Below are 245,126 nucleotides of genomic sequence, written 5' to 3'. Positions count from 1 at the left end.
AACCTTAACCCTAATCCTAGCCCAACCTATAACCCAAATGGAAAAAAATGCATTTTTTATTTTATTATTTTTACCTAACTAAGGGGGTGATAAATTATTTGCGATTTTTTATTTTGATCACTGTGATGGGGTATATCACAGTGATCAAAATTAACCAATAGAGAAAATCTCCTATTGTTTCCGAGTGCCGGCTGTCAGATCTCGCGGCCACACTGAGCATGCGCACGTCATTTTCTTCCCACAGATGAAGCTGAGGGCCGGGGACAGAGCCGGAGGGACCGGGGGACACCGGAGGTACCGGGAGGGCTCGGGTGACCCCATTTCTCTCCCCTCTGGTATGCTAGATCATATCAGGGGAGAGTGAGAAAAATGGAAAATCAAATTTTTCTTTTGTTGCGGTCGCCATTATTCGGTGAATAACGGAGATCGCAACACTGGGGACAGTAAAAACTGACCCAAATCATATTCTCCGGAGTCTCAGCTACCCTCGGTAGCCGAGACCCTGGACATTTTCTGACAGTTGGGGGCGCTATACATTTAGGGTATGTGCCCACGCTGCGGATTACTCTGCAGATTTTTCTGGACTGATTTTGGTAAATACGCAGGTAATCCGCACTGCGGATTTCCTGCGGAATTACCTCGGATTTACAACGTTCTTTTCTGTTTTTTGTGCGGATTTCACCTGCGGTTTTACACCTGCGGATTCCTATTATGGAGCAGGTGTAAACCGCTGCGGAATCCGCACAAAGAATTGACATGCTGCGGAATAAACAATGCTACTTTTCAGCGCGGTATTTTCCGCAGCATGTGCACTGCAGATTTTGTTTTCCATAGGTTTACATGGTACTGTAAACGCATGGAAAACTGCTGCGAATCCGCAGCAGCCAATCTGCCTCGGATCCGCAGCGCGTGCACATACCCTTATTTCTCAGCACAGTATATGGTGTAATCCATTATCTAAGGGCTCAGATTTGTCTCATTTATACCCTTTTAAAAGGGGTCCCCTAACATCTTCTTTCATTGTTTCACATTCTCCATGCAATGAGGCCGTCCCCTCATGCATCTGAAAGCATTCAGATGTTTGATTCTCTATTACTTCCCCACTATCAATCAATTGTAACCAAAAAAGATTCAGTTTCCAAGGTTTACGTAACATAACCCTTACATCTGGGAAACTTGGGAACATGATGAGAAGAGTGGTCGGTCTGACAATATTCGAGAAAGAAAGCCAATAAAATGTATGGATATGAAAATTTGTAAACATCCAGTATTCTTGTAAGTTATTATTTTATATCGCTTATCAGGACATTAATCTATAGTTCCACGATTACTTTAGTATTTGATGTTAGAACATAACTCAAAGGCAAAATTACCCGCATGTAATAAATCATTATATACCACACTGACGGTGTGAAAACTTTGCTCGTCGGGGGCGGGGTGGGACACTGCACCTCCTCTTGGCCGCACCATCTGGCAGTAACTGCACACCCTCAGCAGGTAACATTTTTATACCTTAGCATCCTAACAGTGATTGAAGGTTTTGTGTGTTTGTTTGCTGCAGGTAGACTTTGTATAAGAGAATATTAATTAGGCTATATATGGCTATTGGATCCTTACTAGTCCTCACACCCCCTTGGTTGTTAGTATAACTTGATCCCATACATTTCACTAGCAGGGAGGTTTTATTTTGGACGCATAAGGTTTCTTGGTTCCATAGCTATTTACCCTTTATATTCTTGGGATATTTATTACCCCTCTCCTAACCTTTTCTGTTTTGGTGGAGGCCTTGTTTTTCTCTGCTGTCTCCTCCTTCGTTTTTTCTTGGAGGCAATCCCTTCATTCCCCTGCCTTTTTATATATATATGTTTTCTTGTTTTCATATTTGTAATAAATAAAGATACAATTTTATCTACTTTCCTTCATTTTTGGTCACTTCCTGCTGCTATGGTGTAATACATATCAGTGTGGTTTATAATTAGTGTATTGAAGTGCTTTTTGGCCTACTTCATTTAGGACTATGAGAATAATATAATAAATCATGTAATTTTAATCTAGAGTCTAGGACCTAGTAACAATTCTACTAAAAAAGATTCAGTACACAGAAAATCAAACATTTCAACATAAAGCCGTGGCCGAAAGTGTTGTCACGCTTGAAATTGTTCCAGAAAATGAAGTGATGCTCCCAGAAAATTATTGCAAGTACATGTTTTATTATACTCGTGTTTATTTCCTTTTGTGTTTTGGAACAGCAACAAAAAAAAAATTAGAGCAAGAAAAGGCAAATTGGACATAACCCCAAAAATCGGCTGGATAAAATTGTTGGCACCCTCAACGTAATATTTTGTTGCTTACCCTTTGGTATAAGTAACTGTAATTAATTGCTTCCTATACCTATCAACAAGCTTCTTTCACTTTACACATGGTGCAAGGTTGTAGATATTGGCGGGTTACCAGTCTCTTGTGCCCTGGCACATTACAGGAAGGTGGGGGTCCTGGCTCGGTGAGTGGACTTGTGTTGTGAGGGTACTAGGCCCGCGCAGGCCACCTGTAACCAATGATGATGATTTGCCAGGACTAGATGTTTAACAGTTCAGTGAAGGAGACCATAGTTCAAAAATAAACATTTTACTGAACAGGAACTTAGTAGGCAATATATATCGTAGACAGAGGGACACAACTTGTTTAACGTTTTCTTCACAATGCAGAGCATTTTCCACACAGTTTCAATTCCTTCATCTTTTTATTTTCTATTTTTACCATTCCCCTTCACTTCACCACAACCCAGCTCAGTATGGTTCCACATGCTTTTCCCCTTAGGAAAGCTACTTTGACACTCTACAACTCCCACCCAGGGTACTCTCCTTATCTTACATAGTGTGTCCTGTTTAGGACATTATCTCTCTGAGTGATAAACCCTAGACCACACTAGGTGTCCTGACCCAGGACCCATGTCCGATTGATCACTCTGTTCTGCTTCACTGCTGAGGATCTTCCTATCCCATGTCTGCTCTCTCATTAGGAGAGATCTAATGTTAGCACTGCTCACATTAGACCTTAGATCTTTCAGCCTTCCTGACAGGAACTGTCTTTTCCCTTTAGCTTAGCACCCCCACTGTTGGATAATACCAATCATTAACTCTTGCTGTCTCTACAGTCAAACAAAACACATTATCAGATTTAGCAAATGAGGCCCGCTAATACTAGATAGCAGAAAATAGGAAGGAAACTGTGCGGCCAATAAAAAACCCTATTCAAAATATCCACGCAGAGATTGCTCGAGCCCCCCGCACCAACTAACGGTGCGGGGGAAGCAACTCCGTACCCCAGAGCTTACCAGCAAAAAGAAATCACATGTTAGCAAGCTGGACTAGACTCATCATACACAGAAATCATATTGCAGGCAGATGAGCAAAAAATATTCAAACAGAACTTAGCTTATCCTGAAGAGGCAGAAAACGAGATAATCAGGAGTAATCAGAATAGCACTGAATACATTGACAGCCGGCAACAAGTGGAAGTGAAGCAGAGCTAAATAGGAGCCTCCCTGGTGAATAACGAGGCAGCTGATCCAGCAGACCCGCAGGATAATAAACCAAACCACCAGGGGGAGCCAAAAAAACCAAAGTCACACAATACCATCTGTGACCACAAGAGGGAGCCTGAAAACGGAGTTCACAACAGTACCCCCCCCTTGAGGAGGGGTCACCGAACCCTCATCAAAACCCCCAGGGCGATCAGGGTGAGCCACATGGAAGGCACGAACCAAATCGGCCGCATGAACATCAGAGGCGACAACCCAGGAATTATCCTCCTGACCATAGCCTTTCCACTTAACCAAATACTGAAGCCTCCGTCTAGAAATACGAGAATCCAAGATCTTCTCCACCACGTATTCCAATTCTCCCTCAACCAGCACAGGGGCAGGAGGCTCAACCAAAGGAACCACAGGCACCACATACCTCCGCAACAACGACCGATGGAACACATTATGAATAGCAAACGATGCCGGGAGGTCCAAACGAAATGACACAGGGTTAAGGACTTCCAAAATCTTATAAGGACCGATAAACAGAGGCTTAAACTTAGGAGAGGAGACCTTCATAGGAACAAAGCGAGAAGACAACCACACCAAATCCCCAACGCGAAGTCGGGGACCCATGCAGCGACGGCGGTTGGCAAAGCGCTGAGCCTTCTCTTGTGACAGCTTCAAATTGTCCACCACATGATTCCAAATCTGATGCAACCTATCCACCACAACATCCACTCCAGGACAGTCAGAAGACTCCACCTGACCCGAGGAAAAACGAGGATGAAACCCTGAATTACAAAAAAAAGGCGAAACCAAAGTAGCAGAACTAGCCCGATTATTAAGGGCAAACTCGGCCAATGGCAAAAAAGTCACCCAGTCGTCCTGATCAGCAGAAACAAAACATCTTAAATAGGTTTCCAAAGTCTGATTAGTGCGCTCGGTTTGGCCATTCGTCTGAGGATGGAAGGCCGACGAAAAAGACAAATTAATGCACATCTTAGCACAAAAGGTCCGCCAAAATCTAGACACAAACTGGGATCCTCTGTCGGAAACAATATTTTCAGGGATCCCGTGCAAACGAACCACATTTTGAAAAAACAGAGGAACCAACTTGGAGGAGGAAGGCAACTTAGGCAAGGGCACCAAATGGACCATTTTAGAAAAACGATCACACACCACCCAAATGACCAACATTCTCTGAGAGACAGGGAGATCTGAAATAAAATCCATGGAAATGTGCGTCCAAGGCCTCTTCGGGACAGGCAAAGGCAACAACAAGCCACTGGCACGAGAACAGCAAGGCTTAGCCCGAGCACATATTCCACAAGACTGCACAAAGGAACGCACATCCCGCGACAAGGAAGGCCACCAGAAGGACATAGCCACCAAATCTCTGGTACCAAAAATCCCAGGATGGCCTGCCAACACCGAAGAATGAACCTCGGAAATAACTCTGCTGGTCCATCTATCCGGGACAAACAGTCTCTCCGGTGGACAACGGTCAGGTCTATCTGCCTGAAACTCCTGCAGCACTCGTCGCAAATCTGGGGAGATGGCAGACAAAATCACCCCTTCTCTGAGGATACCAGCTGGCTCTGAATCACCAGGAGAGTCAGGCACAAAACTCCTAGAAAGAGCATCAGCCTTCACATTCTTCGAACCAGGCAGGTATGAGACCACGAAATCAAAACGAGAGAAAAACAACGACCAACGAGCCTGTCTAGGATTCAGCCGCTTGGCCGACTCGAGATAAATCAAATTCTTGTGATCAGTCAAGACTACCACACGATGCTTAGCTCCCTCGAGCCAATGTCGCCACTCCTCAAATGCCCACTTCATAGCCAACAACTCCCGATTACCAACATCATAATTCCGCTCGGCAGGCGAAAACTTTCTTGAAAAGAAAGCACATGGCTTCATCACAGAGCCATCAGAGCTTCTCTGCGACAAAACAGCCCCCGCTCCAATCTCAGAAGCATCAACCTCGACCTGGAAAGGAAGGGAGACGTCTGGCTGACATAAGACCGGAGCCGAAGAAAACCGGCGCTTCAGCTCCCGAAAGGCCTCCACAGCCGCAGGAGACCAATTAGTAACATCAGAACCCTTCTTGGTCAAATCCGTCAATGGCTTAACAACACCAGAAAAATTAGCGATGAAGCGACGGTAAAAATTAGCAAAACCCAAGAACTTCTAAAGACTCTTAACAGATGTAGGCTGAGTCCAGTCATGAATAGCCTGAACCTTGACTGGGTCCTTCTCAATAGCAGAAGGAGAAAAAATGAAACCCAAAAAAGAGACCTTCTGGACTCCAAAAAGACATTTTGAGCCCTTCACAAATAAAGCATTGGCACGCAGGACCTGAAACACCATCCTGACCTGCTTAACATGGGACTCCCAATCATCCGAAAAAACCAGAATATCATCCAGATACACAATCGTAAATTTATCCAGATATTCGCGGAAGATGTCGTGCATAAAGGACTGAAAGACAGAAGGAGCGTTAGAAAGTCCAAAAGGCATCACCAAGTACTCAAAATGGCCTTCGGGCGTATTAAATGCAGTTTTCCATTCATCACCCTGCTTAATACGCACAAGGTTATACGCACCACGAAGATCTATCTTGGTGAACCAACTAGACCCCTTAATGCGAGCAAACAGATCAGATAACAATGGCAAAGGATACTGAAATTTGACCGTGATTTTGTTTAGAAGGCGATAATCAATACAAGGTCTCAAGGAACCATCCTTCTTAGCCACAAAAAAGAACCCCGCACCAAGAGGGGAGGAGGAGGGGCGAATAAGTCCTTTCTCCAAAGACTCCTTTATATAACTCCGCATAGCAGCATGCTCCGGCACTGACAAATTGAAAAGTCGTCCCTTAGGAAACTTACTACCAGGAATCAAATTTATAGCACAATCACAATCCCTATGAGGAGGTAGAGAACTGAGTTTGGGCTCATCAAATACATCCTGGTAATCTGACAAAAACGCAGGGACCTTAGAAGGAGTGGATGAAGCAATTGACACCACAGGAGCGTCGCCATGAATTCCCTGACAACCCCAACTTGACACAGACATTGCTTTCCAATCCAGGACTGGATTATGAGTCTGCAACCATGGCAGGCCCAACACGACAACATCATGCAAATTATGCAATACAAGAAAGCGAATCACCTCCTGATGAACAGGAGTCATGCACATGGTCACTTGTGTCCAGTACTGAGGTTTATTCGTAGCCAATGGTGTAGCATCAATTCCCCTTAGTGGAATAGGGAATTTTAAAGGCTCCAAAACAAAACCACAGCGCCTGGCAAATGACAAATTCATCAGACTCAGGGCAGCACCTGAATCCACAAAAGCCATAACCGGGTAAGATGACAGGGAACAAATCAGGGTAACAGACAAAATGAACTTAGGCTGTAAAGTACCGATGGTGACAGATTTATCAATCTTTTTTGTGCGCTTAGAGCATGCTGAGATAACATGAGCTGAGTCACCACAGTAAAAGCACAACCCATTTTGCCGTTCACTTCTGGTCAGAATTCTATCACATTGCATAGACTCAGGTGTCTGTTCAGAAGACACCACCAAATGGTGCGCAGGTTTGCGCTCCCGCAAACGCCAATCAATCTGAATGGCCAGAGTCATTGACTCATTCAGACCTGCAGGCGTAGGGAACCCCACCATGACATTCTTAATGGCTTCAGAAAGACCTTTTCTGAAATTTGCAGCCAGGGCACACTCATTCCATTGAGTAAGCACCGACCATTTCCGAAATTTCTGGCAGTACACCTCTGCATCATCTTGCCCCTGAGAGAGGGCCAACAACGCTTTTTCAGCCTGGTTCTCAAGATTAGGTTCCTCATAGAGCAATCCAAGGGCCAGAAAAAACGCATCCACACTGAGCAATGCAGGATCCCCTGGAGCCAATGCGAAAGCCCAATCTTGAGGATCGCCACGCAAGAAAGAAATAATAATCTTAACTTGCTGAACAGAATCCCCAGAGGAACGAGGTTTCAAAGAAAGAAACAACTTGCAATTGTTCTTAAAATTCAGGAACCTAGATCTATCTCCAGAAAACAACTCCGGAATAGGTATTCTAGGCTCTGACATAGGACTGTGCACAACAAAATCCTGAATACTTTGTACCCTTGCAGCAAGATGATCTACACTGGAGGCTAAACTCTGGATATCCATATCAGCAGCTGAACTCAGAGCCACACCAAGATTAAGAGGAGGAGAGAAGCCAGACACACAGCAGCTAGACACACGGCAGCAAAAAAAAAAAAAAATCTCCAAGCTTCTTTTCTCCTGCTTCTGCCATGCAATTAACACTTTATAGTCCGGCTGTACTGTTATGATCCTAGTGGCAAGGATCGCAGGTCGGACTAGCTAAGTAACTGAACAGACTACTAGCTCTGGGGAAGTGGTAACTAGATTGACCGCAACCTCATCCTATCCGCAAACAACTATAGGCAGCCGTGGAACGTTACCTAAAAAATCCTAGACGTCTCGTCACGGCCTGAGAAACTGACTATTCCTGGAGGGAAAGTAAGTCCTCACTTGCCTCAGTGGAAGACCCCAAAGATATAGAATAGCCCCCCACAAATATTAACGGTGAGTTAAGGGGAAAGCACAAACGCAGAGATGAAATCAGATTTAGCAAATGAGGCCCGCTAATACTAGATAGCAGAAAATAGGAAGGAAACTGTGCGGTCAATAAAAAACCCTATTCAAAATATCCATGCAGAGATTGCTCGAGCCCCCCGCACCAACTAACGGTGCGGGGGAAGCAACTCCGTACCCCAGAGCTTACCAGCAAAAAGAAATCACATGTTAGCAAGCTGGACTAGACTCATCATACACAGAAATCATATTGCAGGCAGATGAGCAAAAAATATTCAAACAGAACTTAGCTTATCCTGAAGAGGCAGAAAACGAGACAGCCGGCAACAAGTGGAAGTGAAGCAGAGCTAAATAGGAGCCTCCCTGGTGAATAACGAGGCAGCTGATCCAGCAGACCCGCAGGATAATAAACCAAACCACCAGGGGGAGCCAAAAAACCAAAGTCACACAATACCATCTGTGACCACAAGAGGGAGCCTGAAAACGGAGTTCACAACAGTCCACCATCACCACCTACACATCTGGGAAGCCCTGGGGACATACTTCACCTGTGGGAAGGTACACCATCTAGCTGCCATTCCATCACCCCAGCGGACCCCTAGCAGCGTCGGTCACCCTGACCAAATACCACAGTTGGCGTCACGAACACTGTACAAACAACTACACCTTTAATTGCGCGCCCCTCAGAAGGGCCACGGACCGGGTCGGGCCACCGTGACATTCCCAGAACTGAGAGAGATAGACCCGGTACCGAGTACCCCATTGCCCTACGCGTGGGGGCGCTCCATGTAGTTCTTACATTAAGCCCTGCCCACTGCGGCACCTCTTCCATTCAGCTCCGCCTACATCGCAATGCGTCCTGCTTTCCTTATCTTTATCATTGGGTATGCAGGCCATGCTAATGTTTGAGATTGCCTCCTCATGCGTCATTTTTGCGTTGCGCTAACCGCAACAAAATGCAACATGTTGCATTCGGAGCAGCATCACATGGTCTGCATACCCAATGATAAAGATAGGAACGCAGGACACATGTTGACATAGGCAGAGCTGAATGGAAGAGGTGTGGCCGTGGGCAGGGCTTAAAGGAGGAACTACGCAGCCCTCCGCAGCTCTGCCCTATGCAAGTGTGAGGAACTCTGACAGTGATGGCTGGGAGGTTTACATATATATTCCCAGCCTGGACCAGTGATATACTGTATATCCCCCCTCACTGGGAGCTCCTCAATAACTCGTACCTATAAGTGAAGACTCTCCGGCGACTGTTTGCCCTCCGTGCAGTTCCCTAACTGACCTGGGGTAAGTGGTAGTGCTAGAGAACCGATCCTTGATGGGTCTTTCTCTCCCTACCCAGATTTGAGTGACGTCGACACACCTCTTCCCCTTTATGATCTGTCACAGTAGTAATCCAGAGAGGTGCTTCTGGTGTTTGAGGACTCCAGATAAAAGGAATAGCGACCTATCATCAAGGAATCATATACCTCAACGTGGGCCATGTAAAAGTATTTTATTTAAAAGTGAAATAGTTACATTCAAGATTAAACTACGCAATTTGGCTAGATAAGCCTTCATCAAGTGTCTACAAAATAATGCTCCGTATAACTTACCTATACCTGTCTCTGCTCCAATTTCACATACGGGGAGTTTCCCAACATGAGGATTTGATCATTTTTATCTGTGGCAACCCAGGAGTCCGGGTACCGCAGTGGTGCTGCCTTCCTCTCAGGGAGGGTAATGCCAGGCAGGAGAGATCCCTTTGGCAGGTATGGCCTCTTTCACACTTCCGTCTTTCTTTTTCCTTCACAATGCGTCATTTTGTGAAAAAAAACTATGAAGCAATTGGTGCTGCTGAATCCGTATTTTTCTCATAGACTTGTATTAGCGACGGATTGTGATGGATGGCCATCCGTTTCATCCGTCGTGTGCTGGATCCGTCATAAAATTGCTGTCCGTCGGGTGGAGACAACACATAGAAACTTTTTTGTGTATGTCGGAAAATCGCTCAGCGACGGATCCTGTGCTGTCCGTCGTTGGCTATAATGGAAGCCTACGGACGCAGGATCCGGCGCTGACCGTCAAAAGCAGGAATCCAGCGACGGATGCCGTCTTTTCAAACTGAGCATGCGCGGAAGAATTTCCAGTCAGGGAAATTCTCTCTAGCTCTCTCTCTCTCTCTTTACTATGATTAGTAAACTTATAGAGAGGGCACTCAAAATAAATGCTCCGCCATCAAAATATATAATAAACCAAAAGAAGAATGGACACCAAAGCTAAAGGTAACAATTTAACAATTTATTGAGAACCATAAAACAGTACAAGACTACACAAATGAGGTATATGATATCGGGCGCCCCCCGAGGAAGCAATATTTGCGAAACGTGCGTCGGGGCTCCTCTTTTCCGCGTACGGCCACAGGGTGGGACTTTGCGTGTGCATACATTTTCTCTACTCTTGTAAGTATAACATGGCTCTATATTTTTTATATTTTTTTATGTTTATGGGATTTTCCCTGGTATATTTGCACATATGTGCTGAGATTAATATTTATACATAGGGCTCTCTCGCCACATTATATTTTGCATGAGGCACTTTATTTACCTTTTTGACTTACATGCACACCCACTGTTTCCCTATACCTGCTCTTTACTTATGAGCAATTACTTTATTGCTGTCAGATATTCCATTGGCTGTGTGTTACCATTAAATATTTTATAGTATTACTATATACTTATTGCATATCTTGTTGTGGTACACCTCCCCCTCTTTTTACTCTGTCTCTTAGCAGGTTATATACGTATGCGGCACTAGTGTTGCCTTTCTTCTAAATAATTTTTCTTTCTTATCATATACCTCATTTGTGTAGTCTTGTACTGTTTTATGGTTCTCAATAAATTGTTAAATTGTTACCTTTAGCTTTGGTGTCCATTCTTCTTTTGGTTTATTACTCTTTACTATGATGCTGCCTATGCAGCATCAATAGTAAAAAAGATATATTGTTAAAAAATAATTAAAAAAAAAAAAAATCGTGATATTTTTACCTTCCGGGTTACCCTGCAGCCTTCCCGATAGCTCCGCCCCATCCACATCACATTAACAATGCTCCACCCTGTCCACACATAGCTCCACCCCATGCACATCACACTAACAATGCTCCACTCTGTCCACACATCGCTCCGCCCCATCCACATCACACTAACAATACTCCACCTTCTCCACATATGGCTATGCCCCATCCACATCACACTAACAATGCTCGACCCTCTCTACATATGGCTATGCCCCATCCACATCACACTAACAATGCTCCACCCTCTCCACATATGGCTATGCCCCATCCACATCACACTAACAATGCTCCACCCTCTCCACATATGGCTATGCCCCATCCACATCACACTAACAATGCTCGACCCTCTCCACATATGGCTATGCCCCATCCACATCACACTAACAATGCTCCACCCTCTCCACAAATGGCTCTGCCCTATCTATCTTGTACACATACAGCTCCACTCCTATCAATCTTGTACACTCACAGCTCCTCCCAGGTCATGAATGGCTCCTCCATGTCCTCCTTGCACACACACGGTTCTGCCACTTCACAAACAAATTGCTCCTTTCCTTCCACCTCACACACAACTTTTTTTTTTTTTAGTGTTCTTCTGTGTTTTTATTTGCTAATGAGCACAGTGTGTATGCGCACCTACATATTACTTTACCACTAGAGGTTTGCGGGTCCTTGTTTGGATCTCTTGTATTAATACACAGCGGGTGTGGCCCCCCGGGCTGTGCACCTTTATCCATCAAGCTTACCCCAGACTGGTGTTAATCCCAGTCAGACATGGCTCCTATCTCTTCTCTTGCCAATATGAGGCCTTAGTAAGCACAGAGAGGTGAGTCACTGAGGTCTGGGACCTTCCTTATTGGGCACAGCTTGTGGTGGTCGGGCGGCTTTATCTCCCCCAAAAATGTTACCCAAGTTCCTCATGTGTTATACATGTATAGTAATAGTGGCAGTCATGTATTCATTGTTTGCAGTGTGCGGACGGACCGTGTATATATTTCTGTATATTGCCCGCAGCGTATTTGTACCTGTACAGTTAAGGCCACACGCACACAATGAGTATTTGAGTTTTTTCTACCTCAGTATGTGTAAGCCAAAACCAGGAGTGGAACAGTCAGAGGATAAGTATAATAGAAACACATCTCCACTTCTGCATTTATCACCCACTCCTGGTTGTGGCTTACAAATACTGAGGTAAAAAACTTGCCAAATACTCAACGTGTGAATAAGGCCTCGTAGTATGGGGTGCGGGCTCTGAATGTTCTTGTATTAATCACATGACACAATCACAGGTCCTGTGCGCACAGAACAGCCACATATGTGGTGTGCGGCTCTGCAGGTGGAGGTAGGTGCTGGAGATTCCCCATTACTGGACATGGGGGACATCAACACCTTCTGTACTTTGACAGTTGAGGGTTTTTTTTGTGTTGCCATCATCTAAGAATCATATCGTTTTGTTCCTATTCTATTGATAGATACATATGAGACAAATATGAAAGACAGGAAAAAAGGAAATTACTCACATAGTACAGTGCCACTTTCATGGCCACCACACACAGTATACTGTTCCCACAGTACCGCCATCCCCCCCCACACAGTATAATGTTGCCACAGTACTGCCATCCCCCCAAAGTATTATGTTCCCCACAGTACCGCCATCCCCCCCCACAGTATTATGTTCCTACAGAACCGCCATCCCCCCACAGTATTATGTTCCTACAGTGCCGCCATCCCCATACATACAGTATAAATCAGCTGTCGTGCAGGGAAAGATGTCAGCTCACCACTGGAGCCCGCATCAAAGTCGGGGAAGCGGCCTATGACGTAAAGATACGTCATGACGTAAAGCTACGTCATGTCGTGAAGGGTTAAAATTGCACACAAAAAAGGCTTGTATAGGGCACTGGTCACACATAGGTAGCGCAGTCACCCATATTAGTGACACCCACACTATTAGATTAGGTGAGTGACTGCCCAGTATTATATAAGTGCACCCTATGAGGACTCCCTAGTTTACAAGGCCAACATTGATGGGCTCGGCTTCACCCTGAATAAAATTATTGTGCAAAAAAACTAAATATAATATATGAGGTATTGGTTGATTGGTAAGTTGTTATTGGTTGTCTCCTCAGTATTTTGCTCCTGTGTTGCCGCCATCTTTATTATATGGCTTTGCTGCATCCTGTGCATTAGTTCTGAGATCTCGGCAGGTAAATACCGTTTTCCTTTTTTTGCTGTGTTAATTCTTGAATTTTCGGGGGATGTTAATTTCTCTTTTTGTGGCTTTTGCTCTAATGTTGGTGCAGATGTGTAGCAGCGGATTTAATAGCACAGAACAGCTCTGTTTCTGCACTAACAATACAACGGTGGTTTTTATTTTTCAGTCTTCACATAGAAATCTATAGAGAAAATGCCCCAGAACTGCACAGGTCAGCAGCGTCTCTAGACAAAGTGTTGCAGGAATTTTCATGGAATCACATCCACGTTGCTTAGACATTTAGGCCGTGTTCACATGTAGCGTAAATGCTGCTTTTTATCTGCTGCCTTTTTGTACATTTACCTACATTTGTCTGTCCAAACTAAGTGAATGTGATTCCATGAAGGCTTCTCTCACTGCGCAGTTTTTGGTGTTTCTTTCTCTGTAGAGCAGATCTGGGCAAAGTGCGGCCCACGGACCGAGACAGCCGAAGGGCTGACAACATGTGGGTCTCCCTGTGCCCTCGCCCCCCGCAGCCCGTTTCCCAATATCACTGATATCCACATCCTCAGTATGTGGATAGAAGTGGATCCATTGGTGGAGGATGGAGCCGCCGGTTCCTTCCTCCACCAATCGGCGTGTGCGACTGAGACAGGTGACGTCATGATGTCACTACATCACATCTGCTATGCGGAGACTCAGAGCACCAGAGACGGGAGCAGAGAGTCGGGGGAACGGGAGAAAGGTGAGTATGTCTGCCTGTATATAGAGATGCTATATGGGGTCATGTACTGTATATAGAGATGCTATATGGGGTCATGTACTGTAAATAGAGATGCTATATGGGGTCCTGTTATGTATATAGAGATGCTATATGGGGTCATGTACTGTATATAGAGATGCTATAGGAGCTCATGTACTGTATATAGAGATGCTATATGGGGTCATGTACTGTATAAAGAGATGCTATATGGGGTCATGTTTATAGAGATGCTATATGAGGTCATGTACTGTATATAGAGATGCTATATGGGGTCATGTACTGTATATAGAGATGCTATATGGGGTCATATACTGTATATAGAGATGCTATATGGGGTCATGTACTGTATATAGAGATGCTGTAGGAGCTCATGTACTGTATATAGAGATGCTATATGGGATCATGTACTGTATATAGAGATGCTATATGGGGTCATGTTTATAGAGATGCTATATGAGGTCATGTACTGTATATAGAGATGCTATATGAGGTCATGTACTGTATATAGAGATGGTATATGAGGTCATGTACTGTATATAGAGATGGTATAGGAGGTCATGTACTGTATATAGAGATGGTATAGGAGCTCATGTACTGTATATAGAGATGCTATATGGGGTCATGTACTGTATATAGAGATGCTTTAGGAGGTCGTGTACTGTATATAGAGATACTATAGGAGGTCATGTAGTGTATATAGCAGACCTGGGCAAGATGTGGCCCGCGGGCCGCATCCGGCCCGCCTGATGGTTTTAAACGGCCCGCCAGCTAGCTGTCACTTCTGACAGCCGCCCCCGGCACCGCTCGGCCAGCCTTCAGAGGAGCACCGCTGGCGGCTGGAGTGAAGGCCCTGAGCTGATAGGCATCGGCCCTGTACAATGTGTGCAGCAGAGCCAGGTTGAATATCGGTGGCGGCGGCCATCTTCCCGAGGCCGCGCGTGCGCAGATGGAGTGCTCTGCTTCAGGGGGCTTCAGGAAAATGGCCACGGGAGGCCGCACGTGCGCAGATGGAGATCGCGGTGGCCATTTTCCTGAAGCCGAGTTTGCAGATTTAGATCTCGGCTTCAGGATAATGGCCGCCGCGATCTCCATCTGCACACGCGCGGCCTCCCGTGGCCATTTTCCTGAAGCTCCGTGAAGCAGAGCACTCCGTCTGCGCACGCGCAGCCTCGGGAAGATGGCCGCCGCCACCGATATTCAATCTGGCTCTGCTGCTCACATTGCATTCTGGGCCGCTGCGTCAACTCACCGGTGGAAGGGACCCTGCGCACGCCATGCCGCACCTCTGCCGTCGCCACACCACTGCTGCAACCCCCCCCATGGACACCAGGCCGTGGCGTCGCCCACCTAAGCAGGAAGGGACCCTGCTCAGGTGCACGCCACACCGCATCGCCCCACCTCTGCCGACACCATGCCTCCTGTGACCCTGTTCTGCCACCGCCAGCCTTCAGGTAAGGCTACTTTCACACTAGCGTCGTGCACTGCACGTCGCTATGCTTCGTTTTGTAGAAAAAACGCATCCTGCAAAAGTGCTAGCAAGATGCGTTTTTTCTCCATTGACTTGCATTAGCGATGCAGTGCGACGCATTGCCACATGTCGCAACTGTCGTACGACGGTTGCTTCGGACCGTCTCCACCAAAAAATGTTGCATGTAATGTTTTTTGGTGCGTCGTGTCCAGCATTTCTGACCGCGCATGCGCGGCCGGAACTCCGCCCCCCATTGTGCAGCGCTTCCACAGTATGCGTCGGTGCGCCGCAACATCGCATTGCGACGTGCAGTGCACGACGCTAATGTGAAAGTAGCCTAACATACTGTAAATTCGGACAATAAGACGGACCCCCATCTTATAAAAAATCTTTTTTTCTGAAATCTTCACCCCAAATTTGGGGTGCGCCTTATGGTCCGGTGCGTCTTATAGTCCGAAAAATACAGTAATTATATTAGTCCGGCCCTCTAAATCCATCCCAATTTCTCATGCGGCCCCATGGCAAAATTAATTGCCCACCCCTGGTATATAAAGATGATATATGGGGTCGTGTACTGTATGTAGAGATGCTATAGGAGGTTGTATACTGTATAAAGAGATGCTATATGGGGTCATGTACTGTACATAGAGATTCAATGCAAGGGCTCACACTGTATATAAGAACCTACATGGAGGCTCATACTGTACATAGGGGGTTGTTTGGGGCTCATACTGTGTATAGGTGGGCTGTGGCTTTGTGTGGGCTCATACTATGTATAGGAGGGGCTGTAAATGTGTGGGGGCTCATAATGAGCTGTGTGTGGGTTTATACTGTATATAGGGGGATGTGAATTCTGCTAATTATTAAGTGATACAATATATTAATATACTATAATGTTAATATTTCTAAAGAAAACAATTAATTTCCGCCTATTATGTAGACCTCTACAACAATCACGGTGTCTCATGTGGCCCCTTGGGAAAACTAATTGCCCTCCCCTGCTCTATAGACTTCTATGTGGAGTCTAAGAAAACACATGTAAGAAACTGCAGAACTAAAGCTTTTCTGTTCTCTAAAAATCACATTTACTGTAAGTTCACACAGGGCATTTTTGCAGCATTTTTTTGCTGCTTTTTTATGCTAATTTTCAGCTGCTTTTTACAGTATCAGCAAAGCCTATGAGATTTCAGAAATCTCATGCACATGTAAGAGGGTGGTGCTGTTATGGACAGTAACACGCTGCCACTTTAAGAGACAGCACCCCCTTGTCTGGTGTGATGGAATGTCCTGCTTTCCCCCTGCTATGGGCTGTGAAGATGAACTGCCCGAGAATGAGGGGAGGAGTTGAGCCTGAACTGTGTGTGTGAGCTGAAGCTGCTAGAGAAAACGGTGTGCTGTTTGCTACAAGAAAGGTCCCAGGCTGGGACAGAGTGTACTTGTGAAATTTGCAAGACTTGTCCGGGTACAGCAAAGGTGGCTGTTCTGTGATAGTTTGTGAAGCCACAAAGATACTGAGAAAGGGACTTACAGTTTCCAGGAGTATCCCTAGGATCCAGAAGGAAGGAGAAGACCACGTTTCACAGAGCTGACAGAAAGCCGTGCGCACCACCGTATAGACTGCTGGGGCCCCCCCTGGGACTGGACCTGAGTCCCCAACATCACCGTGAATCTGTTACTGTTTGGTGCACCAGTTAGGGCCTAGTGTAGGCTTCAATAGTCAGTACACAGGAGCCGTGTGGCCTGCTTAGTAAGGGCCAGGGAGGTTATACGTAGAGTAGCATCGTTATTTGTGTATTGTTTAAAGTTGCTTGTGAGACATTTTCTGAGTCTGTAATAGTTGGCGCACCATGCTATTTTACGGACAAGATAACGTTCATAACTCTTGTAAATTGTCTGTTGCCATTGTATACCCCTGTTTGCATCTTCCTCATTCCCTTCATTCCTTGCCTCCCAATAAATCTGCCCTTTGTTGTTTGCACCTCATCTCGTGTACAGTAGTCTTCCTGCACCGTGGTGGTCCCCCGGCCATCGCTTCAAGTGGCGCTGCGAGCAGGGTACTGTCACCAAGATGGAGGCAGCAGACAGCAATGGCGGGAATGCTAATGTTAATGGAGATGCCGTGGGCATTGGTGGAACCCCTGCAAGGACACTCCCTATGGGGACCATATTTAGTGTGCTACCAAAGTTTGACGGCAAGAATATGCCACTGTCCGACTGGGTGTCCCGGCTGCAAAGCACCCTGAGGATTTATAACATCAGCCCAGACCTTGAAGTGGACATTGCGTTAACTAACCTAGAGGGGGAAGCCCGTAGAAACATTTGCCTACAACCAGAACTCACCCGCAGTACCCTGAAGGAGCTAGTGAAGTTCCTGGAAGAGATCTACGGTGAGACTGCTAGCGCCGGACACCTTTGCGCCAAATTTTTCTCCAGGCTGCAGTGGGAAGAAGAAGGAATTTCTCAGTATGCAACAGCACTGCAAGAAGTGTTAGCAGAGATGCAAAGAAAGGAGGAGGATGGATTTGGCGGCATGGGCTCTAAAGACCGGATACTCCGGGAGCAATTCATTCTGGGACTGCACAGCACATCCTTGAGGCGAGCACTGTCAGAACGGGTCCGGGCAGATCCGGCTCTTACGTTTCGTCAAATCCTGGCGGAAACAGTGGCCCGAAGTAAAGAAGAGAGCTATGCGTCTGGGGTGATGCGTGTCCAGGGCGCCAATACCAGAGGGGACCCAAACTATCAGGAGGTGCTGGTCCAGGTGGTGCAAGACTTGCAGCGGTCCCTTGTCAACGTGCAAGAGAAACTGACCCAGGTGGAGCAAAGAGTGGGGGAACTACAACAGTCTGACCCACCATGCTCATGCAACCATTTTTCAGCCCGACCAATAAGGGATCAGTGGGAGCAAGCCCCCTCCCATCAGGCATCGGAGGCACGAGGATAGGCTCGAAGTACCCCCCCCCGGCGAGGAGGAGGAATCCAATGCTGGGAATGTGGAGGATGGGGGCACCTTGCCAAAGACTGTTGGAACTATACTCAAGGCCAGCAGAAGCTGCCGTTAAACTACCAACCCCCGCAGTAGTGCGGCACTCTGCGGGGGAGGTGAGAAGAAAGTCCGCTCCATATCATAACAAACACTTGATTGCTGGGAACCCACATCCTACGTCCTGAATTCGAAGGAGTTCTAGTGGATTGCCTGATAGATACCGGGTCACAAGTGACAACGATGCCAGAAGCGTACTTCAAGCAGCATTTCCAGGAGTTGGGAGAAAAGGGATCCTGCTAGTCCCTGAGCCTATCAAGGAAGATGTGCCTGTAGTACTGGGAATGAATATCCTACGTGAACTCGATCAGATTATGTTTACCAAACGGGGACCTGGATATTGGAAGAAGGCTACTCCACATAAGCCTACTCAAGAAGCCCTTCAACGACTGATCCGCGTCTGTGGGACGCAGAAGAGTGTGCCATCTTATCAGACGGTAGGGGTCATCAGGGCTCCTGGTAAGGAACCTGTAATCCTACCTCCCGAGCGAGAAACTATAGTATACCTTCCAGTGGGGACTCACCGCAACCTTGATGGGTTGGAAGTGGTTGTTCAGCCTGTGGTAGGCGGAGGAGTGGACCAAGAAGTCATGATAGCTCATACGATAGCTGTGGTCCAGCGAGGACATGTCCCCATAAGAGCTTTGAATGTGGGGGCCCAGGGAGGTCACCTTGCCACGAGGGACAGATCTGGCCCTGGTGTACCTACATAAGCCTACATAAGGGTGAAGTGGTGAGTCAGAAGGAGATGTCTTTATCACTGAAAGAAGGCGTGGGGTGGACCCTAGCAGTTGCTGTGGGGGATGAAGAGACACCATCCCCGGAGTGGAGTGGACGGGTCATCCTTGATCAAATGGAAGTGGATGTGAAGGCTATGGGCCCTGAGCGTGTGCATGCAATAGAAACTATGCTGTGGGAAAATCAGGCCGCATTCGCCCGTCACGCCGAAGATTTCGGCTGTACTGAAGCCATCACGCATGAGATACTGACTGGGGAAGCTCGTCCAATTCGAGAACGATACCGGCAGATCCCGCCCAAGATGTATCAAGAGGTGAAAACATTACTGAGGCAGATGCTGGATTCAGGAGTGGTGCAGAGTAGTCAGAGCCCTTGGGCAGCCCCGGTGGTGCTCGTCAAGAAAAAGGATGGGACCATCCGGTTCTGTGTAGATTACAGGAAACTCAATGCCTGCACTGTTCGAGACTCGTATCCGTTGCCCCGCATTGAGGAATCCTTGACAGCATTGGGGAAAGCCAAGTACTTCTCCACCCTGGACCTAGCAAGTGGATACTGGCAAGTAGCCGAGGCAGAGAAAGACAGAGAGAAAACCACCTTCATCCTCCCTATGGGGCTGTTCGAGTTTAACCGGATGCCCTTCGGGCTCTCCAATGCTCCAGGCATGTTTCAACGGCTGATGGAAAAGTGTTTGGGAGACTTAAATTTTGAGGCTACCCTGATCTATCTGGATGACATCATTGTGTTTTCAGCCTCATTCGAAGAACACCTTGCCCGGCTTGGACAGGTACTCGGAAGACTGCGGGCCCATAACCTGAAAGTGAAGCCAAAAAAATGCCACCTCTTCAAGAGAGAGATCGAGTACCTAGGCCACATAGTGTCACAAGATGGAGTTCTACCCTCGCCAGAAAAAGTGGCTGCTATCCAGAAGTGGCCAGTCCCTCGAACAGTGAGAGAACTCCAGGCCTTCCTGGGACTCGCTGGGTACTACCGCCGGTTTGTTAAAGACTTCGCAAAGGTGGCAGGTCGTCTTAATGATTTGCTGAGGGGGACCGCTGGAGTGCCGAAGACCCAGCGCATCCCCTGGGCACAGGGACAAGACGAGGCCTTCCAGGCTATAAAGAATGCCCTTACTTCGGCCCCGATTTTGGCCTACGCAGACTTCGATCAACCGTTCCTATTGTACACAGATGGTAGCCTTCATGGACTCGGTGCAGTACTTTCTCAGATACAGGATGGACATGAGAGTCATCGGGCATGCTAGCAGGTCCCTAAGAGACAGCGAAAGAAACCCTCACAATTACAGCTCCTTCCGGTTAGAGCTCCTGGCCCTGGTGTGGGCCATGACAGAAAAGTTTGCAGGCTTCCTGACAGGTACCAAGATTCAAGTTCGAACAGACAATAATCCCCTGGCCCACCTTGAGAATGCTAAATTGGGGGCCTTAGAACAACGGTGGATGGCTCGCCTAGCCAAGTTCGACTTTACCATCCGTTATCGCTCTGCTACCGAAAACGCAAATGCTGATGGGCTGTCAAGAGTGCCTGTGGAGACTCCAGTGGGGGATCTTGATGAGCAACTTGAAGAGGAGGAAACCCCAGACTTTAATAAGTTTAAGCCCCCAAAGGTTGCGGCCTAGTCAAGAAGGGAGGCCTGCGCATTACCCCGGTCCCTGGGGAGAACCAATGAGGAATGGGGACACGTTCAGGATGAAGACAAAGGGCTGAGACAGATGAAATGGTGGGTAACGCAAAAGCGGAAGCCTGGCAAACCAGAGAGAGATGATCTGGACTCTGAAATGAGTGTGTTGCACCAGTGGGATAGACTGGAAGTGCGAGAGTCAGTGCTATATCGAAAGAGGCAACAGCGATAAGATATGGAAGTAAGGTGGCAAGTGGTCATCCCAGGAAGAATGGCTCAAGAGTAGCTAAAGAAGCCCACGAATTCGGAGCTCACTTCGGCCCCACAAAGACCTATGGTTACAGAGGTATGTGCATTGCCCCCGGTTGGAGCTTGTGGTGGAAGACGCTTGCCGGCAATGTCAAGTATGTGACCTCATTAAGAGTACCGAACAGAGGGCACCCATCCAGACCATACAAACTAAGGAACCGCTAGAAGTCTTGATGATCGACTATCTCCTCGTGGGACACTCGGCCCAGGGGCTGCAATACTGTTTGGTGATGACCAATCATTTCTCTAAGTTCGCAGTAGTCACTCCGACTAGAGATCAGACTGCGGAATCGGCGGCGCGAGCCATCTGTCAAGACTTCATCTGGGTGTATGGGTGCCCAAAGCGCATCCACTCCGACCAAGGCACGTGTTTCCAAGGCAAGGTGATGGAAGAATTGTATCGCATGTATGGTATCGAGCGGTCCCGGACCACCCCTTACCACCCTCAAGGCAACGGAGCTTGTGAACACTTCAACAGAACCTTACTTCAAATGCTGAGAACGTTGGAGAAGGATAAGAAGGCGTGTTGGCCAGACTATCTGCCAGAATTGGTCTGGACCTACAACAATCGGGTCCACTCCACCACGGGTTATACCCCTTATCTACTGTTGTTTGGAAGAGCTGGACGAGAGATCATTGAGCTGAATTTGGAACAGCCAGAGGAGCTGATGGAGCAAACTGTCACCTCATGGATGAAAGAGCATCGGCAACGATTACAAACAATACGACGGTTGGCGGGTCAGCAACTGCAAGAAAAAGAACATATGGGCCGCAAACCGACTCAAGAGTTACAACTCCAACTTGGAGACCGAGTATTAGTCAGAGAGAAATGCCCTAAGGGAAAATTAAGTGAGAGATGGGAAGTACAGCCGTACAAGGTTATCGAGCGAGTGTATGCTAACGGCCCTGTCTACAATATACAGATTGAGAATGGGGCATCCGCCGATAGAGTACTTCACAGAAATATGCTGCGGCCTTGCCGGTCTGAGGTCTGTTCTACGCCATTGTCGCCTGAAGGTGCCACTCCACTTCCTGAATCTGTCATGCCTGATGGTGAAATCGATGATGAGTGGTGGACCGTCCCTGACACAGTAGGTGGTCCTCAGCCACACAGAGACGGTAATCCCATGGATGTACCAGTACCGCAATGCGAGGACGAGACCAGACAAGAGCTCACAATGTCTCCTGCAACAAGTGTTCCTCTGGAAGATAGTCAAACCTTGCCTGACAGCCAAGAGCTTCGGAGATCCCTAATGCAATGTCTAATGCAGGGGTTCCACCAGTCCGATATGTAAAACAGTGTGCTCTGTCTGTTGTTAGACCTTTGTTGCCTCCTCTATAGGTGCTGTTCCGCATTGCACGTTCCTTCATTACGCTTCAACCTTGATTCTGTGATGGTCGAGGACAACCATCATTAAGAAGGGAGGCATGTAAGAGGGTGGTGCTGTTATGGACAGTAACACGCTGCCACTTTAAGAGACAGCACCCCCTTGTCTGGTGTGATGGAATGTCCTGCTTTCCCCCCTGCTATGGGCTGTGAAGATGAACTGCCTGAGAATGAGGGGAGGAGTTGAGCCTGAACTGTGTGTGTGAGCTGAAGCTGCTAGAGAAAACTGTGTGCTGTTTGCTACAAGAAAGGTCCCAGGCTGGGACAGAGTGTACTTGTGAAATTTGCAAGACTTGTCCGGGTACAGCAAAGGTGGCTGTTCTGTGCTAGTTTGTGAAGCCACGAAGATACTGAGAAAGGGACTTACAGTTTCCAGGAGTATCCCTAGGATCCAGAAGGAAGGAGAAGACCACGTTTCACAGAGCTGACAGAAAGCCGTGCGCACCACCATATAGACTGCTGGGGGCCCCCCTGGGACTGGACCGGAGTCCCCAACATCACCGTAAGTCTGTTCCTGTTTGGTGCACCAGTTAGGGCCTACTGTAGGCTTCAATAGTCAGTACACGGGAGCCGTGTGGCCTGCTTAGTAAGGGCCAGGGAGGTTATACGTAGAGTAGCATCGTTATTTGTGTATTGTTTAAAGTTGCTTGTGAGACATTTTCTGAGTCTGTAATAGTTGGAGCACCATGCTATTTTACAGACAAGATAAAGTTCATAACTCTTGTAAATTGTCTGTTGCCATTGTATACCCCTGTTTGCATCTTCCTCATTCCCTTCATTCCTTGCCTCCCAATAAATCTACCCTTTGTTGTTTGCACCTCATCTTGTGTATAGTAGTCTTCCTGCACCGTGGTGATCCCCCGGCCATCGCTTCACACACACATTGGTTTTTGTGTCATCAGTATTTTGTGCTTTGGTGCGTTTTTTTTTTTACATAGAGCATATCACTTCTTTAAGTGTTTTTCCAGCGTTTTCCACCCATTGACTTGAATGGATGGTGAAAAAACCCTTCAAAAATGCAGGTTGACTTTTCTTGCAGTGTATTTGCTGCAGAAAAGTCAAGGACAGCCGGATGTGACATCACACTCAGCTCTACTACCTCTAGATGGCAGGCTGCATGTGTCATCAGGCAGAGCGGAGCCAAACCCCATTCTCTTGAATGGGGGCCTGACAATCCAGTGTTTAACATGCTGTTATATGCATGACAGCGCGGCAAACACCGCTTCTGATCGGCGGGGAAATCATCCCTGCCGGTCAGAGAGCTGGTGAGTATTCAGGCAAATAGCTTCTACGTATAATTAAGAGTGGGCAAAGCCAGTGTAGGTCTTTCCAGCGGCAGACACCACGTTAGACACGCAGCATCACGGACACGTAGGTGCATTCAATTCTACTAAGTACCCCCTTCTTGTTCTAAGGGACGCATCTTGCAATACTCCATTAACTGGCTCTGGGCCTTGATGCCATACTATTCGTATAGCTACACCGGTTCTGCCCACGCTGAATTATACGTAGAAGCTATTTGCCTGAATACTAATTTCAAGCCACATTCCTTGATGTCACATTAGACGTATATCTACACCTACTCCATCCAAGCTGAGCGATTCATATTAGTCATTTTCTCATTACAAAACTGAAGCCTTAGGCCCGGATGACACATTAGACGCATAGCTACACCTGGGAGTTTACTCTCCCGATAGGTCACTTAGGGCTAGACCCCACACATATGGATCCTACTGATGTACAGGGATACCTGCTATACTCACCATAAGAGCAGTTGGTTTACTGAAGAAGGTCTCGTTTTGACCGAAACGTTTATTTTGGACTGCAATAAAAATACTCTTTTCAAAGCTACAACCATAAATAAGTTGAGTGCCAAATTATTTACTATATATCTACTGGTTTGGGGAACCTATTTTGTGCACCAACACAGCTGTGCCACAATATATTTCACTATTCCCCGCTGTTAGGCTACATTCACATTTGCGGTCAGCGCCGCAGTGTCGGGCGCCGCAGCGGCGCCGCATGCGTCATGCGCCCCTATATTTAACATGGGGGCGCATGGACATGCGTTGTGCTGCGTTTTGCGCCGCATGGCCGCAAGCGTTGGACGCAAGAAACGCATCAAGTTGCATTTTTTTTGCGTCCAACTTTCGGCCAAAAACGACGCATGCGGCGCAAAACGCAGCGTTTTAGCGTGCGTTTTGCCGCGTTTTTGTTTGCGTTGTGCGCTGAGGCGCCGACGCTGCGGCGCACAACACAAATGTGAACGTAGCCTTAGAAGACTGCGGGAGGGCTCAGCTGTGATCGGAGGTATAAATTTCACCTCCGGTCACTGGTGTCTCCTGATGGGACTACTGATCCCATCATCTGACACCTACAGCCGCTAATTACAGTGAGAGCAGGAGCGGCGGATGGGAGTTTTCATCTGCCGCTCCTGTGCTATAAATAAGTAATTTAAAAAAAACGGCGTGGGTTCCCCTCTATTTTTGATAACCAGACAAAACTGACAGCTAGGGTCTGCAACCCTCAGCTGTCAGCTTCAGCAAGGCTAGTTATCAAGAATAAAGGGGTCCTCATGCTTTTTTTTTTTTAAATTATTTAAATAAATATTTAAAAAAAAAAAAAAAAAAATTTGCACACTAGTGGGATCAACCAACCATAATAATTTTATTTTAAATAACACTAAAAAGAGGCAAAGAACAGTACATACAGTTAAATACATTTAAAAAGCCAAATGGCTAAATGGACCAACTTGGATCCCCCAGGAGGAACACACAGATGGCAACTAATAGACTGATATGGCAATACATGAGACAATGTATAGGAGCACACAAGAATGTGCAATTGAATGTGAGGCAAATTAACACACACAAAAATAAGTCATAAACACAACTGATACAGATACATGCCATAAGCTCATGTGTGTGTTGATAACCCATAATATACATGCAAAAATGAGTGTCACAATAGGTACCACTTGATTGAATCCCACGTAATACACCTAGATCCTGCCAAAGTCTAATACCACTATGATGTAAAATAAGTGACCAGATAATTAGCCTAACCCACACTGCTGTGGAGAGTTAGCCAGGTAGAGGGAAGAATATAACAGCTGAAAGATGTTGGCTCAGTGCTGGAGCCCACATCAAAGTCGGGGATGCAGCTGCATATGATGTATAGATGGGTCATGTCATGAAGGGGTTAAAATTGCACACAAAATAGGCTTGTATAGGGCCCTGGTCACACATAGGTATCGCAGTGTTTGGCTTACAGCCTATTAGTGACGCCCATACTATTAGATTAGGTGCCTGCCCAGTATTATATAAGTGCACCCCTGGAGGACAGACACCCTAGATTACAAGGCCAACACTGATGGGCTCGGCGATACTCTGAATAAAATTATCGTGCAAAACATACAGTATATATTTATAATTTTAAAAGCAAAGCCACAAAAAGAGGAATACAATTTTAATCGCAGGCAATCCCCCTCCTTGAATCGGCAGGCTGTGAGTGGTTGTCTCCTCAGTATTTTGCTCCTGTGTTGCCGCCATCTTTATTATATGGCTTTGCTGCATCCTGTGCATTAGTTCTGAGATCTCGGCAGGTAAATACTGTTTCCCTTTTTTGCTGTGTTAATTCTTGAGTTTTGGAGGGGATGTTTATTCCTCTTTTTGTGTCTTTGCCTCTAATGTTGGTGCAGATGTGAAGCAGCGAATTTAATAGCACAGAACAGCTCTGTTTCTGCACGAACAATACAACGGTGGTTTTTATTTTTCAGGCTTCACATAGAAATCTATAGAGAAAATCCCCCAGAACTGCACAGGTCAGCAGCTTCTCTAGACGAAGTATTGCAGGAATTTTCATGGAATCACATGCACTTTGCTTAGACATTTAGGCCATGTTCACATGTAGCGTCATTTTTTTTTTTCTGCTGCTCTTTTGTATAAACATTCTAATGCATTTAACTGTCCAAGGAAAGTGGACGCTGTATAGAAGGGGTTGTTTGGGGCTCATACTGTGTATAGGTGGGCCGTGGCTTTGTGGGCGCTCGTGCTGTATATACAGGTGCATCTCACAAAATTAGAATCTCATCAAAAAGTTAATTTATTTCAGTTCTTTCAATAAAAAAAAGTGAAACTCCTATATTAGATAGTCATTACAAATAGAGTGATCTATTTCAAGCGTTTATTTCTGTTAATGTTGATGATTATGGCTTACGGCCAATGAAAACCCAAACGCCAGGTTGAAAAATGAATTTCAAATCCAAAATGTTGGCCTACTGAAATGTATGTTCAGTAAATGCACTTATAAGGGGGGCGACCAGACGGCCTGCGTTCCGGGTCCAGAACTGAAGAAGCTGCATCCCCTGTTCCCGGGGGAAGCTTTTTAGTGAGGTGGACCTTCCTCTGTTGCCTGGGAGAAGCTGCAGTGAGGCAGAACTTCCTCCTGACCGAGGGGGGCAGGGATATAAAAGGAAAAGCACGCGCAGCAGAGTAGTTTGGCGCCAACCTAGGACAGCGTGCACAGAGGTGAGCGACGTGCTCCGTGTCTCCTCCCCACTACAGAGTACCGGCACTGCAGCAGGGCCCCACCATCTGAAGAGGACCACCGCGCTGAGGGGAGCAGTGTGCCCAGCAGCAATCCAGAGAGAGGGACCGCTGCAGAGAATGGAGAGCCAGGTATGCGCAGCAGCAGCCAGGGAGAGAAGTGCTCCAACCTGGGAGCAGTGTTGTGATTTTGCTTTTTGCTCCCTCTAGTGGTCATTAGTGATTTCACTCTGGAGCGTCTGTCTTTTCCTATATCCTCACCTGGGCCGTTAGTTCAGGGGCGTTGCTATATAAGCTCCCTGGACCTTCAGTTCAATGCCTGGCATCGTTGATATCAGAGCTAATCTGTTGTGCTCTTGTCCTCTGATCCTGGTTCCTGTTTTTCAAGCTAAGTCTGCTTCTTTGCTTTTTGCTTTTGTTTTGTTTGGTATTTTTGTCCAGCTTGTTCCTATCTGTATCCTGACCTTTGCTGGAAGCTCTAGGGGGCTGGTGTTCTCCCCCCGGACCGTTAGACGGTTCGGGGGTTCTTGAATCTCCAGCGTGGATTTTTATAGGGTTTTTGTTGACCAGATAAGTTATCTTGCTATATTCTGCTATTAGTAAGCTGGCCTCTCTTTGCTGAACCTGGTTCATTTCTGTATTTGTCATTTCCTCTTACCTCACCGTTATTATTTGTGGGGGGCTTGTATCTTGCTTTGGGGTCCCTTTCTCTGGAGGCAAGAGAGGTCTTTGTTTTCTTCTCCTAGGGGTAGTTAGATTCTCCGGCTGGCGCGAGTCATCTAGCGATCACCGTAGGCATGATCCCCGGCTACTTCTAGTGTTGGCGTTAGGAGTAGCTATTTGGTCAACCCAGTTACCACAGCCCTATGAGCTGGATTTTTGTATCTTGCAGACTTACACGTTCCTCTGAGACCCTGTCCACTGGGGTCATAACAGTATGCCAGGCCAGTATTAAATATTTAATGCATTGCAGAAGTGGGATTATAAGAAAGAAAATTTTGAGTTTTTTTTTTCCCTCTCTCATTTTATTTTTTCTTTTCCCCTTTACCTCAGAGTGGCTTAAGCTTGCTGCAGACATGAATGTCCAGACCTTGATTACAAGTGTGGACCAGCTTGCCGCTCGTGTGCAGGGTATACAAGATTGTTACCAGAAATCCTAGGTCTGAACCCAAGATTCCGATTCCTGAACTGTTTTCAGGAGACCGATTTAAGTTTAGGAATTTCAGGAATAATTGTAAATTATTTTTGTCCCTGAAACCTTGTTCGTCTGGAGACTCTGCTCAACAAGTAAAAATTGTTATTTCATTCTTACGGGGTGACCCTCAGGATTGGGCTTTTTCGTTGGCGCCAGGAGATCCGGCATTGGCTGATATTGATGCGTTTTTTCTGGCGCTCGGTTTACTTTATGAGGAACCCAATCTTGAGATTCAGGCAGAGAAAGCCTTGCTGGCTATGTCTCAGGGCCAGGACGAGGCTGAGGTGTATTGCCAAAAATTTCGGAAATGGTCCGTGCTGACACATTGGAACGAGTGTGCACTGGCCGCTAATTTTAGAAATGGCCTTTCTGAGGCCATTAAGAATGTTATGGTGGGTTTTCCCATTCCCACAGGTCTGAATGATACCATGTCCCTGGCTATTCAAATTGACCGGCGGTTGCGGGAGCGCAAAACCGCAAATTCCCTCATGTTGTTGTCTGAACAGACACCTGATGTGATGCAATGTGATAGAAAAACCGCAAATTCCCTCATGGTGTTGTCTGAACGGACACCTGATTTGATGCAATGTGATAGAATCCTGACTAGAAATGAGAGGAAAATTCATAGACGCCGGAATGGCTTGTGCTCCTACTGTGGTGATTCTACACATGTTATCTCAGCATGCTCTAAACGTATATCTAAGGTTGTTAGTCCTGTCACCGTTGGTAATTTGCATCCTAAGTTTATTCTGTCTGTAACTTTGATTTGCTCACTGTCATCTTATCCTGTCATGGCGTTTGTAGATTCAGGTGCTGCCCTGAGTCTTATGGATCTCTCATTTGCTAAGCGCTGTGGTTTTATTCTTGAACCATTAGAAAATCCTATCCCTCTTAGGGGTATTGATGCTACGCCATTGGCAGAAAATAAGCCGCAGTATTGGACACAGGTTACCATGTGCATGACTCCTGAACACCGCGAGGTGATACGTTTTCTCGTTCTACATAAAATGCATGATTTGGTTGTTTTGGGGCTGCCATGGTTACAGACCCATAATCCAGTCCTTGACTGGAAGGCTATGTCAGTGTCTAGTTGGGGCTGTCATGGTATTCATGAGGATTCCCTGCCTGTGTCTATTGCTTCTTCTACGCCTTTGGAAGTTCCGGAGTACTTGTCTGATTATCAGGATGTCTTTAGCGAGTCCAGGTCCAGTGCATTGCCTCCTCATAGGGAATGTGACTGTGCAATAGATTTGATTCCAGGCAGTAAATTTCCTAAGGTTAGACTGTTTAATCTGTCGATACCTGAACATACCGCTATGCGTTCATATATCAAGGAGTCTCTGGAGAAAGGACACATCCGTCCGTCTTCTTCCCCTCTTGGTGCGGGATTCTTTTTTGTGGCTAAAAAGGACGGATCTTTGAGGCCTTGTATTGACTATCGGCTTTTAAATAAGATCACTGTCAAATTTCAGTATCCTTTGCCGCTGTTGTCTGACTTGTTTGCCCGGATTAAAGGTGCCAAGTGGTTTACCAAGATAGACCTTCGTGGTGCGTACAACCTTGTGCGCATTAAGCAAGGGGATGAATGGAAAACCGCATTCAATACGCCCGAAGGTCATTTTGAGTACTTGGTGATGCCTTTTGGGCTCTCTAATGCCCCTTCAGTTTTTCAGTCCTTTATGCATGACATTTTCCGGAACTATCTGGATAAATTTCTGATCGTTTATCTGGATGATATTCTGTTTTTTTCTGATAATTGGGACTCGCATGTGGAGCAGGTCAGGATGGTCTTTAAAATTTTGCGTGAAAATTCTTTGTTTGTCAAGGGCTCAAAGTGTCTTTTTGGTGTACAGAAGGTTCCCTTTTTGGGGTTCATTTTTTCCCCTTCTGCTGTGGAGATGGACCCAGTCAAGGTCCGAGCTATTCTTGATTGGACTCAGCCCTCGTCAGTTAAGAGTCTTCAGAAGTTCTTGGGTTTCGCTAACTTCTACCGTCGTTTTATCGCTAACTTTTCTAGCATTGTGAAACCTTTGACGGATATGACCAAGAAGGGCTCCGATGTGGTTAATTGGGCTCCTGCTGCCGTGGAGGCTTTCCAGGAGTTGAAACGTCGGTTTACTTCGGCGCCTGTTTTGTGCCAGCCTGATGTCTCGCTTCCCTTTCAAGTTGAGGTGGATGCTTCAGAGATTGGAGCAGGGGCCGTTTTGTCGCAGAGAGGCCCTGGTTGCTCTGTTATGAGACCTTGCGCCTTTTTCTCTAGGAAGTTTTCGCCTGCGGAGCGAAATTATGATGTGGGCAATCGGGAGTTGTTGGCCATGAAATGGGCATTTGAGGAGTGGCGTCATTGGCTCGAGGGTGCTAAGCATCGTGTGGTGGTCTTGACTGATCACAAAAATCTGATGTATCTCGAGTCTGCTAAACGCCTGAATCCTAGACAGGCCCGCTGGTCATTGTTTTTCTCCCGATTTGACTTTGTTGTCTCGTATTTACCAGGTTCAAAGAATGTGAAGGCCGATGCTCTTTCCAGGAGCTTTGTGCCTGATGCTCCTGGAGTCGCTGAACCTGTTGGTATTCTTAAGGATGGTATTATCTTGTCAGCTATTTCTCCTGATCTGCGACGTGTGTTGCAGAGATTTCAGGCTGATAGGCCTGATTCTTGTCCACCTGACAGACTGTTTGTGCCTGATAAGTGGACCAGCAGAGTCATTTCCGAGGTTCATTCCTCGGTGTTGGCAGGTCACCCAGGAATTTTTGGCACCAGAGATCTGGTGGCCAGATCCTTTTGGTGGCCTTCCTTGTCTAGGGATGTGCGGTCATTTGTACAGTCCTGTGGGACTTGTGCTCGAGCTAAGCCTTGCTGTTCTCGTGCCAGCGGGTTGCTCTTGCCCTTGCCTGTCCCTAAGAGACCTTGGACACATATCTCCATGGATTTTATTTCTGATCTTCCAGTGTCTCAGGGCATGTCTGTTATCTGGGTGATATGTGATCGCTTCTCCAAGATGGTCCATTTGGTTCCTTTGCCTAAACTGCCTTCCTCTTCCGATCTGGTTCCTGTGTTTTTCCAGAACGTGGTTCGTTTGCACGGCATCCCTGAGAATATTGTGTCAGACAGAGGATCCCAGTTCGTTTCCAGATTCTGGCGATCCTTTTGTAGTAGGATGGGCATTGACTTGTCGTTTTCGTCTGCTTTCCATCCTCAGACTAATGGACAGACGGAGCGAACTAATCAGACTTTGGAGGCTTATTTGAGGTGTTTTGTCTCTGCTGATCAGGACGATTGGGTGACCTTCTTGCCGTTAGCTGAGTTTGCCCTTAATAATCGGGCTAGTTCCGCCACCTTGGTTTCGCCGTTTTTCTGCAACTCTGGTTTCCACCCTCGTTTTTCTTCGGGTCATGTGGAACCTTCTGACTGCCCTGCGGTGGATTCTGTGGTGGATAGGTTGCAGCGGATCTGGAATCTTGTGGTGGACAACTTGAAGTTGTCACAGGAGAGGGCTCAGCGCTTTGCCAACCGCCGCCGCGGTGTGGGTCCCCGACTACGTGTTGGGGATTTGGTGTGGCTTTCTTCCCGCTTTGTTCCTATGAAGGTTTCCTCTCCCAAATTTAAACCTCGTTTTATTGGTCCTTACAAGATATTGGAAATTCTTAATCCTGTATCCTTTCGCCTGGATCTACCTGTGTCGTTTGCTATCCACAACGTGTTTCATATGTCCTTGTTGCGGCGGTACGTTGTGCCTGTGGTTCCTTCTGCTGAGCCTCCTGCTCCGGTGTTGGTTGAGGGCGAGTTGGAGTACGTGGTGGAGAAGATCTTGGATTCTCGTCTCTCCAGGCGGAGGCTTCAGTACCTGGTCAAGTGGAAGGGCTATGGTCAGGAAGATAATTCCTGGGTGGTCGCCTCTGATGTTCATGCGGCCGATTTAGTTCGTGCCTTTCACGCCGCTCATCCTGATCGCCCTGGTGGTCGTGGTGAGGGTTCGGTGACTCCTCACTAAGGGGGGGTACTGTTGTGATTTTGCTTTTTTCTCCCTCTAGTGGTCATTAGTGATTTCACTCTGGAGCGTCTGTCTTTTCCTATATCCTCACCTGGGCCGTTAGTTCAGGGGCGTTGCTATATAAGCTCCCTGGACCTTCAGTTCAATGCCTGGCATCGTTGATATCAGAGCTAATCTGTTGTGCTCTTGTCCTCTGATCCTGGTTCCTGTTTTTCAAGCTAAGTCTGCTTCTTTGCTTTTTGCTTTTGTTTTGTTTGGTATTTTTGTCCAGCTTGTTCCTATCTGTATCCTGACCTTTGCTGGAAGCTCTAGGGGGCTGGTGTTCTCCCCCCGGACCGTTAGACGGTTCGGGGGTTCTTGAATCTCCAGCGTGGATTTTTATAGGGTTTTTGTTGACCAGATAAGTTATCTTGCTATATTCTGCTATTAGTAAGCTGGCCTCTCTTTGCTGAACCTGGTTCATTTCTGTGTTTGTCATTTCCTCTTACCTCACCGTTATTATTTGTGGGGGGCTTGTATCTTGCTTTGGGGTCCCTTTCTCTGGAGGCAAGAGAGGTCTTTGTTTTCTTCTCCTAGGGGTAGTTAGATTCTCCGGCTGGCGCGAGTCATCTAGCGATCACAGTAGGCATGATCCCCGGCTACTTCTAGTGTTGGCGTTAGGAGTAGCTATTTGGTCAACCCAGTTACCACAGCCCTATGAGCTGGATTTTTGTATCTTGCAGACTTACACGTTCCTCTGAGACCCTGTCCACTGGGGTCATAACAGAGCAGCAGCCATCCGTCCACCATCTCACGCCGCCAACAGCAGGCACCAGTGAGTACTGCGGCCCTGGAGCATCCAGCCTGCGCCCAGGCACAGCCACCGCTGACAGAGACTGTGAGGAGAGACGTGCAGAGTGCCCGTTGGTCACTATGGAGCAAGGTGTGGAACGTTCCCGGGCTAGTCAGTACTGTGTGAGTGCTGCCAGAGATCGGGTGCAGCACCCTACCGGAGAAGCAGCGCGCCAGTGGCTGTCGGCACTGCAGTCTTGGTGGGAGCAGGCAGCACGCTGCATAAAGAGGAGAGTGCAGTGCGCCTAATAGCTTACAGAGATCAAGGTGCCGTGTGCTTCATGACCGTGAGTACAGCGCACGTGCCACAGAGAGGACCAAGTACTGGATAGACTTAATGTAATCCAATCTTACCAGTACATACTTTCCCGCTCATGGGAGACCCTGACTTTGCCAGTGTATATTTGCAGAGACTGTGGCCCGTACCCTTTTCAGCCACTGTAGTGTATGGACTAGTCTCAGCGGAAGGTTCTGGAGACCGACCGCTGCTGCCAGAATACGGGGGGGGGGGGGGATTGATGCTAACAGGACCTTCCTGGGAAAGACAATGCACCAGCCGTTGCCGGGGCTATTGAGTTCCCAGCAGGAGTTATAGTTTGAGGAACTTCTGGCACAAGTGCTTCACAGGAACTGACATTACTAGAACCGTTATTATTTACCTCCCAATATCCTTTGCCATCTATACTGTTTAATTCATTGTTTAGCCCTTTACCTGTTATGATCCGGTGACCTTGGAGCCGCATGAGACTTTCTCTGGAGTAAGTGGAACCTGTACTGACCGCAAACCCTAAACTGACACCGCAACTAGAAGTAGCCATGGGGTGTGCCTAACATATCCTAGACGCCTCGACACAGCCGGAGGACTAAATACCCCTATAGATGGAAATGGGAATACTATCTTGCCTCAGAGCAGAACCCCAAAGGATAGGCAGCCCCCCACGAATATTGACTGTGAGTATTAGAGGAAAGACACATGCAGGCAGGAAACAGGATTTAGCAAAAGAGGCCACTCTAGCTAAATAGGAAAGGATAGGACAGAATACTAAGCGGTCAGTATTAAAACCCTAAAAATATCCACAGCAGATAATACAAAAAATTCCACCATCTAACTAAAGACATGGAATGTATATCTGCATCTCCTGAGAATCCAACTTGACTGAAAAAATCCTGACACAGTCTAAGCTGGACAAGAAAAAACAAATGAATAGCACTGAATTGTAAAGCACACAGCATGTGTGCTGCAGAAACAAAAACCAGACACTTATCTTTGCTGAATTGGCAGCAGGGCAGGAGGAACCAGACAGAGATCCAAAACCTCCCAGAACCATGGACAACTGGCAAGGACTAATGAATCCTGCACACCTAAATACCCCAGTCAGAACTGCAATCAGCAGGGACACCTGACCAGGAATGCAGCCCAGGGACAACTGCATTACCACCAACAACCACCGGAGGGAACCCAAGAGCAGAATTCACAACAGTACCCCCCCCTTGAGGAGGGGTCACCGAACCCTCACCAGAGCCCCCAGGCCGATCAGGACGAGCCAAATGAAAGGCACGGACCAAATCAGCAGCATGGACATCAGAGGCAAAAACCCAAGAATTATCCTCCTGGCCATAACCCTTCCATTTGACAAGGTACTGAAGCCTCCGCCTCGAATAGCGAGAATCCAAAATCTTCTCAACCACATACTCCAACTCCCCATCAACCAACACAGGGGCCGGAGGATCAACAGAGGGAACAACGGGCACTACATATTTCCGCAATAAGATCTATGGAAGACATTATGGATAGCAAAAGAGGCCGGGAGGGCCAAACGAAAAGACACCAGATTGATAATCCCAGAAATCCTATAAGGACCAATAAACCGAGACTTAAACTTAGGGGAAGAAACCTTCATAGGAACATGACGGGAAGACAACCAGACCAGATCCCCAACCCGAAGCCGGGAACCAACACACCGACGACGGTTAGCCAAACGTTGAGCCTCCTCCTGAGACAACACCAAATTGTCCACCACTGAGCCCAAATCTGCTGCAACCTGTCAACCACAGAATCCACACCAGGACAGTCAGAAGGCTCAACCTGCCCCGAAGAAAAACGAGGATGAAAACCAAAATTACAAAAGAAAGGCGAAACCAAAGTAGCCGAACTAGCCCGATTATTAAGGGCAAACTCGGCCACTGGCAAGAAAGCCACCCAATCATCTTGATCAGCAGACACAAAGCATCTCAAATAAGTTTCCAAAGTCTGATTAGTTTGCTCGGTCTGGCCATTTGTCTGAGGATGAAATGCGGAAGAAAAAGACAAATCAATGCCCAGCCTAGCACAAAAGGCCCGCCAAAACCTAGAAACAAACTGGGAACCTCTGTCAGACACAATATTCTCCGGAATACCATGCAAACGAACCACATGCTGAAAAAACAACTGAACCAAATCTGAAGAGGAAGGGAATTTAGGCAAAGGCACCAAATGAACCATCTTAGAGAACCGGTCACAAACAACCCAGATAACCAACATCCTCTGGGAAACCGGATGATCAGAAATAAAATCCATAGAAATATGCGTCCAGGGCCTCTCAGGGACCGGCAATGGCAAAAGCAACCCACTAGCACGGGAACAACAAGGCTTGGCCCGCGCACAAGTCCCACAGGACTGCACAAAAGAATGCACATCACGTGACAAAGAAGGCCACCTAAAGGACCTACCAACCAAATCTCTGGTACCAAAAATACCAGGATGGCCAGCCAACACAGAACAATGAACCTCAGAAATCACTCTACTAGTCCATCTGTCAGGAACAAACAGTTTCCCCACTGGACAGCAGTCAGGTTTGTCAGCCTGAAATTCCTGAAGAACCCGTCATAAATCAGGGGAAATGGCAGAAAGGACCACCCCTTCTTTCAGAATGCCGACCGGTTCAAGGACCTCAGGAGAATCCGGCAAAAAACTCCTAGAGAGGGCATCAGCCTTAATATTCTTAGAACCCGGAAGATACAAGACCACGAAATCAAAACGTGAAAAAAACAAGGACCATCGAGCCCGTCTAGGATCCAGCCGTCTGGCAGACTCGAGGTAAATCAGATTCTTATGATCGGTCAAGACCACAATACGGTGCTTAGCTCCCTCAAGCCAATGTCGCCACTCCTCAAACGCCCACTTCATAGCCAACAACTCCCGATTGCCGACATCATAATTGCGTTCAGCAGGCGAAAACTTACGGGAAAAGAAGGCACACGATTTCATCAAGGAACCAACAGAATCCCTCTGAGACAAAACGGCCCCTGCCCCAATCTCAGAAGTGTCAACCTCAACCTGAAACGGAAGAGAAACATCCGGTTGACGCAACACTGGGGCAGAAGTAAATCGGCGTTTAAGCTCCTGAAAGGCAGAGACAGCCGCAGAGGACCAATTCGCCACATTAGCGCCTTTCTTCGTCATATCGGTCAAGGGTTTAACCTCGCTGGAGAAGTTAGCAATGAAACGGCGATAAAAATTAGCAAAGCCCAAACATTTCTGAAGGTTCTTCACGGATGTGGGTTGAATCCAATCATGAATGGCCTGAACCTTAACCGGATCCATCTCTATAGATGAGGGAGAAAAAATGAAGCCCATGAAAAAAACCTTCTGCACTCCAAAGAGACACTTAGACCCCTTCACAAACAAAGCATTATCACGAAGGATCTGAAATACCATCCTGACCTGTTCCACATGAGACTCCCAATCATCGGAAAAAATTTAAATGTCGTCCAAATATACAATCAAGAATTTATCAAGATAAGTCCGGAAGATATCATGCATGAAGGACTGAAAAACAGATGGAGCATTAGAGAGCCTGAATGGCATCACAAGGTATTCAAAATGGCATTCGGGCGTATTAAACGCAGTTTTCCATTCATCACCCTGCTTAATACGAACAAGATTATTTGCCCCCCCGAAGGTCAATCTTCGTAAACCAACTAGCCCCCTTAATCCTAGCAAACAAATCGGAAAGCAGAGGTAAAGGGTATTGAAACTTGACCGTGATCTTATTCAAGAGGCGATAATCAATACAGGGTCTCAAGGAGCCATCCTTCTTAGCAACAAAAAAAAATCCCACTCCCAACGGTGAAGAAGATTGCCGAATATGCCCTTTCTCCAAAGACTCCTTAACATAACTCCGCATGGCGGTATGTTCAGGCACAGACAGGTTGAAAAGTTGGCCCTTAGGAAACTTACAGCCTGGAATCAAGTCAATGGCACAATCACAGTCCCTGTGCGGTGGAAGGGAACTGGACTTGGGCTCATCGAATACATCCTGAAAATCAGATAAAAACTCTGGAATTTCAGAAGAGGAAGAAGAGGAGATTGACATCAAAGGAACGTCATTATGAACCCCCTGACAACCCCAACTAGTCACAGACATAGACTTCCAATCCAACACAGGATTATGTACCTGCAACCACGGAAAACCCAGCACGATAGCATCATGCAAATTATGCAACACCAGAAATCGACAATCTTCCTGATGGGCTGGCGCCATGCGCATGGTCACCTGTGTCCAAAACTGGGGCTTATTTTTAGCCAAAGGTGTAGCATCAATGCCCCTTTGTTATGATCCGGTGGCCTTGGAGCCGCATGAGACTTTCTCTGGAGAAGGTGGAACCTGTACTGACCGCAACCCTAAACTGACACCGCAACTAGAAGTAGCCGTGGGGTGTACCTAACACATCCTAGACACCTCGACACAGCCGGAGGACTAAATAACCCTATAGATGGAAATGGGAATTCTATCTTGCCTCAGAGCAGAAACCCCAAAGGATAGGCAGCCCCCCACAAATATTGACTGTGAATATCAGAGTAAAGACACACACACAGGCAGAAAACAGGATTTAGCAAAAGAGGCACTTCTAGCTAAATAGTAAAGGATAGGACAGAGTACTAAGCGGTCAGTATTAAAACCCTAGAAATATCCACAGCAGAAAATACAAAAATTCCACATCTAACTAAAGACTTAGAATGTATATCTGCCTCTCCAGAGAATCCAGCATGACTGAAAAAATCCAAACAAGTCTAAGCTGGACAAGAAAAAACAATGAATTGTTCTGAATTGTAAAGCACACTGTATGTGTGCGGCAGAAAAATAAACCAGACACTTATCTTGGCTGAATTGGCAGCAGGGCAAGAGGAACCAGACAGAGATGTAAACCCTCCAAGAACAATGGACAACTGGCAAGGGCTAATGGATCCTGCAGACCTAAATACCCCAGCAAAGCTGAAATCAGCAGGAACACCTGCCCAGGATTTACAACCCAGAGACAACTGCATTACCACCAACAACCACCGGAGGGAACCCAAGAGCAGAATTCACAACACCCTTAAAGGAATAGGGTTCTGCAAAGACTGCAAGGGAAAACCACAACGCCTGGCAAACTCAAAGTCCATTAAGTTCAAGGCGGCGCCTGAATCCACAAATGCCATGACAGAAAATGATGACAATGAGCAGATCAAGGACACAGATAACAGAAATTTAGGTTGTACAGTACTGATGGTAAATGAACTAGCGATCCTCTTTGTACGCTTAGGGCAGACTGAAATGACATGAGAAGCATCGCCACAATAAAAACACCTATTCTGACGTCTGAATCCTTGTTGTTCCGTTCTAGACAGAATCCTATCACACTGCATTGGCTCAGGCATCTGCTCTGAGGACAACGCCACAGCGCGCACAGTTCTGCGCTCCCGCAAGTGCCGATCAATCTGAATGGCCAGAGACATAGAATCACTCAGACCGAAAGGCGTGGGAAACCCCACCATAACATCTTTAACGGATTCAGAAAGACCCTTTCTGAAAATTGCCGCCAAAGCATCATCATTCCATTTAGTCAACACAGACTATTTTCTAAATTTCTGACAATACAATTCTGCCGCTTCTTGACCCTGAGACAGGGCCAACAAGGTTTTCTCCACTTGATCCACAGAATTTGGTTCATCATATAATAATCCTAAAGCCTGAAAAAAGGCGTCTACATTAAGCAAGGCCGGATTCCCAGATTCCAGGGAAAATGCCCAATCCTGAGGATCGCCACGCAGCAGAGAGATCACAATTTTAACCTGCTGAATGGAATCACCAGAGGATCGAGGTCTCAGAGCAAAAAACAGTTTACAGTTGTTTTTAAAACTCAAAAATTTGGACCTGTCGCCAAAAAACAAATCGGGAGTAGGAATCTTAGGCTCTAAAACCGGAGTCTGAACAATATAATCAGAAATACCCTGTACCCTAGCAGCAAGCTGGTCTACACGAGAAGCTAATCCCTGAACATCCATGCTAGCACAAGACTCCTCAGCCACCCAGAGAAAAAGAGGGAAGAAAAGACAAAGCAGGCTACAGAAAAAAAATGGCTCAACACCTTTCTTCCCTTCTTCTGAGATGCATTTAACTCATTGTTGGCCAGTTGTACTGTTTATGATCCGGTAACCTTGGAGCCGCATGAGACTTTCTCTGGAGTAAGTGGAACCTGTACTGACCGCAAACCCTAAACTGACACCGGAACTAGAAGTAGCCGTGGGGTGTGCCTAACATATCCTAGACACCTCGACACAGCCGGAGGACTAAATACCCCTATAGATGGAAATGGGAATACTATCTTGCCTCAGAGCAGAACCCCAAAGGATAGGCAGCCCCCCACGAATATTGACTGTGAGTATTAGAGGAAAGACACACGCAGGCAGGAAACAGGATTTAGCAAAAGAGGCCACTCTAAAAATATCCACAGCAGATAATACAAAAAATTCCACCATCTAACTAAAGACATGGAACGTATATCTGCATCTCCTGAGAATCCAACTTGACTGAAAAAATCCTGACACAGTCTAAGCTGGACAAGAAAAAACAAATGAATAGCACTGAATTGTAAAGCACACAGCATGTGTGCTGCAGAAACAAAAACCAGACACTTATCTTAGCTGAATTGGCAGCAGGGCAGGAGGAACCAGACAGAGATCCAAAACCTCCAAGAACCATGGACAACTGGCAAAGACTAATGAATCCTGCACACCTAAATACCCCAGTCAGAACTGCAATCAGCAGGGACACCTGACCAGGATTGCAGCCCAGGGACAACTGCATTACTACCAACAACCACCGGAGGGAACCCAAGAGCAGAATTCACAACATTTACCTCCCTGTGTGGAGTATTCCTCTGTTATTAAACCTGTTAACCCTTGCTCTGCCTCCTGTCTGTCACTGCATCCCGCAACCTGCTTACACACTCAGTACTTGGTCTGGGCTCCTTTTTCATCAAGTATTTCATCAATGTGGGGTGGCATGGAGGCGATCAGCCTGTGGCACTGCTGAGGTGTTATGGAAGCCCAGGTTGCTTTGATAGCAGCCTTCAGCTCACCTGCTTTGTTGGGTCTGGTGTCTCTCATCTTCCTCTTGACAATGTTCTATAGATTCTCTATGGGGTTAAGGTCAGGCGAGTTTGCTGGCCAATCAAGCACTGTGATACTGTTGTTTTTAAACCAGGTATTGGTATTTTTGGCAGTGTGGAAAGGTGCCAAGTCCTGCTGGAGAATGACATCTCCATCTCCAAAAGCTTGTCGGCAGAGGGAAGCATGAAGTGCTCTAAAGTTTCCTGGTAGATGTCTACGCTGACTTTGGTCTTGATAAAACATAGTGGACCTACACCAGCAGATGACATGGCTCCCCAAACCATCACTGATTGTGGAAACTTCACACTAGACTTCCAGCAGCTTGCATTGTGTGCCTTTCTACTCTTCCTTCAGACTCTGAGACCTTAATTTCCAAAGGAGCCCCGACCAAGTATTGAGTGCATTTACTGAATACACATTTCTGTAGGCCAACATTTCGGATTTTAAAATCATTTTTTCAAGCTGGTGTTATAAAGTATTCTAATTTACTGAGATAATTACCTTTGGGTTTTCATTGACTGTTAGCCATAATCATCAACATTAACAGAAATAAATATAAAAATTGAAATAGATCACTCTGTAATGACTCTATATAATATGAGTTTCACTTTTTGTATTGAAGAACTGAAATAAATTAACTGTTTGATATCCTAATTTTGTGAGAAGCACTTGTAGTAGGGGCTGTGGATGTGCGAGGGCTCATACTGAACATGGCGAGCTGTATGTGGGTTTATACTGTATATAGGGAGATGTAAATTCTGCTCAATAATAAGTGATACAATTTAATATTAATATACTATAATGTTACTATTACTAAAAAACAGAATTAATTTCCGCCTATTGGTTTGGCCTGCACAACAATCACGGTCTCTCATATGGCCCCTTGGGGAAGCTAATTGCCCTCCCCTGCTCTAGAGAAATGTAAGATACTGCAGAATCAAAGCTTTTCTGTACTATAAAAACTACATTAAACCACTGCTTTAAATCTGCACCAAAAAGCCTCAAATAGGGGGAAAGATCTAAAAAATATTAATAATCAGAGAAGATTGCTATTGTGTAGTTTAGTGCGGATCCTGCAGGGAACAAATAACACAGCATTTTGCAGTGTGTGAACACGGCCTTTCAGACACGAAAAAGCCAGATGTCCTATAGTGTCGCTCCATAAAGATGAGAAAGTTCTGACTGCTGTGCTTTGCCATCTGTATATATGTTAATGGTAGAATATATAATGAAATATATAAACATATGCGGCGCCCCAGGGTCCTGGTCATCGCAGTAGTATTGCTTTCCTCTCGGGCAGAGTGATGCTACGTTTGGAGGCAAAGAAGGATAACTGCATCCAGGACCACAAACATGCAACATGTTCACACTCCAGACCAGAAGGGGGAGCTCTAAGCCTGTTTAAGGTGAACTCCCCTATAAGAACATCCTGATCTGGAGGGAAAGGGTTCAGTTCCTGTCAGGGAGACAGAAGGAAAGGAAGCAGAGGAGCCGTGTAGCCTGAAGTGCTGCAGCTCCTGGGAAGAGACATTCAGAAGGCAGAACTGTATTGCAGAGAGTGTGCAAGGAAAGCAAAGGAGAGGATACCAGAAGGGGACCAGCCCTGCACAGGCTGCCTCCTTCTGAGGCGCAGAATCCCGGTAGCCGGAACACCGAGAGAGTAAGGACCTTTATGCTTTACTTCAGAGACCGGCAGGACAGCTAATTGCAGGTTACCTGTCCGAACCTACACCCAGGAAGCACGGTGGCACCCTTCAGAGGCCCGGGGCATGCTAGAGTCCCTATAAACAGCCTCAAGCCACCAGTCATACGGGTTTTGTCCTATCCGACTACGGGGGACAGAGAGACACTACATCTGTGAGACCCTTATGTGAAGCCATAGGCAGTAAGGGACTACACCACTACAGCGCAAAGGAAGGCTATTGATTTCCACCTGGACAAGGGGACTCTGGACTTGCCTCCAAACCGTCCGGACTCTGCCTGCCCTGTGATCTGGTGTCCTGGACTGTGAATGCTGAAGTCTTCAGTAAAGGTAAAGAGACTGCAACCTTGTGTCCTCGTTCTTCTCTGCGCCTCTCACCATCCATCATCTACACACTGGGAAGCCCTGGGGACATACTTCACCTGTGGGAAGGTATACCATCTAGCTGCCATAACATCACCCCAGCGGACCCCTTAAAGCAGCGTTGGTCACGCTGACCGAATACCACAGGTGGCGTCATGAACACAAACTCTATCCCTTTAAAGACGTCTTCCTTTTTACACGGACGTCCAGGGCCACGGACCGGGTCAGCCACCGTGCCATTCCCCTGTGAACCGCAGGACCCGGTACCGAGGGCCCCATGGGGCGATCCACATACACACTTCTACCTAGCACACACTTACAAAATATAATAAACATACACACATGCTGCACGACAAATTCTCATTAGATACACATTACATACAGCACATGCATGCAAGACAAAAAGCGTTCATATAAACACATACACATCTCACAGACTGCATGCACGTCCTATGCATGCGCTGTGCACACCTCTGATGCACACACTGCTTTATGTTGGAGGGAGTGAAGATGATCTACACTCTGAACTGCAGCTTCTACTGCTCACAGCAGCACTTTCCTAGCAGACTCCTCCCTGATTGTTCCTCTGCTGGGACTGCTGACAAGAGCATGAGGAGGCTGAACAGGGCAGGAGCCGCTTCTACCATGCCCAGGAGTACCACACACACAGGTGGACACAGGAGAACTTATGTGGCTACTCAGCTTGGCAGGAGCAGGGTCTCTGGCTCTCCCTTCCCCTCACAGGTACCAGAGGACAATAACACTGGCCGATGAGCGCTTCTATCACACTGATGGGGAAGATTCAGTGACCAGTGTTCTCAGCCTTCTCTGAACTCCCCTTTTTCAATGCCAGGCCATCATCAAAGGTCCTGAAGTTCCCCAGAGTACAAGGCCTGTGGTCACATCATGATCACATGACAGGTCACACGACACCATCATGTGACTCCTGGAATAAGTCTCAAAAATCAACGTAAACAGTTTGTCCTTGGCCGGAATAGAAAATTCTAAGAAAAAGAACTTTGTGCAGCCAAAGACTCTCATCTGGGCAAAGTCAGCCATTGCTCATTCTTAGTATACAAAAGAAGAAACACACTGGCGCTCCTAAGATAAACAAGATGGAAAGCTGCTGGTGCCTAGACAGCCACTGTGCTAAATCTGTCGCGTATTGTGGAGGATTGAAAAATAGATAAGGACACCGCGCTAACCAGCTGGAAACGTACAATAGGATCAAAGTGCCTAAAGAATGAGAAACCTGAGAATGGATACACAGGAGCTGCTAATAGGCAGCTAACAACAATGAGGAAGCGGCTCCGTCCCTACAATAACACTGCTAGTCACAGCTCCACAAATGAAGATAAGCAAATGCCAGACCGCCGTGGCCAGCAATCACCGACCGCCCAATGACTAATTGCCTATGGTAGGTGCAATCTGTATGTGAGTGTATAACAGATGAATTAAAGTTAATACACTTACTGTTAAGTAGCAGGTGCTAGCGTAGTGCTGGTGTGGATAGGAGCAGGGGCAGCTGCCAGCTGTGTGTCCGGAGCAGGAAGGTCCAGACGGTGATGACGGACGGCAGAAGCACTCACTGGTTCGGGAGCGTCCTCCCTAGCTAGTGCTCTGCTTACACACGCCTGGAACGCTGTTAGACCGGCACACGTGGGCTGCGAGAATACCGCTAGGCAGAGCGGTGGAGTAGGGGGGCGTGTAGTAAGGGTGACGTCACCAGGATGGAAAAGGGGGAAAGAGCAGAGGACGGGTGCCGATAGGGATCACAGTGCCTACGCGTTTCGAAGGTCTCCGGACCTTCTTCGTCAGGGCCCTGACGAAGAAGGTCCGGAGACCTTCGAAACGCGTAGGCACTGTGATCCCTATCGGCACCTGTCCTCTGCTCTTTCCCCCTTTTCCATCCTGGTGACGTCACCCTTACTACACGCCCCCCTACTCCACCGCTCTGCCTAGCGGTATTCTCGCAGCCCACGTGTGCCGGTCTAACAGCGTTCCAGGCGTGTGTAAGCAGAGCACTAGCTAGGGAGGACGCTCCCGAACCAGTGAGTGCTTCTGCCGTCCGTCATCACCGTCTGGACCTTCCTGCTCCGGACACACAGCTGGCAGCTGCCCCTGCTCCTATCCACACCAGCACTACGCTAGCACCTGCTACTTAACAGTAAGTGTATTAACTTTAATTCATCTGTTATACACTCACATACAGATTGCACCTACCATAGGCAATTAGTCATTGGGCGGTCGGTGATTGCTGGCCACGGCGGTCTGGCATTTGCTTATCTTCATTCTTAGTATGCCTAAATTGCAGTTATCATACACATGTTTGGCATTACTGTAGTGACAAAAACCCACTTAAAGGAAACCTTAAAGCTGATGTATGCTGCCTGATCTACGGGTAGCATACATCAGACACTGGATGTATGGTATCAGCCTTATATATTTAAGTATGAAACACTGCTTCCACCTCAAGTGCTAGTTCTCTACCTGTACAGGCACGCAGAAAGGGACTTGTCACTCCAGGGCAATGATAAGTCACCAGGGATCGTCTGTCTAGTTGGTCTCCAGCGCAGATCAGTGCCAGGTGGAATGAAAATGATTTTAACCAAAATGATCTCTTTATTACATAACTAAGTTTCTTCACTGCCTAAAGTCTGTGGTCAGTGTCTGCAACACAAAACGGAGAAGACTTTATCTCTCTGTAGGCCTCAAAGAAAATGGAGGAGGCTCTACCTTTCTCTGTGTAAATCTGTGTATCGAGGAGAGCAGCGTGAGGGAACTGTAATGTGGAACATAGTGTGTGGGGATAGTATGAGGGGATAATGTGACGAGGAAGGTCCAATATGGTAAGGAAAGAACAGTGTGTTGGTGCAGCGCCCCAGAGTCCTGGTCGTTGCAGTACTGTGGCTCCGCCACTAAGGGGAGCTATGGTACGTCTGATGGCACTGAAGGAGTTCATCTGACCAGGTATCACAGACACCAATACATTTCACCGCCGGGCCTCCAGGGGGAGCTAAGGGTTCTATTTACTGGGCCACTCTCCACAACACTGGTAAAACTGGGGGTCAGGCAGGAAGTTAGACAGAAAGCTGACTGGGTTGGAGCCAGGCAACACCTTGTGGCAGAGGGTGTTGCAGGAGAAGATTCGGTAGGGTCTCTGTCAGGGGTGGGATCCTGACAGAGGCTTGGCAAACTGAGAGAACGTAACGGGACCGTGCCTGCTCAGTATAGCGGCGGTGCCCAAGGAAGGACTAGAAGCGAGATAGATTGTGCTGAGTGAGAAACGAGATCAAAGCAACAAGGAGAATACCAGTAGGGGTCGTGCTGTAAGACCGAGGCAACATCCTACTGAGGCGCAAACAACCGGTGGCCGCAACGCCGAAGGAAGTATTTCTATATACAGCTTCAGGCAATACTTCGAACCTACGGCAGGACAGTCAGTCTCAGGCGGGCTGTCTCACCTAAATCACCTATGCAGTCTTGGGGGGCAACTTGTGGAGAGGGGCGACTCTAGGGTCCCGGAAGAGCTCCGAGCCTACCCGTCAAACGGGTGCCGTCCTAACCGTAACAACAGGGAGGGACGGAGGATTAGCAGAACATCATCTAATCGAGTTGTGAGGGAACTTAAGAAACAGACACAACAGTTGTGGGGACTTTCCGTAAGCACAGCAGGGAAGGACCGCAACACATAGCGCTAGAAGGAAGGCACAGATTTCCACCTGTAAAGAGAACTCTGGAGGTGCCATTGGACCGGCCGGGCTTGCGCAGCCTGGTTATCCGGATTCTGGACTGAGGATTCTTAAACCTTCAGTAAAGAGGTAAAGAGACTGCAACCTGGTGTCCTCGTTATTTTACCGCGTCCGGCACTAGACCGCATCACCATCCTTATCTATCATTCACTGTACGTCGCCTCCCCACCAGCAGGGTTACGGACCGGGCCTAGCCACCGTGACAACCCCAGAGCAGAGACTCAGAGGCCCGGTACCGGGTACCCCTCGGCCCTGCGGCGGTGGGGGCGCTGCATTGGCATTATGCCATAAGAGGGACAATGTGGGGGTTATATTTTGTGCGAGCCCAGTGAGGGGCAATTATTCATGGGCGCATAATGGGAAAATATTTTTGATTAAGGAGCGCTATAATAACACTGTTAAAAAGGCAAACCAGGACAATTTAGTGGGTATGGCTTCGTGCCATACACTTGTGTTGAGAGGCTGTGCACACTAGACGGGTTCAGCCCAGGACTATGCACGTCGCATACTTGACCGCCATTTCTGGGATAGACGTCAAGTCCTCGTAGAGCATCATGCGTGTGCTGGGAAGATTCACAAGTCTGCAATCACCCAGAGTGAATGACTTTTTAGTTTAAACCAGATAACCCCTTTAAACTGGGTATAGGAAGGGATTTCAATCTGAATTTTTGCCCCAAGTGCAGGAAAATGTAGATTCACCTCTAGTTTTTCCACATGCAGGTTTATTTAAGCCTATAATTGGCCAATTTTTCATTTTTGGGTTATCATTTTTTCCCTCAACCTTGTTCAAAGAACCATAATGTTTTTGTAGTAGTTCTGAATGTAGTATTTGTTTAATATAAAAAGCTTTTCCAGCACCTCAATATGTAAAATTGGTCCTTTGTATAAAATGTTGCACTTGTGCCAGTGTATATTCTGTCAAAAATCTGAAGAACCTAAATATTTGAATAAAAACTTCTGACTAGCAACTTTTTTGCATTTTTTCATCTAGGGCATTGGGTGAGGGCTTTGATGTTTTAATACCATTTTATTTCAGTTTTTGAACTAGTGCAGTGATCGAAAATGGCAATTCTTGCATTCCAATTTTTTTACTCATTCTGGTCTTTAACACATGGGTTAAATGTTGTATTTTAATAAATCATACTTTTTTTTATACCAAATACATTTATATCTGTTGATTTTCATTTTCGAAGGGAAGTAAGAGGAGAGATTTTTTTTTTTTATGAACATTTATGTTTGTTCTTTTCCTCAACCTTTGCTTTATTCTTGAGCCACCCTAAGGGATTAGATCCTGTGATCATATACTCTTTTATACTACACTGCTCAAAAAAATAAATGGAATACTAAAATACCACATCCTAGATATCACCAAACTAAATATTCCAGTTGCATATCTTTATTCATTACATAGTGGAATGCGTTGATAACAATAAAACATAAAATAATCAATGTAAATAAAAATTAGTATCCTACGAAGGTCTGGATTTGGAATGAAACTTCAGTGGAAATGTCTCAAGACAAGGAAATTATGCTCTAGTAGTGTGTGTGTGTGTCCTACATGTGCCTGTATGGCGTCCCTACACGACACATAGGAATGCTTCTGATGAGTCTGCGAATGTTCTCCTGAGGGATCTCTGTTGTGAACTCTATTTTTAGGCTCCCTCTAGTGGTCACAAGCGGTAGTGTTGTCTTTCTGCAGGTTGGCTGCATCAGCTGGTTCGTTATCCTTGGTTGGCTTCCTATTTAGCTCACCTGGATACTCAGTTCCTTGCCTGCTATCAATGTATTCAGTGCTCTTCAGATTCCTTGTGATTACCTTGCTCCCAGCCTCTCCAAGACAAGCTAAGTTTTTGTCCGTTCATTTTTTGATTATCAGCATTCATCATGTTTCTTGTCCAGCTTACTAAGATGTGATCTCCTCGCTTGCTGGTTGCTCTAGGGGACTGAGTTTCTCCCCCCACACCGTTAGTTGGTGCGGGGGTTCTTGAAATCTCAGTGTGGATATTTTGTAAGGGTTTTTACTGACCGCACAGACCCCTTTACTATTTTCTGCTATCTAGTATTAGTGGGCCTCATTTGCTGAATCTGTTTTCACCCCTGTGTATGTGCCTTCCTCTTACCTCACCGTTATTATTTGTTGGGGGCTTCTATATCTTTGGGGATTATTTCTCTGGAGGCAAGAGAGGTCTTTCTTTCTCTCTAGGGGTAGTTAGTTCCTCAGGCTGGCTCGAGACGTCTAGGATTTTTAGGCTCGTTCACCGGCTACTTCTAGTGTGTTTGGATAGGTTCAGATTTGCGGTCAGTCCAGTTTGCCACCTCCCTAGAGCTTGTCCTATGTTTGTTACTTAGCTGGAGTAATTCGTGATCCTCAACCACTAAGGATCATAACAGATCTCCTCCCAGACCTGGATTAAAGCATCAGTCAACTCCTGGACAGTCTGTGGTGCAACGTGGCGTTGGTGGATGGAACGAGACATGATGTCCTAGATGTGCTCGATTGGCTTCATGTCTGGGGAACAGGCAGGCCAGTCCATAGCATGAATGCCTTTATCATGCAGGAACTTCTGAACCACTCCAGCCACATGAGGCCTAGCATTGTCATGCATCAGAAGGAACTCGGGGCCCACTGCACCTGCATATGGTCTCACACTGGGTCTGAGGATCTCACCCCTGTACAAAATGGCAGTCAGGATACCTCTGGTTAGCACATGGAGTGCTGTGCGGCCCTCCAAAGAAATGCCTCCCCACACAATTACTGACCCAATGCTAAACCTGTCATACTGGAGGATGTTTCAGGCAGCACAATGTTCTCCACAGCGTCTCCTGACTCTGTAACATCTATCACATGTGCTCAGTGTAAACCTCTCATCCGTGAAGAGCACAGGTAACCAATGCCAAATCTGACAATCTAAGTGTTCTCTGGCAAATGCCAATCGCTCTGCATGGTGTTGGGCTCTAAGCACAACACGCACTTGTGAACGTTGGGCCCTCAAACCACCCTCATGGACTTGGTTTCTGACCGTTTGAGCAGACACATGGATGTTCGTGGCCTGCTGGTGGTCATATTGCATTGCACTGGCACTGCTCCTCCTGCTCCTCCCTGCACAAAGGAGGAGGTAGCGGTCATGTTGTTGGTTCTTGCAGTCCTACTGCCCCGTCCACATCTCCAGGTGTACTGGCCTGTCTCCTAATCTACCCCATGCTCTGGACTCTGTGCTGACAGACACAGTTACCCTTCTCGCCACAGCTTGCATTGATATGCCATCCTGGATGAGCTGCACTAACTGAGCAACGTCTGTTTGATGTACAGTAGACACTGCCTTATGCTACTGTACTTCTAGGGATAAAAGCATTGACAAAATGCAAAAGTAACCAAACAACAGGAAAAAGATGATGAGAACAGAGAAATGGTCTGTGGTCACACCCTGCAGAACCACTCCTTTATAGGGGTTGCCTTGCTAATTTCCTATCATTTCTACCTGTTGTCAGTCCCATTTGCACAACAGCAAGATAAATTGAATCATAATCTATGTTGCTTCATAACTGGACAGGTTGATTTCACAGAAGTGTGATTGACTTGGAGTTACATTGTTGTTTAAGTGTTGTTTTATTTTTTTGAGCAGTGTATATACTGCATTACTATGGTATTGCAGAATACATTTAAAGCAAAATCTTGCTTCTCCAATGAAGCTAAGCCTGTAACTGAGCTTCACAGGAGGATTAACATGTCAGTTAGAGGATATTTAGCAGCACACAGTCACTGGCACAATTTAAATAAATAAACTACAGTGATTGGAGCTAGCTCCAGTTTTAGACAGATATTTCATATGTAATACAGACAGCATCTGCCTGACCTGACACAATAAAAGATTATACCCCACGGAACACTGCAACATTTATTTAAGCGGCTATTGGTGATGTAGTCAGTGACGTCTCTGGCCAAATATGTTTATAAGACCATAGTAGAAAATTAAGATATCGTCCTCATTCCACGTGGAGTGAATTTCTCCTGCAGTATTGCTAATGCCGATTCCAGTGTCGGTAAATGAGATGAGAATTAGCGTTATGGAAGATGAGTCTGTGAGAAACTAATTCAGGTAGAGACTCCGAGTAAGAAACTGCTTGTTGTGTGTATGTGACTTAAAATATATAGGTTTTATTTAGTTATTTACCCTGCCAGTCTCTGTATTTCCTGGTGAGTTTCGACAAACCTGTAACCTTTTCTTCTAATCAGATGCTTTATGAAGGGATCAGAGTGATGACGGTGTCATTGCATGTGTCAAGTTCCTTTAAGGTGTCAGGATTTCACTATCTGTGTCTCCATGGAGGAGTTGGAGTATTTAGAAGGACACACAGATCTGTATGACGTCGTGATGAAGGTTCCCCAGCCCCTCACATCACCAGGTAATAAACAGAGTTAAATTCACATGGCCTATAATTATCTGTAAGTAAAGAATGAATTCAGTCCCTGTATGTGTTTCCTCCAGTTTTATCCAGTAGGAGGACAACACCAGAGAGATGTCCCCGTCCTCTTCTTCCACAGGACTTTACAGAACAAAATCCCAATGTTCCTCAGGATCATCAGGTAGATGGAGAGAAGATGTCATGAGATCTCCCCTATGATGTGTAGATGGCTGTGACGGTCTTGTGCTCAGTCTTGTTATCCACCAGTATTATATGTTTTATACTTGTGTGATGAGAGCGGTGGAGATGGTAGGATTAGAGCTGATCATAGATGTGACTTCTCCATCTGTCTGTGACTCTTACAATATTTGTTTCAGGGTAAAGATCTGACCCATAATAATACTACTGAGCCATATATGAGTGGTGCCGAGTGGTTTAATGAATGGTTGAATGAGGTGATTCCTGCAGATAAAAGCCCAGGTGAGTAGGAACCTCTAAATCCAGAGAAGTCACAAGTTATTCTCAGTCACTGGCTGTGGCTGCTTTATTGGTGGTGTAGTCTGGCCATATCATGATCAACTAGTCACCTTACTGCCACAAAACCACTACATGCTTTCCCACCCTAAACTGTCCCCATTGCTTTAGGCATGGATAGACCTTTTTTTCAGAGTGAAATTCATTTTATAGGCAGGAGAATCCACCCTAACGTTCAGAATTAGACAATGTAGTCCCTTAGCTGCTCAGATCACTAAACTACAAAGCCAAATGACAGTGTAAGTAGAATGTGCTTGCTATTTATAAAATCTTAAGAAAAGTATAATCCACATGGTGAATTTCTAAGAGAAAGCAGAGGGTATTGACACTGTTGCATTCCTAGAATCCTAGCATCTTAGTGAATAAATCTACCTTCTCTACCTTCTGTGCTTCTGAATCTGCTCATAGGGTCCCTACAAGACCAAGTCCAGTCTTTCTGGCCAAACTTCGCTTTGTTTCTTTTAATTGTTGTTAATTAATTGTTGGGTAAAATGAATGTTGTCATCCAAAACTAAATTAATCCCACAAAAAAACAAGCCCTTAAATGTCTAAGTTGAAGGACACGAAAAAAAAATAATGGACCCTGGAAGAAGGGAAGGGGAAAAAGTGCAAAAGTGAAAAATTGCCATTGTCACGAAGGGGAAAGATAGAATGAATTACCAAAAGCTGTCCAGAGATTTAACCATTAGTTGCTAATTCATTACTGAAGAAGACTGTCGGGACTGAGTGAGAGTATTTTAGTAGATATTGTCTATCGTCACCATATGTTGTCTACAGAAGTTAGCACCCCAGATTCCTCTGATTTAATCTCTTCCCGCAGCCAGTTCTGTTGTTCTTAACCAGGCCCCATTTTTCATATCAGACATGTCCCTTTATGCGGTAATAACTTTGGATGTTTCTTCTGATCCCAGTGATTCGAAGCTTACTTGTTTCCATAACATATTGTACTTTTAGTCGTAGATCTAGCTATAAATGTTTCGGATGAAAATAAGCGAAAATTTTCAACACCTCAATTTGTATTACCTAAAAACAGATCTCACAGCAAATAATTAAGAAATAAAATTTCTCCTATTTCTACTTTATATAAGCATCAGTTTTCATACTTACTTTCATCATTTTTAGTAAGCTGCAATAGATAAATTGTTTAGCAGCAAGGTTTCATATGTTGAGAGAGATTTAAAGAAATGTAAAGTCACTTTTGAGATTGCTTTGAGAGGCCTATATTTTATAAAACTATACTCTTCATACTATCCTTAACCACATTCAGGAAGTTAGGTGCTTCACAGGAACTGAAACCAGGTGAAATGCAAAAATGAAAAATCCCTTTTTTTCATTAAAATGTTGATTTATTTTTTTTTACATTTTTTTTTTTTTTTTAAAGAAAAGGTAAAATGAGAAAATAGACTGAACATATTATTCTGGATGCTCTCCTGAATCCAACAATACCCTAACTATGGTTGTACACTAGTATTTGGGCACACGGCATGGCTCAGAAGAGGACATTTGGGTATTAGAATACAGAATTGATGGAATAGTTCACAGACTGCTTAACATTAGTGATGAGCGAGTATACTCGTTGCTCTGGTGATCTCCGAGTATTTGTTAGTGCTCGGAGATTTAGTTTTCGTTGCCTCAGCTGCATGATTTATGGCTGCTAGACAGGCTGAATATATGTGAGGAATGCCTGTTTGTTAAATACCCACATATATTCAGGCTGTCCAGCAGCCGTAAATCATGCAGCTGAGGCAAGGAAAACTAAATCTCCGAGCACTAACAAATACTCGGAGACCCCCTAGGGTTCCTGAGTATACTCGCTCATCACTACTTAAAGGGGTTGTCCACTACTTTCAATTAACCCCCCAATGTATCCCCCTGGGGCCCCTGATGAATTGTGTAAATACCTTCTGTTGCCGTTTTCACCTGTGAGCGGCGCTATGCTGAGTCCGGGTCACGTGACCCCCAGGCTGCAGCCGCAGCTTATTTCCGCTGATGTCGCGTCAATTTCCAGGTGAGGGGGGGTCATTGATGTGTGTGTCTCTGTGTGCAGGCATCGTCCGATGGGACCACAAGTCCCATCGGGCTCTGCCTGCTACAGTGACAGTGAGTGACACATTAGCCAGTGATAGGACAGTATTAGTCCCATCATCCAGCTAATGTGTTGAATGTAAAAAAGAAAAAAAACACATACACACATACAACATGCGACATGTGACATGCACCATGCCACATGTGACAACATGCAGCATGCGACATGCGATGACCTGCAACATGCGACGTCATGCAACATGTGATGTCATGCGACATGCAGCATGCAACATGTGACAACATGCGACAACATGCAACATGCGACGACATGCGACAACATGCGATGACCTGCAACATGCACCATGCGACATGCAACATGTGATGACATGCACCATGCCATATGCAACATACGGCATGCGATGACATACAGCATGCGACATGCAACATGCGACGTCATGCGACATGCAACATGTGACGACATGCAACATACGACATGCGATGACATGTGACATGCAACATGTGACATGCAGCGATATGCAACATGCGATGACATGCGACTTGCGGCATGTGACATGCGATGACATGCACCATGCAACGACATGCGACATATAACATGCCACATACAGTACATACATACAGTGCATACATGCAACATACATATACACATACAGTACATATAACATAGAGTACTCACCATCACTTGTCACTTTGTTCCCCGAAGCCAGTGTCACCTGTAAAAAATATTAAAATAATAAACAAACACTATACTCCCTGATCCGCAGTAATCCAATTAAAACAAGTGTCACACCACGATCTTCCATGGAGAGCAGGAGCATCAGCTGATGCGACCGCTCTCCAGGGGCTCTAGGAATACAATGATGGAAGGTATCCTTCCACAATGTATTCCTCACAATGTATTCCTACGCCCCTGTGAGAAAATAGTCCCTAGTCTCACTTTTAGCATTGCTGTGTGTGAGATTTTCCCACACAGCAATTGCCATAAAGTGAGACTTTGAACTCTAGTAACCTCTCAGTGATGCACTGCAGGAGCCATTGTCTCCTGTCAGTGTGTCACTGAAGGTCCTATAGAGCAGTGACATGACCCAATGTCACTGTTCTATAGGGAAGATCATCGTGGGACACTCGTTATTAATTGGACTACGGCGGAAAGTGAGTATACGGTTTATTATTTTACGTATTTTTGCAGGCGCTGAAGTATGGTAAGTATGGTTAAATGAAGAATATTAAAATACTTTTTTCTGGCTGTGTCTTTTTTTTTTTTTTTTTAACTCTTTAACTACTATAGGATTAATAATGGATAGGTGTCTTATTGACGCCTTACCATTATTAACCCGGCTTAATGTCACCTTACAATAGCATGGTGACATTAACTCCTTATTACCCCATATCCCACCACTACAGGGGAGTGGGAAGAGAGGGGCTAAGTGCCGGAATTGCCGCATCTTAGAGATGCGCCATTGCTGGGGTGGCTGCGGACTGGTATTTGTAGCCAGGGGGGCCAATATCCATGGCCCCTCTCTAGGCTATGAATATCAGCCCACAGCTGTCTGCGTAGCCTTTCTGACTATAAAATATAGGGGGACCCCACGTCATTTTTTGGGGGGGTCCCCCTAGTTTAATAGCCAGTAAAGGCTACGCAGACAGCTGCGGGCTGATATTCATAGCCTAGAGAGGGGCCATGGGTATTACACCCTTCCCAGGCTACAAATATTGGCCCCCGGCCATCGGCTTTCCCCCTGTGGCGCAGAAAATTGTGCGGGAGCCCACGCCATTTTTTTTTCGATTTTTTTTTAAACTGAAACATATTGTTCATTAACCCCTTTCTGCCAGCTGACGGAATAGTGCGTCAGCTGGCAGTATCCCCCGCTTTGAGGTGGGCTTTGGCGGTGAGCCCACTTCAAAGCCGCAACATGTTAGCTGTTTTCAATACAACAAAAAAATGTACATGATCGCTAAACGGTGTAGCGAGAAAAAAAAATCAAAAGCCAAAATTATGTTTTTTTGGTAGCTGCGACATTGCATTAAAATACAATAACGGGCGATCAAAAGAACGTATCTGCACAAAAGTGGTATCATTAAAAACGTCAGCTCGGCGCGCAAAAAATTAGCCCTCACCCAACCCAATATCTCAGAAAATATAGACGCTACGGGTATCGGAATATGGCTCAATTATTTTATTTCTTTTTAGCAAAGTTTGGTATTTTTTTTCACCACTTAGATAAAAAATAACCTAGACATGTTTGGTGTCTATGAACTCGTAATGACCTGGAGAATCATAATGGCAGGTCAGTTTTATTCTGTGTGCACACGTTTCAGATTTGGGTGCAGAATTTTCTGCACAAAATCTGCATCTCCTTGCAGAAAACTCAGCTGCGTTTTTGATGCATTTTTTTCACGTTTTTTGCGCGGTTTTGATGCCTTTTTTTGTGCGGTTTTGAATCAAGTTTTTTATGCTTTTTTATGCAGTTTTTGGTGAAGTTTTTATGCAGTTTTTGGTGCACTTTTGGTGCAGTTTTTGGTGCGGTTTTGATGCAGTTTTTGATGCAGTTCCTGGTACGGTTTTGATGCGGTTTTCATGCGTTTTTGATGCAGTTTTTCTGCGGTTTTGATGCAGTTTTTGGTGCAGTTTTGATGCAGTTTTTAGTGCATTTTTTGCACTGTTTAAATGCATTTTTAATTTTTTTTGCGCGGTTTTTGAAAGCTAAATAAAGATATATTATTGAACAAAAAAAAAAAATTGTGATGTCATTATTATCCAACCTCCTTTTACATTTGTCCAACCCACACTCAATTACACACAGACAGATAGATGATAGATGAAATGGATAGACAGATCTACATATAGATAGATCTATAGATGCATACATCTATCTATTCATATATCTATCTATTGATAGATGTATGGATAGTGTAGGGTGCGTGTCCACTGTCCGGATTAGGCTACTTTCACACTTCCGTCTTCTGGGCTCCGTCACAATCCGTCGTTATGGGCAAAAAAAGGATCCTGCAAATGTGCTTGCAGGGTGCTTTTTGGCCCATAGACTTGTATTAGCGACGGATGGGCACACGTCGCATTGTTTTGGCGGACACGACGCACAAAAAAGTTCAATGTAACTTTTTTGTGCGACGTGTCCGCCATTTCCAACCGCGCATGCGCGTACGGAACTCCGCCCCCTCCTCCCCGCTCATCACAATGGGCAGCGGATGCGTTGTAAAACAGCATCCGCTGCCCACGTTGTGCTAAATTTAGCACAACGTCCGTCGGTACGTCGAGCCGACGGTTTGCGACGGCCCCGTACCAACGGAAGTGTGAAAGTAGGCTTACATCCGAATTAGCTGCAGATTGGATGCTGCATATTTGTAGTCCCATCGGATGATGCCTGCACACACACCCCAAAAGACCCCCCGCACACACGCGAACAGCCCGCACACACATACACGCACACACTTCCCTCCTCCCGATCTGCAGTGTTTCTCGGACCCACATCCGCAGCAAAACTGCGGATCTTTTTTACATCTGCGGTTTTGCTGCGGATGTGCCCTACTCAATGAAAGTCTATTGCCGGAGTCACACTACAGCGAGATACGGCCGAGTCTCGCAGGTTAAAACCAAGCTCTGGCACCAGCACTGCGGAGCGGAGCGTGCAGCTCCTTGTATTGCTATGCGGCTGCACGCTCCGCTCTGGAGTGCCGGTGCCAGAGCTTGGTTTTAACCTGGGAGACTCGGCCGTATCTTGCTGTGTGTGATGCTGGCCTAAGGGTGCAGAAACGCTGCAGTTCGGCACAAAAGTGACATGCTGCGGAAAAAAAAAGCTGCGTTTCGGTGCGGCTTTTTCCGCAGCATGTGCACAAGTCTGCGGCTCCCATAGACTTACATTGGTTGTGCACTACAATGCGGATTTCATGCAATTCTGTGCAGCAAAAAACCCTGCGGATCTGCAATCAAATCCGCAACGTGTGCACACAGCCTTAGCATTTAGGGAACCTAGCAAACAAGCCAAGCAAAAAACAAGTCTGGGATTGCACTTTTTTTGCAATTTCATCGCACAGAAAATGTGAAAAAAATTCAGTTGCACGACATGGTAAAACCAATGGTGTCGTTCAAAAGTAGAACTTGTCCCGAAAAAAAAAAGAAGCCCTCACATGGCCATATTGATGGAAAAATTATGGCTCTGGAAAGAAGGGGAGCGATAAACGAAAAAAGCTCCAGGGGTGAAGGGGTTTAGAAACATGGATATGAACATATCTATGGAAATAGATATAGATATATAGATATATCTGTATGTATCTATCTATCGATCTATCTATCTATCTATCTATCTATCTGTGTGTAATGGAGTGTGGGTTGGTCAAATGTAAAAGAGGAGGTTGGACAGAAATGGCATCACAAATCTTTTTGAAGCTAGAGGAGGGAGAGGAGGGAGGGGTTTGGGTGTGTTTTGGAGTGGGTGTGGTAGGTTCGGGCTTACTGGTCAGTGCAAAGCATCATGGAACTTGTAGTATTAGAGCACAATAACTCAGGAGAAAGGAAGTTGTCGATTAACTCCATGAGAGCTGGATCCAGCACTGAAGATGTGCTGCTACAGCATGATAAAAGGTAATATTGCTAAAATAAACACAGTGGATGTTTTCAGTGGCACATAATAGCAAGATTTATGGAAAAAAAAATTATTGTAGTGGACAACTTCTTTAACCCCTTACTGACCTCGGACGTACTATACCGTCCGAGGTCAGCTCCCCTGCTTTGATGCAGGGCTCCGCGGTGAGCCCGCATCAAAGCCGGGACATGTCAGCTGTTTTGAACAGCTGACATGTGCCCGCAATAGGCGCGGGCAGAATCGCGATCTGCCCGCGCCTATTAACTAGTTAAATGCCGCTGTCAAACGCAGACAGCGGCATTTAACTACCGCATCCGGCCGGGCGGCCGGATATGACGTCATCGCCGATCCCCGTCACATGATCGGGGGTCGGCGATGCTTCTGAATGGTAACCATAGAGGTCCTTGAGACCTCTATGGTTACTGATCGCCGGTGGCTGTGAGCGCCACCCTGTGGTCGGCGCTCACAGCACACCTGCAATTCTCCTACATAACAGCGATCTGATGATCGCTGTTATGTAGCAGAGCCGATCGGGCTGTGCCTGCTTCTAGCCTCCCATGGAGGCTATAGAAGCATGGCAAAAGTGAAAAAAAAAAGTTTTTAAAAATGTGAAAAAAAACAAAAAAAAAACAAAACATAAAAGTTTAAATCACCCCCCTTTCGCCCCAATCAAAATAAATCAATAAAAAAAAATCAAACCTACACATATTTGGTATCGCCGCGTTCAGAATCGCCCGATCTATCAATAAAAAAAAGCATTAACCTGATCGCTAAATGGCGTAATGAGAAAAAATATCGAAACGCCAGAAATACGTTTTTTTGGTCGCCGTGACATTGCATTAAAATGCAATAACGGGCGATCAAAAGAACGTATCTGCACCAAAATGCTATAATTAAAAACGCTAGCTTGGCACGCAAAAAATAAGCCCTCACCTGACCCCAGATCACGAAAAATGGAGACGCTACGAGTATCGGAAAATGGCGCAATTTTTTTTTTTTTGCAAAGTTTGGAATTTTTTTTCACCACTTAGGTAAAACATAACCTAGACATGTGAGGTGTCTATGAACTCGTACTGACCTGTAGAATCATAATGGCAGGTCAGTTTTAGCATTTAGTGAACCTAGCAAAATAGGCAAGCAAAAAACAAGTGTGGGATTGCACTTTTTTTGCAATTTCACTGCACTTGGAATTTTTTTCCCGTTTTCTAGTACACGACATGGTAAAACCAATGATGTCGTTCAAAAGTACAACTCGTCCCGCAAAAAATAAGCCCTCACATGGCCAAATTGACGGAAAAATAAAAAAGTTATGGCTCTGTGAAGGAGGGGAGCGAAAAACGAAAACGGAAAAACGAAAAATCCCAAGGTCATGAAGGGGTTAACATGCTAGAATGACAAATCTATAGGTGTAGTGACTGTTTTGACCCCATAGGCACTTTTTGTAAATTAATACACTGTAAATGTTGCATAGTGAAAATTGCAACACATAGTGCCTAGCTTGTGCTTCTGGAGACACACCATAAATTAAAAGGATTCCTCCTGCTACAGCAATGCTAAACATGTGGATGCTAAGTATGGTATGAACACACTGCAAGAATCAGAAATGGGGATTGCTGTTTTCATTTATGGAAGACCTGTTGGTTTTCAAGAGTCATTGAGCTACTAGTAATGTGGAAACCTATTTTTCCATAATGTACCTAAGTGGTAGGCTTACTTTTTGCTGGATGAGTAGAAGTTTTAATTTGTATAATTTTTGGCTACTTAATGGTTTTTTTTATGGCTTTTTAATCCAATATTTGGGAGGCAGAATGAACAAAGACAGCTGAACTTCATGATCTATTGGCACATGGTTTCAGGTGTATTGTTTGATTGTTAACTGTTTACTGTCAATAGTTTTTGTACAAATGTTGTAAAATTATAACTAAGGATATTTTATTCAAAAATAGTTTGGCTTCATTCTTGGCAGATGACTGTACCTGGAGATCAGAAGAAGACCTGACATCATCATTTTTTAAAATGGATGACCTTAATAACACACAAGATACAATCGAAGTGAAAGCTATTTTTCCAGATATTCCATCATCCTTTTACAGTGAAGATTTATCATCTGATCAGGTCCTATCTTCTGATTCATCACAAACTTGGAAAAGTCAAAATCACAGTGCTCTTACAGCAAAGAAGCCATTTTCAAGTACAGAATATGGAAACAGTTTTTCCCTTATAGAGTCTCAAAAAAATCTCAAAAATAAGGAAATATTTTCTTGTTCAGAATGTGGGAAATATTTTAAAGACAAAACAAATTCTATTAAACAGAACATAATTCACACACTGAAAAAGCCATATTCATGTCCAGAATGTGAGGAATATTTTGCAAATCAATCTAATCCTGTTTCACACCAGGTAATTTGTACAGATAATAAGCCATATTCATGTTCAGAATGTGGGAAAACATTTATAATGAAATCAACTCTTGATATACACCAGAAAATTCATACAGGGCAGAAGCCATATTCATGTTCAGATTGTGGGAAAAAATATATCCAGAAATCAAATCTTCTTATACACCAAAGAATTCACACAGGGGAGAAGCCATATTCATGTTCAGAATGTGGGAAATATTTTAACCAGAAATCAAATCTTATTTTACACCAGAGAATTCACACAGGGGAGAAACCATATTCATGTTTAGAATGTGGGACTTATTTTAAAGATAAATCAAATCTTGTTGTACATCAGAGAATTCACACAGGGGAGAAGCCATATTCATGTACAGAATGTGGGAATTATTTTACGCACAAATCAAGTCTTACAAGGCATCAGAGAAGCCATGCCAGGGAGAATATGGGAGAAAAATTACACCATTTTAGACATGACAGAAGAAACACAGGGAAAAAACTGTAATCTCTATATCTGGACAAACTTGTTTTATTTTGTCAATATTAGAATAAGAAACATCTTCATATGGTGGTGTGATCCAAATTTTGTTTAAATTACTTTGTATGTTGAGTATACCTCAATGCAGCATAATCAAAACTACATATGACTGGTGATGCTAACTTAATCCTAAACTTCTGACAGTGCTTCCTTTTTTCTTATATTAAAAATTATCTCTAGTGTCAAATGATTTCTATGTATGATGAGTAGTTACACTTGAATAGAGTATAGAATTTTGCAAAGTATATTACTCAATTGTGATTAATTTATTGGTCCTCCTACATTCTCCCATTTAGATTTTGCTGGACCAGAGGTCGGCCCATCCTGTTCCCTCACCATGGCACTAGATGGCCAGGATACCATTATCATACTACTGCAATATCTCACTAACAAAGCCATAGCTTTTTAAAAAATATATATATCCTTTTTTCCTTTAAATGAGTTGTATCACGAGCAAAGTACATTTTCATCAATAGATCTTGAAATACAAATAAGCTTCATAATCAGATGTATTAAAAAAATGTTCCTGTGCTGAGATAATCTTATATGTGCCTGTTCTATATACTGTGTAATGGCTGTGTCTGATGGACCGTGGTCTGATCATACCACATCTCCTGGGCAGGGGAAGAAGCAAAATAGAGTATACAGATAGGACACTGTGAGATCACAGCTGCTGCTTTGTTTGAGCTAAAAATTGCTCAAAAACAGACAGGAAAATGTTTTAACTCGCAAAAGGAACCACCGTGATCCCATGCTGTCCTTCTTGTATACTAGGAGGAAGCAGATAATCTCAACACAGGAACATTTGTTTTTTATACCAAAATTGTTTTTTTATTAAAGGCACATGAATAATGGTGTGAAGATTTTTTTTTTTTTTTTTTAAATCCTATATTTTAATTACGTATTTTAAAGGGAAATGACAATAAAATGCCACCATATCTTTCAGTTCCTGGAAGGCTGAGGAAATATTATCTATACAGAGACCCTATGTACAGAAATATTAGGGCTACAGCAACATCACGTATTACCGTATATACAGAGGTATAGCGCTATGTCCATAGTTCTTTATTAGTGATGAGCGAATATACTCGTTTCTCGAGCATGCTCGGGGGTCCTCCGAGTATTTTTTTAGTGCTTGGAGATTTAGTTTTTCTTGCCGCAGCTGAATGATTTACATCTGTTAGCCAGCATAAGTACATGTGGGGATTCCCTAGCAACCAGGCAACCCCCACATGTACTTATGATGGCTAACAGATGTAAATCATTCAGCTGCGGCAAGAAAAACTAAATCTCCGAGCACTAAAAAATGCTTGAGAAATCTCAAGTAACGAGTATATTCGCTCATCCCTATTCTTTATACAAGGACATATAGATCAGACAAGGTCCTCATATTTAGGCACTTTTTATTTTCCACAAACGCTCTTTATATGAACAAGATCAGTGAGTCTCATTATACCGAAGTAGAGAAGCTCCAGGGACAAAGGCCCCGTCTCGTACTAACGTGCTGGAGGCCAGGCCTGGACTATCCAGCCACGGGGCCCAGATTCTCTCATTTTCGACTATGGTGTTTTCTTTAGAATAAATCCCTTTCTCATACAGTCCTGTAGTAATGACTTTGTTAATCATGTTTTGTAGGAGGGTTCGTCTGAATCCATCTAAATGTTATCAATTTATGTGCAAGAAACAATAAATGTCCTACCACAGTTTTACCATGTGTGTCGTCCAGTGTCATTTCTTTTACATACCCTAATAAACAAACATTGAGGTCTCCAACCAAACCTGTTGATTATGGTCTATTTAAAATTATAACACCACACTGTCAGCTGTTTGTGCTGCATCCAATGAGAATATGGTCCCTCCTTTGTAATTATCTGATGGGATATGAAGTCTTTAAAGATGCCAAATATTTGTAGAGATAGCTTTTTTTATTTTTCAGGCATAAATATGGTTTTATACTGATGTATGATAGTGAATAATACTATATTTATTCTATTGACCAGTACTTTTCCCATTATCTGGATATCAGCTGTCAAAAGATGGACAGGCCATTATGAACCTGGTAAGAAGGCATCTTTACAAGCCTTTGGCAAGACCACAACTATGGCGTCCTGAATTGAGAATGGCAAAGATCCCTTAACTAGAGATTTATTACATAAGTCAGCTAGCTTGGGTGACAAAATTATCTTTATCTTTTAGATAATTTCCTTGGAAAGCCATCCACCCTATCATTTTTTTTCAGTGGTCATAGACCCGAAAGCAACCTCAAATTCTTCCAGGCTTAGAGGTGCATTAGAAAAGTCTCTTGATTCTGTAGTTTGCATTGCCAGATTGGCCTGATGGAGAAATAATGATGATTTCCCTGCTTGCGATACTTTTAGAATTATAAAATGTTTTAAGTATTTTCAGTATGGAACGTGAATCATGTATTAATTGACCATTGTGGAATTTCAGAAGCTAATGAGTGCCACTCCTTGTTGAGGATTAGTTATATTTTTCTTTTCTTCAAACTATTATTTAAATAAGAATTACTTCCTATCAGCCATGACCATCCAGTGTTTGTTTAGTTTGTGCTCTGTGTAAACTGTCCTAGGTTCTCTCTAAAGGGTTTTGTACAAATCTGTCTAAAGCCTCCCTCTGGTGTAATCCATTCTGGAAAGGCTCAGAATTTGTATGCATTTATATCCTTAAAAGGGCTCCCGTAAAATCTTCTTCACATTCTCCATGTGTTGAGGCCATTCTATCGTTCATTCGAAAGTATTAAGAAAGTTTGTTCTCTATTGATCCCGCACTATCAATCAATGGTAACCAAAAAAGGTTCAGATTCCAAAGTTTAAGTTCCAGAACCATCTGGGAAACATAGGGCTACGATGACAAGAGAGTGGTTTGACAATATTTTAGAAAAATAGACAATACAACATATGGCTATAGAAATTTGCAAAAATCCAGTGTTCTTGTAAGTTATTATTTTGCAACACATATGAGGACATTAATCTATAGTTCCACAACTACATAACTCATCGCTACATCAATTACATCATTGTCCTCTGGTTATTGGATAAATCAAAGACTTGATTAAAAACACACTGGGACTCAGACTTACATACTACCTAATCAGGTATACCAATCAAAACGAAATTGTTGTGCCTAATCTATTTTCTAGGTCATCTAGGTAATTAGTTTTAGATAAATTGTTTTGTTAGATACAGCTGACCCAACACGTCTCAATCTGTAAGTGATTAGTGCCCGTGCTTGGACAAGGATAGTGAGATTCCAAGCGTACTTGATAAAGTCCAAATGATAGTGGAAAATCCAAACACGAGATCTTTAAAAAGCAACAATATTTACTGTAAATTCATTAATAATAGAGACGGTACGTAGAAATTCTCTGATGCCTATGAAGTTGATTCAACAGTTAGATTCGGGACAGCTGTATTGATCTGTTCAACAAATGAGTTAAGAGAAATGGCATCGTCTGTCCTCTCAAATTTGAGGCTGACTACATCTAAACCAACCCCTTCTTTCGCCAATATGCTATGACTTGGTTAAGGTACATTGACGACGTGTTCTGTATTTGGCCAGGCGATGCCATTTCTCTTAACTTGTTTGTTGAACAGATCAATACAGCTGTCCTGAATCTGACGTTCACACTACACTATGACAATAGAAAGATAAACTTCCTCGACACTAATGTCATAGTGGACAGTGAAGGCAATATATCAACTGATTTCTTTATTAAACCCACTGATTGCAACAGCCTCCTTCACTGTACCAGCAGTCATCCAAGACATATGAAAGAAGCTCTGCCCCTCTCTCAACACCTGCAGATTGAACGCATCGTGTCCAACCTTGATACACATATTTCTAGACAAAAAGAGATGTCCAAAAAATTCATCACTCGGGGATATCCTGTGTCCATAAGTAGACAACAATCCAGGACCACTGATAAATCAACAACACTGACCTTTGATAAAATCAATCACCCGTTCTCCTACCTGATAAGAAAAGCGGTCCTTGAACGCTGGCCTCTGCTTGAAAAGGCATACCCCAATATTAACGAATTTAAGGTACCACCTATGATTTGCCACAAACGTGCTCACAGCCTCCGTGACCACTTAGTCAGAGCTGACATTGGGTCTAGTAAAATCACTATTAAACAGACTAAAGTCAGCACGGCACGCAAGGGGACCTACCCCTGCCTTAATTGCGCTCAGTGTGCTAACATCAGCAAAGGGGATTCTTTCACACACCCCAGAACCGGCAAGCGTTTTCAGATAAATTACTTTTACACCTGCGACTCCACTTATGTCGTCTACCTAATTAAATGCCTGTGCAGTCTCCAGTATGTTGGTGAAACCATCCAGCATATCCGAGACCGCAAACATAAACATAAATCAACCATACGGTGTAAGAATACTTTGTTGCCCATTCTGGCCCATTTTATTGAAAAAAAATTCCATTAGCCAGCTCAAGTTCCAGATAATTGAACAGGTCCCCCTGCCCAGGAGAGGTGGTAAAAGCAACAAGTTCTCTCATTTTTTTTGAGTGTGACTGGGTTTGATCTTTTGTATTGTCTTATTGTGTTTACCCCTGAGCACTTAACAGTGGTTGAGCTTAATCCTACCCGCTTGTTCCATCTTCTCCATTGACTCAGTGCATGGAAATCGGACGGCACTCAGATGTCATGAGAGAATGAATTTTCCAGCTCAAAAGTTTGGGTCCCCATTGTTTTCAAAGAGGTTCCGGTTATGCTTCAAGTTCAGGTACAGTTCTGGTACTTTGGAATAAAGTTTGGGTCGATATCAGAACCCGAACTTCCACAGATCCACTCATCCCTACCTATAACTTATTAGGGTGCAGTATATATTGGAATTACTGTAAACCCAGTAGGGTACAATATAAATTAAAGGGGAATCTGTCTTGTGAAAAACGCTATTGACTTGCAGGTATGAGGTTAATCTGCAGGTTAATAGTGTTCTGAAACTGTCCAGCGTTGGAAATTAGACCACTGTTAGGCTGCGTGTCCACGTTCAGGATGGCCGGCGGTATCGCCGGAGCGGCGAAGCCCCGCCCCCTTCTGGGATGCGATGATGCCGGATGTGTTAACTGTACACATCCGGGATCATCGCACCCCTCCCATAGGGCCCTATGTTATGCCTTGCGGGGACGCTGCGTCCCCGCAAGGTGAACGGACATGCTGCGATCTGAAAAGACGCGCAGCATGTCCGGAGTCGCAGGCCCGCCGCATGCGGGTTTCCACGCATAGTGGACACAGGATTTCAAAAAATCCCCTCCACTATGCTGGAACATCTGGACGCTGCGTGTTTGATGCTGCAGCTCTGCGCAGCGTCAAACAAGCAGCGTTTACTGACCGTGGACACATACCCTTACTGGGAGGAATTGAACTTGATTTCTCCCGGTAGCATTTTGGTTTCAGTCATAGGGGTAGTGCTGTCATAGTGTCAGTCACCGCTCTGTGTACATAGAATGGTGGCTGTAACTGTGCCCCTGGCACTGACTGGCAGCCGACTCTAATGCTGAGCTGCAGTCAGTCAGTGCAGGGGACGTGGTTACAAGAAAAGATCCATTTTGGAAATTTGCTGCTAAACTTATAAATCTTCTCACATCCTAAAACAATATCCAGATATTTAAAAATCTACTGCCACCATATAGTAGACGTCCGGTGACTGGTGATAATCCCCTCATGTGTGTGGTATTTGTCTCCAAGAAGAGAAATCCCACATTATATTCCACACATCACAGTGTAAAGAAAAGAGGCGCGGGGGAATTGTGCTCATAGTGAGGGACAAATAATGCTGGAAATGGGACCGAGAGTCCGTGTAAGTAAGAGACCCCGAGAGACTTCTACCAAGATGCCCCAAATCTGTAAGGGAGAGAGCGCCGGACCCCCGGGACTGAGCTCAGGGCAGAGAAATGGGGGTGTAAGGCTGGGGTCACACGTCCGATGATTCTCTCATGTGAGAGAATCAGATCGATTATGCAAACACTCAGTACAAACTCTGATCAGAGGGTCAGTTTACTGTGATCCGATTCTATCATGAGAATCGACTCCGCTCCGTACACCTCGTACACACACGGTTCCGCTCCGTACATTTTGTACACACACGGCTCCACTCCGTACACCTCGTACTCCTGCAACTCCACTCCGTGCTCCTCATACACACATGGCTCCACTCCATACACCTTGTACACACACGGCTCTGCTCCGTACACCTCGTACACACGGCTCCACTCCGTACACCTCGTACTCATGCAAGTCCACTCCGTACTCCTCACACACACATGGCTCCGCTCCATACACCTTGTACACACACGGCTCTGCTCCGTACACCTCGTACACACATGGCTCCGCTCTGTACACCTCGTACACACACGGCTCCGCTCCGTACACCCACACACACATGGCTCCGCTCCGTACACCCACACACACATGGCTCCGCTCCGCACACCTCGTACTCATGCAACTCCACTCCTTACACCTCGTACACACGCTTCTCCGCTCCGTACACCTCGTACACACACATGGCTCTGCTCCGTACACCTCGTACACACGGCTCCGCTCCGTACACCTCGTACTCATGCAAGTCCACTCTGTACACCTTGTACACACGCGGCTCTGCTCTATACACCTCGTACACACGTAGCTCTGCTCCGCACACCTCGTACACACGGCTCCGCTCTATACACCTCATACACATGTGGCTTCGCTTCGTACACCTCGTACACACACGGCTCCGCTCCGTACACCTCGTACACACGTGGCTTCGCTCCGTACACCTCGCACACACGTGGCTCAGCTCTGTACACCCCGTACACACACGGCTCCGCTATGTACACCTCGTACACACACGGCTCCGCACCGTACACCTCATACACACGTGGCTCCACTCCGTACAACTCGTACTCATGCAACTCCACTCTGTACTCATACACACATGGCTCCGCTCCATACACCTTGTACACACTTGGCTCCGCTCCGTACACCTAGTACACACATGGCTCCGCTCTGTACACCTCGTACTCATGCAACTCCACTCCTTACACCTCGTACACACGCTGCTCCGCTCCGTACACCTCGTACACACACGGCTCTGCTCCGTACACCTCATACTCATGCAATTCCACTCCATACACCTTGTACACATGCAGCTCTGCTCCATACACCTCGTACACACGGCTCCGCTCCGTACACACACTCCCATTCCGTACACCTCATACACACGTGGCTCCGCTCCACACACTTCGTACACACACGGCTCCAATCCGTACACCTTGTACACACACTCCTCCGTTCCGTACACCTCGTATACACGTGGCTCCGCTCCGTACACCTCGTACACATACGGCTCTGCTCCGTACACCTCATACACACGTGGCTCCGCTCCGTACACCTCGTACACACACGGCTCCGCTCCGTACACCTCGTACACACACGGCTCCGCTCCATACACCTCGTACACACGTGGCTCCGCTCCGTACACCTCGTACACACACGGCTCCGCTCCGTACACCTCGTACACACGGCTCTGCTCCGTACACCTCGTACACACACGGCTCCGCTCCGTACACCTCGTACACACACGGCTCCGCTCCGTACACCGGCTCGTACACACACGGCTCTGCTCCGTACACCTCGTACACACACGGCTCCGCTCCGTACACCTCGTACACACACGGCACTACTACATCCACACTGTAAACCCCTCCTGACCCAACACATAAACTTCCCCTCATCCAGCACCATGACAACCAGCACAGCACAGTCCTGCATACACTGAGGCCCCTGATCATGTGACCCCTGACTCCTCCCCTCCTGTGACCTCATCACAGGTCCTGTGCGCACAGAACAGCCATATATGTGGTGTGCGGCTCTGCAGGTGGAGGTAGGTGCTGGAGATTCCCCAATACTGGGCGGGGCAGTAACCCCTTCAGTGCTGAGACTATTTCGGTGCTTTTTTTGTTGCCACTGTCTAGGAATCATACATATTTTTTAGTTATTTTTCCTCCGAGTGATAGAAGCTGCATTAACGCCTCAACAAGTGTGAATGATGCCTGAAAATTATTGTTATAGCACCATTTATTCCATGGCGCTTTCCATGTGAGGAGGGGTATACATAATAACAAGTACAATAATCTTAAACAATACAAGTCATAACTGGTACAGTAGGAGAGAGGACCCTGCCCGCGAGGGCTCACAATCTACAAGGGATGGGTGAGGATACAGTAGGTGAGGATAGAGCTGGTCATGCAGCGGTTTGGTCGATCAGTGGTTACTGCAGGTTGTAGGCTTGCCGGAAGAGGTGGGTCTTCAGGTTCTTTTTGAAGGTTTCCACGGTAGAAGAGTCTGAGAGTCTGATGTGTTGTTGTAGAGAGTTCCAGAGTACGGGTGATGCGTGAGAGAAATCTTGGATGCGATTGTGGGAAGAGGAGATAAGAGGGGAGTAGAGAAGGAGATCTTGTGAGGATCAGAGGTTGCGTGCAGGAAAGTACCGGGAGACGAGGTCACAGATGTATGGAGGAGACAGGTTGTGGATGGCCTTGTATGTCATGGTTAGGGTTTTGAACTAGAGTCTTTTGGTAATGGGGAGCCAGAGAAGGGACTGACAGAGGGGAGAGGCCGGGGAATAGTGAGTAAATTAGTCGGGCCACAGTGTTTAGAATAGATTGGAGCGGTTCTAGAGGGGAGGCCACAGAGCAGGAGGTTGCAGTAGTCAAGGCAGGAGATGATGAGGGCATGGACTACAGTTTTTGCAGATTCTAGGTTAAGGAATGTACAGATCCGTGAAATATTTTTGAGTTGAAGGCGGCAAGAAGTGGAAAGGGCCAGGATATGTGGTTTGAAGGAGAGATCAGTGTCAAGGATTACCCCGAGGCAGCGAGCTTGTGAGACTGGGGAGAGTGGGCAGCCATTTACTTTAATGGATAGGTCCGTTGCGGGGGTCGAGTGAGATGAGGGAAAGATGATGAATTCTGTTTTGTTCTGTTTAGAAATCTAGTGGAGAAGAATGATGAAATACATTGTGGGATTCTGGTTAGTAGGGAGGTGATATCTGGTCCAGAGAGGTAGATCTGTGTGTCATCAGCATAGAAGTGATACTGAAAGCCGTGAGATTCTATGAGCTGTCCGAGACCGAAGGTGTAAATGGAGAAGAGCAGGGGCCCTAGGACTGAACCTTGTGGGACTCCGACAGATAGGGGGGAGGTGAGGAGGTGGAGTGTGAGTGGGAGACGCTGAATGTCCGGTCTGTTAGGTATGGCGAGATCCAAGATAGGGCCAAGTCCGTGATACCAAGGGATGAGAGGGTCTGTAGTAATAGGGAATGGTCCACTGTCGACTTTGCACTTTTACGCTTTAAAATTAGTCTCGTGTGTGTATATATACAAATGAGACTGACACCTGAGGGAAAGATCACAGTCGTGGAGGTGTATGAGCATTTTGCACTCTGTGAGCCGCTGTCCCGGCAGCAGAGAGTGAGATTTGCTACTGAAGAGCAGTCGCCGCTCAGCTCTGCTGAATGCTGGACGTCCTGTGACCTAGTAGATTTACTAGCAGGAAAGTGAAGTCCGGCTCTTTTGGTGATCTGGCTCTGGTTGCCAAAAAAGCTGGATCCTAAATGGATCCTTATTAAGTATGTGTTCACAACAGCTGATGACGTTGCCCTGCCCACCCATGGCCAAAACTCCACCCACACATGACCAAAATTCCACCCACCTGTGGCAGAAACTCCACCTACTTGCAGTTAGCCAATTACTTTGATGATTGGGCAGAGTTTGGTTTGGGTGGGCCAGTACCCCTAATTTTTACACCCAGTGAGAGCCATTCAGAGAATTTTGCGGCTCACTGGGGTGCTGGCTCCCATCGATCACACCAGGGTTCCGCCTCTTTGTCTCGGTTACTTTGCGAACAACCCATCACTATAGCAGGAGTATTACAGAGAGCCAGTGACTGCGAGGGATGTGCTGACCGAAACGGTGGGGGCCGCTTGTATGGAAGCACCTAGAGCAGTGTTTCTCAACTCTACTCCTCAATACCTACCACAACAGGTCATGTTTTCTGGATATGGATATGTTAGTATTGCATAGGTAATGGAATTAATGTTTGAGAAGGTGATAAAATTATCACCTGTGAAATACTAAGGATATTGTGAAAACTTGACCTGTTGATGAGTCTTCAGGATCCGGAGTAACATTGATCTAGTGTTTGGCAAATCTGGTCCTTACACTGAGTGACTCACTCATTGTGATCATTGCATTACAGCTTCGTGTTGCTTTGTTGTCCACACATAAAAAAAATTGTTGGCACCTTTCCAAAATTGAGGGTAAACAACTTTGTTTCAAGCATGTGATGCTCGTTCATACTCACCTGTGGCAAGTAACAGGTGTGGGCAATATAAAAATTACACCTGGAACCAAACGGAAAGGAGAGAAGTTGACTCAATGTTTGCATTCTGTGTCTAGGTGTGCCACACTAAGCATGGATCCCTAAATCCCATTGAACACCTGTGGAGAGACCTTAAAATTGCTGTTGGGAGAAGACACCCTTCAAATAAGAGAAACTTGGAGCAGTTTTCAAAAGAAGAGTGGTCCAAAATTCCAGTTGAGAAGTGTAAGAAGCATGCTGATGGTTATAGAAAGCGATTGATTGCAGTCGTTTATTCCAAAGGGTGTGCAACCAAATATTAAAGGGAATCTGTCTCCTCATTTTTCACATATAAGCTGCGGCCATTTAGTGTACCTCAGATAAAATGGAGGCGGCTCTCTCTTTTAGTGTACCTCATTATTTTAATGTGAAAATATATGAGGGGACAGTACAAAGACCTTTCTGATGATCTTTTTAATCATAGACGGGTGACAGGGACAAGGGAGCATCCTCTACGTCTGGAGGAAAGAAGGCTTAAGCATAATAACAGACGCGGATTCTTTACTGTAAGAGCAGTGAGACTATGGAACTCTCTCCCGTATGATGTTGTAATGAGTGATTCGTTACTTAAATTTAAGAGGGGACTGGATGCCTCTCTTGAAAAGTATAATGTTACAGGGTATATACACTAGATTCCTTGATAAGGGTGTTGATCCAGGGAACTAGTCTGATTGCCGTATGTGGAGTCGGGAAGGAATTTTTTTCCCCAATGTGGAGCTTACTCTTTGCCACATGGTTTTTTTTTGCCTTCCTCTCGATCAACATGTTAGGGCATGTTAGGTTAGGCTATGGGTTGAACTAGATGGACTTAAAGTCTTCCTTCAACCTTAATAACTATGTTACTATGTATTTTATCTGAGGTACTCAAAAAGAAAGAGCCTCCACCATTTTATCTGAGGTAAACTAAAAGAGAGAGCCTCCTCCATTTTATCTGAGGTATGCTAAATGAGAGCGCCCTCAGTTATATCTAAGGTACACAGAGAGATAGAGAGAGCCTTCTCCATTTTACCTGAGGTACACTAAATGAGAGATCCTGCTCCATTTTATCTGAGGTAAACTAAAAGAGAAAGCCTCCTCCATTTTATCTGAGGTACGCTAAATGAGAGCCTCTTCCATTTTATCTGAGGTACACTAAAAGAGAGAGCCTCCTCCATTTTATCTGAGGTATGCTATATGAGAGCGTCCTCAGTTATATCTGAGGTACACAGAGAGAGAGCCTTCTCCATTTTATCTAACATACAATAAATGAGAGAGCCTCCTCCATTTTATCTGAGGTACACTAAAGACTTCGTTTTTCCAAACTAAATAGCCCCAAGTGTAATAACCTATCTTGGTACTGCAGACCCCCCCAGTCCTCTAATAACCTTGGTCGCTCTTCTCTGCACCCGCTCTAGTTCAGCTATGTCTTTCTTATACACCGGAGACCAGAACTGTGCACAGTATTCTAAGTGTGGTCGAACTAGTGACTTGTATAGAGGTAAAATTATGTTCTCCTCATGAGCATCTATGCCTCTTTTACTGCATCCCATTATTTTATTTGCCTTTGTAGCAGCTGCCTGACACTGGCCACTAAATGTGAGTTTGTCATCCACCCATACTCCCAGGTCTTTTTCATTGACGGTTTTGCCCAGAGTTTTAGAATTAAGCACATAGTTATACATCTTATTACTTCTACCCAAGTGCATGACCTTACATTTATCCCCATTAAAACTCATTTGCCATTTATCAGCCCAAGCTTCTAGTTTACATAAATCATCCTGTAATATAAAATTGTCCTCCTCTGTATTGATTACCCTGCAGAGTTTAGTGTCGTCTGCAAATATTGAAATTCTACTCTGTATGCCCCCTACAAGGTCATTAATAAATATGTTAAAAACAAAAGGGCCCAATACTGACCCCTGTGGTACCCCACTGCTAACCGCGACCCAGTCCGAGTGTGCTCCATTAATAACCACCCTTTGTTTCCTATCCCTGAGCCAGCTCTCAATCCACTTACACATATTTTCCCCTATCCCCATTATTCTCATTTTATGTATCAACCTTTTGTGTGGCACCATATCAAAAGCTTTTGAAAAGTCCATATACACTACATCCACTGGGTTCCCTTGGTCCAGTCCGGAACTTACCTCTTCATAGAAATTGATCAGCTTAGTCTGACAGGAACGGTCCCTAATAATAATATAATAATAATAATTTGTATTTATATGGCGCCAACATATTCCGCAGCCCTTTACAAATTATAGAGGGGACTTGTACAGACAATAGACATTACAGCATAACAGAAATCACAGTTCAAAATAGATACCAGGAGGAATGAGGGCCCTGCTCGCAAGCTTACAAACTATGAGGAAAAGGGGAGACACGAGAGGTGGATGGTAACAATTGCTTTCGTTATTTGGACGAGCCATAGTGTAAGGCTCGGGTGTTCATGTAAAGCTGCATGAACCAGTTAGGCTACGTTCACATTTGCGTTGCGTCGGGCGCAGGTTCGGCGGCGCATGCGTCATGCGCCCCTATATTTAACATGGGGGCGCATGGATATGCGTTGTCTTGCGTTTTGTGACGCATGCGTCATTTTTGGCGCAAGCGTCAGGGCGCACAGGACGCTGCATGATGCATTTTTTTTGCGCCGAAAATCATGCCAAAATTGGACGCATGCGTCACAAAAAGCTGCGTTTTGCATGCGTTGTGCGTTGCGTCGCCGACGCTGCGCCGCACAACACAAATGTGAACGTAGCCTTAACTGTCCCTAGTAAACCCGTGCTGATATTGGGTGATGAGGTTATTCCTCTTCAGATACTCCAGTATAGCATCCCTTAGAATGCCCTCCAGGATTTTACCCACAGTAGAGGTTAAGCTTACTGGCCTATAATTACCGAGTTCAGTTTTTGTCCCCTTTTTGAATATTGGCACCACATTTTCTATACACCAATCCTGTGGTACAGACCCTGTTATTATGGAGTCTTTAAAGATTAAAACTAATGGTCTATCAATGACTGTACTTAATTCCTGCAGTACTCGGGGGTGTATCCCATCCGGGCCCAAAAAATCGAGGAGGCTCTCTCTTTTAGTGTACCTCAAAATGGAAGATCTCTCATTTAGTGTGCTTCAGATAAAATGGAGGAGGCTCTCTCTTTTAGTGTACCTCAGATAAAATGGACTACGTTCTCTCTTTGGCCGGAGTTACACTTAACATATGAAAAATTAGTCCGATTTTCTCGGCCGAGAGATGCACAAATGTTCTCCATATGGTCATCCGTGTATACTGCATTTGCAATGTGATGATGCGATTTCCTTGTATCTATGTATCCGTATGACATCCGTATGGAATCTGTATGACATGCGTATGGCTTTACATTTCACACTGCTTTTCTCCAATGAATTTAATGGCTCAATGAGCTGAACTGAGGAAAATGTGTGCTTATTTGTTGCAAGTCACAGTGATGGTCCGTGTGGTGTCCGATTTTTTTCTCGCATCCATAGACTTGCATTGGCGAGACTCGGGTGATATACGCATACAATTGCAGATGCTGTGATTTCATTCGCACTTCGAATACGCCCGAGAAAAAAACGGTGATGTGAGCTGCCCCATAGATTAACAGTGGTCCGAGTGCTATGCAATGTTTTCTCGCATATTATTATTATTATTATTATTATTATTTATATAGCACCAATTATTCCATGGTGCTGTACATGAGAAAATGGGTTACGTACAGGGTTATAGATATCGTTTACAGTAAGCCAAATTACAATGACAGACCGGTACAGAGGGGAGAGGACCCTGTCCTTGCGGACTTACATTCTACGGGATAGCACTCGTCCGTATTCTACGCTAGTGTGGCTCCGGCATTTTAGTGTACCTCAGAGAAAATGGAGGAGTATCTCTCTTTCAGTGTACCTCAGAGAAAATGGAGGAGGCTCTCTCTCTTTATAACATGTCTTCTCCTCTATCATCTCCCTGACAGAACTGACTGGCATGCTGCTTTTCTCTGGCTCCTTGTGGTTAATGGGTACTTAGTTTTCTCCGTGCAGAATAATTTAACCTCTTAAGGATCTAGATTTTTTTTTTTATTTTGCACTTTTGTTTTTTGCTTTCTTTGTTCCAAGAGCCACAACTTTTGTATTTTTTTATCTCCATTTGAAGTCATATTTTTCTGGGACAAGTTGTTATTTGAACATACCTCCCAACTTTTGAATAAGGCAAAGAGGGAAAAAGGTAGTGGCGTGCGCAGCGCATCGTGGCAAATTTTTGGCCACGCCCTGACGACACCCATTTCGCAACTAGTCACACCCATTTCACAACTAGTCACACACATATCCACGCCCCAACCACACACATTTAGCACTGCTGATCACACTGTTTCATAAACAATAATTATAAACAGAGAAAAATATGGCCACACAGTGATCCATACTGTATAATGGCCATACATGATGCTCAATACTGTATAATGGCATCACAGTGCTCCATACTGTATAATGACCACACATAATGCTCAATACTGTATAATGGCCACACAGTGCTCCATAATGTATAATGGCCCCACATGATGCTGCGTAGAGTATAATGGCAACACATGATGCTCCATACTGTATAATGGCAACACATGATGCTCAATTCTGTATAATAACCACACAGTGCTCCATAGTGTATAATGGCCCCACATGATGCTCCATATAATATAATATTCCCCAGTTGGGACTTCCGGCCGCTGTCCCCGAATCCCATAAGGCACCACGGCAGTGTCACTTGCGCAGTTCGAGGCCGCAAGGCCTCGAACTGTGCCTGCTCAAGTGATATTCACGTCACTGCTATTCTTGCGCATGCGCAGTAACTGCCACAACTGCGCGCTTTACCCGATCTACCCGCACATGCATGGTAACAACATGGCTGTTACTGCACCTGCGTGGGAAATAGCGGTGACGTCTATTTTTTCACTGCACTCCCGATGCAATAGCATCGGGCCTATTTCTAGTACTGTATAATGGCCACACATGATGCTCCATACTGTATAATGGCCACACAGTGCTCCATACTGTATAATGGCACCATATGATGCTCAATACTGTATAATGGCCACACAGTGCTCCATACTGTATAATGGCCACACAGTGCTGCATACTGTATAATGGCCACACATTGCTCCATACTGTATAATGGCCACACATGATGCTGCGTACTGTATAATGGCCCAACATGATGCTGCGTACAATATAATGGCCCCACATGACGATGCCAGTGTACAGTCGGGGCTGTAGATGTGTCCCAGCAGCTCTGCTTACAATGCAGGCAAAGATTTCACCACCCGTCGCTGTCCACACTGCTGCCTCACAGATCCTGCACATTGCAATGTAGCCCAGCTCTGCGAACTCTGCATGCGGTCAGACAACACCACTATCTACTGGCTCCACTCCATAACTGCTGTAGTATATAAAGGATACATACAGTATATATACATATATATATATATATATATATATATATATATATATATATATATATATATACTAGATGGTGGCCCGATCGGGTATTCTAGTATATGTATGTCCACGTAGTATATTGCCCAGCCACGTAGTATATTGCCCAGTGACGTAGTATATTGCCCAGCCACGTAGTATATTGCCCAGCCACGTAGTATATTGCCCAGCCACGTAGTATATTGCCCAGCCACGTAGTATATTGCCCAGCCACGTAGTATATTGCACAGCGACATAGTATATTGCCCAGCGACGTAGTATATTGCCCAGCGACGTAGTATATTGCCCAGTGACGTAGTATACAGCATAGAGCCACGCAGTATATTGCCCAATGACGTAGTATATTGCCCAGTGACGTAGTATATTGCCAAGTGACGTAGTATACAGCACAGAGCCACGTAGTATATTGCACAGCGACGTAGTATACAGCACAGAGCCACGTAGTATATTGCCCAGCTACGTAGTATATTGCCCAGCCACGTATGTCACAGGTTAAAAAAATAAAAAATAAACATATACTCACCTTCCGCAGGCGCGCTGTAGTTCTATCGCCTGTGTGGGGTGCAGGCGGCAGCTTCCGGTCCCAGGGTGTGATGACGTCGCGGTCACGTGACCGTGATGTCATGGCAGGTCCTTTTCGCGGAAGTGCGCAGGACCTGTGATGATGTCGCTGTCACATGACCGTCTCGCGGTCACATGACCGTGATGTCACGGCAGGTCCTTCTCGCGCAGGACTTGTGATGACGTCGCGGTCACATGACCGTGACGTCACGGCAGGTCCTTCTCCCAGACCATCCTTGCCATCGGAACGTGCCGCTTGCATGGACCGGCAAGAGCATCGCGAGGAGCGGGAAAGGCGGCGGAAGGTGAGTATCTAATGATTTTTAATTTTTTTTATTATTTTTAACAGATGTTTTTACTATTGACGCTGCATAGGCTGCGTCAATAGTAAAAACTTGGTCACACAGGGTTGATAGCGGCGGTAACGGAGTGCGTTACCCGCGGCATAACGAGGTCCGTTACCGCCGGCATTAACCCTGTGTGAGCGGTGACCGGAGGGGTGTATGCGGGCGCCGGGCACTGAGTGCGGGGAGTAAGGAGCAGCCATTTTCTTCCAGATTGTACGCGTCGCTGATTGGTCGTGGCAATGGTCGTGGGTGTTTTTCCACGACCAATCAGCGACTTGGATTCCATGACAGACAGAGGCCGCGACCAATGAATATCCGTGACAGACAGAAGGACAGACAGACAGAAAGACGGAAGTGACCCTTAGACAAGTATATAGTAGATATATATATATATATATATATATATATATATATATATACATACTAGATGGTGGCCTGATTCTAACGCATTGCGTATTCTAGAATATGTATGTAGTTTATTTATGAAGTTCTCAGAATAATGCAATTTATGCAAAGGATTCGGCCGGCCGGGTGCGACCATATAGCGAAGCGTGGTTCAAATTCCGCGCCAATTCGTGGGTGGACTGCGACTGTCGATGATTGTTCGCGGCCGGGCGTGACCAATCAGTGAAGCCAGGGCCGGCTCCAGGTTTTTGAGGGCCCCAGGCGAAAGAGTCTCAGTGGGCCCACGTAGTATATAACACAGCCACGTAGTATATAGCACAGCCACGTAGTATATTGCCCAGCCACATAGTATATAGCACAGCCCATGTAGTAAATAGCACAGACACATATTATATTGCCCAGCCACGTAGTATATTGCCCAGCCACGTAGTATATTGCCCAGCCACGTAGTATATAGCACAGACACGTAGTATATTGCCAAGCCACGTAATATATAGCACAGCCATGTAGTATATTGCACAGCCACGTAATATATTGCACAGCCACGTAGTATATAGCACAGCCACATAATATATAGCACAGAGACGTAGTATATAACACTGCCCATGCAGTATATAACGCAGGCCACGTAGTATAGCGCACAGCAATGTAGTATATTGCCCAGCCACGTAATATATACCGCAGCCACGTAGTATATAGCACAGTCCACATAGTATATAGCACAGAGATGTAGTATATAACACAGTGCATGCAGTATCTAACAGCCCACGTAATATATAGCAATATGAGCACCATATCCCTGTTAAAAAAATAATTAAAATCTACTATATAATTGTCTAAGGGTCACTTCCGTCTGTCTGTCTGTCCTTCTGTCTGTCACGGATATTCATTGGTCATGGAATCCAAGTCGCTGATTAGTCGTGGCAAAACGCCCACGACCATTGCCACGACCAATCAGCGACGCGTACAATCTGGAAGAAAATGGCTGCTCCTTACTCCCCGCACTCAGTGCCCGGCGCCCGCATACACCCCTCCGGTCAAGGCTCACACAGGGTTAATGCCGGCGGTAACGGACCGCGTTATGCCGCGGGTATCGCACTCCGTTACCGCCGCTATTAACCCTGTGTGACCAAGTTTTTACTATTGACGCAGCCTATGCAGCGTCAATAGTAAAAACATCTAATGTTAAAAATAATAAAAGAAAAAAAAAAATCATTAGATACTCACGTTCCGCCGCCTTTCCTGCTCCTCGCGATGCTCCGGCCGGTCCATGCAAGCGGCACGTTCCAGTGGCAAGGATGGTCTGGGAGAAGGACCTGCCATGATGTCACGGTCATGTGACCGCGGCGTCATCACAAGTCCTGTGCGAGAAGGACCTGCCGTGACGTCACGGTCATGTGACCGCGACACGGTCATGTGACCGCGACACGGTCATGTGACCGCGACGTCATCACAGGTCCTGCGCGCTTGCGCGAAAAGGACCTGCCATGACGTCACGGTCACGTGACCGTGACGTCATCACACCCTGGGACCGGAAGCTGCCGCCTGCACCCCACACAGGCGACAGAACTACAACGCGCCTGCGGAAGGTGAGTATATGTTTATTTTTTATTTTTTTAACCTGTGACATACGTGGCTGGGCAATATACTACGTAGCTGGGCAATATACTACGTGACTGCCCAATATACTACATGGCTGGGCAATATACTACGTGGCTCTGTGCTGTATCCTACATCGCTGTGCAGTATACTACGTGGCTCTGTGCTGTATACTATGTCACTTGGCAATATACTACGTCACTGGGCAATATACTACGTCATTGGGCAATATACTACGTGGCTCTGTGCTGTATACTACGTCACTGGGCAATACACTACGTGGCTCTGTGCTGTATACTACGTCACTGGGCAATATACTACGTCGCTGGGCAATATACTACGTCGCTGGGCAATATACTACGTGGCTGTGCAATATACTACGTCTCTGGGCAATATACTACGTGGCTGGGCAATATACTACGTGGCTGGGCAATATACTACGTGGCTGTGCAATATACTACGTCTCTGGGCAATATACTACGTGGCTGGGCAATATACTACGTGGCTGGGCAATATACTACGTCACTGGGCAATATACTAGTGCCTGGGCAATGTACTACGTGGACATACATATTCTAGAATACCCGATGCATTAGAATCGGGCCACCATCTAGTAAAAAATAATTATATACTCACCCTCCGTCGCCCCCTGGATCCAGCCCAGGTGTTTACCAATGCTCCTCGCGATGCTCCGGTCCCAAGAGTGCATTGCGGTCTCGCGAGATGATGACGTACCGGTCTCGCGAGACTACTACGTCATCATCTCGCGAGACCGCAATGCATGGACCGGACCGTCGTGAGGAGCGGGAAAGGCCTGGGCTGGATCCGGGGGCTGACAGAAGGTGAGTATATAATGATTTTTTTATTTTTGTTATTATTTTTAACATGAGATCTTTTTACTATTGATGCTGCATAGGCAAGGTAAGCTACCATAAAAGCAGACTATAATACTCACTACCGTTTTATTTAAAAAAAAAATCCTATTTTCCTGCCCAAAATTTGGTGTTTGTCTCATAATCCGCAAAATACAGTATAGATATTTTTATTTTATTATTTAGTTCTAGGGGATTTAAACCTGCAATCTTTTTATGGCTTATACTATGTTCAACAAAATCATTATAGCTGCAAGTACTATAATTGAGGTTCTCCTTTGCAGCTCAATCTGTGGCTGTCATTCATAGGAGGACCTTCACTTTGTGCTAACAAACTCCCTTTAATTTCTGGAGTTGAAGAGTAAATACCGTATGTAAAGGGGTTGTCGCATTACCAAAATTTGTGAAAGCGCACTTTTCAATTGGTTTACATGCTTAATTATTGTAATTGGAAGAGAGGATTCGCCATTTTCCTTTTTTGCCCAGGGCACCAAAATATCTTGCTTTGACCATGACAGATTGAGTTGTATTTTGTTACCAGTTTGAGTGCAATCTTTCTGAGCATCAGTTTACATCAGCTCATTTTCTTCCCATTCAGGTCCCCACAATATCGGATCCACTCAGAAAATGTTCCTGATTGACCCGTCAAGGATGGATAGGGACAGAAGCAATATGGAAGAGAGGATATTATACCTCACCCTAGAGATCCTCTTCCGGCTTACTGGAGAGGTGAGAGATTCTGATGACGTCACATTACATCATTCTTATCTATGGGAATAACAGATGGACAGAACTGGAGAGGTGAGGACTCTGGAAATGTCTGTAGTGAGATTTATTAATGTGTCTCTCCATAACCAGGATTACACAGTAGTGAAGAAGACCTCTAGTGAGCGCTGTCAGACCCCTGTGTCTGAGGGATGGGGAAGACCCATGAGCCCGATCACAGGACCTCCACCTCATCCCCTGATACATGAGGACATCAATGACCAGAAGATCCTAGAACTTGCCTACAAGATGATTGAGCTGCTGACTGGAGAGGTGACACTGCTGGGAATGCTGGGGCATTGTACTGTCTGTAACACTATGAAGGGATCGGGGAGATGACAGTATCATTGTATGTGTCAGGTTCCAATAAGGTGTCAGGATGTCTCCATCTATTTCTCCATGGAGGAGTGGGAGTATTTAGAAGGACACAAAGATCTGTACGAGGACGTCATGATGGAGGTTCCCCAGCTCCTCACATCACCAGGTAATAACAGGACTAAATACACACGGCCTATAATTATCTGTATGTAAAAAATGAATTCAGTCCTTGTATGTGTTTCTTCCAGTTCTATCCAGTAAGAGGACAACACCAGAGAGCTGTCCCCGTCCTCTTCTTCCACAGGACTGTAAACAAGAAAATACCAATGTTCCTCAGGATCATCAGGTAGATGGAGAGAAGGTGTCATGAGATCTCTCCTATGATGTGTAGACAGCTGTGAAGATCTTGTGCTCAGTCTTGTTTTATCCACCAGTATTATATGTTTTATACTTGATAATAATGAGAACGGAGGAGATGGCAGGATTAGAGCTGATCATAGATGGGACTTCTCCATCTTGTCTGTGACTTTTACATTATTTGTTTCAGAGTAAAGATCTGAGCCATATTAATACTACGGAGACATATGTGAGGGGTGATGAGCGGTGTGAAGAGGAGATTCCTGCAGATAACCGCCCAGGTGAGTACTAACCACTAAATGCAGAGAAGGCACATATTCTTCTATGTCACTAGCTGCTACTATTTTATTTAGATTTTTTTTTTTTTTTCCATTTCACCTACTTCAACAAAAATTCTACTTAAATATGGATTCAATTATACTATTATAGTGATAACACAATTTGTGCATTTACAATATGGACACTGCAGCATTTACAATATGGACGTCACTTCCCCAGCATCTGACCCGTCTGTGAAACGAAGAGTCATCAGTGACCTTAAAGGGAACCTGTCACCTGAATTTGGCGGGACCAGTTTTGGGTCATATGGGCGGGGTTTTCGGGTGTTTGATTCACCCTTTCCTTGCATGCTGGCCGCAATATTGGATTGAAGTTCATTCTCTGTCCTCCATAGTAGACGCCTGCGTAAGGCAATATTGCCTTGCGCAGGCGTGTACTCCGGAGGACAGAGAATGAACTTCAATCCAATATTGCGGCCAGCATGCAGCCAGCGGGTAAGGAAAGGGTGAATCAAACACCCGAAAACCCCACCCATATGACCCAAAACTGGTCCCGCCAAATTCAGGTGACAGGTTCCCTTTAATTTCAGGTTCTGGGCTAGACCCTGCGTCGGTTGTCCATTTTAACTGATGCTAAGTAAATTCACTGTGCAATTTGCACATGGCCAATGCGCTCTCTTGCCAGCAACAGAGCGCACTGTCTGTACAAGTTGTAAGAATACTCAGTGTACAGAGACCAGCATAGCCTCACACCCCCTCTCATGTGATGCCACTTGCGAAGGGGCTGCTGATCTTTGCATTCTAAGTAATCCTTTTACAAAGCACACTAACAGTGCGCTCTTCTGCCGGCTCTTTAATTCTGATCAGAGTCGGCAAAAGAGCGCATTGTCATTGTGCACATCACACAGTGACAAGAATCTATTGAGGATTCATTGGAATTGACAACTGGCGCATTCTGACAATGGACGCATGCTTAGTAATGCAACGAGTAGCCCAGCCCCTGAAATGATGGACAGTGACGACACTTAGTTCCTGGGAGGGGACAGAAGCTGCACCAGTGACTGTAGCCTCTGCCCTCTAATGACCCTTGTTTGAAAATCCCAGCATGCACAGGGATTCTCAAACAATGCATCATCAAAAAGGAAGTAGTTAAAAAACAATTAAACAATTGGTCTAGTTAGGAAGGATAGGGACTTTTTAATTACATTATATTAGAAAATTGATCAGACGACTATGACGTTAAATAGTTAGACCTGTAGAATGAAAATGAATTTATGTTTCAGACCACCCCTTTAAGGATTGCAACAATTCATAATGATTTCCACTAGGTGTTGAGATAATTCTGTAAAACTATTGTCCTATGCAGAAGCAGGATCATTAAATACTTTCTTAGTAGTAAGGTTAAAACTTTATCAGTTTCAACCTATAGCCTAACATGTTGATCCAGGGGAAGACAAAAACCGCATGACCAGACGCTAACTTGTTGTGGCAGTTAGTCTCACTGTTCTCAACTTAAAGAATCTGTCTGTAGTGATGATTGAACCTTCTTTCCTCTAGATCTCCGTATGGCCTCTTTCCCGGTGGTGTACCATCTTTTTAGGATACATAAAAGCATGATTGATTATCCTTTTGTGCACTTCTAAAAAAAATGGGCATTGGTCAGAACAGAGGCCTTTCAGTGTCTAAAGAGACTCCATTTGCCTCATTACATTGAATGGTTCTTTCGGAAGTTTGGCCTGAATAGTGTATTTCTCAGATTTAGACAGAAGCCTTCACATAACTGCAAAAAATGTGACTCTAGCGTTAAAAGTGATCTAAACGTTATGCACCCCACAATGGTACCAATAAAAGCATCACATCAACACACACAAAAAAAAGCCCCACTCCGGTGCGTCATCTGTCATATGAAATATAGGAGCATTTCCACTTTACTGGTGTTATGCTGTAAGAATCAGGCTGCACTCAGACGTCACCCGAGTGCAGTCCTATTTGAGTGTGACAATTCAAAGAGGGAAAACGGAGAGTGGACCCTCTAGACCGCGACGACGAACCCCTCACGGACGAGCTGACCAGATAGACCGCCCCCTATACAGGGAGAGTTATTGGCAGGCCCGTGAGGGACTATCGCCACGGAAGCTGGAGGACCAGGACGGGAGAAGACCAAGAAGAGGCGGAGATAGTAGGAACACAGGATAGGTGAGTACTGCAGAGAAACAGGACTGATGGGTAAACTGCAGCAGTGCAGGGACTGGCGGAGGAACTGAGGAAACGCAGAGGCTAGCAGGATAAACCCAAAGTCAGAGGGAAAACGAACTTCACAGAGACTAAGAGCGGCCAGGAACCCCTGAAGGAACAAATGATAACAAGGCACAGAGGGATGGCAGGAAGCAGTTTAATTACCTAAAGGCAGGGTAGCACTTCCAGGTAACAGACCTCCAGAACCATAGAGAGGACAATAAGGAGGACCGACTTCCGGGTACTAGTCCTCCAGGACCATAGAGGAGACGAAGAGGAGGACCGACAGAAGATCAGAAGTGCACACGCGCAGCACTGAACCTGGTATGCACGCGCGCACGAGAAGCAGAGGCCGGGAGCGAGCGCGGAGGAAGAGACGCTGACTGGGGAGGCGGCAGCAGCGGTATGATAGTACCCCCGTCTTTACATACCTCCTTCCTCTTTAGGCCAGAAAGAAACTTAGCTAAAATTCGAGGAGCCTGAATATTCTCCCGAGGCTCCCAGGATCTCTCCTCAGGACTGAAACCCTTCCAGTCGACCAAAAACAAAGTTCTACCTCTAATTTTTTTCATGGCCAAAATGTCCTTAACCTCAAAAACATTGTCTGCGGAAACAGGCGAAGGTGAAGAAAGAGTCGAGGTGTGAAACTGATTAAAAACTACAGGCTTAAGGTGAGATACATGAAAGGAATTAGGGATACGAAGAGAGTTTGGTAACTTAAGTTTGTAAGAAACGTTGTTAATACGTGCCAAAACCTCGAAAGGACCAATATAACGGGGACCCAGTTTATGTGAAGGGATTTTAAGGCGAATAAATCTAGAAGAAAGCCAGACCTTATCCCCAGGATGGAACACAGGAGAATCGAGACACCTTTTATCTGCATGCCTCTTCATCCTATGCTGAGCTAGTTCGAGAGCAGACTTGGTCTCCTGCCAAACCCTGGAGAATTCTCTAGACAGAAGATCTGCCGCCGGCACAGTAGAGACAGGAGTAACTGGTAGAGGAAGACCAGGGTGTTGTCCGTAGACGACAAAAAATGGAGATTTGGTAGAAGCTTCGCTGGTGTGGTTATTATAAGAAAACTCGGCCCATGGTAGTAAGTCTGACCAATCATTTTGATGAGCGTTGGAGAAATGCCGGAGATAAGTAACCAGGATCTGATTGGTACACTCCACTTGGCAGTTGGACTGTGGATGATAGGCCGAAGAAAAATCAAGCGAAATGTTCAGTGACTTACAGAGAGATCTCCAGAAACGAGCGGTAAACTGAACTCCCCGGTCAGAAACAATGTGCTGTGGAAGACCATGAATGCGAAAAATATGTTGAACAAAAATCTTCGCCAGTTCAGGAGCAGAAGGCAGACCAGGATGAGCAATGAAATGTGCCATTTTAGAAAAACGGTCCACAACCACGAGGATGACGGTACAACCACAGGAACGAGGCAGATCAGTTAAGAAATCCATTGCAATATGTTGCCACGGAGCAGAAGGCACTGGAAGAGGAAGAAGAAGCCCGGAAGGAAGCCGCCTGTGTACTTTGTTCTTGGCACAGGAAGGACAAGAGACCACAAAAGCTTGGACATCCTTCAAAAGAGTCGGCCACCAGTAGTAATGAGATATTAGATCAAGGGTTTTCTTGAAACCGACATGTCCCGCTAGCTTGGAAGCATGTCCCCAGAGTAACACACGTCTCCTGTTCCTCTCAGAAACGAAAGTCTTACCCGGAGGTAAAGAGGTCATAGATACTGTAGCAAGTGTGATGATTCTAGCGGGGTCAATGATGTGCGAGGATTCCTCCTCAGTGTCCACCGACAAGAAGGACCTGGATAGAGCGTCAGCTTTGAAGTTCCTTTCTCCAGGCAGGAAGCGAATTTCAAAGTCAAATCGGGCAAAGAACAAGGCCCACCTGGCCTGTCGTGGATTCAGTCGGTGCGCTGAACGGATGTATGCCAAATTCTTATGATCTGTAAAGATGACAAAGGGATGTAAGGCTCCTTCCAACAGATATCTCCACTCCTCTAAGGCCAATTTAATGGGCAAAAGTTCTCTGTCACCAATGGAATAATTTCTTTCAGAAGAAGAGAAACTCTTGGAGACCACAGGGCACAAGATGACCAGTAGAAGACTTCTGAGAAAGCACAGCTCCGGCACCGACAGCAGAGGCGTCAACCTCTAGGAAGAAGGGTTTATTAGCTTCAGGGCGATGGAGTAAAGGAGCGGAGGCGAATGCTTCTTTGAGAGAGTGGAAAGCTTTTTCAGCCTCTGCTGGCCAAAGACGAGGATTGGCACCCTTTTTTATCAAAGAGGAGATGGAAGCCGACAAGGAGGAGAAATGAGGAATAAATTGCCGATAGTAATTCGCGAATCCTAGAAAGCGCTGAATCGCCTTAACCCCAAGCGGACGTGGCCAGTTGATTACGGCAGAAACTTTAGCCGGGCCCATACACAGACCAGAATCAGAGATGATGAAGCCCAGGAACGGCAGGGACGACTGTTCGAAGGCACACTTCTCAAGTTTAGCATACAGACAATTCTCCCTCAGACGGAGAAGAACTTGCCGCACATGTCTCCTATGAGAAAGCAGATCCGGTGAAAACACAAGGATGTCGTCCAAGTACACCACTACACAGGTGTAAAGTAGGTCCCGAAAATCATTCACCAACTCTTGAAAAACTGCAGGAGCATTACACAAGCCGAAAGGCATCACCAAATACTCATAATGAGCGTCTCTGGTGTTAAACGCAGTCTTCCATTCGTCTCCCGAACGAATTCGGATCAAGTTGTAAGCTCCTCTGAGATCCAGTTTTAGTGAAGATTCGTGCTCCACGCAGACGATCAAAAAGTTCTGGGATGAGAGGAAGTGGATACTTGTTTTTAATGGTGATGTCATTGAGGCCACGGTAATCAATGCAGGGACGAAGGGAACCGTCCTTCTTCTTGACGAAGAAAAAACCAGCGCCTGCAGGTGAGGAGGATTTCCGTATAAAGCCTCTGGCCAGATTCTCTTGAATGTATTCAGACATGGCTAGAGTCTCGGAGGGTGACAGAGGATAAATACGACCTCTAGGAGGAGTAGAGCGGGATACAAGATCTATCAGACAGTCGTAAGGGCGATGCGGAGGTAAGACCTCTGCTTCCTTTTTGTTGAAAACGTCTGAAAAAGAGTGATAAGCTGCGGGTAGATTCGCTAGTTCCGGAGCCGAGGGAGAGAGACTAGCAGGCTTGACGGGAAGCAGGCATCTGTTTTGACAAAACTGTCCCCAGGATAGGACGTCCCCAGTACGCCAATTCAGAGTAGGTTCATGGTTTCTTAGCAGGGCCGGACTGGGACTAAAATTCAGCCCTGGCATTTGAAGTTACACAGGCCCACTTGTCACATGGTGACTGTATAATATCTTTGTACACTTGTAGGCAGGGCCGGTTTTAGGCAAAGTGGGGCCCTAGGCAAAGTTTAAAATGGGTCCCCAAATGCTAACATATTGCACATCACACAGAAGCCTTTCTGTTGTATTTACGTGCGCTGAGTTCAGGCCGCTAAACGAGTTTGATCGACAATACTGAAGTTGTTCAACGCTTGTTTCCCGGCCTCTTTCCACCAGCTGAGGAATAATGATGAGACAGAACGATCACTAATAGATCACCATACAGTATCATGTTTTCAGCAGCACATCTACAGTTTACACTGGCAATGTGCTGCTGACAACAAGGCTTTTTGTTCCAGCAAAAACAATCCGAATATGCAGCATTTTACTTGTTTAGTAAAATACACCCCATAGTCCTCCATATATTATAATGTGCTCCATAGTCCTCCATATAGTATAATACACTCCCTATAGTCCTCCATATATTAAAATACACTGCTCAGTCCTCCACATAGTATAATACACTCCTCATAGTCCTCCATATAGCATAATACATTCCTCATAGTCCTCCATATAGCATAATACAATCCTCATAGTGCTCCATATAGTATAATGCACCGCCACAGTCATCCATGTAGTACAATTCACTTCCCATAGTATAATGCACCCCATAGTTCTTCATATAGTATAACGTATTCCCCATAGTCCTCGATACAGTATAATGCAGCCCACATATAGTATAATGCAGCCACCCCAGAGTATAATGCAGCCACCCCAGAGTATAATGCAGCCACCCCAGAGTATAATGCAGCCACCCCACAGAGTATAATGCAGCCACCCCAGAGTATGTAACCCCCATAGAATATAATACAGCCCACCTCCCCATAATATATAATGTAGCCCCCCATAGAATATAATGCAGCCCCCCATAGTATATAACGCAGCCTCCCCCATAGAATATAATATACCCCCACAATAGTATATAACACAGCCACATAGTACATAACATGGCCTCCCCCATAGAATATAATATACTCCCCATAGTATATAGCAAAGCCCGCATATTATATAGCACAAACCGCATAGTATACAGCACAGCCTGCATACTATAGCACAGCTCGCGTAGTAGATAACACAGCCCACACAGCAGTATTCAGCACAGACCACACAGTAGTATACAGCACAGACCACACAGTAGTATACAGCACAGACCACAGAGTAATATATACAGCACAGCCCACAAAGTAATATATACAGCACAGCCCACAAAGTAATATATACAGCACAGCCCACAGAGAACTATATACAGCACAGCCCACAGAGAACTATATACAGCACAGCCCACAGAGAACTATATAAAGCACAGCCCAGAGTACTATATACAGCACAGCCCAGAGTACTATATAAAGCACAGCCCAGAGAGTACTATATACAGCACAGCCCAGAGAGTACTATATACAGCACAGCCCAGAGTACTATACACAGCACAGCCCACAGAGTACTATATACAGCACAGCCCACAGAGTACTATATACAGCACAGCCCACAGAGTACTATATACAGCACAGCCCACAGAGAACTATATACAGCACACAGTAGTATACAGCACAGAGCACAGCCCACAGAGAACTATATACAGCCCACAGTAGTATACAGCACAGAGCACAGCCCACAGAGAACTATATACAGCACAGAGCACAGCCCACAGAGAACTATATACAGCCCACAGTAGCATACAGCACAGAGCACAGCCCACAGATAACTATATACAGCCCACAGTAGTATACAGCACAGAGCACAGCCCACAGAGAACTATATACAGCCCACAGCAGTATACAGCACAGAGCACAGCCCACAGAGAACTATATATAGCACAGAGCACACAGTAGTATACAGCACAGAGCACAGCCCACAGAGAGCTATATACAGCCCACAGCAGTATACAGCACAGAGCACAGCCCACAGAGAACTATATACAGCCCACAGCAGTATACAGCACAGAGCACAGCCCACAGAGAACTATATACAGCCCACAGCAGTATACAGCACAGAGCACAGCCCACAGAGAACTATATACAGCCCACAGCAGTATACAGCACAGAGCACAGCCCACAGAGAACTATATACAGCCCACAGTAGTATACAGCACAGAGCACAGCCCACAGAGAACTATATACAGCCCACAGCAGTATACAGCACAGAGCACAGCCCACAGAGAACTATATACAGCCCACAGTAGTATACAGCACAGAGCACAGCCCACAGAGAACTATATACAGCCCACAGCAGTATACAGCACAGAGCACAGCCCACAGAGAACTATATACAGCCCACAGCAGTATACAGCACAGAGCACAGCCCACAGAGAACTATATACAGCCCACAGTAGTATACAGCACAGAGCACAGCCCACAGAGAACTATTATACAGCCCACAGCAGTATACAGCACAGAGCACAGCCCACAGAGAACTATATATAGCACAGAGCACACAGTAGTATACAGCACAGAGCACAGCCCACAGAGAGCTATATACAGCCCACAGCAGTATACAGCACAGAGCACAGCCCACAGAGAACTATATACAGCCCACAGTAGTATACAGCACAGAGCACAGCCCACAGAGAACTATATACAGCCCACAGTAGTATACAGCACAGAGCACAGCCCACAGAGAACTATATACAGCCCACAGCAGTATACAGCACAGAGCACAGCCCACAGAGAACTATATACAGCCCACAGTAGTATACAGCACAGAGCACAGCCCACAGAGAACTATATATAGCACAGAGCACACAGTAGTATACAGCACAGAGCACAGCCCACAGAGAACTATATACAGCCCACAGCAGTATACAGCACAGAGCACAGCCCACAGAGAACTATATACAGCCCACAGCACAGAGCACAGCCCACAGAGAACTATATACAGCCCACAGTAGTATACAGCACAGAGCACAGCCCACAGAGAACTATATACAGCCCACAGCAGTATACAGCACAGAGCACAGCCCACAGAGAACTATATACAGCCCACAGCAGTATACAGCACAGAGCACAGCCCACAGAGAACTATATACAGCCCACAGTAGTATACAGCACAGAGCACAGCCCACAGAGAACTATATACAGCCCACAGTAGTATACAGCACAGAGCACAGCCCACAGAGAACTATTATACAGCCCACAGCAGTATACAGCACAGAGCACAGCCCACAGAGAACTATATATAGCACAGAGCACACAGTAGTATACAGCACAGAGCACAGCCCACAGAGAACTATATACAGCCCACAGCAGTATACAGCACAGAGCACAGCCCACAGAGAACTATATACAGCCCACAGTAGTATACAGCACAGAGCACAGCCCACAGAGAACTATATACAGCCCACAGTAGTATACAGCACAGAGCACAGCCCACAGAGAACTATATACAGCCCACAGCAGTATACAGCACAGAGCACAGCCCACAGAGAACTATATACAGCCCACAGTAGTATACAGCACAGAGCACAGCCCACAGAGAACTATATATAGCACAGAGCACACAGTAGTATACAGCACAGAGCACAGCCCACAGAGAACTATATACAGCCCACAGCAGTATACAGCACAGAGCACAGCCCACAGAGAACTATATACAGCCCACAGCAGTATACAGCACAGAGCACAGCCCACAGAGAACTATATACAGCCCACAGTAGTATACAGCACAGAGCACAGCCCACAGAGAACTATATACAGCCCACAGCAGTATACAGCACAGAGCACAGCCCACAGAGAACTATATACAGCCCACAGCAGTATACAGCACAGAGCACAGCCCACAGAGAACTATATACAGCCCACAGTAGTATACAGCACAGAGCACAGCCCACAGAGAACTATATACAGCCCACAGTAGTATACAGCACAGAGCACAGCCCACAGAGAACTATTATACAGCCCACAGCAGTATACAGCACAGAGCACAGCCCACAGAGAACTATATATAGCACAGAGCACACAGTAGTATACAGCACAGAGCACAGCCCACAGAGAGCTATATACAGCCCACAGCAGTATACAGCACAGAGCACAGCCCACAGAGAACTATATACAGCCCACAGTAGTATACAGCACAGAGCACAGCCCACAGAGAACTATATACAGCCCACAGTAGTATACAGCACAGAGCACAGCCCACAGAGAACTATATACAGCCCACAGCAGTATACAGCACAGAGCACAGCCCACAGAGAACTATATACAGCCCACAGTAGTATACAGCACAGAGCACAGCCCACAGAGAACTATATATAGCACAGAGCACACAGTAGTATACAGCACAGAGCACAGAGAACTATATACAGCCCACAGCAGTATACAGCACAGAGCACAGCCCACAGAGAACTATATACAGCCCACAGCAGTATACAGCACAGAGCACAGCCCACAGAGAACTATATACAGCCCACAGTAGTATACAGCACAGAGCACAGCCCACAGAGAACTATATACAGCCCACAGCAGTATACAGCACAGAGCACAGCCCACAGAGAACTATATACAGCCCACAGCAGTATACAGCACAGAGCACAGCCCACAGAGAACTATATACAGCCCACAGTAGTATACAGCACAGAGCACAGCCCACAGAGAACTATATACAGCCCACAGCAGTATACAGCACAGAGCACAGCCCACAGAGAACTATTATACAGCCCACAGCAGTATACAGCACAGAGCACAGCCCACAGAGAACTATATATAGCACAGAGCACACAGTAGTATACAGCACAGAGCACAGCCCACAGAGAGCTATATACAGCCCACAGCAGTATACAGCACAGAGCACAGCCCACAGAGAACTATATACAGCCCACAGTAGTATACAGCACAGAGCACAGCCCACAGAGAACTATATACAGCCCACAGTAGTATACAGCACAGAGCACAGCCCACAGAGAACTATATACAGCCCACAGCAGTATACAGCACAGAGCACAGCCCACAGAGAACTATATACAGCCCACAGTAGTATACAGCACAGAGCACAGCCCACAGAGAACTATATATAGCACAGAGCACACAGTAGTATACAGCACAGAGCACAGAGAACTATATACAGCCCACAGCAGTATACAGCACAGAGCACAGCCCACAGAGAACTATATACAGCCCACAGCAGTATACAGCACAGAGCACAGCCCACAGAGAACTATATACAGCCCACAGTAGTATACAGCACAGAGCACAGCCCACAGAGAACTATATACAGCCCACAGCAGTATACAGCACAGAGCACAGCCCACAGAGAACTATATACAGCCCACAGCAGTATACAGCACAGAGCACAGCCCACAGAGAACTATATACAGCCCACAGTAGTATACAGCACAGAGCACAGCCCACAGAGAACTATATACAGCCCACAGTAGTATACAGCACAGAGCACAGCCCACAGAGAACTATTATACAGCCCACAGCAGTATACAGCACAGAGCACAGCCCACAGAGAACTATATATAGCACAGAGCACACAGTAGTATACAGCACAGAGCACAGCCCACAGAGAGCTATATACAGCCCACAGCAGTATACAGCACAGAGCACAGCCCACAGAGAACTATATACAGCCCACAGTAGTATACAGCACAGAGCACAGCCCACAGAGAACTATATACAGCCCACAGTAGTATACAGCACAGAGCACAGCCCACAGAGAACTATATACAGCCAACAGCAGTATACAGCACAGAGCACAGCCCACAGAGAACTATATACAGCCCACAGTAGTATACAGCACAGAGCACAGCCCACAGAGAACTATATATAGCACAGAGCACACAGTAGTATACAGCACAGAGAACTATATACAGCCCACAGCAGTATACAGCACAGAGCACAGCCCACAGAGAACTATATACAGCCCACAGCAGTATACAGCACAGAGCACAGCCCACAGAGAACTATATACAGCCCACAGTAGTATACAGCACAGAGCACAGCCCACAGAGAACTATATACAGCCCACAGCAGTATACAGCACAGAGCACAGCCCACAGAGAACTATATACAGCCCACATCTCTTCTCTTCCTCCCCTCACCTCCTCCGAGAATGGCCCCACAGTCCAGAAAAAAAAAAAACTCTCCTCACCTCTCCTCGTGCCCAGCGTTGCTTCCTGGTTCCTGCTCCTGTCTCAGCAGCTGCAGTCTGCCCGGGACACAGCAGGTGCGCGATGATATGACATCATCGCGCACCCGCAGTGTCAGAGGCAGTGCGGGGAATGATGGGAGAGGAGCGTCTGTAGACGCTCTCTCCTCCATCATTGCATTCAACTGTACCGGCGTCTATACGCCGGTATAGTTGAATGCGACGGCGGGGGCGGCGGATTGAGCGGCCCACCACTGGCACCGGCCCTTCTGGCATTTGCCAGAAGTGCCCTATGGCCAGTCCGGCCCTGCTTCTTAGCCAGGGGAGTCCTAAAAGAAATGCATGGGATAAAGACGGTAAAACATAAAATGCCAACTTTTCTCGATGTAAAGCTCCAATTTGAATCTCAATCTCCTCTGTGACAGAAGAAACGACCTCCCGCAAAGGCTGACCGTCGACAGAAGCTATTTGCCTAGGAACCTCCAAGGATCTAACAGGAATCCCAAGCCTCTCGACCAGCTCAAGTTGAACAAAATTCCCAGCCGCACCAGAATCTACATAAGCCTCAAGAGAGAAGCGACTGGAACCCATGTGTAAAATGACAGGCAAAATCAAAGGTGGAGAAGAATCATGGCTACCTAGGGAGGCCTCTCTTACCTGACCTAGGCGGAGGCGTTTCCCGGCTTCTGGGGACAAGAACGCAGAAAATGGGAAGCGCTGCCACAATAAAAGCATAAGCCCTGTGCAAGTCTCTCCTTTCGGCGTTGTTCGGCAGGCTTGAGGCGATCAACCTGCATAGGCTCAGTGGAAGAAGAGGAAGAAGCTGCAGTGGTTTGGGAAAGAGAAGTACCACGTGTAACGGAGGATAAACGAGGTCTCCTCTCTCTGACAACCTCACGAGAACGCTCCTGGAACCGCAAATCAATGCGAGTCGCCAAAGAGATAAAGTCATCTAAAGCAGAAGGAATATCCCGCCCTGCCAGCTCATCCTTAATACGGGAGGACAAACCTCGCCAAAATGCTCCCACCAAAGCCTCATTATTCCAACCTAAATCAGAGGACAGCGTCCGGAAACGGATGGCATATTGAGCTACAGAAAGGGTCCCCTGACTAAGGTTGAAAAGAGACTCAGTAGTCGATACCAGACGACCAGGTTCATCAAACACCTTGCGGAAGGTGTCTAAAAAGAGAGCAAGTTGAGAAATCACAGGATCATCTTGCTCGCAAAGAGGGTTCACCCAAGCCAAAGCCTCACCCTCCAAATGGGACACCACAAAAGCCACCTTAGCACGGTCAGTTGGGTACAGTAGCGGGGATAATTCAAAGTGTAGTTGACACTGGTTGAGAAACCCGCAAGATAATTTAGGATCCCCACCATACCGAGGTGGCCTGGCAAGACGGGGCGAGGGCTGTGGAGCGGACGCCTGTACAGGAGCAGAAGCGGCAGTCTGAAGAGAGAGAAGTCGATTATCGACAGAGGCCATAAAATTCAAAATATGGGACTGAGTGTCCCGTTGTTGACTTAACTCTTGCTGAAGAGACGCCAACTGAGTAGCGTTACCAGGGTCGGTAGACTGTAACTTCGCGAGACGAGACTCCATGTTCTTGAGAAAGGACATGATTCTAGTCTGGTTCTCCCGCAAAAAAAGTAACTCCTTTAGAGTGGCAGAGACACCAGCGGGGTCCATGACCTGGTTATACTGTTATGCTGTAAGAATCGGGCTGCACTCAGACGTCACCCGAGTGCAGTCCTATTTGAGTGTGACAATTCAAAGAGGGAAAACGGAGAGTGGACCCTCTAGACCGCGACGACGAACCCCTCACGGACGAGCTGACCAGATAGACCGCCCCCTATACAGGGAGAGTTAGTCCCTCACGGGCCTGCCCCTATCGCCACGGAAGCTGGAGGACCAGGACGGGAGAAGACCAAGAAGAGGCGGAGATAGTAGGAACACAGGATAGGTGAGTACTGCAGAGAAACAGGACTGATGGGTAAACTGCAGCAGTGCAGGGACTGGCGGAGGAACTGAGGAAACGCAGAGGCTAGCAGGATAAACCCAAAGTCAGAGGGAAAACGAACTTTACAGAGACTAAGAGCGGCCAGGAACACCTGAAGGAACAAATGATAACCGGGCACAGAGGGACGGCAGGAAGCAGTTTAAATACCTAAAGGCAGGGTAGCACTTCCAGGTAACAGACCTCCAGAACCATAGAGAGGACAATAAGGAGGACCGACTTCCGGGTACTAGTCCTCCAGGACCATAGAGGAGACGAAGAGGAGGACCGACAGAAGATCAGAAGTGCACACACGCAGCACTGAACCTGGTATGCGCGTACGCACGAGAAGCAGAGGCCGGGAGCGAGCGCGGAGGGAGATACGCTGACTGGGGAGGCGGCAGCAGCGGTATGATAACTGGTAGTACAAATCCTTTTAAAAAAACCACATGGCATTTTCATTTTTCACTTTCACAAACAACTGTTAAAAAAATCTTGGTTCATGGTGCTCACCATTCCTCTAGATGAATTCCCTGAGGGGTGTAGTTTTCAAAATCAGCTCACTTGTGGGGGGCGTTCTGCTTTTTTGATATCTTAGTGGCTCTTCAAATGGCACATGCTACTCGCAATTCCCTCCCCAGTTCTGCTCAAACTGTAGTTTCCAACCACAAAAATTGAGACCTCTTTTTTTCTGCTTCACCTTGTCAAAATGAAAAATGTGGGGTTAAAGCAACATTATAGTAAAAAAAATAAATTTTTCATTCATTTTTGTAAACTACGTGTATTGTTAATGAACTTCAGGAAGGTAGTTTTCAAAACCTTTAGGGGTGCACGTTTTAAAATGGGGTGATATGTTGGGATTTTATGACATAGAGCCCTCAAAATGGCTTCAAAAGTGAGTTTGTTCCTGAAAAACAGGTTTTGTAAGTTTAATTGAAAAAAAATTATTAAAATTGCTGCTAAATTTTTAAGCCTTTTAACATGCATACATAGTTACATACATAGTTATAAAGGTTGAAAAAAGACCTAGGTCCATCAAGTTCAACCTTTCTCCAACAATTATACTTTTTTTGTCAGTAAATTATATATAATCATCCAGCCTTTTTTAAAAAGCTGTTAAAGTGTCTGCCATTACTACCTCCTGCAAAAAGCATTCCACAGTTATAGTAACATAGTAACATAGTTGTTAAGGTTGAAGGAAGACTTTAAGTCCTTCTAGTTCAACCCATAGCCTAACCTAACATGCCCTAACATGTTGATCCAGAGGAAGGCAAAAAGAGAGTAAGGCAAAGAGTAAGCTCCTCACTGGGAAAAAAATTCCTTCCCGACTCCACATACGGCAATCAGACTAGTTCCCTGGATCAACGCCCTATCAAGGAATCTAATATATATACCCTGTAACATTATACTTTTCCAGAAAGGCATCCAGTTCACTCTTAAATTTCAGAGACGAATCACTCATTACAACATCATACGGCAGAGAGTTCCATAGTCTCACTGCTCTTACAGTAAAGAATCCGCGCCTGTTATTATGCTTAAACCTTCTTCCCTCCAGAGGTAGAGGATGCCCCCTTGTCTCTGTCTCAGGTCTATGACTAAAAAGATCATCAGAAAGGTCTTTGTACTGTCCCCTCATATATTTATACATTAACATAAGATCATCCCTTAGTCTTCGTTTTTCCAAACTAAATAACCCCAAGTGTAATAACCTATCTTGGTATTGCAGACCCCCCAGTCCTCTAATAACCTTGGTCGCTCTTCTCTGCACCCGCTCCAGTTCAGCTATGTCTTTCTTATACATCGGAGACCAGAACTGTGCACAGTATTCTACGTGTGGTCGCACTAGTGACTTGTATAGAGGTAAAATTATGTTCTCCTCATGTGCATCTATGCCTCTTTTAATGCATCCCATTATTTTATTTGCCTTTGTAGCAGCTGCCTGACACTGGCCACTAAATGTGAGTTTGTCATCCACCCATACTCCCAGGTCTTTTTCATTGACAGTTTTGCCCAGAGTTTTAGAATTAAGCACATAGTTATACATCATATTACTTCTACCCAAGTGCATGACCTTACATTTATCCCCATTAAAGCTCATTTGCCATTTATCAGCCCAAGCTTCTAGTTTACATAAATCATCCTGTAATATAAAATTGTCCTCCTCTGTATTGATTACCCTGCAGAGTTTAGTGTCATCTGCAAATATTGAAATTCTACTCTGTATGCCCCCTACAAGATCATTAATAAATATTATAAAAAGAAGAGGTCCCAATACTGACCAATGTGGTACCCCACTGCTAAACGAAACCCAGTCCGAGTGTGCTCCATTAATAACCACCCTTTGTTTCCTATCCCTGAACCAGCTCTCAACCCACTTGCACATATTTTCCCCTATCCCCATTATTCTCATTTTATGTATCAACCGTTTGTGTGGCACCGTATCAAAAGCTTTTGAAAAGTCCATATACACTACGTCCACTGGGTTCCCTTGGTCCAGTCCGGAACTTGCCTCTTCATAGAAGCTGATCAAATTAGTCTGACATGAACGGTCCCTAGTAAACCCATGCTGATGCTGGGTCATAAGGTTATTCCTCTTCAGATACTCCAGTATAGCATCCCTTAGAATGCCCTCCAGGATTTTACCCACAGTAGAGGTTAAGCTTACTGGCCAATAATTTCCGAGTTCAGTTTTTGTCCCTTTTTTGAATATTGGCACCACATTTGCTATACACCAGTCCTGTGGTACAGACCCTGTTATTATGGAGTCTTTGAAGATTAAAAATAATGGTCTATCAATGACTGTACTTAGTTCCTGCAGTACTCGGGGGTGTATCCCATCCGGGCCCGGAGATTTGTCAATTTTAATGATTTTTAGACGCCGCTGTACTTCCTGCTGGATTAAGCAGGTGACACTTAATGGGGAATTTTTGTTATCACTGATCATACTGTCTGCCATGGAACTTTCTTGTGTAAATACTGATGAAAAAAGTCATTTAGCAGATTGGCCTTTTATTCAGCCTCATCCACCATTTCACCCAGACTATTTTTAAGGGGGCCAACACTATCATTTTTTAATTAACCGCTCAAACTGTAAAGAACCCTTTCCTATTTAGCTGCCGGAATAGTCTTTTTTCCACCTGTAAGTGTGTCCCCTTTTCTCTAGTATGGTCTTTGGAAGGAAGTCATGTGCCAGTCCTTTGTATTAACCACACATGTATGTATACATGTAAATTAAATTTATACATGTAAATGTAAATTGTTTTTTCTAAGCTAAACAAGCCCAACTTTTCCAACCTCTCATCATATGAGAGGTCTTCCATCCATTGTAATAATCTAGTTGCATGTCTTTTAACTGATTCTAACTTCTGAATATCCTTTTTAAAATGTGAAGCCCAAAGCAGATTCCATATTCTAGATGTGGCCTCACAAGTGATTTATAGAGGGGTAACAATACTTTGGGATTGCAGGATTTTATCTCTATTTTATACACCCTAAAAATCTTGTTGGCTTTTGCTGCTGCTGCTTGACATTGAGTACTGCTGCTTAGCTTACTTGTAACGAGAATACCCAAGTCCTTCTTGTGTTTTGTAGTCCTTAGTATACTCCCATTTAGTGTGTATGCATCTTAACAGAAAAAAAATCAATTAAAAAAAATCATTTAATCTGGTAAATGCTATTTATTAACTATTTTGTGTGGTATGACTATCTGATCGAAGGCCATAAAAAATATAACAGTTGCAAAATTGCAAATTTTTCTTAATTGTTGCCAAATTTTCATTATTTTCAGAAATAAATGCAAATTTTATCGATGTAAATAACATACAATGTGTCTTGAAAAAAAAAAACCGCGTGGATATGAAGAAACATTCCTGATTTATTACTACATTAAGTTGTATTTCCAAAATTTGTCCTATTCAGGAAGGTGAAAACTATATTTGGCGGGAAAGAGTTAAAGAAAATTTGCTAATTCAGTCTTACACTTTCTCAAAAATTATGTCATTTCTCGGAATGGTCATAGTCTATTTAGCACTGAAGGACTTGTAACTGACATTAACTGTGTGAGACAGACACCACATAATAGAACTGACCAGACCCTTTATGATTCTCCAATGAGCATTTCACTACAATATACTGGTGATAGGCACACTGAAACATGAAGTTATAAGAAGCCGGCTTCAACTCAAAATTGGAAAATTGCTAGAGAGCTGTCAGTGGCCTAACATCAGGATCTAGTGGTTATTGATCTGAAGTCTACTGTCAGATTGAAAATTTTAATTTTTGTGCATAATTTTCAATTCCTATGAACCCTGTATACAGAAATGTTGTAAAATTATGTATTTTTAAGTTTTTTTAAATTTGAAAATAATATATGGTTTTACTCTCAGTAGATGACAGTGACAGGAGAACAGAGGGACAGTTGATACCAAGATCATTTGATTTAAAAATTGAAGATATCACACAAGATACAAAAGTTTACCCCATCACTCCAGATAAACCATCATCCCTTCACAGCAAAGATCTATCATCTGATTCTGTTAAACAAGTCCAATCTTCTGATTCATCACAGACTAGTAAGAAAACTAAGCTTCACAAAAGGGGTGTTAAAAGCCAATGTGATCTTCCAGTAAATAAGCCATTTTCATCCAGAATATGTCCAGAATTTGAAAATAAAAATGTTCTCAAAAAACATGACACACTTCACACAGGGCGGAAAAGACATTCATGCTCAGATTGTGGGAAATATTTTAATCAGAAATCAGAGCTTGTAAAACATGAGAGAATTCACACAGGGGAGAAGCCATTTTCATGTTCAGAATGTGGAAAATCTTTTAGAAATAAATCGCATCTTGTTAGACATCAGAGAAGTCATAAAGGGGAGAAGCCATATTTATGTTCAGAATGTGGGAAATATTTTCTCCTCAAAACAATTCTTGTGAAACATCAAAAAACGCACACAGGGGAAAGGCCGTTTTCATGTTCAGAATGTGGGAAATGTTTTACAGCAAAATCAGCTCTAATTACACATCAAAGAATTCACACAGGGGAGAATCCATACTCATGTTCAGAATGTGGGAAATGTTTTAAACAGAATTCAAATCTTGTTATACATAAGAGAAGTCACACAGGGGAGAAGCCATATTCGTGTTCACAATGTGGGAAATGTTTTACCAATAAATCAAATCTTGTTACACATCGCAGAAGTCACACAGAGGAGAAACCATATTCGTGTTCAGATTGTGGAAAATGTTTTAAGCAGAAATCCAGCCTTCTTAGACATCATAGAATTCACGCAGGAGAAGTCATTATCATGCCTAGAAGGTGAGAAATGTTTTACTTGAACATCATATTTTGTAAATCACCAACAAACTCTATATGTGTATATACACTCACTGGCCACTTTATTAGGTACACCTGTCCAACTTCTTGTTAACACTTAATTTCTAATCAGCCAATCACATGGCGGCAACTCAGTGCATTTAGGCATGTAGACATGGTCAAGACAATCTCCTGCAGTTCAAACCGAGCATCAGTATGGGGAAGAAAGGTGATTTGAGTGCCTTTGAACGTGGCATGGTTGTTGGTGCCAGAAGGGCTGGTCTGAGTATTTTAGAAACTGCTGATCTACTGGGATTTTCACGCACAACCATCTCTAGGGTTTACAGAGAATGGCCCGAAAAAGAAAAAAAATCCAGTGAGCGGCAGTTCTGTGGGCGGAAATGCCTTGTTGATGCCAGAGGTCAGAGGAGAATGGGCAGACTGGTTCGAGCTGATAGAAAGGCAACAGTGACTCAAATCGCCACCCGTTACAACCAAGGTAGGCCTAAGAGCATCTCTGAACGCACAGTGCGTCGAACTTTGAGGCAGATGGGCTACAGCAGCAGAAGACCACACCGGGTACCACTCCTTTCAGCTAAGAACAGGAAACTGAGGCTGCAATTTGCACAAGCTCATCGAAATTAGACAGTAGAAGATTGGAAAAACGTTGCTTGGTCTGATGAGTCTCGATTTCTGCTGCGACATTCGGATGGTAGGGTCAGAATTTGGCGTAAACAACATGAAAGCATGGATCCATCCTGCCTTGTATGGAGCATCTTTGGGATGTGCAGCTGACAAATCTGCGGCAACTGTGTGATGCCATCATGTCAATATGGACCAAAATCTCTGAGGAATGCTTCCAGCACCTTGTTGAATCTATGCCACGAAGAATTGAGGCAGTTCTGAAGGCAAAAGGGGTCCAACCCGTTACTAGCATGGTGTACCTAATAAAGTGGCCGGTGAGTGTGTATATATATATATATATATATATATATATATATATATATACAAGCAGAAACAAATTGTAGAAGAAAACATGTAAAAGACAGTCAATATAAAGTGAAATAAGTAAAAGAACGAAAAACAGTTTAGAGCTTTCATTTGAAAAAGAAATGTATGTATGATATTTAGAAATACATTATATGGACAAAAGCCTTGGGTCACACCTCTTAATCACTGAAGTTAGGATTTTTGTTCAATCACATCTGAATATAATTCTGCCCGCAGCCATGCTGTTTTCCTCTATTAACAATCATAACAGAATGACTTGTTCTAAAGATTTCACAGTCCCTCTCCAGTCGTAAGCGGAGAAGGAGTCAACTCACTGTTTTTAAGACTTATTCACTCCGGAGCTACTACAAGAACTAATATGTGAATGTTAAGATGTTTTTAATATTACCAATAAAGTTGAAGATATTACACCTGTGAAGCTGGACTTTCCCTTATTTCAAAATAAGATGCCAAGGCTTCAGCAGGTCATTTTGTGATATGTCCACCCTCCGAAATCCTCCACGAACAACTGTCAATGGTCTTGTTCAAAAGTTTAAGCATTTATGAACCATTGTAAGTCGGGAGATCATATTAAGTCAAGGAGCTGGGTTATGTGGGCTGAGATGCAGATTGCATAAATGTCAGCAATTCTTTGACTCAGTTCAAAATGCAAAAAAGTGAAATTCCTCTAGCATTATCCTCAGCACAAAAACTGTGCACCTGCTGGGAACTTCAGGGCATAAGTTTCCATGGCTGAACAGCTGCTTGCAAGCCTTACATCAGCTAGCACAATGCCAAATGTCAGAGTGGAATACGACACATGCCACTGGACTTTAGAGAATTAGAAACTTGTTCTGTGGACTGACTAATTACGCTTTTTTGGCCTCACAGAAACATGGCTAACACCCTCTAACACCGCCTCCCCTGCTGCACTGTGTAATGGTGGCCTTCACCACTGTCTCCTTCCCCACCATCCTGTAGAATGTGAGCCCGCAAGGGCAGGGTCCTCTCTCCTCTGTATCAGTCTGTAATTGTTAGTTTGCTTACTGTAAGTGATATCTATAATTTGTATGTAACCCCTTCTCATGTACAGCACCATGGAATCAATGGTGCTATATAAATAAATAATAATAATAGTAAAGAGAAGTTTTCATGCTACATCATAGCAAGACATCTGAGACAATTATAAGCTTCCAGTGTTGTGGGAGAAATTTGGGAAAGGTCCTTTACTGTTAAAGCACAAATGTGCCAAAGGAAGATCCATAAAGACATTGTTGATGAGTTCGGTGAGGAAGAACTTTGGGTGGAAGTATATGTTTTACATAAAGAGCTAAAATGGAGCCACGTTCGCCAATTAGATTTTAATATTGCCATGTATTAAGATCTTCCCACACTGACGTACTATTGGCCAGTTGAAATTTATTGTGAACTACTGTACTTGTACATTAATCGCATTGAGCTGAGTGACCACTTGAAGCAGGTGTCCGTTACATACTGTCACACTGCTGCAACTGCCGATCCTGAGAGTTTAACCCTTTAGATGGCACAGTCAATAGAGACCTCAACATCGAGATGGTTGGGTTGACAGAGGGAGAGTGTTATCTCTGTCGCTTCATCGACCACTTACCATAATGGTTACTATGGCAATTTGAGAACTATCAATTGCCGCAGCCATGGATGGCTATTGTCCCTGATGGCGTTATTAGATTGAATATGACAGTTATAATGTACTGCAATGGGTAAGCCATGCATAATTGGCTAATATATGTGAGCCAACATCAAGGCGTCCTTCAAAGTTGGGTCCCTGTCCTGATTTGTCACCTCTCCTGGGCAAAAAAAGCCTACAATTAATGGGGCAGGAATTAACCAGCTAACTACTTAAAATCACATGTCGCTGATGGAAATAGATGTGCACATGTCCAAGGAAGATTTGATACAAATAGAGAAAAAATGAGCAGCACATCTAAGGTAACCAAAAAAACATATAGCCATGAAAAACTATAAGGTTGCACCATGCATTACTAAGAATGATAACTGTAGAACATTGAAATTGAAATGTATATATGAAATATTAGTCTACAAAGTTGCTGTAAAAAGGTCAATCTATGCGCGAAGTATGTGAGCCCAACTGCCAACGCCAATGTAGAAGATAGAGATATTTTTCTTCACATCTTATCCTTACCCAAGAGTATCGGATAGCTCTGATCCAAGTGTGTTGAGCATAATCAGACCAATTTTCTCAGATGAGCAAAAAATATGGTCATGTAACACTAGCCCTAATAGTTAGTTAGCATCCCTTTTTAGGCAGTGATATTTGCATTTTTGAGTATTGTCCACAGCAAGTAGTTCTATTACGATACGTGGTAGTATTATAAATACATCTCCATTTTTTTTGTCCTGATCTATAATAACTAATATAAATTAATAATATCTATTTTTTATCACAGCTTACAACAGTGAATTGCTATTTTTCTTGGTAACTAAATATATAACATCTGCATATTATACTGCTATTATCATGGGTTTATCACCACAGTGTCTGATTTCTCCTACTCCTGCACTGATTAGAAGCTCTTCACCTTCATATTAAGCAGTGTAAAAAATGTTATCAGTGCAGGGGTTAATCGGTTCAATTGAGAGCTCCTGGAGTATTAAGGTTCTCAGCTGTGCACTGTTAGCCACTCCTATCTTCTATATAAACTGGGTCCTGGCTAGTACTCATTGTCAGAGAGCTTATGGCTGGAGGTTGTTGGTGGTTGTTATTGGAGAAGGCGTTTGATGGATTTATCTGTGACTGTAGCTTGGTTTTCAGTGTGTGATAATTCCCTTTCTTCTCCTGCTTTGGTTTAACATCATCCTCCACTCCCCGATGAATTCCTCTCTTGTTTGTGTGAGTATATTTGTATGATTGGTATTTTCTTTTATCCCTGTTCATATTACCTTGTTATTCTGGTCAGTGTATTACGGTACACTACTACTCCCTTCTTCCCTGGGTAGGGGAAGGGTACAGACTGAGGAGCTAAGGCAAGGTACATGGCCCAGAAGTCTTCACCATCAGAAGTAATCCGGGGGATAGGGCGCCCCGAGCATTTGGGACAGGGAAGGAGCCCCTGGTCCTGGGAGAGCCGAAAACAGAGTCTTGACACCTACATTTTTTTATTCTGCTGTAGTGATGAGCGAATGTGCTTGGATAAGGTGTTATCCGAGCACCCTCATGTCCAAATAGAGTATCTTCGGCATGCTCTAATACAATGTTCGAGTCGCCGCGGCCGCTCGACAGACACAACACATAGAAGGAGAGCCTGTTTGTTAGGCAATCCCTGCATGTGTTGCAGCTGGTGAATGGCCACGAGACACGCAGCCGCGGCAACTCAAACATAGTATTCGAGGATGTCGCAGATATTCTATTACCACAAGAGCATGCTCAGATAACACCTTATCCGAGCACTTTCACTCATCACTATTTAGCAGACCTTAGACTTGATTGTGACATGCCTTTTTTTAACACTAGAGTTAAAATAGGACTAGTAAGGGAAAACGACTAGAAGCGGGATCGCCATATCAGGTTCATCATATATAGGGTGATGCTTTCTATGGGTTTCTAGTGATATAATAGTATTCTTATTGCCAACCAATTATTTTTCCTATTGTGGTTTATTTTTCATATAGTGCCTCAGTTTAAGGATTTTTTTTAATAATCAATAATAAAGTTGTAATAATCAATAATAAAAGTTGTTTTTTTTTAACTGATATATCTTTTCTAGCAAGTAGCATGTCAGTTAACCTACTTGGTGAATGTTGCTTACAAAAAACAATATGAACAGCAAAGTCAGAATTTCAGTATTTTTGTCACCTTGCTTCAAGAGATTACCGTATATACTCGAGTATAAGCCAAGATTTTCAGCCCATTTTTTTGGGCTGAAAGTCCCCCTCTCTGCTTATACTCGAGTCATACCCAGGGGTCGGCAGGGGAGGGGGAGCGGGGGCTGTCTAATAATACTCACCTGCACCTGGCACGGTCCCTGCAAGTCCCTGGTTCTCCCAGGACCTCAGTTTCTTCCTGTACTGAGCGGTCACATGGTTCCGCTCATTACAGTAATGAATATGCGGCTCCACCTCCCATAGGGGTGGAGCCGCATATTCATTACTGTAATGAGTGGTACCATGTGACCGCTCAATACAAGAAGAAGCTGTGGCGCCGGGAACCAGGAACTGCACCACGCCAGAAGCAGGTGAGTATAATGGGGAGGGGGAGCACTGCGTGATATTCACCTCTCCTCGTTCCGTCCTCCGTCTTCAGCATCTTCTGCAGTGACGCTCAGGTCAGAGTGCGCGATGACTTGGTTAATGCGTGCCCTCTGCCTGAACGTCAGTGCAGAAGACGCTGAAGATGGAGCGGCGGCAGGAAATATCTTTATGGAGCATCTTATGGGGTCATAATTAACGTTTGTGCAGCACTATATGGGGCAAATATCTTTATGGAGCATCTTATGGGGCCGTAATCAACATTTGTGCAGCATTATATGGGCAAATGTGTCTATGAAGCATCTTATGGGGCCATTATTAACCTTTATGCAGGATTATATGGGGCATATTTTAATATGGAGCATCTTATGGGCCATCATGAACAGTATGGAGCATTATATGGGGCTCCTGATTCAATATGGATATTCAAAAACACTTAACCTACTGATGTCTCAATTAATTTTACTTTTATTGGTATCTATTTTTACTTTTGACATTTACCAGTAGCTGCTGCATTTCCCACCCTAGGCTTATACTCGAGTCATTAAGTTTTCCCAGTTTTTTGTGGCAAAATTAGGGGGGTCAGCTTATACTCGAGTATATAGGTCACAAAAAGAGACGTTTTCTACCAAGAAAAACTGCAATTGCTCCAATTAAAAAATGTAGTAACACAGTTGTATTGCCAAAAAAAAAAGAAACTTATAGATCTCACAATGTGTCGACACATAAAAGCCTTTTTTTAAAACAATTTTACAATATTGGAAAAAGATTTTGTAATCAAATATATGTAAACACTACATACACAGTGTGTATGTATGTATATATATATATATATATATAAGTATATATATATATATATATATATACTATCACCGTGGTTGTAAAAAAAACCCTCTGGCTTAATATAATACACACATGATTGGGTTTTTATCTGCAATTTTTTCATGTTATTTTTCCTCTGTGGTGAATGTCAGTGATCAAATCAGCAAAATTTACTCCAAAATTATACCAATGAAAACTATAAGTTGTACCACAAAAAAACAAACCGTCAAATGGCTCCATGTACAAAAAAAAGTTATGAGTCATAAAATATGAAACCACATAAAAATAAAACAAATTATTTTGAAAAATGTGATGAGACATAGAGAAACTATACATATTTGGTACCACCATGTCCATACCGACCCAGTCTGTAAGACGACCATTTACTAACTTATATATAAAAAAAACAAACAGGACAAAATTGGTATTTTTTGTTCACGTTGCCTAAAATAATCGTAAGAATAAAAACTACAACCTCCACACGAAAATCACCGCTTTTTTTATAAAAAAAAAAAAAAGGATAAATAAATTTTACATATTTGGTATCGCCATGTCTGGGAAAAAAACAAGAGAAAACCTTGTACCCTAACAAATAATGGATAAAACTAAATATTTATTGTTCACTTTAAAACATTGAACGCACAATCACCATGCAGACAACCGTGCTAGACTAAAACTGTCCCTCACACTGATATTTTCCTAATTTACCCTGCCTATGCAGCGGAGGTTGGCACCCTACACTGCATGCGAGATAGGCGCCCCCGCTCAACGGCGGCTGTCCCTGTTACTCCTATCTGTCAGCTGTAGATAGTGTGATACAATTAAACCACCATTCTAGCATGACTGGAAAAATGAAACGGACAGTGATTGCCTTTCAGTTTTGTAGTCTACGGCAATCATTAGACAGTGTGAAGGAGAGTGAATAACAAGATATAACAATGGGGTACTCATCATTTCCGATGTTTCGAGGACAAACACCTCACACCTCAACGCGTTTCACCGATCTGGATCATCAGGAGGCTTAGATAGACAGATGCTGCATGATCCTATTTGGGATTAATGGTTGTGGCTGTAGGTTGTTTGGGCCCACCAGGCTACACATCTGAGAGTCATTAGTTTATCTATAGGGTTATCCTTAGGGTGAGCCACCTCTTTATTGTGTGAACATAGTAAAACATAAAACTGTATAAATTTATCATTGCATTAATCATTCAATGCTGTAAAAAATATATAGAATAATAAGAACAATACCTATAATTGGGGAAAATGTTCATTATGTTGCCATCTGCTACGTATTCATTTCTTAAACTCCTTTTTTGGATGTTTTGGGGTGTCATTATAATTTAAAAAGAGAAAACACAGTAGTTTAACAATAAATGGCTTCACCCAACCACTAACCATGAGTGGAGAAAAAGTTTTGGTTAGTGAGGAGCGAGTATACTCGTTGCTCGGGTTTTCCTGAGCACACTTAGGTGGTCTCCGAGTATTTTGGCGTGCTCGGAGATCTAGTTTTTGCATGATGTGCGGCTGCTGGACAGCCTGAATACATGTGGGGGTTGCCTGTTTGTTAAGCAACCCCCACATGTATTCAAGCTGTCCAGCAGCCGCAAATCATGCAGCTGTGACATAAACTAAATCTCCGAGCACGCTGAAATACTCGGAGACCACCCGAGCATGCTTGGAGAAACCCAAGTAACGACTATACTCGCTCATCACTAGTTTTGGTGTCATCATTCATATTCTCTGAAAAAAGGCGAAGAAAGCAAAAATTCTGCCAGGGTATGTAAACTTTTGAGCACAACTGTACACGAGGGGTGTTTTTTGTGTCTTCGGTCTCTCCCCAGGGGGCCAATCCCTAACACAAGAGGAACATTTTTTGCCTCGATTCATCATTTGCAGATTTTTTTAAGACGCTTTCCTTTATTAGATGCTGTTTATGATGGCAAATTCATCAAAATGGCTCACGCATCATGATGAAGTAATAAAAATGGTCTTTTTTTTCCTTGTATTGAACTGTTCTTGAGACATCTGGTGCCAAAACTGTTAGAAATCAAAGAATTACTTGATTTTTGATTTTCTCATAACTATGTAACGATCTTTCATAGAAAAACCCTTCTTCTCCTTCTGTAGAGCTTTGTTTTCTTTTACAGGGTCCTCATCTGTGTCCTCAGATTAGTTCTATCTGAAATTGACATCTAGAGTGTGTTTTTCCGTTTTAACCCCTTATTTCTATATGACGTGCATATCCGTCATGAGCATGTCACTTAGTACTCCATGACAGAAATGTACGTCTGCTCCTGTGTGATCAACTTCAGCAGCCCGACTGATATACCTGGCCAGGCTCCTACTGTAACTGCTAGGATCAGAGTTCTTGCCGATTTGAGCAGTTTTATCCTTCATGGGGATGTTGACAGAGGGAGAGAGCTCCCTCTGTCAGTTCACCGGCACAATTGCACAGCGATCACTTGTTGCGATATCAGCTGGAGGCCTGACAAAGACTTGAGATGTACTTTTGATGTAGTTTGAAAATAACTGTCCTTGAAAATTAATGATTATTTATATTTTGCTTATGCCTTGTGTTCATCATTACTAGGGATGAGCAAACATACTCGCATAAGGTGTTATTCGAGCATGCTCGTGTGCTAACTGAATGTCTTCGGTGTGCTTGAAAAATATGTTCGAATACCCGAGCCTGCATGTCTTGCTAGACATCCTTTTTGTTAGGCAATCCATGTATTTGTTGCGGCTGTCGAACAGCCGCGACAGATGGAGGCTTGGGGACTCTGAACATATTTCTCAAGCACACCAAAGACACTCGGTTAGCACACGAGCATGCTCGGATAACACCTTATCCAAGTATCTTCACTCTGATGTTCCACATTTTCTGCTCTGGGCATGTGCAAACTCCATGGCTGTGAGCCAGAATACTGGCATATACTGCACCATGTTCAAATCTCACCAAGGACAACATCTGCAAGGAGTTTGGGTTTCCTCCCACACTCCAAAGACATACTAATAGGGAATTTAGATGGTGAGCCCCAATGGTGACAGTGATGATGTATATAAAGCGCTGCGTAATAATATAGCGCTATATAAGCAAAAGCACAATAATAAGCTCTCATTTTTAGCACTTTTTTTAATTGTAACTCTTATTCTAAATGTTATTTTTATTCAAATAATTCTATGAAGATCAGATGTTTGCCAGAGTATATGTACAAATCATCCTCATCCAGAAATATTGTACAGATAAAAGAATTACAATAGAAAAAAAATCAGGTTTCCAATTAGTTTTTCGCACATCATACAGCAAACAATACAACAATATTAGCATTTGACACTTCAAGGTAACACTTCACATAACATAGCTCAACACTGACACCAGACTGAGATCCAGAGTCAAGAAGAGTAACTAAAACAAAAAAAATTTTATATTAAAAAATGAGATTTAAGTTAAAATAAGGTGCTTCATGGCATAAGACGATGCAGCCAGTATATATATGCTCAAGGCTTGAATAGTATAGTAATCAATTACCAATGCAAGTCAAATTGATTAAAGTATATACTATACCTATAGATGCAAAGATACTACTAGTTGTACATATACAGATTGTTCATTGCAATCACCAAGTGAATTAATCATATATAACTCAATTTTTCTAATGTAACAAGGAAATATATGCAGATAAATTATATTAAATCTCAAGTGCTAGTGCTGTATGTAAAGCCTGAGAAGATATTATAAGCCGTTACTGGTGCAGTATAAAGATTGTGTCCAAATAATAGCCATATATTATGGTAAAAACCTTACCTACATACAGGCATTGGAGACCAGATGCCAGCTGCGTCCCTCATCCCGAAGCACATTTTGGCTATCTTCTACCAGGGGTGTGTCTACATAGAGAGGCCTCGTGATCATTTAAGTTCAAAGGAAACAATTATGGGACGCCAAACAGAAGCCGAGTAAAGTGGTCGATATAAACCAATCAACCTCAGGCTAGGTTCACATTGCGTTAGGGCAATCCGTTTAGCGCTAGCGGATTGCGCTAACGCAAAGTATTTGTAGGGGCCGCATTTAGGGGTCGCGCTAATGTCCCCGCTCTCGCAGATCCCCGATCTGCGAGAGCGGGGAACGGACCTCTGGCGCAAGCAGCGTCCGAGGCGCGTCACAAAAGAACGGCACATTGCTAGCGCGAGCCGAAAAAGGCACGCGCTAGCGATGCGCTTCAGGCTGAAATAACATTGCTGGCAATGGGTGCGCTAACGGACCCGTTGCACGGCGTTAATTGCGACATTTTCGCCGTGCAACGCTGTCCATTAGCGATCACCCACTAACGCAATGTGAACCTAGCCTAATAAAGTGACAAGAGTATGAGGCATTTTACGGCGCATCCAGTTATGATGTTACCACTTGGAAAGTGACTTCCCGTCCTTGGCTGCGGTGGAACGCATAGGATCTGACACACTTGCTGTGGGTGGGGGCTGTTATGATCCTGGTGGTAGGATCTCAAACTGACCTGACACATATACCCTGAATATATAGGACAAGTTCTGGGGATGTGGAAGCTATACTGACCGCAATCCTGATCCTATCCAAACACACTAAAGGCAGCTGTGGAGCGTTACCTGAAAACCTAGACGCCTCGTCACAGCCTGAGAAACTGACTACCCCTAGAGAGAAAGCAAAGACCTCACTTGCCTCAGAGAAATATCCCCAAAGTTTTAAATAGCCCCCCACAAATAATAACGGTGAGTTAAGGGGAAAACACAAACGTAGAGATGAAACAGGTTTAGCAAATGCTAGATAGGCAGATAAAGATAGGTGTCTGTGCGGTCAGTACAAAAACTATCAAAAGTAAACCACGCAGAGAATACAAGAACCCCCACACCGACTCACGATGTGAGGGGCGCACTCTGCACCCCAGAACTAACCAGCAAGCAAAAAATCACAAAAGCAAGCTGGGCTGAACTCATAATATAATGAGAAACGTTTTCAAGGAAATAATGAGAAACTGAACAAGCAAACTTAGCTTCTCATAGCAGGAGACTGGTCACAAGGAATATTCAGGAGAGCACAGGATCAGGACTGAATACACCGACAGCAGGCGACAAGTAAAGGTCCAGGTGAGTTAAATAGGCCCAGCCTAGCAGGAGATGAAACAGCTGAGCCCAGCCATATCGCTAAAGGCCACCAGAGGGAGCCCAAGAACAAACTCACACAGTACCACTCATGACCACAGGAGGGAGCCCGAGAACGGAATTCACAACAGGGGGCAGAAACAAACATTACCACCTATTTATCATGGACGTGATAGTCTGGCATGTGACGCTGTTGGTGCATGAGCACTGGTCTGGAGAAGTCACTTTCCAGGTGGTGACGTAAAACACCTCATGCACTTGTCACTGCTGAGGTGTTATGGAAGCCCAGATTAGTTTGATAGCAGACTTCAGCTTGTCTGCATTGTTGGGCCTGGTGTCTCTCATCTTCCTCTTGACGATACCCCATGGGGTTAAGGTCAGGTGCGTTTGCTGGCCAATCAAGCACAGTGATACTGTTGTTTGTAAACCAGGTATGGTACTTTTGGCAGTGTGGACAGGTGCTGCCAAGTCCTACTAGAGAATGACATTTCCATCTCCAAAAAGCTTGTCGGCAGAGGGAAGCATGAAGAGCTCTAAAATTTCCTGGTAGATGGCTGCACTGACTGTGGTCTTGATAAAACACAGTGGGCCTACACCAGCTTATGACATGGCTCCCCAAACCACTGATTGTGGAAACTTCACACTAGACCTCAAGCAGCTTGGATTGTGGCCTCTCCACTCTTCCTCTAGAATCTGGGACCTTGATTTCCAAATGAATTGCAATATTTACTTTCATCTGAAAACAACATCTTGGACCACTGAGCAACAGTCCAGTTCTTTTTCTCCTTGGCCCAGTTAAGACATTTCTGGCATTGTCTATTGGTCATGAGTGGCTTGACACAAGGAATGCGACACTTGTAGCCCATGTCCTGGATATGTCTGTGTGGTGGTTCTTGAAGCAATGACTCCAGCAACAGTCCACTCTTTGTGAATCCCCACCAAATTTTTGAATGGCCTTTTCTTAACAATCCTTTCAAGGCTGTGGTTATCCCGGTTGCTTGTGCACCTTTTTCTACCACACTTTTTCCTTCCGCTCAACTCTCCAATAATATGCTTGGATACAGCACTCTGTGAACAGCCAGCTTCTTTAGCAATGACCTTTTCTGGCTTACCCTTCTTGTGGAATGTGTCAATGATGGGCTTCTGGACATCTGTCAAGTCAGCAGTCTTCCCCATGATTGTGGAGCCCACTGAAACAAACTAAGGGACCTTTTTAAATGCTTAGGAAGCCTTTAGAGGTGTGTTTTGTTAATTTACTGAGATAATGACTTGGGTTTTCATTAGCTGTAAGCCATAATCATCAACATTAGCAGAAATAAACACTTGAAATAGATTACTCAGTTTGTAATGACTTTATATAATATAAGAGTTTCACATTTTGTATTGAAAAACGGAAATAAATTAACTTTTTGATCATATTCTAATTTTGTGAGAAACACCTGTAGCTTCTAGTATTGGACAGTTATTATCATCAAACCTGTTTAGAGATAGAATGCGTTCGGCAGCAGCCTGGAGACAATACCGGGGTTCTATCCAGTGTAGGTGCAGCACTGTTTTGGTTGTCAGTTTTCGGAATCGTGAGAAACCCAAAAATAATACAAAATAGCCTCATATCCTCATATTACCTGGAACACATGATGTATAGTCTGTCAGACCACAATGTGTTGTACAGTTGGTACATATACCAATTGTATATAGTGATAGAAGAGTAAAAACACATCACTGTATTAATATAGTATAAGTACAGTAAATGGTAAGGTGCTGGAGTGCATGGAATAGGTAAACGATCAGGTTTATAAGCACAGTGTGCTATTAGATAAGATAAAGTGCATGTGCAAAAGGCATAAAGTAAAGTCAGGATAACATTTTTACCTGAAAAGTAAACGTGCTGCCAGGTCCCCTATTCGCGTTTTGGAGCTTGCCTTCTTCTGGAGGGTCCGAAGTGTATGTAATAGCACACTGTGCGTATAAGCCTGATCGTTTACCTATTACATGCACTCCAGCACCTTACCATTTACTTATACTATATTATGACACTGATGTGTAATTATTCTTCTATTACTATATACAATTGGCATATGTATTTGTGACTATACAGCTCTGGCAAAAATTAAGAGACCAGTGCAAAATGTTCATTGTGGAGCATCCCCAGATCATCACCGATCCTCCACCAAATTTCACAGTGGGTGCAAGACACTGTGGCTTGTACGCCTCTCCAGGCCTCCGTCTAACCATTAGACCACCAGGTGGTGATCTGGGGATGCTTCAGCAAGGCTGGAATTGGGCAGGTTGTTCTTTGTGAAGGACGCATGAATCAAGCCGCATACAAGGTTATCCTGGAAAACAGTTGATTCCTTCTGCTCAGTCAATGTTCCCCAACTCTCAGGACTGTTTTTTCCAGCAGGACAATGCACCCTGCCACACAGCTAGGTCAATCAAGATGTGGATGAAGGACCACCACATCAAAACCCTGTCATGGGCCGCCCAATCTCCAGACCTGAACCCCATTGAAAACCTCTGGAATGTAATCAAGAGGATGATGGATAGTCACAAGCCATCAAAGAAGAACTGCTTACATTTTTGTGCCAAAAGCAGTGTGAAAGACTGGTGGAAAGCATGCCAAGACGCATGAAAGCTGTGATTAAAAATCATGGTTATGCCACAAAATATTGATTTCTGAACTCTTCCTGAGTGAAAATATTTGTATTGTTGTTTCTAAATGATTATGAACTTGTTTTCTTTGTATTATTTGAGGTCTGCAAGCAATGCTTTTTTTTATTTTGACCATTTCTCATTTTCAGAAAATAAATACAAAATGTATTACTTGGCACTTTGGAGACATGTTGTCAGTAGTGTTGAGCATTCCGATACCGCAAGTATCGGGTATCGGCCGATACTTGCGGTATCGGAATTCCGATACCGGGATTCCGATACTTGCCGCGTATCGGATACCGGAATCGGAAGTTCCAAGATTCAAAATGCAGAAATTCAGCCAATGAGAATGATTCCAAGTGTGGGCACATCCTGTTTAGCATGGAGGGCATGAAACTACTGGCAAGGCTGTGATTGGCTGCTGAAATGATGTCATGATGCAGTTTAAAAGTCGCTGGCGCCATTTTGCGATCACTCTGCTGTGAATTCAGTTAGTGATAGGACGCTGTTTGCTGACTGAGGGACAGTTTAGAGATAGCGATTTGCTTCTTTGTGCTTTCCAAAGGCTAATTTAGCAACCGCTGTGTTCACCTACTATTCACCTTGCTTTTGCCTTGTAGCGCTGTTTTCACAGCGATCTGCAAGGTCTGTGTGTGTGTGTGTGTGTGAGTGCAGCCCACTCTCTAGTCTGAGTGCAGCCACATAGGCCATCCATAGCTGGTTGTATTCAGTTCAGGGAGGGTGGTTCATTGCCTCATACTGTTCTTTTTTTTTTTTTTTTTCAAGTAGTGTAGTCTGCTGCTAATTTATTCAAAAAAATCCTATTAGTGTCTTTCCACCCGTCTCCAGCTAATTTGTGGAAAAACACTACATAGGATAACGTAGAGGAGGGTTTTTGGGCCTTGCAGCGCCGTTTACGGCTGTCTGCACGGTCTCCGTGTGATTGCAGCTCGCCCTGTAGTCTGTGAGCAGCCATAGCCTGGTTGTCTCCAGCTCAGGGTTGTTCACTGCGTCATACCGCCAAATCAATTTTCATTTTGTTTTAAGTAGTGCAGGCTGCTGCACATTTTTCCAAAAAATTCCTATTAGTGTCTTTCCACCCGTCTCCAGCTAATTTGTGGAAAAACACTACATAGGATAACGTAGATGAGAGTTTTTGGGCCTTGCAGCGCCGTTTACGGCTGTCTGCACGGTCTCCGTGTGACTGCAGCTCGCCCTGTAGTCTGTGAGCAGCCATAGCCTGGTTGTCTCCAGCTCAGGGTTGTTCACTGCGTCATACCGCCAAATCAATTTTCATTTTGTTTTAAGTAGTGCAGGCTGCTGCACATTTTTTCAAAAAATTCCTATTAGTGTCTTTCCACCCGTCTCCAGCTAATTTGTGGAAAAACACTACATAGGATAACGTAGAGGAGGGTTTTTGGGCCTTGCAGCGCCGTTTACGTCTGTCTGCACGGTCTCCGTGTGACTGCAGCTCTATCCGTTGTCAGTTCAGCCCAAAAAAAATAAATAAATAATAAAGTTCACCAAACACACCAGTTACACCACTTTACATTTGTGTAGGCCACATTAGCTCATATTAAAGTCTAGTCCACACTTTAGAAAATTAGTGTTTCTTATACCTGTTAGGAGGAGTTGCTCAGGAATAAGCACACAAAGCCGTTAGTACTTTTCTGCTTATCTTTATCAGTCAACCAAGATGAAGAAGGCAGTGAGTAAGGCACGTGGGCGTGGGCATGGGCGCGGAGCAGGGAGGGGACGTGGGGATTCTGTGCCTGCTGCGGGCACCGGTGACTCATCAGCACCCACTTTCACCAGGCAACAGTCATTCATGCGCAGCTTTGTGTCAGAGCGCCGTACACCGCTGCTGTGTGAAGAACAAATTGAAGCCGTTGTCGGATGGATGGCAGCTAATGCATCAACTTCAATTAGTGCCACATCCTCTCAGACACAGAGCACTGGAGAGCAGCCATCTGTCTCTTCACCACCTGCCAAATTGCCCAGGCAGACAGAGAGCCCAGGACAGGAGCCATCTCTACTTCTGTTCTCTGAATCTCTTGGCTTGGAAACAGGGGGCCAGCTAAGCAGCATTGGAGAAATGGAAGAAGAGGCAGGGTGCAGTGATGCCCAACAGCTTTTTCTCTCTTCCTCTGAAGAGGCGGGTGGGCCAGTGGCTCCGGTCACCACATCGCAGGCCGCATCAGCTGATGATGACACTCAGGTGCCACTTACTGGTGCGTGCTCTGCTGCTGAGACTACCCAGGAAGAGCAGTTGGGGGCAGAGGGTAGTGTAGATGATGAGGTCCTTGACCCATCTTGGCGTGAGGGACAGGAAGGTGGTGGGAGCAGCTCTGAGGAAGAGATTCCCCGTATGGCCCAAAGAGGGAGAGGGAGGGGGAAGACTGCGGATACTGCAGCCTCCGCTTTGGCACCCGTTAGGAGCATGTCTCTTCCAAAAGCCAAAAAGGGCGCTCCCAAGACTTGCAGTGCCTGGTCCTTTTTTGACACAGTTGCAGATGACATTTGCTATGTCAGATGCAAGGTGTGTCATCAAAAAGTCAAAAGAGGTCGAAATGTCAGCAACCTCAATACCTCCAACATGTGGAAACATGTGCGCAACAGGCACCCGGCGGAGTTAGAAAAACACTGAAGAGCTAGGCCAACCAACAGCGGCAGCTACCACCTCTTCAGCTTGTGTTGCCTCTTCCTCTAGCTCACACGCAGCTGGTTCGGCTTCCTCCCAGGATCGCCGTGGAAGAACCTCTGGCCCTTTTGTCCAGAGACCCGCTGTAATTCCACCCGCAGCACCACTTTCCCAGTCATCCACACACTCCCAGCCCAGTCTACAGCCATCGGTAGTACAGGCATGGGAGAAAAGGCGGCCTTTCTCGTCAAACCACCCACGAGCACAGGCTCTGACTGCAGGCATTGCCAAACTTCTGTCACTGGAAATGCTGTCATTCAGGCTGGTGGAGACTGACAGCTTCCGTGACTTGATGTCATTGGCAGTCCCACAGTACAATGTGCCCAGCCGCTTTTACTTCAGCAGGCAAGCCGTCCCTGCCCTGCACAAGCATGTGGAGGGACACATAAAACACGCGCTACTGAACGCCATCAGTAGCAAGGTCCACCTCACCACCGATGCGTGGACCAGTCAACATGGACAGGGGCGATACCTTTCCCTCACTGCCCATTGGGTTAATGTCGTTGAGCCGGGTACAGACCATGCGAGTGGCGCAGGACGTGTCCTGCCCACTCCAAGGATTGCAGGAATCCATTCTGTACGCATTGACTCCTCCTCTTACACCAGTTCCTCAGAATCATCGCTGCAGGAGCCGTCACAGTCCACCTCCACATGGACCCGTGATGAACGTGTACCTGTTACGACCGACATGAGCACAGCCGTGGCCAAACGTCAACAGGCCGTCTTGAAATTAATTTTTTGGGGGAATCGTAGCCACACAGCGCAGGAGCTCTGGAATGCCATCAAGCAGGAGAGCGATGTGTGGTTTGTGCCAGCGAATCTCCAGCCAGGCATGGTAGTGTGTGATAATGGCCGAAATCTGGTGGCAGCTCTGGGCCTCGGCAACCTCACTCACATCCCATGTCTGGCACATGTGCTCAATTTGGTCGTGCAGAGCTTTTTGAGGGACTATCCGGATCTTGATGCACTGCTGCACAAGGTCCGCCGGGATCAGCTGACGCCGCACAGTCTGAAGCGGGTGTAAGGACCCGAGTGCGAGAGGCGAACATATGTGCTGCGCCAGGCCATGAATCCCAGCCCCGCAGTGTTTTAACAATGTTAAGACACTGCGGGGCTGGGATTCATGGTCATCGCGAACCGCAGCGGCCGACATTAAATGAGGTCAGAAGATGGGCAGCGCTAGGCCAGGGGATAACACGACAGCGCAGACTCCTGTACAGCAAATAACAACGCTCAGGAGGCTGCACCCAGCACCAAGGTGGGATTCTTGACATCTGTGCTGCGTCTCATTACAAAGGGAACTCGCGCCTCCAACACAGTTTGACTGTATAAAGGGCTAAATGTTATACGTGTTTCATTCAGCGTGTGCAAGGAGCAAAATTAAAAGAGCAACCTTTGACTTGTGCAGCACTACTGCTGCATAAGCTGTGGCTCTTCTACTTTGTAACCCCTGAGGGGGGGTTAAAGGTTACCTTTGAAATTGGTTCAAGTAGGCTTCGGCCTACACTCTGCTCCCCCTGCAGAGCCCGGGCTCCAACACCGCCAGTTGGGGCCCGGTACTGCTAGCTGCACAGAGCCAAACACCAGCCAATGTGTCAGTGGGGTTCAGCACCGCCAGCTGTTCCCCTGCTGTGCAGCTGGCAACGTGTCCTGCAACTGCCACGCATGCACAACAGACCCAAAGCTGCCGCCAGTGCAGGCTTCGGCCTACACTCTGCTCCATCTCCTCCTCCTGCTGACCCCGGGCTCTAACACCGCCAGTTGGGGCCCGGTACTGCTAGCTGCACAGAGAAAAACACCAGCCAATGTGTCAGTGGGGTTCAGCACCGCCAGCTGTTCCCCTGCTGTGCAGCCGGCATCGTGTCCTGCAAAAGCCACGCAGACACAAGAACTGAAATTGAAGGGAACCTGTCCCCCCTCCCCCAGGCGTTTGTACGTTTTTAAGGCCACCTTGTACAGCGGTAATGCTGCATGTGTGCAAGGTGGCTCATAAACGTATTCTCCTCGCACATGTGGAACTGAAAACACGTCTAAAATGTGTCCTCTGTGTGACCATTTAACCGTCCCGGTGGTGTGACTTTCCTTTGTAATGACACGCTGCAACCCCCTTGGTAGCGCTGCCCGTCTTCTGGCATCATTGTTTGGCTGCCTGCGCCTCTGCGGCCGCCCTGACCCACACAACGCCCCTCGGTGTCTTATTTCTTGGGACTGCGAGGGTGTGATTGATGGGCATGAGCGGTGCATCACTTCGCCTGTCCCTCATCTCCTTCCGCCTTCTTCAGACTGTGCGGCTTCATGGCCGCGGCATGCGATAAGGGATCAGCTGACGCCGCACAGTCTGAAGCGGGTGTAAGGACCCGAGTGCGAGAGGCGAACATATGTGCTGCGCCAGGCCATGAATCCCAGCCCCGCAGTGTTTTAACAATGTTAAGACACTGCGGGGCTGGGATTCATGGTCATCGCGAACCGCACCGGCCGACATTAAATGAGGTCAGAAGATGGGCAGCGCTAACAGCGCTAGGCCAGGGGATAACACGACAGCGCAGACTCCTGTACAGCAAATAACAACGCTCAGGAGGCTGCACCCAGCACCAAGGTGGGATTCTTGACATCTGTGCTGCGTCTCATTACAAAGGGAACTCGCGCCTCCAACACAGTTTGACTGTATAAAGGGCTAAATGTTATACGTGTTTCATTCAGCGTGTGCAAGGAGCAAAATTAAAAGAGCAACCTTTGACTTGTGCAGCACTACTGCTGCATAAGCTGTGGCTCTTCTACTTTGTAACCCCTGAGGGGGGGTTAAAGGTTACCTTTGAAATTGGTTCAAGTAGGCTTCGGCCTACACTCTGCTCCCCCTGCAGAGCCCGGACTCCAACACCGCCAGTTGGGGCCCGGTACTGCTAGCTGCACAGAGCCAAACACCAGCCAATGTGTCAGTGGGGTTCAGCACCGCCAGCTGTTCCCCTGCTGTGCAGCCGGCAACGTGTCCTGCAACTGCCACGCAGGCACAACAGACCCAAAGCTGCCGCCAGTGCAGGCTTCGGCCTATACTCTGCTCCATCTCCTCCTGCTGACCCCGGGCTCTAACACCGCCAGTTGGGGCCCGGTACTGCTAGCTGCACAGAGAAAAACACCAGCCAATGTGTCAGTGGGGTTCAGCACCGCCAGCTGTTCCCCTGCTGTGCAGCCGGCATCGTGTCCTGCAAAAGCCACGCAGACACTTGCTCTTGTACCTTCTGCTCCCCATCCTGGTTCCAGTACCGTCAGCTGGTTCTGGGCAGAGCCTTTGGCTTAGGTGCCTCCCTCTGGGTATCCGAGTTCCACCAACGTCAGGTGGTCCTTGGTAGTGCTTTCAGGCACGGGTACCTCCTGCTTAGTAACCGGGTTCCAGTAACATCAGCTGGTCCTCGGTAGTTCCATTGGCTCTTGGACCTTCGGCTACCCATCCGGGTTCCAGCACCGTCAGCTGGTTCTCGGCAGTGTCTTTTGCTCTTGTACCTTCTGCTCCCCATCCTGGTTCCAGTACCGTCAGCTGGTTCCGGGCAGAGCCTTTGGCTTAGGTGCCTCCCTCTGGGTATCCGAGTTCCACCAACGTCAGGTGGTTCTTGGTAGTGCTTTCAGGCACGGGTACCTCCTGCTTAGTAACCGGGTTCCAGTAACGTCAGCTGGTCCTCGGTAGTTCCATTGGCTCTTGGACCTTCGGGTAGCCATCCGAGTTCCAGTTCCATCAGCTGGTTCTCGGCATTTTCTCAGCCTTCTTGTACCTTCTGCTACATTTCCAAGTTCAAGAGACTAAACACGATGACCCGGAAGACCACCCCTAAGATGACGACGACACCAGAGACGACAACCACCGTGATGACGACGACCCTGGAGACGATGACCCTGAAGACCACCCCGATGACGACGACCCCGGAGACGACGACCCTGGAGACGACGACGACCTGGAAGACCGAGAAGCAGAAGAACAAGAGGCTGCAGAACAAAGAGCAGAAGAACATTAAGCATAACACTAAATATCAGAGCAAAAAATATTATCTAAATTATAAGCAGAAGAAGACTAAGCAGTGTATGGGGGTGAGTCCGTTCCTCCTCGTGGTGCCCCTGGATAAAGCCTGATGCTGCAGGCCAAACTGAACGCGGACAAATGTAACTCTTTTGTGACAGGCAGAACGGAAGGTGTAATCTTCAAACTTTTATAGATAACAACTACGGGAATGCCTGTCACAAATAAGAATATGATGAAGAAGTAGAATATGATGAAGATAATAGTAAAATAAAAAGAATATGAACAATGTAACCAAAAAAAATAATAGGTAGAAGATGAAGAAGAAGATGAATAAGGTGAAGAAGTTGATGTCAAAGAAGCTGATGATGAGGATAATGAAGAAGAAAGTGTGGGAGAAGTAAAAAAGAAGGTGAAGGGCGTGGAAGTAGTGAAACATCAATATCTGACAAAATAAAAAAAAAAATAACAGTCAAAATCTTTCTACCGCCGAACGTCATAAAAAAAACCAAAATCCTGCTATTCTATTACATTGGGCTAAACCTCTGTGCCTTTAATGTCTCCGCCACGTCCCCCAATACATCCTACATTATTCTTAGTTGTTTTCCTTCATGTAGAATGAACCTACAAGTTTATAAAGGGTTTATTTTAATTCCGATATTTTCGTCCCATTGACTTGCATTGGGATCGGGTATCGGTATCGGATTAGATCCGATATTTTGACGGTATCGGCCGATACTTTCCGATACCGATACTTTCCGATATCGGAAAGTATCGCTCAACACTAGTTGTCAGTAGTTTATAGAATAAAAGAATAATTTACATTTTACTGAAAAATATACCTATAAAGAGAAAAATCAGACAAACTGAACATTTTGCAGTGGTCTCTTAAATGTTGCCAGAGCTGTATATTATCGTTACCGTCTATTATAGCTAAGGTGTGGCTGACATTTGTACTGTACCTTGATTAAGCTTGTTGCAGATCTAACTTTCTTTGGGCAATTTGCAATATAATAATTCTCTAAGAGATTACATTTTTGGGAGAGTCTTACACTCCCTATTTTGTAACGTGCGCCATCACTTGGTTCAGTTGTTTATCATTTTTTGTTTTTATATATTATCCCTAATAAAATTTAGCATTTTATATTATTATGGTTTCTCTCAGGCTAAGCTCACATTTGCGTTCGGCGGCCCTGCGTAGGGCTGCGTACATTTTCCTTTCATATCCGCACAGCTGCGCATGCGTCCTACGTACCTATCTTTAACATTGGGTACGCAGGGACATGCATTGTATGCTGATGTGGCATTTTGATGTGCCCGCCGACCGCACAGGAACGCAACTTTTTGCATTCCCATGCGGTCGGCAGCTGTGCGGATGTAAAGGGAAAAAGTACGCAGCCCAATGCAGGGGTGCCGAACGCAAATGTGAGCTTAGCCTCCGCTCCGTACACCTTGTACACACACGGCTCTGCTCCATACACCTCGTACACACACGGCTCTGCTCCGTACACCTCGTACACACAGAGCTCTGCTCCGTACACCTCGTACACATACGGCTCTGCTCCGTACACCTCGTACACACACAGCTATGCTCCATACACCTCGTACACACACAGCTCTGCTCCGTACACCTCGTACACACAGAGCTCTGCTCCATACACCTCGTACACACACAGCTCTGCTCCATACACCTCGTACACACACAGCTCTGCTCCATACACCTCGTACACACACAGCTCTGCTCCATACACCTCGTACACACACAGCTCTGCTCCATACACCTCATACACACACGGCTCCGCTCCGTACACCTCGTACACACACGGCTCCGCTCCGTACACCTCGTACACACACGGCTCTGCTCCATACACCTGTACACACACGGCTCTGCTCCATACACCTGTACACACACGGCTCTGCTCCATACACCTGTACACACGCGGCTCCGCTCCGTACACCTCGTACACACACTGCTCCGCTCCGTACACCTCGTACACACGCGGCTCCGCTCCGTACACCTCGTACACACACTGCTCTGCTCCGTACACCTCGTACACACGCGGCTCTGCTCCATACACCTCGTACACACGCGGCTCTGCTCCATACACCTGTACACACGCGGCTCCGCTCCGTACACCTCGTACACACACTGCTCTGCTCCGTACACCTCATACACACGCGGCTCCGTCCGTACACCTCGTACACACACTGCTCCACTCCGTACACCTCGTACACACACGGCTCCGCTCCGTACACCTCGTACACACACGGCTCCGCTCCGTACACCTCGTACACACACGGCTCTGCTCCGTACACCTCGTACACACAGAGCTCTGCTCCATACACCTCGTACACACACGGCTCTGCTCCATACACCTCGTACACACGCGGCTCTGCTCCATACACCTGTACACACGCGGCTCCGCTCCGTACACCTCGTACACACACTGCTCTGCTCCGTACACCTCGTACACACAGAGCTCTGCTCCATACACCTCGTACACACACGGCTCCGCTCCGTACACCTCGTACACACACGGCTCCGCTCCGTACACCTCGTACACACACGGCTCCGCTCCGTACACCTTGTACACACACGGCTCCGCTCCGTACACCTCGTACACACACGGCTCCGCTCCGTACACCTTGTACACACACGGCTCTGCTCCGTACACCTCGTACACACACGGCTCCACTCCGTACACCTCGTACACACACTGCTCCGCTCCGTACACCTCGTACACACACGGCTCCGCTCCGTACACCTCGTACACACACGGCTCCGCTCCGTACACCTCGTACACACACGACTCCGCTCCATACACCTCGTTACACACACGGCTCCGCTCCATACACCTCGTACACACACGGCTCCGCTCCGTACACCTCGTACACACACGGCTCCGCTCCATACACCTCGTACACCCACGTCTCCGCTCCGTACACCTCGTACACACACGGCTCTGCTACATCCACCCTGTAAACCCCTCCTGACCCCACACAGAAACTTCCCCTCATCCAGCACCATGACAACCAGCACAGAAGTCCTGCATACACTGAGGCCCCTGATCATGTGACCCCTGACTCCTCCCCTCCTGTGACCTCATCACAGGTCCTGTGCGCACAGAGCAGCCATATATGTGGTGTGCGGCTCTGCAGGTGGAGGTAGGTGCTGGAGGTTCCCCATTACTGGGGGGGCGGTGAGCAGTAACCCTTTAGTGTTGTGACTATTTTGGTGCTTTCTGTTGTCACTTTCTAAGTATTACAGTCTTTGTTTTTTTCCCTCTGACATACCACCCAACTAATAAACAGCCAATATAGAAACACTAAGGGTATGTGCACACGCTGCGGATTTTGCTGCGGATCCACAGCAGTTTCCCATGAGTTTACAGTACAATGTAAACCTATGGGAAACCAAATCCGCTGTGCACATGCTGCGGAAAAAAACGCGCGGAAACGCAGCGGTTTATTTTCCACAGCATGTCACTTCTTTGTGTGGAATCCGCTGCGGGTTTGCACCTGCTCCAATAGAAATCTGCAGGTGAAAACCCGCAGAGGAAACCGCAAAAGAAACTGCAATAAATCCGCAGTAAAAACCGCAGCGTTTTTTCACTGCGGATTGTGCAAATCCGCTACGGAAAATTCCGCAATGGAATCCGCAGCGTGTGCACATGGCCTTTGTGTTCTCCTAGTTTTATTGGACCCTACGCAGTATGCAGTATAATGTCCCCACAGTACCGCCATCCCCCCACACACAGTATAATGTTCCCACAGTACCGCCATCCCCCACACACAGTATAATGTCCCCACAGTACCGCCATCCCCCCACACACAGTATAATGTCCCCACAGTACCGCCATCCCCCCACACACAGTATAATGTTCCCACAGTACCCCCATCCCCCACACACAGTATAATGTTCCCACAGTACCGCCATCCCCCCACACACAGTATAATGTTCCCACAGTACCGCCATCCCCCCACACACAGTATAATGTTCCCACAGCACCGCCATCTCCCCAGACACAGTATAATGTGTCCCCAGTACCACCATCCCTCCACACAGTATAATGTGTCCCCAGTACCACCATCCCTCCACACAGTATAATGTGTCCCCAGTACCGCCATCCCTCCACACAGTATAATGTGACCCCAGTACCGCCATCCCTATACACAGTATAATGTTCCCACAGTACCGCCATCCCTCCACACAGTATAATGTGACCCCAGTACCGCCATCCCCATACACAGTATAATGTTCCCACAGTACCGCCATCCCCCCAACCAGTATTATGTTCCCACAGTACCGCCATCCCCCACACATAGTATAATGTTCCCACAGTACCACCATCCCCCACATACAGTATAATGTTACCACAGTACCACCATCCCCCATATATAGTATAATGTTCCCACAGTACCGTCATCCCCCACAGTACTGCAATGCCATTTAAAGTGGTCTTGCTTTTAATACATTTAGGAGGCCTTTATGGCACAGCGAATATAAAAAACGTAGAGTAGGACTGCCCCAATATGAGAGTGCCTGACGTGGCGGGGTGGCTCAAAGAATTGATCAATTGTTTGCTAAATGTCTCATTTTGAAATACAGTTAGAAATCAATATGTGCATGTGCACTTTATGTATTGCGTTCTGACCATAAGCAGCGCTGCCTTCTCCCCTTCCTGTGCTTTAATGTTAAAGATAGGTATGTAGGCCGCATGCGGATGTAGGCGGAGCTGAGTGGTGGAGGTGCAGCCGTGGGCGGGGCTTCATGGAGGAAGTCCGCAGCCCTCCGCAGCTCAGCAAAACGCTAGTGTGAAACTAGCCTTAGCCCCATTCTTAATGTCAGTACAGTTGAACCCGGGGCATACTGTATGAGATAATCACCACACGATAGTTGTATAGGAAAATAGAGTATAATAAAGTCGTTGTGGACGTGATTTCCCCAACATGGTGCAGGGAGATTGTTTTCCCTATAGTGATGTATATTTCTTAATAATAAAACTTAGATTTTTTTATTCATGCAACATACAAGCCTCTGATTGCTCCGGTGATGCCCTGTACTACTGTAGTGCGGGGTGTTATCCCTGCCTGTCAGTGTAATACTAATGACCGCATACACATTAGATAGCTGTCGGCCAAACAATTATGTGGCTGACTGTGATCTCTCCTGACTCCCCCATACACATGAACACGCTGCTTGTCCGAAACATCCTGTAGTCTGTATGAAAGAGCTGCTGGCAGATTCCTGTGGCAGAGGATTATCTCCAGAGAGAACAAAAAGCATTGTCCTCTGTAATTTACCACAACTGATCGTCACTCCTCCTCATCTGTCAGGAGGCCTCAATATATATGAGGCAGCAGCCGATCCGGCTCAGATCAACGGTGATACCTGATTTTAGTCTAATGTGTATGGGGCCTAAGAGATATCTTCTTACTCTCTGCCTCTGGCAGGGCCTAATAGACTTTCATATGTTGCAGGCCCAGAATGTCTTCGGCATGCTCGAATAATATATTCGAGCTCCTGCGACTGCATGTTTTGCTGCAGTAGACAGCTGCAACACATGCAGGGATTGCCTGCTTGTTTGGCAAATGGAAGAAAAAAACACTTTTAAAATGCTACAACATTGTCCATGTAGACTTTATAACAGTCATTGCTGTAGGTTACAGATAACTCCTGTCCCCGGTGTTTTTGGAAACAAAAATGTCTCAAGCTTCTGTGTGTGTGAATCAGACGTGAGATCTAACACAATAGAAGATTACAGCCCGGGGTATACGGGAAACATTCATAGAGACAGCCGGTGGTGATCTAGTCGGTGACGGAGATGTTTCTAGAACCGTAGTAGAAGATGAAAATATCGTCCTCATCATGAAGTAGTTATTTCTCATATCACGTGTAATGAATATCTCCTGCTGTATTGCTAATGCCGATTCCAGTGTCGGTAAATGAGATGAGAATTAGCGTTATGGAAGATGAGTCTATGAGAAACGGATTCAGCTGCCGACTCCGAGGAAGAAACTGCTTGGTGTGTGTGTGTGTGTGGGTGTGGCCTAAAAAATATAAATATAGGATTTATTAGTAGAGTTGAGGGAATTTGTTCGGGTTCCCTCTTATTAAGCAAGTTATAGCGCTTGCCTAATAAGCTGCAGAGGGAACCCAGCTTCCTGAATCGCAGCGGCTGCATGTGTCACGGCTGTGTCACAGTCACAGCACATGCATGGAAAGCCCAACAAACTGGCCAAGGAGCTCAGAGACAGAATTGTGGCAAGGCACAGATCTGGCCAAGGTTACAACAGAATTTCTGCAGTACTCAAAGTTCCTAAGAGCACAGTGGCCTCCATAATCCTTAAATGGAAGAAGTTTGGGACCACCAGAAGTCTTCCTAGATCTGGCCATCCAGCCAAACTGAGCAATCATGGGAGAAGAGCCTTGGTGAGAGAAACAAAAAAGAACCCCAAGATCACACTGGCTGAGCTGCAGAGATTGGAGAAAGTTCCACAAAGTCAACTATCATTGAAGCCCTCCACCAGTCGGGCCTTTATGGCAGAGTGGCCCGACAGAAGCCTGTCCTCAGTGCAAGACATATGAAAGCCTGCACAGAGTTTGCTAAAAAAAACACACAAGAAAGACTCCCAGACTATGAGAAATAAGATTCTCTGGTCTGATGAGATGAAGATAGACCTTTTTGGTGATAATTCTAAGCAGTATGTGTAGAGAAAACCAAGCACTGCTCATAACCTGCCCAATATAATCCCAGCAGTGAAACAAGGTGGTGGCAGCATCATGCTATGGGGGTGTTTTTCAGCTGCAGGGACAGGTCGACTGGTTGTCATTGAAGGAAACATGAATGCAGCTAAGTACAGAGATATCCTGGATGAAAACCTCTTCCAGAGTACTCTGGACCTCAGACTTGGCCGAAGGTTCAGGTTCTATCAAGACAATGACCCTAAACACACAGCTAAAATAACAAAGGAGTGGCTTCAGAACAACTCTGTCATCATTCTTGACTGGCCCAGCAAGAGCCCTGACCTAAACCCAATTAAGCACCTCTGGAGAGACCTGAAAAAGACTGTCCACCAATGTGCACCATCCAACCTGATGCAACTGGAGAGGATCTGCAAGGAAGAATGGCAGACAATACCAAATCCAGGTGTGAAAAACTTATTTTTTAATAAATTTGCAAAAATTACTACTTTTCAGTCAAGATGGGGTGCAGACTGTACATTAATGAGAAAAAAAAATAACTTTTTTGAATTTACAAATGGCTGTAATGAAACAAAGTGAAAAATGTAAAGGGGTCTGAATACTTTCCGTACCCACTGTATTACTGTATTAACCTTGATATATTCATGTAGTGATGGTGGTTCTAGTGACTGTATATTTTAGTAGTTTTTCCATTTTATTCCTACTCTACCAAAATGGACACCGACTCTGACTCCACAACCCTGACTGGAAAATAGTAGAAATATATATATTCACATTAATGATCACCACAACCCTTGTAACCCCACTCCTGGGTCCCCTGCCAGTCTCTGTATTTCCTGGTCACATATGATCTCTACAGCCAATCAGCGGCTGCAGCAGTGAACAAAATAGCCAGTGAATGGAATAAGCTGACTTTGTCACCAACTACACTAATGTTCCAGTGTATCTGAATCAATAATACAACATCTACACGTTCTATCTCCTCATATGTTGCCATTATTATCTCCAGTAATTGTATTATTACATGGGATTCAATATGAATTAATATTTTCATATCCTCTTCTCATTCAGGTCTCTACAATTTTGGATCCTCTCAGTGGAAATCTTTTGTATAAGAATTATCCTGATTTACCCATCAAGGATGGATTGTGACAGAGACAAGATGGCAGAGAGGATATTACACCTCGCCCTAGAGATCCTCTTCTGGCTTACTGGAGAGGTGAGAGATTCTGATGACGTCACATTACATGATTCTTATCTATGGGAATAACAGATGGACAGAACTGGAGAGGTAAGGACTCTGGAAATGTCTGTAGTGAGATTTATTAATGTGTCTCTCCATAACCAGGAATACACAGTAGTGAAGAAGACCTTTAGTGAGCGCTGTCAGGCCCCTGTGTCTGAGGATTGGGGAAGACCCCTGAGCCCAATAGCGTGGCCTGCACCTCACCCCCTGATACATGAGGACATCAATGACCAGAAGATCCTAGAACTCACCTACAAGATGATTGAGCTGCTGACTGGAGAGGTGACACTACTGGGAATGCTGGGACATTATACAGTAACGCTAGGAAGGGATCAGGGGATGATGGTATCATTGTATGTGTCAGGTTCCTGTAAGGTGTCAGGACGTCACCATCTATTTCTCCATGGAGGAGTGGGAGTATTTAAAAGGACACAAAGATCTGTACAAGGATATCATGATGGAGGTTCCTCAGCCCCTCACATCACCAGGTAATAGACAGGACAAAATACACACGGCCTATAATTATCTGTATGTAAAGAATGAATTCAGTCCCTGTATGTGTTTCCTCCAGATCTATCAAGTAAGAGGACAACACCAGAGAGATGTCACCATCATCTTCTTTCACAGGACTGTAAACAAGAAGATCCCGATGTTCCTCAGGATCACCAGGTAGATGGAGAGAAGGTGTCATGAGATCTCCCCTATGATGTGCAGATGGCTGTGAAGGTCTTGAACTTAGTCTTGTTTAAGCCACCAGTATTATATGTTTTATTTGGTGATGGCAGAATTAGAGCTGATCATAGATGTGACTTCTCCGTCTGTCTGTGACTTTTATAATATTTGTTTCAGGGTGAAGATCTGACCCATATTGATACTGCAGAGACACATGTGAGGGGTGATGAGTGGTGTAAAGAGGAGATTCCTACATATGATAACCCAGGTGAGTAGTAACCACTAAATGCAGAGAAGTCACAGATTCTTCTCAGTCACTGGCTGTGGCTGCTTTATCTTTGGTGTAGTCCGGCCATATAACAGTCAAGCAGTCACCATTCTCCTGTTTCAAAGAACTGAAAGTCACATCCAAACATAGACTAAGTGTGAACAGGTGCTGAATCTAGAGTCACGATCTCGTATACAGTCAAATAAGGCAGCACACTGTAGCGCCAAAACTTGCAAACCTGAAATATGAAAATTGAATTGCATTACTGCACTAGAAATATGAAAAATTGAGAAAGTTTAGCGCATAAATTGGCCAATTCATGTGTACCTGGTAGCCACGATAAGGCATTTCTCGTTTACCAGGACCTTACAATGCCTTTCCTCTCTGAGAATAAAGTCTTCATCTGAATGGGAACCTAATGTGAGTCCTCTCTTAGACTAAAGGCTGAGTCACACATAACGATATCGTTAACAATATCGTTGCAACGTCACGCTTTTGGTGACGTAGCAACGATCCGGCTAACGATCTCGTTATGTGTGACAGCGACCAACGATCAGGCCCCTGCTGGGAGATCGTTGGTCGTTGGGGAATGATCAGGACCATTTTTTGGTTGCTGATCACCCTCTGTGATCACTGGATCGGCGTGTGTAACGCCGATCCAGCGATGTGTTCACTTGTAACCAGGGTAAATATCGGGTTACTAAGCGCAGGGCCGCGCTTAGTAACCCGATATTTACCCTGGTTACCATTGTAAAAGTTAAAAAAAACAGTACATACTCACATTCTGATGTCTGTCACGTCCCCCGGCGTCCACAGGGTTAAAACTGCTTTCGGCAGGAGTGCTGCTAATGCACGCGCTCCAGCCGAAAGCTTCCTTGCACTGACTGTGTCAGCGCCGGCCGTAAAGCAGAGCACAACGGTGACGTCACCGCTGTTACTGCCGGCGCTGACACATTCAGTGCAGGGAAGCTCTCGGCAGCAGCGCCTGTGGACGCCGGCGGGGGACGTGACAGACATCAGAATGTGAGTATGTAGTGTTTTGTTTTTTTTTACTTTTACAATGTTAACCAGGTTACTAAGCGCGGCCCTGTACTTAGTAACCCGATGTTTACCCTGGTTACCCGGGTGCTGCAGGGGGACTTCGGCATCGTTGAAGACAGTTTCAACGATGCCGAAGTCGTTCCCCTGATCGTTGGTTGCTGGAGCGAGCTGTCTGTGTGACGGCTCCCCAGCGACCACACAATGACTTACCAACGATCACGGCGAGGTCGTATCACTGGTCGTGATCGTTGGTAAGTCGTTTAGTGTGACTCCAGCTTAAAATCTCTCTCTCTGAGGGGGGTAGTGGTCCTGCTGTGATTAAAAACACCTGTAGCTAAAAGCCGGAGTGCTCAGTCAGAAGGCTAATGAATGCAGATTTCAAAAAAACTGATCTTCACATCCAAACATGGACTAAGTGTGAACAGGTGCTGAACCTAGAGTCACCTAGAAGCTGGTAAACGAGAAATGCCTTATCGAGGCTACCGGGTACACATGAATTGGCCAATTTATGTGCTAAACTTTCTCAATTTTTCATATTTCTAGTGCAGTAATGTAATTCATTTTTCATATTTCATGTTTGTAAGTTGTGCTACAGAGTGCTGTCTTATTTGTTTGATTGTATATGAGTTGGTGACTCTAAGTTCTGTATATATACAATACAGACCAAACGTTTGGACACACCTTCTCATTTAAAGATTTTTCTGTATTTTCAGGACTATGAAAATTGTACATTCACACTGAAGGCATCAAAACTATGAATTAACACGTGGAATTATATACTTAACAAAAAAGCGTGAAACAACTGAAATTATGTCTTATATTCTAGGTTCTTCAAAGTAGCCACCTTTTGCTTTGATGACTGTTTTGCACACTCTTGGCATTCTCTTGATGAGCTTCAAGAGGTAGTCAGCGGGAATGGTTTTCAATTCACAGATGTGCCCTGTTAGGTTTATTAAGTGGGATTTCTTGCCTTATAAATGGGGTTGAGACCATCAGTAATGGTCAGATAAATTAACTTTTGTAAATCAGTAAATCAGATAAAATAACTTTTGAAATGATTTGGAGGGGCCTAAATTTTAGATAACTGAAATCTTCAAAGGATCAAAAACGTATTCAGGAAGTTTACTAACCCCTCAAATAGTGTATCGCAATAATTATCAAAAATTTTAAAACAAAAATTCACTAAAATGTTTATGTTGCCCCCAATTATTTTCATTTTCACAGGGGTTAATAGGAAAAAATGGATCCCACAATTTATTTTGTAGCATTTCCTGAATCTGACAAAATTCACATGGCATGGCACGGCACATGGCAGAGCTCAGAAGGGAAAGAGAGACATTTGGCTACTGGAACGCAGATTGTACTGGAACAGTTTGCTAGCACCATTATTATTTTTTATTATTCTTTATTTGCAGACTACTTATTGTATCGGAACTGCAGAAACCAGAACAGTAGAAAACCCCATAAAGTGACTCCATTTCCCATCAGGGAATTCCTCTATAAGATATGACTATTTTGACCCCACAAGCACTTTCTGCAAATTAGCACACAGCGAATGTTGAAAAGAGAAAACTTCAAATATACCAATTCAGTGTCCAGCACATAGTTCCCACCATGTGCTTCTGGAGACATGCACACCGTACATTTTTCAGTGACTTCTTCCTGCTTCAGCAATGCTAAACATGTGGACACTAACAGTGTTTGGACATATGGCAAGACTCCGAAGTGAGGGGGACATTTAGCTTTGGGAGCACAGATTTTGTTGGATTGGTTTATGAAGTCATGTTGCTTGTTTAGAGCCTTTCAGCTGCTTGTAATGTGTAAACCTCTGTTTTTCCATTGACCAATGATGGACATAATTAGGGTTTTATTTTTTGCGTGCGGATTAGAAGCATTTATTTTCACCATTTTGGCCTCCATAACATTGTTTGTCTGGTTTTGTCTAGGCAAATCATTGAATTTTGCTATGTAATTGCAGTTTCTCTAAATATTTCAAAAATATTGTAAGAATATAATTTTTAAGGATATTTAATTAAAAAAATACTAATCTTTATTCTTGACAGATGACTGCACCAAGAGATCAGAGGGAAAACTGGCATCTCAAATTTTTAATTCGGATAACTTTGAGATCACAGAAGATATAACTGAAGTGAATGCCATTACTCCAGATATTCCATCAACCCTTCACATCGAAGATCTATCATCTGATCTTTTTAAACAGGTCCTATCTCCTGATTCATCACAAACTATTAAGAAAAATAAAAGTCACGAAAGAAACATTAAAGATAAAACTACTCTTACAGCAAAGAAAACATTATCAAGTGCAGAATATGGAAACATTTTTTCCCTCAAAACATCTTTTGTTACACACCAAAAAATTCACACAGAGGAGAAAAGATTTTCTTGTTCACAGTGTGGGAAATATTTTCACCAGAAATCAGAGCTTGTTAGACATGAGAGAATTCACTCAGGAAATAATCCATATTCATGTTCAGAATGTGGAAAATGTTTTAGAAAGAAATCAAATCTTGCTGACCATCAGAGAATTCACACAGGGGAGAAGCCATATTCATGTTCAGAATGTGGGAAATGTTTTATTCAGAATTCACGCTTAGCTGTCCATCAGAGAACTCACACAGGGGAGAAGCCATATTCATGTTCAGAATGTGGGAAATGTTTTATTCAGAATTCACGTTTAGCTGTCCATCAGAGAACTCACACAGGGGAGAAACCATATTCCTGTTCAGAATGTGGGAAATGTTTTAATCGGAAATCACTTTTAGTTTTTCATCAGAGAATTCACACAGGGGAGAGACCTTTTTTCTGTTCAGAATGTGGGAAATGTTTTGCAGAGAAATCTAGTCTTGCTAAACATCAGAAAATTCACACAGGGGATAAGCCATATTCTTGTTCAGAATGTGGAAAATGTTTTTCAAGGAAGTCAAATCTTATTAGACATAAGAGAATTCACTCAGGGAAGAAGCCTTTTTCATGTTCAGAATGTGAAAAATGTTTTGCAGATAAATCTAGTCTTGTTAAACATCAGCGAATTCACACAGGGGAGAAGCCATATTTATGTTCAGAATGTGGGAAATGTTTTACTGAGAATTCACGTTTAGTTGTCCATCTGAGAACTCACACAGGGGAGAAACCATATTCTTGTTCAGAATGTGGGAAATGTTTTAATCAGAGTTCACGTTTAGTTGTCCATCAGAGAATTCACACAGGGGAGAAGCTCTTTTCATGTTCAGATTGTGGGAAATATTTTACCCGCAAATGTCATCTTTCTGAACATCAAAAAACTGCACACCTGGAGATTTAATACCTAGAAGGTGAGAAATGTTTTACTTGTAAATCATACTTTGTTGACTACTAAGAAACAATCACATAATCATATTTTTTGGCAAAATGGACAGGAAAACACAACAGACATCAAAGAAAAGACAGAGAAAGGGAAAGCAATTGAATACTAACATTAGAATAAAAAATGTGTGAATTTACCAATAGACATCTGTTATCTAAAAAGAAAATAAAGGACAATATTCCATGTGCAGTTAATACTTCTCATTGCTAAATATATCACCAATTTTCTAAGTAACTATGCTATTGACATGAAATTCTCACCTGATGTTAATAACAATCAAACCAAACCACACAGTCAAAGAAATAAAACCATAGATGTCCATAAATTAAGTCAGTTAATGGGAAATGACACAGAGAAAACTTATTGAACATATGAAGAAGGAGAGGTGCAAAAAGCCATGATACCAGTTGAAATCTAAGTGGCAGGGTTGTTTTCTACTGATAGTGTGAAATAATATCAACTGGTTCAACTGATGGCCTATAAAAAGGTGTCTCATTACCAAAGTGTGACACAAACATCTCGTGATGGGTAAAACCAGTGAGCTACCTCAAGACCTTCACAACTTTATTGCTGCAAAACATCCTGATGGCATTGGTTACAGAAGAATTTCTAATCCACTGAAGACTCCAGTGAGCACTGTTGGTGCCAAAATCCAGAAGTGGAAAGAACATCATTTCGCCATAAATGGCCACAAGCAGGTGCTGCCCACAAGATTTCAGTTAGAAGAGTGAAAAGAATTACCAGATGAGTTGTCCAAGAGCCAAGGACCACCAGTGGAGAGCTACAGAAAGACCTTTAACCCCTTCATGACTGGAGCTTTTTTCTTTTTCATTTTTTACTCCCTTCCCAGAGCCATAACTTTTTTATTTTTCTGTCAATATGGCCGCGTGAGGGCTTATTTTTTGCGGGATAAGTTGTACTTTTGAACGACACCATTGGTTTTAGCATGTTGTGTACTAGAAAACGGGAAAAAAATTCCAAGTGTGGTGAAATTACAAAAAAAGTGCAATCCCACACTTGTTTTTTGATTGGCTTTTTTGCTAGGTACACTAAATGCTAAAACTGACAAGCCATTATAATTCTCAAGGTCATTACGAGTTCATAGACACCAAACATGTCTAGGTTCTTTTTTATCTAAATGGTGAAAAAAATTCCAAAGATTGCTTAAAAAAAAAAAAAAATTGAGCCATTTTCCGATAACCATAGCATCTCCATTTTCATGATCTCTGGTTGGGTGAGGGTTTTTTTTGCGTGCCGAGCTGACGTTTTTAATGATACCATTTTTGTGTAGATATGACCTTTTGATCGCCCATATGACCTTTCGATCGCCCGTTATTGCATTTTAATGCAATGTCGTGGCGACCAAAAAAACGTAATTCTGGCAGTCTGATTTTTTTTTTCTCGCTACGCCGGTTATCCATCAGGTTAATCCTTTTGTTATTGATCTGGCGATACTGAATGCGGCGATACCAAATATGTCTATGTTTGATTTTATTTTTATTGTTTTATTTTGAATGGGGCAAAAGGGGGGTTTCGTGAACTTTTTTTTTTTTTTTTATTAACTTTTAGCATGCTTCAATAGCCTCCATGGGAGGCTAGAAGCTGCCATAACTTGATCGGCTGTGCTACATAGAGGCGATGCTCAGATCGCCCCTATGTAGCAGAATTGCTGCATTGCTATGAGCACCGACCACAGGGTGGCTCTCAAAGCAATCCAGCATCAACTACCATAGAGGTCTCGAGACCTCTGGTTGTCATCACGACGCACTGCTGACCCCAGATCACATGCCTGGGGTCAGCAGTGCTCGTATTCCCGGCCCGATGGCCAGAAGCACACGTTAAATGCTGCTGTCAGTCTGGCAGCGGCATTTAACTAGTTAATGGGCACGAGCGGATCGCTATTCCGCCGGCGCCTATTGCGGGCACATGTCAGCTGTTGAAAACAGTGGACATGTCGCAGCTTTGAGGTGGGCTCACCGCCGGAGCCTACCTCAAAGTGGGCATTCTGACGTCCGACGTACTATTCCGTCCAATGTCAGAAAGGGGTTAATCAGCAAATGCAATTATTTAAAAGAAAACTAAGTAATGCATTCAAGAGAGTGCTCTCTGGCTGGTATGCACACTCATCACTCAAGTCCATTGCTTATCAAAAAGCATGTTCAAGCGCTTTTAAGGTTGGCTCACCATCATTTAGACAAGTCTGTGAAATACTGGGAGAATATAGTTTAGTCAGATGAGACAAAATTGAACTCATTGGATGCCATAATACAGACCATGTCATCATGGTGTTGGGGCTGTTTTTCAGCATACTGCACTAGCAGACTTCATATAATTGAAGGAAGGCTAAATGGAGAAATATATCAAGACATTTGTGGTAAAAGTCTGCTGCCATCTACCAGGATAACAAAGATGAAATGAGGGTGGACATTTCAGCAAGACAATCAAAGCCAAGGAAACTCACTTGGTTTCAGCGGAAGAAAATAAAACTGCTAGAATTGCTCAGCCAATCACATGAACAGAATCCAGTCGAAAATTTATGGAAGGAAGTAAAGCTCAGAGTTCATAGAAGGAGCCCACAGAACCTTCAGGATTTGAAAAGTGATTTTTTTTTACGTACGGGACAAAAAGTCTTAGTATTCTAGACCATTGTTTGTCATTTATTGATGACGTTTTTCTTCCCTCTTACTTTTTGCCAGAGCAGAGGTCAGTCTATCCTGTTCCCTCATTATGGCATTATATAATCTGGAAACAATTCTATTAGTACGGCAATTTCTCTGTAACAAATTATTGTTTTTGTTTCTTTTTCCAAAAATATATCTTTTTCCCCTCCTCCAGGCCTAACATAACAATTTCAGCCTTAACCATTTCCCTTTTTCTAGGCTGAATAAGAACTCCAACTTCTCCAGCAACTGTGATATTTTATATTTACCTTTTGTTAAATACATGTTCTATGAAAATATGTTCTAAAAAGTACCACTCACTAATATTACAGTGAAATCTACTATCACTTATACTCACTGATTTTCATATTCCCCAAAATCAAATTAATCAGTTTGTGTTTGGTTTTGATCATCTAGTGATGATCGAGCGTCTGAGGCGTTATCTGGCGTGCTCGAGTCAAATGTTCGAGTCCGCGCTGCTGCATGTTTCGCGGCTATAAGACAGACGCAACACATGCAGGTATTGCCTAACTAACAGGAAATCCCTGCATGTGTTGCGGCTGTCTAACAGCCGTGAACCATGCAGACACAGTAACTCGAACATATTACTCAAGCACGCCCGAGATACTTGGATAACACGATAACAGAGCATGCTTGCTCATCACTAGTTTTATCCCTAGTCTTTCTGGCTCCAAAATATCAAACACAGTATAGGTGGCAAGGCATGGAACACGTGATGAATTGACCATTTCATACAAATCTGTAGATTCATAAGTTTCTAAGGTCCCAGTTGTGAAGCCATGAAATAGACAAGGAAATTCTGAGTTGACAATCCTCCCTTCTTTTGTAGACTTTGGAGATAAAGCAAATTCAGCCTCGGCTCTTTACCTCTCCAAACAAGTTCCTGGAACAAATCTTTGATTTTTTAAATTTATTTTTTGTATTCAAATTGGGCTATTTAAGAGCAAATACAAAATGGTGAAAGGAATCCAGGTTTTTCAGTCAGATATCTTTTATTGTTTTTTGTTGTTTTTTTTTAAGAGAAATTATAATAAAATGTCCCCCTCCCCCTTTTCCCTATCCTTAAAGCTGGTATAATATTATCTCTACAGAGGCCTCATGTAGAGAAATATTAGGGCTACAGCAACATCACATATGTTATACAGAAGAATAGTGCTCTCTCCATAGCTGTCTGTACAATGACATAGATAGGATCCAGAAGACCGGAGCATCTGATTGATCCTACCCCTGCGCTGAAAAGAAGCACTTCTCCTTTTTAAATGGTGTTTATTTATTTTAGAAGAACAGGGGTTAATCGGCCATGTTGAAAACTCTGGGTGTATGAGCTCTCAGCTGCGCTCAGTTACCTATTCCCATCCCCTTAATAATCTGGATCCTGATTCAAACCTATGTCAGAGCTAGCTTTTGCTTCATGGCTTGGAAGAGAGGTGTTTATAGGAGCAGGAGTTTGGGAGAATTTGTTACTGTTGCATGTGTTTGTAAGTATGATAATTCCCTTCCCTCCTCTTACTTTGGTTTTTCCCCTGTCCTCCACTCTCCGATGCATTCCTCTGTGATATGTGAGTGAATATTGGTATGCTTGGTATTGTCCGATTGCCCTGGTTTGTGTTGCCTTGTTCATTGGGTTGGTGTACTGCGGTGCACAGTAGCTCCCCTCTTCCGTGGGTGTGGGATAGAGAACAGACGAAAGGCTAAGTCAGGGGATAAAGCCAAGGTGGTGACCCCAGCATCGTCACCTTCAGAAGTATCCTGGGGAATAGGGCACCCTCTTGTGGTTGGGACAGGGAAGGAGCTCTTGGTCCCGAGTCACCCTATAGCTGAGTTGTGACATACAGCGTTGTTATTTGCGGCTGCTTCATTCCAAACGCTGGCAAGGAAACCTGTATATTCCGGCAACGCTGGAAGGCGGGGGAGCTGGGGGAGCGTCTGAACAGCGCAGTGCGCATGCCCAGGAACCCCAGCCCCGCACTGTGCATAATGAATAACACAGTGCGGGGCGGGGATTCAGCAACAGGGTGGCCGCACTGCCCGCACAGGCGCAGTCAGGCACCCTGCATCTGACCTATGACGGACAATGAAGACTGCGCCTGTCCCAGGCAGGCACGCACAGCGCAGGCACCAGATTTAAGAAAAACAGCGCGAAGGGGGCGGCGACCATAGCCCCAGAAGAGATGAGTGACGGCAGTTGGGAGCTTCACAGAGGAGGCTTCGGGCCGCCTCCAGGTACAAAGACAGGTATTTAGGGCAAATTTTAAAACGCTTTATTGAGGAAATAGCTGAAGCAAAAACTAAAAGAGCCACCTTGTTAGACTGCAGCATTACTGCTGCACAAGGTGGCTCTTTTAGTTTATAACGGCTGGAGGGGGTGACAGTGGCCCTTTAAGGACATGTTACAGCCAAGATGAATAAAAAAAATTTTAAGATTTTCCACCAACTCTTCATAGTTATCTGCTCTTAAGTTTCCCAAATAATTAGTTACCTCTAGTGCAAATGCTACCCATCCCGCCTTTTCCTTGCCCTGCAACTAACAGAGAAACTCCTCATCGTGAAAGAAACTTAAAAATCTGAGGTCCAATAAAGATTCCTTCCTTTATCTTTGCTTCACTCAGCCTTTGAAATTTATCACGAGATATTTGAATTCTTTTGCATTTCTATCCATATTGTTTGTAAAGTTCTTTATTAGGCCCAACTTCATATGCCATTGCGGTAACTAAATCTTGTGTGTGTCAACAAATGCTGGATGCAGGACATTTTTACTCTGAAGTGAATGTCAGGAACAAACTGGAGGAAATTAGCGCAATAGGGTCTTATCCGATGGAAAAAAAAGGTAATAAGTTCCAATTGCACTAAACTGATAGATCTATAAATGATGCATATAGATCTTATTGAGCAAATCTGCTGCAGCAGATCCACAGGTCTGCAAGAGACCGTAGCAGATATGACAAAAAGGGTTGGTGGATGTAATCCGCGCTGCCGAAATCTATGTAGAATCAGGATATCCAGATAAAAGAAAGTGGTTTATTCAATGCGTTTCAAAGTCCAAATTACTTCTTCCTCAGGACATAAACACATGTACATGTACCATGTGAAGTGAATGTCAGAAAGGCCAGTCTCATTTATTGAAGTGATATTCTGTTCCATGACTATCCCATTCACACAGAAAGCAGCCATACTATGTGTAGCCACCCTGGAGACCAAGTAAGAGGTTAACCACCTTTAAAGCACCACAAATGTTGGCCATAGTTCAGGCACCTCAGCAGCTGTTTCATATTGTCATAGGTTTCTTTCATGCACACTGCATAACCAACTGGAATTGAAGGTGCACTGCCATTATGCAGCAAGTCTGATTTTAGGCTTGTTTGGACAAATTGCTGAAGATCCCTCATTCCTAAGGATTATGACTTATATTCAGAGCTTACGTTAAACTGTTGATGTTGTTGCATGCCACAAGGTTGTCCTCCATGAAGAAGTATTGGGCAAGATCTTTATCACGGTTGCAGAACAAAGAAATCTGAACATCACCCGCAGCGAGAATCCACTGCTGTAGCCTGGAACCTAAGAGCTCAGCCTTACACTTCGGCAAATCCAAATCTCTAACATGATCATTCAGTTCACTTTGGTTATCAGGTGTTGTTTAGTTGAGGTTTCTGACAGAAGTCTGGGTCATGAGATGAAGATGCTTCACGACACCAAGCGACCTCTTCTCCCTCACTTCACTGAAAATGTTTCTGGTGCTTTTGGAACCAGCAGTTCTTCTGTATGTGTTACTGGGCATATTGCAGTTGGAATGTTTTGTATATTGTAAAGTCTACTTCTTCCTTAACATTCCTTTCCTAATGGGGGGCACCATACAGAAATAGCAATTGGTAGTGTGATCGCTTGGCTCCCCAGATCATTGGGACTGTAAAAGGCAAAGATTGCCTCTTCCCATACAATCACTGGGTAAGTTGTGATGCACAACTATTGCAGCATATGTGTGGAGACAAACTCTTGTCCTGATCTTCTATTTTGTAGCCAAAATACAGGTTGTAGGCTTTCCTTATCATGGTATCAAGATTCACCTTTGTGACGCAAAAGTGACTTCTGCTTATATGTAGCAAACACTATCCACCTTGCTAATGCAAGAACGAGGCACATCTCAAAAAAACATAGAAACATGTCAATATGCTAAGAAAACTTAAAACTGTACACCTTAAAGGGAACCTGTTACCCGCAAAATCGAAGATGAGCTAAGCCCACCAGCATCAGTGGCTTATCTACAGCATTCTGTAATGCTGTAGATAAGCCCCCGATGTAACCTGAAAGATGAGAAAAGAGGTCAGATTATACTCACCCAGGGGCGGTCCTGCTGCGGTTCGGGTCCGAAAGCCGTTGCGGTCCGGTCGGGGCCTCCTTTCTTCATATGATGACGTCCTCTTCTTGTCTTCACGCTGCGGCTCCGGCGCAGGCATACTTTTTCTGCCCTGTTGAGGGCAGAGCAAAGTACTGCAGTGCGCAGGCGCCGGGCCTCTCTGACCTTTCCCGGCACCTGTCTTTATTTTGTCCTATTTGTTGCTTGCTTCACAATAAAAATATTCACAGTTGTAGGCATGTTCTTTACATGAACTGATGTAAACCCTAAAAAAATGAAATTCTAAGTTGTATGGTAGCAAAACATGAAAAGTGACAAGGGGGTGAATACTTTTGCAAGCCACTGTAACTGTGTTTAGAAATCAATGGGCTGGAGAAAGTGGTTAAACTATTAGACATTAACTCCTCTCCTGGAATGTAACTACTGCCCATTCTCAACCAGGCTCTAGGCAGACACAAGAGGTCGAGCTCCTTGGAAACCGGCTGTAACTATGAAAGATAAAAGCTCTCATAGCAGGAGAATTACAAGTGTTCGTCCCCCCGTTTTGTGGCAATTCTCCATCTTGTCTCTTGCTCTGGTTTGTGAGCGCATTTATCGTGTCCTTTCTTGTTTTTTCTGCTTCTCTGATTTTATATAGTCATTTTTGCCTCAAGTTTGAAGTTTAGGAACAAATCAAGCTGCAATATGATGCTAGTTGGAGAACCGTTGAAATGGAGAGAAGGAAAGTTAAAAATCCATTTTTAGAGACCAAGCTATTTGGCATCGTATGTATCATGTATTGTATTTGATATATGAATAATAATGTTATAGATAACCCGATAAGTAAATGCTACAAATTATGGGTTTGGCAATTGTTTTTCTGTCTTGTGTTTTTATTGTTAATTTATAATAAAAAGATCACAACGGTCATCATCTAGAGTCTCCAATGCACATGTGGGGTGTTTGTCTCTTCAGTCTCTCCCTGGGGGACCAATTCCTAATGAGAAGAAAATGTCCAGCTTCACTGAATCTGTGAAAAAAAGTTTTCTTTATTCACAAACTTAAACATGGAGGATATAAACTTCAGCACAAACCATATGGGTAAGAATCTCAACGCGTTTCTGGAGACTAAGCTCCCTTAATCATGACATGTCATGATTAAGGGAGCTTAGTCTCCAGAAACGCGTTGAGATAATAGATATATGCAGCGCCCCAGAGTCCTGGTCGTTGCAGTACTGACGCTCCGACACTAAGGGGAGTGATGGTACGTCTGATGGCACTTAAGGAGTTCACCTGACCAGGTATCACAGTCACACAATACACTTCACACTCTGGCCACCAGGGGGAGCAAAGGGTTCTATGTATTAGGCCACTCCTCACAATCTGGTAAAACTGGGGGTTGGATAGGAAGTTGGAGAGAAAGCTGACTGGGTTTTGCCCAGGCAACACCTAGTGAGAGAAGGGGTTGCTTGGGAGGATTCAGGGGGGTCCCTGTCAGGGGTGGGATCCTGACAGAGGCCTAGCGAAAAGGACAGATCGTTACGGAACCGCGCCTGCACCTGATTGCGGCGGTATCTTAAGAAAGGATAAGAAGTGAGGTTTATTGTGGAGAAGTGAGAAACGAGATCACAGCACAAAGGAGAATAGAACCAGTAGGAGTCGTGCCTTAAGATCGTGCCAACATCCTACTGAGGCGCGTAGCCGGTGGCCGGAACACGAGGAAGTATTGGGCTCCAAGCATTACTTCAAACAGCGGCAGGGCAGTTGACTTTAGGTTGGCTGTCTCACCTAAATCACCTAAGCAGACATAGGAGGCAATTGTGGGAGAGGGGCGACTCTAGGGTCCCGGAAGAACTCCAGGCCTACCCGTCATACGGGTGCGTCCTAGCCAAATCATCTGGGGGATGGAGAAGAACATCAGAACAGAAACGTGAGTTGTGAGAAAGAACATCAGAAACAGACACAACAGTTGTGAGGACTATCCCGTGGTGCTCAGCAGTGAGGGACTACAACACACAGGCGCTAGAAGGTAGGCACTGATTTCCACCTGCAAAGGAAACTCTGGTTGTGCCATCGGACCGGCCGGTCTCAGCCAGCCCTGTTAGCAGTGCTCTGGATTGCGGATTCTGAAGCCTTCAGTAAAGAGACTGCAACCCTGTGTCCTCGTTATTCATCGCATCTTGCACCACGCACCATCATCACACCTTTCATTGGACACCCCTTAGTAGGGTCACGGTCCGGGTCTAGCCACCGTGACAACCCCAGGACCGAGACAGAGAGGCCTGGTACCGAGTACCCTGCGGCCCTGCGTCTGGGGGCGCTCCATATATCTATACATAATACCAAGCCCGATGTTTAGTAATAAACATAATAAAATGGTACATAAGAGTTAGGCAGGGATCACACACACGAGAAACTCGGACGAGTCTTGCATCTTAATACCTGGCACTGCCACCGGCACTAGGGAGCGGAGCGTGCGGCTGAATGTATTTCTATGCAGCTGCATGCTCCACTCCCGAGTGAAGGCAGCAGTGCCGGGTATCAAGATGCAAGACTCGTCCAAGTTTCTCGCATGTGTGATACCGGCCTTAAATAGACACACATACAAAATCTGCATTAGGCCGGGGTCACACTTGTGAGAAACTCGCACGAGTCTCACACCTCAATACCAGACACTGCCGCTGGCACTCGGGACCGGAGTGTGCGGCTGCATGTATTTCTATGTAGTTGAACGCTCTTGTCCTGAGTGCTGGTGGCAGTGCCATGTATTGAGGTGGTAGACTCATGCGAGTTTCTCACAAGTGTGACCCAGGCCTTAAACGCAATATCTGTTTAATTTTTTTAAAAAAAATTTAAAAAATGGGGTGGGCTCCCGTGCAATTTTCTGCGCCAGATAGGGAAAGCCAGCAACTGGGGACTGATGTTTATAGCCTGGGAAGGGGGTAATACCCATGGAGCTTCCCAGGCTACGAGTCTCAGCCCGCAGCTGTATATTTAGCCTTTACTGGCTATTAAAATAGGGGTAACCCCCCCCCCCAAAAAAAAAGACGTGGGGTCCCCCTATAATTTATAGCCAGGAAGACTACGCAGAAAGCTGCGGGCTGATATTCATAGCCTAGAGAGGGACCATGGATATTGCCCCCCCCCCGGCTACAAATACCCAGCTGCCCCAGAAATGGAGCCATTTCCGGGGCTTAGCCTCTCTCTACCCACTGCCCTGTAGTGGTGGCATATAAGGTAATAAGGGGTTAATGTCACCTTTGTAAGGTATTTAGAATTGAGAGTCCTCAGTGGTTGATACCTTTTAATAGCTAACTGAAAGGATGGTAACAAATTGCAAGCTTTCGAGACTACACAGGTCTCTTCATCAGGCAAAGACTAAAAGAAATTCTGAAGAATCACATATTTATGCACAACATAGCACAGAAAGAAAGAAAAAAAAACATGGGTAAGACAGGTGACATGAAGCAGAATTACAATGAGTGATAAACAGTTATGTCCATAAATATTGGGCCAGTTCTTAGATAAGGAATGTTTTATTGTCCTCTGATTGGGGGCCAGTTATGTTGTGATGACCCCACATGGTCTGAGGGGCTAAAAGGTAGCTTCAAATCTAAGAGAGACAGAAGAGTATGGGAATATAAACTGATGATGACCTTTGACAGTCTCACTGCAGGAATGAATGTGTCGCATGGATTTATGTCTTTTTACATCAACTAAGGAAATAAGGAACTTGCCCTTCAGACCATGTGGGGTCATCACAACATAACCGGCCCCCCAATCAGAGGACAATAAAACATTCCTTATCTAACAAATGGCCCAATATTTATGGACATAACTGTTTATCACTCATGGTAATTCTGCTTCATGTCACCTGTCTTATCCATGTTTTTTTTTTTTACTTTCTGTGCTATGTTGTGCATAAATATGTGATTACCTCGAGTCGCCCTCTGCTGGATGAACTCATATGAACTCGAGCCTGGGAAAATATTCTGAAAAGTTCCCAGGCTCGAGTTCATATGAGTTCATCCAGCAGGGGGCGCATCACTGCGACTCGAGGTAACTACAGTACATTCCCCTGCACTCCATTCAATCACAAAGTTTTACAGACAGGAGCACAGCTGCATTAGTAGAACTCCTGGGTGTAAAATGATTTAACCCCTTCAGATGGATTTACAGCGTGGGACAAGACTGAACGACGGAAGGTATGGAATATTTTTGTTTTTTTTTAACTTTATTTCAGGTGACAAGGGTCTTCATGTGGATTAAGAGTATAATAAAATATTAAAACACCATGTGTCTTTATTTCATTAAAATACTTTTTAATAATGTGTGTTAACCATTTCGTACTATTGGATTAATAATGGATAGGTGTCATAATTGATGCCTCTCCATTATTAACCTGCCTTAATGTCACCTTACAATAGCAAGGTGACATTAACCCCTCATTACCCCATATCCCACCGCTACACGGGAGTGGGAAGAGAGAGGCTAAGTGCCAGAATAGGCGCATCTTACAGATGTGCCTTTTCTGGGGTGGCTGGGGGCAGATGTTTTGAGCCAGGGGGGGGCAATAACCATGGTCCCTCTCTAGGTTATTAATATCTGCCCTCAGTCACTGGCTTTCCTACTCTGGCAGAGAAAATTGCGCGGGAGCCCACGCCAATTTTTTCCGGGATTTAACCCTAGAGACCCCAAATTTTGCACAGAAACACTTGTTCCATTAGTAAAGAGGAATATGTAATAAAAGAAGGGATATGAGATGGTTTACTGTGTCTAAACCATGTCTCATATCCTGTTGGGTTTGTGAAGGAGATAGCAAAAGCCGGCAATTGAATTACCGGCTTTTCTGCTATCTAGCGCTATATGAAATATAAATATATATATATACATATATGTGTCTCACTGACATATATATAATATATATATATATATATATACTGTATATACCTATTCTATGTGTAGACATTTATTCTACCTATTCTATTCTGTCAGTCTGATTTTACTGTACACCGCACTGAATTGCCGGCTTTTCTAGAGAACACCGCTGCGTATTTCTCGCAAGTCACATGCATGGTCCGTGTGTAATCCGTAATTTTCTCGCCCCCATAGACTTTCATTGGTGGATTTTTGCGCAATACGCTGACAAACGCAGCATGCTGCGATTTTCTACGGCCGTACAAGACCGTATAATACGGATCCATAAAATACGGCAGATAGGAGCTGCCCCATAGAGAATCATTGTACCATATGCAATCCGTATTTTCTGCGCCTCTCATACGTCCGTAAAACACGCCAGTGTGACGCCGGTCTAACACGGTACCAAGATATATATCTTTCCTGTATCACCTTTGTAAGGTGACATTAAGCTGGCTTAGTAATGGAGAGGTGTCAATAAGACTCCTACCATTACTAATCCTATAGTTACCAAGGGTTAATAAAACACACACACATGCAAAATAAAGAATTTTAATGAAATAAAACGCCACATATTTTTCCCATATTTATTACACTGGTAATCCAAGCGAAGCCATTTATCTTCTGAAAATAAATAAATAAACCAGCAGTATACTCCCTGCTCCGACGCAGTCCTTAATAACGAGTGTCCCACGACGAGTCCAGCTCTGCTACATCTGGATGCCTGACATCCAGACATAGCAGAGCTTGTAGATGACCATCGGAGATAACTCTCCGGCGATCACCTACACTCTATCTCTTGTGGTCAGCTGACCGTGAGAACTAGCCTAGGGTGACCTGAGATAACCCCTGGTAACGTGCAAGGCAGTTCTCGCGGTAAGCCAAGTTATCGCGAGAACTATCGCGAGAACTATCGCGAGAAATGCAGTGGACCCGGACTTCCGGAGGTGTGACAGGTAAGACCTTATTTAAATTAGTAGACTTGCGTAATAAACTGGGTTTACGCAGTTACTACGCATGAGACTAATCATTAGATGCAGTTTTACCACATCTAATGATAGCCTATGGTAAATTTACGGTGTGGCGACGAAGCGTTGCCACATTGTAAACAGACATGCTGCATTCTGGAATGACGCACCACATGTCTGTTTACTCGGGCCTGCCGTCTGCGTCTTTTAATGCATAGTGGAGACGGGATTTCATGAAATCCCCTCCAATATGCTGTAACATCTGGACGCTGCGTGTTTGACGCTGCGGCTGTATGCAGCTTCAAACACGCAGCGTTTACTGACCGTGGAAACATACCCTAAGGGCTCCTTTCCACTTGCGAGATAAACGTCCGTGTCTCACATGTGAAAACCAAGCTGTGGCGCCGGCACTTGGGAGCGGAGCATGCGGCTGCATGTGTTGCTATGCAGCCGCACTCTCCGCTCCGGAGTGCCGGCGCCACAGCTTGGTTTTCACATGTGAGACACGGACGTATTTCTCGCAAATGGAAAGGAGCCCTAAGGCAAATTGTCTCTCCATAGAGGAAGAGGACTAGAACTCTAGTGCCACCTACTAGAAGTAGCAATCCTAACAGTCATTATCGACTTTAATGTTAGAGGGTTGATAGCAACTTGTAGGATTGCTACTTCCTATGGCGCTAGAGTTCTAGTCCCCTTCCGCTCTGAAGAGACAATTTTCATATTTTCCAGAGGAGCATTGCGGCTCCTCACCTCGGCATGTCAGGCTTAGCATGTCACTCTCTGCAAGAAGAAACGTTACTCCTTGGATCCCCATCTAAGGAACACACAAAAACTGATCAACATTATTAAATATTTGATTGGAACGGTCAAATATCACATACATCATGATGGAGAGGCTGGAAAATTGGATAATATATGGAAAATAACTGTATATGTAAGGTTCGGCCAGGACCGTAGTCATGGCCGAGGACACCGGGGCCTTTGTGTCCTGGCCTCCCCTCACAGAAAAATAACATTCCTCCGTCAGCATACCTGTGTCTTCTCTCATCACACCATCAGGGGCTCCTCTGAGGTGCTGGGGCCTTTCTGTAATATACTTCACAAGAACTGAGATACAGACCAGTTCAAATGCAAAACGAAGAACTTTACTCAATACACTTTGCAGCACATTCTTGTCAGAATCAGCATAAGCATCAGGCTCCATACAGTACACATCCTGCATCTTCCACGAGGCTGAAGTTGGTTTCTTATTCGTTCAGTTTCTTATTCGGCAATTTTTTCTTTTCTGTTTTTTATAGGTTTAACAACAAAAAATAATCATCACAATAATAAAATACAATGCAGTGAGGAGCCCTGATGTGAATACGCTTAAAAACGGCTACAAAAACAATAAAACTGGCACAAAAATGGGCATCAAAGTGGGCATCAAAGAGTGCTGAAGAAAGGGTTAAATGACTTTGGGCCACTGATCTCACACTGCATACATATAGACCAGGGCGTCCCACATCCAAACCAGTTTTTTCCAGCCTGGCCCAAATGGGTTCTGGGCATCAGAACTGGCATCAAAGTGGGCAAACAGCCCATTTTCACAGATTTGAATAAGTAACTGATGTTTTTAAGGGGTTAAATGCCTTTGGGCCACTGATCTGACACTTAAAATACATAGAAAGTGATGCCCTGCATCAAACCCAGGTCCCTTCAGCCTGGCCCAAATGGGTTCTGGGCACCAGAACTGACATCAAAATGGGCAAACAGACCATTTTCACAGATTTGAATAAGTAACTGATGTTTTTAAGGGGTTAAATGCCTTTGGGCCACTGATATGATACTTAAAATACACAGACAGTGATGCCCAGCATCAAACCCAGGTCTCTCTAGCCTGGCCCAAATGGGTTCTGGGCACCAGAACTGGCATCAAAGTGGGCAAACAACCCATTTTCACAGATTTGAATAAGTAACTGATATTTTTAAGGGGTTAAATGCCTTTGGGCCACTGATCTGACACTTAAAATACATAGAAAGTGATGCCCTGCATCAAACCCAGGTCCCTTCAGCCTGGCCCAAATGGGTTCTGGGCACCAGAACTGACATCAAAATGGGCAAACAGACCATTTTCACAGATTTGAATAAGTAACTGATGTTTTTAAGGGGTTAAATGCCTTTGGGCCACTGCTACGATACTTAAAATACACAGACAGTGATGCCCTGCATCAAACCCAGGTCTCTCTAGCCTGGCCCAAATGGGTTCTGGGCACCAGAACTGGCATCAAAGTGGGCAAACAGACCATTTTCACAGATTTGAATAAGTAACTGATGTTTTTAACGGGTTGAACCACTTTGATGCCCATTTTTGTGCCAGTTTTATTGTTTTTGTAGCCGTTTTTAAGCGTATTCACATCAGGGCTCCTCACTCCTTCAGTACATTACTTGGTAATAACGCATTGGGCGGTACCTCAGCGTTCTCCTTGTCCAGACTCACTATTTCTGGCGTTTCCCTCATCCGTTTTGCACTGGATCTGAGAGTATCTGCCCATGCAATGATCTGTCACATCTTGAACCATCTTCGCCCTGTACTTTCTCAGACCGCTTCCTTTCCTCTACTTCAAACTGCAGTAACTCTGCTGCTGTACACTGTTCTTCTGTCCCTATAGGACTCTGAATGGCTGGGTTCTCCTTTCAGAGGTTACATGGCTGCTGCTGTGTCCTGGGCTTAGTGCCCATGTGGACGCTTCGGGCGCCTAGGCTCTACTGAACTCACCTAACATAACACTCGCTTACCAGACAACAGCCCCTCCTACAATTAACCATCTACTTACACTAGTTCCTGTGTACACTATGAATACTATACTGCCCCCCATCTAGTGGCCATAACTGGACACTACGCTTTCCCTATTGTAAACATGGCAACAATACAACAGTATAATATACATATATATATCTAACAAGACAGGGTAATACACCTCACAGTGTAGCAGTACCATTGTATAAGAGTGGTAATACACTAAATCATGTAGCAGTACCAACATACGTTAACAAATAGCCCAAAACTGATAATCTACGGCAACGGGACGAGAGGAAAAGGCAAGGGTATAAACGTAATATATCAAACGTCCTACATATAGATTTTTGCTTTTCTCTTTAGTTCATATCCTTTGTTCACGTTAAAGTTATTATGTTATTTGTGTTTTTCTACAAGGTCCATAGACAAAGAATTGGCACAACTCGTACACACATGGCTCCGCTCCGTACACCTCGTACACACACGGCTCCTCTCCGTACACCTCGTACACACACGGCTCCGCTCCGTACACCTCGTACACACAGCTCCGCTCCGTACACCTCGTACACACAGCTCCGCTCCGTACACCTCGTACACACACGGCTCCGCTCCGTACACCTCGTACACACACGGCTCCGCTCCGTACACCTCGTACACACACGGCTCCGCTCCGTACACCTCGTACACACACGGCTCCGCTCCGTACACCTCGTACACACACGGCTCCGCTCCGTACACCTCGTACACACACGGCTCCGCTCCGTACACCTCGTACACACACGGCTCCGCTCCGTACACCTCGTACACACACGGCTCCGCTCCGTACACCTCGTACACACACGGCTCTGCTCCATACACCTCGTACACACACGGCTCTGCTCCGTACACCTCGTACACACACGGCTCTGCTACATCCACCTCGTACACACACGGCTCCGCTCCGTACACCTCGTACACACACGGCTCTGCTACATCCACACTGTAAACCCCTCCGGACCCCACACATAAGCTTCCCCTCATCCAGCACCATGACAACCAGCACAGCAGAGTCCTGCATACACTGAGGCCCCTGATCATGTGACCCTGACTCCTCCCCTCCTGTGACCTCACCACAGGTCCTGTGCACAGAACAGCCATATATGTGGTGTGCGGCTCTGCAGGTGGAGGTAGGTGCTGGAGATTCCCCATTACTGGGGGGGGGCAGTAACCCCTTCAGTGCTGACACCACTGTGCCCTCTGCCTCCCTTATCTCTAGTGCTGGGACCTTTCTCCCATTTCTCTGTATTTTGTCGCCATTTTCGGCTCCGTATAATGTAACTGATCGGCTTCTATTCGTATATTTTTGGGGAATGGAAAAATGCCAGCAATTACATTATTATTTTGCCATTTTTCATGTACAATGACTGTGATACCCTGAGCACCCATAAACACTATACATACTGGCTGGTGACTACCTCAGGCAGCCTTTATCTACCCCCATTCCCTCAGGATGGCTGGGCCATCATTGTAAATAAGCCCCTGTACTTTGTCTCCCCCACCTCATTGTAGATTGTAAGCTCTTACGAGCCGGGTCGTCATTGTTTTTGCTTTAACTATTATATTATCTCTACCTTTTTTACTTATGTCTGTTGTATATGAACCTCTGAATTGTAAAGTGCTGCAGAGTATGTTGGTGGTATATAAATAAAAAGTGATGACTGACCAGTAAAATGCTTGAGTTCTCAGTACTCAAATCAAGCAGGTCGGACATTCGGACAGGCTTGACTCAAGTAGCGATTATAATGCAGGTCAATGGGAAACTCGAGCATTTTTCCAGAAGACCCTAACAGGAGGCTGAGGGCCAGGAATATCACTGAAATGGAAGGGGGAGCAGCATACACTGTGGACAATGCAAGACCTGCCAAAAATAAGAAGGAAGAGAGTCTCAGATCCACCTGGTATTAGATATAAACAGGGCTTCATACCAATTCTTTTCAAATTGTTCGGTAGTGGGACGCCTAGACTCAGAAAGCCTATGCACTAAGTGCAGGAATTACCAAAAATTAGGAGAGACTGCAATACTCCCTGGAAGACAAAAAATTTTGAACGAGTGCCGCATAATGACCCTCTAAAAATGAGGAGAGAGTGATACATAATGACTCCCTAAAAATTTGAAGAGCGAGGACTTCATGATAACCCTACACTTGAATTGGCTTTATGTTCCCCTTCTGTCATCGGGGTTCAGAAGTCTGGGCCAATCCTGGCCTTGTACATTTTGATAAGTCTGTTAGCATTTTCAGCTGACAGTCGGATGCACCTATCAGTTATTATTCCCACAGCGGAGCTAAAAACTTGCTCTGTCAAAATGCTAGAGGCAGGGCAGTCCAGGCCAGCACCTCCAAGGCATAGAAAGATAGTACATGCCATGTGTCCAGCTTAGATACACAATAGTTGTACGGGACAGAGGAATCACAGATGATGCCGGTATGGTCAGGTACTATTTCACCATCTTCCAAAACATTTCCCTCCTTGTCAGACTGCCCAGCACATCAGGGGCCTGGACGCTGGAAAGGTCTGATGAATTTTCCCAGAACTTTGATAGTCTTCCCCTGCTTTTGTTAGACCTGGTGTGTATCGCCATTGCCCAAGGAACTATGACTTCTGCTGCCAGCATCGTCAAATGGGAATTTTTGTACTATTTTACTAGGGCCTTCTTGGTATTGACCATTTTACTAGCCCTCTTCACCACAGGAAGGAGATATGGAAAGTTTTCCTTGTAGCATGGGTCGAGAAGGGTGAACAACCAGTAATTGATGTTGGCCAAAATGCTTATAATGCGAGGGTCACGGGAAAGACAGCAGGGCATAAAGTCAGCCATGTGTGCCAGACTTAATACAGGCAAGACTTCCCTGTCCCCACCAGCAGAACGACTCTCCATTTTCTACTCTTCAGACCATTCACACTGAACAGATGGGATGAAGCTGGTGTGGATAGTACCCACTGTAGCACAAGCAACCATCATCTGTTCCTCCTCATTATTACCACCCATTCCACACTGAGAAGATGAGATGAGGCTGGGCTGGGTAGTATCAACCTGTGTACTTTCTTCTTCCATATTTAACTGGTCCACATGCAAAGCTTCTTTAATTGTGAGCGTTTGAATAGACGCAGAAGCGGGATGGTTAAGCTGATTATGGCGTCATTGCCGCTCACCATCTTGATTGATTCCGTAAAGTTTTTGAGAACCTCACAGATGTCAAGACATCCATTCCAATTCATTAGTTTTTATGTGCAGAGGCAGACCAGAATGCAAATGTTGTAGTTGTTATTCAGCTATTGCCTCCTGCAGCTCACAAAGCCTTCCCAACATATGTAATGATTAGTGATGAGTGAGTGTGCTCGTTACTTTTGTTTTCTGAGCATGCTCATAGATTATGTTTGTGTCCCCGCAGCTGCATGATTTGCTGCTGCTAGACAGCCTGAATACATATGAGGATTCCCTAACAAACCGGCAATGCCTGCATGTGTTCAGGTTGTCTAACAGCTGCAAATCATGCAGCTGCGGGGACACAGAAATAATCTACGAGCATGCCCAAGATACTCCGAGAACACCCGAGCAGGCTTGGAAAACTCGAGTAACGAGCACACTCGCTCATCACTAGTAATCATGAGTTCCAGCACATAGCCATGTCTCACACCAGTCAGTGAACTGGTGCTTGCAAGCACTGCTGAAGCACTGCCAGACCAGCTGCAACTGTAGCTGACTTGCAGAAATGTTTTCACATGCAGTGTAATTTCACAAATTGCTCAGGCAAATCTGGGTAGGTTTTCAGAAAGAGCTGAACCACTAAGTTGAGCATGTGGGCCAGGCATGGTATGTGCAAGAGCTGGCCAAGCATCAGAGCAATCACAAGGTTACAGCCATTATCACACACGACCTTGCCTGGCTGTAGGTTCAGTGGCGAGAGCCACAGATCTGTCTATTCTGTTATACCTTTCAACGACGGTGGTGTGCTGTTTGTCACCTAAACAAAACATTTTCAGCAGAGTCTGTTGCCACTTCATTCAGTTAGTGCTGCAGTGCTAGCTTGCTACTGATATGGATGACAATTCAGGGATGGAGGAGGAGGAGGAGGGCTGCAAGAACTGATGTAGGAGGTGGATGAAACCCTGATGGAACTATGGCTCGCAATCCTCGCCATCAGTAGCACATGTGCAGTCCCAGGGTGCAACTTGGTCCTGGCCTCCACTAGGCTCACCCAGTGTGCCATAAGGGAAATGTAGTGTCCCTTCCCACAAGCGTTTGTCCGCGTGTTGGTCATTAAGTCGACCTTCCCAGTAACTGCATTGGTCAGGGCACAAGTGATGTTATGGGATACGTGTTTGGATAGCACACCAGGAATAGTAGGCGTGGCTGGGGACTAAGTACGGAGGGAATGCCACCACCATGAGATTGTGAAAAGCCTCAGTGTCCACAAACCTAAATGGCAATATTTCCATTGGAAGCCATCAGGAAATGTGACCGTTTTGTCTTTGGGCCTGTTTTTAGATATTTACGCTTGCGTTCCAAAGCCGCCTGGGGTAGGGGCAGTTGAACGCTGCACAGGAACAAGGAATTGGACATGGTTGCTGATGGTGCTTGCGAATGTGCAAGGACAGGTGCAGGGCGGGAGGCATCCTTGCCTGCATCATGGACAGGGGAAAAGGCAGTGGTGTCAACCGCAGATGCTGATTGTGGACCCATGTGTTCAGCCCAACCAGTTGCTGGTAGTGGTCAGGCCACTGATGATCTTGGTACAGCACAGGTTGCAAATGACCATTAATTTATTGTCCGCACTTTCTTTAAAAAAATTCCAGACTGGGGAACACATAACTCTTGGCCTGGGAACTTGCTGTGTGTGGGTGCTCTGGGGAACAGTTGCCCACCTTCTGCCACTGGCCTCCCCACTGCCTCTTCCTGCCTATTGCGGTGCAGTGCATCCCTCCCCCTCTGTGCTGTGGGCCTCGCTCTGCATGGCACCGTCCCTGGTTGGGTCAGTGACTTCATTGTCCACGTCGTCTTCCACTTCCGCACCCTGGTCCTCCTTACTTGTTGACTTGACGACATCACAGTTCTTGGCAACTGTGTCTCATAATCATCCACCTCTTGAAGTACTAATTGCCATTTCCCACCGTCATCATCTTCTGACCGTGGCTGCCCAAATATTTCAAAGTCGCTACACACAAGCTCCTCAAATACCTCTTGAAACATGCAGGATGAGAGGCCAGTATCAATAAATGGAAATGTAAAGAGCTCCTTGGAGTGTCAGAGTGTGAGATCACTTGTCTCCCGGGACTCACCATGGTGGGAGGAAGGAGGATTAAGGTGAGGATTATGTGGTCCAGACTCTTGGCTAGTGAGACTGGATCGGTCTGGAAGCCAGGATGATGCTAGAAAACATACTAGAAGCATTATCTGCCATATAACCAACCACCTGTTCTTACTGTTCTGACTTCAAGGATGTTGTCCCGCTCCCCCCGTGCAAAGTGGAAAGGAAGCTAGGTCTTGTGGATGAACAGGTTTGTTGTGCTCCCGCAGGAGGCACAGTTTCACCTGGCCCTCGGACTTTGGCATCTGTGTGCACCATCAGCAGTACGTTCACTTCCCCGTTCCTTACCGCATTCCTTGCTCATTTTAAATTCGGTATACATGCCTGCAAAGTTTTCGATATTAATAGGGGAAAAAAAATATTTAGCCCTGACAAAGACTTTTGTTTTAACCCCTTTACCCCCAAAGGTGGTTTGCATGTTAATGACCAGGCTGTCATGATTCTCAATGGCGAGAGAACATAGCCCAGCATATATGAGAACTAGCTCTTGGAAGATGGAAACTATACTGACCATGAACTAAACCTGCCGCACAACTAGAAGTGGCCGGGTAGCATGCCTACGTTTTTTTAACCCTAGATGCCCAGCGCCAGCCGGAGAACTACCTAATCCTAGCAGAGGAAAAGACAGTCCTGGCTCACCTCTAGAGAAATTTTCCCAAAAGGCAGACAGAGGCCCCCACATATATTGGCGGTGATTTCAGATGAAATGACAAACGTAGTATGAAAATAGGTTTAGCAAAATCGAGGTCCGCTTTCTAGATAGCAGGAAGACAGAAAGGACACTTTCATGGTCAGCAGAAAACCCTATCAAAACACCATCCAGAAATTCCTTTAAGACTCTAGCATTAACTCATAACACCAGAGTGGCAATTTCCGATCACAAGAGCTTTCCAGACACAGTAACGAAACAGCAGCTGTGAACAGGAACAAAATGCAAAAACACAAAAGGACAAAAGTCCAACTTAGCTGGGAGTTGTCTAGTAGCAGGAACAAGCACAGAAGGCTTCTGATTACATTGTTGACCGGCAAGAAACTGACAGAGGAGCAAGGTTATATAGCGACTCCCACATCCTGATAGGAGCAGGTGAACAGAGGGGATGATGCACACAAGTTCAATTCCACAAGTGGCCACCGGGGGAGCCCAGAATCCAATTTCACAACAGTACCCCCCCCTCAAGGAGGGGGCACCGAACCCTCACCAGAACCACCAGGGCGATCAGGATGAGCCCTATGAAAGGCACGGACAAGATCGGAGGCATGAACATCAGAGGCAGTGACCCAAGAATTATCCTCCTGACCGTATCCCTTCCATTTGACCAGATACTGGAGTCTCCGTCTGGAAACACGGGAGTCTAAGATCTTTTCCACAACGTACTCCAACTCACCCTCAACCAACACCGGAGCAGGAGGCTCAACGGAAGGCACAACCGGTACCTCATACCTGCGCAACAATGACCGATGAAAAACATTATGAATCGAAAAGGATGCAGGGAGGTCCAAACGGAAGGACACAGGGTTAAGAATCTCCAATATCTTGTACGGGCCGATGAACCGAGGCTTAAACTTAGGAGAAGAAACCCTCATAGGGACAAAACGAGAAGACAACCACACCAAGTCCCCAACACAAAGCCGAGGACCAACACGACGACGGCGGTTGGCAAAAAGCTGAGTCTTCTCCTGGGACAACTTCAAATTGTCCACCACCTGCCCCCAAATCTGATGCAACCTCTCCACCACAGCATCCACGCCAGGACAATCCGAAGATTCCACTTGACCGGAGGAAAATCGAGGATGAAACCCCAAATTACAGAAAAACGGGGACACCAAGGTGGCAGAGCTGGCCCGATTATTGAGGGCGAACTCCGCCAAAGGCAAAAAAGCAACCCAATCATCCTGATCCGCAGACACAAAACACCTCAAATATGTCTCCAAGGTCTGATTAGTCCGCTCGGTCTGGCCATTAGTCTGAGGATGGAAAGCAGACGAAAAAGACAAATCTATGCCCATCCTAGCACAGAATGCCCGCCAAAATCTAGACACGAATTGGGTCCCTCTGTCAGAAACGATATTCTCAGGAATACCATGCAAACGAACAACATTTTGAAAAAACAGAGGAACCAACTCGGAAGAAGAAGGCAACTTAGGCAAGGGAACCAGATGGACCATCTTAGAGAAACGGTCACACACCACCCAGATGACAGACATCTTCTGAGAAACAGGCAGATCCGAAATAAAATCCATCGAGATGTGCGTCCAAGGCCTCTTCGGGATAGGCAAGGGCAACAACAATCCACTAGCCCGAGAACAACAAGGCTTGGCCCGAGCACAAACGTCACAAGACTGCACAAAGCCTCGCACATCTCGTGACAGGGAAGGCCACCAGAAGGACCTTGCCACCAAATCCCTGGTACCAAAGATTCCAGGATGACCTGCCAACGCAGAAGAATGAACCTCAGAGATGACTCTACTGGTCCAATCATCAGGAACAAACAGTCTACCAGGTGGGCAACGATCAGGTCTATCCGCCTGAAACTCCTGCAAGGCCTGCCGCAGGTCTGGAGAAACGGCAGACAATATCACTCCATCTTTAAGGATACCTGTGGGCTCAGAATTACCAGGGGAGTCAGGCTCAAAACTCCTAGAAAGGGCATCCGCCTTAACATTCTTAGAACCCGGTAGGTACGACACCACAAAATTAAACCGAGAGAAAAACAACGACCAGCGCGCCTGTCTAGGATTCAGGCGCCTGGCAGACTCAAGGTAAATTAAATTTTTGTGGTCAGTCAATACCACCACCTGATGTCTGGCCCCCTCAAGCCAGTGACGCCACTCCTCAAAAGCCCACTTCATGGCCAAAAGCTCCCGATTCCCAATATCATAATTCCGCTCGGCGGGCGAAAATTTACGGGAAAAAAAAGCACAAGGTCTCATCACGGAGCAGTCGGAACTTCTCTGCGACAACACCGCCCCAGCTCCGATTTCAGAAGCGTCGACCTCAACCTGAAAAGGAAGAGCAACATCAGGCTGACGCAACACTGGGGCGGAAGAAAAGCGGCGCTTGAGCTCCCGAAAGGCCTCCACAGCATCAGGGGACCAATCAGCAACATCAGCACCCTTCTTAGTCAAATCAGTCAATGGTTTTACAACATCAGAAAAACCAGCAATAAATCGACGATAAAAGTTAGCAAAGCCCAAAAATTTCTGAAGACTCTTAAGAGAAGAGGGTTGCGTCCAATCACCAATAGCCTGAACCTTGACAGGATCCATCTCGATGGAAGAGGGGGAAAAAATGTATCCCAAGAAAGAAATCTTTTGAACCCCAAAAACACACTTAGAACCCTTCACACACAAGAAATTAGACCGCAAAACCTGAAAAACCCTCCTGACCTGCTGGACATGAGAGTCCCAGTCATCCGAAAAAATCAGAATATCATCCAGATACACAATCATAAATTTATCCAAATAATCGCGGAAAATGTCATGCATAAAGGACTGGAAGACTGAAGGGGCATTGGAAAGACCAAAAGGCATCACCAAATACTCAAAATGGCCCTCGGGCGTATTAAATGCGGTTTTCCACTCATCCCCCTGCTTGATTCGCACCAAATTATACGCCCCACGGAGATCAATCTTAGAGAACCACTTGGCCCCCTTTATACGAGCAAACAAATCAGTAAGCAGTGGTAACGGATATTGATATTTAACCGTGATTTTATTCAAAAGTCGATAATCAATACACGGCCTCAAAGAGCCGTCTTTCTTAGACACAAAGAAAAAACCGGCTCCTAAGGGAGATGACGAAGGACGAATATGTCCCTTTTCCAAGGACTCCTTTATATATTCTCGCATAGCAGCGTGTTCAGGCACAGACAGATTAAATAAACGACCCTTAGGGTATTTACTACCCGGAATCAAGTCTATGGCACAATCGCACTCCCGGTGCGGAGGTAGTGAACCAACCTTGGGTTCTTCAAAAACGTCACGAAAGTCAGACAAGAATTCAGGAATCTCAGAGGGAATAGATGATGAAATGGAAACCAAAGGTACGTCCCCATGAGTTCCTTTACATCCCCAGCTTAACACAGACATAGCTCTCCAGTCGAGGACTGGGTTATGAGATTGCAGCCATGGCAATCCCAGCACCAAAACATCATGTAGATTATACAGCACCAGAAAGCGAATAACCTCCTGGTGATCCGGATTAACACGCATAGTCACTTGTGTCCAGTATTGTGGTTTATTACTAGCCAATGGGGTGGAGTCAATCCCTTTCAGAGGTATCGGAGCCTCCAGTGGCTCCAAATCATACCCACAGCGTTTGGCAAAGGACCAATCCATAAGACTCAAAGCAGCGCCAGAGTCGACATAGGCGTCCGCGGTAATAGATGACAAAGAACAAATCAGGGTCACAGATAGAATAAACTTAGACTGTAAAGTGCTAATTGAAACAGACTTGTCAGGCTTCTTAGTACGCTTAAAGCATGCTGATATAACATGAGTTGAATCACCACAATAGAAGCACAACCCATTTTTTCGTCTAAAATTCTGCCGCTCGCTTCTGGACAGAATTCTATCACATTGCATATTTTCTGGCGTTTTCTCAGTAGACACCGCCAAATGGTGCACAGGTTTGCGCTCCCGCAGACGCCTATCGATCTGAATAGCCATCGTCATGGACTCATTCAGACTCGCAGGCACAGGGAACCCCACCATAACATCCTTAATGGCATCAGAGAGACCTTCTCTGAAAATCGCCGCCAGGGCGCACTCATTCCACTGAGTAAGCACAGACCATTTGCGGAATTTTTGGCAGTATATTTCAGCTTCATCTTGCCCCTGAGACAAGGACATCAAGGCCTTTTCCGCCTGAAGCTCTAAATGAGGTTCCTCATAAAGCAACCCCAAGGCCAGAAAAAACGCATCCACATTGAGCAACGCAGGATCCCCTGGTGCCAATGCAAAAGCCCAGTCTTGAGGGTCGCCCCGGAGCAAGGAAATTACATTCCTGACCTGTTGTGCAGGGTCTCCGGCAGAGCGAGACTTCAGGGACAAAAACAATTTGCAATTATTTTTAAAATTTTGAAAGTGAGATCTATTCCCCGAGAAGAATTCAGGCAAAGGAATTCTAGGCTCAGACATAGGTGCATGAACAACAAAATCTTGCAAATTTTGTACCTTTGTGGCGAGATTATTCAAACCTGTAGCTACACTCTGAAGATCCATTTGAAACAGGTGAACACAGAGCCATTCAAGGATTAGAAGGAGAGAAAGAGAGGAAGGCTGCAGTATAGGCAGACTAGCAAGTGATTCAATTAAGAGCACACTCAGAACTAGAGGGAAAAAAAAAAAAAAAAAAAAAATTGTAGCAGACTTCTTTTTTCTCTCCTTTCTCAGCCAGTAATTTAACCCTTTTTTGGGCCGGTCAAACTGTCATGATTCTCAATGGCGAGAGAACATAGCCCAGCATATATGAGAACTAGCTCTTGGAAGATGGAAACTATACTGACCATGAACTAAACCTGCCGCACAACTAGAAGTGGCCGGGTAGCATGCCTACGTTTTTTTAACCCTAGATGCCCAGCGCCAGCCGGAGAACTACCTAATCCTAGCAGAGGAAAAGACAGTCCTGGCTCACCTCTAGAGAAATTTTCCCAAAAGGCAGACAGAGGCCCCCACATATATTGGCGGTGATTTCAGATGAAATGACAAACGTAGTATGAAAATAGGTTTAGCAAAATCGAGGTCCGCTTTCTAGATAGCAGGAAGACAGAAAGGACACTTTCATGGTCAGCAGAAAACCCTATCAAAACACCATCCAGAAATTCCTTTAAGACTCTAGCATTAACTCATAACACCAGAGTGGCAATTTCCGATCACAAGAGCTTTCCAGACACAGTAACGAAACAGCAGCTGTGAACAGGAACAAAATGCAAAAACACAAAAGGACAAAAGTCCAACTTAGCTGGGAGTTGTCTAGTAGCAGGAACAAGCACAGAAGGCTTCTGATTACATTGTTGACCGGCAAGAAACTGACAGAGGAGCAAGGTTATATAGCGACTCCCACATCCTGATAGGAGCAGGTGAACAGAGGGGATGATGCACACAAGTTCAATTCCACAAGTGGCCACCGGGGGAGCCCAGAATCCAATTTCACAACACCAGGCCAATGTTTACAATTCTTACCACTGCCCCTTTATGAGGTAATAACTCTGGAACGTTTCCATTGAACCCCATGATTCTGACATTGTTTTCTTGTGACATATTGTACTTCATGTTGGTGGTAAAATGTCTTTGATATGACTTGCGTTTATTTGTGAAAAAAATGAAAATTTAGCGCAAATTTTGAAAATGTCACAATTTTCCAACTTTGAATTTTCATGCCCTTAAATCACAGAGATATGTCACATAAAATACTTAATAAGTAACATTTCCCACATGTTTACTTTACGTCAGCACAATTTTGGAACCACATTTTTTTCTTGTTAGGATGTTATAAGGGCTAAAAGTTAAACAGCAATTTCTCATTTTTACAACACCATTTTTTTTAGGGACCACATCACATTTGAAGGCACTTTGAGGGGTCTATATGATAGAAAATACCCAAGTGTGACACCATTCTAAAAACTGCACCCCTCAAGGTGCTCAAAACCACATTCAAGAAGTTTATTTTTCACAAAAAATTACTTCAGATCCAATTTTTTAAATTTTACCAAGGGTAACAGGAGAAATTTGACCCAAAAAGTTGTTGTGCAATTTGTCCTGAGTACGCCGATACCCCATATGTAGGGATAAATCACTGTTTGGGCGCACAGCAGAGCTCGGAAGGGAAGGAGCACCTTTTAACTTTTTAAACGCAGAATTGGCTGGAATTGAGATCGGACACCATGTCGCGTTTGGAGAGTCCCTGATGTGCCTAAACAGTAGAAACCCCCAATTCTAACTCCAACATGCTGATACATCATATATGCAGGTAAACCACTGTTTGGGCGCATGGCAGAGCTCGGAAGGGAATGAGCGCCGTTTGACTTTCCAATGCAAAATTGGCTGGAATTAAAATCAGAAGCCATGTCGTGTTTGGAGAGCCTCTTATGTGCCAAAACAGTGGAAACCCCCCACACGTGACACCATTTTGTAAACTAGACCCCCTACGGAACTTATCTAGATGTGTGGTGAGCACTTTGAACCCCCAAGTGCTTCACAGAAGTTTATAACGTAGAGCAGTAAAAAAAATCATATTATTTTCACAAAAATGATCTTTTCGCCCCCAATTTTTTATTTTTACAAGGGTAACAGGAGAAATTGGACCCCAAAAGTTGTTGTCCAATTTGTCCTGAGTATGCTGATACCCGATATGTAGGGATAAATCACTGTTTGGGCGCACAGCAGAGCTTGGAAGGGAAGGAGCACTTTTTAAACGCAGAATTGGCTGGAATTGAGATCGGACACCGTGTCGCGTTTGGAGAGCTCCTGATGTGCCTAAACATTGGAAACAGCCAATTCTAACTCCAACCCTAACTCCAACGCACCCCTAACCCTAATCCCAACCCTAACCATAACCCTAACCACAAACCTAACCCTAACACACCCATAACACTAATCCCAACCGTAACCATAATCCTAACCCCAACTCTAGCCCCAACCCTAACCCTAACTTTAGCCCCAACTCTAACATTAGCCCCAACCCTAACTTTAGCACCAACCCTAACCCTAACTTTAGCCCAACTCACTTCCCGGCAGCCGAGACCCTGGAGAAATTCCAACGCTGGGGGGCGCTATAACCTTAAACATCAGCGCCGTTAAAAAAGTGGCACTGTGGTTTAAGTACCCTTAACTGCCACCGTTAAAAGGTGTATCGGCGGTCATTAAGGGGTTAAATGTAATTCTCATCATTCTCCCCTTCGCGTGCCTTTCGCCGGCATAGCAGAGGAGAATGATGAGAGCTGTGTTCAGCACCCGGTGTCAGGGAACAGCACTTACTGCAACACTTCTTCCCTGGGGCCCATCCATGTGTTACTAATGCGGCACACACATGCCACACGTGTGCCGCAAGTATTACACACATAGACACTGACATCTCCAGTACCGGAAATATCATGACGTGTGAAAGAGGCGTTATAGCGGGCTTTTATGTTTGCCTGTTGTCACATGCTTAAAGACGCTTTTTATTGCAATAAATAGTTTTTGCATCACCACATTTTGAGAGCTATAATTTTTCCATATTTCGGCCAACAGAGTCATGTGAGGTCTTGTTTTTTTGATATTTGATATTTTTAGTGGTATAATTTTCGGGCACATGACATTTTTTGATCACTTTCTATTCTGATTTTTGAGAGATAGAATGAGCAAAAACCAGCAATTCATGAATTTATTCTTTTTTTTTGAGGGGGGGGGGCATTTATACCGTTCCATGTGTGGTAAAATTGATAAGGCAGTTTTATTCTTCGGGTCAGTACGATTATAGCAATACCTCATTTACGCTATATAGTTTTTTATGTTTTGGTGCTTTTATACAATAAAAACTATTTTATAGAAAACATAATTGTTTTTGCATCACTTTATTCTGACAGCTATAACTTTTTTTACTTTTTTGCTGATGATGCTGAATGGCGGCTCGTTTTTTGCGGGACAAGATGACGTTTTCAGAGGCACCATATTTATTTATATCCGTCTTTTTGATCACGTGTTATGCCACTTTTTGTTCAGCGGTATGATGATAAAGCATTGGGTTTTGCCTTGTTTTTTTATGGTGTTTACTAAAGAGGTTAACTAGTGGGACCTTTTTATAGGTCAGGTCATTACGGACGCGGCGATACTAAATATGTGTACTTTTATTTAGATTTTGTTTCATTCAAATATTTATTTAGTGATAGAATAAATATTGATTTATTATTATTATTATTATATATATTTTTACAATTATTAAAAAAATAGATATTTCATTCTAAGTTTTACACTTTGTCCAACTAAGGGACACTCATTTTGTGCATGCTGATCGCTTCTATAGCATGTTGATCTGCATGCTATAGAAGCCATCAGCGCTGCAGTTTCTGTACACTAACCTGAGAGACGTCCTGACATGCACTGCGCATAACAGGAAGTTTCTCAGCTCTGGAGACCCGGATGTCATCGTGATTACATCGGGTCTCCATGGCAGCGATCGGGACCCCGCGTCACGCCGTGGCGTCTCCGATCCAAAGGAGATCGTGTTCGATCGCAGCATTCCGGGGGCTAAAGTGCCGGAAGCGGTCTGTGATCGCTCCTGGCACTTACGGTAGTGCTGGGTGTCAGCTGTGAGAAGCAACATGATGTACAGTAACTAAGAGGTTCACAAAAGGATGTTCCAATCTTTCAGTACCTGAGAATTGATAACTGGATCTGTTCCCCAGAATCAAGCAAACATTCTGTACAAAGCAAGAATATAACATCTACATGTTACATTTCATTACATTCATATTACTATATGTTCCCTTTGATATTTTCAGTAATTGTATTACCCAGGATTCCGATGTTACATATTCCTCTTCTCCCCATTCAGGTCCCTAAAATATTGAATCCTCTCAGTGGAGATCTTCTATAGAAGAGAAATTTTCAGATTGACCCATCAAGGATGGATAGGGACAGGGACAAGATGGCGGAGAGGATATTACACCTCACCCTAGAGATCCTCTTCCGTCTTACTGGAGAGGTGAGAGATTCTGATGACGTCACATTACATCATTCTTATCTATGGGAATAACAGATGGACAGAACTGGAGATGTGAGGGATCTGGAAATGTCTGTAGTGAGATTTATTAATGTGTCTCTCCATAACCAGAATTACACAGTAGTGAAGAAGACCTCTAGTGACCACTGTCAGGCCCCTGTCTTTGAAGGATTTGGAAGACACCTCAGCCCAATTACGGGGCCTTCACCTCACCCCCTGATACATGAGGACATCAATGACCAGAAGATCCTAGAACTCACCTATAAGATGATTGAGCTGCTGACTGGAGAGGTGACACTGCTGGGAATGCTGGGACATTATACAGTAATGCCATGAAGGGATCGGGGGGATGACGGTATCATTGTTTGTGTTAGGTTCCTATACGGTGTCAGGATGTCGCCGTCTATTTCTCCATGGAGGAGTGGGAGTATTTAGAAGGACACAAAGATCTGTACAAGGACGTCATGATGGAGGTCCCCCAGCCCCTCACATCACCAGGTAATAGACAGGACTAAATACACACGGCCTATCTGTATGGAAAGAATGAATTCAGTCCCTGTATGTGTTTCCTCCAGATCTATCCAGGAAGAGGACAACACCAGAGGGATGTCCTCATCCTCTTCTTCCGCAGGACTTTAAACAAGAAGATCCCAATGTTCCTCAGGATCATCAGGTAGATGGAGAGAAGGTGTCATGAGATCTCCCCTATGATGTGTAGACGGCTGTGAAGGTCTTGTGCTCAGTCTTGTTTTATACACCAGTATTATATATTTTATACTTGTGTAATGAAAACAGTAGAGATTACAGGATTAGAGATGATCATAGATGTGACTTCGCCATGTGTCTGTGACTTTATATTATTTGTTTCAGGGTGAAGATATGACCCATATTAATACTATAGAGACATATGTGATTGGTGATGAGCTATGTAAAGAGGCGATTCCTACAGATAACGGCCCAGGTGAGTAGTAACCACGAAATTGCAGAGAAATCACAGAATCTTCTCATTCACTGGCTGTAATAGTTTTTGTCTGATATTTTACACTTTGGTATCTCTGTTTTTAATTGTATATTGTCCCTCCTTCAACCAAAATATAAATTAAATTTGGATATAATTATAGTTGTTAATTACTATAATATAATTATAGTTGGGTATTTATAATATTGAATATATTCCTATGTCAATATATCTTATGTAGAGATGAGCGAGCACTAAAATGCCCTGGGTGCTTGTTACTCGAACCGAGCAATTTCTAATGCTCAGGTGCTTGTTTCAAGTAACAAGTAATGGGAGTCAATGGGAAATCTGAGCATTTCTCCAGCAGGCCTTACAAGGAGGTCTGGGGGCAGTGAAAATGTTGACATGGATGGAAAAAGTGCTGAATAGAAGGAGAACACCATGGGGAAGACCCCTGGAAGCGTCTCTGACTCCCAGATCATTGCTGAGAACAATGGTGTCACAATATATTCAATTTTTTCACACAAAAAAAGTCAACTACCATTTCAGTAATGGGTAACTCCATAATGAGTAACCAATGATGCAGAACTTAGATGGTATGGTGACATAAAGAATCAACTCACTGTTGAAGAACTGATGAAGCAGAAATGGGTTACACAACGATATAGGAGGTATCCATCACAGTATGAAAAATAACAAAAGTGGGTTTCTAACAGAATCCAAGGCATCATGACAGAGTTACATATCAATGTAGCTGTTCTTAAGTAATATATAATATGTATATATTTATCTAATGTTATGGTCCTGTGGTTCGTGCACTGAGGTCTACTGTAGAATTGTGATCTGTTTTTGCATTATCTATGGACCTTTTTAGAGAAATTTTATAAAAAAAAAAAAAATGTTAAGGTTATTTTATTAAAAAATAATTGTTTTTTTGCTTGGCAGATGACTGTAGCAGAACAGAAGGACATCTGATAGCTTCAATTTTTAAATCAGATTACCTTGATATCAAGCAAGATATATTTGATGAGCATGTCATTGTCCCAGCTGCACCATCAACCCTTCACAGCAAAGATCTATCAACTGATCCTTTTAAAAAGTTCCTATCTTCTAATTCATCACAGAGTGTTAAGAAAAATAAAAGACGCAAAAGGGGCAAAACTCAAAGTGCCGTGGAAGTAAAGAAGCCATCTTCAAGTTCAGAACTGGGCAGGGGTTTTTCCCTCAAAACATATTTTGTTACACACAAAAAAATGCACAGAGGGGAAAAGCCATTTTCATGTTCAGAGTGTGAGAAAAGTTTTAACAGAAAATCAGTTCTTCTTAGACACGAGAGAGTTCACATAAGGAAGAAACCATTTTTATGTTTAGATTGTGGGAATTGTTTTAACAGGAAATCAAGTCTTGTCAGACATCAGAGAATTCACACAGGGGAGAAGCCATTTTTATGTCCAGAGTGTGGGAAATATTTTAGGCAGAAATCCTATCTTCTTGATCACGTGAGAACTCACACAGGAGAAAAGCCATTTTCATGTCCAGAATGTGGAAAATGTTTTAACCGGAAATCAATTCTTGTTATACATCAGAGAAGTCACACTGGAGAGAAGCCATACTTATGTTCGAAATGTGGAAAATGTTTTAGCCAGAAATCAAATCTTGTTACACATCAGAAAACTCACCCGGGGTAGAAACAGTATGTACAGTGAAGCGCAAAAGGGTAACAATGTTTTGAACTTTTGACTTTCAGGCTCCATATCTCTTTATCCACTTCTGATTTGAACTTGTGACTGTCGTCATTTGATAGACAATCATCTTGGCTATGTCGTACTTAAATTTGACTTGAAACTATTTAGCATATGATTAGTTACGCAGATTCTTGTCATGTCACTACATTGTTACTGTTTTGCTTCTAAAGATTTAAATTGTAATTTGTATTATTGTGTTAGTATTTTGTAAATCTACCATTGGCTTTCAACAAGGCCTAAATCCTTCTGGGCATGCTCTCGATCAGATTCAAACCTGCGTTGACCGAAATTAGGTCTCAGGTCTCTTCTACACGTTTCCAAAGTTAGTGCGTACTGGTTGATTCACTTGGATTTGCATACAGTTTTTTCTTCAATTCGACCCATCAGTGTTTGATTGGGTTGAGGTCTGGGGACTGTGGGGCCATTCTGTCACCACTAATTCATTGTCATTGAACCATTTCTTCTCGATGTATGTCAAATTTATGTGTTAGCTATCCAAGATGATTGTCTATGAATTTATGGTAGTCTCACGATCAAAGCAGTAGTGGATGGTGAGATATAGAGCCTGAAAGTCAAAAGTTCATAACATTGTTACCATTTTGCTTTTCACTGTATGTTCAGACTGAGGAAAATATATTGTTCTCATAAATTACATCTTGATAAACCACAGAGGAGTCACAGAGTGTAGAATGTAGAAGCCGTTTTATGTATTGCTTGTGGAAAATTGTGAAGCCAGATTGGAACTCTAATTGCACATAAAAAAATCTCACATGGGAGATGTCCAGAGTGTAAGAAATGTTTTACTCATAAATCATGAATGTCAAAGACATCACACAGTGAAGTAGACATTTTTTTATTCTGTGAAAAGTTGAAAAGAAAACATACAACAATTACAGTCAAAGAATATTTCCCAGTCATGAGAAGACTGCCTAGCGCGTCGACTGGGTCATGTCGACCATGTAAATTTTTTTTTTTGTATGCACTATATTTTCTTTTGAAAAAGAAAAGGAAAATCCAGTCCTGTTGAGCCAGACTCCAATTTTTTCTATTTTCCTTGATGTGAGGCCAGTGTCTGAGCCCCAGGTGGATGAGCATAGAGCAACTGGGTGAGCTGGAATTAAGTTTTTATATTTCCCCTGTTTCGAGAATAAATTCATTCAAAATCTAATTTCCCTGTAAAATCCAGTTGATTTGGCAAATTCAAACAGTGTCAGATTTGCACATGTCTAATAGCTATGCTATAATCGATGTCTGCCTCTTTAATAAGCTTTACAACATGATCCAGGATAAATGAATTGCCTATATATTATGAGGAAAAAGCCAATATGCTAAATTACTTTTTTCATCAGTATTTACACAAGAAAATCCCATGGCAGACAATATAGTCAGTGATGACAAAAATTCCCCATTAATTGTCACTTGCTTAACCCAGCAGGAAGTACAGCGGCGTCTAAAAATCACTAAAATTGACAAATCTCCGGGCCCGGATGGGATACACCCCCGAGTACTGCAGGAATTAAGTACAGTCATTGATAGACCATTATTTTTAATCTTTAAAGACTCCATAATAACAGGGTCTGTACCACAGGACTGGCGTATAGCAAATGTGGTGCCAATATTCAAAAAGGGGACAAAAACTGAACTCGGAAATTATAGGCCAGTAAGCTTAACCTCTACTGTGGGTAAAATCCTGGAGGGCATTCTAAGGGATGCTATACTTGAGTATCTGAAGAGGAATAACCTCATGACTCAGTACCAGCATGGGTTTACTAGGGACCGTTCATGTCAGACTAAATCCAGGTATGGACTGGGGCTGAAATTCAGCCCTGGCATTTGAAATCAGACAGGCCCATGCTGTCCTCGTCACCAAGCACCAGATGGGATATATTGCTAATATTACCCTGGATAGAGGGAAATCAAGATTTACTACAAGACCAATATGTCTCATGATACCCGTGGCCTGCTGGGTAAGTAAAGGAGCCAGCGACTTTGTGCTCCGTCACAACTGTTAACAGTATGGTGTCCTAATAACACAGATTTTGTTAACAATGCAGCAGCAAGGCAGCCCACAACCAGACAGGCACTTCTGGCATTTGCCAGAATTGCCAAATGGCCAGTCCGGCCCTGGACTAATCTGATCAGTTTCTATGAAGAGGTAAGTTATGGACTGGACCAAGGGAACCCAGTGGACGTAGTGTATATGGACTTTTCAAAATCTTTTGATACGGTGCCACACAAAAGGTTGATACATAAAATGAGAATAATGGGGATAGGGGAAAATATGTGTAAGTGGGTTAAGAGCTGGCTCAGGGATAGGAAACAAAGGGTGGTTATTAATGGAGCACTCTCGGACTGGGTCGCGGTTAGCAGAGGGATACCACAGGGGTCAGTATTGGGCCCTCTTCTTTTTATCATATTTATTAACCCCTTTACACCCAAGGGTGGTTTGCACATTAATGACCAGGCCAATTTTTACAATTCTGACCACTGTCCCTTTATGAGGTTATAATTCTGGAACGCTTCAATGGATCCCGGTGATTCTGACACTGTTTTCTCGTGACATATTGTACTTCATGATAGTGGTAAAATTTATTTGATATTACCTGCATTTATTTGTGAAAAAAACGGAAATTTGGCAAAAATTTCGCAATTTTCCAACTTTGAATTTTTATGCAATTAAATCACAGAGATATGTCACACAAAATACTTAATAAGTAACATTTCCCACATGTCTACTTTACATCAGCACAATTTTGGAACCAACATTTTTTTTGTTAGGGAGTTATAAGGGTTAAAAGTTGACCAGCAATTTCTCATTTTTACAACACCATTTTTTTTTAGGAACCACATCTCATTTGAAGTCATTTTGAGGGGTCTATATGATAGAAAATAACCAAGCGTGACACCATTCTAAAATCTGCACCCCTCAAGGTGCTCAAAATCACATTCAAGAAGTTTATTAACCCTTCAGGTGTTTCACAGGAATTTTTGGAATGTTTAAATAAAAATGAACATTTAACTTTTTTTCACAAAAAATTTACTCCAGCTCCAATTTGTTTTATTTTACCAAGGGTAACAGGAGAAAATGGACCCTAAAAGTTGTTGTACAATTTGTCCTGAGTATGCCGATATCCCATATGTGGGGGTAAACCACTGTTTGGGCACATGGCAGAGCTCAGAAGCGAAGGAGCGCCATTTGACTTTTCAATGCAAAATTGACTGGAATTGAGATGGGACGCCATGTTGCGTTTGGAGAGCCCCTGGTGTGCCTAAATATTGAAACCCCCCACAAGTGAAACCATTTTGGAATGTAGACCCCCTAAGGAACTTATCTAGATGTGTGGTGAGCACTTTGACCCATTAAGTGATTCACAGAAGTTTATAATGCAGAGCCGTAAAAATAAAAAATCATATTTTTTCACAGAAATGATCTTTTCTCCCCCAATTTTTTTATTTTCCCAAGGGTAAGAGAAGAAATTGGACCCCAAAAGTTGTTGTACAATTTGTCCTGAGTACGCTGATACCCCATATGTGGGGGTAAACCACTGTTTGGGCGCATGGGAGCTCGGAAAGGAAGGAGCGCCGTTTTACTTTTCAATGCAAAATTGACAGGAATTGAGATGGCACGCCATGTTGCGTTTGGAGAGCCTCTTATGTGCCAAAACAGTGGAAACCCCCCATAAGTGACATCATTTTGTAAACTAGACCTCCTACGGAACTTATCTAGATGTGTGGTGAGCACTTTGAACCCCCAAGTGCTTCACAGAAGTTTATAACGTAGAGCCGTAAAAAAAAATCATATTTTTTTTCACCAAAAATGATCTTTTCGCCCCCAATTTTTTATTTTTACAAGGGTAACAGGAGAAATTGGACCCCAAAAGTTGTTTTCCAATTTGTCCGGAGTACGCCGATACCCCATATGTAGGGATAAATCACTGTTTGGGCGCACAGCAGAGCTTGGAAGGGAAGGAGCACCTTCTAACTTTTTAAACGCAGAATTGGCTGGAATTGAGATTGGACACCATGTCGCGTTTGGAGAGCCCCTGATGTGCCTAAACAGTGGAAACCCCCCAATTATAACTGAAACCCTAATCCAAACACATCCTTAACCCTTATCCCAATGGTAACCCTAACCACACCCCTAACCCTGACACACCCTTAGCCCTAATCCCAACCCTATTCCCAACCGTAAATGTAATCCAAACGCTAACTTTAGCCCCAACCCTAACTGCAGCATTAACCCTAGCCCTAACCCTAGCCCTAGTGGGAAAATGGACATAAATAAATTTTTTTAATTTTTCCTAACTAAGGGGCTGATGAAGGGGGGTTTGATTTACTTTTATAGTGGTTTTTTTTAGCGGACTTTTATGATTGGCAGCTGTCACACACTGAAAGACACTTTTTATTGCAAAAAATATTTTTTGCGTTACCACATTTTGAGAGCTATAATTTTTCCATATTTTGGTTCACAGAGTCATGTGAGGTCTTGTTTTTTGCGGGACGAGTTGACGTTTTTATTGATAAATTTTCGGGCACGTGACATTTTTTGATCGCTTTTTATTCCGATTTTTGTGAGGCAAAATGACCAAAAACCAGCTATTCATGAATTTCTTTTGGGGGAGGCGTTTATACCGTTCCGCGTTTGGTAAAATGGATAAAGCAGTTTTATTCTTCGGGTCAGTGCCATTACAGTGATACCTCATTTATATCATTTTTTAATGTTTTGGTGCTTTTATACGATAAAAACTTTTATAGAAAAAAATATTATTTTTGCATCGCTTTTTTTCTTTGATGACGCTGTCGTTATGGACGCGGCGATACTAAATATATGTACTTTTAATGTTTTTTTTTTATTTAGGCAAAAATGTATTTATAGGAACAATATATATATATATATATATATATATATATATATATATATATATATATATACACTCACTGGCCACTTTATTAGGTACACCTGTCCAACTTCTTGTTAACACTTAATTTCTAATCAGCCAATCACATGGCGGCAACTCAGTGCATTTAGGCATGTAGACATGGTCAAGACAATCTCCGAGCATCAGTATGGGGAAGAAAGGTGATTTGAGTGCCTTTGAACGTGGCATGGTTGTTGGTGCCAGAAGGGCTGGTCTGAGTATTTCAGAAACTGCTGATCTACTGGGATTTTCACGCACAACCATCTCTAGGGTTTACAGAGAATGGTCCGAAAAAGAAAAAAAATCCAGTGAGCGGCAGTTCTGTGGGCGGAAATGCCTTGTTGATGCCAGAGGTCAGAGGAGAATGGGCAGACTGGTTCGAGCTGATAGAAAGGCAACAGTGACTCAAATCGCCACCCGTTACAACCAAGGTAGGCCTAAGAGCATCTCTGAACGCACAGTGCGTCGAACTTTGAGGCAGATGGGCTACAGCAGCAGAAGACCACACCGGGTACCACTCCTTTCAGCTAAGAACAGGAAACTGAGGCTACAATTTGTACAAGCTCATCGAAATTGGACAGTAGAAGATTGGAAAAACGTTGCTTGGTCTGATGAGTCTCGATTTCTGCTGCGACATTCGGATGGTAGGGTCAGAATTTGGCGTAAACAACATGAAAGCATGGATCCATCCTGCCTTGTATGGAGCATCTTTGGGATGTGCAGCCGACAAATCTGCGGCAACTGTGTGATGCCATCATGTCAATATGGACCAAAATCTCTGAGGAATGCTTCCAGCACCTTGTTGAATCTATGCCACGAAGAATTGAGGCAGTTCTGAAGGCAAAAGGGGGTCCAACCCGTTACTAGCATGGTGTACCTAATAAAGTGGCCGGTGAGTGTATATATATATATATATATATATATATATATATATGTCTATCTAATATATAAAGCTGAATGTGTGTATGTGTGTGTGTATGTCCGGGATTGGCATCTGAACCGTCGCAGCTACAGCCACAAAATTTTGCACAGTCAAACGTCTGGACCCCGAGAGCGTCATAGGCTATGTTGTGAGGTGAAATTTTAACCCCGCACTTTCCAATTCACCAAACAATTTTGCCCCTATCTACATAATGGGGAAAAATGAAAGGAAAAGTGTTGGAGGCAAATTAACAGCTGCCAGATGTGAACAAGGGGGACTTAAAGAATGAGAGCGATGGCGCCAAAGAGTATATACTGTACAGTTGCTAAGGTGGGGCCCCGACATGGGATAATCACCACACCACCACGGGGATATGAACACACACACAAAATGCGCCACACACTACCACGTGCTCGAACACATACCACCCTCAGCGCACATTTCACCACACATACACCAACCTCGCCACATAAAAGTCGAAACACAAAAGTCGCCGCTCAAAACTTGCCACGCACAAAACTCTCCACATGCAAAACTCGCCACACGTGCAAAACTCACCTCATGGAAAGCTCGCCACACGCGGAAAAATTGCCACATGCACAAAAGTTGCAACACATGCAAAAGTTGCCTCACACAAAACTTGCACATACTCAAAAGGCACCACACATAAAACTCGCCACGCGCAAAACTCGCCATGCGCAAAACTTGCTGCACACAACTTGCTACACTAACCTGTCACATGCAACTCGACACACAAAAAGTTGCTACACGCATGTCGCCACACAAAACTCATCTCACAAAAGTCGCTACATGCATGTCGCCACATGCAACTCAATACACACAACTTGACACACGAAACTCGCCCTAAAACACACACAAGTCTGGTATTATCCTTCAAAAATAAAAATCTGATTAATAAGCAGACAAACTACAAGAGCAACAAATGTACCATATAGGAATCCGGCAACTGTCAGTCACATGACCAGTCTATTATGTGTATGTGTGAGCTAATATATACTGCTGATTTATCAGGCTGCCAATTTAGCTTACAAATACTGAGGTAAAAATACTGACCAAATAACGTGTGAACGACGTCTAATACAGGAGGAGATGACATACAGATATATACTATATACAGGAGGAGATGACACACAGGTATATACTATTTACAGGGGAGATGACACACAGGTATATACTATATACAGGAGGAGATGACACAGATATATACTATATACAGGAGAGATGACACACAGGTATATACAATATAGAGGAGGAGATGACATACAGGTACATACTACATACAGGAGGAGATGACATACAGGTATATACTATATACAGGAGGAGATGACACACAGGTATATACTATATACAGGAGCAGATTACCTATAGGTATATAGTATATACAGGAGGAGATGACATACAGGTATATGCTATGTATAGGAGGAGATGACATACAGGTATATACTATATACATGAGATGACACATATATATACTATATATGGGTGAGATGACACACAGGTATATACTATATACAGGAGGAGATTACATACAGGTATATACTATATATAGGAGGAGATGACATACAGGTATATACTATATACAGGGGAGATGACACACAGCAGGTATATACTACAGGTCCTTCTCAAAAAATTAGCATATAGTGTTAAATTTCATTATTTACCATAATGTAATGATTACAATTAAACTTTCATATATTATAGATTCATTATCCACCAACTGAAATTTGTCAGGTCTTTTATTGTTTTAATACTGATGATTTTGGCATACAACTCCTGATAACCCAAAAAACCTGTCTCAATAAATTAGCATATTTCACCCGACCAATCAAATAAAAGTGTTTTTTAATACCAAACAAAAAAACCATCAAATAATAATGTTCAGTTATGCACTCAATACTTGGTCGGGAATCTTTTGGCAGAAATGACTGCTTCAATGCGGCGTGGCATGGAGGCAATCAGCCTGTGACACTGCTGAGATGTTATGGAGGCCCAGGATGCTTCAATAGCGGCCTTAAGCTCATCCAGAGTGTTGGGTCTTGCATCTCTCAACTTTCTCTTCACAATATCCCACAGATTCTCTATGGGGTTCAGGTCAGGAGAGTTGGCAGGCCAATTGAGCACAGTAATACCATGGTCAGTAAACCATTTACCAGTGGTTTTGGCACTGTGAGCAGGTGCCAAGTCGTGCTGAAAAATGAAATCTTCATCTCCATAAAGCATTTCAGCCGATGGAAGCATGAAGTGCTCCAAAATCTCCTGATAGCTAGCTGCATTGACCCTGCCCTTGATGAAACACAGTGGACCAACACCAGCAGCTGACATGGCACCCCACACCATCACTGACTGTGGGTACTTGACACTGGACTTCAGGCATTTTGGCATTTCCTTCTCCCCAGTCTTCCTCCAGACTCTGGCACCTTGATTTCCGAATGACATGCAAAATTTGCTTTCATCAGAAAAAAGTACTTGGGTCCACTTAGCAACAGTCCAGTGCTGCTTCTCTGTAGCCCAGGTCAGGCGCTTCTGCCGCTGTTTATGGTTCAAAAGTGGCTTTACTCTGGGGAATGCGGCACCTGTAGCCCATTTCCTGCACACGCCTGTGCACGGTGGCTCTGGATGTTTCCACACCAGACTCAGTCCACTGCTTCCTCAGGTTCCGGTCACCTCTTCTCGTTGTACAGCGTTTTCTGCCACATTGTTTCCTTCCAACAGACTTACCATTGAGGTGCCTTGATACAGCACTCTGGGAACAGCCTATTTGTTGAGAAATTTCTTTCTGGGTCTTACCCTCTTGCTTGAGGGTGTCAATGATGGCCTTCTTGACATCTGTCAGGTCGCTAGTCTTACCCATGATGGGGGTTTTGAGTAATGAACCAGGCAGGGAGTTTTTAAAAGCCTCAGGTATCTTTTGCATGTGTTTATAGTTAATTAGTTGATTCAGAAGATTAGGGTAATAGGTCATTTAAAGAACCTTTTCTTGATATGCTAATTTATTGAGACAGGTTTTTTGGGTTATCAGGAGTTGTATGCCAAAATCATCAGTATTAAAACAATAAAAGACCTGACAAATTTCAGTTGGTGGATAATGAATCTATAATATATGAAAGTATAATTGTAATCATTACATTATGGTAAATAATGAAATGTAACACTATATGCTAATTTTTTGAGAAAGACCTGTATATACAGGGGAGATGACATACAGGTATATACTATATACAGGAGATGACATACAGGTGTATACTATATATAAGGGAGATGACAAACATGTATATACTGAGGTGAAAATGAGAGGTGTGAGGTGAAAATGAAAAGGTGTGAGTGCAAAATGAGAGGAGTGAGGGAAAATAGTGGAGTGATCGGAAAATGACAGATGTGAGGTCGAAATGACAAGTATTAGGGGGGAATGAGAGGAGTGAGGGGGAAAATGAGAGGTGTGAGGGGGAAAATGAGAGGTGTGAGGGGGAAAATGAGAGGTCTGAGGGAGAAAATGAGAGATGTGAGGGGGAAAATGAAAGATGTGATGGGGAAAATGAGAGGCGTGATGGGAAAATAAGAGAAGTGAGGTGCTATAACTAACCACAGATATTTACTATGCCCAGGCAACGCCGGGCTCTTCAGCTAGTATATATATATATATATATATATATATATATTTGGGGGGAATTTTTTTTTTTTACACTATAACATTGCCCCAGGGGGGCATCATGTTATAGTGTAAGATCGCTGATCTGACACTTTGCTGTGCACTGTGTCAGATCAGCGATCTGATGTGCACTCCTGGAGGCTTCCCGGCGCCTGCTCTGAGCAGGCGCTGTGAAGCCACCTCCCTGCAGGACCTGGATGCAGCCCCGCGGCCATTTTGGATCCGGGCCTGCTGCTGGGAGGAGGAGGTAAGAGACCTCGGAGCAACGCGATGCGTCAGGCATCTGCTGCAAAGGCAAATAAAATAATAGGATGCATTAAAAGAGGCATAGATGCTGATGAGGAGAACATAATTTTACCTCTATACAAGTCACTAGTTCGACCACACTTAGAATACTGTGTACAGTTATGGTCTCCGGTGTATAAGGCTACGTTCACATTTGCGGTGTGCGCCGCAGCGTCGTCGCCGCAACAAAACGCATGCGTCGTGCGGCCCTATCTTTAACATTGGCGCCGCATGGGGCCGCATGTACATGCGTTGTCATGCGTTGTGTTGCGTTGTACGCCGCATGCGGCGTTAGGGCGCACCTGTCAGGGCGCGGCAAACGCAACATGTTGCATTTTTCGGGCGGCGCCGACCTTTTAAAAAACGCATGCGTCGTGTTTGCGTCGTCGATGCGCCTTATTCCCCATTGACTTGTATTGACAACGCAGACGATGCAAGTACTTGCGTCGTGGTGCGTTGTACGACGCATGCGTTTTCCAATAAAAAATGCAAAACATTGTCTAGACTTTGTCTAGACACTAAAAAAACACTATATATATAGAAAAAAAAAGGGGTTTGGCATTGTCTTTCACAAGGCTATCACACAAGACAAGACTGAGAGGAGAATCTGCTTTCCAAACCTGTAAGTATATATTTCTCTTTGCACATTTTTTATTCTGTGTTTTATTTATTGATTTTTATTTAATTTGTGCAATGTTTGGTCTGTGCTATTGTACGGTTATGGCACTGTGGTTTGTTATTGAAAAATTGTTTTTTTTTAATCTGGTTCTGATGTTCTTCTGGCGTTCTGCTGGCGTTTATTGTCTTCGGCCTTGCTTGGTTTTGGATTGGTTTTAATGGATTTTGGGTTGTTCTGGTGTCATGCGGTTGTTCAATGTCTTTTTTTTGGCTGATTTTTTATTGTTAAATTTCTGGTGCATGTCTTTTTCTGGTTTCTATTGTTGGGGGTAACCGTATGGCGTTTTCTTGGCTCATGTCTTGCTGTGTTTTATTATGCTGTTGGCATTTTTTTTTCTTTCCTTGAGTGTCTTTCTTGCTGGTGGGGGGGCTACATTTATGATGTTTCATGTATTGTTCCGTGCGGCTATATGCCATTCTATTTCCATTTTTTTAATTTATATATTTTTTTTTTTATCTCTGATGGTTTAACGTCGTTTTCCGTATGGCATATATCTCCTTCCTTGACTGTTTGCATTGCCAAGTGTGTAGTTTAAAGGTTTTTTTTTTTTTTTTTTGGTGGGGCCCTTTTTTTTTTTGTTTCATGGGTTTTTTTTTTCTATTTGACTATGGTTTATCTTTTGGGTTGCTGTATATTGTAACAGCGGTTGTCCCGTAATGTTTATTGCTTATTATCTAGAATGGTATTTATCGCCTTTTTCTGATGTATTTCTGTGGTTATAAGTCACCAGATGGTGTTGTTTTGGATCATGTCTTGTTGTAACTGTAAAGTATGGCGTTCATTAGTTTGCTATTTCATTGTGCCTTTTTTTTTCCTGTATAAATAAAGGGTTTTTTTGGTAACTTTTTATTTTTAAAAATTTTGACATAGGTGTCTATTTTGTTTGGGTCTATTCTTGTGTTGTATCTTCTATTGTATTCTCTTGCAATGTATGGCGTTGTGGTGTCGCTTGTTGAGTTTGCATTGTCCTATCAGTCAACAGTCAATTGTGTTTTTGTTTTGTTTTTTTTTGGCTATTTTATTGTATGTGGCATTGTTGCTTTGGATGTGATTTTTTGCTCATTTTTTCATTGCAGAACAAACTTGCAAGAATGGCGAGTGACTCTGAACATAGCCAATCGGCGCGGGGGAGTGCGGTGAGTAATTATGGCCAGTTGCTTATTATTCGCTGCCATTTGTAGCATTGGCAATAATTTTTGTATACAATTTTTACAGGCTTCTTCAAGTGAGGGGGAAGGCAGTCAGCGGGAGCAGAGAGCTCGGGGCCAAGGTGTGGCGTCAGGACGGCGAGTGAGTATTTTTATTTTTTTTTTCTTGACTAGCATCCTGCTGTGAGGAACATTACATTTGAGTAGCATCCTGCTTTCACTAGGGATGTTTACTAAGCTTAATTACATTATAGCTTTTAAGGGCAGCAAGTATTGGGGGAAGGTAACATATAGTTGAACTCCCTGCACAAAAACATTCCTAAATACAGGTGTAGAAACCAGAAATATACATACAGACAGGATAGGGCAAAGGTACATATCATGACAGGTGCTGGTGGTTGTTAATATTTGCATATTTGTAACCTTAATGTTTTCTAATTTTTCTAGGTTTCACAACGGGACCAAGGAGATTGTGGGATAGATGCGGACCTCCTGATCTCCAGCATCCAGGAGCGTGGCCCATTGTGGGACAGCCGTGACCCCCGGCACATGGACCAGGTGGTGTTGAGGCGTTTGTGGGTTGAGGTGGCAAAGTCGCTGTGGGATGGCTTTGAAAGCGCTTCAAGCAGTCACAAAAGCAACTTTGGTGAGTATTGCTGATACGCCCTGCTGATACGCTGCTATGACCCATCTTGCCAGGATAAACACAACCGTGTGTGATGCGATCAACGCCTAAACTTTGCATCGCACACGGTTGTTTTATCCTTTTAAAATGCTAAATATGTAACCTTTTTTTTTCTTTGCATTCACAGTTAAAAAGTTGAGGACCAGATGGCGATCCATGAAGGACCGTTTCAATAAGGGGATCCGTGCTGAGGAGGAGCAAGCTCGCAGTGGTGCTGCTGCGGCCAAGTCTGTGCCCTACAAATATAACAGGGTATTACAGTTCTTAAGACCGATCCTTGGCCGCCGACAGTAAGTATTTTGTCCACATACCATATTGCACAGCCACATAGTACATTGCCCAGCCACGTACATTGTGCATCCACATAGTATATTGCCAGGCCACTATATCGCAGCCACATAGTACACGTTCTAGCCACGTATCCACATAGTATATTTCCCAGGCACATAGTGTATTGGCCATCCATGTAGTCAGCGTAGCATATTGGCTATCCACGTAACTTTTTCCCTAGTGGAATGGTATATAGCCCATTAGTAATTTTTTTTGGTTAAGCGTGAGTCCTTGTAGTCCATGACAGGTTACGTTCTGAGTCTGGGTAGTTCTGATTGCAGGAATAATGATGGCGTCTCGATCACATGATCCTAACGTCATGGCCGTTCCTGCGATCAGATCAGCAAAGTCACTGTTTTTTTTTTTGTTTGTTTTTTTTAAATTTTTATCTTGACTTTAAATTTTATACTATTTTTGCGGCATAGGCAGCGTCAAGAAAGAGTTTTAGACAAAAAATTTTTTTACCAATGACAGTGGTATGCGGTCAAAATGAACAGTCATTTTCTGCCGTTGGTATGTCCATGATTGTTATCGTCAGCCATAACGGTCAGCTGGCGATAACAATCAGCAATTTATTATAGGCCACACAGACTGAGAGACAGAGGATTTGTATAGTTGTGTAATGTAATGTTAATTTTATTACAGGAGTTGGCATATGTGATAGGTTATTAATAGAAGACTAATTTTTCCCTTATCTTTTCACAGGACACACAGCAGCACCCTCGAGCGAGCTCGCCCCGCAGGAGCGGACTTTCATGAATCGCCATCTGACCCGTCACAGCCCTCCCACAGCGACAGCAGGCTTGCACCACCATCTGGAGAACCGGCAGCCGGTCCATCAGGTGTTCCCCTGCCCGAGGCCTCTGGCGCTCCTTCGTTCGGGAATTCCCGACAGCGCCAGCGGGCCTCGGACAGGCCAGCCATGCCCGAATTTTTGCATTTGAGCACGGTTTTCCAGAACTGTTTCAAGGCGTTGGGCGATAAAATGGACAGTCGTCTGTCCAATATCGACCAGCGCCTTGAAAATATGGAATCCGAGCTCTCGAGTCCGGCCAAACATTTTTTTAGTACCATTGCTAAGGGCATGGTGGAACACCTTACGCCGGAACTCCAGATTTCGGTGATGCAGGCCTGCAACACTGCCTACGTGAGGGCTCTGCAGCAGGCTCGGGTCATGCAGTCAGCGACAATGCCCGTAGTGCCGTCGCTGGCTAGCATGACTCCGACTCCTGCTGCAGAGCCACTCCAGCCAACCCACCCAGGTCCACGTGTGGAGCGACGCCACCACAGGCACCATAGCAGTGTGCCGCTGACTCCTGCTCCTGCCAGGCCCTCATCCTCCCGTAGCCGTCATGTGGGAGCTGCCGCGGGACAGAAAAAAAGAAAAAGGAGGAAGAGGACACACACTGAGGCTCTGGCTGCTCCAATACAGACACCAAGCTCGCGTCGGGGCTCTAGCCGCAGCAGGAGCAGCCAGGGCCCTTCAAGAACCAGGCCAATACTAGTGTTGCCTCCTCCCTCCCCTACAGAGTTGGCGGTTTCTTCCCCAGTCTACCCTGCGGAGGGTTTGGACCTGCCATCGAGCCTCCTGGACTCTGGCTCATCATCCTCTGGCTCATCATCGTCCTCTTCCTCTCCCCATTCCCAACCAGAGACATACCATTCCCCCATGGTGGCAGAGGTTGATACCCCCTAAGTTTATTTCCCCTTTTTTTTTTCTGTTTCCCCCCAATAAAAATTGTTCATTTTAAAACAACAATATTTGTTCTTATTTTCCAGTATACTTCTCGGCAATTCACGCCGTGCGCCGTCTACACATATTTTGTGCTTAAAACACCTCATATATGCAATGTCAGACAGTATTTTTACAATTTTTATTTTGCCTTTTTTGGGTGTCTCTCATTGCTGTATGACACTAAGGGTATGTGTCCACTTTCAGGATTGCAACAGGATTTGGTCAGGATTTTACATCAGTATTTGTAACCCAAAACCAGGAGTGGGTGATAAATACAGAAGTGGAGCATATGTTTCTATTCTACTTTTCCTCTAATTGTTCCACTCCTGGTTTTGGCTTACAAATACTGATGAAAAATCCTGACAAAATCCTGATGCAATCCTGAACGTGGACACATACTGTAAGGGTATGTGCACACGTTGCGGATTTCTTGCAGAAATTTCCTGAAGAAAACCGGAAATTTTCTGCAAGAAATCCGCATTTTTTTTTTTGCGTTTTTTTTCCGTTTTTTTCGCGTTTTTTTAGCATTCTGCAAGCGTAATTAGCTTGCAGAATGCTAAAGTTTTCCAAGCGATCTGTAGCATCGCTTGGAAAACTGACTGACAAGTTGGTCACACTTGTCAAACATACTGTTTGACAAGTGTGACCAACTTTTTACTATAGATGCAGCTTATGCAGCATCTATAGTAAAAGATAGAATGTTTAAAAATAATAAAAAAAATAAAAAAATGCTTATACTCACCCAAACATCTCATCAGCGGCGTCCGTTCGTCTTCCTATAGCTGGTCTGTGCGCACAGGACCTTCCGTGACGTCACATTTGCACAAAAAATGCGGAATACACTTAAAATAATGGGAGGCATATGTAAGCGTTTTTTTCGCGTTTTTATCACGTTTTTATAGCGAAAAAACGCGAAAAAAACGCGAAAAATACTTAACGTGTGCACATGGCCTAAAGGTACCTTCACACTTAGGCTATGTGCACACGTCAGGATTTTGTCAGGATTTTGTCAGGCTTTTTCATCAGGTTTTGTAGCCAAAACCAGGAATGGGTGATAAATGCAGAAGTGGTGCATATGTTTCTATTATACTTTTCCTCTAATTGTTCCACTCCTGGTTTTGGCTAAAAATCCTGAGGAAAAATCCTGACAAAATCCTGACAAAATCCTGAAGTGTGCACATAGCCTGAATGCTGCAGCGAAACAGACAATGATGCAGATCACTGCAGCATTGCTATTTGGTCGCTGGAGAGCTGTCTGTGTGACAGCTCTCCAGCGACCAACGATGCCGAGGTCCCCGGGTAACCAGGGTAAACATCGGGTTGCTAAGCGCAGGGCCGCGCTTCCGATGTTTACCCTGGTTACCAGTGTTAAATGTAAAAAAAACAACAGTACATATACTCACAATCGCGTCCCCCGGCGTCCACTTCCCTGCACTGACTGAGTGACGGCCCTAACAGCAGAGCGGTCACATCACCGCTGTGCTGTGCATTCACTTTACGGCCGGCGCTCAGTCAGTGCAGGAAGCGGACGCCGGGGGACGCGAAGATGAGTATATGTACTGTTGTTTTTTTTACATTTAACACTGGTAACCAGGGTAAATATCAGGTTACTAAGCGCCGCCCTACGCTTAGTAACCCGATATTTACCCTGGTTACCATTGTAAAACATTGCTGGTATCGTTGCTTTTGCTGTCAAACACAACGATACACGGCGATCTGACAATCAAATAAATATGTTATATGGTATGGTATAAATTTGTTCTTTGAAGCAGGGTAGAAAACTTAGAAAAAAATTTTATTAAACAACAACATTTTAAAAACAAAGGGTTCCAATTTTTTAGATAAGGCACATTACATTTGTGAAGTATAGTTAGATGCAAAATTTGAAATAACCAAACCAACCTAAACGGATTACATTTATTGCACATAATACTGGAGAATTAGTTTATTATTATATTACAGGTCCTTCTCAAAAAATTAGCATATAGTGTTACATTTCATTATTTACCATAATGTAATGATTACAATTAAACTTTCATATATTATAGATTCATTATCCACCAACTGAAATTTGTCAGGTCTTTTATTGTTTTAATACTGATGATTTTGGCCTACAACTCCTGATAACCCAAAAAACCTGTCTCAATAAATTAGCATATCAAGAAAAGGTTCTCTAAATGACCTATTACCCTAATCTTCTGAATCAACTAATTAACTCTAAACACATGCAAAAGATACCTGAGGCTTTTAAAAACTCCCTGCCTGGTTCATTACTCAAAACCCCCATCATGGGTAAGACTAGCGACCTGACAGATGTCAAGAAGGCCATCATTGACACCCTCAAGCAAGAGGGTAAGACCCAGAAAGAAATTTCTCAACAAATAGGCTGTTCCCAGAGTGCTGTATCAAGGCACCTCAATGGTAAGTCTGTTGGAAGGAAACAATGTGGCAGAAAACGCTGTACAACGAGAAGAGGTGACCGGACCCTGAGGAAGATTGTGGAGAAGGACCGATTCCAGACCTTGGGGAACCTGAGGAAGCAGTGGACTGAGTCTGGTGTGGAAAGGCGTGTGCAGGAAATGGGCTACAGGTGCCGCATTCCCCAGGTAAAGCCACTTTTGAACCATAAACAGCGGCAGAAGCGCCTGACCTGGGCTACAGAGAAGCAGCACTGGACTGTTGCTAAGTGGTCCCAAGTACTTTTTTCTGATGAAAGCAAATTTTGCATGTCATTCGGAAATCAAGGTGCCAGAGTCTGGAGGAAGACTGGGGAGAAGGAAATGCCAAAATGCCTGAAGTCCAGTGTCAAGTACCCACAGTCAGTGATGGTGTGGGGTGCCATGTCAGCTGCTGGTGTTGGTCCACTGTGTTTCATCAAGGGCAGGGTCAATGCAGCTAGCTATCAGGAGATTTTGGAGCACTTCATGCTTCCATCGGCTGAAATGCTTTATGGAGATGAAGATTTCATTTTTCAGCACGACCTGGCACCTGCTCACAGTGCCAAAACCACTGGTAAATGGTTTACTGACCATGGTATTACTGTGCTCAATTGGCCAGCCAACTCTCCTGACCTGAACCCCATAGAGAATCTGTGGGATATTGTGAAGAGAAAGTTGAGAGACGCAAGACCCAACACTCTGGATGAGCTTAAGGCCGCTATTGAAGCATCCTGGGCCTCCATAACATCTCAGCAGTGTCACAGGCTGATTGCCTCCATGCCACGCCGCATTGAAGCAGTCATTTCTGCCAAAGGATTCCCGACAAAGTATTGAGTGCATAACTGAACATTATTATTTGATGGTTTTTTTGTTTGTTATTAAAAAACACTTTTATTTGATTGGACGGGTGAAATATGCTAATTTATTGAGACAGGTTTTTTGGGTTATCAGGAGTTGTAGGCCAAAATCATCAGTATTAAAACAATAAAAGACCTGACAAATTTCAGTTGGTGGATAATGAATCTATAATATATGAAAGTTTAATTGTAATCATTACATTATGGTAAATAATGAAATTTAACACTATATGCTAATTTTTTGAGAAGGACCTGTATATTTTTAGCACAGTCACAGTAGAGGTATTTATTGGTGTAGTTAAAACCAGAATACAGTACAACAGTAACATTAACACTACACCATTTGACCTTGCCATGACACACGGCCAACATCTGACACAAAATAGGCCGCAAAACGATCCCTCATCTGCGCAATTTCCACACTTATCCTCAGGGGATGATCATGGTAATCAGGCAATGGGTTGGCTATGGGTTCATCGAGTTCCACATTCAGTCTCTCTTTGGCCATAATGTAATTGTGGAGAACCACACAAGCCTTCACCACCTCATCCACTGTTTCAATTTTAAGATTAATGGCGGATCCTAATATACGCCATTTGGAGACAAGGATGCCAAAGGCGCACTCCACAGTCCTTCTGGCCCTGGACAGTCTGTAATTGAAAACCCTTTTGGTGTGGTCCAAGCCCCGACTGGAGTAGGGTTTCAATAGGTTGGCAGACATTTGGAATGCCTCATCCCCAACCACAACAAATGGCATCGCAGGGCCTTCGGTGTGGGGAAGAGGTCGTGGCTGGGGGAAATTAAAATTGTTGCCATATAATTTTTGGCCCATATCCGACTCTTTAAATGTGCGTGAGTCATTTGCACGGCCAAATGCACCAATGTCCACTGCGAGAAAACGGCAGTCCGCACCGGCAATTGCCATGAGCACAGTTGAAAAGTATTTTTTATAATTGTAGAAAAGGGATCCACTTTTCACAGGCTTGGTAATCCGAATGTGCTTTCCATCCACTGCGCCAATACAGTTTGGAAAAGAACACACATGCTCAAATTTCTGTGCGTTGGCCTCCCAGATTTCACGTGTAGGGACGGGTAAAAATTCCTCCCGGAGATTATCCCACAAAGCGCGGCATGTCTCAGCAATAATTCCGGAAAGAGTGGAGACTCCAATCCGGAATTGAAAATGAAGTGATCTCAAGGTCTCTCCGGTAGCCAGGAAACTGCCAAGAAGATAAAGAAATTACATTAAAGTACATTGCAATTTATAAAAGTACATTGACCATACCAAACCCAAAAAAAAAAAAAAAAAAGGGAAGAACATATCACAGTCATTCAAACAGCTACGTACCGTAGAGTCACCAGCAGCCGTTCCTCTCCGGAAATAGCTCTCCGGAGCTGCGTGTCCTGCCTGCTAATGGATCCTTTCACCCGACGCAGAAGATAGCGGAAGCTGTCCTGAGACATCCTGGTATATTCGAAATATTTCTCCAGGTTGCCATTCAGTTCGCCAAACAAGCAATGGTATGCTCCACGGCTCTCCCGGACTTCCACGATAGGGTGTATCCAAAAGCGGCGACAACTCCATCTCCGTTTTTACCTTTCCCTTTGATGAAAACAGGCAACAGCATAGGCATGAGCAAAGGCAAATTCCATCTCCATATCCATGTAGATACTGTCCATGGGACGCTCATCATGAATACCAGCAAAATGGGAGGAATTCATCTCTGCCAGGGTATATATACACAATTACATTACACCAACCCTCTTCTAGCCATTGGTGGTCCTTATCTAGTGTGTAGACACTTTTTTTTTTTTTTGGGTGATGAAGAATGACTCACTGTAGGAAAACGCATGCGTCGAAAAACGCAGCGTTTTTTGGTCAAAACGCAACTGCGTTTCAAAAAAACGCAGCGTTTTTCGACGCATGCGTTGAATGCATGCGTCGAAAAACCATGCGTTTCTATTGCGTTTTTGTTGCGTTGTGCATTGCGGCGACGACGCTGCGGCGCACACCGCAAATGTGAACGTAGCCTAAGAAAGACATAGCTGAACTGGAGCGGGTGCAGAAAAGAGCGACAAAGGTTAGAGGACTGGGGGGGGGGGGGTCTGCAATACCAAGATAGATTATTACACCTGGGGCTATTTAGTTTGGAAAAACGAAGGCTAAGGGGTGATCTTATTTTAATGTAAAAATATATGAGGGGACAGTACAAAGACCTTTCTGATGATCTTATTAATCATAGACCTGAGACAGGGACAAGGGGGCATCCTCTACGTCTGGAGTAAAGAAGGTTTAAGCATAATAACAGACGCAGATTCTTTACTGTAAGAGCAGTGAGACTATGGAACTCTCTGCCGTATGATGTTGTAATAAATGATTCATTAATAGAATTTAGGAGGGGACTGGATGCCTTTCTTGAAAATTGTTATAGGTTATATATACTAGATTCCTTGATAGGGCGTTGATCCAGGGAACTAGTCTGATTGTCGTTTGTGGAGTCGGGAAGGAATTTATTTCCCCAATGTGGAGCTTGCTCTTTGCCACATGGGTTTTTTTTTTTGCCTTCCTCTGGATCAACATGTTAGGGCATGTTAGGTTAGGATATGGGTTGAACTAGATGGACTTAAAGTCTTCCTTCAACCTTAATAACTATGCTACTATGTTATAAGACTTCTTACTAAATTGGTCCCTTGAAGGTGAAATAGTGCTAAGGTAAAGTCACATCTCGTTCACAAGAAAGGAAGTGTAGTTTAGAGCACTAAATGATAGTTATAAAATGTATGTAACTATGAATAAACATGTGGAGCGCCCCGTAAGGGCAAGAGGGTACTCGGTACCAGGTCCGGTCGGCTCAAAGGGGGATGTCACGGTGGCTGACACGGTCTGTGGCCCTGGGACGTCCGTATAAAAGTGAAAGGTCTTTAAAGGGATAAAGTTTATATTCGTGATGCCACCTGTGGTATTCGGTCAGTGGGGACCGACGCTGCTTTAAGGGGTCCGCTGGGGTGATGTTATGGCAGCTAGATGGTATATCTTCCCACAGGTGAAGTATATCCCCAGGGCTCCGAGTGTTTAGATGGTGGTATGGTGAGAGGTGCAGAGAAGAACAAGGACACAGGATTGCAGTCTCTTTACCTTGTTTACTGTTGGTTTCAGCAACCACAGTCCAGGGCACCAGATCACAGGGCAGGCAGAGAAGTCCGGGCAGTCCAGAGACAAGCAAGTTCCCCTGAGTAAGTCAGGTGGCAGCCTACCACTCTGCGCTTTCTATCTCTAAGTGCCTGCTGCCACTAAGTGTCTCAACAAGGCCTTTAATCCTCCTGCTGTCCTAGGACAGGTACCTGCATGGCAGGCAGCTCGAGCCGTGTGATCTGGGGTCTGTTCTCGGTGACTCCAGGCTCCTAGGTGCTGCTGTGCCACAGGTAATTATGGGCAAAGTCCTTGTAGAACAATACCCTCCAGTTCTGCTCTGTATTTTATAATACACAAAAGCCTTGGGCTACCGGTACCCGGATTCTTGTGCTGTAACTCTTCAGAGGCCTGCTCGTGGCCTCCTGGAGCTCTCACTTTCCTCTGTGCTCCACTCCTGTCTGTCCTCGCACATAGACTCCTACTGCAGACTGACCTGACTCCCCTCAAAATCAGGATCTTTATTCAGTGAAGCTGCCCCAAAACAGGGCTTGGAGCTCCCCCTCCTGGTCTGGAAGTGGAAGGTGTTGTGTGTGTGTAAACCTACCAAAGGAAATCTCACTTGTCTCCAGACATAGCACTATCCTCCACCTGAGGAAGACAGCACTACTGTGGTACCCGAACTCCTGGGGTGCCACACATGTAATCCATAAAACAAATGAAAATGCTGTACAAAGAATACCTGAATATCAACCGTTGGCAAAGAATATTTTACAATAACATATTCATACTTTACTGTACATCTATACCTTGGAGAGGTTTCTGGCAATTCCTCTCCTCAATCAGACATTTATGGTCTTCCACCCTGAATCAATTTGGTGACATTTTTAATCACCTGGAATGTAAGGTGTGACCAGGTACGGACTGGGGCTGAAATTCAGTCTCGGCATTTGATATCACACAGGCCCATGTTGTCCCTGTCCCCAAGAACCAGATGGAATATATCACTAATATTACTCTGAATGGGGTAAAGGAAGATTTACTACAACACCAATATTTCCAATGATACTCGTGGCCTGCTGGGGTAAGTGACTGAGTCAGCGACTATGTGCTCCGTCACAACTCTTAACAGTATGGGTGTCTTGAGAACATGAATTCCATTAACAACGTAGCAGACAAGGCAGCCCATGACCAGACAGGCCCTTCTAGCATTTGCCAGATGGCCAGTCCGGCCCTGGGTGTGACCAATCCAACAAGTGCAACTTTCTGACAACCAAGAGAAATTCTAATTGTGTTTTATTTTTGCCATTTAATGCAGATACTCTGTGAATTTGTAGAATGGTCAACACATTGTAATTAAAACATCAATGATGGACTAGATAAATCATTTGTTCATTCTTGTGCGTTTTTTCTCTTGATGAAAAGGCTGTGCCTATTATTATAGACATTTTGGAAACAAATCTAACCCCACTCACATTTATTTTTGGAATGAAGAAACCTTTACTAGAGATGATCGAACACTACAATGCTTGTTGCTCAAACCGAGTAATTTCCAATGTTAGTTTCGAGTAATGTGTATAATAGGTGTCAATGGAAAATCCAAGCATTTTTCTGGGAGACCCTACAAAGAGGTCTGGAAAACAGTGAAAATGTTGAAATGGATAGGAAAAGTGCTGAATGGAAGAAGAACAGCATGGGGAAGACCCCTGGATGTATCTAACTCCCAGATCGTTGCTGAGAACAATGTTGTGACACTTTTACTCCACTTTAAGGACTGACAATAAAACATTCCAAATCGACGAACAATTGTATTTTACAGGGAAAAGATATTAAGAAATATTTTTTCCTGTTTGACTTGTATTTAAGGCAAAATTTAAAAATATACAGTTGTGCTCAAAAGTTTACATAACCCGGCAGAATATTTGCTTTCTTGGCCTTTTTTCAGAGAATATGAATGATAACATCAAAACTTTTTCTCCCCTCATGGTTAGTGGTTGGGTTAAGCCATTTATTGTCAAACTACTGTGTTTTCTCTTTTTAACCCCTGTAGGTATTTTCGTTTTTGCATTTTTGTTTTTTATCCCCTTCTTCCCAGAGCCATAACCTTTTTTTTTTGTCAAAATGGCCATGTGAGGGCTTATTTTTTGTGGGACGAGTTGTACTTTTGAACGACTCCATTGGTTTTACCATGTTGTGTACTAGAAAACGGGAAAAAAATTCCAAGTGCTACGAAATTTAAAAAAAAATGCATGTCTAGGTTCATTTTATCTAAGTGGTGAAAAAAATCCAAACTTTGTTTAAAAAAAAAAATTGTGCCATTTTCTGGTACATGTAGCGTCTCTATTTTTCGTGATCTCAGGTTGGGTGAGGGCGTCTTTTTTGCTCGCCAAGCTGACGTTTTTAATGATACTATTTTGGTGCATACGTTCTTTTGATCTCCCTTTATTGCATTGAAATGCAATGTTGCGGCGGGCAAAAAAACTGTAAGGGTAAGTTCACACAGGGCATTTTTACAGTACAAGCAAAGCCTATGAGATTTCAGAAATCTCATGCATATACATTGTTTTTTTGTTTGATCAGTATTTTGTGCTTTGCTGCGTATTCTTGACATAGGTCATGTCACTTCTTTCAGCGTTTTTGCTGCGTTTTTTCACCCATTGACTTGAATGGGTGTTGAAAAAAACGCAGGTATCATTATTTGCTGCCTTTTTGCTGCTGAAAATCCAAGGATATTAGCATGGACAAAGAGAAAAAAAAACGCATTAGGGGCGTGTCCAGCGGCTGGAGAAGAAGGTCGCATGGTGGAGAGCTCCTCCAGCAAAGAGGAGATAAAGGTCTTTCCCCGGACCTCAATCAAGCGCAGACCACCAGATATTTTCTGGCAACGCACCTGAATCAGGGGGGACCCCCGGCCTGTGACCCCCCACGGCGAGGAGTCGACACACCGGACCCTCGGGCACAGAGCGGCCTTGCAGCACAGCCGCACCGGTAACAGGCCGGCACAGCGAGGACCTCTCAGGCTCTGTAGACGGCGCAGGGAAGTCAGATCTATCCAGGCGCACCCTATTCTTGCGCAAGGCCTTGAAGCCCTTACTGGCGGTTCTCAAGGAAAGAGATATCCCCTACAGGTGGGGGTTCCCATTTCAATTAACAGCTTTCAAAGGTGGCAAAAGCACATACTTTCGCCGGATTGGAGACCTTGCCAACTTCCTGGGTACTTTTGAACTTCCACTAATAGATCTCCCGGACTGGCCTCTGACTCTGACACTCCCAGATGCTCCTCCAAAGTGGCTCAAGGTCCCCCGTTCTAAGAACCGACACACCAATGAAGGCTCCTCTGATCCTCCTTGAAGTTCTTTTCTTTTATTCTCATTTCTTTTTAGTTTTAATTAGCTTCAACCTGTTGCTGCAACATATTCGGACACTCTGCTACAGTTGAGTGGCCTCATGGATACTTATTGCTGATTGGTCGGTTCTCCTGGTGGGACGGTTGGTCTCGCTGTGGGTTCGCCTTGGAGATTTGATCCTAATCTCTGAATATCCGAGCTCGTGGTGTTTTGCTTGCCATCGGTATTTTTGTTTTTTCTTCCCCCCCTCTCCCCCCTCCCCCCCCTTTTTTTTTTTTCTTTTCTCTCTCCTATTCTTTTCTGATGGCATATGGGACATCTCGCTTGTACAAGGGTTAGGCTAGGTTCACATTGCGTTAATGGGTTAACGCTAACGGACTGCGTTGCACGGCGGAAATGTCGCAATTAACGCCGTGCAACGGGTCCGTTAGCGCACCCATTGACAGCAATGTAAATTTAGCCTGCAGCGCATCACTAGCGCGTGCCTTTTTCGGCTCGTGCTAGTGATGTGCCGTTCTTCTGTGACGCGCCTCGGACGCTGCTTGCAGCGTCCGCGGCGCGCCCGAGGTCCGTTCCCCGCTCTCGCAGATCAGGGATCTGCGAGAGCGGGGACGTTAACGCGACCCCTAACACGGCCCCTAAAAAAACATTGCGTTAGCGCAATCCGCTAGCGCTAAACGGATTGCCCTAACGCAATGTGAACCTAGCCTTATTATTCTGTTTAACTAGACTCTACATGTTTGCAAGTTCTTGTTCATGGGACCCACCAAGTTCTCGGGGGGGGGGCTAGTGTTTCCCTCGGCTTCCCTTATCCACTCAAGGTGCACGGGCGAGGGGAGGGGAGGAAACTTTTCCTTTCCCATTCTTTTGCCCTAACTACACAGATGCAAAGTCAGACTTGGTGCGTGAACTCTAACGCACCTTCTTCTATGTTTTCTTTGTTCTATTATCTCTTCTCTACCCTGTCTTTTTCCCTTCCCTCCTATTGGTTTTCCCACACTACCCTTGGCTGTCGTGTGTTTTGGCGGATGGGGCGCATGATGTCGCGAGATGGCGTAAAGGTATTTGATAATGGATGAAATTAAATTTTGCTCCTTTAACGTAAAGGGGCTAAATATCCCAGAAAAAAGACGGCGGGTCCTATTTGATAGCCACAAGCAACAGGTCTCTGTGCTACTGCTACAAGAGACACATTTCAAAACTGGTGTGGTGCCACATTGTATCACGAAAACCTACCCCAAATGGTATCACAGCCCAAACCCATTCTCAAAGTCAAAAGGTGTCTCAATAGCCTTCCACAAATCCTTTATGCCTGAGATCCTAGACTCACTAATTGATAAAAATGGTAGATTTATCTTCCTACTTATCACATGGGCAGCTCATAAACTTGTAATAGCTAACGTATATTTCCCAAACCAAGGGCAGCAGAAGTTTGGAGCCGACTGCAAAAGACGCCTCGAGGAGTTTACTGGTCCTCTCCTGTGATACTTGGGGGCGATTTTAACATCCCAATGAACCCTGCGGTGGATGTCTCTTCGGGTAAGTCTTCATATCCTACATCTTCTATTAACAATATAAGATCTCAGCTGCGCAGCCTGAGACTGATAGATGTCTGGAGGGTTCTTAATCCAACAACTAAGGACTATAGCTTCTTCTCAAAAATACATAATACTTACAGTAGAATAGACTATTTTTTCATTTCACATAAGCTGCTTGATATGCAGGTAAAGGCGGAGGTGGGGTCGATATTGTGGTCGGATCACGCTCCTATTTATCTAACAATCTCACTTCATTCTGCCTCGAGACCAGGTTTCTCATGGCGTCTGAATGAAAACCTGCTCCAGGACCCAATATGTAAATCCAGGATTGAACAAACAATCACAGATTTCCTGGCTGACCACGAGGTAGACACCACGTCCCCCACTGTGAAATGGGAGGCTTTGACGAGCGTAATAAGAGGCATCCTCATCTCTCATGGCGCTCGGTTGAAAAAAGAAAGGGCGGCGGAAATATATAACCTAACAGAGCAAATCCACCAACTAGAAAACAAACACAAACGAAACCTTGAGACCAGCACATTTGCTCGGCTCTCGTCGGCCAGGCAGAAACTGCTAACTATTATAGACCAAAAATCCAAATACCTCAGAGAGAGACTCAAAAGCCGATTCTACCAATTTGGCAATAAAAGTGGTAGGCTCTTAGCCAGAGCTCTTAATCAATGCAATCCCAATACCTACATTCCTTTTATCAAAAACAAACAGGGGGAAAAAAGTGTTTAACACCAGAGATATTCTTTCTAACTTTAGCAATTATTATAAATCTCTATATAACATAGCGGGACACTATAAAGACACACCACTACATTCTTTCCGTAACAAAATCAAATCATACTTACAGGAACATAAATTACCCATATTACCTGAAGGTGATCTACTCGATCTTGAAAGGGAATTTTCAGTGGAGGAAGTATCTGAAACCATCAGCGCCTTAAAACAAGGAAAGATCCCGGGCCCCGACAGGTTCTCAGCAGGCTTCTACAAGTCATTCAACACGCTGCTCAGTCCAATATTCCTGAAAACTTGTAACTCTGTCTCTCTTGGAGGTTCTTTCCCTACACAGGCACTCACCGCTCACATAACAGTTCTCCCCAAGCCTGGTAAAGACCCTTCTACGTGTGATAATTACCGCCCGATCTCTCTGATAAATCTAGATATTAAAATATATGCAAAAATGTTAGCAAATAGATTAAGTCCCCTCTTACCAAAATTAATAAACCAGGATCAGGTGGGCTTTGTCCCAGGACGAGAGGCAAGAGACAACACAATCCGAACTATCTCTCTACTTGACAGGGCGGAGAGGGAGGGGGACCCACTATGTATCATGTCAATCGATGCTGAAAAATCTTTTGACCGGGTCCACTGGGAATTCATTTTTCAGACCCTAGAGGAAATTGGCCTAAAATAAAACATGCTGAGCAGGATCTCCGCTTTGTATTCCTCTCCTAGTGCCCAGGTCAAGGTAAACGGCGCATTATCGGATATGTTCCCGATCAGGAATGGTACGAGGCAGGGGTGCCCACTCTCTCCCCTCTTATATATCCTAACAATGGAGCACTTGGCCGTGGCCCTGAGAAATAACCCTTCAATTAATGGTATAAAATTACGTCCTGAAGAACATAAGCTAGCACTTTTTACGGATGACTTTCTCCTATATATCACGTCTCCCTCCACGAGCCTACCAAACATTATTTCAGAACTACATAAATTTGGTCTTCTAAGTAATTTTAAAATAAACTCCCACAAATCCGAAATTCTAAACATTTCACTTCAACTCCCCTTGGTTGACCAATTAAGGACGGCCTTTCCATTTAAATGGCGCTTTGACTTCCTCACCTACCTGGGTATCAAAATTACAAACAAAACGTCTAAACTGTTTGGGGCCAACTTTGCGCCAACCCTACAAAAAACAAACTCGAATTTAGAGAGGTGGCACAGGCTCCAATTGTCTTGGCTGGGTAGGATCAATGCAGTCAAGATGGACCTCCTGCCTCGTCTCTTATACTTTTTTCAAACAAGCCAACCAATACCTACCAGCTTCCTTCCTTTCCCGCCTCAAACAAATAATTACCCGTTTTATTTGGTCTCATAGTCGGGCGCGTATCTCATATACGATATTAAGTAGATCTAAACTGACAGGTGGATTGGGCCTCCCGGATCTTGCGATCTATAGTTATGCATCAATAGGAACATGTATCCTGGACCTTTATCACAGTAAAAATAGTAAAAAGTGGGTAAACTTAGAAAACGATCTTAATGGATGCGACTCCCAGGTTGTTCTTTGGACGGGAGATAAGGGGTTGGGGTCAGGTGCCTACATACCCTTCCTCACACGAAACATATTGCTCCTTATCAAAAACAGAAACAAAGACCTTCAGATTACAACTATCCCGGGCCCCTTGATTCCAATCTATGATAATCCTGCTTTTCCGGCGGGGCTAAATAAAGAGGTATATCTAAACAAGAGAAAAGAATCCAAACCCATCATTCACGATTATTTAAAGGATACCGGGATGAAGTCCCTTCGGGAATTATTCCCAGAGGAAGAAACACACTCTGTTGATTGGTTCTTCTATGAACAATTAAAAAGCTATATCCACACAATCTCTAAACAAACCAATATTAGCAGGCCACTAACTTCCTTTGAGATGCTTTGCGTATCAACAAACCCTCCGGATCATACCGTTTCACTGCTATATAAAATCTTCCAAGAGGGGAGGGCTCCGCTGCAGGGTTGGCCAATGTTTTTCTCAAAATGGGAGGGTGATCTAGGAAGACCCTTGTCACCTGAAGATAGGGTAAAAATTCTTCTCTTCTCGTCCAGATCGTCATTATACGCAGTATCACAGGAGAGGAGCTATAAGATCCTAGCAAGATGGTATAGATGCCCCTCCATGGTGCATGCAGTGTTCCCCACGACCCCTGACACCTGTTGGAGATGCTTAAAGGAAATAGGCTCTTACATACATATTTGGTGGGACTGCCCTCCCATAAGGGATCTGTGGTTGGCTGTCTTTGAACTTCATAATAGGATGTCTATCTGTTATGGTTCTCAATGGCAAGAGAACATAGCCCAGCATACATATGAACTAGCTCTTGGAAGGATGGAAACTTAAACTGACCATGAACTAAACCTGCCGCACAACTAACAGTAGCCGGGTAGCGTTGCCTACGTTTTATCCCTAGACGCTCAGCGCCAGCCGGAGGACTAACTAATCCTGGCAGAGGAAAATACAGTCCTGGCTCACCTCTAGAGAAATTTCCCCGAAAGGCAGACAGAGGCCCCCACATATATTGGCGGTGATTTTAGATGAAAATGACAAACGTAGTATGAAAATAGGTTTAGCAAAATCGAGGTCCGCTTACTAGATAGCAGGAAGACAGAAAGGGCACTTTCATGGTCAGCTGAAAACCCTATCAAAATACCATCCTGAAATTACTTTAAGACTCTAGTATTAACTCATAACATCAGAGTGGCAATTTCAGATCACAAGAGCTTTCCAGACACAGAAACGAAACTGCAGCTGTGAACTGGAACAAAATGCAAAAAACAAACAAGGACAAAAGTCCGACTTAGCTGGGAGTTGTCTAGAAGCAGGAACATGCACAGAAAGGCTTCTGATTACAATGTTGACCGGCATGGAAGTGACAGAGGAGCAAGGTTAAATAGCGACTCCCACATCCTGATGGGAACAGGTGAACAGAGGGGATGATGCACACAAGTTCAATTCCACCAGTGGCCACCGGGGGAGCCCAAAATCCAATTTCACAACAGTACCCCCCCCTCAAGGAGGGGGCACCGAACCCTCACCAGAACCACCAGGGCGATCAGGATGAGCCCTATGAAAGGCACGGACCAGATCGGAGGCATGAACATCAGAGGCAGTCACCCAAGAATTATCCTCCTGACCGTATCCCTTCCATTTGACCAGATACTGGAGTTTCCGTCTGGAAACACGAGAGTCCAAGATTTTTTCCACAACGTACTCCAACTCGCCCTCAACCAACACCGGAGCAGGAGGCTCAACAGAAGGCACAACCGGTACCTCATACCTGCGCAATAATGACCGATGAAAAACATTATGAATAGAAAAAGATGCAGGGAGGTCCAAACGGAAGGACACAGGGTTAAGAATCTCCAATATCTTGTACGGGCCGATGAACCGAGGCTTAAACTTAGGAGAAGAAACCCTCATAGGGACAAAACGAGAAGACAACCACACCAAGTCCCCGACACAAAGCCGAGGACCAACCCGACGCCGGCGGTTGGCAAAAAGCTGAGTCTTCTCCTGGGACAACTTCAAATTGTCCACTACCTGCCCCCAAATCTGATGCAACCTCTCCACCACAGCATCCACTCCAGGACAATCTGAAGATTCCACCTGACCGGAGGAAAATCGAGGATGAAACCCCGAATTACAGAAAAAAGGAGACACCAAGGTGGCAGAGCTGGCCCGATTATTGAGGGCAAACTCCGCTAAAGGCAAAAAAGCAACCCAATCATCCTGATCTGCAGACACAAAACACCTCAAATATGTCTCCAAAGTCTGATTCGTCCGCTCGGTCTGGCCATTAGTCTGAGGATGGAAAGCAGACGAGAAAGACAAATCTATGCCCATCCTAGCACAGAATGCCCGCCAAAATCTAGACACGAATTGGGTTCCTCTGTCAGAAACGATATTCTCCGGAATACCATGCAAACGAACCACATTTTGAAAAAACAGAGGAACCAACTCGGAAGAAGAAGGCAACTTAGGCAGGGGAACCAAATGGACCATCTTAGAGAAACGGTCACACACCACCCAGATGACAGACATCTTCTGAGAAACAGGAAGATCCGAAATAAAATCCATCGAGATGTGCGTCCAAGGCCTCTTCGGGATAGGCAAGGGCAACAACAATCCACTAGCCCGAGAACAACAAGGCTTGGCCCGAGCACAAACGTCACAAGACTGCACAAAGCCTCGTACATCTCGTGACAGGGAAGGCCACCAGAAGGACCTTGCCACCAAATCCCTGGTACCAAAGATTCCAGGATGACCTGCCAACGCAGAAGAATGAACCTCAGAAATGACTTTACTGGTCCAATCATCAGGAACAAACAGTCTACCAGGTGGGCAACGATCAGGTCTATCCGCCTGAAACTCCTGCAAGGCCCGCCGCAGGTCTGGAGAAACGGCAGACAATATCACTCCATCCTTAAGGATACCTGTAGGTTCAGAATTACCAGGGGAGTCAGGCTCAAAACTCCTAGAAAGGGCATCCGCCTTAACATTCTTAGAACCCGGTAGGTACGACACCACAAAATTAAACCGAGAGAAAAACAACGACCAGCGCGCCTGTCTAGGATTCAGGCGTCTGGCGGACTCAAGATAAATTAAATTTTTGTGGTCGGTCAATACCACCACCTGATGTCTAGCCCCCTCAAGCCAATGACGCCACTCCTCAAAAGCCCACTTCATGGCCAAAAGCTCCCGATTCCCAATATCATAATTCCGCTCGGCGGGCGAAAATTTACGAGAAAAAAAAGCACAAGGTTTCATCACGGAGCAGTCGGAACTTCTCTGCGACAAAACCGCCCCAGCTCCGATTTCAGAAGCGTCGACCTCAACCTGAAAAGGAAGAGCAACATCAGGCTGACGCAACACAGGGGCGGAAGAAAAGCGGCGCTTAAGCTCCCGAAAGGCCTCCACAGCACCAGGGGACCAATCAGCAACATCAGCACCCTTCTTAGTCAAATCAGTCAATGGTTTAACAACATCAGAAAAACCAGCAATAAATCGACGATAAAAGTTAGCAAAGCCCAAAAACTTCTGAAGACTCTTAAGAGAAGAGGGTTGCGTCCAATCACAAATAGCCTGAACCTTGACAGGATCCATCTCGATGGAAGAGGGGGAAAAAATATATCCCAAGAAGGAAATCTTTTGAACCCCAAAAACGCACTTAGAACCCTTCACACACAAGGAATTAGACCGCAAAACCTGAAAAACCCTCCTGACCTGCTGGACATGAGAGTCCCAGTCATCCGAAAAAATCAGAATATCATCCAGATACACAATCATAAATTTATCCAAATAATCACGGAAAATGTCATGCATAAAGGACTGAAAGACTGAAGGGGCATTTGAAAGGCCAAAAGGCATCACCAAATACTCAAAGTGGCCCTCGGGCGTATTAAATGCGGTTTTCCACTCATCCCCCTGCTTAATTCGCACCAAATTATACGCCCCACGGAGATCTATCTTAGAGAACCACTTGGCCCCCTTTATGCGAGCAAACAAATCAGTCAGCAGTGGCAACGGATATTGATATTTAACCGTGATTTTATTCAAAAGCCGATAATCAATACACGGCCTCAAAGAGCCATCTTTCTTAGACACAAAGAAAAAACCGGCTCCTAAGGGAGATGACGAAGGACGAATATGTCCCTTTTCCAAGGACTCCTTTATATATTCTCGCATAGCAGCATGTTCAGGCACAGACAGATTAAATAAACGACCCTTAGGGTATTTACTACCCGGAATCAAATCTATGGCACAATCGCACTCCCGGTGCGGAGGTAATGAACCAAGCTTAGGTTCTTCAAAAACGTCACGATAGTCAGACAAGAATTCAGGAATCTCAGAGGGAATAGATGATGAAATGGAAACCAAAGGTACGTCCCCATGCATCCCCTTACATCCCCAGCTTAACACAGACATAGCTTTCCAGTCGAGGACTGGGTTATGAGATTGCAGCCATGGCAATCCAAGCACCAACACATCATGTAGGTTATACAGCACAAGAAAGCGAATAATCTCCTGGTGATCCGGATTAATCCGCATAGTTACTTGTGTCCAGTATTGTGGTTTATTACTAGCCAATGGGGTGGAGTCAATCCCCTTCAGGGGTATAGGAGTTTCAAGAGGCTCCAAATCATACCCACAGCGTTTGGCAAAGGACCAATCCATAAGACTCAAAGCGGCGCCAGAGTCGACATAGGCGTCCGCGGTAATAGATGATAAAGAACAAATCAGGGTCACAGATAGAATAAACTTAGACTGAAAAGTGCCAATTGAAACTGACTTATCAAGCTTCTTAGTGCGCTTAGAGCATGCTGATATAACATGAGTTGAATCACCACAATAAAAGCACAACCCATTTTTTCGTCTAAAATTCTGCCGTTCGCTTCTGGACAGAATTCTATCACATTGCATATTCTCTGGCGTCTTCTCAGTAGACACCGCCAAATGGTGCACAGGTTTGCGCTCCCGCAGACGTCTATCGATCTGGATAGCCATTGTCATGGACTCATTCAGACCCGCAGGCACAGGGAACCCCACCATAACATCCTTAATGGCATCAGAGAGACCCTCTCTGAAATTCGCCGCCAGGGCGCACTCATTCCACTGAGTAAGCACAGACCATTTACGGAATTTTTGGCAGTATATTTCAACTTCATCTTGCCCCTGAGATAGGGACATCAAGGCTTTTTCCGCCTGAAGCTCTAAATGAGGTTCCTCATAAAGCAACCCCAAGGCCAGAAAAAACGCATCCACATTGAGCAACGCAGGATCCCCTGGAGCCAATGCAAAAGCCCAATCTTGAGGGTCGCCCCGGAGCAAGGAAATCACAATCCTGACCTGCTGTGCAGGATCTCCAGCAGAGCGAAATTTCAGGGACAAAAACAACTTGCAATTATTTTTGAAATTTTGAAAGCAAGATCTATTCCCCGAGAAAAATTCAGGCAAAGGAATTCTAGGTTCAGATATAGGAACATGAACAACAAAATCTTGTAAATTTTGAACTTTCGTGGTGAGATTATTCAAACCTGCAGCTAAACTCTGAATATCCATTTTAAACAGGTGAACACAGAGCCATTCCAGGATTAGAAGGAGAGAGAGAGAGGAAGGCTGCAATATAGGCAGACTTGCAAGTGATTCAATTGAAAGCACACTCAGAACTGAAGGAAAAAAAAAAAAAAAAAATTTTCAGCAGACTTCTTTTTTCTCTCCTTTCTCTGCCAATTAATTTAACCCTTTGTAGGCCGGTCAAACTGTTATGGTTCTCAATGGCAAGAGAACATAGCCCAGCATACATATGAACTAGCTCTTGGAAGGATGGAAACTTAAACTGACCATGAACTAAACCTGCCGCACAACTAACAGTAGCCGGGTAGCGTTGCCTACGTTTTATCCCTAGACGCTCAGCGCCAGCCGGAGGACTAACTAATCCTGGCAGAGGAAAATACAGTCCTGGCTCACCTCTAGAGAAATTTCCCCGAAAGGCAGACAGAGGCCCCCACATATATTGGCGGTGATTTTAGATGAAAATGACAAACGTAGTATGAAAATAGGTTTAGCAAAATCGAGGTCCGCTTACTAGATAGCAGGAAGACAGAAAGGGCACTTTCATGGTCAGCTGAAAACCCTATCAAAATACCATCCTGAAATTACTTTAAGACTCTAGTATTAACTCATAACATCAGAGTGGCAATTTCAGATCACAAGAGCTTTCCAGACACAGAAACGAAACTGCAGCTGTGAACTGGAACAAAATGCAAAAAACAAACAAGGACAAAAGTCCGACTTAGCTGGGAGTTGTCTAGAAGCAGGAACATGCACAGAAAGGCTTCTGATTACAATGTTGACCGGCATGGAAGTGACAGAGGAGCAAGGTTAAATAGCGACTCCCACATCCTGATGGGAACAGGTGAACAGAGGGGATGATGCACACAAGTTCAATTCCACCAGTGGCCACCGGGGGAGCCCAAAATCCAATTTCACAACATCTATCACACAGATCCAACCTTCAGCAAGTCTAGCATTGTTGTCTTTATGCGACTTGTCGATATCTCGGTTCAAGAGGGGCATCCTCAGACACTTCCTTACTGCAGTCAGGAACCTTATTCCACGTTTCTGGAAACAAGAAAAATTTCCCTCCCGAGCGGAATTTGTGGCTGAACTTAATAACATCTATAGAATGGAGCAGCTGATAAGTCAGTCCTCAGGCAATGTAGAAAAAGCTTACAACACATGGGCTCCCTGGATTGCTTTCAGGGAAACCCCTGAACTTGATCTCTGGAATTCCGGAACCTGATGTATCATGTAGCTCACTCTTGCGTACTCTCGGGCCTTTTCTCGGCCTGCACCCTGTCCGCTGGAGCAGGATGACGGCCTTCCTCCCTTCCCGCATTCCCCATACCCCCATACCCCCTTCCATCCCTCTCCTCTTCTTTCTACTCCCTTTTCTTTCCCTTAACTTACTTTCTTTGTTTGTCTTCCTCATATCCAGTTTGATTGTATATTGTACTTTTGAATGATTACAAAGAAATTCAATGGTGGTTATCGTTTATCCCTGCTGTTAACACTTTATAATTTCGGGATAACTAACAACATTATTAACAAGAAAGTTAAATCATAAGACTTAAATGTTGTAACAATGTTTCACTTGATTAACTTGTAACCTCTGCCTATTATTGCACAGATTTACTAGTTTGTATTATTTATCATTATTCTTTATTGCTGTGACCAATAAAATTGATTTATACAGAAAAAAACCGCATTAAATACGCAACAAAAAGCGCACCTAAATCTGCGTTTTTGATGCAGCTTCTTTCCTGCCAAGAAGATCAGGTTTTGCTGAAAAAAAAAAAAGCAACAAAAACGCCCTGTGTGAACTTACCCTAATCCTGGTGTTTTTACTTTTTTTCTCACTACACTGTTTAGCGATCAGGTTATTTCTTTTTTTATTGGTAGACAGGGAGATTCTGAATGCGGCGATACCAAATATGTGCATGTTTGATTTGCTTTATTTTGAATGGGGTGATTTAAACTTTTATATTTTTTTATATATAATTTTAACCCCTTTACCCCAAGGGTGGTTTGCACGTTAATGACCGGGTCAATTTTTACAATTCTGACCACTGTCCCTTTATGAGGTTATAACTTTGGAACGCTTCAACGGATCCCGGTGATTCTGACTTTGATTTCTCGTGACATTTTACTTCATGTTAGTGCTAAAATTTATTTGATATTACTTGTGTTTATTTGTGAAAAAAAAACGGAAATTTATCGAAAATTTCACAATTTTCCAACTTTGAATTTTCATGCCCTTAAATCACAGAGATATGTCACACAAAATACTTAGTAACATTTCCCACATGTCTACTTTACATCAGTACAGTTTTGAAACCAAATTTTTTTTTTGTTAGGAAGTTATAAGGGTTAAAAGTTGACCAGCGATTTCTCATTTTAACAACACCATTTTTTTTAGGGACCTCATCACATTTGAAGTCACTTTGAGGGGTCTATATCATAGAAAATACCAAAAAGTGACACCAATCTAAAAACTGCACCCCTCAAGGTGCTCAAAACCACATTAAAGAAGTTTATTAACCCTTCAGGTGCTTCACAGGAATTTTTGGAATGTTTAAAAAAAATGAACATTTAACTTTTTTTCACAAAAAAATTACTTCAGATCCAATTTGTTTTATTTTCCAAGGGTAATAGGAGAAATTGGACCCCAAAAGTTGTTGTACAATTTGTCCTGAGCACGCCGATACCCCGTATGTGGGGGTAAACCACTGTTTGGGCGCATGGCATAGCTCGGAAAGGAAGGAGCGCCATTTGACTTTTCAATGCAAAATTGGCTGGAATTGAGATAGGATGCAAAGTCACGTTTGGAGAGCCCCTGATGTACCTAAACAATGGAAACTCCCCACAAGTGACACCTTTTTGTAAACTAGACCCCCTAAGGAACTTATCTAGATGTGTGGTGAGCACTTTGAACCACCAAGTGCTTCACAGAAGTTTATAATGTAGAGCCATAAAAATAAAAAATCATATTTTTCCATCATACATGAGGGCACCACGAGAGAGAGGGGATCCGCCCATCAAGGACAGGAAACCTTCAAGATAAAAGGGGTGGCTCCTCTCTCCACATCAGTTGGTTTCCTGTCCTTGACGGGGAACCCTCAAGATAGAAGACTTCTGATGAAGACAGAAGAGGATGCCTGGGCCTGGGTCAGGTGGATTTGGGCAGGTGTGTTGTGAACTCTATTTTTAGGCTCCCTCTAGTGGTCACAAGCGGTACTGTGTAGTGTTGTCTTTCTGCAGGTTGGCTGCATCAGCTGGTTCGTTATCCTGGTTGGTTTCCTATTTAGCTCACCTGCATACTCAGTTCCTTGCCTGCTATCAATGTATTCAGTGCTCTTCAGATTCCTTGTGATTACCTTGCTCCCAGCCTCTCCAAGACAAGCTAAGTTTTTGACCGTTCATTTTTTGATTATCAGCATTCATCATGTTTCTTGTCCAGCTTGCTAAGATGTGATCTCCTCGCTTGCTGGTTGCTCTAGGGGACTGAGTTTCTCCCCCCACACCGTTAGTTGGTGCGGGGGTTCTTGAAATCTCAGTGTGGATATTTTGTAAGGGTTTTTTGCTGACCGCACAGACCCCTTTGCTATTTTCTGCTGTCTAGTATTGGTGGGCCTCATTTGCTGAATCTGTTTTCACCCCTGTGTATGTGCCTTCCTCTTACCTCACCGTTATTGTTTGTTGGGGGCTTCTATATCTTTGGGGATTATTTCTCTGGAGGCAAGAGAGGTCTTTCTTTCTCTCTAGGGGTAGTTAGTTCCTCAGGCTGGCTCGAGATGTCTGGGATTTTTAGGCACGTTCACCGGCTGCTTCTGGTGTGTTTGGATGGGTTCGGATTTGCGGTCGGTCCAGTTTGCCACCTCCCTAGAGCTTGTCCTATGTTTGTTACTTAGCTGGAGTAATTCGTGATCCTCAACCACTAAGGATCATAACACGGGTGCTAGTCTGCTGCACCCGTCACCAGGTACCGGTAGTCTCCTCGGGGGCCATGTATTCCATGCCCCCCCTGAGCGAAGCATGGCCACGGCCCGTGAGGCAAATGCCCGGGTGAAGATGGAACCTCGGAGGCCATGATTAGTGACCATCCTGGTTGCCAAAAAAAAAAAATCCACCTGCTAATTTTTGTCCTCGGAGGTCACAATGAGTGCTCCCTCCCTGTTGTTGCATGGTGGCCATGCAGCCTGTGAGACACATCGGTGCCCAGGCTAGGTAAGGCTCCTCGGAGGTATTATGCCATCCCTGTTGAGCACTGCAGATGGTCCCCCCCCTCACCTCACCTCCTTCCTCCCTGGGCTCCCTGCATGGAGTACCTGTAAGCAGCATGATCGCAGCAGGGGAGCGGTGCATGGGACAAGCGCGGGGTAAGTGCAGCTTCCATATTGTGATCCAGCGCTGGTCTCGGCGCGTGTATCGCGCAGCCGGAAAGGAGAAGTGTGTGCGCGCGTGTGCGCACAACATCCGGGATGCGAAGGGGCCGGGGGACCAAGAATTTGAGCGCACACCGGAAGTAGTGGCCGGGTGCGCACATAGAAGCGAGGAAATGCGCAGATGGGAGCAGGATCAACCAGGTGGAATAGTTGATTAAGTAGCGCGCACCGGACGTAACTACCGGCGGCGCGCATACGCACAAACGGAATTACCAGCTGAGACTGGATGGGGTGATTGGTTGTATTCACGTGCACCGAAGGAGGCACGATCAACCAGGTAATCAATCAATAAGCAGGTGCGCACATACACCTGATGGCAGCACAGAACGGAGTGCTGAGCAGCCAGGCAGGATCAACCAGGTGATTAATTAACAAAAAAAAAAAGGGGGAAGTGAGTCTATTTAAACGAACCAGAAGTGCTGCCCTGTGTCACTAAACCAGGCCAGGTTGATTGTGACTGCTCTTGCTGCGTGGCAGTGTGTAAGATGGAGAGCTTTTCACCAGATCATTTACAGCCACAGCAAGAGGTGCAGGAGAGGCGGTCTCGCTCAAGTGAAAAGAGCCAGACCCGCCGTGGCAGCAGCAGAAGCCGCTCGGACAGCGTACGGATGGATCGCCATACCAAGGGGGGGTCCCTGGTCTCATTGGGAGACACGGAGAAAACCAGCCAACCTCCGGATCCGGTACCCGTACTTTGAAAGCGTCCGAGTGGTGAGTGAGCTTTGAGAAAGTCCAGCACGCTAATGTCTGTTCTTTTCTCTTCTCTTATCTCCGTCTCTCCCCTCTTTTTCTTACATACATTTGGGGGGTGGAGTATAGGAGGTCCCCAGTATAAGGCAAAAGCTAAAAATAAGGAGTGTCCCTTGTGTAAAAAGCCTTTAAAAACAACCTGGAGTAAAAGACTGTGTCAGGAGTGTATCAACAAGACAGTGGCAGAGGAAACACCCTCCTTTACAGAGAGCCTAAGATCTCTGATCCAGTCAGAGGTCTCTAGGTCTGTAAAAGCATTACAGACAGCCGACACAGATGCCAGATCTAGGGACAAATCCAGCCCCTCAGTAGTGCAGCACCCCAGAGTCCTGGTCGTTGCAGTACTGTGGCTCCGCCACTAAGGGGAGCTATGGTACGTCTGATTGCACTAAAGGAGTTTCTCTGACCAGGTAACACTCACACTACACTTCACACTCCGGCCACCGGGGGGGGGGGGGTTCTATCTAGTAGGCCACTCCTCACACTCTGGTAAAACTGGGGGTTGGACAGGAAGACAGGGTGGGAAGTAACTGGGAAGAGCTAGTGAGAGGACCTGTCAGGGATGGGATCCTGGCAGACTCCTAAGAGCAGAACTAACCAGTGAACAGCGGGAATACAGTAAAGAGGAATTAGGACCAGAAGGAGTCGTGCTGTTAGACCGAGGCAACATCCTTCTGAGGCGCAAACAGTCGGTGGCCGGAACGCCGAGCAAGTAAGAGACTCTAAGTACTACTGCAAACCACGGCAGGGCAGCCAATTATAGGTTGGCTGTCTCACACAAATCACCTAAGCAGACAACGGAGGCAGCTGTGGGAGAGGGGCGACTCTAGGGTCCCGGAAGAACTCCAGGCCTACCCCGTCATACGGGTGCGTCCTACCATATCACCTGGGGGACGGAGAGAACGAACATCAGAGACAGGCAGAATCAGTTGTGAGGACTATCCCGGGAGCTCAGCAGGGAAGAACTACAACACCCAGCGCTAGAAGGTAGACACTGATTCCCACCTGAAAAGGGAACTCCTGATGTGCCTTTGGACCGGCCGGTCTCTGACAGCCCTGTTGACAGCACTCTGGACTGAGGACTCTAAAACCTTCAGTAAAGAGGTAAAGAGACTGCATCCTGGTGTCCTCGTTATTTACTGCGACCGGCACTACACCGCACCATGACCACCATCCATATCTATCATTCACTGTACGCCCCTCAGCAGGGTCACGGACCGGGTCTAGCCACCGTGACAACCCCAGAGCAGAGACTCAGAGGCCCGGTACCGGGTACCCCTCGGCCCTGCGGCAGTGGGGGCGCTCCAACTTGGCGTCACGAACAGGATCTACTTAAGCCTGAAGAATCAGGTCATGTGTGCCTTGGAACTGTGATTTATTGTGCTTGGACTGTGTATTGCCATTTGCCGCCAAAATTCGCCATTGCCGCGCACGGAGGGAGGAGCCTTAGCTTCGTGGGCAGAACCGGCCAAAAGAAGCGCGGAACGGAAAGCGCGGTATGGCGCCAATCCCGGAAGAGGAACTCCGACCTCCAGCAGGTTAGTGGGAGGAAGGGACAGCCATGTCCGAGTTGGGAGGAGAGGAGGTGGCGGCCGCAGCCGCGGACACAGGGGCAGCTCCGGTCCCCGCAGCGTGCGAAGCCGCGGCCCTAATACCACCACCGGTTGCCGCAGAACCCGCTGTTCCCCTCAGCCACTCGGACACTGCCGCTAACACAAAAGCCATAATGCCCTTCTCTATGCCGTACCTGCCCGGAGTGGCCTGGCTCCCACGATACTCTGGGGAGTCGCATACATTCACTGACTTTAAGGAAGGGCTCTGCAGCCTGCTCGAGTTCTATCCCCTGACAGAGCCTCAGAAGGTTCAGATGGTAACCGGCCAACTCTTTGGGGCGGCTCTGAGAGAATTGAAGTCCTGGCCCGCCGAGGATAAGGGAACTGCACAGCAGATTTTTGCAAAGCTTAAAGCCACCTTCGATACTCGCACTGCTACAGAAATTAAACTGACTTTCTATGGATGCAAACAGAGACCGCAGGATAGCTTACGGGACTATGCCCTTAATCTCCAGGAGGCGATGCGGGCCATTAAGCAGAGTGACCCCGGCAGCATGCAGGATGAGGATAAACTCCTGAAGGAGCGGTTCATTGAGGGGCTCCTGTGCAGTCACCAGCGGGGCCAATTGCACTTCCTGGCCATGCAAAATCCAGACTTGACTTTTGCGCAATTCAAAGATAAAGCTATCCAGGCATTGCAGGAGTGACAGCCCAGCCGCGCAATACCACCCAGGCGCCCCGCTCTCACATACCACCAGGAGGTGGCATCGGATACCCCAGTTGCCGCGGAGGCCGACGCCCAGAGCTTCGAGGACGACTCCCCTGCAGGACTCCGTCTTCAGATGCAGGAGCTGACCAAGAGCGTTGCTGCCCTAGCCCGGACGGTGCAGTCCCTACAGGAGGCCCCCAAGGAAAAGATCCAGCTAGCCTCCAGACCAGAAGATGTCCCCTGGACGCGACAGAAGAGGACCCCACCGACCAGAGGCCAGGACAGCGATCGCTTCCATCAGGACGGATGACCCATCTGCCGCCGCTGTCACCAGGTGGGCCACCTTGCAAGGTACTGTCCTTTAAACGAGCAACCCCTGGGGCAAAGGGCCAACCCCCAGGAGTAGGACGGTCAGGCCCGCAGCATTGGAGAACCAAGTATATTGGAGGACGACCAGTTCTCCCTGTAGTGGTTGATGGAATCCCCTTGAACGCTTTGCTGGACACCGGTTCTCAGGTGACGACTATACCTTACGTGCTTTATAAACGGTATTGGGAGGACACTGATATTACTCGTGGCCCTGACGATGATTTCACCATAATAGCCAGTAATGGTCAGCCGTTGCCACAAGTGGGGTATAAGGAGGTCACCATCAAGGTGGGGCGGGTGGAATTGAAAGCCCAAGGGATTGTGATTGTTGATATTGATCGTCGAGAATGTAATCCCATGATGACTCTTGGTACTAATGTTATAGAAAATTGTCTTGCAGAAGTTATTGTTTTGTTGCAACAGGTGGCAGAAACCGCTGGCCACAGTGAGCAACGTGCCCTGCAGAAGGAAATCAGAGCTCTGATGCAGAGACAGCAGGTAGAGCTGACTGGTGGTGAGATTGGTCGTGTCACTGTGAGTGATTCAAACCCCATCGCGATACCCCCCAGGAGTGAAATGTTAATATGGTGTCGGGCAGCCATAGGCCTCAGGGGAAAGGACTACCAGGCCTTGGTAGAACCCGTATATTCAGACAATAGGCCTACTATTCTGACAGCCCGGGGGGTGGTCGACGTTCGCCAGGGGAGAGTGCCCGTACGTGTCCTCAATTGTGGGGAGGAAGAGGTTCACCTCACCAAGTATGCCACGCTCGCCAAATTGTTCACTCTTAATAATAGTGTGATACAGACACCTGAACCCTTGGTTCCGTCAAACGTGGCGGAGGACAACGGTTCTGCAGAGCACTCGAAAGACTGGTGTCGGGAATTGCATGTGGGCACTGACTCTACCCCATCCCATCAAAAACAGGGGGCCTACAGGGTGGTACACGAGTACAAGCAGGTATTCAGCAAACACCCCTTAGATTTTGGGCAGGTGAAAGGGATCCAACATCATATCCCCACGGGAGATCACCGACCCATAAAAGAGAGATATCACCCTGTACCCCCAGCTCATTACCAGTGTGCCAAGGACATGTTGCGGGAAATGAAGGAGGCTGGGGTGGTGAGAGACAGCTGTAGCCCCTGGGCAGCTCCGTTAGTCCTTGTTAAAAAGAAAGATGGTACAATGAGGATGTGTGTTGATTACAGGCAGTTGAATCGCATCACACATAAGGACGCATACCCACTGCCCAGGATAGAGGAGTCTCTGGCTGCCTTAAAATCTGCTAACTACTTCTCTACCTTAGATCTCACCAGTGGGTACTGGCAGGTTTCCGTAGCGGAGGCGGACAAAGAGAAGACGGCCTTCACGACGCCAATGGGTCTCTGTGAATTCAATTACATGCCATTCGGATTGTGCAATGCTCCCGGGACGTTCCAGAGGATGATGGAGTGCTGCCTGGGGCACATAAACTTCGAAACCGTGCTGCTGTATTTGGATGATGTCATTGTCTTCTCTAAGACCTATGAAGACCATCTGAAGCACCTGGCCGAGGTGTTTGAAGCCCTGTCCAACTTTGGCTTAAAGGTGAAACCGTCCAAGTGTCATCTGCTGAAACCTAAAGTGCAATACCTGGGCCATGTGGTGAGTGCTGAAGGAGTGGCCCCAGACCCCAACAAGGTCACGGTGATCAAGGACTGGCCAAAGCCCAGTGACCTCCACGAAGTCCGGCAGTTCCTCGGGCTGGTAGGCTATTACCGGAGGTTCATTAAGGACTTCACCAGGAAGGCCGCACCCTTGCAAAACCTGTTGGTAGGCCAACCAAAGAAGACCAAGGGGAAGAACACCCCCTTTGATTGGAACGAGGAGCTGGAGGGATCCTTCACTTGTTTGAAGTCGGCACTGACGGGAGAAGAGGTACTGGCTTACCCCGAATACGACCAACCGTTTGTGCTGTACACAGATGCCAGCAATGTGGGATTAGGAGCCGTGCTGTCCCAGGTCCAGAAAGGCAAAGAAAGGGTGATCGCTTACGCCAGCAGGAAACTCCGTCCCACGGAAAGGAACCCTGACAACTACAGTTCCTTTAAGCTGGAATTCCTTGCCCTCGTCTGGGCAGTGACAGAGAGGTTCAAACACTACCTGGCCTCCGCGAAATTCACCGTCTTCACGGATAACAATCCGCTAACGCATCTGGATACTGCCAAACTCGGGGCCTTGGAACAGCGGTGGATGGCCCGGCTGTCCAACTACGATTTCACCATCAAGTACCGGGCAGGACACCAGAATGCCAATGCCGATGCCTTGTCCCGAATGCCCAATTTGCTAGAAACGGGAGAAGACCCGGAGGCACTTGAAGAGGTGGAGCTGCCTGCGTTCCATCGCCCCAAAGCCACTCAGAACTCTCATCACGTGAAGAACAGGCACAGGAACCAACCGGATGCCACGCTGAATCCCCTGCCCCATCACGGGTGGGCGGAGACCCAGGATGGTGACCCCGCGGTCCGTCGGGTGAAAGAGCTCTTGACGCAGGCAGGGTTACATCCCGGCCCAGATGATCCACAGGAAACCCAACAGCTGTGGAAGGGGAGAAGCAAACTGTTTATCCATGATGGCAAGCTGTGCAGGAGGAGCATCGACCCATGTACTCATGAATTGGTGTGGCAGATAGTGGTGCCAAGGCGAGATGCGCCCATGGTTCTGGGGGCCTACCACGATGGAGCCGGACACTTCGGATGGAGGAAGCTAGAGAGGCTACTCCGAGGGAGGTTCTATTGGATTGGCATGAAGAGAGCCATTGAGAAGTGGTGCCGGGAGTGCGGTCCATGTAGTCTACGCAGGAAGGACCGTGGCAGCCAACGGGCTCCCCTGCAGTCTATCATCACCAAACGGCCGCTCGAATTGGTCGCGCTGGATCATGTGAAGTTGACACCTAGCCGGTCAGGCTATATCTACGCTCTTACCATCGTAGATCACTACTCCAGATTTTTGGTGGTTGTACCTGTCAAGGATCTAACGGCCAGGACTGCCGCCAAGGCCTTCCAGCAGTACTTTTGTAGGCCCCATGGCTACCCGGAGAAGGTACTGACCGATCAGGGACCAGCATTCGAAGCAGAAGTGTTCCAAGAGTTCTGCCAACTGTACGGGTGTAAGAAGATCCGAACCACGCCGTACCATCCTCAAACCAATGGGATGTGCGAAAAGATGAACCAGGTGGTGATCGACTTATTGAAGACCTTGCCCGTAGAGGAACGGAACCTGTGGCCGACGAAGTTGCCTGATTTGGTGGATATCTACAATCACATCCCAGTAAACTCCACCAACTGTACTCCAGCGTACCTAATGAGAGGAAGGCCTAGCCAGTTACCCGTTGATCTGGACATGGGGGTCCTAGTCCCCGAAGATACCTCACCAGATGTCGATTGGGATGCAGAAAGGCAACGAATGTACCGCAAAGTACAGGAGTGCGTGGAAAGAAGTCTCACCCAGGCTAGGCAAAAACAAGAAAGGGACTACAACCAGCACACTCCTGCGATTCCCCTGTCACCTGGTGAGCAAGTACTTAAACGAAAGAGGAGACTACACAAGCTCGATGACCAATGGGAAGCGGAACCGTATACCGTTCTGCCATCCGATTTCGACAACACGAAGGTCTGTCTCATCAGCAAGGACAGAGGGGAGACCTCGACAGCGGTATCCAGGGATCACCTTAAGGTCTGCCCCGATAAGTTGAGAGAGAGGGACACGGCCCCAGGAATCTCCCCGCCGGTGGAAAAGGAGAAGATGATCCATACCGTCCTTGGTGACTTTCCCCAGTCCTGGACTCAGATAAATCAGGCCATCGTGGTACCTGTTCTAATGTTTCAACAGCCGGACCCACCAGAAACAATGGTGGTACCAGATAATCCGGTCCCGCAACCTCAACAAGCCTTACCTGAAGATGCCATGCCAACCGTTGAACCGGTAAATCCTCCCTCTGCTAGCGGTGAATCTGCTGTACCCACTGTTGATAGCAGCAGCTCTGAGAACTCCAGCCTGCCAGTGCTACCCAGACTCACTAGAAGTGTAGCTAGAAGACAGTGCACTACACCAGCGGTAGCAAGCATAGTGGGCCCTGTTGTTATGACCCCAATGGCGAGGGTCTCAGAGGAACGTGGAAGTCTGCAGAATACAAAAATCCAGCTCATAGGGCAGTGGTAACTGGGTTGACCATATATCTACTCCTAACGCCAACACTAGAAGTAGCCGGGGATCATTCCTACGTTGATTCTAGATGACACGCTCCAGCCGGAGAATCTAGCTACCCCTAGTAGAGGAAAACAAAAGACCTTTCTTGCCTCCAGAGAAGGGGACCCCAAAGCTGGATAGAAGCCCCCCACAAATAATAACGGTGAGGTAAGAGGAAATGACAAACACAGAAATGAACCAGGTTTAGCACAGAGAGGCCCGCTAACTGATAGCAGAATAAAGAAAGGTAACTTATATGGTCAACAAAAACCCTATCAAAATCCACACTGGAAATTCAAGAACCCCCGAACCGTCTAACGGTCCGGGGGGAGAACACCAGCCCCCTAGAGCTTCCAGCAAAGGTCAGGATATAGATATGGAACAAGCTGGACAAAAATACAAAACCAAAACAAATAGCAAAAAGCAAAAGGCAGACTTAGCTGATATAACTGGAACCAGGATCAGTAGACAAGAGCACAGCAGACTAGCTCTGATAACTACGTTGCCAGGCATTGAACTGAAGGTCCAGGGAGCTTATATAGCAACACCCCTAACTAACGACCCAGGTGCGGATAAAAGGAATGACAGAAAAACCAGAGTCAAAAAACTAGTAACCACTAGAGGGAGCAAAAAGCAAATTCACAACACCCTGTTAGGCCAATAGCAACCCCTGCGCTGCGAAGGTCCACACGCAGCACTCAAAATCAAACTCCCCTCCGCTACAAAACTTGGAGGTATTGATAAGGGCTGCTATCTAGTTGAAAATGTTTGTGTACATATCTTTTGTTACAGGTTGTAAAATGGACAATAGAGTAATGGACGGTGAATTGCTCAAAAACTTTCCAAAGGTGGGACCCCTTTGTTTACCCGGGGTCCCCGCTGTTTCAACCACTGAACTGAGAGTCATAAACTGTGCATGTCCTAACTTTCGCAACATTCAAGAGTCCTCACCTCCCATAAAGGGAAGCACTGTTATGTTTACTTGTTTATGCTATGTCAAAATTTTGTGTGTTTTCTGTTAACATGTATTATTGTTCTTGTTTTCCCAGTCCGGGAGTACTGGATTTAACCGGGGGGGAGTGCAGCGCCCCAGAGTCCTGGTCGTTGCAGTACTGTGGCTCCGCCACTAAGGGGAACTATGGTACGTCTGATTGCACTAAAGGAGTATCTCTGACCAGGTAACACTCACACTACACTTCACACTCCGGCCACCAGGGGGGGTGGTTCTATCTAGTAGGCCACTCCTCACACTCTGGTAAAACTGGGGGTTGGACAGGAAGACAGGGTGGGAAGTAACTGGGAAGAGCTAGTGAGAGGACCTGTCAGGGATGGGATCCTGGCAGACTCCTAAGAGCAGAACTAACCAGTGAACAGCGGGAATACAGTAAAGAGGAATTAGGACCAGAAGGAGTCGTGCTGTTAGACCGAGGCAACATCCTTCTGAGGCGCAAACAGTCGGTGGCCGGAACGCCGAGCAAGTAAGAGACTCTAAGTACTACTGCAAACCACGGCAGGGCAGCCAATTATAGGTTGGCTGTCTCACACAAATCACCTAAGCAGACAACGGAGGCAGCTGTGGGAGAGGGGCGACTCTAGGGTCCCGGAAGAACTCCAGGCCTACCCCGTCATACGGGTGCGTCCTACCATATCACCTGGGGGACGGAGAGAACGAACATCATGGACAGGCAGAATCAGTTGTGAGGACTATCCCGGGAGCTCAGCAGGGAAGAACTACAACACCCAGCGCTAGAAGGTAGACACTGATTCCCACCTGAAAAGGGAACTCCTGATGTGCCTTTGGACCGGCCGGTCTCTGACAGCCCTGTTGACAGCACTCTGGACTGAGGACTCTAAAACCTTCAGTAAAGAGGTAAAGAGACTGCATCCTGGTGTCCTCGTTATTTACTGCGACCGGCACTACACCGCACCACGACCACCATCCATATCTATCATTCACTGTACGCCCCTCAGCAGGGTCACGGACCGGGTCTAGCCACCGTGACAACCCCAGAGCAGAGACTCAGAGGCCCGGTACCGGGTACCCCTCGGCCCTGCGGCAGTGGGGGCGCTCCAACTTGGCGTCACGAACAGGATCTACTTAAGCCTGAAGAATCAGGTCATGTGTGCCTTGGAACTGTGATTTATTGTGCTTGGACTGTGTATTGCCATTTGCCGCCAAAATTCGCCATTGCCGCGCACGGAGGGAGGAGCCTACGCTTCGTGGGCGGAACTGGCCAAAAGAAGCGCGGAACGGAAAGCGCGGTAAGGCGCCAATCCCGGAAGAGGAACTCCGACCTCCAGCAGGTTAGTGGGAGGAAGGGACAGCCATGTCCGAGTCGGGAGGAGAGGAGGTGGCGGCCGCAGCCGCGGACACAGGGGCAGCTCCGGTCCCCGCAGCGTGCGAAGCCGCGGCCCTAATACCACCACCGGTTGCCGCAGAACCCGCTGTTCCCCTCAGCCACTCGGACACTGCCGCTAACACAAAAGCCATAATGCCCTTCTCTATGCTGTACCTGCCCGGAGCGGCCTGGCTCCCACGATACTCTGGGGAATCCCAGAGGGATTCCTCAGAGTCAGAGGAGGACTCAGATACAGCCCGCTGTTCAGATAGTAGCTCAGAGGAGGAGGATACATTTCAAGCGGAGGCTACGGGTAAGCTTATAAAAGCTGTTCACTCTACCATGGGGCTGGTAGATGAGAAGGCAAAAAAGACAGCCCAAGAACTTATGTTCAGTGGTCTGCAGAAGAAAAAATGGAGGTCATTCCCTATTAATGAACAGCTACCAGAACTGATTAAATGGGAATGGCAAAAACCGGAGAAAAGGTCCCAAATAACCACCACCCTAAAGAGAAGATATCCTTTTGAAGAGGAGGCCTCCTCATCTTGGGATAGAGCCCCAAAAATTTACGTGGCAATTTCAAAAGTTGCCAGAAAATCCTCCCTGCCATCCGAGGATTTAGGTTCTCTAAAAGAACCGCTGGATAGAAAAGTGGACGGTTTCCTGAAAACAGCATGGGAAGTCTCAGCAGGAGCACTAAGGCCAGCTATCGCGGCCACTTGTGTAGCCAGATCCCTTAAAATCTGGATAGACAACCTGGAAGAACAGGTAGAACAAAAAGTTCCCAGAGAAACTCTCCTAGAGGCAATACCAACCATGAGAGCAGCGGCAGTGTTTCTAGCTGAAGCATCAGCAGACTCGGCTAGACTGGCAGCAAAGTCAGCAGCTTTAGCCAACACAGGGCACCGGGCTGTATGGCTTAAATGCTGGCCAGGAGATACACAGGCAAAGATGAAGCTTTGCTCTTTGCCTTGTGAGGGGAACTTCCTGTTTGGACCGGCATTAGACGAGGTGTTGGAGAAAGCCGGTGACAAAAAGAAAAATTTTCCAAAACAGCCATTTCAGCCCTTTCGGCGCTCCTTTCGGAGAGGCCAGAAATTCCGAAGGCAGCAGTATAGAGACCGAGACAGGAGCAACTTCGATAAGCGGTCCAGGGGAGGAATAGGCTTCTATTTTGACAAGTCCCCCAGGGACACCAAGAAACCCTCCCAGTGACGGTCCTTCTCAGGTGGGAGGGAGGCTCTCTCACTTCCTTCCAGCCTGGGAGAGGATCTCCTCCAGCGTATGGATACGACAGATCATAGGATCAGGCCTAAAACTAAAATTCCACCACTGGCCTCCAAGAAGATACATGCAGACCCCGGTACAGTCCTCCCAAGAGAAACAAGACAGTCTGGAAGGAGAAATAGTATCACTCCTAGACAAACACGTCTTGGAAGAAGTTCCAACAAAGGAAAGGATGGAAGGGTTTTACTCTCCCCTTTTTCTCATAAAAAAAACGGACAATTCTTGGAGGACAATAATAAATTTAAAAGGCCTCAACAAATATCTAATAATTCCATCTTTCAAAATGGAAACCATAAAAGCAGCGGTGAAGCTTCTATATCCCCAGTGTTATATGTCTGTCCTAGACCTCAAGGATGCTTATTATCACGTCCCAATCAGACAACAAGATCGTCAGTTTCTCAGAGTGGCAGTTCAGATGGGGTCTCAGTTGCGTCACTTTCAATACAGGGCTCTGCCCTTTGGGATAGCAACAGCCCCACGGGTATTTACAATGCTGATTGCAGAGGTCACAGCACATCTCAGAAAAAAGACACTCTGATAATACCCTACTTAGATGACTTCCTGATAGTGGGGAAGAACCTTTCTCACTGTCAGGAGCAGGTCAGAATAGTGATGGACACTCTACAGACACTAGGATGGCAACTAAACCTCAAGAAATCCAAACTAGAGCCAGCAATGGTCCAGAATTTCCTAGGGATAACGGTAGACTCCGTGGCGCAGGAATGTCGCCTCCCAGAGGAAAAAGAGGAAAAGATCAAACAAATGATTATGACCACATTAAAAAAAAACAGAGATGACTTTAAGAAGAGCCATGTCGGTGTTAGGGTCCCTAACCTCCTGCATACTGGCAGTAAAATGGGCCCAGTTCCATGCAAGAGAACTGCAATGGTGTGTGCTGCAGAACGACCTGGAACTTCAGGGGCAGCTAGAGCAGAAGCTCATTCTCCAACTCTCTGTACTCCAATCACTCAGATGGTGGTTACAGATAGAGTCATCTCCGAAAGGAGTTCCCTGGACATACACAGCCTCCAAAGTAATCACAACGGACACCAGTCCATGGGGGTGGGGAGCTCACTCAGACACACTATGGGTCCAAGATCCCTGGGCTCAAGAGGAGAAAAATCTATCCTCAAACGAGTGGGAACTCCTAGCAAGGAAAAGGCGCTAGAGAGATTACTTCCAGACTTGACAGGGCATCATGTGAGAGTCCTATCAGACAACCGAACAGCGGTCGCATGCGTGAACCACCAGGGGGGCAGCCGTTCATGGTCACTGATGCACATAACCAGAAGACTCATGACTCTAGCCGAAAGGCATTTCCTTTCATTATTGGCCCTGCATATTCGAGGTGTGGACAATATAAAGGCAGACTTTTTAAGCAGGAACCACTTGAGGCAAGGGGTATGGTCCCTAAAAAAGTCAATTTTTCAACGGATAGTGCACATGTGGGGAAGACCCAGTGTAGACCTCTTTGCCTCAAAAGCCAACAAAAAAGTTCAAAAGTTCTGCTCCCTGAACCCAGCAGACAGGCCGTTGGCAGTAGACGCCTTCAGCATAGAATGGACGTCAGGACTCCTGTATGCCTTCCCACCAATATGTCTAATCCCAGCAGTTCTGAAGAAGATCAGGGAGGACAAGGCCAAGGTAATTGTGATAGCTCCCTTCTGGCCAAAAAGACCATGGTTTTACTGGCTGAGAGTGATGTCAGTGACGGACCCGTGGGTTCTCCCGGAAGACCAGGACCTTCTAACACAGGGTCCCTTCAACCACCCACAGAATTCCGGGCTACATTTGACAGCCTGGCATTTGAACGGTCGTTGTTAGAGAAAGAAGGGTTCTCAGCTGGTTTAATATCCACCTTGCTTAGTAGCAGAAAACCAGTAACGACCAAGATCTATGGGAGAATATGGAAGAAATTCCTGTCCAGTTCAGGGCCAATACGGGAAGGGGGAGTCCCGATAGTGGCAATACTGTAGTTCCTACAAAAGGGCTTAGATCTGGGGTTAGCTGTCAGTACCCTCAAAGTACACATTTCAGCCTTAGCAGCCTTATTCAACTGTGACCTGGCAAGCAATAGGTGGGTGGCGAGGTTTATCCGAGCCTGTAGTAGAGCTGACTCTGTTCCATCCCCTACTCCTCCACCATGGGATCTAAATTTAGTGTTAACAGCTTTGACAGAAAGCCCCTTTGAGCCGTTAAATACAACATCAGATAAAGTACTGACATTAAAGACATCTTTGTTAGTGGCACTTACATCGGCCCGTAGGGTGGGGGATTTACACGCGTTGTCAGTAGTGTTGAGCGATACCGTCCGATACTTGAAAGTATCGGTATCGGAAAGTATCGGCCGATACCGGCAAAGTATCGGATCTAATCCGATACCGATACCCAATACCAATACAAGTCAATGGGACTCAAGTATCGGACGGTATCCTGTATGGTTCCCAGGGTCTGAAGGAGAGGAAACTCTCCTTCAGGCCCTGGGATCCATATCAATGTGTAAAATAAAGAATTAAAATAAAAAATAGGGATATACTCACCTCTCCGGCGGCCCCTGGACTTTACCACCGTAACCGGGAGCCGTTGTACCTAAGAATGCGCGCTTGAAGGGCCTTAGATGATGTCACGGCGCTCTGATTGGTCCGTAGCGGTCGCGTGACGGCTCCCGCCGTAACCGGGAGCCGTTGTGCCTAAGAATGCGCGCTTGAAGGGCCTTAGATGACGTCACGGCGCTCTGATTGGTCCGTAGCGGTCGCGTGACCGCTACGTGACCAATCACAAAGCCGTGACGTCACCTAAGGTCTTTCAAGCGCTTGAAATACCTTAGGTGACGTCACGGCTTTGTGATTGGTCGCGTAGCGGTCACGCGACCGCTACGGACCAATCAGAGCGCCGTGACGTCATCTAAGGCCCTTCAAGCGCGCATTCTTAGGCACAACGGCTCCCGGTTACGGCGGTAAAGTCCAGGGGCCGCCGGAGAGGTGAGTATATCCCTATTTTTTATTTTAATTCTTTATTTTACACATTGATATTAATCCCGATACCGATTCCCGATACCACAAATGTATCGGATCTCGGTATCGGAATTCCGATACCGCAAGTATCGGCCGATACCCGATACTTGCGGTATCGGAATGCTCAACACTAGTTGTCAGCTGACCCCCCTTACACACAAATTATGGAAGATATGGTTGTATTAAAATTAGATCCGGCATATCTCCCCAAAGTGGTATCGAGATTCCATACGGCTCAGGATATAACCCTACCCTCTTTCTGTCCCAATCCTAGTAACAAGAAAAATGAGAGACTCCATTGCCTAGATGTCAGGAGATGTATCCTACAGTATTTAGAGAGTACAAAATCCTGGAGGAAACAGAGGGCTTTATTTGTTTTGTTCCAGGGGTCAAGGAAGGGCCTTAAAGCCTCAAAACAAACTATCGCTAGATGGGTGAGAGAGGCCATTATTCTAGCGTATAGTAGTGCAGGCAGGGTTATTCCACAGGGTCTGAAAGCCCATTCCACGAGGGCCATGGCGATATCGTGGGCAGAGAGAGCAGATGCTACCATCGACCAAATCTGTAAGGCGGCCACTTGGTCCTCTCAGTCTACATTTTTTAAACATTATAGGCTAGACCTATCTGCTACCTCTAATCTCACATTTGGGAGAACAGTGTTACAAGCAGTGATCCCTCCCTAAAAGAGAATACATATCTCTGTAACTCTCTCGTGGTGCCGTCATGTATGATGGAAAAACACGGGTATTACATACCTGGTAATGTGTTTTTTCATGAGACATGACGGCACCCTTATATTCCCACCCTTTTTGATCACGTCATTAGTTGGGTGCATTATTAGCATTATTTGTATTATACACTCCCTGGGGTATCGGTGAATAGAACCGTATAGGATGTATTATTTATGTGTACACTTACCAGCGGAGTTCCTCTCGTACTCTGTAAAGCAACTGATGTGGAGAGAGGAGCCGCCCCTTTTATCTTGAAGGTTTCCTGTCCTTGATGGGGGGATCCCCTCTCTCGTGGTGCCGTCATGTCTCATGAAAAAACACATTACCAGGTATGTAATACCCGTGTTTTTTTCACAAAAATGATCTTTTCGCCCCCAAGTTTTTATTTTTCCAAGGGCAACAGGAGAAAGTGGACCCCAAAAGTTGTGCAATTTGTCCTGAGTATGCTAATACCCCATATGTAGGGGTAAACCACTGTTTGGGCGCATGGAAGAGCTCGGAAGCAAAGGAGCGCCATTTGACTTTTTCAACGCTGAATTGGCTGGAATTGAGGTCAGATGCCATGTTGCATTTTGAGAGGCCCCGATGTGCCTAAACAGTGGAAACCCCCACAAGTGACCCCACTTTGGAAACTAGACAACCTAAGGAACTTATCTAGATGTATGGTGAGCACTTTGAACCCCCAAGTGTTTCACAGAAGTTTATCATGTAGAGCCGTAAAAATAAAAAATCATATTTTTTTCCACAAAAATGATCCTTTAGCCCCTAGTTTGGTATTTTCCCAAGGGTAACAGGAGAAATTGGACCCCAAAAGTTGTTGTCCAATTTGTCCTGAGTACGTTAATACCCCATATGTGGGAGAAAACTACTGTTTGGGCACCCGTCGGGGCTCGGAAGGGAAGAAGTGGCGTTTTGGAATGCAGACTTTGATGGAATGGGCGTCATGTTGTGTTTGCAGAGCCCCTGATGTGCCTAAACAGTGGAAACCCCCCAATTCTAAGGTCGGGATCACATTCAGCGTAGGGAAATGCGGTCCATTTTTTACAGGTGTAATAAGCAGAAATGATCCCAAAACAGTGATCCATATGTCATCCGTAGGCAGGGTGTGGCTGCGTATTTTGCGCATATAAACCTCCGTATGTAATCCGTATGGCATCCGTACAGCGAGATTTTCTCGCTGGCTTGCAAAATGGACATAGAATGGATCCATGGGCTCAAATATTCATGAAAACATATATACAGTCTATATATAAATATATATATATATCTATATATATAATTGTCTAAGGGTTTTTCCGTCTGTCTGTCTGTCTGTCCTGGAAATCCCGCGTCTCTGATTGGTCGAGGCCGCCAGGCCTCGACCAATCAGAGACAGGCACAGCATGGCGACGATGATGTCATAATGGAAATCCCACGTCTCTGATTGGTTGAGGCCGCCAGGCCTCGACCAATTAGCGACGGGCACAGTATCGACATAGATGTCATAATGGTTGCCATGGCGACGATGATGTCATAAAGGTTGCCTCGACCAATCAGCGACGGGCACAGTCTGCCGCGAATTCTGGAATCATCATTGTCCATATACTACGGGGACATGATGCATATTCTAGAATACCCGATGCGTTAGAATCGGGCCACAGTCTAGTATATATATATGTGTCAGTGAGACACATATATATTTATATTTCATACAGCGCTAGATAGCTTAAAAGCCAGTAATAGTTGTCTGCTTTTGCTATCTCCTTATCAAACCCGACAGGATATGAGACATGGTTTACATACAGTAAACCATTTCATATCCCTTATTTTTTTACATATTCCTCACCAATAATGTTAGGGTTAAATCACGGAAAAAACTGGCGTGGGCTCCCACGCAATTTTCTCTGCCAGGGAAAGCCAGTGACTGAGGGCAGATATTAATAGCCTAGAGAGGGACCATGGTTATTGCCCCCCCCTGGCTAAAAACATCTGCCCCCCAGCCACCCCAGAAAAGGCACATCTGTAAGATGCGCCTATTCTGGCACTTAGCCTCTCTCTTCCCACTCCCCTGTAGTTGTGGGATATAGGGTAATAAAGGGTTAATGTCACCTTGCTAATGTAAGTTGACATTAAGCCTGGTTAATAATGGAGAGATGTCAATAAGACACCTATCCATTATTAATCCAATAGTAGTAAAGGGTTAATAATGCACACACATTATGAATAAAGTATTTTTATGAAATAAATACACACATGGGGTTGTAAAATCTTTATTGTACGCTTAATCCACCTGAAGACCCTCGTTCTGTAAAAGAAAAAAAAAAGTCATGTCCCACGCTGTAAATCCATCTGAAAGGGTTAAATAATTTTCCAACCAGGAGCACTGCTAATGCAGCTGTTACTCCTGGTTGTAAAAACTGGGGAATGAATGGAATGCAGGGGAACATAGCATCGTAGACTTGTGGTGCTCCGCCCCCTGCTGGCATAAACTCATTTGAACTCTAGCATGAGAAAATATTCAGAAAAATTCCCACGCTAGAGTTCATATGAGCTCATGCCAGCAGGGGGCGCATCATAAATCATGGTGATTTTGGCCTGATAACATGCACAGAAGTTGACACAAATGGGTTTGAATGGCTACTGAACCCAAGCTGCCGCCTCACCACCACCTGAGCTGCCGCACCCCCGACCTTCTGTCTCTTCCCCATTATCCCAAAGAATGTAAGTCCACAAGGACAGGGTCCTCTCCCCTCTGTACCAGTCTGTCATTGGAAATTTGCTTACTGGAAACGCTATCTATAACTGTGTACGTAACCCCTTTCTCATGTACAGCTCCATGGAATTAATTGTGCTATATAAATAATAATAATACTAAAGGTAACATCCTCACTTGTGACAAAAAACAGGAAAATTGTTCAGGATGCAAAGAAAAATCCACAAATAACATCAGCTGAAATACTGGACTCTCTGAAAACTAGCAGTGTAGCTGCTTCAAGATGCACAATAAGGAGGCACTTGAAGAAAAATGGGCTGACCTGCATGAGTCTGGTGCTCTCAGGATGGAGCACTTCTCTCCCTGGCTGCTGCTGAACACACGGCTTCCCTGTGCGCAGCAGTCCCTCTCTCTCTCTCTGGATTGCTGCAGCACTCCTGGCCTCTCTCTCTGGTGCGGCCCCTTTGCAGTAGATGGGGCTGCCGCAGCACCTGTGCTCAAGAAAAAACAACACAGAAAAACAGGCAAAGAGGCTTACCTGTCTAGGCCTCAAATCAAATGCACTCTCATGGTGCAGTGGGCCCCAAGTAAAGATGGCGACTTGTAAGTTGTGGCCTCTGTTCACACAGGACGCATTACAGTTAGCACTGGTCAGCCCGCCACATGGCGTTACTAATAGGCTAGGATCCAGTTGCTGTGCATACTCTGTGTGAACATTGCTGCAGATTATTATTTGCACTGGTGTGCCCAGCGGCCAATCCCTGACTGTAGGCTGGCTGTCTCATTTGGTATTACCACACCTGTGCAGTCGCCATCTTTACTTGGGGCCCACTGCACCATGAGAGTGCATTTGATTTGAGGCCTAGACAGGTAAGCATCTTTGCCTGTTTTTCTGTGTTGTTTTTTCTAGAATAGTGGAGGTTTTTTCCTCTTTTTTTCCTCCTGTTGTGGTTTTTGCTGTTAGACTAGGACTGGCAAGCGTGAGGACCCGTGACGTGGGTTGCCAGCTTATGTATTGTGGCCATAATATTAACGAATACCTTACATTTTTCGATATGTTCTTGTGCACTTTTTTTACTTTTACTTTTTGAGGTGCAGTTGGGCCCTGATGGCTTTGTAAGTTGTGGCCTCTGTTCACACAGGACGCATTACAGTTAGCACTGGTCAGCCCGCCACATGGCGTTACTAATAGGCTAGGATCCAGTTGCTGTGCATACTCTGTGTGAACATTGCTGCAGATTATTATTTGCACTGGTGTGCCCAGTGGCCAATCCCTGACTGTAGGCTGGCTGTCTCATTTGGTATTACCACACCTGTGCAGTCGCCATCTTTACTTGGGGCCCACTGCACCATGAGAGTGCATTTGATTTGAGGCCTAGACAGGTAAGCATCTTTGCCTGTTTTTCTGTGTTGTTTTTTCTAGAATAGGGGAGGTTTTTTCCTCTTTTTTTCCTCCTGTTGTGGTGGTAGCACCTGTACTCAGTGGGGGAATGGGAAGCAGAGTGTGCCGCTCACCTCTCTGCAAGCTGCTCTGGGTTACCACCAAACTGCTCTGCTGCGTGCGCTTTCTCCTTTTATATCCCCGATGCTTCCACGGTGGGGTGCTGCAGCCGATCTCTCTCTGGCAGCACGCACACAGTACTCACTAACCCAGAACATTCCACATCCCGCTCATCCCGCTCAGTGGTGACCAACGGGCACCCTGCATGTCTCTCCTCACAGTCTCTGTCAGCATTTCCGGTGGCTGTGCTTGGGCGTGGGCCTGAGCTGTATGGATTCTCCGGGACCGCAGCACTCACTGGACCCTGCGGCTGGTGGCGGGAGACGACGGACGCTGACCTGCGCATGGCTGGTGCTCTCAGGATGGAGCACTTCTCTCCCTGGCTGATGCTGAACACATGGCTTCCCTGTGCGCAGCAGTCCTTCTCGCTCTCTGGATTACTGCAGCACTCCCAGCCTCTCTCTGGTGTGGCCTCTTTGCAGTAGATGGGGGCTGGCACAGCATCAGTACTCGGTGGGGGAACAGGAAGCAGAGCGTGTAGCTCACCTCTCGGCGTGCTCCCCTGGGTGGGCACCAAACTGCTCTACTGCATGTGCTTTCTCCTTTAATATTCCTGCCCCCTTGGTCAGGAGGAAGTTCTGCCTCACTTCAGGTTCTCCCAGGCAACCGAGGAAGGTCCACCTCACTAAAACTTCCCCACGGGAACAGGGGATGCAGCCTTTTCAGTTCCGGACCCAGCACGCAGGTACCCACAGTGCTGTCGGGCCCCTTACATACCCACAAAAAAGCTCTATGCCAATCATACACTGAGAAAATCATCAGAGATTAACAATCCCCTTTGATGGAATATGTTAGAGGAATGGTGCATCAGGAGATCCAATCATCCTTAGACACCTTCTTCCAAACCTATATGGGGGGTCCCACAGGGTCAAAAAGAGGGACTATGCCTCGGAGGACAGTTCAGACTCGCATGTGGAAATATCGGTGACCGAGGAATGGTTGAAGGAAGGTAAAGTTACTTCGAATTATAGTGCTGAACAGTATGATCAATGTTTTTTCTTTTCTTCTGAAGCAATGGAAGAGTTAGTTGCTACCTACTGTTAGGAATAGCGGGGTGGCATCGCTAGAGAAGATCTACTGGACTTGTTACCCATCTTACAGTAAGTAACAGGATTCCTAGCGGATGCCTCCGCAGAGTCCATCCGGATAGCAACAAGGGCTTCAATTTTCTCAGACACCACAAGAATAGCTCTTTGGTTAAAAATGTGGAGTGGAGACATTCTATCCAAGTCAAAATTATGCTCTATACCAGGGGTGGGGAACCTCAGGCCCCAGGGCCATTTACGGCCCTCGATAACCTTTTATCAGGCCCCCGAGCAGATTCTCAGGGACCACATTCTTGTGCAGGGAGGTATATTTTGATTACAACCAGCTCATTAATTTCTTCTTGCTTTGTTAGCACACACACACAGTGTTCACTACACTGAATGGCATGCAAAGAAAGATTACATCCTGAAACCAGTGCTAGAGACAGGCTGTACTTTCTGGGTGGAGTTTGTACGGCCCCCGAAGGATTGTATAAATATCCAAATGGCTCTTGGCAGAAAAAAGATTCCCCACCCCTGCTCTATACCCTTCAGAGGAGAGTATGTGTTTTCTCCTGCTCTTTACAATCGATTAGAGAAAGAAGCAGATTAAAGTAAAACTCTTCCCGAGCCTAAAACTTTGTAAAGAAGACCATTTCATCCTCCACAAACGCAAAACTCTCAGTACAGAGGTAAAGGTAAAACAGGACGTTAGAGCTACCTAAAAGGGGGAAGGGGAAAGTGTATTTTTCAGAGCCAACGTTCTGAAAGACTGATGCCAAACAGGTAGGGGGCAGAATTTCAAGGTTCTTCTCCCAGTGGCAGAAGATAACAGCATATCTAAAAATTCTGGACTCAGTCAGGATGGGAATAAAAATTGAGTTCTCTTCCTTTCCCCTACAGAGGCTGGAAGTAACATCTCGTCTATCGGTGAAATTACAAAAGATCCTAAAGTCAGAACTCTAGGATATGCTAATGTCAGCAGTGATCTCCTCTGTTCCTAAAGCAGAACAGGGCAGGGGCCATTATTTCCAATTATTCCTCGTGAAAAAAAGCAAACGGGGCCTACCAAGTCATTATAAACCTGAAAAAACTTAATCAGAACATAATGTACAGAAGGTTCAAAATGAAGTCTGTAAAATCCACAGTCCCATTAATCGGCAAGGACTTTGTCATGGCAGCTATAGATCTTCAAGATGCATACTACTACATACCCATTCATCCAGATTATCAGAGATGTCTAACATTTGCAGTCACCCTAGATCAAGAAGAATCCCACTTTCAGTTCAGGGTCCTTCCTTGCTGGATTTCCTCAGCTCCCCAGGCCTTCATAAAAATCCTGGTAGAGGTGGAAGTGTTTATCAGAAAGGAAAATATTTGCATCATCCCTTACCTGGATGACTAGCTCATCATAGCTCCCTTGGTTCCTAGTCTCAGAGACCAGCTCCATTCATCTCTCTACACTCTAACATCCTTTGGTTTGGTCATAAATCATAAGAAATCGGATCTGTCTCCTTTGACCAAGAATCCATATCCTCACTTCAAATGACCAAGCGGATACATGTAATATCCAAGATTCGTATCAAAAGGAACCAAAAGAGGGTATCCATAAGTTTCACAATGTCTGTCCTTTTGGTCGGTAACAGCATGCATTCATGCATTTCCCTGGGCCCAGGCTCATGCAAGGTTTATACAGAATTTCATTATTTCTCGCTGGGACAAAACTCACTCAGCACGAGAGTCTCGGTTCCACACTATGCAAAAATATCTCTCGACATGTGTCTCTACCAAGAAAATCTGGCAAAGGGAATTGTTATGGACCTGGTGGTTAGGTGCACCTGGAATGACCTGATGGTTAAACTAGAAGACAGGACAAGCTCTGGGAAGTGGGAACTCTGCTGAACGCAAATCCTAATCCTATAACACACACACTAGAAATAGCTGTGGAGCGTACCTAACTCTCCCTAGACGCCTCTTCACAGCCTAAGAGCTAACTACCCCTAAAGAAAGGAAAATAAGCCTTTCCTTGCCTCAGAGAAATTCCCCAAAGGTAAAGGCAGCCCCCCACATATATTAACTGTGAGTTAAGAGGAAAGTCACAAACACAGGGATGAAACAGGTTTCAGCAAAGGAGGCCAGACTTACTAGATAGACTGAGGATAGGAAAGGGATCTATACGGTCAGCACAAAAAACTACAAAAAGCCACGCAGAGTGTGCAAAAAGACCCCCGCACCGACTCACGGTGCGGAGGTGCCACTCTGCAACCCAGAGCTTCCAGCTAGCAAGGCAATATCATGTTAGCAAGCTGGACTAGAACTTAGCAAGTACTAAGAAATATATTCAGTACACAATGAACAACAAATGAACTAGCAGGGACTTAGCTTCTGCTGGAGTAGACAGGTCATCAGAAAGATCCGAGAGAGATCTGAACCAGTACTGATACATTGACAGCTGGCATGGAGTAACGATCAGAGTGGAGTTAAATAGAGAAGCCAGCCTAGCCGCAAACGAGGGCAGCTGAGGGAGCAACCTCAGAACCAGCAGTTCCACTCACAGCCACCAGAGGGAGTCCACGGACAGAACTCGCCGAAGTACCATTCATGACCACAGGAGGGAGTTCGAGAACAGAATTCACAACAGTACCCCCCCGTTGAGGAGGGGTCACCGAACCCTCACCAGAGCCCCCAGGCCGATCAGGACGAGCCAAATGAAAGGCACGAACCAACTCGGCCGCATGGACATCGGAGGCAAAAACCCAGGAATTATCCTCCTGACCATAGCCCTTCCATTTGACCAGGTACTGAAGTTTCCGTCTCGAAATACGAGAATCTAAAATCTTCTCCACCACATACTCCAACTCCCCATCGACCAACACCGGAGCAGGAGGGTCAACGGAGGGAACCATAGGCGCCACATATCTCCGCAACAACGACCTATGGAACACATTATGGATGGCAAAAGAAGCTGGAAGGGCCAAACGAAACGACACAGGATTGAGAATTTCAGAAATCTTATAAGGACCAATGAAACGAGGCTTAAACTTAGGAGAAGAAACCTTCATAGGGACATGACGAGACGACAACCAAACCAAATCCCCAACACGAAGTCGGGGACCAACACAGCGACGGCGGTTGGCGAAACGTTGAGCCTTCTCCTGGGACAATGTCAAATTGTCCACTACATGAGTCCAAATTTGCTGCAACCTGTCCACCACAGAATCCACACCAGGACAGTCCGAAGGCTCAACCTGCCCTGAAGAAAAACGAGGATGAAAACCAGAATTACAAAAAAAAGGCGAAACCAAAGTAGCCGAACTGGCCCGATTATTAAGGGCGAACTCAGCCAATGGCAAGAAGGTCACCCAATCATCCTGATCAGCAGAAACAAAGCATCTCAGATAGGTCTCCAAAGTCTGATTAGTTCGCTCGGTTTGGCCATTTGTCTGAGGATGGAAAGCCGAAGAGAAAGATAAATCAATGCCCATCTTAGCACAAAAGGACCGCCAAAACCTTGAAACAAACTGGGAACCTTTGTCTGACACGATGTTCTCCGGAATGCCATGCAAACGAACCACATGTGTCATGGTTCCCAATGGCAAGGGAGCGTCAGAGAACATAAATAACAGAACAGCTCTTGGGTGATGGAATCTCGAGCTGACCGTGAGCTAAACCTACCACACAACTAACAGTGGCCGGGTGGCGTCCCTACGTTTTATCCCTAGACGCCTAGCGCCAGCCGGAGGACTAACTAACCCTAATAGAGGAAAAGACAGACCTGGCTTACCTCTAGGGAAATTCCCCCAAAAAAGGAGACAGAAGCCCCCCACATATATTGACGGTGAGTTCAGAGGAAAAGACATACGCAGTATGAAGGTAGGTTCAGCAAAGCGAGGTCCGCTTACTAGATAGCAAGAAGATACAATAGGGAACTTCACGGTCAGCTGAAAACCCTATTAAAATACCATCCCGAAATTACTTTAAGACTCATGTGTCAACTCATGACACCGGAGTGGCAATTTCGGCCCACAAGAGCTTCCAGCTACAGAAAAATAACATAACTGTGAACTGGAACAAAAATGCAAAACAAACTTAGGACTAAGAGTCCAACTTAGCTGATAGTAGTCTAGAAGCAGGAACATGCAACAGAAAGGCTCTGGTTACATTGATGGCCGGCACTAGAATAACTGAGCAGCAAGGCTAAATAGGATACTCCCATATCCTGATGGAAACAGGTGAACAGAGAAAGTGAAGCACACAAGTCCAGTACCACCAGTGACCACCGGGGGAGCCCAAAAACCAAATTCACAACAGTACCCCCCCCTCAAGGAGGGGGCACCGAACCCTCACAAGAACCACCAGGGCGATCAGGATGAGCCCTATGAAAGGCACGGACCAAATCAGAGGCATGAACATCAGAGGCTGTCACCCAAGAATTATCCTCCTGACCGTAGCCCTTCCACTTGACCAGATACTGAAGTTTCCGTCTGGAAACACGGGAGTCCAAAATCTTCTCCACAACGTACTCCAATTCACCCTCAACCAACACCGGAGCGGGAGGCTCAACGGAAGGCACAACCGGTACCTCATACCTGCGCAATAATGACCGATGGAAGACATTATGGATAGAAAAAGATGCTGGGAGGTCCAATCGAAAGGACACGGGGTTAAGAATCTCCAAAATCTTATACGGGCCGATGAACCGAGGCTTAAACTTAGGAGAAGAAACCCTCATAGGGACAAAACGAGAAGACAACCACACCAAGTCCCCAACACGAAGACGAGGACCAACACGACGACGGCGGTTAGCAAAATGCCGAGTCTTTTCCTGGGACAACTCCAAATTGTCCACCACCTGTCCCCAAATCCGATGCAACCTATCCACCACAGTATCCACTCCAGGACAATCCGAAGACTCCACCTGACCGGAAGAAAAACGAGGATGAAACCCCGAATTGCAAAAGAAAGGAGAAACCAAAGTGGCAGAACTAGCCCGATTATTGAGGGCAAACTCCGCCAACGGCAAAAAGGCAACCCAGTCATCCTGATCTGCAGACACAAAACACCTCAAATAAGTCTCCAAGGTCTGATTAGTTCGCCCAGTCTGGCCATTAGTCTGAGGATGGAACGCAGACGAAAAAGACAAATCAATGCCCATCCTAGCACAGAACGCCCGCCAAAATCTAGACACGAACTGGGTCCCCCTGTCAGAAACGTTATTCTCCGGAATACCATGCAAGCGAACCACATTTTGAAAAAACAGAGGAACCAACTCGGATGAGGAAGGCAACTTAGGCAAGGGCACCAAATGAACCATCTTTGAAAAACGGTCACACACCACCCAGATCACAGACATTTTCTGAGAAACAGGGAGATCAGAAATAAAATCCATAGAGATGTGAGTCCAAGGCCTCTTCGGAATAGGCAAAGATAACAACAATCCGCTAGCCCGAGAACAACAAGGTTTGGCCCGAGCACAAACATCACAAGACTGCACAAAAACTCGTACATCTCGAGACAGGGAAGGCCACCAGAAGGACCTAGCCACCAAATCCCTGGTACCAAAGATCCCGGGATGACCTGCCAACACAGAAGAATGAACCTCCGAGATGACTCTACTGGTCCAATCATCAGGAACAAACAGTCTACCAGGCGGGCAACGATCAGGTCTATCCGCCTGAAACTCCTGCAAAGCCCGTCGCAGGTCTGGGGAAACAGCAGATAATATCACCCCATCCTTAAGGATACCTGTAGGTTCAGAATCACCAGGGGAATCAGGCTCAAAACTCCTAGAAAGGGCATCCGCCTTCACATTTTTAGAACCTGGTAAGTATGAGACCACAAAATTAAACCGAGAGAAAAACAACGACCAGCGCGCCTGTCTAGGATTCAGGCGCCTGGCAGACTCAAGATAAATCAAATTCTTGTGATCGGTCAATACCACCACCTGATGTCTAGCCCCCTCAAGCCAATGACGCCACTCCTCAAAAGCCCACTTCATAGCCAAAAGCTCCCGATTACCAATATCATAATTTCGCTCGGCGGGCGAAAATTTTCGAGAAAAGAACGCACAAGGTCTCATCACGGAGCAGTCGGAACTTTTCTGCGACAAGACCGCCCCAGCTCCGATCTCGGAAGCATCGACCTCAACCTGAAAAGGAAGAGTAACATCAGGCTGACGCAACACAGGGGCGGAAGAAAAGCGGCGCTTAAGCTCCCGAAAGGCCTCCACAGCAGCAGGGGACCAATCAGCAACATCAGCACCCTTTTTGGTCAAATCAGTCAAAGGTTTAGCAACATCAGAAAAAACAGTTATAAATCGACGATAAAAATTAGCAAAGCCCAAAAATTTCTGAAGGCTCTTAAGAGAAGAATGTTGCGTCCAATCACAAATAGCCCGAACCTTGACAGGATCCATCTCAATGGAAGAGGGGGAAAAAATGTACCCCAAAAAAGAAATCTTTTGAACCCCAAAAATACACTTAGAACCCTTCACACACAAGGAATTAGCCCGCAAAACCTGAAAAACCCTCCTGACCTGTTGGACATGAGAATCCCAGTCATCCGAAAAAATCAAAATATCATCCAGATACACGATCATAAATTTATCCAAATATTCACGAAAAATGTCATGCATAAAGGACTGAAAGACTGAAGGGGCATTTGAAAGACCAAAAGGCATTACTAAATACTCAAAATGGCCCTCGGGCGTATTAAATGCGGTTTTCCACTCATCCCCCTGCTTAATTCGCACCAAATTATACGCCCCACGGAGATCAATCTTAGAGAACCACTTAGCCCCCTTTATTCGAGCAAACAAATCAGTCAGCAGTGGCAGAGGATACTGATATTTGACTGTAATTTTATTCAAGAGTCGATAATCAATACACGGCCTCAAAGAGCCATCTTTTTTAGATACAAAGAAAAAACCGGCTCCTAAGGGAGATGAAGAAGGACGAATATGTCCCTTTTCCAGGGACTCCTTAATATATTCTCGCATAGCAGCATGTTCAGGTACAGATAGATTAAATAAACGACCCTTTGGAAATTTACTGCCCGGAATCAGATCTATGGCACAATCGCAATCTCTGTGAGGAGGTAGTGAACCAAGCTTAGGCTCCTCAAAAACATCACGATAATCAGATAAAAATTCCGGAATCTCAGAGGGAATAGATGACGAAATGGAAACCAAAGGTACGTCCCCATGAGCCCCCTGACATCCCCAGCTTAACACAGACATTGCTTTCCAGTCAAGGACTGGGTTATGAGATTGTAACCATGGTAATCCGCGCACCAAAACGTCATGTAGATTGTACAACACAAGGAAGCGAATCATTTCCTGATGGTCTGGATTCATACGCATAGTCACTTGTGTCCAGTATTGTGGTTTATTACTAGCCAATGGTGTAGAGTCAATACCCTTCAGAGGTATAGGAACTTCCAGAGGCTCTAGATCAAACCCACAGCGCCTGGCAAAGAACCAATCCATTAGACTCAAAGCGGCGCCAGAGTCGACATAGGCATCCGCGGTAATTGACGATAATGAACAAATCAAGGTCACAGACAGAATAAACTTAGACTGTAAAGTGCCAATTGAAATAGACTTATCAACCTTTTTTGTACGTTTAGAGCATGCTGATATAACATGAGTTGAATCACCACAATAGAAGCACTACCCATTTTTTCGCCTAAAATTCTGCCGTTCGCTTCTGGACAGAATTCTATCACATTGCATATTTTCTGGAGCCTTCTCAGAAGACACCGCCAAATGGTGCACAGGTTTGCGCTCCCGCAAACGCCGATCAATCTGAATAGCCATTGTCATGGACTCATTCAGACCTGTAGGTGCAGGGAACCCCACCATAACATCTTTAATGGCATCAGAGAGACCCTCTCTGAAATTCGCCGCCAGGGCGCACTCATTCCACTGAGTAAGCACAGACCATTTACGAAATTTTTGGCAGTATATTTCAGCTTCATCTTGCCCTTGAGATAGGGCCATCAAGGCTTTTTCAGCCTGAATCTCTAAGTTAGGTTCCTCATAAAGCAACCCCAAAGCCAGAAAAAACGCATCCACATTGAGCAACGCAGGATCCCCGGGTGCCAATGCAAATGCCCAGTCTTGAGGGTCACCCCGCAGCAAGGAAATTACTATCCTAACCTGCTGTACGGGATCTCCAGCGGAGCGAGATCTCAGGGAAAGAAATAATTTACAATTATTTTTGAAATTCAGGAAACGAGATCTATCCCCGGAGAAAAATTCTGGTATAGGAATTCTAGGTTCAGATATAGGAGCATGAATAACAAAATCCTGTAAATTTTGAACCTTCGTAGCAAGATTATTCAAACCTGTAGCCAAACTCTGAGGATCCATTTTAATCAGGTGAGATCAGAGCCATTCAAGGATTAGAAGGAGAGAGAGAGAGACAAAGGCTGCAATTAGAGCAGAAATGCAACTGAGTCAACTATAGAGCAAGCTCAGAGGAAAAAAAAAAAAAAAAATCTGCAGACTTCTTTTTCTCTCCTTTCTTCTGCCAACGGTTTTAACACTGTCCGGCCATACTGTCATGGTTCCCAATGGCAAGGGAACGTCAGAGAACATAAATAACAGAACAGCTCTTGGGTGATGGAATCTCGAGCTGACCGTGAGCTAAACCTACCACACAACTAACAGTGGCCGGGTGGCGTACCTACGTTTTATCCCTAGACGCCTAGCGCCAGCCGGAGGACTAACTAACCCTAATAGAGGAAAAGACAGACCTGGCTTACCTCTAGGGAAATTCCCCCAAAAAAGGAGACAGAAGCCCCCCCACATATATTGACGGTGAGTTCAGAGGAAAAGACATACGCAGTATGAAGGTAGGTTCAGCAAAGCGAGGTCCGCTTACTAGATAGCAAGAAGATACAATAGGGAACTTCACGGTCAGCTGAAAACCCTATTAAAATACCATCCCGAAATTACTTTAAGACTCATGTGTCAACTCATGACACCGGAGTGGCAATTTCGGCCCACAAGAGCTTCCAGCTACAGAAAAATAACATAACTGTGAACTGGAACAAAAATGCAAAACAAACTTAGGACTAAGAGTCCAACTTAGCTGATAGTAGTCTAGAAGCAGGAACATGCAACAGAAAGGCTCTGGTTACATTGATGGCCGGCACTAGAATAACTGAGCAGCAAGGCTAAATAGGATACTCCCATATCCTGATGGAAACAGGTGAACAGAGAAAGTGAAGCACACAAGTCCAGTACCACCAGTGACCACCGGGGGAGCCCAAAAACCAAATTCACAACACACATGCTGGAAAAATAGTGGAACCAAATCAGAGGAGGAAGGTAATTTAGGCAAGGGTACCAAATGGACCATCTTAGAGAAGCGATCACAAACCACCCAGATGACCGACATCCTTTGAGAGACAGGGAGATCTGAAATAAAATCCATGGAAACATGCGTCCAAGGCCTTTTCGGGACTGGCAAGGGCAAAAGTAACCCACTGGCACGAGAACAGCAGGGCTTGGCCCGAGCACAAGTCCCACAGGACTGCACAAAAGAACGCACATCCCGTGACAAGGAAGGCCACCAAAAGGATCTAGCCACCAAATCTCTGGTACCAAAAATCCCAGGATGACCAGCCAACACCGAACAATGAACCTCAGAGATAACTCTACTAGTCCATCTATCAGGGACAAACAGTTTCTCTGCTGGACAACGGTCAGGTCTATCAGCCTGAAACTCCTGCAGCGCCCGCCGCAAATCAGGTGAGATGGCAGACAGAATTACCCCCTCTTTGAGAATACCAGCCGGCTCAGGAACTCCCGGGGAATCAGGCACAAAACTCCTCGAAAGGGCATCGGCCTTCACATTCTTAGAACCCGGAAGGTATGAAACCACAAAATTGAAACGGGAGAAAAACAGCGACCATCGAGCCTGTCTAGGATTCAACCGCTTAGCAGACTCGAGATAAGTCAGATTCTTGTGATCCGTTAAGACCACTACGCGATGCTTGGCTCCCTCAAGCCAATGTCGCCACTCCTCGAACGCCCACTTCATAGCCAACAACTCCCGATTGCCAACATCATAATTACGCTCAGCAGGCGAAAACTTTCTAGAAAAGAAAGCACATGGCTTCATCACAGAGCCATCAGAACATCTTTGAGACAAAACAGCCCCTGCTCCAATCTCAGAAGCATCAACCTCGACCTGAAAAGGGAGAGAAACATCTGGCTGACACAACACAGGGGCCGAAGAGAAACGACGTTTCAACTCCCGAAAAGCCTCAATGGCCGCAGAGGACCAATTCACCACATCAGCACCTTTCTTGGTCAAATCCGTCAACGGTTTAACAACACTAGAAAAATTAGCGATGAAGCGACTGTAAAAATTAGCAAAGCCCAGGAATTTCTGAAGGCTCTTCACAGATGTAGGCTGAGTCCAATCATAAATGGCCTGAACTTTAACAGGATCCATCTCGATAGTAGAAGGGGGAAAAAATGAAGCCCAAAAAGGAAACCTTCTGAACTCCGAAGAGACATTTAGACCCCTTCACAAACAAAGAATTAGCACGAAGAACCTGGAACACCATTCTGACCTGCTTCACATGAGACTTCCAATCATCCGAAAAGACCAAAATATCATCCAAATATACAATAATGAATCTATCCAAATACTTTCGGAAGATGCCATGCATAAAGGACTGAAACACAGATTTAGCATTAGAAAGCCCGAATGGCATCACTGTTGTGATTTTGCTTTTTGCTCCCTCTAGTGGTCATTAGTGATTTGACTCTGGAGCTTCTGTCTTTTCCTATATCCTCACCTGGGCCGTTAGTTCAGGGGCGTTGCTATATAAGCTCCCTGGACCTTCAGTTCAATGCCTGGCATCGTTGAAATCAGAGCTAATCTGTTGTGCTCTTGTCCTATGATCCTGGTTCCTGTATTTCAAGCTAAGTCTGCTTCCTTGCTTTTTGCTTTTGTTTTGTTTGGTATTTTTGTCCAGCTTGTTCCAATCTGTATCCTGACCTTTGCTGGAAGCTCTAGGGGGCTGGTGTTCTCCCCCCGGACCGTTAGACGGTTCGGGGGTTCTTGAATCTCCAGCGTGGATTTTTATAGGGTTTTTGTTGACCAGATAAGTTATCTTGCTATATTCTGCTATTAGTAAGCTGGCCTCTCTTTGCTGAACCTGGTTCATTTCTGTGTTTGTCATTTCCTCTTACCTCACCGTTATTATTTGTGGGGGGCTTGTATCTTGCTTTGGGGTCCCTTTCTCTGGAGGCAAGAGAGGTCTTTGTTTTCTTCTCCTAGGGGTAGTTAGATTCTCCGGCTGGCGCGAGTCATCTAGCGATCACCGTAGGCATGATCCCCGGCTACTTCTAGTGTTGGCGTTAGGAGTAGCTATTTGGTCAACCCAGTTACCACAGCCCTATGAGCTGGATTTTTGAATCTCGCAGACTTACACGTTCCTCTGAGACCCTGTCCACTGGGGTCATAACACATCACCAGGTACTCAAAATGGCCCTCGGGCGTATTAAATGCTGTTTTCCATTCATTGCCCTGTTTAATACGCACAAGATTGTACGCCCCTCGAAGATCTATCTTGGTGAACCAACTAGCCCCCTTAATCCGAGCAAACAAATCAGACAGTAGAGGCAAAGGGTACTGAAATTTGACCGTGATTTTATTGAGGAGGCGGTAATCTATACAAGGTCTCAGAGAACCATCCTTCTTGGCCACAAAAAAGAACCCTGCTCTCAACGGTGACGACGACGGGCGAATATGCCCTTTCTCCAAGGACTCCTTTATATAACTCCGCATAGCGGCGTGTTCCGGCACAGATAAATTGAAAAGCCGTCCCTTAGGAAATTTACTACCAGGAATCAAATTAATAGGACAATCACAATCCCTATTAGGAGGTAGGGCACTGGACTTGGGCTCATCAAATACATCTTGGTAATCCGACAAAAACTCAGGGACTTCAGAAGGAGTAGAAGGAGAAATTGACAACAACGGAAAGTCACCATGTACCCCTTGACAACCCCAACTGGACACAGACATTGATTTCCAATCCAATACTGGATTATGGACCTGTAGCCATGGCAAACCCAACACGACCACATCATGCAAATTATGCAACACCAAAAAGCGAACATCTTCCTGATGTGCAGGAGCCATGCACATGGTCAACTGAGTCCAGTACTGAGGTTTATTCTTGGCCAAAGGCATAGCATCAATTCCCCTTAATGGAATAGGATACTGCAAGGGCTCCAAGAAAAAACCACAGCGCCTGGCAAACTCCAAGTCCATCAAATTCAGGGCAGCGACTGAGTTCACAAATGCCATAACAGAGTAGGACAACAAAGAGCAAATCAGAGTAACGGACAAAATAAATTTAGGCTGTACAGTACCAATGGTGACAGACCTAGTGAACCGCTTAGAGCGCTTAGGACCATCAGAGATAGCATGAGTGGAGTCACCACAGTAAAAACACAGCCCATTCTGACGTCTGTGTTCTTGTCGTTCAGCTCTGGTCAAAGTCCTATCACATTGCATAGGCTCAGGCCTCTGCTCAGAGGACACCGCCAAATGGCGCACAACCTTGCGTTCACGCAAGCGCCGATCGATCTGAATGGCCAAGGACATTGATTCATTCTGACCAGCAGGCGTGGGATACCCCACCATAACATCCTTAAGGGCTTCAGAAAGACCTTTTCTGAAAATTGCTGCAAGGGCACACTCATTCCATTGAGTAAGCACAGACCACTTTCTAAACTTCTGGCAATATACCTCCGCTTCATACTGACCTTGACACAAAGCCAGCAAGATTTTCTCTGCCTGATCCACAGAGTTAGGTTCGTCATAAAGCAATCCAAGCGCCAGAAAAAACGCATCTACATTAAGCAATGCAGGATCTCCTGGCGCAAGGGAGAATGCCCAGTCTTGTGGGTCGCCACGTAACAAAGAAATAATGATTTTTACTTGCTGAATGGGGTCACCAGAGGAGCGGGGTTTCAAAGCAAGAAACAGTTTACAATTATTTTTGAAATTCAGAAATTTAGATCTATCTCCAAAAAACAAATCAGGGATTGGAATTCTAGGCTCTAACATATTATTCTGAACTACAAAATCTTGAATGCTTTGTACCCTCGCAGTGAGGTGATCAACACAAGAGGACAGACCTTGAATGTCCATATCTACACCTGAGTCCTGAACCACCCAGAGGTTAAGGGGAAAAGAAAGACAAAACACACTGCAGAGAAAAAAAAATGGTCTCAGAACTTCTCTTATCCCTCTATTGAGATGCATTAACACTTTGTTGGCCAGCTGTACTGTTATGGACCTGGTGGTTAGGTGCACCTGGAATGACCTGATGGTTAAACTAGAAGACAGGACAAGCTCTGGGAAGTGGGAACTCTGCTGACCGCAAATCCTAATCCTATAACACACACACTAGAAATAGCTGTGGAGCGTACCTAACTCTCCCTAGACGCCTCTTCACAGCCTAAGAGCTAACTACCCCTAAAGAAAGGAAAATAAGCCTTTCCTTGCCTCAGAGAAATTCCCCAAAGGTAAAGGCAGCCCCCCACATATATTAACTGTGAGTTAAGAGGAAAGTCACAAACACAGGGATGAAACAGGTTTCAGCAAAGGAGGCCAGACTTACTAGATAGACTGAGGATAGGAAAGGGATCTATACGGTCAGCACAAAAAACTACAAAAAGCCACGCAGAGTGTGCAAAAAGATCACCGCACCGACTCACGGTGCGGAGGTGCCACTCTGCAACCCAGAGCTTCCAGCTAGCAAGGCAATATCATGTTAGCAAGCTGGACTAGAACTTAGCAAGTACTAAGAAATATATTCAGTACACAATGAACAACAAATGAACTAGCAGGGACTTAGCTTCTGCTGGAGTAGACAGGTCATCAGAAAGATCCGAGAGAGATCTGAACCAGTACTGATACATTGATAGCTGGCATGGAGTAACGATCAGAGTGGAGTTAAATAGAGAAGCCAGCCTAGCCGCAAACGAGGGCAGCTGAGGGAGCAACCTCAGAACCAGCAGTTCCACTCACAGCCACCAGAGGGAGTCCACGGACAGAACTCGCCGAAGTACCATTCATGACCACAGGAGGGAGTTCGAGAACGGAATTCACAACAGTGAATATCTTGTATTCAATATTCTCTCTGTGACAACAGATGCCAGCAAAAGAGATTGGGGAGTGGTTACATTGCAGGCAGTCTTCCAGGAGGTCTGGCCAAAAGTGATGGATGGCCAGTCCTCAAATGTAAGGGAATTAAGACCCGTGGAGGAAGCCAACAGAGTAGCGACATCTGCACTTCAAAGAACTCATGTCAGAATTTATTCAGACAATATGACCACAGTGACCCATCTATGTCATCAGGGCCACACAAAGTACGGGAACCTACGAGAATTCTTAGCAAAAATTTTCTGTTGGGCAGAATGTTCTTTGCTGTCTTTGTCGGCCCTTCACCTAAAAGGGATTCAACAATATCCAAGCAGGCTTTCTGAGCAGAACAGATATAAATCTGGTGGGACTGGAGCCTCAATACAAGAGTGTTTCAATTCTGGGACATCCAGAACAGTCGACAGAATACAAAAGTGGATCTTTACTTCTCCATAGATCAAAACAAGACTCTGAGATATGAAAGACCTTCTCTGCATGGTATGGATCTACCCCCATTGATCCATTTTATCCTGATATTGTCAGGATATTGGACTTCTTACAGAACAGCCTATCAAAAGAGTTAAGACCTAGTACCTTCAAGGTCCAGGTGTCAGCCCTGAGTTCTTTCGTTGACCAGAATTTGGGAAACCACCGATGGATAAAGACTTTTATGACAGCTGCCACTAGAATTCGTCCAAGGAGGCCCAATGTAATTCCATCCTGGGACCTCAATATAGTCCTGAAAGGACTGACTATTCTTCCCTTTGAACCTATGGCCCAAATTCAAACAGACAAATTATAGAAGCCGTTACTAGAGCAAGGAGAGTAGGTGAGATCCAGACTCTATCCATTAGGGAATCTTATCTGAAGATACTGGATAACAGGGTAGTTCTTCTCCTAGACCCTTCTTTCTTGCCAAAAGTAACATCCGATTTCCACATGTCTCAAGAAATAATCCTTCCTTCATTTTGTCAGAACCCAACTGACATAAGAGAAACAGAATTCCATTCCGTGGATGACATTGTATGAGAATCTAAACCTTTTGTCTAATACTGTGGACCTAATAAAGGGAAGAAAGCCTCCACAAGCTCACTGGCAAATTGGATTAAGAGGGCAATCAGAGTCATATAAAAATAAGGACCTATGTCCTCCTGAATCATTAAAGGCTCATTCCACCAGAGCCGTGTCGGTCATCTGGGTTGGAAAGGGTATTGCATCTATCGAACAGATCTGAATAGCTGTTACCTGATCCTTGGTCCATACCTTCACTAAAGGTACCGTCACACTCAGCAACTTTGCAACGAGAACGACAACAATCCGTGACATTGCAGCGTCCTGGATAGCGATCTCGTTGTGTTTGACACGCAGCAGCGATCTGGATCCCGCTGTGCCATCGCTGGTCGGAGCTAGAAGTCCAGAACTTTATTTCGTCGCCAGGTCGGCGTGTATCGTCATGTTTGACATCAAAAGCAACGACGCCAGCAATGTTTGACATGGAGCTAACAACCAGCGAGAACGAGAAGTGAGTCGCTGTTACATCACTGGATCGCTCCTGCATCGTTCTGGAGTTGCTGTGTTTGATGTCTCTACAGCGACCTAAACAGCGACGCTCCAGCGATCTAGTTCAGCTCAGCTCGTTGTCTATATCGCCGCAGCGTCGCTGAGTGTGACGGTACCTTAAACACTATAGATTATATCTAATGTTTATACAAGATTTAGCCTTTGGCAGGAAGGTCCTCAAGGCTATTATTCCTGCCTAGCATTATTCTTTGACATTTCTCCTGTGGTGCTGTCGTGGAGGGAATTAGAGAATATAGAATTACACTTACCAGTAATTCGGTTTCTGGGACCATCCCTGACAGTGCGAGTATTCCCCTCTGACCCCTAAAACTTATATTCATTTGATTCCTTGGTGTTAATCATAAACAGTTCAAGCATTCATACTGTGTGGTCTTTGGAAAAATACTAAGGATGAAAGGAGGAGGGAGGGCTATTTAAACCACTTGTGTTTCCTGTCCCTAATTGGTATGGTAAGGCATCCTCAGAAACAGAATTACCTGTAAGAGTAAAGGTACCGTCACACTAAACGATATCGCTAGCGATCCGTGACGTTGCAGCGTCCTGGATAGCGATATCGTTGTGTTTGACACGCAGCAGCGATCAGGATCCTTGTCATGATTCTCAATGGCGAGAGAACATAGCCCAGCATATATGAGAACTAGCTCTTGGAAGATGGAAACTATACTGACCATGAACTAAACCTGCCGCACAACTAGAAGTGGCCGGGTAGCATGCCTACGTTTTTTTATCCCTAGATGCCCAGCGCCAGCCGGAGAACTACCTAATCCTAGCAGAGGAAAAGACAGTCCTGGCTCACCTCTAGAGAAATTTTCCCAAAAGGCAGATAGAGGCCCCCACATATATTGGCGGTGATTTTAGATGAAATGACAAACGTAGTATGAAAATAGGTTTAGCAAAAATCGAGGTCCGCTTACTAGATAGCAAGAAGACAGAAAGGGCACTTTCATGGTCAGCAGAAAACTCTATCAAAACACCATCCAGAAATTACTTTAAGACTCTAGCATTAACTCATAACACCAGAGTGGCAATTTCCGCTCACAAGAGCTTTCCAGACACAGTAACGAAACAGCAGCTGTGAACAGGAACAAAATGCAAAAACACACAAGGACAAAAGTCCAACTTAGCTGGGAGTTGTCTAGTAGCAGGAACATGCACAGAAAGGCTTCTGATTACATTGTTGACCGGCATGAAACTGACAGAGGAGCAAGGTTATATAGCGACTCCCACATCCTGATAGGAGCAGGTGAACAGAGGGGATGATGCACACAAGTACAATTCCACAAGTGGCCACCGGGGGAGCCCAGAATCCAATTTCACAACAGTACCCCCCCCTCAAGGAGGGGGCACCGAACCCTCACCAGAACCACCAGGGCGATCAGGATGAGCCCTATGAAAGGCACGGACAAGATCGGAGGCATGAACATCAGAGGCAGTGACCCAAGAATTATCCTCCTGACCGTATCCCTTCCATTTGACCAGATACTGGAGTTTCCGTCTGGAAACACGAGAGTCCAAGATCTTTTCCACAACGTACTCCAACTCACCCTCAACCAACACCGGAGCAGGAGGCTCAACGGAAGGCACAGCCGGTACCTCATACCTGCGCAACAATGACCGATGAAAAACATTATGAATCGAAAAGGATGCAGGGAGGTCCAAACGGAAGGACACAGGGTTAAGAATCTCCAATATCTTGTACGGGCCGATGAACCGAGGCTTAAACTTAGGAGAAGAAACCCTCATAGGGACAAAACGAGAAGACAACCACACCAAGTCCCCAACACAAAGCCGAGGACCAACACGACGACGGCGGTTGGCAAAAAGCTGAGTCTTCTCCTGGGACAACTTCAAATTGTCCACCACCTGCCCCCAAATCTGATGCAACCTCTCCACCACAGCATCCACTCCAGGACAATCCGAAGATTCCACTTGACCGGAGGAAAATCGAGGATGAAACCCCGAATTACAGAAAAACGGGGACACCAAGGTGGCAGAGCTGGCCCGATTATTGAGGGCGAACTCCGCCAAAGGCAAAAAAGCAACCCAATCATCCTGATCCGCAGACACAAAACACCTCAAATATGTCTCCAAGGTCTGATTAGTCCGCTCGGTCTGGCCATTAGTCTGAGGATGGAAAGCAGACGAAAAAGACAAATCTATGCCCATCCTAGCACAGAATGCCCGCCAAAATCTAGACACGAATTGGGTCCCTCTGTCAGAAACGATATTCTCCGGAATACCATGCAAACGAACAACATTTTGAAAAAACAGAGGAACCAACTCGGAAGAAGAAGGCAACTTAGGCAAGGGAACCAGA

The 245,126-nt window shown here is 45.3% G+C and overlaps 2 protein-coding genes and 1 long non-coding RNA gene across 3 annotated transcripts; all 3 read left to right on the top strand.

Annotated features, from left to right (window-relative positions):
• The first annotated feature begins 11,565 nt into the window (after nucleotides 1–11,565).
• Nucleotides 11,566–135,567, top strand: LOC143768181 (uncharacterized). The gene is made up of 21 exons (XM_077256871.1): nucleotides 11,566–12,045; nucleotides 13,349–13,426; nucleotides 50,788–50,957; nucleotides 51,041–51,138; nucleotides 51,335–51,437; nucleotides 60,102–61,034; nucleotides 63,070–63,128; nucleotides 64,684–65,133; nucleotides 82,400–82,490; nucleotides 100,605–100,790; nucleotides 101,118–101,221; nucleotides 101,309–101,352; nucleotides 101,419–101,538; nucleotides 102,814–102,835; nucleotides 125,215–125,252; nucleotides 129,865–130,012; nucleotides 130,142–130,321; nucleotides 130,404–130,527; nucleotides 130,611–130,708; nucleotides 130,889–130,979; nucleotides 134,084–135,567. The coding sequence occupies exons 3-21, from the start codon at nucleotides 50,828–50,830 to the stop codon at nucleotides 135,340–135,342; spliced, it is 4,278 nt and encodes a 1,425-aa protein (XP_077112986.1). The 5' UTR covers nucleotides 11,566–12,045; nucleotides 13,349–13,426; nucleotides 50,788–50,827; the 3' UTR covers nucleotides 135,343–135,567.
• Nucleotides 68,911–81,493, top strand: LOC143767511 (uncharacterized). Its single transcript, XR_013213718.1, has 3 exons — nucleotides 68,911–68,970; nucleotides 71,546–71,693; nucleotides 81,368–81,493. It is a non-coding gene; the product is annotated as an uncharacterized LOC143767511 (long non-coding RNA).
• Nucleotides 135,568–152,164: 16,597 nt separating the features above from the next.
• Nucleotides 152,165–171,488, top strand: LOC143767501 (uncharacterized). Its single transcript, XM_077255894.1, has 7 exons — nucleotides 152,165–152,225; nucleotides 165,943–166,092; nucleotides 166,222–166,401; nucleotides 166,485–166,608; nucleotides 166,686–166,783; nucleotides 166,981–167,071; nucleotides 168,014–171,488. The coding sequence occupies exons 2-7, from the start codon at nucleotides 166,015–166,017 to the stop codon at nucleotides 168,754–168,756; spliced, it is 1,314 nt and encodes a 437-aa protein (XP_077112009.1). The 5' UTR covers nucleotides 152,165–152,225; nucleotides 165,943–166,014; the 3' UTR covers nucleotides 168,757–171,488.
• The last annotated feature ends 73,638 nt before the right edge of the window (nucleotides 171,489–245,126 follow it).

The sequence above is a fragment of the Ranitomeya variabilis genome, chromosome 4, assembly GCF_051348905.1.
Source record: "Ranitomeya variabilis isolate aRanVar5 chromosome 4, aRanVar5.hap1, whole genome shotgun sequence".
NCBI lineage: Eukaryota > Metazoa > Chordata > Amphibia > Anura > Dendrobatidae > Ranitomeya > Ranitomeya variabilis.
This window is presented reverse-complemented; position numbering and strand designations above follow the sequence as displayed.

What these genes read in the sequence shown, in the direction of transcription:
- LOC143767501 (XM_077255894.1), top strand. Translation starts at nt 166,015, where the DNA reads ATGGATAGGGACAGGGACAAGATGGCGGAGAGGATATTACACCTCACC. An exon ending in TTGAGCTGCTGACTGGAGAG is followed by an intron (nt 166,402 to 166,484) that starts GTGACACTGCTG and finishes TGTTTGTGTTAG; the next exon opens with GTTCCTATACGGTGTCAGGA. An exon ending in TCCTACAGATAACGGCCCAG is followed by an intron (nt 167,072 to 168,013) that starts GTGAGTAGTAAC and finishes TTTGCTTGGCAG; the next exon opens with ATGACTGTAGCAGAACAGAA.
- LOC143768181 (XM_077256871.1), top strand. Translation starts at nt 50,828, where the DNA reads ATGTGTCAAGTTCCTTTAAGGTGTCAGGATTTCACTATCTGTGTCTCC. An exon ending in CCAGCCCCTCACATCACCAG is followed by an intron (nt 50,958 to 51,040) that starts GTAATAAACAGA and finishes TGTTTCCTCCAG; the next exon opens with TTTTATCCAGTAGGAGGACA. An exon ending in ATGTTCCTCAGGATCATCAG is followed by an intron (nt 51,139 to 51,334) that starts GTAGATGGAGAG and finishes TATTTGTTTCAG; the next exon opens with GGTAAAGATCTGACCCATAA.